Genomic DNA, 288358 nt, shown 5'->3' on the forward strand with positions numbered 1-288358 from the left:
CACAGATCTACAAACACAGGGCACTGCAGACAAGGAAAATTTAAACCAGAATGGAAAAGTCACAGATAAGAGTTCAGACTGGCTGGGTGCAGTGGCTCACGCCTGTAATCCCAGCATTTTGGGAGGCCGAGGCAGGCAGATCATCTGAGGTCAGGAGTTTGAGACCAGCCTGGCTAACATGGTGAAACCCCGTCTCTACTAAAAATACAAAAAATTAGCTGGGCATGGTGCCACGTGCCTGTAATCCCAGCTACTTGGGAGGCTGCGGCAGGAGAATCACTTGAACCTGGGAGGCAGAGGTTGCAGTGAGCCGAGATTGCACCACTGCGCTCGGACTTGGGCAACTAGTGCGAAACTACGTCTCAAAAAAAAAAAAAAGAGTTCAGACCAACAAAAAACAATCAATTCCACATGAAGATACAAGGTAACAGGCTGAAACTTCCTTGGCTCAGTGTTGATGACGATTGTCGATGCAGTCCCCTTAAAATGATGGATGTTCTTAACATGAGTTGCTACCAATTAACTTGTGATTTCTCAAAGAATCAAGACTTAGCTAAAGAATGGAAGGTCCTTTCTTCCGTGAGTCATACATTACCCAAAAGCCTTGAGCTTCCTGGAATGACTGTTAAAAATTTCGAATCTCCCAGCAATGACTTTGAAACACAATTTTCAATGTTACTGACCCACCCAGCCATTTCTAGATGTACAGCAGGTCCTTAAATAATGTTAGTTCACTCGACAATGTTCTTTATAATGTTGATGAGGGGAAAAAAAAAAAAAAGGATTCCTGGCCAGGGCCATTGTCTGGGTGGAGTTTGCATGTTCTCCCCATGTCTGCGTAGGTCTTCTCTGGGTACTCCTGTTTCCTCCCACCTCCCAAAGTGGTGCATGTTAGGTTAACTGGTGAGTATAAATTGTCTCAGTGCGAGTGAGTGTGGGTGTGTGTGAGAGTGCGCCCTGCAATGGGATGGTGTCCTGTCCAGCACTGGCTCCCGCCTTGCGCCCTGAGCTGCCGGAACATGTTCCAGCCACCTTAAACTGGAATGTTTTTATTAATCTTTCTTACATGAATATGTAGCTCACTTTATTTTGATGTTTAATACTAGGTCTTTATTTAGAAATTTGGTGATGTTTTTGTGACCAGAAATATAGAGTAGGAACTTAACTCTTGTTTACGTCAATTAGCCTATGGTAAAATTGGTTTTGTTATATGTTGTTTCACTTAAAGTCACAGTTTCTAATAATTTATTGATGGCATTAAGTGAGGACTTACTGAATAGAGGAAGTGTTCACACGGTATGTGATCAGGACAGGGGACAAGGCAGGGAGCACAGCAGGAAACAACCAGGAACAGAAGAGACACTTTTGTCCATGGACTAAACTTCCTTTTTGTTTTTTAAAGATCACATACATTTTTTACTTTTTATTAGGGAAATTTTTAAACACAGACACAAGAGTGGCAAAAATGATATAATAAATTCTCATGAGTCCATCACTCAGCTTTACCAATTAGCAATAATTTATCTTTCTCATTTCATCTCTATCCCCTTATTTGATTTCATTTTTATTTCTGCTGGAGTATTTTAAAGCAAATTCCAAGCATCAAATCATATCACCCATAAATACTGCAGTATATATCTCTTTTTTTAAACTAAATCCCAGTACTATTATTTCTGTCTTTAACAAAATTAGTAATCATTTTTTATTTTCTAATACACACCTACATTTGTGTTCAAATTTGCTCAGTTGGCTCAAGTATCACTTTTTATAGTGGTTTGTTCGAATTGGGATTCAAACAAGGTTTACACTTTGCATTTGGTTGCTATATCCCTTAAGTCTGTTCTAATCTATAAGTTTCTGTTTCTTTCTCCACCTTCCTGCCATTTATTGATTGAAAATTTGGGTCATATGTCCTGTAGAAGTCCCCCCATTCTGGATTTTTCTGATGGAATCTCCACGGTGTCATTTTAAATGTCCGTGTATCCCCATGTGTTTTGTGAACAGATAGGTAGGGAGGGCTTCAATTCAATTCCTATTATTGTTAATTAGTTAATCTGTGGGACAAGAATACTTTATTGATTGTGTTATAATCTTCCTATTGCATCACATCAATAGAGAGTGATGTTCGGCTTAATTAATTGGTTCAGGTAGATTCATCTAATTTTATCTAAGATTCTTAATTATGAATGTAATATGTTCATTGCGGAAAAATTAGAAAATACAGATAGCAACAAAGAGGAAAATAAAAAGCAAGGGTATTCCTATAATCCAAAGACGCCTACTGTTCACATTTGGCATATACCTTTTCAGTTTTTTTTCTATTTGGTTGATCAATCTTAAAGCTTCCTTCTTTCTCTTCCTTACTGAATTTACACTGCCCCCTTAAAGATTATCCAATAAGCCCACTGGTTAACAAATATTTTGGATGGATATTATTTTTGTGATTCTGGAAAGAAAGAAGGAGGGAGGGAGGGAGAAAATACAGTTTGAGCACCTGCTACGTAGCAATTACTTTTACATTACTTGTATTTATCTTCACAATCACCTTGTCAGCAAGGTCTTGTATTCTCACTTTATAAAAGAGGAGATTGATACTCAGATCTCTTGGAGTCTTTAATTCTAAGTCCAAAGAGTTGTGGAGTCTTTTGATTCCAAGTCTAAAGTCCTAATATTTATTTCCTTCCTGAATGTTGTGGTATTGATGTTAAACAAGACCATTCTATCTAGCCAGTTAAGAATGTACTTGATGGGCATGAAAAAACCTAATAGTGGCTTAGAATACTTGAGAGATTTTATTTGACATTTAGCCAGGCAAATTCATTTAGGCATATGAAAACAAGTACAGAAAGTCCTCCATTTTCATAGATTAAAAACACAGCTTTGCATGCTTTCCATGTTTGGCCTCATCTTTACTGTTGCTCTTTTCTTGTGGTACTGGCTGTTAGAGTTTTTAACTTAAAATAGAAAAAAGAATAGAAAGGTAGGCAAAAATCTGTAATGGAGGACATTGGGTTTTGGATTATCTATAAATCTTATGTCGTACCAATTTTAATCACATGAGTTAATTCAAAGAAGCATAGAATATTAGAATTGACAGGTGTCTTAAAGATTACCTGCTGGAATATTCTCAATATGTAATGAGGAGGCCAAAACTCCAATGGGTTGAGTGATTTTTCAGCAGCTCATCCAACTACTTTGATAACAAGGCATGAATTGAACTTAACATCTTTTACTCCTTCAGTTGTATATTACCATTGTATGAGTTCAACCTGTTCTGAGGATTTTTTCTTCTAAAGAAAAAATTGCTTCAGTAATCTTTTCATTACACTTAGGATGAGTAGTGAACTTACTGGATTCAGAAGCATGTCTTACTGTTGTAAAACACATCCCAAGAAGGGTTTCCTACTATTGTGAAAGCTGAGGACCAGTTTTCCAATAAGGACATCAGACAGGGAGAGAAAACACATTTTAAATAAGGCTAAGATTATATTTTCTCTTGGGTTTCTTTATTTTTACCTAATTGTGTACATGATTAAATTTAAATAAATATGCCTTTTAAGAAACATTCAACCTTTTAATTCCAAAAGAAAGGTAGTAGAGAATAAGATTGCTTGTAATATTACTGAACATAGGCTTATATAGAAATGCTTGAATATAGAAATGTACAAATATGGAAAACTCACTAGGGAAAATTGGTGGAAAATCTTTCATCACGCTATACTTTAAAATGCAAACATAAAGGGCAGAAACAAATGGCAGGAAATAGCTAATTGTTCATTCAGCAACAGATTCTTGGGACAATGGTTTGAAGTAGCTAGAAGATGTGCTTAGTATCCAGTTTCCTACCATTTCACATAAACATCGCCTCTCTGTTTCCTTCATGGATAAATTTAACCTTAAAATCAGTCCCAGTGTCTCCAGTGCTGTCCTGTTTGTAGGGTAGTAATCAGTCAACAGGTTTTTGACACTTTGTGGCTCACAGGATATCTTTCAGCAGACAGACATGTTCATTAGTTGTCCAGTTTCTAATGATATTTCTGGATCGTGAACTGATAGTGCCATGTGGTAAATGGCCATTTATTCTGGCTTCTGAGCAATTGAAATGCGGGAACTATTTAGTTCCATGGTACTTGACAGAAGGAATTGGATTTACTACACAAGGTTGAAAACAATTCTGTCATTGTGAGCTGAGAATAAATTGACAGAAGCGTAGCATCTTTTCTATATGCATATCCAGTAGTAAAGAATAGTATAATCATCCATGTTCAAACAAAAGGTATTTTTAAAAATATATAGTGAGGCCTAATGTGATGGCTCATGCCTGTAATCCCAGTGCTTTGGGAGGCCAAGGTAGGAGGATCACTTGAGGCCAGGAGTTCCTGAGCAACATGGCAAGACCATGTCTCTACAAAAATTTTTTAAAAAATAGCCAAATGTGGTAGTGCATGCTGGTAGTCCCAGCTATTCAGGAGGCTGAGGTGGGAGGATTACTTGAGCCCAGAAGTTCAAGGTTACAGTATGCTATGATTGCACCACTTCATTCCAGTCTGGGCAACAAAGCAAGACCTCTCTCTCTCTCTCTCTATATATATATATATATATATATATATATATAAAACACAATATCATTAAATAGCTGTCCATTCCCTGCTTCCCCTAGCTCCTGATAACCACCATACTACTGTGTATCTCTGTGAATCTGACTGCTCTAGGTACCTCATATAAGTGCAATCACACAGTACTAGTCTCTTTGTGACTGGCTTGTTGCACTTAGCATAATGCTCTCAAGGTTTATGTATAAATATACATATATATATGTAGGGGGTGTGTGGGTGTGGGTGGGTGTATGGGTGTGGTTGGGTGTGGGGGTCAGAAAAAGTAACTCTGATGTACCCATCAACCAACTTCAACAATTATCAATTCTTAGCCAGTCTAGTTTCATCATTAAGTATACAGTTACTCTTGAAATGTCCTGAATGATCTCATAAATGTTTTGTTTTCTTCCTGAGTTTGTATGTTTGAATCAGTAACCAGATAAGATCTATACATTTGCAATTGACTTATAATGTTTTTAATTAATTTATTTATTTATTAAAAAATTTTTTTTTTGTAGAGACATGGTTTCACCATGTTGCCCAGGCTGGTCTCAAACTCCTGGGCTCAAATGACCCACCTTCCTCGAACTCACAAAGTTTTGGGATTACAGGTGTGAGCCACTGCACCTGGCCTGATAATATTTTTTAAATTAAAATTAAAATTTTTTTAATCGTGGTAAAATACACGAAACTTAAAAATGTACCATCTTAAGCATGTTTTGTTTTGTTTTGAGATGGAGTCTCGCTCTGTCACCTAGGCTGGAGTGCCATGACACTATCTCGGCTCACTGCAACCTCTGCCTCCCAAGTTCAAGTGGTTCTCCTGCCTCAGCCTCCCGAGTAGCTGGGACTACAGGCACGCACCACCACGCCCAGCTAATTTTTGTATTTTTAGTAGAGTTGGGGTTTCACCATGTTGGCCAGGATGGTCTCGATCTCTTGACCTCGTGATCCACCTGCCTCAGCTTCCCAAAGTGCTGGGATTACAGGTGTGAGCCATCACTCCCGGTCCCCATCTTAAGCATTTTAAGTGTACGTTCAGTAGCGTTAAGTACATTCACATTGATTGTTTTGCAACCAATCCTTAGAACTCTTTCCATTTTGCAAAACTGGGACGCAATATCGTTACATAGCTGTCCATTCCCTGCTTCCCCTAGCCCCTGATAACTACCATACTACTGTCTGTCTCTGTGAATCTGACTACTCTAGGTAGCTCATATAAGTGCAATCACACAGTATTAGTCTCTTTGTGACTGGCTTGTTGCACTTAGCATAATGCTCTCAAGGTTTATGTATGCATACTATGTGACAGAATTTCCTTCCTCTTTAGGCTGAATAATATTCCATTGTACTTATATACCACATATTTTGTTTATCATTTTGTACATTGTTTATTCATCTGTCAATAAACATTTAGGAGAATTCACATATTTACAATGTTGGCTTCTAATCCACATTGTATAATTTATCACTTATTTAGGCTACTGAATCAGAATTACCTGGAAGGTTTATTAAACACAGCCTGCCTCAGAGTTTCTGATTCAGCAGGTCTGGAGTGGGGCCTGATAATTTGCATTTCTAACAATTCCCAAGTGATGTTGCTGCTGCTGGTCCAGGACTATACTTTGAGAACAATTGCCATACAGTTTTGAAGATTTAGAAAAATTTGGCTAATTTTTGCCAAATAAAAAACAATAGAGCATATGATATTATTTCAATTCTATCAAGATTCATTTTAAATAATAGTTGTGTCATCTAAAAACCAAACTTAGAAATGTAGAATCTTTAGATCTTTCCTACTGTAGTACATGTGGTTGTTTATGCTCTTTGTCAGACAACCATTGAGATCAGGAGGCATAGAGCTGCAAATCAATCTATGACCTTTGTGAAAGGGAAAATTTAAAGGTCCTTTATCTCCCTCTAGCCTTTAATTTAAAATTTTGCAGGTTGGATACTTGCCAAAAAAAGCAATTAGAGAGATTCTTAAACTTTGCATTGACTTATTGGGCAGAAAGCTGAATGAAGGGCCATGTAAATAATACATAAATATAAAAACGAATTCAAATGGTGTGCACATTAGGGAATTCTAAAGAACCCTGAAGGAGCCAGGGGAAGGAGATTGGAAAGAAGGATTTTATTTCTCTTATCTGCCCCATCTCTTCTTAGTTTAAATCCCATTGAAACTCCAACTTAGATAATATTAGATTCACCCTTCCTTTGTTGAAACACACAGTGCACGAATAATCCCAAATTGTTGGGTTGAATTGGAAACGGATGGGAGGCAAGAGATGTCATAGCATTTTCCTTTCCTGGCAGTAAAGTTTTATCAGTGTTCTTTCCTTGTGGCATGGCTAGAAACGGCAACCAAGAAAGTGACTCAATTTACCCCTGATTTTCAGTTTGTAATTGGGGGCAGTGAGTGGGACAGGCCCACCTCTATCTGCACTTAATGTTGTTTGACTTGGGCAGCACTTTCCATACTTGCCACCTCCCCATGTCCTCCAAACCTCCCAACAATCCGATAGAAAGCATCTGTTCTCCATCATTTTCACCAGGAAGCTAGGACAGTGTAAACTTTAAAGTGTAAACTGAAGGTCCCTGAGATTCCCTGAGATCCTTACAGGGAGCCTTTGGGGTCAGAACTATTTCTTGATGAGTTAAGATATTATTTCCCTTTTTCACTTTTATTCTGTCAAGTATGCAATGGAGTTTTTCAAGGAGTTATATGACAGGTGATATTGCAACTCATTGAATGCAGAAGGCATAAGAATCCAGCTGTCTTCCACTTAGAGATTTTCTAAAATAAGATGTGACTCTCACTAAATGTTTTTATTTTGGAACGAATTCATAAAACTATGTCATTTTGCTAACATGTAATGGGCTTACTATTTTATTTTAATTAAATCAATAAATATATATTTAAAATGTTCTTAGTTTAAATTTCTAATATAGTAAATATTGATAGATACAACCTACATAAACAAAAGCTATATGGAGTCCTCAATAATTTTTAAGAATGTAAATGGATTCGGAGGCCAAAACGTTTGAGAATTGCTGGGCTAGGATTGTTCAAGCCTCTCTGGGGCATATGCTAATTATCTTAAAGCCATCCAATCATCACCCAACTTCCCACCAATGTCTTTGTACTCACTTCTTGTCAGCCAATCCTCACAGTCAGGAGGCAGTAGTGTTAGGATGGTTGAAAGTAAAAGCACAAAGAGATTGAGTTCAAATTCTTTCTTGGCTACTTGTGAAGTTTGTAACTTTGAGTAATTTACTGGGCCCCTCAAAAGTCTCAGTTTTCTCATCTATAAAAGGGGTATAATGGTAGTACCTACCTTATACGTTTGTGAGAATTAAGAAAGAAGGCACAGAATATATGTTAGCTATAATAGATGAAATTCTTTATAGAGTTTTATTTGTGGTTATCTAATCATAAGGATTGGAAAAAAGTAAAGTCCATGCCAACTTGTTTTACTTCTTTGAAAAAGAGAAACAAGAGGTATAGTAACATTTAACATTTGATTTAAGATGTACAGTGGATGAGAGGGCATTCTGTATTGATCTCCTCAATCTGGCCAGAAAAGTGTTGTGATTTCTAACAGTTTATTTTCAAATTTTGTTTCCCTAAGTTCAATGAGCCCTCCACTTCTAATGAGGTGGCTTTAGAGTAGAGAAATCAAAAGGCAGTTGGCTTTGTTGTGATGGACAGATCTGGATGGAGCATTATAAGGGTGAGGCTGCTGAGTTTCCCATCTTGCTTATACATATGATGCTTTGAAACCTACGCTGACCTGTTTTAACTCTGGCCTAAAGACAGGCCAGTTGAAGAGAAATAGAGCCAGTGTCTCCACTGGCAACACAGCCATCCTGAAGAGGAATGTCCGTGTGTGCATCTGCCACCAGAAGTGGGATGCTAGAGAGGCACTGATCTCTTTTTTGATATTGAGTTTTATCCACGTACTCATTAAGTAGATCCCTTTTATTTTCAAAATATCTGGGGCTAATGTGCTTAATTTGGTTAGACCTAGTGAGTGAGCTATGGAGAACTGGAATCATTTTATATCAATTCCTGATCTTTGCTCAGATTCATTCTGTACTGCCTGTCTCTTCTGCTTCTTAGACAAAGATTGAACTTGCAGGCCAGGTGCAGTGGCTCATGCCTGTAATTCCAACACTTTGGGAGGCCGAGGTTGGCAGATCACTTGAGGCCAGGAATTCGAGACCAGCCTGACCAATACAGAGAAACCCCGCCTCTACTAAAAATACAAAGTTAGCCAGGTGTGGTGGTGCATGCCTGTAATCCCAGCTACCCAGGAGGCTGAGGCAGGAGAATTGCTTCAACCCAGGAGGCAGAGGTTGTGGTGAGCCGAGGTGGCGCCATTGCACTCCAGCCTGGGCAACGAGAGTGAAACTCCATCTCAAAATAAATAAATAATAAGATTGAACTTGCTACATGCTTCTATCTCTATCTGCCTTCTGTGCTGCCAGCTCCTGCACCTAGCAAGAAGCAAGAGAACTTATGTTATTTTTCAACCCCTAGTTCTCTCCTGGTAAAACTGTGAAGAATCTATTTGCATATCTAGCCATTCTACATGCATAAAAATGCTATATCAACACAAAGAAAAGACTTGTTCATAGACTTATAGTTCTGATACAAGGCTTACCAGCTGAACTGCCCACAGTCAGGCCCTACAGAGAACTCTGCTAGTTTGATACTCCTACTAATATACAGCTAATAGGTGGTCCTGTATCCTACAGCTGTGGCCAAGGTCCCACACACAATCAATTTTCCGTTGGACTGGGAGGGAGATTGTTAGCTTTCTACGAACATAAGCAGATCTCCTGACGGAGCCATCTACATAGGATAGGTTTTTGTATAGGTTTAATGACCCATCAGAGTTGGTAAATGGTCCACAATTTCTCTAACCTTCACTTCCTGGACCCAAAGAGCGATTGGCACCAACTTTACCGTGTCATTAATTTCAGGAGTCATTCACTGACCTTCTCCAGCAGTGGCAGCAACTCCCCAAGTCAATCAGGCAATAAAACCAGCTGTACAAAAAATGTAACAACAGTTCAAGTTTACTTTATCCAGGGGCCTCAAGTACTCAAGATTGACATCCCTACCTCCCCATCTCCAAGGATACCGCCCCCCATGATGATACCCAAGAGTGAGTCAGTGTAGCCAGGTACCATTGCCCACAGGAGGCTCAGCATTGTTCCTTTCAAATGATCCTCCCCAGGGGCTTCTGTTTCTCTTACTTCTAGCCATTTGGTCTTAGCCATTGTGTTTCCTGTGATCCATATGCCAAGCCCCCACATCTTACATAGGCCATTGGAAATTTGGGTGCTCTGGGAAATTTGGGTGCTCTGGGTGCTTCTCATCATCGAGAAGATGCTGGGCTTGCAGATCCAGACAAGAGACTATGAGGATGTTCTTACCACATCAGGCAGTAATACAATGGCCTCCTAACCGGTGTCCTTGTGCCCGTGCTTTCCCTCTTCTTGATTCCCCACACAGTAGTCAGGAAATCTGATTGTGTCCTTCCTTTGTTTAAAACCCTTTCCTGTGTCCCACATGGTGGCCTGCATGATCCTTCATGCCCTTGACCTTGCCAACCTCTCAGGTCTCATCTCATGCCACCTTCTTCCTCCCTGCTGTGCTCAGGCCACATGGCCTTCTTCTAGCTCCTCAAGTGCCTTGAGGCCCTTCCAGAGGCTGGTCCCTTTGACTCTTCAACTCATTAATTTCCACTCATCCTTCAGAGCTCAGCTCAAATGTCACTTCCTCGGGGCAGCTGTCCTTGAGTCCCCACTCTCCCATCATACTTTTCCTAGCTCTGCCTCCCGTTCCACCATAGGTTGTAATTACAAGTCTGAGTGATGTGTGCCTCCTTTAGTGGCTTGTAAGGTTCATGAAGGCAGGATCTATATCTATCAAAGTTCCCCCTGAATTCTGAGTACCCACACAATAGGAGTCTGATAAATATTTATTGGATGAATAAATCAACAAAAATAAATATGGAAAAGTTGCTATTGTGGGCTTCACCAGTTGGTGAGTACAGATGTAGTCCTATAACTTCATGCACTTTCGATAGCTCTATCACATTTGTGATAGCTATGAAGTTTTTCCTTCTATGCAACATGCTGTTATTAGACAGCTACAGGAATGAGTGACTAGCTTCTCTTCTAGTTTCTTCTCCTCAACCTCTCTCTTTCCTCCCCTCTGGCCCACCCCAAATACTTACACAGGCAAGTGTGGACACACACATACACACACACACACACACACACACACACACATCCTGTGAGGAGGACTGAGAGCACAAAAAGTTACATACAATTCATTGTAATATGAATCGGGAAAAAGCTTCCTGACTTCAGCCTAAAGTTTCCCTGGGCTGAGGGGAAAGGGAACGTCCAGATGGCAAATGGAGTGTGGAGAGAACTTATCCTGGTGGGTCACTGAAAAGAGTGCTAAGCCTGCTCCAGTGGGGAAGAGGAAGATGACAGAAATGTCAGGTAAGTTTGTGGGAACTGAAAGGGGAGGCAATCTAGAAGTGTTCTCAGGCAAAGGCCCAAGAAGACCCAAGATCTCAGAGACTAAGGTGCTACGTGGCAGATATGAGTCTGGGACAGCTTACAGAGTCCCATATGTCACAGTGTGGCCTGGAAGCAGACGGATGGTTCTGGGGCCTGAGAGTGCCGCAGGAGTCCATGGGTCTTGGGTCACAGCCTGCAGTTTCCATGACTCAGCCTGGCAGTCGAATGAGTTCCTGGGCACCCCAAAGGCTTTATAGAAGTTGAAAGGATAGTTGTCAAACCTGCAGGAGCCTTTTAAATGGGATCATAGGGACAAGGTAGCAATCATCTGCATGTCAGGAAACGAACACTAAACAGGATGATGGATGGCCCAGTGAAGGCCCAGGTGATAGCAGTCTAGGACCAGGTACCCCATCTCCCCACATGTTGACATGCCACAAGCACCCTAGAAATTAGTTATTTCCCTGCAGTTACATATTGACTAATTTTAAATTGTTACTGCTTATTGGATGGAGGCTCTAAATAGAAAAAATATTAGAGAGAAACATAAATTTGTTATGTTTTTATACAGCTGGGTTTGTGGGCTGCAAATTGAAACCATTACACAATTCTCTTTTAAAATGCAAATATCCCTCATACGCATATCATGTGGACAAAGTGTTTGTTTTATTAATAGCATCCCCTAACCTAGTTTCACTATTAAAAGGTAGGTCTGAGTGGGATGTGGGTCCCTAGTGACCTAGTGTGAGAATAGAGGGTGTTTTGTTTCGTTTTGTTTTGTTTTTGAGACTGAGTCTCGCTCCGTTGCCCAGGCTGCAGTAAAGTGGCATGATCTCGGCTCACTGCAACTTCTGCCTCCTGGGTTCAAGTGATTCTCATGCCTCAGCCTCTTGAGTAGCTGGGATTATGTGTGCCCAACACCATGCCTGGCTAATTTTTGTATTTTTAGTAGGGATGGGGTTTCACCATGTTGGCCAGCCTGGTCTCAAACTCCTGACCTCAAGTAGTCCACCCACTTCGGTCTCCCAAAGTGCTGGGATTACAGGCGTGAGCCACCACGCCCAGACTTAGAGGGCATTTTAAAGGAAGAAGAGAGGAGTTGGGAAAGGATCTTCTTTCTAATGGGAAGAGAAAGAAGAGACAACAGAAAAAGGAAGAAGGAAAAGGGCCCAATGAATGTCCAATATTCCTTTTGTTTTCTTTGTGATTCTCATACAGAATTCATAAATACTTTAACCTAAACCATTGAAATTGGAATTTAATCTGAGGTATGAAAAAAATGCTAGGTTTAAAATCACAACCCAGGTTGAATTTCTGACTTTGCCCATTAATAGATGTGTGACCTTGAGCGTTCTCTTAACTTCTCTGAGCCTAGTTACTTCAGTTGTAAAAAGGGTCTAATGAAACACATCCCACTGAATTACTGAGAGGATTGATCCAATTACATGAAAGAGCTCTGAAACAATAAAAAGTTGCACCATCTGGGGTATCAGTTTGCAGTGGAGGAGACAATGGGGAGGAATAATGTAAGTGTTGAGCACATCTGCGGTCTTTAAACAGAGAGCTCAACACAAGGACATGGGCATATTGGAAAAAACTATTTCAGAAGAGGGGAAAAGGGAGAAAAGGGGATATGTGAGTATTAGGGGCAAACCCAGATATCCTGCCTTGAGGTCAAATAATTATAACATTAAATCCTGTTTACTGATGCTTAGCTGTCAGTCTCTTGCTCATTTACCTTGGAGATCCATTTAGAATTAGTGTAAGGTGTAATTGACCTGTACTTAGAGTTCCAGAATAGGACAATCACTTCCAAATGCCCTTAGTATAAGACATTAACAGTACTTGGGGCTTTAGAAATCAATATTCAACCTTTCAACTACTAGAAATCCTTTTTAGTTATTGTGCTTACTGTGAAAGCCCTTGGCTGTCAGTTCAACTAGTCGTTCTTGCTTTGTGACATCTCTGGAAGTTTAATACTTCTGTGAGAAAGTCCTTGTCAGCGTTCTGAAAACTGGGAATTAGGAAGTCGACTTCCAATCAAGCGTCAGATGACATGCGACATGCGTGAAGCTTCGAAATAACGTCAGTGTTTCTAATTTAGCATCGTGTTGGAGTCCTAGTTATGAAATGACATTAAGAAAATTCCATTCCTCAGAATTCTTGTGCAGTAGCATTGGGTAGAAACACCACTGTATTCTGTGACCTGGGGTAGGGATGATATCTCAAAAACGCATGCTCAGGTTGCCCATGGTGATAGCTAAACTGTCTTCTCAGGAGAGGAGCAGGCCTTATTAACTGGAACTCACCAGATTTCACAGAACATTTTGAAGGGCTTAGGATTGTGAGTTTGGAGGTAGATGCCAAGCAGAGGTAAACATTTTGTATAACAGAAGAAACATATTTGATATGGGAGAGAGACAGAAATCTTGTGGAAAACTCCAGAGCCATCAAAGCTGGGACAGTGTTAAAGACGAGCACCCTGGAAGTGAGGAGCCAAGTGTGGGTTTTGAGGAACAGACATATTAAGGGGGATTCTCACAAATGTTTTATTTTGACAAATATCAATCATTTTAAAAAGTTGCAAGAATAGTATAGTAATTATTCATATACTCCTTACATATAATACACAGAAAAAGAGGGTATATATTTTAATAAATATTTGTGTATACACATTTTGTGTATAGATAGGCAGATAAATAGATAAAGAGACAAATGTGCACATGTGTATAATTTTCTGAACCGTTTGAGAATTGGTTGTAAGCATCATGACACTTCACCACCAAATACTTCAGCATGTGTCTCCTAAGAATAAGGCTGTTCTCTTACATGACCACAACATAATTATTCCACTCAGAAACTTAAACTTGATACAATACAATATCTAATATTCAGTCCATATTCAAATTTCCCCTATCGTCCAAATAATATCCTTACTAATCTCCAATATAAAGAGATTTAAAATATGTTTTCCATGTTCAACATGAATGTCTTCTCCATTTTTCCTACAAAATCATCAAAAACAACTACGTTTCCCATTTATACTTTTACACCAGTAGTTTCTTTGGAGGAACTTGCACTTGTCCCACATCTAGATTGGCAAGGAATAAAATAGAAATAATAGGAGCTGGCAGAAGAGAGGCTGGTTGATGCTGATTACGTTCAGAATAACTATTTGGAGGAAAAAGCACTGATTCTGTTCCTGGGGTGTTGAGTTTTTTCTTCTGATCTCATATTTTAATCCTGTCCTCTCTTACTCTTTTGTATGTGATAAATCTCCCAGAGCACACCCTTGCAGTGCTTGTCTCCCAGAACTTCCTATTATATAAAAATTTGCTCTCATAGGTTTTACTTCTTAAAAAAACAAATTTTAATTTTAGAGCAATTTTTTTTGTTTGATGGTTTGTTTTTTGGTGTGGACAAACCATATTCAAGTCATAGCAAAGTCCAAACTAAAGCACTAACGTAAGTAATGATTATCTTCCTGTGAGTGGTGGATGGAACAAGAACTTTGCATTTCTTTTTTATAATTGACACATAATAATTGTACATATGTATGGATGCACAGCAGTGTTTCAATATATATAATGTGATCAGATCAGGATAATTATTAATAGCATATCTGTCATCTCAAATATTTATCATTTTTTGTGTGGGGAATTTCCAATACCCTCCTTCTAGCTATTTGAAACTGTATAATATAGTATTGTTAATTATAGTCATGCTATGGTGGTACAGAACACTAGAACTTATTCCTCCCACCTAGCTGTGAGCAGTTTTTCATTAACAGAGAAGTAGATAAAATGATACAGTTCCCATACCTTCCCACCTCCGGCCCTGCACATAGTTTCTCCTATTATTCACATCTTAAGTTAATATGGTACATTTGTTACAAGTAAGGAACCAACACTGAAACATTATTATTAGCTAAAGTCCATACTTTATTCAGATTTCCTTAGTTTTTACCTAATATCCTTTTCCTGTTCCAAGATTCCATTGAGGATATCCCATTACATTTAGTCGTCTTTTCTCCTTAAGCTCCTGAAACTGTGATAGTGTCTCAGATTTTTCTCGTTTTTGATGTCCCTGACAGTTTTGAGCTCATAGGTCTTTTGGTTATTTATTCTCTTTACTTTGCTTACACTAGAGTACCACAACAAATATTATTTTGAATTAAGTAATATCTATAATTGATGAAAAGCAAATCATGTTTGAAGTAGCTACATGGTAAGGATGATCAAGTTATCATTGAAACTTGTTTGAGCAGCTTTGGTTGTGTATAGGTTATTTTCTGACTACGTATTGATTACATATGGGATATGGAGTTCATGGCTTTCATTGAAGGGATGATTTTCTTTGGGTGGACTGAGTCAATGAAGCTCAAAGCAAAAAGATCAACTGAGAGGGCACAACCAATCAGAGGTGTCTTTTTTTTCCCAGAGCCTTATGTTCTTTCAGACTCCACAGGGCATTAGTTAGTCTCTTTATTTTTGCAAGTGTCTTGGGGGTAATTTGGCTGAGACATGCTACCATCTTTTAGCAAACAGATAGTTCCCTTGTTATTTGCTTTCTAAAATTTTTTTTTGAAAATCGAGGTATAATTTACAAATAATAGCAAACACAGATCTTAAGTTCCAAAGTTTTGACGAATGCATATACCTCTGTGACCTACACCTCAAGACACAGAACATGTCCATCACTGCAGGAAGTTATCCCATTCCCTTTCCAAGTCAATGCTTGCCCTCAATCCCCAGAGCATCCACTGGGCCAATTTCTTTCACCATAGATTATGTTTGCCTGTATCAAAATTTCATAAAACTGAAATCACACAGTTCATACTATTTTGTGTCCAGCTTCCTTAGCTTAGCATAATGTTTTTGAGATTCATTCATGTTGTGTTTATATCAAAAGTTCATTCAATTTTATGGCTGAGTTGCATCCATTGTACTGTATTAATATACTATAATTTCTTTATCCTTTTTTGTATTGATGGACTTTTTTCCCAATTTTTAGCTATTACAAATGAAGTTGTTATGAATAATGAGGTATTTATAACATAGGTGTAAGTCTTTGGGAGGGACCTATGTTTTCCACTTCTCTAGGGTGTAGAATTGCTGGGTCATTTGGTTTGTGTATGTTTAATGCAATAAGAAAATGTCAAACTATTTTCCAGAGTGGTTGTACTATTTTATATTTATCTATTGCTATGTAACTTAACAGCAACAACTTAAATATTGCTGCAAAATAAACAGCTTAAGCAACACACATATACTATCTCACAGTTTTTGTGGGTCAGAAGTCTGGATACAGCTTAGCTGATTCTTTTTTGAAAGGCTGCAATCAAGTTGTTAGACCAAACTGGATTTTCAGATGGTAGTTCAACTGGGGAAGGATCTGCTTTCAAACTCACATTATGTGTTGGCAGAATTCATGTCCTTGTGGTTTCACAACCTAGGGCTTCAATTTCTTTCTGGATGTCAGCTGGAGGGTGCTGTCAGCTCCTAGAGGCTGCCTGCAGTTCAAACAGAAAATAATTCTCTGTTGCAGAAGTTATGGCCTTGCTCCAGAACCTCAGGGTTGTGCCTCCTATTGGGACTTTCCAGGGACACCAGATAGCATTTATCTACAGCAAATACCTCTGACACCACTGGATCTGCTGGATTATATAGTTCAAGTAGCAGCTTTCACCGCAGCCTGGAGGTAATCTTGAGATGTCTCTGACTACGGTACCCACTAGCAACCGGACATTTTCTAAGTCTCCTGATAAGTGGGTTGAAGCTGTATTCCCAAAGACAGTACATGCTGCCTTCAAAATCAAAGGAGGCCCACTAAGTGATAAGCCACTTTCTTAGTGGCAGGGGGTGAGAAGTGCAATAAATTGTCTTTTACATTAAAGGTGATGCTCCCAGCATACCCAGAGCATTGAATCTTAACAACTTCATCAATGTGGTAAGCCCTCAATTATCTTGGAGTTTATCTCCCATTCTTTGGGTTACACGTATTTTACTGGCCACTTAGCCTGTTCTACTCAAAGTGTAGTCTACAGACAGATATTGGCTGGTGAACACTTGGTTACTGGCCGGTGGAAAGATAAATTCATAAGTTGAAAATCTGTATTTAGAAATTTTATAGCAATTTGCCATTGCTGTGACTTCCAAGCACATGATCAGAAGACTAATCTCATTGAACAAAGTATAGATCATTGTGATTATTGTCAAACTCATATGGTGATTTGCACATGCAGCAAGATATATACTGTTCAAGCTCAGTTATTTCCAAAAGTATTGCTCTAAGACAGTTTGGAAAAAATAAAAAAAGGATTGGAGAGTTTCAGAAGCATTGATCCAGAGTATTTGCCCCTTTGTACTTTGTACTCCTGGACAGAGAGTAGGAGAATTAAAATAGCCCTGGACCAGAAAGTAAATGTGTATTCTTATCTTTTGTATACGAGGGCAAACTGCTTTTGATCCTTCCTGCTGATGGGAATCAAGAAAGGCACATTTACCAAGTTAGTAATTGCATACCAAGGTCAATGTTGATTTTCTCAGGGGAAGATACCACATGCTGCATGGCAGTGCCTCTTGGGGCTAATACCTAGTTAAGAGTATAGTTATCTACTGTCATCTGGCATGATCCCATTTTTTGCAGGGGTCAGACAGGAGAATTGAATGGTAATATAAGGGAAACCACGACCCCTGCATTCTTTAAATCTTTGATGGTGATGTAAATCTTTGCAATTCTTCCTAGAATGCTGTCTTGCTTCTGATTTACTATCCTGACTTGGGGTGACAGTGGCAATTTCAAAGGCTTCTACTTGGTCCTCCTACATAATGACTATTAATCCGTAGGCCAGGGAGCCAATGTGAAGGTTTTGCCAGCTAAGATTAACTACCTTAATTATACATTCAGTGATTTAACCATAAAATGCATTCATGGAGCAATCAGATCCACTGTGAGTTGGAATTGAGCCCAAATTCCACTGGTCCCCATTCTAACTGGAGAATTACGTTGGTATCAGGGTCAGCTCAGACTTTGTATCTAACAGTTCGTGAATACTTGAAATTCCTCTTTCTTCCAGTGCATGCTCTCACCTAGCAAATGGCCACAAGTCATTTTGGGGAGCCACCTATCAAAAGGAGTCATTACATAACTTACAGGCAAGAGAAGACTCCTCAAGCTTGAGGTGTTGCTTCTGCCAGCCAGAGGGCTCAGAGCACTAGCAGGCTGCAGTGAGCACATTCCACCTTGCAGAAGCCATTTGTGTGCATTTCTTTTTAATTCTGTGTTTGGTGACATTATGCTGGTAGCTTGAAATTGACCAAGGTGGGAGTGTTTACATAACAGAAATTGGCAAATATTAAAATGTCCTTCCCCACCACCCTCTCACCTGAGAGCTGGTTGTTAAATTTTTTTTCCAGTACATTACAGAGTCAGGGGTAAATTGGAAGATGCAATATTCTTAGGCTCATCTATCCAAATGCCCCATCCTAGGTCTTAAGGTAATACTCTTTTTCCTTTCAAGAACAAGATGTGGGCTAGGAGACCCTGCAAGTCCATGCATTTGGTTGCCTTTTCAACTCTTCTGCCCTTACAATCAGCTCCTGTGACTTCCTGTAGCCTAAAGCAAACTATACTAAATATTACTAAAAATTGCCAGTAGAGGCCCTCTGGCTTTCATGGTGTGACTTAAGGTGAGAGGTGGCTGCCCTGAGGCATCATTTTATTTTACAAGGTATACAATTCCATGAACAGAATCAAGCCCCTCTATAGTCCTTACAGTTATTGTCCCCACACTGTTCAAACAGTATGGCTACTACCTATCCCAATGCCCCAACTTCTATCTGCACTGCATCTCAATTAGCTACAGGTGGGAAGCCTTTGTAATCATGGTATCACTGTGTTGCTTCATAACTACCCACTCACCGTGCCATGGGTCTTTATTGCCATATGGTCGGTAAGTAACCCAACTCTAGCATTCCATCCTGAGTGTCTGCAGGACACTCCTGGTGCCAAGTCTTTTAGCCTGGGTTCTGTAGAAAACAGAGCCTGAGTGTAGTTTGAGAGAAACTGGAGTGAAGACGAACGGGCTAGGCAAAGAAGGAAGAGAAACTATTAATAATACGATAGTGTATTACTGAACTAGCTACCTCTTGGTATCAAACCCGGCTGATTGGTTAGTATCATGAGGGTCATATTTTGAGAGGTAGTATGGACTACTGTGTTTCAGGACAATCTGTCTGGGTGGAGGAAGGAGAGGAGTTTATCTGCTGGACCCATCTTGTTCTGATTAGATTTACCCCAAGGACATTAACTCCACTGCACTTACGGCTACACTTTGTTACAAGCCCAACAGTTAAGCACTATCTCAGCCCTCCTGGGGTGGGAGGTGAGATGTGTGTGGCTTGGGGAAAGGGAGGGGAACCATTGGGATGTGCCCATGTAAAGTCTGTTGCTTCAGTAGTCTCTGGGCAGAGCCCATACAGTTGGTTGCTATGGTGGCAGTTGGGGAAAACAAGTGGTCAATGGCCCTGGAGTTAGGCCAGTCTCTTTGGCTTATAGGTGACATATACACTGCTTGATATGTCTAAAATACTGCCCTTCTTGAATCTTGGTTTTCAGCATTTCTTTAATTCCATTTAGTGTTCTTCCAATAAATTCTCATTTTTTGCTTGCTAATCAGAGCCGATTTCTGTTTCATGAGGCCAAGGAAACAATTTTAAGCAATATTCTATACTCTCCTTAGTGCTCCAAACACTGTTGTATACTTATTTGGTGCTAATGCTCGATGAACTGCAGAAATTTGTCTATGTACTGTACCACTTATCTATCGCTGTATAACAAACTGCCCCCAAATTAATGACTAAAGCAATAATGATTCACTGGTTCCTCTGCTGATCTTCTCTGGCAGGTGGGTGGGTATGGGCTCAGCCTCTTTCTCCATGTGGTCTGTCATCTTCATAGGGACTAACCCACACTTCTTACATGGCACCTGGATTTCAGGACAGCAAGCCCTAATGCACAAGCACTTACCAAGGTGCTTGCTGAGATCCTATTGGCCAAACAAGTCACAAGGCCAAGCCCAGCATCAGTGTGGAACTCTGCACAAAGGCATGAATGTCAGTAGGTGTGATTCATTGTAGGCCATCAGTGTTACAGTCTACCACCAGGTATTTACATTGTTCTTTAGAGCAGAGACTTCTGATGGTCCCCAAACAGCTGTTCTCCCTTGCTTCTGTATTAAGAGATCCCTGAATTCTGTTAATGAATTCATGATTCTCAAAAAAAATTTTTTTTTCCCTGTACCCCACAGTAAGGTGTGGCTTTGCATCCACGCTTTGATCAATGGGATGTAAGCGAAGGTGTATTGTGGCAGTTTCCAGGAATTTTCCTTAAGTGAGAACAGGCATGTGCCCCTGGCTTTTTCTTTATGCCTTCCCGCACCCTGCTGTTTAAAATGTGGGTACGACTTTTGGCTGCCATCCTGGACCCTTAAGCACCCTCCAGGGATGATAGAGTTATGAGTTGAAGGTGCCTGTGTCCCTGAGGACTTCACTGAGCAGAACCTTCACTTAGTCCTAGAATTCCTACCTCTAGACTTTTACCTGGGATACTAATCTTTTATTTAATCTATTGTTATTTTGGATTCTGTTATTAGCAGCTAACATAATCCTGTCATACTATTGAAATATAGTCTCTCTATGTTTTTAGGCCATACTCGACAGTATGTAATTTTTTTTTTTTTTGAGACAGAGTCTCACTCTGTTGCCCAGGCTGGAGTCCAGTGGTGTGATCTCAGCTCACTGCAACCTCCACTTCCTGGATTCAAGTGATTCTCTTGCCTCAGCCTCCTGAGTGGCTGGGACAACAGGCATGTGCCATCACGCCTGGGTAATTTTTGTATTTTTAGTACAGATAGGATTTTGCCATGTTGCCCAGGCTGGTCTCGAACTCCTGGCCTCAAGCGATCTGCATGCCTGAGCCTCTCAAAGTGCTGGGGTTACAGGTGTGAGTCACCACACCTGGCCCACAGTATGTAATTTCTTACCTTCTGCTCATCTTCACCCAAAACATTCTGATGGCCCTTATTGATTAGAAGAGGAGGAAAATGCATTAAGTTTAGTTGGCAGAAATTGTGTGAATTTAAATCTGTGCATTTAGAGAAACATGTGTGGCTCATCAAGCCATTAAGAAAACAAAAAAGAGGAAACTACAAAATATTTGTATTCCTGTAGCCCACAAGAGACAAATCTAGAACAATGTTGGGGTCTGGTCAAGTAGGGAAAGCTCTCAGTAAGACATAGCACAAACCCCACTTCTGGTTTCCTTGGTTTGGGGCTGTCTCATGTTAATGATATTTTTGATGAGAAAAACCACATGCAAATGAAACAATTCATTGTCCCCACTTGGAGGTGCAGTGGTGGTGGTGGGGAGAACTAGGGAAGGGTTTGTGCATCAGACAAAGGTTGGGATTACAAGGGTTGTAAATGAACGAGATGTGCCTTTAGTCACAGCCACTTCTTAAGTGCTGTAGGTCTATGTGACTCCTGATGACTTGGTCAAAGAAAATATCAACACATTGCCTTAGCTGTTTTCCTTGATGGGGAGAAATCAACACACTTGGAAATGGAAGAATTTCCTCTCTTGGTGCAGTGGCTTTCTGCACTGGCTTGAGCTGCAGTAATCTGGCAGTTTGTTGCTTCAGTCACTGGCCCTGGCCCTTGCCACTGCCAGGCAGAGTTGAGCCTGCACTGAAGGCATGAGAATATTGGATCAATACAAACATTATGAAAAATGTTTTAACTTTTTCTTTTTTTAAAAGGCCTGCCTGTTATCTTTATACCTCTGTTACCCGCCCCACCACCCCAGAAATGAGCCAGAGCCTTTGTGATGGCTCGATTTGTTTGAATATTTGATCTCCTTCCCCATCTGTTTTGAGAACTATCTAGCCTCTTTATCAGAAGAGAGCTTAAAGTCTCACCAACATTCTTGCCCCAGGTGTCATGGGCTGAACTGTTTCCCTCAAATTTATATTTTGAAGTCTTAACTCCCAGTACCTCAGAATGAAACTGCATGTGGAGATAGGGTCTTTACGGAGGTAATTAAGTTAAAATGAGGTTGTTAGAGTCATTCATTGGAAAAGTATTTGTCAAATGTCTACTATGTGCCAGGCACATGTTAGGCATGCAGCCCCACTGGTTAGAACAGATATAGACCTACCTTCATAGACTGTCTGGCTTCGTGGACATGCAGCCTGTGTAGTCACTTAGTTCTCCATGTTAGAAAGACCCTGTGGTTGGTTGAATGCTCTGTTGTCACCATCTTGAAATTCTTAATAATTTTTGAATGAGGAGTTCTGCATTCTTTCCCTCTGGACCCTGCAGATTATGTAATTGGTCCTGCTCATGGAAATTGGTATAGTAGGAGAATCAATCATATTCTCTGCACTGAGGAGTGTGGTTTGGTGGCATGGAGAGAAGGTCAGTGTAGCAGTAGTACAATATAAAAATATGAAGATGATAATATTCACAATGGCAGGAAGGAGGGGAGTCTGCTGCTGGGGGATGAAAAGATACATGAGTGGAGCAGCAGGGGTTCTTTTTTGTTTTCTTCACTTTCCCCCCAAACCTTATTATTAACCCAGAATAATTCAGATAAACTGAATAGCAATTTAACAATATCTAGTCCTTGAAACCTGAAAGAATCTAACATGCACATATGGGAAGTTATTTAAGTCATGGGATTGAAATAGAGCAAGAAGAGAGGAGAATTGAAGACGCTTGAAGACCAGTGTTTCCCACACTATCTGTGAAGGAACTTTTCATTCTTTTTCATTACCTGTTTGTCATGAACTGATATTAACACTTTGGAATGTAAAATAGAAACAAATTGCAAAAAATTACAATGAAAACAGAGGCACACCAAATATTGTACAAGCTCACATTTTAGATTAAACAGAAATAGAATTACATTTCAATAAAAATCATCAGAACACACATAAATGAAAAATTACAAAATATACATTGTTTATTCAAAGTGTCCAGATAGATAATTAATAAAGAGAATTGCCATTATCCTCCTAATATTTATCACTTCACAGCCATAACAACTAACGAAAAGTTGGGAGTGAAGTAGCAATTTCCCACTAAACAACATGAATGTTAATATTTGAAGTTTTAATGTGACAAATCAGTGGGCTCTTTGCTTGTTAAATTATCTAATCTAGGTTGGATTGGTGACATGCTACTTGCAGGAGATGATATATATCTAAATTGCTTTTATATTTTATTTTAACAACACTAGTAGTAGAAAAACTAGTCTCTCAAAAATATGTTGAAGGGAACGGAAGAAGAGTTAAAGCAATTTAACAATATCAGGATAATCACTTTTAACTTTTATCCTTAATGATGGAAACAATGCGTTATTTTCAAAATTCATCTTCAATCTTTCATCAGTAGCCAGTTTCAAAAACTGTCACTCAAGTTATCTTTCAATGAAATAAATGGATTTTGGATCCATGAATTTCTTGCATGTGGAGCTTGTTTTGATAGAAAATACTCAGATATTTTATCAAATTTATAATTAGTTTTTTAATATTTTGTATATAACTGTCCTTTAAGTTTGATGGCTTTATTGTTTCATTAGTCTGTAATGATTTTAGCACTTCACTATGAGTTATGGCTATAAACTCAATAACAAGGGATTATACTTCTGAGTAAAATTAGTACAAACTCCTATTTGTTTAATTCTTTGGAATTACTTCTCTGATCATTATTTAGTTTACTACTATGATTACTAACACATTACTGATGTGTGTCTTGTATTGGCAAAATTGGACAGTAAGGATTGTTTTGCCATCTATAATTTAGGGTTAAAAACAAATGACACAAATTTTACTAATTTAGCTAAGAATTTACAAAAAATAGGCTTGATTAAAAATGAAAATGATTGTAAAAATAACAAGTTATATAAGTAAATAAATATTTACATTTTCATAGAGTTTTACTCTTGGGTTGCAGGTGACAAACCTTGAAATTTTACTCATTGTAATATCGTACTATTGCACGACAGGGACACAACCATGCCACCTGCAACTCAAGAACCAGGTTGAAGAATACCTGAACTGTTTAACAAGCAATGTCCAGTGATCATGCACTTGGATATTCCTGAAATGTCAAACTGATATCAACACTGCTAAGCAATTATCCTTTTAATTTCTGTACTTATTTCCTTGTGGACTAAACACAAACAGTTTGCAGACTGACACTAGTCCAAGAACCACACTTTGAGTAGCATTACTCTAGGGAACACTTGTATTGAAGGGACTGGCAGAAAGAGAACTAGTGAAGGAATTTATGAAGTAACAAGGGAGGAGAACAAGGAGACCATAGATTTGTGGAAGACTAGGGAATTTTTAAGAGGAAGTGGTTAACTATATTGACTGCAAGAAAGGTCAAGTAGGTTGAGGACCAAAAGAAGCCATGGGATTGACAATTATCATCAGTGACATTTGAAAGAGTGATTTCAGTAGGGTGCTCTTGGTGGTGGTGAAAGAAAGCCAAGGGCCAGCAGGCTGAGAAATTGGGGAAGAAGAGAGAACCAATGGGGACTACCCTTCTAAGGAGCTAGGTGGTTAAGAAATGGAAATAGTGTGATAGCTTGGGGGTATAAAAACTTTGAAGGAAGACTTTTTAGACCGATGAAGACTTTTTAGACCCTTCCCCAAATTTTAATATCACTGAAGGAGTCTCAAACTGAAGAGAGTTCCCTCTCTAGACAGAAAATCTAAGAAATACATATATTTTTTGTAGGAGTCTTACAGCAATCTTCTTAAAATTACCAAGCAGGTTGGAAGAGATCCATGAATTTCAAGAAGTTCAGGGGGAATTTTTTTAAGACTCTGCTGAAATATATATACATATTTATATATATTTATATATTTATATATTATATATATTTATATATTATATATATTTATATATTATATATTTATATATTATATATATTTATATATTATATATTTATATATTATATATTTATATATTATATATTTATATATTATATATATTTATATATTATATATGTTTATATATTATATATTTATATATTATATATATTTATATATTATATATTTATATATTATATATATTATATATTATATATTTATATATTATATATATTTATATATATTTATATTATATATTTTATATATATAATATATATATTTTTTGAGACAGGGTCTTGCTCTTGTTGCCCAGGCTGGAGTGCAGTGGCATGATCTCAGCTCACTGCAACCTCTGCCTCCTGAGTTCAAGTGATTCTCCTGCCTCAGCCTCCAGAGTAGTTGAGATTGCAAGCACCTGCCACCACACTCAGCTAATTTCGTATTTTCCGTAGAGATGTGGTTTCACCATGTTTGCCAGGCTGGTCTCAAAGTCCTGACCTCAGGTGATCCACCCGCCTTGGTCTCCCAAAGTGCTGGGATTACAGGCGTGAGCCACCGTGCCTGGTCTAGACTCTGCCAAAATTCTAATACTTCTTTGGTAGTGCAACAGAAAACTAAAGATTTTGATGGTGAACTTAATTGCTTCTGAGTTGTGTGGATGAAAATATATTTTATTATTTTTTCATTCAATGTTTATTTTAAGCTCATGGGTATATCTGTAGGATGTGCAGGTTACACAGGTAAATGTGTGCCATGGTGGTGTGCTGCACAGATCAACCCATCACCATGGTATTAAGCCCAGCATCCATTAGCTCTCCTGATGCTCTCCCTCTCCCCACCCTTCCCCCCCTACAGGCCCCAGTGTGTGTTGTTCCCCTTCCTGGGTCTATTTTATGGTGTGTGTGTGTGTGTGTGTATCTATTTATGTGTATATATTATGATATATACACCACACTTTTTTCAAACTATTATTTTAGGGTTAGGGATACATGTGCAAGTTTGTTATACAGATAAACTGTGTCTCTGGGGTTTAGTGTGTACAGATTTTTTCACCACCCAGGTAACAAGTGTAGTACCTGACAGGTAGTTTTTTGATCTTCTCTCCTTTCACCCTACACCCTCAAGTAATCCCCAGTGTGTGTTGTTCCCCTCTTCATGTCCATGTGTTCTCATTGTTTAGCTCCCACTTATAAGTGAGAACATGCAGTGTTCTCAGTGTTTGGTTTTCTGTTCCTGCGTTAGTTTGCTGAGGATAAAGGCTTCTGGCTCCATCCATGTTCCTGCAAAGGACATGATCTCATTCCTTTTTATGGCTGCAGGAAAATATATTTTACATACTAGCAAACACAGTTAAATTAATCCATGATCAAGATATACATTCTTTTGTAAATTGAGAAATCTCTTTATCATAATTGTAATATGGTAATAAATAAATCTAGATTACATAAATGTAATCTAGATGTTGATAAACTGGTTTTAAATAAAGCAAGTGATATCTACATATGAAGAGTTTACTTCAGTTCCTAGAACTTTCCTTCACTTTCCTGCCATCCCTACTTTTAGTAAGCAAGCATTTACTGTGTGTGTAACACTGTGCTAGGTACTAAGGCAACGATGATACCCAAGATTTGGTCTCTATCCTGAAGGTACGCACAGGAGAAACATTATCAGTCATGATGCTTTCTGTTGCAAACAAGCGAAAACCTCAGCTCAGCTTAGGTCAGCTCCAGGGCTGGCCAAATCAGAGGCTCATTTGTAACACTGAGGATCCAGATTCTTTTGAAATTCCTCCTGCACCAATATCAGCATTTCTACCTTCTCTTAGGTTGGCTTGCCTCACGTTACAATGGCTGCAGCAATCAAAAGTGTCACATCCTCAGTAATACTTAATATTATTACTATTATTTAATAATATTTAGAACTGTGCCATCCCTGTGTTTAAATTTATCAGGCTCCCAGCAGACTACTCATCTTTCAAAAGTCAAAACTGCATCCTGAGTTCTTGCTTAAACTAATCTGGGGTGAGGTGAATGGAAGTAGCACTTTAATTGTATTCATTCTTTGTAGCTGGACCTGGGCCTGGGCCCTATCTCCTGACATTTGCCCCCAAGAAAGATTTCTGAAGTTAGGTAGGACTGGCTGTTGAGTAGGCCAGTGCTTGCCAAACCTTTACACATCCTCACATATGTCATAATATGCAGATAAAAAGATAATCCCTTATACAACTTGCTGGGATAAACTCAGGAGGCTTACAGCCATGACCTGCTTGAAGGTTCTTCCTGCCTTAGACCTTGCTCAGCTGCTCCAGGATGAGGGGATTTACATCAGAGCATAACTGTATTTTATTCACAGCATAAACCATCTCATTCCTTCTCAGTTGACGAGTTCACAGTGGGCAATAACAGTGTCTGCTAAAGAGAAAAAAACATGTACTCAAACTAGATAATGTATTGGTACAAATACCAAGACATAGAAGTGATACAGCTTTAAGCCAATGTTTGATGGTGGTAGTCCCAGCAAGCTCTTTTCTGATGTCTTTGTGCCTTTGCACATGCTCCTTCTCTGTCACTGTTTTCTTCATCAACATAATATAATGGACAAGTGGAATCAAATAAAGTTGAGTTCAAATTCTCTGCTACCCATCTGCCCTGGTATTGGACAAATTAACTCCTCTGAGCCTGTTTCCTCATCTGCAACGTAGACTAACTAATACTACCCATTTGAAAGGGCTGTTTCTTAGCTAATGCATGCCAGGCTTAAAACCTAGATGACGGGTTGATAGGTGCAGCAAACCTCCATGGCATACGTATGCCTATGTAACAAACCTACACGTTCTGCACTTGTATCCCGGAACTTAAAGTAAAAAAAAAAAAAAAGAAAGAAAAAGACTGTTTCTGGGGATTAAATAAGATAATTATGTAAGGTGGCCAGCAGAGTTCCTGGTACATAGTAAATGTCAGGCCTGCCTGACGAACTTCTATTCAACAGCTACTGCTCCCCTGAAAATCTTCCTTAGACGTTTCCACGGTGCTTCCCGTTCTTACACCACTACGATCCTCTATTACACTACTATCCGTTCATTCCCCACAGCTCCCTCCCTTCCTTTCCCTAACCAGTGATCCCCAAAAGGCCAGCAACTGTCTAACATTTTCTATCTTCTAGTGACTGGTAAAGTTCAGCACCTATTAGCGCTCCAAGTTTGTTTTCGTTTTGGCCGACTTTGCAAAACGGATTGGGCGGGATGAGAGGGCGGGCGCCGCCCGGGGAGGGAGAGGGGCGCGCCCGCAGAGGGTGCACTAGCCAGATATTCCCTGCGGGGCCCGAGAGTCTTCCCTATCAGACCCCGGGATAGGGATGAGGCCCACAGTCACCCACCAGACTCTTTGTATAGCCCCGTTAAGGGCACCCCGGCCTGGAGGGGGTGGTTCCGGGTAGAAACACGTCCGGGCCGCGCCGGATGCCTCCTGGAAGGCGCCTGGACCCACGCCAGGTTTCCCAGTTTAATCCCTCAAGACTTAGCGTCCCAGCCCGCTCACCGACCGGCGCCCCAGTTCACCACAGACGCCGGCGGGCCCGGGAGCCTCGCGGACGTGACGCCGCGGGCGGAAGTGACGTTTTCCCGCGGTTGGACGCGGCGCTCAGTTGCCAGGCGGGGGAGGGCGCGTCCGGTTTTTCTCAGGGGACGTTGAAATTATTTTTGTAACGGGAGTCGGGAGAGGACGGGGCGTGCCCCGACGTGCGCGCGCGTTGTCCTCCCCGGCGCTCCTCCACAGCTCGCTGGCTCCCGCCGCGGAAAGGCGTCATGCCGCCCAAAACCCCCCGAAAAACGGCCGCCACCGCCGCCGCTGCCGCCGCGGAACCCCCGGCACCGCCGCCGCCGCCCCCTCCTGAGGAGGACCCAGAGCAGGACAGCGGCCCGGAGGACCTGCCTCTCGTCAGGTGAGCGAGCAGAGCCGCCGTCGCCTCACGCGGGAAGGGCGCCCCGGGTGTGCGTAGGGCGGGCGCCAAGGCGGCTCGGCGGGGACGCGTCCTCGCCAGGGGCCGGGTCCCGGCGGGAGGAGGTGCCCTCCCTGCCCCCCGCCACCGCGGAGCGTCTGCAGAATGGTGACAGGATTCTGGGGTCTTGGGCGAGGGTTCTCGGCTTCAACTTGACAGGTGTCGGGCGGGTGGGGCTAGGGTCCTGAGCGAAGTGACAGGTGCAGTTCCCTCTTGTGAGGCTCGGAGGCAGAGGGTCGTTGCCAGCGTCCATCAGACGCAAAAAATGAAAAGTAAAAATACAAAAATGGTGTCTGTGGGAGAGTTTTTCATTGGAGAACTGGAGTACTCCGGTGGTCGTCTGACTTTCTGTTTTGGTCTCACGCGATGCAACAGTTGGGAAGTATTTTCTTCCGGGCGTGCACTGCATCTGAAGTCCATTCGTGGGAGAGGCCGACCAGAAAGCCTTGGACAAGAAGCGCAGGGTCCTGAGTGTCCATTGCCCACAGGATACTCGGCTCAGGAGCTTTGCGGCGTTTCCTTAGAACAATAATACATCGAGGCCTTGGGGACTCAAAGCCATCTGTAGTGATTGATGGAGCGTAACTCAGAGGAACTGATACATGGGCAAAACTTTCGTGAGACATTTATCAGAAGTGCTTGCAAGTTTCTAAACTTTTTTTTTTTTTTCCTGTTGGACGAACTCTTCTGCGTGTTAGTCGGCTTCAGCTTGTCTCATTATTTCTTCCATTTTGCCTTTTGACTTTGAACCAGCAAGGATCCTCGTGTCCCCTCTTTTTGCCTTTGTTTTTGGCACAAAATTAGTGGTTCTGTGCTCAAATGGAAATTTTCGTTTTCCCTTATTAAGTGGAATCTAAATTTAAGCAAGTCCATACGAATGCACTAGAACTTGAAGGGAAGTATTTATTGTATTGCAGCGTCTTACTTTTCTTGGTTGTTCTACTTTATGGTTAAATAGCTATGATTGAAAGAGTGTAATTGTCATTATTGTCAGCACTGGTTCTACTTTGAGACCACAAGTTCATTGCAGGAGGAATGGGACTTGTTTCTGTTTTTCACTATTTTCTCTCCCATTCTTGTCCATCACCAAATCCTTTCACCCTCACCCATTTCTTTCCACTCGGTAGACACTAACAGAATTCACGGCAGAAAAGGTTTAAGTGGGATTTAGGAAATGGCCCGTGGAAGGCTGTTAAAAATTTATGTATTTAAATGGACTGTCTTATAGGTCAGTTAAAAACCATATTCGTTAAAAAACCAAAATAACAACAACAAAAAATTAAAAACCACGTCTGGGGCATGTTCTGGGAAAAGACATGACTTTAGTTTCTGATTAAATTCTGATGTATCCAATTCTTGCAAATTTCCCTTGGGAAAATGCAGTAATGGCTACTCTAAAGAATTCCATGTTATGCACACAGCTTTGGAAGCGTACTCTAATGTAGGGTAACCCGGAATATTGACGTTCTGGCCACTGCTTGGAAAAAAGAGGACTGTTTCTTTCATTTTTTTAACTCATTTTATATATTTTAAGTAATGGAACTATAAAAAATTCTCTTATAAGTCAAAACCATACAAGATACAGTCTGTTCTTGATTATCCATACCTACAAAGGGTTTCATTAACATAGACAGTTGAACGCTATAAATTAACCAGCAAGGGTAGGACCACTGCCGTGCAGTCTGATGCTGAGCATCTTGCCTGGAGTTGGAATCAAGGCTCAGTCCAACTGCACTTCCAGTGACAGATTCCATTCCTGATTTGAGAGTTGAGATCTTATTTCTGTTGCCTTATCTCTGGCCTAAGTAATGTAGCTGGAAGGGAAACTGTCAGTAGGAACAGCATACCACATTCATTGTTGAAATAACCAAAGGTTAATCATGTTTCGAGCTGGGCATGATGGCGTGTACATGTAGTCCATGCTACTCAGGAGACTGAGGCAGGAGGATCGCTTGAGCTTGGGAGTTGGAGGCCAGCCTGGGCAACAAAGCAAGACCCCAGTCTTTAAAAAAACAAACAAAAAAGCTGACCAGGCATGTTGGCTCACGCCTGTAATGCCAGCACTTTGGGAGGCCAAGGTGGGAAGATTGTTTGAGGCCAGGAATTTGAGAGGAGCCTGGGCAACAAAACAAGACCCTGTCTCTAAAAAAGAATTTTAAAAAATTAGCCAGTCGCTGTGGCACACCTGTAGGCTCATCTACTCAGGAGGCTGAGGTGGGAGGATCCCTTGGGCCCAGGAGTTTGAGGCGGCAGTGAGCCATGATTTCACCACTGCACCCCAGCCTGGATGACAAGACTATTTCAAAACAAGAAAAAAACCAAAAACTAATTATGTTTTGAAGGAAGAATTGGCAGTCTAGAATAGTGGTCAAGGGCATGGATTATAGAGTTAGACTGTTGGGCTCACATGGTGGTTTACCTCTTAGCGGCTGAGACCTCAGGTAAGTTCTTTAATTTCTCTGATTTGACAGACATCTGTAAATGTCTACGTTTACAGATAAGAATACTTATCTAAAAGGGCTGATGTCGGGATTCAGTGAAACCATGTGTTTAAGGTACTTTCTACAGGATCATAGTAAATACTCAAAAATTATTAATTATTCTTCATACTATTCTTATTAGTAGATATCACATAGAAATTAGATGAATGGAAATGAATTAGCCAACAAGAATTTATTGAATGCTTGTCTTTGTTAAGGGGAAAGGACAAAAATAAGCAGTCATATCATGTAAGATGTGCTAGTAGGTAGAGAGATTATATGAAACATTGATAAGAGAAGACTACAGTTTAACAAAGTCACTGGCGTTGAATTGTATAATATTATCTATGGGTTTTTATCTTTTTGTTGTTATCTTTATCCTATTTTCCCAAACAGCTTTAGCTATTACATTTACTTTCCTTCACAGAAGTGTTTTGCTGCTTTGAAGTATATTTGACTTACCATGCAAGCAAATATTTTTCACTGTGTGGTATCCTTATTTTGGAATGACCATGAAAAAGATAATCATGTGTTTAAATTTGAAGTGTATTTTTTTTCTAAGATAAAATAAGATCTTAAAGTATTTAATAATGTTCTCTTTCACAATAGTGTTATGTGCAAACTATTGAAACAAGTGTGTACTGAATCAATTTGATATATAAGTATATGCCAATTATATGATTATTTTCGTTTGGTAGGCTTGAGTTTGAAGAAACAGAAGAACCTGATTTTACTGCGTTATGTCAGAAATTAAAGATACCAGATCATGTCAGAGAGAGAGCTTGGTTAACTTGGGAGAAAGTTTCATCTGTGGATGGAGTATTGGTAAGGATTTTCTTAAAACGTTTTGAAAATTTTTTTTCTCATTTTAAAAACAACTTCAAATCACTATACAAAAATTGAAAGATAGAAAAATATAAAGACAATAAAAGCTAATAATAATTCCATTACCCAGAGGAAATTTACGTCTGCTAACTTTAAAAATGTTTGAGGCCGGGCGCGGTGGCTCATGCCTGTAATCCTAGCACTTTGGGAGGCTGAGACGGGTGGATTGCTTGAGCTCAGGAGTTCGAGACCAGCCTGGGCAACATGGTGAAACCCTGTCTCTACTAAAACACACACAAAAAATTAGCAGGGTGTGGCATGCGCCTGTACTCCCAGCTATTTGGGAGGCTGAGGCAGGAGAATTGCTTGAACCCAGGAGGTGGAGGTTACAGCGAGCCGAGATCATGCCACTGCACTCCAGCCTGGCAACAGAGCGAGACTCTGTCTCAAAAAAAAAAAAAAAAAGTTTGAAAAAAATCCCTCCATAAATGCCTCCCACCAAACTATTTTAAAGCAGGTCTTAGTTATATTTTATTCACTATGATACAAGGACTTTAAAAAAAACACCGCCATACCTTATAAAATAATTTTTATACCTTCTAATATGTAATCAGTGTTCAGATTTCCTGATTGACTCAGAATTAGTTTTGTTAGAATTCAGGATCTTGAAAATATTTTGATATATTCCTTTCATATTTTTCTTTGCATATGTATGTATGTATATGTTTAATAAAAGCAGCAAATAATTACTAGAGTTTTATATGTACTGGGGCAGTAGTATAAGAATTTTACATAGCGGGGCATGGTGGTGTGTGCCTGTAGTCCCAGCTACTTGGGAGGCTGAGATGGGACGATCACTTGAACCTGGGAGGCGGAGGTTACAGTAAGCCAAGATCGCACCACTGCACTCCAGCCTGGGAAACAGAGGAAGACCCTGTTGCCAAAAAAATAAATAAATAAAAATAAGGCTGGGCGTGGTGGCTCAAACCTGTAATCCCAGCACTTTGGGAGGCCCAGGCAGGTGATCACTTGAGGTCAGGAGTTCAAGACCAGCCTGGCCAACATGGTGAAACCCCATCTCTACTAAAAATACAAAAATTAGCCAGGCCTGGTGGCAGATGCCTGTAATCTCAACTACTTGGGAGGGTGAGGCAGGAGAATTGCTTGAACCCGGGAGGCAGAGGTTGCAGTGAGCCGTGATCATGCCACTGCACTCCAGACTGGGCAACAGAGAAGACGCCATCTCAAAAAAAAACAAAACAAAACAGAACTTTACAAATCTACAAATAACTCATTTAAAAATCATTGAGATATGAAATATAAAATCTTTATTTTATGTGTAAAATGTGAAATGTTCATTTTACAGATGAAGACACTGAGTAGAGTGAAGTTGAGTAACTTGACCAAGGTCCCTAGGAAATAAGATCTCAAATATAAATTTGAGATTATACATGTGCTTACGTATAGTTACATGTAGTTACACATAGTTTTGTATTTTCCTGTTTTTTTCTCATATGAGCATTTTCTTATTAAAGTTTTTTTGTAATATAGTTTCTAGTGATAGTATAATATTTTAGCTATTGGATGTATTTTAATTTGTTAACTCTTACTGGATATTTGGGTTTTTTCCAACTTTTTGATGCTATAAAATAATGTAATAAACATTTGTATTCATAAGAATAATGCCTGGCACAAAGTGAGTCCTTGATAACTTGTTAAATAAATTAATGAATGAATCTCTGATTATTTTATTAGAATAAATTCTTATAAGTTGAATTACTAAGTCAAAAGCTATGAACATTTTTATGACTCTTGATGATTATTGCTAGATTACACTTCAGACAGATACTTTTAATGAATTTACTTTCTCAACATGGTAGTATAAGAGTATATATCTGTTTTTACTGATCTGATTAACACAGCAGAATGTGTTTATGTATGTCCCATAAGAAAATTGTTTAAAACCATTAAATAAAATCTCTGGCAGTAAAAAGGAGAAAACAAGTGTCATAATTTCCAAAGAATTGAACATAGTCTCACATTTCTTATCTAAAAAGAGAGGAATACTGAACTATCTTGAATGTATGACTTGGGTATTATAATCCCCAGGCATCTAATGTATATTTTAACTGACTTGGGTACTTCATGTACAAAGCTGTTTTTGTGCATATACAATTAAATGGGATCAGAGCTCCTTCACTTTTCTCTTCCTAAAATACTAGATTTTTAGTGTTCAGAAATTTTGGAAGGGATAGCTGATTATGAAGAGTATTAGTGAATATACATACTGTAGTTTTCGATTTATAAGTGCATTGTGTTCCAAATCTGTTTGCAAGTTTGATATAGTAGTTAGGTTTTCAGCCTAGTTCACATAACTTATTTTTTTGTACTAAACTATAACAATAATAGTTTTAACAGTAGAGGCTCTTTTGAGCTTCAGAATTGAATACATATATAAGCAAATGTTACTGCTTTATTACCCTTTTTTCATCCTGGCTTTGTCTCTACCTTCCCTGGGAACTGGCCCAGTTTAAATCTTATTTCCTAATGGAGCTCATGATGGGGACTAGGATGTGTGAAATTATTTATGGCTAGGTACTGGAGGAAGGTAAGAAAGGAATTTCATGTTATTTTTGGGATTTGAGGTATGCTTTTGAAGGATATGACGGAAGATGATGTCCTGTTGTCCTGTTGTAAATCAACAGACTTTTCCTTGAAATATGATTTTAAGTGAGAGTTAAGTTTTTGAGGGTTGGTCTGAGAATTTAACCTTCATTTATATAATAATATCTAAGGGAGAACGTGATAGAGTGTGTTCTAAGAAGCAAATATAATGACAGAATGAATGTGTTTCCAGTGCACCTATTCTAGTGGCAGTTGTCTGTCTTCTTTGAAACAAGAAGAGGAATATTGTCAAAAAAGGAAACCCTTTTTAACAATAGAAAGTAGGTGATGTTTATTGGGATAGAGGATGGGTTAAGAGCAAGGATTAAGAGTCAAACAGATATACCATGTCCTAACTCCATTATCCTGAACATGTTATCTACAATTTTCAAGCCTTAGTTTTCTTATGTGTAAAAAGGACTGACAGTAATTTCTGGATCTTGGAGTTATGTGCAGATTAAATAAATTAATGCATATAAAGCTCTTATGAGAGTCAGTGAGTGTGTATATTAGGTCTTGCAAACAGAATAATTTTACTTAAGAAATACCCCAGAAAATTTTATCATTAATGTAATTTTTTTAGGAGAACTTAGGATATCAGTTAAAATGGTTACAATTTTAAATGCACTGTAGTGATTTTGATGTAGTATGTTTGTTAAAATTCTTATTTTTAAGTACTTTAGAGTCAGAAAAGTTGTTTATGCATACATGAAAGCATATATTAATCCCTTTAAAGGAAAAGTTTGTGGTATTTTGTATAGAAAAGTGTTTTCTTTTTTTAAAATAAATATTTAGTAAAGTGTAATAATAAAGATTAGCTTTGTTCATAAGGTTAGATTGTGTTCATGCTGCTTATAGCATATGAATAGGACTTTCCATTAAGAAATTGGCTAAGGTGCTGTTCGTATTGTGACTTAAGGTGAATCAGCTGTTAGAATTTTGGTTTACTTTCTGCATCTTGATTGGTAGTGTGGTAGAATGGAAAATGCCTTGGACCTCAAGGCAGAAAACTTTGGTTGTAATTATATTGTAGCTATATGATTTTAGGCAAATTGGTTAATTCTATGAGTCTCAGTTTGCTCACCTGTAAGGCAGAAATAATGCCTGAATGTGAACCTCATAGGCTTTTTGTTATACATACATATATATGTATATGAAATGTATGATATACATATCTCAAAGAGCTTTGGGATATATTGCCCTTGATAGAGCCACTTACTTATTTTTGTGATATGGTGGTTATATTTTAAATAAATACAGTCACGTGTTGCTTAACAATGGGGACACATCTGAGAAATGCATCATTAGGTGATTTCCTCGTTGTGTGAACATCATAGCATGTACTTACATAAACCTGGATGGTATAGCCTATGACACACCTATGCTGTGTGGTATAGCATGTTGCTCCTAGTCTGCAAATGTATACAGCATGTTACTGCACTGAACATTGTAGGCAATTGTAACACAACGGTAAGTATTTGTGTATCCATACATAGAAAAGGTACAAGTAGATCATCCATATCCTTACTGGTTTTCTTTCTATGTGTTTTACTAATTATTGAGGGAGAAATATGAAGCCTCCAACTATAATTAGAATGGCCCTTTTAAATTCTATTTTTTATTAATGTATTTTTTATTTTATTTTATTTTATTTTGAGATGGAGTCTTGCTCTGTGGCCCAGGCTGGAGTGCGTGGCATGATCTCTGCTCACTGCAACCTCCGCCTCCCGGGTCCAAGCGATTCTCCTGCCTCAGCCTCCCGAGTAGCTGGGATTATAGGCATGCGCCACCACACCCGGCTAATTTTTGTATTTTTAGTAGAGACAGGGTTTCACCGTGTTGGTCAGGCTAGTCTCGAACTCGTGACCTCATGATCTGCCCTCCTCGGCCTCCCAAAGTGCTGGCATTACAGGTGTGAGCCACTGTGCCTGGCCTTTATTAGTGTATTTTAAAGCTTTATTCTTGGGTGCATACAAGTTTAGAATTCTTATGCCTTCTAGGTAAATTGGTACCTTTATCATTATGTACTGTACTTTTTAATCCAAACTTATATCTTTTGTTCTGCAGTGTCCACATATCCATTCCACTTTTCTTGTGATCACTCTTTACATTGTGTATCTTTTACCTTCATTTTGATTTTAACCTATTTCTTTTTTATATTTAAGTGGATTTTTGTTGTTTTGTAATCAGCATTCATTAAAAATTTTTAGCTGAATACTTTTTACTTTTGTTAGGGTTCCCCATGTCTCTTCCTTTCATGCTGTGCCACAGATAAGCCATTGTTTATATCTTTTCTCTCACTGGAGGTTCCTTTTTTTAGGGGAAATTAAATAATCTGAAATACAAGGAAAGGATATGTTGATTTCAAGAAAGGTTATGTTTTTATTCCTTATCTGGCTTGTTCTTGTTGTGAGGGTGGGAGCAATACTCTTTGCAGCTTTCTACATTCTAGGAAGAAGTAGAATTTTACATTACCATTTGCTTTCTTTACAGGTTTATCTTGGTATTGAGTGTCTGTCCATAGGACTAATTAAAACTATACCAGACTGCTTCTATTTTAAACCTATCCATTCAGTCTCAAGTTATCTTTTTGCATTGCCTCTCACATCTGTCCCTTCATTTCTCTTACCAGCAGTGCTTGGTTTTTACTGTTTGCTTTGGTTTTAATTTCCTTTTTATTTTTTTAATTTCAGAAGGTGGAAGCTTATGTCATTGACTTGAGCATTTTTTTATGCATGTTTTAGTGCCTCTTTCTGACTAGTCTCTTGTTTTCTCCATCCAGTCCATCCTGTGCCTGATTTTTAGAAAAGACTGGTTTACAGTTTGCCCTTTTTGCTTTAAAATTTATTTTTCATTGTTACAACCCACTCTCAATAGCCTCCGTTGTAACACCCTCCCATGCTCCCACCACCATTATGAAGAAGTAAAGTTCAAACTGTCTCAGTATTTGTAGTTCTCCATAGTCTGTGCTTTAACCTTCCTTCCAGTCTTATTTTTTATTTCCATTGATGGCCCCCAATGCCTGTGTTCTCCTCCTTTAGTACTCATATTCATGCTATCTCCCCTTTTTTTTTGGAATACCCTTCTTTTTTCCTTTAGCCTAAATTCTGTTTTTAAGATGCAGTTAAAGCTTCTCCTTTATGCATCTCTCTTATAAGATATATTATTTGCAGACTTTTCCCCCCATTTTGTGAGTTGCCTTTTCACTTTCTTGATGATGTCATTTGCAGTGTAGGATTTTAATTCTGATGAAGTCCAGTTTTCTATTTTTTTTTTTTTTTGGTGGGTTTTTTTTGGTTGCTTGGGCTTTTGATGTTGTATCTAAGAAGGCCTTGACTAACCCGAGGTCATGATGACTTATTCTATGCTTTCTTCTAAAAGTCATATGGTTTTTAGTTCTTGTAAGTCTTGGTGTTTTTTTTTTTTTTTTTTCGAGTTAATTTTTGTGTATGATGTGAGGAAGAGGTCTAACTCCAGTCTTTTGAATGTGGATATCCAGTTATCTCTGCACCACTTATGGAAAAGACTATTCTTTCTTCATTGAATTGTTTTGGTGCCCTTGTTGAAAATCAGTTGACTATAAAAACCAGGGTTTATTTCTGGAGTCTCAGTTCTATTCCATTGCTCTGTATGTTTATTCTTTTTTCTTTTTCTTTTTTTTTTTTTTTTGAGATGGAGTCTTGCTCTGTCGCCCAGGCTGGAGTGCAGTGGCACAATCTTGGCTCACTGCAATCTCTGCCTCCCGGGTTCACACCATTCTCCCGCCTCAGCCTCGCGAGGAGCTGGGACTACAGGTGCCTGCCACCACACCTGGCTAATTTTTCTGTATTTTTAGTAGAGACGGGGTTTCACTGTGTTAGCCAGGATGGTCTCAATCTCCTGACCTCGTGATCCGCCCACCTTGGCCTCCCAAAGTGCTGGGATTACAGGCGTGAGCCACCGCACTCGGCCGTATGTTTATTCTTATGATAGTACCATACTGTTTTGTAGTATGTTTTATAGCTTTGTAGTATGTTTTGAAATAGGGAAATGTGAGACAACTTTGGTTTTCTTTTTCAAGATTACTTTTGTTACTCTTGGTGCTTGAATTTCCATGTGAATTTTTAGGATCAATTTGTCAATTTCTGTTTTTAAAAAAAGGCAGCTGGGATTTTGATAGGGATTATGTTGGATCTGTAGATCAATTTGGGGAATATTGCCATCTTAACAACATGAAGTCTTCAGATGCATGCATATGGAATGTCTTTTCATTTAAGTCTTCTTTAATTTCTTTCAACAGTGTTTTTAGTTTTCAGAGTATAAATCTTACTAAATATTTATTCTTGGTGATATTATTATAAATGGAATTGTTTTCTTTCCTTTTGGGCTTATTCATTGTAGGTGGATAGAAATAAAATCTATTTTTTTTGGATAAGAGCAGCTAAAATCAGTTGGGTGCGGAGGCTCACACCTGTAATCTCAGCACTTTGGGAGGCCGAGGTGGGTGGATCACTTGAGGTCAGGAATTTGAGACCAGCCTGGCCAACATGGTGAAACCCTGTCTCTACTAAAAATACAAAAAATTAGCCAGGTGTGGTGGCGTGTGCCTGTGGTCCCAGCTACTCTGGAGGCTGAGGCAGGACAATCGCTTGAACCCGGGAAGCGGAGGTTGCAGTGAGCCGAAGTCGCGCCACTGCACTCCAGCCTGTGCAAAAAAAAAAAAAAAAAAAAGAAAAAAAAAAAAGGGCAGCTAAAATCTATGTATTTAACAAAAATCTCTAACACAGTACCATTTTATTTATTATAGTCCTCATGTTGTACATTAGATCTCCGGACTTGTTCATCCTATGTATTTGCTACTTCGTATCCTTTGAACTACATCTTTTCAAAGGATGCAATTGGGTAATGTGATGCCTCTAGCTTTGGTCTTTCTGTGTAGGGTTGCCTTGGCTATTCGGGCTCTTTTTTGGTTCCATATGAATTTTAAGATAGTTTTTTTTTTCTTTTTCCTAATTCTGTGAAGAATGTCATTGGTAGTCTGATAGGAACAGCATTGAATCTGTAAATTGCTTTGGGCAGTGTGGCCATTTTAATGATATTGATTCTTCTTATCCATGAGCATGGAATGTTTTTCCATTTGTTCGTCTCATCTCTGATTTATTTGAGCAGTGTTTTGTAATTCTTGTAGAGAGCTTTCACCTCCCTAGTTAGCTGTATTCCTAGATATTTTATTCTTTATTGTGGCTATTGTGAATGGGTTGCATTCTTGATTTGGCTGTCAGCTTGGGTGTTGGTACATAGGAATGCTAGTGATTTTTGTACATTGATTTTATATCCTGAAACTTTGCTTATCAGCTGAAGGAACTTTTGAGCAGAGACTATGGGATTTTCTAGGTGTAAAATCATCATCTACAAACAGGAATAGTTTGACTTCCTTTTTTCCTATTCGGATGCTCTTTATTTCCTTCTCTTGTCTGATTGCTGTGGCTGGGACTTCCAATACTATGTTGAATAGGAGTGGTGAGAGAGAGCATCCTTATTTTGTTCTGCCTTTCAAGGGGAATGCTTTCAACTTTTGCCTCTTAAGTATGATGTTGGCTGTGGATTTGTCATAGATGGCTCTTATTATTTTGAAGTATGTTCCTTCAATGTATAGTTTGTTGAGCTATATATCACACTTTCTTTATCCACTGATCGGTTGATGGGCACTTCGGTTGATTCCATACTTTCGCAGTTGTGAATTGTGCTGCAATACTAACAAGTGCAGGTTTCTTTTTGATATTATGACTTCTTTTATTTTGGGTAGATACCCAATAGTGGGATTGCTGGATCGAATGGTTGATCTGCTTCTAGTTCTTTCAGAAATCCTCATACTATTTTCCATAGAGGTTGTGCTAATTTACATTTCCACCAACAGTGTATAAGCATTCCCTTTTCACTGCATCCTCGCCAACATCAATTTTTTTTTACTTTATTTTCCGTATAAAAAGGGGTTTATTTAGATGTTAGAATCATCTAGTGATTGAAAAAGATTGGACATGAATCCACCCAGGCCCAGGGCTGAGCTGCAGAGCAGCCGCTGACATCCGCGGGGATTTCACATGCAACAGGGAGCTCTCACGTGCTTGCTGGCCATTGTGCTTCAAATCATTTTTCCAGCGGACGGCTGTGACTGCAGTTTTCAAATGTGCTCTGGCCTCCAAGGACCAGGGGGGCAGTGGGGGGTGGGGGTGTCCTCTGTATAAAAAATGCTGTCCTGTGAGCTTCCCGACGGACACCTTGGGGCATCTGAGCGATTCCCGGGGAGGGCACCGACGGACATTCTCACCAGCAATCAACCAAAAAACATCCGAGTCTCTGTGAACTTGGCTGCGATGATAAGAACCAAATGTTTTCTAATCTAAGACTTGTATGCAGAACACAGAAAATTGCAGTTAGGAACACCCTACAAAATTGAACAACAGTATTTTCTAAAAATATTTTTCACATCACTTTAAATAATTTACAAAAAGCTACAAAAATCATATTTACCAGGACACATCTGTTAAATAAAAGCATTGTTTCATGTTGGTGTACGTCTATACAGGGCTATGTATAACGGACTCCTGTTTCCCCTCCCTGCAACCACAGAACCATCACACACACACACACACACACACACACACACACACACACACACACACACGGATACACGCACAGATACGCCCCTTTCCACAAATGCACGGAAACCTGGACGCGAACCCACAACTCGAGGGCTTAGACGTTCACTGCTGAGCTGCCGCCACTGTCCTCCGTGCACGGAGTGTCGCTGAAGTCACTGGCGTCACTGCCCAAGGCGTCCCCGCCCAAGGCGTCCTGGTCCTGGTCGTCCCTATTGATGACCCTTCGTCAATACCTCAGGTCTAAAATGCTTTCCTCCGAGCCCGAGTTCCTCCTGTTGGGCAAATTCAGCCCTGTCTGTGCCTTGCTGCTTGGCCAGGGCCCGCCGTCCTTCTTCGCCAGCAAGTGTGGGCTTCCAAAGACAGGACTGGGCCCGGCCTGGGCCTCCCTGAAGGCAGAGAAGGACCGGCCCTGCGGAGGTAGCCCCATGTCGGGCTGAAGAGGCTGGCCCGCCTGCCCCCCTGGGAGGCACCCTTTCTAAAATGGAAGAGCTGGGTGGACAGCGCGGGGAGAAGCCCGCAAGGGGTAGGCTGGGCAGGCCCCAGGCGGGGCCCTCGGACCCCTTGTCTTTCCCGCTCCGGACGCCCCGCCTCCACTCCGCATCTCTATCTTCCGAGCGCAGCGCGCACGGGGTCCAGTGGGTGAAGTCGCTCGAGGGCAGAGTGGTCAGCCTGGGCTCCAGAGTCCCTCTCAGCTTCCTGGCTGGGGGTCAGGAAGCCCCGGCTCCTGCAGCCCACGTGAAAGGTCCCCCCCAGCACCTCCGGCCTCGGTGCCCGCTGTGGCACTGCTGGGCAGCTGAACAAAAGCACTTGGCAGCAGGCTCGGGCCCTCGTGAGCGCTGGTCTTTCTGAATGTAAACATTTCTCCTGCTCGCTGAGAGCCCCTTGGGGGAGACACTGCCACTGGTGCTCCTGGGCGGCGCCGGATCCCCTTGGGCGGGAGCAGCGGGGAGCCCCTTCCCGCCCTGGCTGAACAGGCCGGCTGTGCCCTGTGCTCCAGCGCTCTCTGCACCTCACGGCCCTTCTGCCGGCTGTGGGACCCCCCTGGCCCACTGGCTCCGCGTGCACACGCCAGGCGGTGGGGCCCGCTCCTTGCACAGCAACTCTGGCCTGAATGAGCCCCCCGTCCCGAGAGCAGCAGGGCCCTCTGCCTGAACTTCTGAACTGCTCACTGACTCCTTGGCCTTTTCCGCCAAAAACTTACTAATCTACAGTTCGATGCTCTCCTCACTGTCCACTGAACTGCTGTCGTCAGACAGGGAGTCGGGGCTGGGAGCTGGGACCTGGCATTCCCTGGGGAAATGGATTCTCTTCAGAGGCAGAGGCAGAGGCGCATCCCCTCACTCGGAAGGCCTGGCTCCTGACGCCCTCCTGCTTCGTCCTCTCTGCCATACTGCCACAGACACTGGGAGGTTTGTTCCCTGGGCCCTCGCCGCTGTCTCTCTTGCACTTGGAGAATCAGCTATTAAGCACCGGCGGGCTTCTGTCTTTCCAGTCTCTCCGGAGCCCGCCCAGCTGCTCCAGGAAGTGCGTCTGGGCAGTGCTGAACCTGACCTTCCTGCACGCAGCCCTGGGTTCCCTGCACCTCTTCTTGAGCTTTCGCTTGGACCTTAAGTCCTTGATGGCCGTGTCCAGGTCCTCGTCACTGTCCAGGGAGCTGCTCTTGTCTTCGGAGCTCTCCTTCTCGTCCGGGTGCCTCACCTCGTCTGTCTTACCCTGGCCCTGCGTCATGCGAGTGTCGCCGGGCCCCTTAGCTGCGCCCTCCCCTCTCGGGACCTCGCTGGCTTTGCCCTGGACGGGCAGGTCCTACCCCTCATGGCCGGGCACGGCTCACTCCTGGCTGTGGTCGGCATCCTGGCCACCATCTTTCACCACCTCCGGCGTTTTCTTGGGCGTGGACGGCCTCATGGCATGGCCGCCGCCTCTATGTTTCCTTTTGCAGCTCAGCGGCGGGTCCGGTGTTTTAGAGAGGCGGGCCTTGGGGCCACTGGTCTGGCTGTTGGGGCCAGGCGGTGAAAGTGGGCCGTGGGCAGCCTGCGAACAGCTCTCACCTCTGGCCAGCAAACTCCCCGACTGTGCCTTGAGGGTCAAAACGTCTGGATTTCCTGATCGATGCTGTCGTCGCTGTCCACGGAGCTACTGTCGCCGTCAGAGCGGGAAGATACGTTCGGGGATTAGAAGAGTGGGCTTGCAGACAGGGACCTGTCGCTGCCTTAAATGGGGGCCAGCAAGGTAGTCTTGGAAATGCCCAAGATTGCTTCCGCGCGCGTCAGTTCAGCAGACTTGTCTGCCTGGCATGAGGACCGTTCTACAAACTCGCTCCTGGAAGCCGGGCTCGCTGGAGGCGGAGCTTTGGTTTCCTTCGGGAGCTTGTGGGGAATGGTCAGCGTCTAGGCGCCCCGGACAAGGGTCTGTGGCCTTGGTGGCCACTGGCTTCCTCTAGCCGGGTGTTTTCCTGTGGGTCTCGCGCAAGGCACTTTTTTGTGGCGCTGCTTGTGCTGTGTGCGGGACGGTCAGGCGTCTTCTCTCCTCCCGGAGCTGGGCCCTCTGGGGCAGGTCCCCGTTGGCCTCCTTGCGTGTTTGCCGCAGCTAGTACACCTGGATGGCCTCCTCAGCGCCGTCGTTGCTGCTGGAGTCGGACGCCTCGGGCGCGTGTGGCGCACTCGTGACTTGCTTTCCCCTTCTCAGGGCGCCAGCGCTCTTCTTGACCCCGCTTTTATTCTGTGGTGCTTCTGAAGGGCGGCAGGGGGCTGCTGGCTTCGGGCTGCCCTTGTTCTCCTGCTTGGTCGTGACCCTGGACTTGAGGCTTCTGGGCTGCACGTTCGTCTTTGCTAACCGGGGAGGTTTGCGAAAGGCGAACTCTTTATGGGTTCCCCTCAGACCCTACCGATGCGCCACCTTTGCGGCTGGCTCTTGGTGGGATTTCAAGAGTGACTTGGTCGAATTTTCGTCTGGGTCTGGTTATCTGTTGACCCCATCACATTTTTGGGTCGCATGCTGTCTCTTCTTATTCAGAAACTGTTCTATTTCCCCCTTAATGCTCTGCTCGAAGGAGTCGTTGCTGCTCGCGCTGACCGGGGAGGCGGAACACTAGTCTTCACTGGATCTCACCTGGCTGCCAGGGCCACCACCTGAGCCAGGTGCAAGTTTTGGGGGGACACACGGAAGTCGGGGCACTGCCGTGAGATAGTTCTGGCTTACATCTACTGCCACTGTCTGTGGCCCTGAAAGGCTGGGCTGCGCCTGGCTGGCCCCTGCCAGCCCCAGCCTGTGCGGCTCTACTCTTTGACTTCAGGTACTCCTGGATGGCTTCCCCAGTGTCCCGGTCCACAGAATCATTGTCTGAATCTAGCACCAACGGGCCAAAGTCTGCAGTTTCCTCTTTCCTCATGGGGTCAAAGTCAGCAACAAGACCACAGGCAGGCAATGTGGGCTGCTCCTTGTGCACGGTGGGCTTGGCAGCTGGCTTGGCGTCTGCCCTGTGGCCCCTCTGTGCAGCGCGCTCATCGCTGGTGCCCCAAGCAGCCCCGCTGCGCTGCAGCGTGCTGATGAGCATCTGCACCGGCGCTCTCACCGACACGCTCTCCACGCCCTCGTCAGCCTCCGAGAAGCACCCGGGGAACCTAAAGCTCCCTGGTAGGCCAAAGGCCTCCCATTTGGACTGGGGAGCAACTCCTGGAGTAGCGTTCCTGAGAAACATTCTAGCAGACGGGGAGGGAGGCGCAGAGGGACGACGCTTTATTTCTCTGCCAGCTTCATATACTCAAAAGGTTGGCGGCGGGGCGCGGTGGCTCACGCTCGTAATCACAGCACTTTGAGAGGCCGAGGCGGGCGGATCGCGAGGTCAGGAGTTTGAGACCAGCCTGGCCAACATACTGAAACCCCGTCTCTACTAATAATACAAAAATTACCCGGGCGTGGTGGTGTGAGCCTGTAGTCCCAGCTACTCGTGAGGCAGAGGCCAGGGAATCGCTTGAAGCCGGAAGGTGGAGGTTGCAGTGAGCTGAGATCGCGCCACTGCTCTCCAGCCTGGGTGACAGAGCGAGACTCCGTCTCAAAAAAAAAAAAAAAAAAGATTGGCAAGTGGTGCCCATGAGATAAAGTCTGCAAATGCTTCTTTGCAGTTTAAAAAGGGCGACGACTATAAACCCAGGATCAGGACGACGTTACGTATAGATTTATTCTTGACCTGACCAACAAGCTCTTGAAATTCTCTTTGCATCCAGGTCGAATGTGAAACTGCAGCCAGTGTCCCTAGACGCCCCAGGGATAAGGCCTTGATCACTCCGAGGCATCCTCTCTCTGCTTTTTCAATAGAGTTTTGACTCGGCCCGGCCCCCTGCCACCCGCCGCGCGGACCCTGCCTGCGCTTGCGTCCCGCATCCGGGAGGAGGCGGCGGGCCCGGGTCTCTGGGGCTGGCCCATTTACTTACTTTTGTTTTTGTTGCATTTGCTTTTGGTGACACTCCCTTTTTGATATTCCACATATAAATGAGATTATGCAATAATCTTCTTTCTATGTCTGTTTATTTCGCTTAGCATGATGGCCTCCCTGTCCACCTCGGCTCCCGCGCGGGGAGGAGGGGCAAGGGCCTCCGCCCGGGCCCCGCCTCCCCGCGCGCCGCTGCCACCGCCCCGCACCTTTTTTTGATTTTTTAATAATGCTCATTCTGACTGTGATAAGGTGATGTCTCATTATGGTTTTAATTGGTATTTTCCTTGTGATTGGTGATGTTGAGTATTTTTCATGTTTGTTGGCCATTTGTGTATCTTCTTTTGAAAAATGTCCCTTTGGTCGGGCGCGGTGGCTCACGTCTGTAATCCCAGCACTTTCCAAAGCCAAGGCGGGTGGATCACCGGAGGTCAGGAGTTCGAGACCAGCCTGGCTAACATGGTGAAACTCCGTGTCTACTAAAAATACAAAAATCAGCTGGGCATGGTGGCATGCGCCTGTCATCCCAGCTACTTTCGAGACTGAGGCAGGAGAATGACAGGAACCCAGGAGGCGGAGGTTGCAGTGAGCCAAGGTTGCACCATTGCACTCCAGCCTGGACGACCGGAGTGAAACTGCGTTGCAAAAACAAAAACAAAAACAAAAATCCATTCATCTAGTTTGTCCACTTTTTAACGGGAGTATTTGTTTTCTTCTTGCTGATTTTCTTGAGTTTGTTGTAGATTCTGGATCCTTTGTTGGATGTATAGTTTGTAAATATTTTCTCCCATTCTGAGGGTTGTCTGTTTACTCTGTTGATTATTTCTTTTGCTATGCAGAAACTTTTTAGTTTAAGTCCCATTTGCTTAGTTTTGTTTTTGTTGCATTTGTTTTTGGTGACACCCCCTATTTTTTAGATTCCACATATAAATGAGATCATGCAATAATTTTCTTTCTGTGTCTGCTTATTTCACTTAGCATAATGGCCTCCATGTCCACCTGGGTTGTGGCAAGTGACAGGATCACCTTTCTTTTTATGGCTGAATATATACTTCATTTTGTTTATCCACTTGTCTGTTGACAGACACATAGGTTGTTTCCATATTACTTAGCTGTATATAGAAATACAAGTGGTTTTTGTATGTTGATTTTGTACTCTGAAAACTTGGTGAACAAATTTATTAGCTTCAATAGTTTCTTAGTGAATTCCTTAGGATTTTCTATATGTAAAATAATGTCATTTGCAAATAGAGATAGTTTTACTTCTTCCTTTAAAATCTGGATACCTTTTATTTCTTTTTCTTGCCTAATTGCTTTGTCTAAAATCGCCAATAGAATGTTGAATAGAATGATGAGAAGGACATTGTTGTCTTTTCTTGGATCTTAGTGGGAGACCATCCAGTTTTTCACCATTAAGTAGATGTTAGCTGTTAGGGTTTTTGTAGATGCCTTTCATCAGCTGAAGAATTTTTTATTTCTAGGGTGTTGAGTGTTTTGTTATGAAAGGGTGTTGGATTTTGTCAAATGATTTTTCTGCTTCTATTGATATAATAATGTAGTTCTTGTTCTTTATTGAAATGCTGTAGTATATTAGTTGATTTTCAGGTGTTAAACCAACATTGCATCTCTGGAATAAGTCCCACTTGGTCATAATGTATAATCCTTTTGATATGTTGCTAGATTTGGTTTGCTAATTTTTTTTTGAGGATTTCTATACGTGTATTTATAAGAGATTTTGGTCTTTAGTTTTTTTCCTTGTGATGTCTTTGTCTGATTTTAGTATCAAGATAATACTGGCCTTTCACAGAATGGACCAGGAAGTGTTCCCTCCTCTTCTGTTTTGATGGAACAGTTTGTGAAGAATAGATATTAATTCTTCTTTAAATATTTGGTAGAATTCATCAGTGATGCCATCTGGGCCTGGACTTTTCTCTGTGGAAAGTTTCAAAATTACTAATTCAGTCATTTTACTTGTTATAGGTTTATTCAGTTTGTCAGTTTCTTTTTGAATCAGTTTTTATAGTTTATATTTTTCCAGGAATTTGTCTACCTCATCTAAGTTACCTAGTTCATTGGCAAATAATTGTTCATGGTATTGCCATTATAATCCTTTTTATTTCTGTAAGGTTATTAGTAACTTTTTTATTTCATTCCTGATTTTGGTTAATTTGAGCCTTCTCTCTTTTATCTTGGTCAGTCTAACTAGAAGTTTCTCAATGTTGGTGATTTAAAATTTTTTTCTGGTTTTATTGATTTTTCTTTATTTCTCTATTCTCTAAAAAAATTTTAATCAAACAATTTTTCCCTGTTTTTTCACTATCTAATGTTTATACTTAATGTGTGTATTGGATAACTCTATTAAAGTTCATCATCATGTACTTTCATCATGAAATAGCCAGATATATCTTATATATAATTGTACTGCCTACTTTTAGAATTGCTTTTTCTTAAAGGCTTTGACTTCATAAAAGTTTTCACTCTTGGCCAATATTATTTACTACAGTGTGTTTTCTTCTTCATGAGAAACCATGGAAGAAATCTTTGGTCCAAGACCCATTAAGCTTTTCTGGAGAAGCTAACTAATTAATTTAATTTAACCTTATGGATACTATGACTCTTATAATTGTTTGTTACTGTTTTAACTGCCAGCTTTCATGATAGCATGCATTCTGGGGGATACTAACATTTTTCTCGTCATTTTTTTCACCTTTCTATATTTTACTTTCACAATTATAAGTAAATAAATAGACTTGTTTTAACATAAATCACACTTTATAGTAATAAAGAGTGGGTCTCTGTTGCTCTCTTTTTTTACTTTAAAATTTTTTATTTTTAATTATTATGGAGACATAATAGGTGGACATATTTACGGGATACATGTGATGTTTTGATACAAGCATATGATGTGTAATGATCAAATCATGGTAGCTGGAGTATCCATCACTTTAAGCTTTTATCATTTATTTGTGTTAGGAGCATTCCAATTCTAATCTTTTAGTTATTTTGAAATATACGATAAATTATTGTTCACTATAGTCACTGTATTGTGACTATATAGTGTTTCCATAGAACACTAGATCTTGTTCCTTCTATCTAACTGTCTCTTTGTACCCATTAACCAACTCCTCTTTTATCCTCCCATCCCCATTACCCTTCACAGCTTCTGGTAATCATCATTCTACTCTGTCTCCATGAGTTCAGTTTTTTTTTTTTTAAGCTCTTGCATATAAGTGAAAACATGCGGTACTTGTCCTTCTGTGCCTGGCTTATTTCACTTAACATGATGTTCTCTGGTTCCAAATGACAAGATTTCATTCTATTTTATGGCTGAATAACATTCCATTGTTTATATGTACCACATTTTCTTTATCCATGCATCCATTAATGGGCATTCAGGTTAATTCCATGTCTTGGCTGTTGGGAAAAATGCAGCATTCAACATGGGAATGCAGATATCTCTTTGATACACTGTTTTTATTTCTTTTGGATATATACCCAGTGGTGGGATTGCTGTATCATATGGTAGTTTTATTTTTATTTTTTTGAGGAACCTCCATAGTATTCTTCTATAGTGGCTCTACTAATTTACATTGCCACAAGCAGTTGTACTTTTTTTTTTTTCCTGTTTTAACATAATTATTTGGAGCTTCATTCATGTTGGCATATGCGTCAACAATTTATTTATTCTCATTACTGAGTAGGATCTCATTGCATGGGATTTGTTTTTTTTTTTAAGTTCAGGGGTACATGTGCAGTTTTGTTACATAGGTAAACTTATGTCATGGGGGTTTGTTGTACAGATTATTTCATTGCCCAGGAATGAAGTCTAATACCTACTAATTGTTTGTCCTAATCTGCTTCCTCTCCCACCCTCCACCCTCTGATAGGTCCCAGTGTGTCTTGTTCCCCTCTGTGTGTCCATGTGTTTTCATTATTTAGCTCCTACTTATAAGTGAGAACATGCAGCATTTGGTTTTCTGTTCCTGCGTTAGTTTGCTAAGGATAATGGCCTCCAGCTCCATCCATGTCCCTGAAAAACATTGCTCTCTTTCTATTCCTAGTTATATCCATAGAAATGACCATTGATAGTTTTTGCTTACTCTGTCCCTCCAGTTTTTCCTTCCTCCAGCATATACATAAGGATTTTAATTTTACCCAGTTGAAGTCTTACTTATCTACACCTTTTAACAAGTCATCATCAGTAATTTTGGAATAGGCGTCAGATTCACATGGTTCAAGATTCAAAAGAAAGAAAAGTATAAACAGTAAAAAGTCTCCTATTCCTTTCCCTAAGCCACCCACTTCTCTTCAGAGGCAACTAATAAAGTTTCTAGTTTTGCATTATTCTACACCTTGCTTTTTTCACTTAGCAATATATATTGAAGAGCACATCTCCCTCTGTATTTAGCCTAACCCTTTTAGTGGATTTTTTTTTATTTTTTGGGTATATCATAATTTATTTATGAATTTCATTGTTGAGAGACATTTAGTTTGTTCTTGAATGTGTGATACTACAAACCGTTGCGGTGAATTATCCTTATATATACATTTTCATGCACAAATGAGAGTACTTTTATAGTGTAGATTCCTAGAAGTAGAACTGCTAGGTCAGAAGGTATTCACATTTAAAAATTTTAAATTTGCTCATAGAATGAAGTCTTTGCTCATAGAATAGTCTTTGCTCAAATCTCGCTTTACCAAAGAGGCCTATCGTGACCACTCTGCTTAATACTGTAACCTGCCCCTACTTCTCCCTGAACTTCTCTATCCATTGCACTCTATTCTTTTTCTAGCATAGTATATGGTTTACCTATTTACACTGCTTTTTGGTTACTGTCTTTTTCCCTCTGCTCCAGGAAACAGGAATATTTGTTTTGTTCACTAATAATTCACTAGTTAGAATTATTCACTAGTTAGAATAGTGTTTGGTGCTTAGTAGACATTTAGTAAATATTTATTGAATAAATCGAATACATAAGCAAACAGTATCCAAAATTGTCCTCCATAAAAATGCCCAATTTCTTTTTTTTCCTCTGTATCTCAATGAATACAAAAAAAAATGCTGACTTTCTTTACCCACTTATTTTGGATTTTTCTGGTCTTGTTTTTTGTTTGTTTTTGAGTTTGACAAATTTATTGGTATTTTACTAAAGACATTCATCTCAGTCGTTTCTTTCTAAGCTTGACCTTAGGTTAATATTTCATTTGGGTCAAGAAAAGAATATGAAAAGAGGTATGTTATTTTAACAAACAGGAAAATGGACAAAAATGGATAGTTTGCCTACATTACAGTGAGTTAAATTCATGTATCTTGATATAATTAAATCATATAAGAACTAAGAGTTCTATATACATTTCCATTGTTTTACCTGGGGCTTATTCTAAACTTAAATACTGGTGAACAAAGTGTTAGGAATATACACAGGCTGCTTCTCTGAGTTATTACCGACTAAAAGAGCTCAGCGAGCAGTTACCACCAATGAAACAGTCTGAAGCTGCCTCCAAATACAATATTGTAGTAGGAGTTTTCAAGGAAATTTTTATCCTGTATTTTTTTTGTCTGTGACTGCTTTTAAAGATGTGTTTAACTGTCACATTAAAAAAAAGTTTGTATACAATACAAAAATACGAAAACACCCTACAATACGCAAATTAACAAAGTATGTGTGGTGAGATTCCAAAAAATGTTTGAAGATGCATTTTCTTTCCTTCTATTTCAGTATCTAAAATGTGCTTTTTGAGAGGCCATTGGTCAATATTTGTACATTTAAAATAAACCATATAATTTTACTAGTAAGAAAGCCAGTAGTTAAGTTCAATTCAAATTGGATTTCACAAGTTAGTAATTTAAATCCTTAGACAAAGTTACAGAAAGTGCATCTTCTTGTTTTCCATCTTCATACAATGTTAAATTTTTTTTTTTTTGGTGTTTATACCTTTTAAAAAATAAAAGCAGCCAAATACTTAAGCAATATGTACATTTAAATTTTTGGTGGTGGTTTGTATTTTAAAAGAAACAGTTTTCTTATGATTCACTTCAAGTTCTGATGGAAATGCTTACAGGAACTAGCTAATAAACAAAAAACAAGAGAAGCACATTCAAAATACTGATTTACTTTGGTAGCGAATGGTTTTTCTTTGAAGACTAATGAAGATAGACAAGACCCATTAAGGTGAAGTGGGCTATTTCAAATATTCAACAGTTTACATATAAAAAAGTTATTTTAAGAGCTAAGTGTCTGTATCCACTGATAGCAATGCAACACCTAGTTTATGATGACTTGAAAGAAAACAAATGCCCATAAAGAAAAAAGCTGTATTTTAATTTTATCTAAATATACTTTCAGTCAATAGTTCAGTATCATTTTCCTCCCAATACAATACTCCCTCTCTCTATAAGGCTGTTCCTGGGAGCCAGACAAATTTAGGTAATAAGGGAGTTAAGAAAGTAACTGCTTGCAGTTTTAAATAGACAATTAACTTTTTGCTTCCCTCTTAATGTGCTAATAGTTGTGTCTAAAAAAATAGGCAATTCTTAAAAAGGTACCATTTCTGATTTCTTTATTATCTGTAATCTTTGGAAACTAATCACACGAAACTACCAAATTAGCAAATGTCTTGAAATCTGTATATAAAACATAAATTACCTCTAATTTCAAACTCTCATTTATTAGTGTACCACTCAATCTTTTAAAAAGATGAAAAAGAAAAAAAAAGCTGCTCCAAAGATAGTCTTACACCATTCTTAAAAAAAGGAAACTGTTCTTTTTAACTTTATACCCACCCACACCCCAATTTCAACACATCATTTAATTAACGAAGATGAGATTTTATATTCCACTCCCATAGCTTCCGGTTATCGAAAACCCATGCTTTCCTTTATCGAAGGAGTTTGGTCCAGCTGATGTTGGTGTATCCCTTGCAATATTCTTCATCCTCATCTTTGCTTCTGGAGGCCTTTCCTCTGGTTCACTGTCTTCATCTTCATTAAAAGCTGCTGCTACTGAAAGAGTTTTTGGAGCAAGAGTTGGAACAGTTTCTTTAGGCTTACTTGATCCAAGTTTGATGGATATGGATGATGCTTTCTTTGTCGTCTGACTACCTATGGCAAATCCAAAGTTGGAGATCTTTGCAGGCTTTATTGGAGGTCTGCAGCTTCTTCTTCAGCTGATCGCTTCTCAGCGCTGCAACTGGAACTTTCCTCTCCATTACTCCAGCAGCTCTAGCTCATTGCGACTTTTCAGGCTTCTCCTCTCCCGCCCTCCCGTCAGCCATTTTCCCCGCCGCCTTGTTTTTTTAAGATTTTAGAAATCTTTCTAATACAAGTTGGGATATAAATAATTAGATATAGAAAATAGCTACAAAGTATTTCTTTTAACTTTCCCCACCCCCAGCTCCCAACAGTCAAGAGTCAAGCCCTAAGTTTTGTCCTTTCTCTCAGAAGTAGATACAAGAAGGATACATCAAACATTGCTATAACACCTCTCTCATAGGATTCAAATCAGTGTGGAGATTATTATAGGCTCCAGATGAATTAGGATATCTTTAAGTCTCAATTTAATAAAACTAATTGTTTTCCTGTGCTTTAAATATCTCTACATTCTATATAAATATACTATAGATCTAACAGATGTCTTGAAATAGATGGCTATAATGTCAGGGAAGTATTTTTTTCCTTATTTATATACATTATAACTTTCCTTATTTATGTACATTATAATTTTAAAGGCCTGATAGTCATAATTATTGATGTTCAGATTGGTAGTTATTTCTGTCTCTTATGTATTCAACTATAAACATTTAGTCAAGTTTATGAGACCTAGATATTTAGCAGAGTTTGGGAGTAAATTATTTTATCAAACAAAGAATATAAAATAAACATTTCTATTTATGTTCCTGTTTTAATTTACCTCATTTATATGCATCTTGATATTGCATTTTCATATTCTAAAAACTATTTTTAAAGACAGGTTGATTCAGAATTACAGTATACTTGAAAATCATCAGGTACCCATTATTAGTTTTCACCCACATTGAATCTGTGTTTCAGGAACTGTCTACCAAACTTTGTTTATTAAGTAATTATTTTCCCTAGTTTTATTCAAGATATACAAAGCTGCCAACTAGTGCTTTTCATCAGCATCAGGTAAATTGTGTTACTATACTGCATTGAATTTTAGCAAAGGTAAAGTATTTGCTATTTTAGTTATTATAGCTTTATTGAAAGCAAACATATAGGTTTTTTAAAGTATTAGAAAATTCGCCAGATTATCATTATATGACTTGGAACCCTAGAAACTCCCAGACCACGAGACTTAATGGTTAATGATCTCTTTCAGTTCTCTTTCAACTTGGAATTCTCTTATTCCAATGCCAACTCATTGCTCTTTTGGAAAGACCCATTCTTTCCTCTGTTGTCTTGGTACCTCCTCAGGACATATTCCTCAAAATGGAAATTTCAGTTTAAGATAATTTTCAGCATTGTGTAGAATAAGAATAGTTAGACAGCTGATGTCAGCAAGATGGTGGAATAGCAGCGCTGTCCTTCAGAAACACCAATTTTGACAACTACCATGGAAGGAATGCCTTTATACTTGAGCATACATGGAATATTCTCCAGGATCAATCATATGTCAGGCCATAAAACAAGTATTAATATATTTAAGAAGATTGAGATAATATCAAGCATCTTTTCTGACCATTATGGCATAAAACTAGAAAGCAAAAATAACAGGAAAACTGGGAAATACACAAATATGTTAAAATTAAACATGTTCCTGAACAACCAGTGGTCAAATAAGAAATCAAAATGGAAATTAAAAAAATATATGTGATACAAATGAAAATGGAAACAGCACATCAAGATTTGTGGAATGCAGCAAAACAGTTCTAAAAGGAGATTTTATAGTGATAAACACCAACATGAAGGAAATAGTAGGACCTCAGATAAGTAACCTAACTTTTCATCTCTCAGAACTAGGTAGAAAAAGAACAGATAAACCCAAAGTTAACAGAAGGAGGGGGATAAGAAAGATCGCAGCAGAAATAAATGAAAGACTCAAAAAGCAATAGAAAAGAGCAACAAAATGAAGAGTTGTTTCTTTGAAAAGATAAACAAAATTGATAAACTTTTAGCTAGAATAAGAAAAAAAGAAGATTCAAATAAATAAAATCAGGAATGAAAGAGGAGACATTATGACTGATCCCACAGAAATACAAAGAATCTTGAGAATACTTTGAACAAATTATATACTAACAAATTGGATGACCTAAAAGAGACAGATTTTTTGCCACATGCTACCTGCTAAGACTGAATTATGAAGAAATAGAAAATCTGAATGACCAATAAAAAATAAGGAGACTGAATCAGTAATCAAAAATCTACCAATAGAGAAAAGCCTCAGGAACTGATGGCTTCACTGGTGAATTCTACCAGACATTTGAAGGAGAATAGCAATCCTTATCAAACTTTTTCAAAAATTTGAATAGGAGGAAACACTTCCAAACTCATTTAACAAGGCTAGCATTACCCTGATACCAAAGTCAGGCAAGGGTATCACAAGAAAATAAAATTATAGGTTAATATCCCTAATGAACATATGTGCAGAAATCATCAACAAAATATTAGCAACAGCACATTAAAGGGATCATACATCATGATGAAATTGGATTTATCTCTAGGATGCAAGGATGGTTCAACATATGCAAATCTAGAAATATACCACTTCAACAGAATGAAGGACAAATTATATGATCATCTTAATAGATCCAGAAAAAGTGTTTGACAAAATTTAACATTCTTTCATGACGAAAACTCTCAACAAGTTAGGTATAAAAGGAATGTACCTCAACACAAAAAAGGTTATATGTGATAAGCCCACAGCTAACATTATATTCAATGGGGAAAACCTAAAATCTTTTCCTTTAAGATCAGGATCAAGACAAGGATACTCACTTTGTCACTTGCATTCAACATAGTACTGGAAATCTAGCCAGAGATATTAGGCAAGAAAAAGAAATAAAAGACATCTGCTACAGTTTGAATGTCTTCCCCTTCTAAAACTCATGTTGAAACTTAATTCCCAATATGGTAGTATTAAAGAGGGGGCCTTTAAGAGGTGATTGAGTCCTGAGGTCTCTGCCTTTATGAATGGATCAATCTATTCATGGATTAACTGGTTTTCATGAGAGTGGCATCAGTGGCTTTATCCCAAGCTAACATCTTAGCATGCTCAGTTCTCTCACCATGCGATACCCTGCACCACCTCAGGACTCTGAGGACTCATAGCTATTATTCAATAAGTCAGAAGATAACAGATGTTAGAGAGGATGTGGAGAAAAGGGAACTATTTTTCAGTGTTAGTGGAAATGTAAATTGGTACGTCTTTTATGGAAAACAGTATGGAAGCTCCTCAAAAAATTAAAACTAAAACTACCACATGATTCAGCAATCCTACCTTTTGGTATATATCCACAGGAATGAAGTCAGTATGTTGAAGAGATACATACACTCCCATGTTCGTTGCAGCATTATTCACAGTCACAAAGATATGGAAACAACCTAAGTGTCTGTCATTTGATGTATAGATAAAATGTGGTACAGATGGTTTTAAACTATTGATTGGGTTATATCCTGATAAACCCATTGTAAGTCAAAAATATCTTAAGTTAAAATTGCATTAAGATCATGACAAACCCAGTTGAAAAATCGCAAATTGAACCATTGTAAGTCAAGGACTATCTGTTATATATATTGGAATTTTATTCAGCCTTAAAAAAGGTAGGAAATCCTGCCATTTGCAACAACACGGATGAACCCGAAGGACATTGTGTTGTATTAGTCAGACACAGAAAGACAAATACTGCATGATCTCATTTACATGTAGATTCTTTAAAAAGTCAAATACATACATACAAACAGTAAAAAGGTGGTTAGGAGGGGTGGGGAGCCTGGGGAGAATGTGGAGATGTTTGACAAAGGGTACAAACTTTCAGTTATAAAATGAATAAGCGTTAGATGTGGCAGCTCACGCCTATAATCCCAGCACGTTTGGAGACCAAGATAGGAGGATTGCTTTAGGCCAGAGTTAGAGACCAACTTGGACAACATGGGGAGACCCCCATCTCTACCAAAAATTAAAAAAAATTTTGCAGGCGGTGACATGTACTTGTAGTCCCAGCTACTTGAGACTCTGAGATAGGAGGAGTGCTTGTGCACCCAGGAGGTTGAGGCTGCAGTGAGCTATTATTGTGCCTCAGCAATCCAGTCTGGGTGACAGAGTGAGACCCTGTCATGAGACCCTGTCTCAAAAACAAAAACAAAAAAAGTAGTAGTTCTGGACACTTAATTTACAGCATGTTTGATTATAGTTAATAATAATGTTTTGTATTCTTGAAATTCACGAAGAGAAATCTTAAGTATCCTTACCACACACACACAGACAAAATGGTGACTATGTGAAGTGATAGATATGTTAATTAGCTTAATTGTAGTGCAGTAGTCCCCCCTTATCCTCAGAGGGTATGTTTCAAGACCTTCAATAGATGCTTGAATCCACAGATAGTACTGAACCCTATATATACTATGTTTTTTCTTATCCTGTACATATATACCTGTATTAAAGTTTAATTTGTAAATTAGCCACAGTAAGAGATTAGTAACAATGACTAAGAAAATAGAACAATTATGATAAGATACTGTAATAAAAATATGTGAATGTAGTCTGCTTCTCTCAAAATAGGTACTCTGCTCACCTGTTTTCAAACCATGGTTGACCATGGAAAACTGAAACTGTGGAAAGTGAAACCGTGGATATGGAAAGACTGATGTAATCACTTCTTATTGTATAGATGTATCAAAATATCACATTGAACACCTTAAATATAAACTTTTTCATTTGTCAATTGTACCTCCATAAAGCTGGAAAAAAATGTCACCTCATTTGTTTGTTGGTGATTTCCTTTTTTGAAACAGCATATGTGATATTTGGTAAAAGGAGTTGATATTGTTAATCCATATAATTGGATCTGAGTTGTAGGAATTAATCTGCTTACTCAATGGTTTTCAACTTTGTTTCCAAGAGTAATAGACATCAGTTTTGTAGCTATTTTGCAGAAAAGCTAATTAGTAGCCCTTTGAGTATGGTGGCAGTTTTCTTTCCTATATGGTTATACCTTTTTGGATGGATCATTTTTGGGCTTTGAGCTCAATAATCTAAGCAGAGAGCTTGACCAGAAACTTAGTTCTAGGTAGGTTATGTGTCATCTGTTCAGAAAATGAGGTCTGTAATGTCATTCTTTGTGTGTGTGTGTGTGTGTGTGTGTTACCCTTATTGATACTTACCAGTTTGCTATCAATGTGTGAATGGGAGCTGAAGAAACTATAGTGCAACCAACAGTCTTAACTTACACTTCGGTGGTTCAGTTGCTCCTTGTTTCTCTGAGCATATGGAGAAAAAAAAAGAAAAAGAAAAAGCCACTCTGTAGCTACTGCCACAGCTTTTTTTTTTTTTTTCCTTTATAGAACTACGTTAGTGTTAGTGCTGGGCACTATAAGGCTCTTGGGGTAAAGTAGTGAATTAGATACAATTTTTCTGCCTTCAGGATGCTTACATATTAGTAGTTGAGATAGGGACAAATGAGCAAGCAAGCAAGTCACAGTTCAGTTAAGAGCTGACATAGGTTTATGAACTGAGTTCCATAGGAGTTTTTCAAATTTAATTTTTCTGACCATATGCTGCATGATCTGTAAGAGTTCTTAAGGGAGGGAGTCCCAGGTGCTCAACTTTCGGGCAGATGGCCAGGTAAATCTGAATTTGCCAGGTACATGTTTTTCTGGGAATAGAATCAACTTTCTTACCCACAAAGGCATTGTGTAACTGGGTGACTGATTCACATGGTGTTCACCCCTGCATGTTGTTTCAAAAATGTGATTGAGTACAAGTAAGGTCAGTTTTTACATTTCTCTTCTTGGCTTTGCCACTCTTGCCTTTTACTTCTGTGCACTTCCAAGAATGTCCTTAACACTAGACTGCTGTAAGCTCATATTATACAGGTGAAATTTTCTGGCGTCTTAGCATGTTATTCCTTTTGTTCCTACGTATCACCTAGGTAAGGAGGAAATCTAGGAGCAAAAGATAAAGGCAGCTCTTCCCCCTATTTCTCTGTAATACTTTCATATTTCATTTAATGTAACCCTACTGCTAATTACTTATTACAGTCTCATGAACTATGTGTAAGGATGTAACTTTTGACCCTGAGGTAGAGCACAAAAGCACGTTTCTTATGGCTTATTTTCATCTTTCATATTTCACAAAGTGCAAGCTAGATAGAACATTATTTTTAACTTTTGAAATTGCAACTTAAATTTATGTTAGTTATGATAGCATGCATAGTAGTAATTTTCTGATATTTCCAAGATGATTTATGTCACCACTTGGTGGAGCCCTTTTATAAGTAAGTGCATTGTTTAAAAAAGCAAGTATAAGTTGTCACTAATTAGGAGTTATCATTAGATTGGTTCAAATGAACTCAACTAAATGATGGTATAATTGGTACTCTCTTCAAGTACTGAGTGTAGATTTTGATTTAAACTGTAATATATGTGATTAAAATTTTGATATTTTTCTTGAGTATTTCTAATTTTTCTCTCTCCTGCTTTATGTAAATGTAGCACTTTTATTGGCTTTTCTCCTATTTTACAATTGTAGATAATTTAGAAAATGTATGTAGGATTAATAAGGAAAATGAAAACTGTTCATAATCCTACCATGTAGAGATAATCATGAACATTTTAATATATATTTTCATTTTCTCTTTTTTTGTTTTTTCACAAAATTGGAATCAAAACATGTGCAGAACATTTTATTCTGCTGTTTTCTCTTAACGTTATATGTTGGGTATTTTTACATATTCTTTTAATATTCCTTGAAACTGTTTTGGGGTTTTATATTATTCTATGATATAGCTCTATCACAATATGTTTAACCATTCTGTTTTAAGATTTTTAGGCTCTTCTTACTATTTTTGCTATTATAAATAACTTTTCAAACATCTATTACACTAAATCTTTTTTTAATTTTTAATTTTTGTGGGTACATATCAAGTGTACACATTTATGGGGCACATGAAATGCCCCGATGCAGGCATGCAATTCTGTTACTCTAAATCTTGACTCAACTCTGTTTTTACTTGTTAAATTCTTAGCTATAAAACTGAGGTATTTTAAGGATTTTTATGTACCTTAACAAAATGTCCTTCAATTGACATTATTCTGAGGTTCACCATTTTCAAAATATGTTTGTTGAAAGTACCTTTTTTTTTTTTTTTTTTTTTTTTTGCAAAGTGCTTGTTCTTTGCCCATTTTCCCCCCATTTTTTGTTCTCTTTTTGGTGGGGGGTGGAATTGTTTTGGCTAGGTAAGAATTACTTTTCTTCTGTTTCAACAATTTTTAAAGTGCTATCCTGAGTCCTTTTCATAATTTTCTTTTTTTTTTTTTTTATTATACTTTAGGGTTTTAGGGTACATGTGCACAATGTGCAGGTTTGTTACATATGTATCCATGTGCCATGTTGATTTCCTGCACCCATTAACTTGTCATTTAGCATTAGGTGTATCTCCTAATGCTGTCCCTCCCCCCTCCCCCCACCCCACAACAGTCCCCGGAGTGTGATGTTCCCCTTCCTGTGTCCATGAGTTCTCATTGTTCAATTCCCACCTATGAGTGAGAACATGCGGTGTTTGGTTTTTTGTCCTTGCGATAGTTTACTGAGAATGATGTTTTCCAGTTTCATCCATGTCCCTACAAAGGACATGAACTCATCATTTTTTATGGCTGCATAGTATTCCATGGTGTATATGTGCCACATTTTCTTAATCCAGTCTATTGTTGTTGGACATTTGGGTTGGTTCCAACTCTTTGCTATTGTGAATAGTGCCGCAATAAACATACGTGTGCATGTGTCTTTATAGCAGCATGATTTATAGTCGTTTGGGTCTATACCCAGTAATGGGATGATTGGGTCAAATGGTATTTCTAGTTCTAGATCCCTGAGGAATCGCCACACTGACTTCCACAATGGTTGAACTAGTTTACAGTCCCACCAACAGTGTAAAAGTGTTCCTATTTCTCCATATCCTCTCCAGCACCTGTTGTTTCCTGATTTTTTAATGATGGCCATTCTAACTGGTGTGAGATGGTATCGCATTGTGGTTTTGATTTGCATTTCTCTGATGGCCAGTGATGATGAGCATTTCTTCATGTGTTTTTTGGCTGCATAAATGTCTTCTTTTGAGAGGTGTCTGTTCATGTCCTTCGCCCACTTTTTGATGGGGTTGTTTGTTTTTTTCTTGTAAATTTGTTTGAGTTCATTGTAGATTCTGGATATTAGCCCTTTGTCAGATGAGTAGGTTGCAAAAATTTTCTCCCATTCTGTAGGTTGCCTGTTCACTCTGATGATAGTTTCTTTTGCTGTGCAGAAGCTCTTTAGTTTAATGAGATCCCATTTGTCAATTTTGCCTTTTGTTGCCATTGCTTTTGGTGTTTTAGACATGAAGTCCTTGCCCACGCCTATGTCCTGAATGGTATTGCCTAGGTTTTCTTGTAGGATTTTAATGGTTTTAGGTCTAACATATAAGTCTTTAATCCATCTTGAATTAATTTTTGTATAAGGTGTAAGGAAGGGATCCAGTTTCAGCTTTCTACATATGGCTAGCCAGTTTTCCCAGCACCATTTATTAAATAGGGAATCCTTTCCCCATTTCTTGTTTTTGTCAGGTTTGTCAAAGATCAGATAGTTGTAGCTATGCGGCATCATTTCTGAGGGCTCTGTTCTGTTCCATTGATCTATGTCTCTGTTGTGGTACCAGTACCATGCTGTTTTGGTTACTGTAGCCTTGTAGTATAGTTTAAAGTCAGGTAGCGTGATGCCTCCAGCTTTGTTCTTTTGGCTTAGGATTGACTTGGCGATGCGGGCTCTTTTTTGGTTCCATATGAACTTTAAAGTAGTTTTTTCCAATTCTGTGAAGAAAGTCATTAGTAGCTTGATGGGGATGGCATTGAATCTATAAATTACTTTGGGCAGTATGGCCATTTTCACGATATTGATTCTTCCAACCCATGAGCATGGAATGTTCTTCCATTTGTTTGTATCCTCTTTTATTTCATTGAGCAGTGGTTTGTAGTTCTCCTTGAAGAGGTCCTTCACATCCCTTGTAAGTTGGATTCCTAGGTATTTTATTCTCTTTGAAGCAATTGTGAATGGGAGTTCACTCATGATTTGGCTCTCTGTTTGTCTGTTATTGGTGTACAAGAATGCTTGTGATTTTTGTACATTAATTTTGTATCCTGAGACTTTGCTGAAGTTGCTAATCAGCTTAAGGAGGTTTTGGGCTGAGACAATGGGGTTTTCTAGATATACAATCATGTCATCTGCAAACAGGGACAATTTGACTTCCTCTCTTCCTAATTGAATACCCTTTATTTCCTTCTCCTGCCTGATTGCTCTGGCCAGAACTTCCAGCACTATGTTGAATAGGAGTGGTGAGAGAGGGCATCCCTGTCTTGTGCCAGTTTTCAGAGGGAATGCTTCCAGTTTTTGCCCATTCAGTATGATATTGGCTGTGGGTTTGTCATAGATAGCTCTTATTATTTTGAGATACGTCCCATCAATACCTAATTTATTGAGAGTTTTTAGCATGAAGGGTTGTTGAATTTTGTCAAAGGCCTTTTCTGCATCTATTGAGATAATCATGTGGTTTTTGTCTTTGGTTCTGTTTATGTGCTGGATTACATTTATTGATTTGCGTATGTTGAACCAGCCTTGCATCCCAGGGATGAAGCCCACTTGATCATGGTGTATAAGCTTTTCGATGTGCTGCTGGATTCGGTTTGCCAGTATTTTATTGAGGATTTTTGCATCAATGTTCATCAAGGATATTGGTCTGAAATTCTCTTTTTTGGTTATGTCTCTGCCAGGCTTTGGTATCAGGACGATGCTGGCTTTGTAAAATGTGTTAGGGAGGATTCCCTCTTTTTCTATTGATTGGAATAGTTTCAGAAGGAATGGTACCAGTTCCTCCTTGTACCTCTGGTAGAATTCAGCTGTGAATCCATCAGGTCCTGGACTCTTTTTGGTTGCTAAGCTATTGATTGTTGCCACAATTTCAGAACCTGTTATTGGTCTATTCAGAGATTCAACTTCTTCCTGGTTTAGTCTTGGGAGGGTGTATGTGTCCAGGAATTTATCCATTTCTTCTAGATTTTCTAGTTTATTTGCATAGAGGTGTTTGTAGTATTCTCTGATGGTAGATTGTATTTCTGTGGGATCGGTGGTGATATCCCCTTTTTCGTTTTTTATTGCATCTATTTGATTCTTCTCTCTTTTCTTCTTTATTAGTCTTGCTAGTGGTCCATCAATTTTGTTGATCTTTTCAAAAAACCAGCTCCGGGATTCATTAATTTTTTGAAGGGTTTTTTGTGTCTCTATTTCCTTCAGTTCTGCTCTGATTTTAGTTATTTCTAGCCTTCTGCTAGCTTTTGAATGTGTTTGCTCTTGCTTTTCTAGTTCTTTTAATTGTGATGTTAGGGTGTCAATTTTGGATCTTTCCTGCTTTCTCTTGTGGGCATTTAGTGCTATAAATTTCCCTCTACACACTGCTTTGAACGTGTCCCAGAGATTCTGGTATGTTGTGTCTTTGTTCTCGTTGGTTTCAAAGAACATCTTTATTTCTGCCTTCATTTCATTATGTACCCAATAGTCATTCAGGAGCAGGTTGTTCAGTTTCCATGTAGTTGAGCGGTTTTGAGTGAGTTTCTTAATCTTGAGTTCTAGTTTGATTGCACTGTGGTCTGAAAGACAGTTTGTTATAATTTCTGTTCTTTTACATTTGCTGAGGAGAGCTTTACTTCCAACTATGTGGTCAATTTTGGAATAGGTGTGGTGTGGTGCTGAAAAAAATGTATACTCTGTTGACCTGGGGTGGAGAGTTCTGTAGATGTCTATTAGGTCCACTTTATGTAGAGCTGAGTTCAATTCCTGGATATCCTTGTTAACTTTCTGTCTCTTTGATCTGTCTAATGTTGACAGTGGGGTGTTAAAATCTCCCATTATTATTGTGTGGGAGTTTAAGTCACTTTGTAGGTCACTGAGGACTTGCTTTATGAATCTGGGTGCTCCTGTGTTGGGTGCATATATATTTAGGATAGTTAGCGCTTCTTGTTGAATTGATCCCTTTACCATTATGTAATGGCCTTCTTTGTCTCTTTTGATCTTTGTTGGTTTAAAGTCTATTTTATCAGAGACTAGGATTGCAACCCCTGCCTTTTTTTGTTTTCCAGTTGCTTGATAGATCTTCCTCCATCCCTTTATTTTGAGTCTATGTGTGTCTCTGCATGTGAGATGGGTTTCCTGAATACAGCACACTGATGGGTCCTGACTCCTTATCCAGTTTGCCAGTCTGTGTCTTTTGATTGGAGCATTTAGCCCATTTACATTAAACGTTAATATTGTTATGTGTGAATCTGATCCTGTCATTATGATGTTAGTTGGTTATTTTGCTCTTTAGTTGATATAGTTTCTTCCTAGCCTCGATGGTCTTTACAATTTGGCGTGTTTTTGCAGTGGCTGGTACCGGTTGTTCCTTTCCATGTTTAGTGCTTCCTTTAGGAGCTCTTTTAGGGCAGGTCTGGTGGTGACAACATCACTCAGCATTTGCTTGTCTGTGAAGTATTTTATTTCTCCTTCACTTATGAAGCTTAGTTTGGCGGGGTAGGAAATTCTGGGTTGAAAATTCTTTTCTTTAAGAATGTTGAATATCGGCCCCCACTCTCTTCTGGCTTGTAGAGTTTCTGCTGAGAGATCAGCTGTTAGTCTGATGGGCTTCCCTTTGTGGGTAACCCGACCTTTCTCTCTGGCTGCCCTTAACATTTTTTCCTTCATTTCAACTTTGGTGAATCTGACAATTATGTGTCTTGGAGTTGCTCTTCTCGAGGAGTATCTTTGTGGCGTTCTCTGTATTTCCTGAATCTGAATGCTGGCCTGCTTTGCTAGATTGGGGAAGTTCTCCTGGATAATATCTTGCAGAGTGTTTTCCAGCTTGGTTCCATTCTCCCCATCATTTTCAGGTACACCAATCAGACGTAGGTTTGGTCTTTTCACATAGTCCCAAATTTCTTGGAGGCTTTGTTCATTTCTTTTTATTCTTTTTTCTCTAAACTTCCCTTCTCTCTTCATTTCATTCATTTCATCTTCCATCAGCGATACCCTTTCTTCCAGTTGATCGCATCTGCTACTGAGGCTTCTGCAATCTTCGCGTAGTTCTCGAAACTTGGCTTTCAGCTCCATCAGCTCCTTTAAGCCCTTCTCTCCATTGGTTATTCTAGTTATCCATTCTTCTAATTTTTTTTCAAAGTTTTTAACTTCTTTGCTATTGTTTTGAATTTCCTCCCGTAGCTCAGAGTAGTTTGATTGTCTGAAGCCTTCTTCTCTCAACTCGTCAAAGTCATCCTCCATCCAGCTTTGTTCCGTTGCTGGTGAGGAACTGCGTTCCTTTGGAGGAGGAGAGGTGCTCTGTTTTTTAGAGTTTCCAGTTTTTGTGTTCTGTTTTTTCCCCATCTTTGTGGTTTTATCTACTTTTTGTCTTTGATGATGGTGATGTACAGATGGGTTTTTGGTGTGGATGTCCTTTCTGTTTGTTAGTTTTCCTTCTACCAGACAGGACCCTCAGCTGCAGGTCTGTTGGAGTTTACTAGAGGTCCACTCCATACCCTGTTTGGCTGGGTGTCAGCAGCGGTGGCTGCAGAACAGCGGATTTTCGTGAGACCACAAATTCAGCTGTCTGATAGTTCCTCTGAAAGTTTTGTCTCAGAGGAGTACCCGGCTGAATGAGGTGTCAGTCTGTCCCTACTGGGGCGGTGCCTCCCAGTTAGGCTGCTCAGGGGTGAGGGACCCACTTTAGGAGGCAGTCTGTCTGTTCTCAGATCTCCAGCTGCGTGCCGGGAGAACCACTACTCTCTTCAAAGCTGTCAGTCAGACAGGGACATTTAAGTCTGTGGAGTTTCTTGCTGAGTTTTTGTTTGTCTGTGCCCTGCCCCCAGAGGTGGAGCCTACAGAGGCAGGCAGGCCTCCTTGAGCTGTGGTGGGCTCCACCCAGTTCGAGCTTCCTGGCTGCTTTGTTTACCTAAGCAAGCCTGGGCAATGGCGGGCGCCCCTCCCCCAGCCTCGCTGCCGCCTTGCAGCTTGATCTCAGACTGCTGTGCTAGCAATCAGCGAGACTCCGTGGGCATAGGACCCTCCGAGCCAGGTGCGGGACATAATCTCCTAGTGTGCTGTTTTCCAGGCCCGTTGGAAAAGCGCAGTATTAGGATGGGACTGACCCGATATTCCAGGTGCCGTCTGTTTCCCCTTTCTTTGACTAGGAAAGGGAACTCCCTGACCCCTTGCGCTTCCCGAGTGAGGCAATGCCTCGCCCTGCTTCGGCTCGCGCACAGTGCGCTTCACCGACTGTCCTGTACCCACTGTTAGTCACTCCCTAGTGAGATGAAACCGGAACCTCAAGCAGAAATGCAGAAATCATCCATCTTCTGTGTCACTGGGGCTGGGAGCTGGAGACCGGAGCTGTTCCTATTTGGCCATCTTGGCTCCACCCTCCCTTTTCATAATTTTCAAGAAAACACATCAGTTACAGATTTTAGGTTGCAAATTGTTGTTGGAAAAGGAGACCTGGAGCTTAAAAGAGGAATCAGTCTGGAAAGCAGAATGAGATATGAGAATCACCTGTATATGGAGATGATGAGGGCTATAGGAGTGGATGAGAGTGCTGAGGAAAAAAGAGAATGGTGGGAAAAAAGCCCATGGAATTGAGAAACCCCATGAAAAAGTTGTGAGAGGAAAAGAGAAGAGAATGAGGATGTGAGGGCATTTAAAAAAGCTAATGAAAAAAGTGGCATGGAGGTATATTGAAGGAGAAAAATTGCAACAGTGTCAGATGCTGCATAGAGGTCTTTCTGGATGAAACCAAAAAAGGCCATTTGATTTAGAAAGCCAAGATTTTTGCAGACTTAGAGAATAGACTCAGTAAAATAGTATTTGTGTGGTGAGAGGGGTGTGTGTTCAGTGTGTGCGGTGTGTGTGTACTCTGATAGTGCGTATGGTGAGTGTGTGTGGGAATAGTGAGAACAATGAGAGGTGTGTGTATATAGTGAGGGGGAGTATATGTGTAGTGAAGTCAGTAGCTTGATAAGGTCCAGGGATGGAGGGACAAGTATTGTAAGCTTCCCTGTAGCCAAAGGGAAACTTTGAGAGAGAGAACTGTTAGAGAAGTTATAAAAGACAGAGAAAGGAATTAATACACTAGGTCTTGAAGGATATGAGAGGCAGTGTGATCTAAAATGGGAGGGAATAGGGGTGGTATTAGAGTTGTTAATTTGAGAATGGGAGAGAATATCCATTTGTCTAGGTCAGAAGAGAAGAGGAATTTATAGATAAAGATGCAGAAACATTTTGAGAAAGACCAGAATATATGATGATTAGAAATGATTTGATGTGGGGCCAGGTGTGGTGGCTCATGCCTGTAATCCCAGCACTTTGGGAGGCTGAGGCAGGTGGATCACCTGAGGTCAGGAGTTCCAGACCAGCCTGGCCAACATGGTGAAACCCCATCTCTATTAAAAATGCAAAATCAGCTGGGCATGGTGGGGTGTGCCTGTAATCCCAGCTACTTGGGAGGCTGAGGCAGGAGAATCACTTGAACCTGGGAGGCAGACGTTGCAGTGAGCTAAGATCATGCCACTGCACTCTAGGCTAGGCAACAAGAGCAAAACTCTCTCTCTCAAAAAAAAAGGATTTGATGTGGAGAAGAATATGAGGTTTTTTTAGATAATGTGCATCTTCAGCCTTCCCAATAAAATAGAAATCAAGACCCCTAGTTAAGAGGACAGAACTCTTGATGGGGGCAATGAGATTAAGGATTTTGATAGTGAAAATGTTAAGGACATCAATATAGAAATGTAATAAGAAAAAACCTTTAAATGGAAGATTACTAAATTAAGTGTTAGGAAACGTGGGTTTTGGGTTTGTGACAATTAACTGGTTGTGTTGAGTAAGTCTTAACTCTCTAGTCTTTAATTTTTTTTTATTATACTTTAAGTTCTAGGGTACATGTGCACAACATGCAGGTTTGTTACATATGTATACATGAGCCATGTTGGTGTGCTGCACCCATTAGCTCATCATTTACATTAGATATTTTTCCTAATACTATCCCTCCCTCTTCCCCCCACGCCATGACAGGCCCCAGTGTGTGATGTTCCCCTTCCTGTGTCCAAGTGTTCTCATTGTTCACTTCCCACCTATGAGTGACAACACGTGGTGTTTGGTTTTTTGTCCTTGCGATAGTTTGCTCAGAATGATGGTTTCCAGCTTCATCCATGTCCCTACAAAGGACATGAACTCATCCTTTTTTACGGCTGCATGGTATTCTATGATGTATATGTGCCACATTTTCTTAATCCAGTCTATCATTGTTGGACATTTGGGTTGGTCCCAAGTCTTTGCTATTGTGAATAGTGCCACAATAAACATATATGTGCATCTGTCTTTATAGCAGCATGATTTATAATCCTTTGGGTATATACCCAGTAATGAGATGGCTGGATCAAATGGTATTTCTAGTTCTAGATCCCTGAGGAATCACCACACTGTCTTCCAGAATGGTTGAACTAGTTTACAGTCCCACCAACAGTGTAAAAGCATTCCTATTTCTCCACATCCTCTCCAGCATCTGTTGTTTCCTGACTTTTTAAGGATCGCCATTCTAACTGGCGTGAGATGGTATCTCATTGTGGTTTTGATTTGCATTTCTCTCGTGGCCAGTGATGATGAGCATTTTTTCATGTGTCTGTTGGTTGCATAAATGTCTTCTTTTGAGAAATGTCTGTTCATATCCTTCACCCACTTTTTGTTGGGGTTATTTTTTTCTTGTAAATTTATTTGTGTTCATTGTAGATTCTGGATATTAGCCCTTTGTCAGATGAGTAGATTGCAAAGTTTTTCTCCAATTCTGTAGGTTGCCTGTTCACTCTGATGGTAGTTTCTTTTGCTGTACAGAAGCTCTTTAGTTTAATAAGATCCCATTTGTCAATTTTGGCTTTTGTTGCCATTGCTTTTGGTGTTTTAGTCATTAAGTCCTTGCCCATGCCTTTGGCCTGAATGGTATTGACTAGGTTTTCTTTTAGGGTTTTTATGGTTTTAGGTCTAACATTTAAGTCTTTAATCCATCTTGAATTAATTTTTGTATAAGGTGTAAGGAAGGGATCCAGTTTCAGCTTTCTACATATGGCTAGCCAGTTTTCCCAGCACCATTTATTAAATAGGGAATCCTTTCTCCATTTCTTGTTTTTGTCAGGTTTGTCAAAGATCAGATGGTTGTAGATGTGTGGTATTATTTCTGAGGGCTCTGTTCTGTTCCACTGATCTATATCTCTGTTTTGGTACCAGTACCATGCTGTTTTGGTTACTGTAGCCTTGTAGTATAGTTTGAGGTCAGGTAGGGTGATGCCTCCAGCTTTGTTCTTTTGGCTTAGGATTGTCTTGGCAATGCAGGGTCTTTTTTGGTTCCATATTAACTTTAAAGTAGTTTTTTCCAATTCTGTGAAGAAAGTCATTGGTAGCTTGATGGGGATGGCATTGAATCTATAAATTACCTTGAGCAGTATGGCCATTTTCACAATATTGATTCTTCCTATCCATGAGCATGGAATGTTCTTCCATTTGTGTGTGTCCTCTTTTATTTCCTTGAGCAGTGGTTTGTAGTTCTCCTTGAAGAGGTCCTTCACATCCCTTGTAAGTTGGATTCCTAGGTATTTTATTCTTTTTGAAGCAATTGTGAATGGGAGTTCACTCATGATTTTGCTCTCTGTTTGTCTGTTATTGGTGTATAGGAATGCTTGTGATATTTGCACATTGATTTTGTATCCTGAGACTTTGCTGAAGTTGCTTATCAGCTTAAGGAGATTCTGGGCTGAGATGATGGGGTTTTCTAGATATACAGTCATGTCATCTGCAAACAGGGACAATTTGACTTCCTCTTTTACTAACTGAATACCCTTTATTCCTTTCTCCTGCCTCATTGCCCTGGCCAGAACTTCCAACACTATGTTGAATAGGAGTGGTGAGAGAGGGCATCCCTGTCTTGTGCCAGTTTTCAAAGGGAATACTTCCAGTTTTTGCCCATTCAATATTATATTGGCTGTGGGTTTGTCATAAATAGTTCTTATTATTTTGAGATATGTCCCAGCAATACCTAATTTATTAAGAGTTTTTAGCATGAAGTTGAATTTTGTTAAAGGCCTTTTCTGCATCTATTGAGATAATCATGTGGTTTGTCTTTGGTTCTGTTTATATGATGGATTACGTTTATTGTTTTGTGTATGTTGAACCAGCCTTGCATCCCAGGGATGAAGCCCATTTGATCATGGTGGATAAGCTTTTTGATGTGCTGCTGGATTTGGTTTGCCAGTATTTTATTGAGGATTTTTGTATCGAAGTTCATCAAGGATGTTGGTCTAAAATTCTTTTTTTGTTGTGTCTCTGCCAGTCTTTGGTATCAGGATGATGCTGGCCTCATAAAATGAGTTAGGGAGGATTCCCTCTTTTTCTATTGATTGGAATAGTTTCAGAAGGAATGGTACCAGTTCCTCCTTGTACCTCTGGCAGAATTCAGCTGTGAATCTGTCTGGTCCTGGACTTTTTTTGGTTGGTAGGCTCTTAATTATTGCCTCAATTTCAGAGCCTGTTATTGGTCTGTTCAGGGATTCAACTTCTTCCTGATTTAGTCTTGGGAGGGTGTATGTGTCCAGGAATTTATCCATTTCTTCTAGATTTTCTAGTTTATTTGCGTAGAGGTGTTTATAGTATTCTCTGATGGTAGTTTGTATTTCTGTGGGATTGGTGGTGATATCCCCTTTATCATTTTTTATTGCATCTATTTGATTCTTCTCTCTTTTCTTCTTTATTAGTCTTGCTAGCAGTCTATCAATTTTGTTGATCTTTTCAAAAAACCAAGTCCTGGATTCATTGATTTTTTGAAGGGTTTTTTGTGTCTCTATTTCCTTCAGTTCTGCTCTGATCTTAGTTATTTCTAGCCTTCTGCTAGCTTTTGAATGTGTTTGCTCTTGCTTCTCTAGTTGTTTTAATTGTGATGTTAGGGTGCAAATTTTAGATCTTTCCTGCTTTCTCTTGTGGGTATTTAGTGCTATAAAATTCCCTCTACACACTGCTTTACATGTGTCCCAGAGATTTGGGTATGTTGTGTCTTTGTTCTCATTGGTTTCAAAGAACATCTTTATTTCTCCCTTCATTTCGTTATGTACCCAGTAGTCATTCAGGAGCAGATTGTTCAGTTTCCATGCAGTTGAGTGGTTTCGAGTGAGTTTCTTAATCCTGAGTTCTAGTTTGATTGCACTGTGGTCTGAGAGACAGTTCGTTATAATTTCTGTTCTTTTACATTTGCTGAGGAGTGCTTTACTTCCAACTATGTGGTCAGTTTTGGAATAAGTGCGATGTGCTGAGAAGAGTGTATATTCTGTTGATTTTGGATGGAGAGTTCTGTAGATGTCTATTAGGTCTGCTTGGTGCAGAGCTGAGTTCAATTCCTGGATATCCTTGTTAATGTTCTGTCTTGTTGATCTGTCTAATGTTGACAGTGGGGTGTTAAAGTCTCCCATTATTATTGTGTGAGACTCTAAGTCTCTTTGTAGGTCTCTAAGGACTTCCTTGATGAATCTGGGTGCTCTTGTATTGGGTACATATATATTTAGGATAGTTAATTCTTCTTGTTAAGTTGATCCCTTTACCATTATGTAATGGCCTTCTTTGTCTCTTTTGATCTTTGTTGGTTTAACGTCTGTTTTATCAGAGACTAGGATTGCAACCCCTGCCTTTTTTTGTTTTCCATTTGCTTGATAGATCTTCCTCCATCCCATTATTTTGAGCCTATGTGTGTCTCTGCACGTGAGATGGATCTCCTGAATACAGCACACTGATGGGTCTTGACTCTTTATCCAATTTGCCAGTCTGTGTCTTTTAATTGGAGCATTTAGCCCATTTACATTTAAAGTTAATATTGTTATGTGTGAATTTGATCCTGTCATTATGATGTTAGCTGGTTATTTTGCTCGTTAGTTGATGCAGTTTCTTCCTAGCCTCGATGGTCTTTACAACTTGGCATGTTTTTGCAGTGGCTCATACCGGTTTTTCCTTTCCATGTTTAGTACTTCCTTCAGGAGCTCTTGTAAGGCAGGCCTGGTGGTGACAAAATCTCTCAGCATTTGTTTATCTGTGAAGGATTTTATTTCTCCTTCACTTATGAAGCTTAGTTTGGCTGGATATGAAATTCTGGGTTGAAAATTCTTTTCTTTAAGAATGTTGAATATCAGCCCCCACTCTCTTCTGGCTTGTAGAGTTTCTGCTGAGAGATCCACTGTTAGTCTGATGGGCTTCCCTTTGTGAGTAACCCGACCTTTCTCTCTGGCTGCCCTTAACATGTTTTCCTTCATTTCAATTTTGCTGAATCTGACAATTATGTGTCTTGGAGTTGCTCTTCTCGAGGAGTATCTTTGTGGCATGCTCTGTATTTCCTGAATTTGAATGTTGGCCTGCCTTGCTAGGTTGGGGAAGTTCTCCTGGATAATATCCTGCAGAGTGTTTTCCAACTTGGTTCCATTCTCCCCGTCACTTTCAAGTACACCAATCAGACATAGATTTTGTTCACAGAGTCCCATATTTCTTGGAGGCTTTGTTTGTTTCTTTTTACTCTTTTTTCTCTAAACTTCTCTTCTCACTTCATTTCATTCATTTGATCTTCCATCACTGATACCCTTTCTTCCAGTTGATCGAATCAGCTACTGAAGCTTGTCCATTCATCACGTAGTTCTCATGCCATGGTTTTCAGCTCCATCAGGTCATTTGAGGACTTCTCTACACTAGTTATTCTAGTTGGCCATTTGTCTAATCTTTTTTCAAGGTTTTTAGCTTCTTTGCGATGGGTTCGAACTTCCTCCTTTAGCTCGGAGAAGTTTGATCATCTGAAGCCTTCTCTCAACTCGTCAAAGTCATTCTTCATCCAGCTTTGTTCCATTGCTAGCGAGGAGCTGCATTCCTTTGGAGGGGGAGAGGCACTCTGATTTTTAGAGTTTTCAGCTTTTCTGCTGTTTTTTCCCCATCTTTGTGGTTTTATCTACCTTTGGTCTTTGATGATGGTGACATACAGATGGGGTTTTGGTGTGGATGTCCTTTCTGTTTGTTAGTTTTCCTTCTAACAGGACCCTCAGCTGCAGGTCTGTTGGAGTTTGCTGGAGGTTGACTCCAGACCCTGTTTGCCTGGGTATCAGCAGCAGAGGCTGCAGAACAGTGAATATTGCTGAACAGCAGATGTTGCTGCCTGAGCTTCGTCTCAGAGGGGTACCCAGCTGTGTGGGATGTCAATCTGCCCCTACTGCGCGGTGCCTCCCAGTTAGGCTACTCAGGGGTCAGGGACCCACTTGAGGAGGCAGTCCGTCCGTTCTCACATCTCAAACTTCATGCTGAGAGAACCACTACTTTCTTCAAAGCTGTCAGGCAGGGACATTTAAGTGAGGTTTACGCTGCCTTTTGTTCAGCTATGCCCTGCCCCCAGAGGTGGAGTCTACAGAGGCAGGCAGGCCTCCTTGAACTGCGGTGGGCTCCACCCAGTTTGAGCTTCCCAGCTGCTCTGTTTACCTACTCAAGCCTCAGCAATGGCAGGTGCCCCTCCCCTAGCCTCGCTGCTGCCTTGCAGTTTGATCTCAGACTGCTGTGCTAGCAATGAGCAAGGCTCTGTGGGTGTGGGACCTTCCGAGCTAGGCGCAGGATATAATCTCCTGTTGTGCCGTTCGCTAAGAACGTTGGAAAAGCGCAGTATTAGGGTGGGAGTGACCCGATTTTCCAGGTGCCATCTGTGACAGCTTCCCTTGGCTAGGAGGGAGTTCCCTGACCCCTTGTTCTTCCCAGGTGAGGCGATGCCTCGCCCTGCTTTGGCTCACGCTTGATTGGCTGCACCCACTGTCCTGCACCCACTTTCTGACATGCCCTAGTGAGATGAACCTGGTACCTCAGTTGGAAATGCAGAAATCACCCATCTTCTGCATCACTCACGCTGGGAGCTGTAGACTGGAGCTGTTCCTATTCGGCCATCTTCTAGTCTTTAATTTTTCATCTGTATGATGAGAAGTGAATCCAATGACTTTTTTAGATTGAAAAATTTTGAATCAAACTCAACTAAAAATGAACAAAATATTTAAAACTACAATAATGAAGACATGATATTGGTGAAAAAAGACAAGTAAATCAATGGAACAGAACAGATAATGCAGAAGTAGACCCACACATATATATTATTATAAGTTCATTTTCTACAGAGATGCGAAGGTAATGGAGGAAGGATATTCTTCTCAATAAATAATGCTGGAGCAATTGGGTATCCAAATGCAGAAAATGAACTTCAATCCTTACCTCACACCATTTATAAAAACTAACCAGAAATGAAGCATAGACCTAAACTTCTAGAAAGTGACATAGGAGAAAGTCTTAATGAGCTTGGGTTAGGCAAAGATTTCATAGATACCTACCACTGAAAACATAACCCATAAAAGAAAAAAATGAATAAATTGAGCTTAATCAAAATTAAAAACTTCTGTTCCTTGGAATATACTTCTTATGGAAGTAAAAACACAAGCTGCATCAGAAATAAAGGTCACATTTTGCTCATAGGAAAGTTCTTCGGGCCCTTAAAAATCAGAACCTACTTGTGGAACATTTCACTTATGCATTTTATCATATCGGATTATCCTGTGTTTCATTGTTTTGACTACTAAATGTTCTAAGAAAATTCGCTGTTTTAAAAAAATGAATAAGAAACATACTAAATTTTAGCAACTTTCGCTTCATTTTTTAATCTTTAAGAGAGAGAGAGAGAGAAAAATAAAAGGCTGGAATTGATGAAAGGACATATATTGAGAGCAGTTATTGCCTGAGTGCAAAGAAGCAAACCAAAATGGTAAGAAATAAGCATAAAAATTTAAAAACTATGGTAGTTGGGGTTATTTATTAAAGAGACAAACAACCTTTGACATCTTATTAGTTCCCAAGGAATTGACCATATTAACATAAACACAAATACAGAAGTTGATTTTTGTTCATTTTATTAAAGTATATATTCTTAATTAGTCATGAAAACAGTGAAGCAGTATATACTTTGTATCTTCAGTTTCAGAAACAGTAAGTATGTAACATAGTTTCAAATCAGATTTATTGAGGTATAATTTACATACACAAAATATGCCAATTTTAAGTGCACAGTTCAATATGTTTTTTTTTTTTTTTTTTTTTGAGACGGAGTCTCGCTCTATCGCCCAGGCTGGAGTGCAATGGCGCAATCTCGGCTCACTGCAAGCTCCGCCTCCCGGGTTCACGCCATTCTCCTGCCTCAGCCTCTCCGAGTAGCTGGGACTACAGGCGCCCGCCACCACGCCCGGCTAATTTTTTGTATTTTTAGTAGGGACGGGGTTTCACTGTGGTCTCGATCTCCTGACCTCGTGATCCGCCCGCCTCGGCCTCCCAAAGTGCTGGGATTACAAGCGTGAGCCACCGCGCCCGGCCAGTTCAATATGTTTTAACAGACATGTTCACTCATATAATCACCACCATTAAGATATAGAACTTTTTGATCACTCCAGAAAGTTCTTTCATTCCCCTTTGCAGTCATTTCCCAACACCTCCCCTCTGTTCCGCAGGCAACTATGGATCTACTTTTTGACTTTAAAGATTGGTTTTGCCTTTTCTAGAATTTCATATGAAAGGAATTATGCAGTGCATCCTTTTAAGTCTGGCTTTTTCTCAGTGTAATAATTTTGAGATTTATCTATGTTGTTATATATATTAGGACATTTCCTTTTGATTGTCAAATAACATTCCATTGTAGGGATATACCCCAATTTATTTTTTCATACACTTCTTTTTTTTTTTTTTTTTTTTTTTTGGGTTGTTTGTAGTTTTTGGCCATTATGACTGAAGCTGCTATGAACATTCACATATAATGTTTTCATTTCTCTTGGGTATGAATATCTGGGAGTAGAATTGCTATGTGTTATGGAAAGTGCATGTTTAACTTTATAAGAACTTCCAAACTTGTTTTCCAAAATGATTGTGCCATTTTACATTTTTACCAGTGATATTTAAGTATTCCATTGCACTACATCCTCACTGACCCTTGATATTGTCAGTCTTTTACATTTTAACTATTCTAGTGGATGTATAATTGTAATTTAAGTTGTAAAATATTTACATCCCAAGTAGCTAAAATTAAGAAAAAGTTTAGAGTTGGATGGTGGTAAACCTTTAATTACCTGTAAAATTTGGTAATCTGGAACAACTCACTTATCCTAAAGCTTTTATATAATTGATATTTCAAAATAATGTAAAATTGTATTACATGCTTTTTAGCTCTATTGTAATCTCCAGTTAAGAGTAAGTAAATAGTTCCAACTATTTAATGAATATTAATTCGACATTTCTTTTGTTTCCACATTAATTTGACATTTCTTTTGTTTCCAGCTTAATATAATCCAAATTTTACCCATAAAATGTAATATTTAGGGGTGGTATATATTGTGGGGAAAAACGTGTTCTAAAGATAATGAAAAAGTACTCTAGTGATAATGATAGCTGTCAATCATTAAGAACTGACTGTGTACTGTATACTATGCCAAAGGCTTTATAAATATAATTTCATTTAATTCTTACAAAATGGGGTACATATTCTTATTTTGATTTTACAAAAAAGGCAGTTAAGGAACTGAAACATGAAATACAAGGTTAAAAATACTTGAATAAATAAATTGATAAAAGTAATGAATGAATAGAGCAAGGAAAGAATACGCGAATAAGAACATGGGCTTGTTTTTTTCAAACAAATTATATGTTATGGATTCTAAATCTCTTAACTTGTCTTCGATGACATTGGATTATTGAAAAATGAAACTATTTTGAGGAATTGACTGACCCCTAAAGTTTCCACTGTAACTTATTTAATTTTTTGATCTTTCTAGTACTTTTTTGCCTTATAATATAAAATTTGTATGTTTGTTATTAGTGTGAAATGAAATCCTTTCAAATATATGCCATCAGAAGGATGTGTTACAAATATACAGTATTACAAACATTTATTTTGTATGCTGAATAAGAAAAAATCAGTTATAATACAGTTTTAACATAGTATCCAGTGTGTGAATTATTTAATGAAATATTTTATCTTTATTTTTTGTTCCCAGGGAGGTTATATTCAAAAGAAAAAGGAACTGTGGGGAATCTGTATCTTTATTGCAGCAGTTGACCTAGATGAGATGCCGTTCACTTTTACTGAGCTACAGAAAAACATAGAAATCAGGTGAAGTTTCTTGTATAAATATAAGCCTCTGCCATAAAAGGAAACAAATTCTGGATTTTCCTCTCAATAGACTTTAGTGAATTAGTGAGAAATGCTAAAATAAAATAAAACGTAAAGAACTTGGACCAAATAGTGAACTGCCATTCTCTCATGGAGCCATTATGAAAGTGTATTTATGCTGTATTTCTTTAAAAGGTAGCAGTTTGTGTCCTGGAAAAATTTTCATTGTGTCTCTCACTATTCATGTGTAAGCTTTCTTGATTGTGGCTGTTAATAAAGTGAACAGAAAAGCGAAGATTTGTAAATAGGCTTGTTTTATATTAAAACATTTATATAAGTAGTTTGAGTTTATCTTAAAGGAATTTAGGTAAGATTTATTAAAGCCTAAGATTGTTTTAACATAGAGGATATTATAATTAAATGCTTCTTTTTTCAGATTATATATTGATTTGAACATGCTACAATACTTGAGCCAGTTAATTACTTAATAGGTGTTTGTTGTAGAGTTTATAGCCTCATAAGAAGAGTTTATTAATGTGTTTTCAATAATGTATGAATTTTATCTTCAGAAAGTATCCAGGACTTCCAGTCATTTTCTTTGCAACATATTTACAAAAATGCAACAGTATATATTTTTACCAAATAGGTAATTATGTTTCTCCTTGAACAAAGACATCTAGAATTAAACATAATTGATGTTTTATTTAAATGAGGTAGATTAAATTGTTGCATTTTTGAAATACTTTTTTGGCTATATCTAAATAAAATGTGGAAACAAAGGCCTTGTATATTCGTAAATATACAAAAAATAGAAATAACATAAATAGTTCATAGAGTCAATACCTGCAACACTACAGGCACTCACTGCTTCTCTCCCTTCCTTCTTTTCTTCCTTTAAGTTTCCCCTAGAAAAAAGGCTTTGTTGTAACAATTCAGTTTTCATGGTAATCTCAGGACAGATATTGCCATATACCTCAAAAAAACTGGAACTGAGAGTAGTTCTTTAATAAATGCTATTCCGAGGCTAATTTCTTTTTCTCTGGATATATCTGCACATTTGTTCCTTTCCCTTTTCTCTTCTAATCAACTTTCTGGTCTTCTATTCTTTGTCATTTCTACTCTTTCTTTATTTGCTTTTTCACATAGCTTGTCATGGCTCCGCCATTCCTTTCTGTGTCATAGGAACTTTAATAACCTTTTGGTTCCTCTGCTGATTAGCTGAAGCTTTTATTTCCCCAGTGTTCGATTGGTCCAGCCCATTTTTTTGAGTGAGGGCTATAACTCATTGGTTGCTGGACAGCCTATGGATGGGTCAAGTGACTATCTTTTGGTTCAGTTAGCTGCTTTGGTATAATTCCTTATACAAAATTCATGATTAGAAATTAGCATGTGAGATGTAGTTAATGATTGCTATCTTTAATATCCTATTGGAAAATGTATATATTGATGTTTCAAATAGGTTAATTTTTATGGAAAACAGTAACGAAGAGTGATTTAAAGTTATTATTTAAACTGCTTAAATTTTTAAAATCAACTTTCCTTTTCCAAAAATAATTCAATTCTAAAATCATTGGTGGGGCAAATAAAGTATGCATTTTGGTGTGCATCTCTGACAGGAGGGTGCCACAGGGCCCAGAGCAGGATGTTAGAGTCAAAGTAGGGTGAGGAGGGCATCCTTTGTGTGGGGGCAACCTGATGTGGCTGCTTTGTGTGCAGTGTCAGAGACTAAGCAGGGTGTGCAGGCAGCCAGTGCAGGGAGTCAGAGCACAAGTGAGGTGAGGAGGGCAGCCTGCTGTGGGGAATCAGAGCCCTACCATGGTGAGGAAGTGTCTATGCTAAGGGGTGGGGTAAGTCCAGAACTGGGAGTCAGTTCTGAGAAGAACAGAAAAGTGTCCACATGGGGGAGGGGGTGGCTTTGGAGATGGAAGATGGTTACTTACAGGGGGATTGAGTAAGTAAACTGAGGATGAATGGGTTCCAGGTTTCCCACTGTCAAAGAAGAGTTACAAATATAGAAAGGGAAACACTAAAATGAAGCATATGGTTTTATATTGGAATTGGATAAATGGATGTGAACTCATGTTTTTTAAAACACATAGACAGATACAGAATAAATATACGCATATCTCTTCTTGATCCTTCGTTTTCTTATATTCTCAATGATAAATAGATATAAGCATAGGTATATAGATAATAGAGGTGTAAGTTGAAGGCGAATTGATTTTGCAAAAAGTAATTCCTTCCAAAGGATATAGTAGTGATTTGATGTAGAGCTGATAATCTTTTGAGTTGAAATATCTATGATTTGAAAATGAAATAACACAAATTTTTAAGATTACTGATTTACTTTTTTCTATTCTTTCCTTTGTAGTGTCCATAAATTCTTTAACTTACTAAAAGAAATTGATACCAGCACCAAAGTTGATAATGCTATGTCAAGACTGTTGAAGAAGTATGATGTATTGTTTGCACTCTTCAGCAAATTGGAAAGGTAAAGTAAACATTTCATTAGGGTTACACTCTGATTTTTTATGTCATTGTTCATAATTAGATTCTGGAAATTATTTAACACATTTAGTAAAGTTAGTAAGTATTACTTCTTAGACTTGTCCCTTTTAATGTTAGCTCATTAATTCTTAGCTTTCTTATTTATCCAGTAATATGCATTCTGAATGCTTCCTGGAAAATTAACCGTTTTATTATCCTTTCCTGTCTTCCATTTGTTTTCGAAAACTTTAAGCTTATCTCCCATTTTAGCCTTCTTTGCCAGAAAACTTCTAGTTCTGAATAGAATGGTGACATAAATTTAAACTTCTTCCTAATAGTGTTATTTAGTTTGGAATGAGAAAACACTGGCAATGGATGGTGAATATGACCTATACTATGAAGTAATGATTTGTATTCCCAATGGTGGCTTAGAGGACTTTTTCCATTACAGTTCAAGTAGGAGCATAATTAATATGCTTCGGTTAAGTGTTTTCTATACTTTTCATCAAAACTGTAGTCCCCTACCCCAAATGTTTCAGCCCTTAATTTGGCATATGTCTGTTATCGTGTTTGTTTTGAGGCTCATTTCATTTGCAGTTAAGAGAATATGAAAGTTACTGTGTTAGCTAAATAAGCAATTGTGTAATAGCATGGTAAAGGGAGAAGGGTAAAAGAGGCATGGCCCTATTCTGGAAAGAATGAGGACGGAGATAGAGGTGGAAAGAAGCATCTCCTTAGGAGGATGCTTCTATTTTCTCCCCCTTTTTCTTTTTTGATCACTAAAACTTCACAACTGTGGTAGAGGATGAGAAAAATTAGAGAAAAAACTCAAAGGCCTAGGGCTTTTGAAGGACTGTCTTTTCTTGCCCCTGGTTTTAATTGTAATATGGTAGCATTGGCCATCTTTTTTTTTTTTTTTTTTTTTTTTTTTGGTCTTTTCTTGACGAGAATAGAAGCTTTTTGCACAAGAAAAAGGGGAATTTTAAATTATTAATGGAGATAAATTATCTAACTAATTTGCATAACAAACATGAACTAATTATAGAATACTTGGAAAACACAGAAAGGCATAAATAAAATATGAATCGACCAAAATGTCAACAGTGGAGAGAATCACTTTTCATATTTTAGAATGTTTCTTTCCTTTGGGTATTGTTTCACATTGAGTAGAATATTATATATGTGTGTGTGTGTGTGTGTGTGTGTTTGGCTTTTAAAATTTACCTAATTGTGACTTTCTAAATTTTTTTCTATTCTTTAAACTTGTTTACAACCTTTCAATTCATATCTGGTAGCTTATTTTAATATGATCCTAAATACAACGTTGCTCTAGAGTTTTTTTTGGTACAATATTATTTAGACCCCTGAAAAACTAGAAACAACTGTATATTCACAACTGAAGTTAAACAATAAATATTAAACATATCTAAACATAAAATGTTATAAATATAAAATAAAATGTGATAAAGAATAATGGCAATATTGGAAAGTGTTTCTAATGTTAAACAAATGAAGCAGGATATATACTGATTATGACTATGTGTAAGGAAGAAACCTAGACAACTAATGCATAGAATGAAATGACTGGAGAGAAGTTTACCACAATGTTAACCCAAGTTTTATATGAGTAACTTACACTTGTAAGGAGGATGTATTACCGCTCTAGTAAACAAAGCAAGCAAAAACTTCTTTAAGCCAACTTTAATGAGTATTCTATATATATAAGTACTTTAAGATCTATAATCATCAGGGTTTTTTTTTCTAGGTATAGAATTTGGGGACTCATTGGTAGGAGTGATTTGGGGTACAGTTCTGATTTTTTTTTCCTGCTATAGTAATTTTGACTGGATGCTTCCAAGTCGTTTGTTCTGCTGTCTGAGATAAGGAATCTGCTTGGATATTTGTTTCTGTTGTAAGAAGCAGAAATTACATAGTGGACAAAGCATTACATTGTATATGTTTAAGGGTGAAAGGTAACTATAGTGGTGATTTTGGTCAGAGAAAAAACCATAGAAAGCAATGTCCAAATAGGGTTTATAGGAAAAATAGAAATTCACCAAGCAAAATGAGTGGGAACGGGAGCGAGCATCTTAGAGATTAGCATGTGTACAAAGCCAAAGCAGTGATATCAGGATGTACTTTGATATTGCTAATGGCTGAAAGGTAGGAAGGGGTCAGATTGGTAGTAATCTTGGACTTTGCCCAGCAGGCAGTGGAAACTCCTTGCATGATTTTAAACTAGGGAGTAACAGTCGGATTTGGCCTCAAAAGACCACTCAGGACTTTGTAAAAGGGATTTAAAATTTTTATTGACAAATCATATGAGATAATTTAGAGTAAAGAGTAAACTTTACTAACCTTAGGTGGATCAGCTGGGTTTTTTCTATCTTATTTATACCTTTTTTTTGAAGAGTAATTGAGAGAATTAACTGTAATTATATATTACAATGATGTGAGATGTCATAAATTGGGAAAATCTACTTGAACTTTGTTTTATAATGCTGTACATTTTTTGTTTTTAAAATGTATACTTCTTAAAAGAAGATGAATAAAGCATGAGAAAACTACTATGACTTCTAAATTATGAAAAAATGTTAAAAAGTCATAATGTTTTTCTTTTTAGGACATGTGAACTTATATATTTGACACAACCCAGCAGTTCGTAAGTAGTTCACAGAATGTTATTTTTCACTTAAAAAAAAAGATTTTTATAGAATAATCTCAAACATCTTGATAATTAGGGTTAGTTTGATCGATTATAGCAGGCTACTTCATAAATTAAGCCCGTAGATTTAAGTCCTGTGTAGATTATTTATCTTCTCACAAAGAAAATAGTATAAAATACATGCCTTGTGCTACAAGGAAGAACTAATAAGGTGGAATTGATTCAGGACAACATATCACCAACTCTGAGAAAAATGCAAATTCATTGACTAAATCTTTATTGAGGGTCTGTTACAGGCACTTTATTAACTAATAATCAGCATAATTTCTGTGTGAGAATAAATGTAAAAATCTGTATTAAAATTTCCAAATGATTATTTTAAATGTATAATGCATGCTCTAACAGTATGCCCATGAAGAGCTCCAGAGTTTTTTCTTGGAAACAGAATGAGTAGTGCATGAGATTTTCTGCCTCGTTGGAGTAGTATTGAAGATAATTAATATAAAGGGAAATTGTATATTTACTGATCAATTGATATCAATCTATTAATTCCAACAAGTGAATGTCTATGGAAAGATTATCAAGGCAAAGTGTTAAATTGGCAAACTAAAGTCATCCAAACCATCATTTTTCTGCTCACAGTGTTGATAATTAATCAGAAAAAACAGCAAAAAATATTAAGGTAATTTGAAACAAAGTATATTATAGCATACTATGTCTTTTATATATTTTTATATTAGAATTGAAATATTCAGTATTTCTTTTACAAAATTTTTCTCTCAAAATGTATACTTTTTTTCTTAATTTTTTTTTTTTCAGCTTCTCATGGTCAAGAATGTGTACTGTTCTGTGGGCTAAATACCATATCTTAGAATTATAAGACATAGAAACATTAAATGAATAGAGATAAACTCAGGTGTAAATTACACACTTAAAATGGACTGCATTCTATTATGCATTTAACTAAGGTCTTTTTTTTTAAAATGCACAACAAGAAACACCCAAAAGATATATCTGGAAAACTTTCTTTCAGTGATACATTTTTCCTGTTTTTTTTTTCTGCTATTTGTTTAATAGGATATCTACTGAAATAAATTCTGCATTGGTGCTAAAAGTTTCTTGGATCACATTTTTATTAGCTAAAGGTAAGTTCATTATATTTATTAAATGCTAATATTTCAAATGTAATAATTAAATTGGCATTCCTTTGGACTAAATTCCCCAATTTTTATTGAGTAATGTACTCCTCCCTCATTCTCTGCATGGCTTATTAACTGTTAGCAAGTTCTTATAATTCTGGTACTAGAAACAACCTTGGAAATGCTTTATTTCATTTATGTTTCTAATATTCCATCTTTCCTCCCTTTCTTTTTTTTGAAGAATAATGATGTTACTGTTTTCATAAAAATGATATTTTGCTCATGATAAATAACTCAAATAAAATAATTTTGGTCACGAAAGCACAAAGAAAAATTACCTAAAATCCACCCAGGGATAATCGGCATTAAAATTACATAATTGGGATGCAGTTAAGCTATAGAGTTTTTATTATTTTTGTTTGTTTATGCAAACAGTGTTAACTTGTTATCAGTTAAAATAATGGGTTATAAGATAGGATTTGCAAGCCTCATAGTAACTTCAAACCAAAAAACATACAATGTAGACATGAAAAATAAAAAGCAAGAAACTAAAGCATATCATCAGAGAAAATTACTTTCACTAAAGGAAGACAGGAAGGAAAGAAAGAAGGAAGAGAAGACCACAAAACAACCAGAAAACAAATAACAAAATGGCATGAGTAAGTCCTTACTTACCAATAATAACATTGAACGTAAATGGACTAAAGTCTCCAATTAAAAGACACAGACTGGTTGAATGATGGAAAAACAAGACCCATTTGATCTGTTTCGTACAAGAAACACACTTTGCCTATAGAGACACATACTGACTGAAAATAAAGGGATGGAAAAATATATTCCATGCCCACAGAAACCAAAATAAGAGCAGGGGTCACTATACTTATATGAGACAAAGTAGATTTCAAGAACAAAACTATAAGGACAAAGAAGGTCATTATATAATGATAAAGGGGTCATTTCAGCAAGAGGATATAACAGTGTTAAATATTTATGCAACTAATACTGGAGCACCCAGATTAAAGCAAATATTATTAGAGCTAAAGAGAGACATAGGCCCCAATACAATAGAAATAGCTGGAGACTTCAACACCCCACTTTCAGCATTGGACAGATCTTCCAGACAGAAAATCAACAAAGAAACATCAGACTTAATCTGCACTACATAGACCATATGAATCTAATAGATATTTAAAGAACATTTCATCCAAGAATATACATTCTTCTTCTCTGCATATTAATCATTCTGAAGGATAGACCATGTGTTAGGCTTAAAACATTAAAAAAGCATGAAATAATATCATGCATATTCTCTGATCACAATAGAATAAAACTAGAAATTAGTAACAAGGCATTTTGGAAACTGTAGAGATACATGGAAATTAAACAATATGCTCCTGAATGACCAGGGGTCAATGAAGAAATTAAGAGGGAAATTAAAAAATTTTTGGAAACAAATGATAATGGAAACATAACAAACCAAAACTTATGGGATACAGTAAAAGCAGTACAGAGGGAAGTTTATAGCTGTAAGTGCCTACATCACAAAAGAGGAAAACATCTTTTTTTAAAAAAACTTTTAGGTTCGGGGGTACATGTGATGGTTTGTTACATAGGTAAACTTGTGTCACAGGGGTTTGTTGTACAGCTTATTTCATCACCCGGGAATTAAGCCCAGTATCCAATAGCTATTTTTTCTGTTTCTCTCCCTCCTCCCACTTTCCACCTTCAAGTAGACCCCAGTGCCTGTTGTTTCCATCTTTGTGTTCTTAAGTTTTCATCATTTAGCTCCCACTTATAAGTGAGGCCATGCAGTATTTAGTTTTTTGTTCCTGCATTAGTTTGCTAAGGATAATAGCCTCCAGCTCCATCCATGTTCCTGTGAAGGACATGATCTCATTCTTTTTTATGGGCTGCATAGAATTCCATGGTATATATGTACCACATTTTCTTCATCCATTCTGTCATTGATGAGAATTTAGATTGATTCCATGTCTTTGCTATTGTGGATAGTGCTGCAGTGAAGATTCACGTGCTTGTGTCTTTATGGTAGAATGATTTCTATTCCTTTGGGTATGTACTCAGTAATGGGATTGCTGGGTCCAAGGGTAGTTCTGCTTTTAGCTCTTTGCAGAATCGTCAGACTGCTTTCTACAATGTTTGAACTAATTTACACTCCCACCAAGAGTGTGTAAGTGTTCTCTTTTCTTTGCAACCTCACCAGTATCTGTTATTTTTTGACTTATTAGTAATAGCCATTCTGACTGGTGTGAGATGGTATCTCATTGTGGTTTTGATTTGCATTTCTCTAATGATCAGTGATATGTAGCTTTTTTTTCATATGCTTATTGGCTGCATATATGCCTTCTTTTGAAAAGTGTCTGTTCATGTGCCTTGCCCACTTTTTAATGGGGTTGGTTTTTTTTCTCTTGTAAATTTGTCTAAGTTCCTTATAGATGCTGGATATTAGACCTTTGTCAGATGCATAGTTTGCAAAATTTTTCTCCCATTCTGTAGGTTGTTCATTTACTCTGTTGATTGTTTCTTTTGCTGTGCAGAAGCTCTTGAGTTTAATTCGATCCCACTTGTCAATTTTTGATATTGTTGTGATTGCTTTTGGTGTCTTTATCATGAAGTCTTTGCCCGTTCCTATGTCCAGGATCTTTTTTTTTTTTTTTTTTTTTGAGACAGAGTCTCACTCTGTTGCCCAGGCTAGAGTGCAGTGGCACAATCTCAGCTCACTGCAACCTCTGCCTCCCAGGTTTAAGTGATTATCTTGCCTCAGTCTCCTGAGTAACTGGGACTACAGGTGTGCACCACCATGCCCGGCTAATTTTTGTATTTTTACTAGAGATGGGATTTTACTATGTTGGCCAGGCTGGTCTTGAACTCCCGACCTCAGGTGATCCATGTACCTCAGCCTCCCAAAGTGCTGGGATTACAGGAATGAGCCACCACACCTGGCCTGGCCATCTTTAATCCATCTTGAGTTGATTTTTGTATATGGTGTAAGGAATGGGTCCAGCTTCAATCTTCTGCATATGGCTAGCCACTTATCCTAGCACCAGTTATTGAAATGGGAGTCTTTGCCCCATTGCTTGCTTTCGTCAGCTTTGTCAAAAAGATCAGCTGGTCCTAGGTGTGCAGCCTTATTTCTGGGTGCTCTATTCTGTTCCATTGGTCTACACTATTCTGAAAAAAAGTGCCTGTTTTTGTACTAGTAACATGCTGTTTTGGTTACTGTAGCCCTGTAGTATAGTTTGAAGTTGGATAGTGTGATGCCTCCAGCTTTGTTCTTTTTGCTGAGGATTGCCTTGGCTATTCGGGCTCTTTTTTGGTTCCAGTTGAATTTTAAAATAGTTTTTTTAAATTTATGTGAAGAATGTCATTGGTAGTTTGATAGGAATAGCCTTGAATCTGTAAATTTTTTTGGGCAGTGTGGCCATTTTAATGACATTGATTCTTCCTATCCATGAGCATGGGATGTTTTTCCATGTGTTTGTATCATCTCTGATTTCTTTGAGCAGTGTTTTGAAATTCTTGTTGTAGAGAGCTTTCATCTCCCTGGTTAGTCGTATTCCTATGTATTCTTTTTGTGGCAATTTTTAATGGGATTGCCTTTCTGATTTGGCTCTCAGCTTGGCTCTTGTTGGTGTTTAGAAATACTAGTGATTTTTATACATTGATTTTGTATCCTGAAACTTTGCTGAAGTTGTTGATCAGCTGAAGGAGGTTTTCGGCTCTAAAACTATAGGGTTTTCTAGGTACAGAATCCTGTCATCTGCCACAGAGATAGTTTGACTCCTTCTCTTCCTATATGGATGCCCTTCATTTCTTTCTCTCACCTGATTGCTCTGATTAGGACTTCCAATACTTTGTTGAATAGGAGTGGTGAAAAAGGGCATCCTTGTCTTGTGCCAGTTTTCAAAGGGAATGCTTCAAGCTTCTGCCCATTCAGTATGACATTGGCTGTGGGTTAGTTATAGGTCAAAAAAAGAGGAAAAACTCAAATAAGCAATCTAACATTGTATCTTAAAGAAGTACAAAAATAAGAGCAAATCAAACCCAAAATTAGTAGAAGAAAAGAAAGATCAGAGCAGAAATACATGAAATTGCAATAAAAAAATTGCAAAAGATCAATGAAACAAAGTGTTTTTTTAAAAAGTTAAACAAAATTGACAAGCCTTTAGCTAGATTAACTAAGGAAAAAAGAGAGAAGATACAAATAAAATCAGAAATGAAAAAGGAGACATTACAACTGATACTGCAGAAACGAAAAGTATCATTAGTGGCTTCTATAAGCAACTATATGCCAATAAACTGGAAAATATGGAAGAAATGGGCAAATCCCTAGACATGTACAACTTACCAAGATTGAACCAGGAAGAAATCCAAAACCTGAACAGACCAATAACAGGTAATGAGATTGAAGCCATAATAAAGTCTCCTAGTAAAGAAAAGCCTGGGACCTGATGGCTTCACTGCTGAATTGTACCAAACATTTAAAGAAGAACTAATACCAATCCTACTTACAGTATTCTGAAAAATAGAGTAGGAAGAAATACTTCCAAACTCATTCTACAAGGCCTGTATTACCCTGATACCAAAACCAGGTAAAGACACATTAAAAAAAGAAAATAGGCCAGTATTTCTGAGGAATATTGATACAGAAATCTTCAACAAAACACTAGCAAACTGAACTCAATAATACATTAGATAGATCATTCATTATGTCACAGTGGGATTTATCCCTGCAATGCAAGGATGGTTCAACATACACAAATCAATGTGGTATGTCAGTCATATCAACAGAATGAAGGACAAAAATCATATGATCATTTCAATTGATGCTGAAAAAGCACTTGATAAAATTCAGCATCCCTTCATGACCAAAACCCTAAAAAAACTGAGGATAGAAGGAACATACCTTAATGTAATAAAAATCATATAAAACAGACCCACAGCTAGTATAATACTTAATGGGGAAAAACTGAAAGCCTTTCCTCTAAGATCTAGAACATGACGAGGATGTCCACTGTCATCACTGTTATTCAGCATAGTACTGGAAGTCCTAGATAGAGTAGTCAGACAAAAGATATAAAGGGAATCCAGATTGGAAAGGAAGAAGTCAAGTTATCCTTGTTTGCAGCTGATACAATCTTATATTTGGAAGAACCTAAAGACTCCACAAGAAAACTATTAGAACTAATAAACAAGTTCAGTAAAGTTGAAAGATAGAAAATCAACATACAACAATCAGTAGTGTTTCTGTATGCCAACAGTGAATAATGTGAAAAAGCAATTTAAAAAGTAATCCTATTTACAATAGCCACACATAAAATAAAATGCCTAGGAATTAACTACAGAAGTGAAAGATCTCTATAATGAAAACCATAGAATACTGATGAAAGAAATTGAAAAGCACACCAAAAAAATGGAAAAAATATTTTATGTTGTTCATAGATTGGAAGAATTAATATTGTTAAAATGTCCATACTACCCAAAGCAATCTGTAGATTCAATGCAATTCCTATCAAAATACCAATGACATTCTTCACAGAAATAGAAAAAACAGTCCTAAAATTTATATGGAACTACAAAAGACCCAGAATAGTGAAAGCTATCCTAAGCAAAAAGGTGACATTGCTTGACTTCAAATTATACTACAGAACTATAGTAACCAAAACAGCATGGTACTGGCATAACAGCAGACACATAGACCAATGGAACAGAACAGAGAGCTCAGAAACAAATCCACACACCTACAGTGAACTCATTTTTGACAGTGGCCAAGAACATATGCTGGGGAAAAGACAGTCTCTTCAATAAATGGTGCTGGGAAAACTGGATATCCATATGCAGAAGAATGAAACTAGACCCCTATCTGTCACCATATACAAAAATCAAAATGATTAAGGACTTAAATCTAAGACCTCAAACTATGAAACTACTATAAGAAAACATTGGGGAAAATCTCTGGGACATTGGTCTGGGCAAAAATTTCTTGAGCAATACCTCACAAACACAGGCAACCAAAGCAAAAATGGACAAACGAGATCACATCAAGTTAAAAAGCTTCTATGCAGCAAAGGATACAATGAATGAAGTGAAGAGACAACCCACAGAATGGAAAAAATATTTGCAAACTACCCCTCTGACAAGCAATTAATAACCAGAATATATCAGGGACTCAACTCTATGGGAAAAAATCTAATAATCTGACCAAAACATTGGCAAAAGAGTTGAATACACATTTCTCAAAAAAAGACATACAAATGACAAACAGGCATATGGAAAGGTGCTCAACACCAGTGACCATCAGAAAAATGCAAATCAAAACTACAATGAGATATCTATCTCACTGCAGTTAAAATGGCTGATATTCAAAAGACAGGTAATAACAAATGCTGGCTAGGATGTGGAGAAAAGAGAACCCCTGTACACTGTTGGTGGGAATGTAAATTAGTACAACTACTATGGAGAACAGTTTGGAGGTTTCTCAAAAAAATTAAAAATTGAGCTACCATATTATCCAACAATCCCACTGCCGGGTATATACCCAATGAAAGGAAGTCAGTATATCAAAGAGGTATCTGCACTCCTATGTTTGTTGCCACACTGTTTATAATAGCTAAGATTTGAAAGCAACCTAAGTGTCCATCAACAGATGAACGGATAAAGAAAATATGGTACATATACACAATGGAGTACTATTCAGCCATGAAAAAGAACAAGATCTAGTCATTTGTGACAACATAGATGGACCTGGAGATCATTACGTTAAATGAAATAAGCCAGGTACAGGAAGACAAACATCACATATTCTCATTTATTTGTGAGATCTAAAAATCAAATCTGAACTCATGGACCTAGAGAGTAGAAGGATGGTTACCAGAGGCTGGGAAGGGTGGTGGAGGTTTGGGAGAGATGAGGATGGTTAATGGGTCCACAAACATAGAAAAAATGAATAAGACTTGTTTGATAGCACAACAGGGTGACTTTAGTCAATAATACCTTAATTGTACATTTTAAAATAAAGAGTGTAATTGGATTGTTTGTAACTCAGAGGATAAATGCTTGAGGAGATGGATACCCCGTTCTCCATAATGTGCTTATTTCACATTGCATGCCTGTATCAAAACATCGCACATAACCCATAAATATATGTACTATGTACCCACAAAAATTAAAATTTAAAAAATTATGTAATTGTCATTCCAGCTATATCTTCATATATACATTTTGACTAAAAAGATGGGTAGTTGAGTGCATTCATGAATATAATTTTCTAAAACTAGGTTCATATTACAGTGCTACCTTTATTTTTTATTTTTTATTTTTTGAAAAATTTTTTTTTTATTATTATACTTTAGGTTTTAGGGTACATGTGCACAATGTGCGGGTTTGTTACATATGTATCCATGTGCCATGTTGTTTTGCTGCACCCATTAACTCATCATTTAGCATTAGGTATATCTCCTAATGCTGTCCCTCCCCCCTCCCCCCACCCCACAACAGTCCCCAGAGTGTGATGTTCCCCTTCCTGTGTCCATGAGTTCTCATTGTTCAATTCCCACCTATGAGTGAGGACATGCAGTGTTTGGTTGTTTGTCCTTGCAATAGTTTGCTGAGAATGATGTTTTCCAGTTTCATCCATGTCCCTACAAAGGACATGAACTCATCATTTTTTATGGCTACATAGTATTCCATGGTGTATATGTGCCACATTTTCTTAATCCAGTCTATCATTGTTGGACATTTGGGTTGGTTCCAAGTCTTTGCCTTTGTGAATAGTGCCACAATAAACATACGTGTGCATGTGTCTTTATAGCAGCATGATTTATAGTCCTTTGGGTATATACCCAGTAATGAGATGGCTGGGTCAAATGGTATTTCTAGTTCTAGATCCCTGAGGAATCGCCATACTGACTTCCACAATGGTTGAACTAGTTTACAGTCCCACCAGCAGTGTAAAAGTGTTCCTATTTCTCCACATCCGCTCCAGCACCTGTTGTTTCCTGACTTTTTAATGATGGCCATTCTAACTGGTGTGAGATGATATCTCATTGTGGTTTTGATTTGCATTTCTCTGATGGCCAGTGATGATGAGCATTTTTTCATGTGTCTTTTGGGTGCATAAATGTCTTCTTTTGGGAAGTGTCTGTTCATGTCCTTTGCCCACTTTTTGATGGGGTTGTTTTTTTCTTGTAAATTTGTTTGAGTTTATTGTAGATTCTGGATATTAGCCCTTTGTCAGATGAGTAGGTTGCAAAAATTTTCTCCGATTCTGTAGGTTGCCTGTTCACTCCGATGGTAGTTTCTTTTGCTGTGCAGAAGCTCTTTAGTTTAATTAGATCCCATTTGTCAATTTTGGCTTTTGTTGCCATTGCTTTTGGTGTTTTAGTCATTAAGTCCTTGCCCACGCCTATGTCCTGAATGGTATTGCCTAGGTTTTCTTGTAGGGTTTTAATGGTTTTAGGTCTAACATTTAAGTCTTTAATCCATCTTGAATTAATTTTTGTATAAGGTGTAAGGAAGGGATCCAGTTTCAGCTTTCTACTTATGGCTAGGCAGTTTTCCCAGCACCATTTATTAAATAGGGAATCCTTTCCCCATTGCTTGTTTTTGTCAGGTTTGTCAAAGATCAGATAGTTGTAGATATGCGGCATTATTTCTGAGGGCTCTGTTCTGTTTCATTGATCTATGTCTCTGTTGTGGTACCAGTACCATGCTGTTTTGGTTACTGTAGCCTTGTATTATAGTTTGAAGTCAGGTAGTGTGATGCCTCCAGCTTTGTTCTTTTGGCTTAGGATTGACTTGGCGATGCTGGCTCTTTTTTGGTTCCATATGAACTTTAAAGTAGTTTTTCCAATTCTGTGAAGAAAGTCATTGGTAGCTTGATGGGGATGGCATTGAATCTATAAATTACCTTGGGCAGTATGGCCATTTTCATGATATTGATTCTTCCAACCCATGAGCATGGAATGTTCTTCCATTTGTTTGTATCCTCTTTTATTTCATTGAGCAGTGGTTTGTAGTTCTCCTTGAAGAGGTCCTTCACATCCCTTGTAAGTTGGATTCCTAGGTATTTTATTCTCTTTGAAGCAATTGTGAATGGGAGTTCACTCATGATTTTGCTCTCTGTTTGTCTGTGATTGGTGTACAAGAATGCTTGTGATTTTTGTACATTGATTTTGTATCCTGAGACTTTGCTGAAGTTGCTAATCAGCTTAAGGAGATTTTGGGCTGAGACAATGGGGTTTTCTAGATATACAATCATGTCATCTGCAAACAGGGACAATTTGACTTCCTCTTTTCCTAATTGAATACCCTTTATTACCTTCTCCTGCCTGATTGTCCTGGCCAGAACTTCCAGCACTATGTTGAATAGGAGTGGTGAGAGAGGGCATCCCTGTCTTGTGCCAGTTTTCAAAGGGAATGCTTCCAGTTTTTGCCCATTCAGTATGATATTGGCTGTGGGTTTGTCATAGATAGCTCTTATTATTTTGAGATACGTCCCATCAATACCTAATTGATTGAGAGTTTTTAGCATGAAGGTTGTTGAATTTTGTCAAAGGCCTTTTCTGCATCTATTGAGATAATCATGTGGTTTTTCTCTTTGGTTCTGTTTATATGCTGGATTACATTTATTGATTTGCATATGTTGAACCAGCCTTGCATCCCAGGGATGAAGCCCACTTGATCATGGTGTATAAGCTTTTTGATGTGCTGCTGGATTCGGTTTGCCAGTATTTTATTGAGGATTTTTGCATCAATGTTCATCAAGGATATTGGTCTAAAATTCTCTTTTTTGGTTATGTCTCTGCCAGGCTTTGGTATCAGGATGATGCTGGCCTCATAAAATGTGTTAGGGGGGATTCCCTCTTTTTCTATCGATTGGAATAGTTTCAGAAGGAATGGTACCAGTTCCTCCTTGTACCTCTGGTAGAATTCGGCTGTGAATCCATCAGGTCCTGTACTCTTTTTGATTGGTAGGCTATCCAGGAATTGAACTCAGCTCTGCACAAAGTGGACCTAATAGACATCTACAGAACTCTCCACCCCAAATCAACAGAATATGCATTTTTTTGAGCACCACACCACACCTATTCCAAAATTGACCACATAGTTGGAAGTAAAGCTCTCCTCAGCAAATGTAAAAGAACAGAAATTATAACAAACTGTCTCTTAGACCACAGTGCAATCAAACTAGAACTCAGGATTAAGAAACTCACTCAAAACCGCTCAACTACATGGAAACTGAACAACCTGCTCCTGAATGACTATTGGGTACATAATGAAATGAAGGCAGAAATAAAGATGTTCTTTGAAACCAACGAGAACAAAGACACAACATACCAGAATCTCTGGGACACGTTCAAAGCAGTGTGTAGAGGGAAATTTATAGCACTAAATGCCCACAAGAGAAAGCAGGAAAGATCCAAAATTGACACCCTAACTTCACAATTAAAAGAACTAGAAAAGCAAGAGCAAACACATTCAAAAGCTAGCAGAAGGCTAGAAATATCTAAAATCAGAGCAGAACTGAAGGAAATAGAGACACAAAAAACCCTTCAAAAAACCAATGAATCCAGGAGCTGGTTTTTTGAAAAGATCAACAAAATTGATAGACTGCTAGCAAGACTAATAAAGAAGAAAAGAGAGAAGAATCAAATAGATGCAATAAAAAATGAAAAAGGGGATATCACCACCAATCCCACAGAAATACGATCTACCATCAGAGAATACTACAAACACCTCTATGCAAATAAACTAGAAAATCTAGAAGAAATGGATAAATTCCTCGACAAATACACCCTCCCAAGACTAAACCAGGAAGAAGTTGAATCTCTGAATAGACCAGTAACAGGCTCTGAAATTGTGACAGTGCTACCTTTAAAATATAAAATTAATTTCACTGAAATTTTATAGAAGAAAATAGAGAAGTGGAAGGAATTGCTTAAATTTAGAGAAGTATTTTGTCACTTTAAGTGATATTATTTCTAAAATTATTTCTCCAAGATTAGGAAAAAGTGTGAAACAATTAAGAGGCTGCAATCTTTATTTTATTTAAGTTTCTGTTTTTATTTAAAGCAACATACATTAATCTGGTTTGAAGAAGGTTACTATCCTCACTCTTCCTGGTGCCTCCCCCTCTCCATTTTCAGATTAGTCCATTTTATTGTTATGACATTATCAAGTATTATAACATTTAAATTCTATTTTGTCATTATAATTATTGCATTTGGTTAGTCTCAGTTCTGTATTTAAATGGATTCTAAGGTTATCGTAACTCCTGTATCATAGTTTCTCTATTTCTCAGTTCTTTATTTTTATTCATCTCTTAGCTGGCTGTGTTTTACAATCAGCAAGTTTTTAAAAATATGCTTTTTGGTTCCATGTTCTTTATGTTTGACATGTTTATGAATCATGTCTATAGCTTTTATACTTGAAGGACAGCTTTGTCATGTATTCTATTCTTGTGTCATATTTTGTTTCCCTAAGGACAATATTTTCTGGCATTGAACATTGCTGTTGAGAAAGCTGAGACTAGCGTAATTCCGCTCCTTATTTACTTCCTGAAGAATTTTTTTTTAATTTGAGGTTTAATACCTTAACCAGGATAATATTTCTTGATTTTGTTATTCTGTATTAGCTTTTTTTTTTTTGAACACCATATCCCTTTTTAAACTGATGGTTCTGCTGTTCATTTTAGAAAATCTTAACATACTCTATTTAAAAATATTCTATTCAGCTAGGTTGTTCTATACCATTGTATTTTGGGAACATTTACTTATGTTGGATTGCTTTTATTATCCCTATTTATTGTCTTCTCTCATATTATTCTGAATTTTTAAATCTTTTTCTTACGTATTGGCTGTTTTTATCTCAAGCATTTTTTCCATTTTGAGCTAAACTATTTTTGTAATGGTGTTATTTGGTCCTCAGCTTTTTTCTTAGCTTGTCTAGTTCCTTGCTTTTATATAATTTGTTCATTAATTTCTTTTTTATGATACATTTTATTGAATTGGATTTGTAATAGATGAATTATTCAATAATATGTATTTGGATCACTAAACAAATATATTGAGAATAGCAAATGGAGTTTAACCCTCCTGCTAACCCAGATCAGTTGCTAGTGGCTTCCCGGCCCATGCTAAGAAGGACTCTAGATGAGCATCAGGTCTCCACAGGGAGGGGTACACTTAGTGATGTGATGGCTGCCATGTAAAAGCTATGAGGTGGTGATGGTGATGCTACCCTCTTATCTCAGAGGCACGTTTACATTTCATATAGTACATTACAGGTGACTAAAGTTCATGGTTGTGCATCAGAGAGGGTAAGATGATGATCAGGAGAAGCTTCAATATTACCATTTATTTATTGATTCAACAGCTAGTTATTTATTAGAATTAACAATATCTCAAGCATGATATTAGGTGCTAGGTTAAAGTGGTGGAAGATATATATGGTCCTGGCTCAGCTAGAACTTACAGTCAAGTAAGGGAGATAGACATTAAATGAACAATCACAGAAATACTTAACTACATTTGCGATAAGGAATGTAAAGGGAAAGTGTAATCCCCAATGGATTCTTCCTGCTGGCTGCACAGACAAAATCAATCCACCAAGATTGTGGCATTGCAGTAGAGAGAGTTTAATTGACCACTAGGCTGACCCATGTGGGAGAACTGGAGTTATCACTCAAATCAGCCTCAGCTGGTTAAGTTCTTAGTGCAAGAACTCATAGGGCATTTTCTTCTTTTAGATTATCTTTCAGGTTGGGTTCTCTGTCTGATTTTTTCGCCTTCTTATGTTGTGATTCTTTTTTGATTTTCTGTGTTTACATAATCACTGTGCTTTTCCCCCTCATATTGCTGGGACTGTATGTGTGTAACCCTGATTTGATTTTCTGTTTTCTCTGATTTAATGTGAGTATCCCTTCACTCTGCACTTAATCTGTGACTTGTTTTTGTTCCCCAAAGAGCTATGGTATGGGAGCAGGCATTGTTATTATATCTGCTTTTAGTCAGGAGGTAAGGGAGAAAGTAGATAATTCAACTGTAATGACATAAGCCGTTGTTCTGAGTTTTTGTTAGAATGAACTTTATAACAGAACACTTCTAGTGGCAGTTTATCTTTTTTTTATAGCAGGATTGTTTGGGATTCAAATTGTCCCCAGTTCAACACAGTATGCTAGAGTCTCTATGTTGTCAGAAAAATAAGCTATAGTTGTTTACTTCCTCCATTTTACCCTTCTCTTATCAGCAGTTTCTCCCTCCAAGTCAGAGAGGCAAAAGATGAGGATACCCTTTGAGTTAGTCTCTCAGTCAGTCTCTCATTTGATATTGGTACCAGCACTTTAATACCTAATAAAATGAAAGCAAAAGAATATATTTGAGAGAGATTCTTTCATCTGACTTCATTTTACCGTTTTTACCTAGAAATCCTTGATATCATTCTTTACCACTATGGTATTTTAAAATAACTTATTTGTGAATATATTGCAAACATATTTTTTGCACCATACCATTGTATCTAGAAAACCTATAAAGATGCAACGTTATCTGTTTTCTCACAAAGTTTCTGCACTTCCAGTGTTTGCTGAGATTATTACTAGTTTAGCAGTCAGATACTCAGAAATAGAAAGTGAATCAAATTGAACTTCTCTTTTAAAAATAATGTATAACATGGAGCCATAAGCAAATTTGTAATAGCTGTGTTTTATCATGATTTGTATATTTTATGTAGCTACACTATTTGTTTTCTTAGGTATCTGTTATATGCATTTATTTTCTCACAGCCATCTAGTTGTGTATATATTCTAATAACTTTAAAGATTTTATGGTGAACAATTATTTTATAGATGACTTTAAATTTATATACTAATTTTGTTATCTCTTAATGGTTTTGGTTATTGTAAGATTTTAGAGGGGTTGAAATTAAAAATATATAAGGTTTATATATAAATAATTGGAATAAAATCATAATTTTATAAATAAAATAATTATTTTAGGCTGGGCGCGGTGGCTCACGCCTGTAATCCCAGCACTTTGGGAGGCTGAGGCAGGTGGATCATGAGGTCAGGAGATCGAGACCATCCTGGCTAACACAGTGAAACCCCGTCTCTACTAAAAAAAAAATACAAAAAATTAGCCGGGCGTGGTGGCAGGTGCCTGTAGTCCCAGCTACTTGGGAGGCTGAGGCAGGAGAATGGCGTGAACCCAGGAGGCGGAGCTTGCAGTGAGCCTAGATCGCGCCACTGTACTCCAGCCTGGGCGACAGAGCGAGACTCCGTCTCAAAAAAAAAATAAATAAATAAAAAATAAAATAAAATAATTATTTTAAATTTTTAGATGAGAATAAATTGAATAATTGGAATTAGAATAAATTCTAATAAACTTAGTAATTTTATATAATAAATATAATACTTATAAAATTGGAATTAAATATTTGAATTCTAATTATTATATTATAAATAAAATATTTATTATACAAATATAAATAAAATATTTATAAAACTAGAATGAAAGATTAGCATTTATTATACTTCAAAATCTTTCTCTGGAGTCATACATTCTATAGTTCTTAAAATTAGAAATAAATTTAAAAAGCAAAATTTATAATGATTTTAGACATAATTAATTATTACAGAAATATTTAAATGTAAAATTCTCAGAGTAGACTTAACACTTGATTTATAATTCCATAACTTTATATATTTCTATTTTACATATTTTATACCCTTTAAAACAGATTTTTTTTTTTTTTACAAAAAAAGAAAGAAAATCTTTACCATGCTGATAGTGATTGTTGAATGAATGAATTTATGGATATACTCTACCCTACAATTTTCTCTCATACAAAGATCTGAATATCTAACTTTCTTTAAAAATATAAATTTTTTTTCAGGAGAAGTATTACAAATGGAAGATGATCTGGTGATTTCATTTCAGTTAATGCTATGTGTCCTTGACTATTTTATTAAACTCTCACCTCCTGTGTTGCTCAAAGAACCATATAGTAAGTATTTAATTTATGCCCCTTCTACTTTCTCATTCAGCAGTTGCTTATTGAATGTCTAGTGGGTACCAAACATGGTTCTAAGGCTGACAGGATGATAAAAAATAAATCAGACATGGACTTTGCCCATAAGTAGTGTAAGTTATAGAAGGAAAGATAAGACATGGAAACAAATGATTAGAGTATATGGTAGAAAGTGGTTTGGGTCAAAATACAACAAATGGAGGTTCGGGAGACAAGAAAGTTTTTCCAGCTGTGGAAGACCAAAGAATACCATATAAAAGAAGTAGTATTTGAAATTAACATGGAAGAGTGGTTAGGACTGGGGAAAGGCATTCTCAGTAAAGATGTTGGGGGAGGGCATTCCCAGTGAAGAAAAGCAAGAAACAAGAAAAAGATATGAATGAAATTGCATGGGAAAAAGTGGCCTATTCTAAGGGAACAGCTTAACTAAATTTTTATTACTATTGGATGTTGTAATAACTATGTGTTTTTTTGTATATAAGCTATAACTCATACTATTTCAGTGGGTGATGAGTGATGAGATGGGAAGTCTATTTAAATAAAAATAACTTGCTAATATAATTAGATAGCATTAAGGAAGTATGAGTAAGGTATATTCCTTTTAGCCTAGAATTGCTTCCTTTCATGGCTTCAAGAGTAGGATTTCAAAGTCACTTATTATATTATTATATACAGAAAAATGTAAACTTACCTAAGGTCAGACTAATTCCTTGCTTCTGAAATGATGAAAGTATTAATGCTAAAAATAATAGGTAACATGGAAGTTTCAAAATGTTGTTGAAATGGATGGAAGGATGAAGCCTCATTAAACTTTGTGAACAAGAATTTAGTGGAAAAATGAAGTATGGAGCAGAATTTTGAAAATGTGTTGAACATGGTTTGGCAGAGAAGGCAGAAACCTTCATTTAGCAGAAACCACATGCAAAGAAAGAAATAAAAAAAATTCTATATAGAAAACAAATATACTTCAAATTTTCTCCCAAATTTTATAAATTTCCTTTATATACCCTTTCCCCACTTTTTTTTTCAATGTTATAACTTTAATAAGTTGATGTTGCAAGTTACTTTAGATTGACAATCTTTGTTCTTTTGGATAATTCAAATGTACATTTGAATTCTCTAAGTGCTCTGTTAAAGAGAAATCAGCATGGAGTATTATTGAACTGACTGAATATGGTAACTCTTAGTTAATTTTTGTTGTAGAGAATTTCAAATGAATACAAAAATAGTAGTATAATAAGCCACCATGTACTTATCATGTAACTTCAACAGACAACTTAATCTGTAGCCCCATCGCCTGCTCAGTTCCCCGAGCTGTATTATTTGGAAGCACATCTTTGCATACCATTTCATCCTTATACATCTCAGTATGTATCTCTAAAAAATATTTTTTAAAAAGCGTAATTACAGTGCCGTTTGTTATCACACCTAAAAATCAATAAATAGTGACTCCTTAATATTACGGAATATCTAGAAAGTGCTCGGATTTTCTGATAAAAATAATTAAAAAATTTTTTACAGTTTGAATGAGAATCTAAATAAGATTTATACTTTGTGTTTGGTTGACATGTTTTAAAAACTCTTTTAAAAGTTTTTCTTCCATCCTTTCTTTTTTTCCTTGTAATTTATTTTTTAAATAATCAGATTGTCTTGAGTTTTCCACAGTGTGGGTTTTGCTGATCATATTCTGTGGTATAGTTTAACATGTTCCTCTGTCCTCTCAATTTCTTGTAAGTTGTTGATTGGATGTAGAGGCAATACATAATTTTTATACTTAATCATCTGTATTTTTTTTTTTTTTTTTTTTTTTGAGACAGAGTCTCACTCTGTCACCCAGGCCTGGAGTGCAGTGGCATGATCTCGGCTCACTGCAAACTCTGCCTCCCAGGTTCAAGCAATTCTCCTGCTTCAGCCTCCCAAGTAGCTGGGACTATGGGCATGCACCACCACACCAGGCTAATTTTTGTATTTTTAGTAGAGATGGGGTTTCACCATGTTGGCCAGGCTGGTCTTGAACTCCTGACCTCATGATCCACCTTCTTTGGCCTCCCAAAGTGCTGGGATTACAGGCGTGAGCCACCACGCCCAGCCACTGTAATATTTTTAATAGCTGAACCTGTATTTAGTTTGGATTGGGAATGCTGAAAATAATCCAGGAGATTTTTTTAAAATCACAGTTTATTATCATATTATTATATTTACTCTAATATATTTTATACCTATCTTTTAAAGACATCATAATTTACTAAAACTTAAAATATTGTTTTTATGCTATGTCTAGAAATTGAATTCAGAAATATTTGCTAATTATTTTTAAGACTCTAAGACAGAAAACATTTTTTTCCTCTTGCAGACGAAAATACACTTAGATTTAGTTTGAAAGTTGGCTATTTCCATGCCTTCTCTTTGTATTTGTTTATGAGACTGTAGTTTACAGTTCTTTTTGGGCTATTTGGGAGCAGAGTAGAAGAGGGATGGCAAAAACTAATTATTAGTACATAATTCGTAGTAGATATGGATGAAATTGTTATCCTTCTAATGAAACCTAATAAGTAAAAGTAGTAGAATGTTACCAAGATTATTTTTGACCTAAGTTGTAGTTAGAATACTTCATTATTTTATATGATGGATATACAATTGTTCTTATCTAATTTACCACTTTTACAGAAACAGCTGTTATACCCATTAATGGTTCACCTCGAACACCCAGGCGAGGTCAGAACAGGAGTGCACGGATAGCAAAACAACTAGAAAATGATACAAGAATTATTGAAGTTCTCTGTAAAGAACATGAATGTAATATAGATGAGGTAATTTAACTTCATGATTTCTTTAAAACAGTTGAAGTAGATTTAGATATAAGTTCTCCCTAACAATATTTACTTCTTTTGTGATGAGCATGTTTTTTTGTGATTAGTGCTAACTCTTTTGCAGTAGCAAAATATTTAGAAAAAATTAATTCGTTATATTTAGTTACTTTGATTTTAAAGAGAGTAGCTCCCTCACTCTGGAATCACTGAAAAGTATATAATCAAGACAATAGTTTTCAAATATAGTTTTATTTTTTTATTCTTCTGAGGTTACTGATACCCCTAATGTTTTAAAATACCCTGCCAAGGCTGGGCATGGTGGCTGACAACTGTAATCCCAGCTCTTTGGGAGGCCAAAGCGGGAGGATTTCTTGAGGTCAGGAGGTCTAGACCAGCCTGAACAACATAGCGAGACTCCATCTCTACAAAATACATATTTAAAAAAATGAGCTGGGCATGGTGGCATGTGCCTGTAGTCCCAGCTACTTGGAAGACTGAGGCAAAAGGATTGCTTGAGCCCAGAAGTTTGAGGTTACAGTGAGACATGATTGCACCACCACACTCCAGCCCGGGTGCCAGAGTGAGACTATGTCTCCAAAAACAAACAAACAAACAAACCAAAAAAGCCTTGCTTAGAAAACTCTAGTGCTCTAGTGTTTTAGTTTAGTGATAAGTAATACCAACATTAAATTTCTGTTTGGCCTTCGGTAATTACTCTCTTTCTAAATATTACAGCACATAATGACTGCTGGAGAATACATACGAATACCCAGGAATTACTTGTCTTGTTCATAGAATGTGGATGTTAGAAGGAATCTTACAAATAATGTATTCAATCTTCTTTTTATAATGAGTAAACAAGCTTCCAGGGACTAATAGCTTATTATTTACAGAGTCTACATTAGACTTTGGGATATCTGGTACTACTGCTTCTTTCCTTTTTAGCATACAGTTTTTCTCATAGTTTGTTTTATTGTCCACAATCACTAACACCAGATAGCAGTAAAAAATGTTACATCTTTGAAATTTCTCTGTTAACTTTGGGAAGGAATGAGAGTGTGGTCCTAAAATCTAGTTTAAGAAGTATTAGAATGATTTATCAAGATATATCATAGTTTTTGCACTATGGCTTACTAATTTCAACAAATATACAGTTGACTCTTGAACAACAGGTTTGAATTGCATGGGTCCACTTACACACAGATATATTTAATTACATATATTAGAAAAAGTTTTGGAGATTTGCAATAATTTGAAAAAACTTGTAGCAAACCATGTAGCCTACAAATACAGAAAGAATTAAGAAAAAGGCATGTCATGAATGTACAAAATATATGTAGATACTAGTCTATTTTATCATTTACTATACCATAAAATGCATACAAAATGTAGCTGCAGTTGCCTGCTGTTTCAGGCAGATGATTTTTGTTAACAGATGACATAAACTTACTGTAAATGTATTTTGTCTTCTTACAATTTTCCTGACATTTTCTTTTCTCTATCTTTATCATAAGAAGATGACATATATAGTATGTATATATAGTACCTATACAAAATATATGTGAATTGAATCTTTATGTTATTGGTTGGCTTCCAGTCAACAGTAGGCTGTTAGTTAAATTTTGGGTACTCAAAAGTAATCGATAGGCCTGTAGTCTCAGCTACTTGAGAGGCTGAGGTGGAAGGATGGCTTGAGCCCAAGCGTTTGAAGCTGTAATGTATGTGATGGCACCTGTGAATAGCCACTACACTCCGGCCTAGGCAATATAGAGAGACCCCTTCTCTAAGAAAATAATAAAAAATAAAAAAGTTATACACAGATTTTTTACTGCATGGGGGATTGACACTTCTAACTTAGCCTGCATTGTTCAAGAGTCAAGAGATTAGATTTTGTTTTAAATTTTAATGATCATGTTGTAACTTCATCTTTTTTCAGGTGAAAAATGTTTATTTCAAAAATTTTATACCTTTTATGAATTCTCTTGGACTTGTAACATCTAATGGACTTCCAGAGGTAATCTGAAAGGAAATTTAATAAAATATTAATGTTTTGAGACTGTGGAGGGAGGATAATTGTCTAACTTTCTTAGATCAATTTACTGTGTATCAAATTTTTTTTTTGCCCAAGAAGAATCTAGCCAAGTAGAATTGTGGTGAAACTAACTTTTGTATAGTAACAAAAAGCTTTTGAGTATATATAATCAAATGTATTAGCATCATTTTGTGATTTATACTAGAAATCAATCTTTATTGAATTTTTTCCAAAATCAAAGTATAGACTTTTAAACTTCTAAATACCATTAAATAGCTAAATGTTAATAGCTAAATATAAACCGTTAAATTTGCTTTGGTAAGCATCATTAAGTGTAGGAACCATGATTAATGCCATCAACATTATTGGCATTACTATATTGTGGAACATCTCTTTTGAGGATTTTTAAGAACTGCTTAATTGAAAATACAAATGTATTTGTTAAAATGACTGTGACTATTGCAGAAGTGTTTTACCTTAGTGATATTCCATCCATCTATCTGTTTTGTTTCACATTTTGCTGCAAATGTCTTTCCAATGAGAACAGAATAACTGAGAGCTTTGCATGGTAAGATGAAATATGTGGAGAAAAGGATGCTGTGATAAATGATGAAGAACAAAACCAGTATTTTAGAAGACCTAGTATTAGTCACTATGACCAAAAGGCATGAAATAAAATAGCTAGACTGCTAGTTCTGTAACCTGAATTGATAGCTAGTTTTTGAATTAATTTATTAATTCAATAAATATTTTTCGAATGCTTAATATATGTCAGGCATGTGCTAGATACTGTGGATACAGAGATTTCACTCTCAGTCACTATCCTTAAAGTGCTAGTGGGAGAGGCTGACAAAGAAATAGACCATTACAGGAGTCTACAAGTATTCACAGGGTTCTGTGATATCTCAAAGGAGAGATACCTAATCCAAACTAGGGCTGATAGGTTTTTTGGAAAATAGTTTAGAGGTGATGTGATTTCAAATCTGAGTAAGCATTACAGATATAGCATTTCCAAGGGATGGACATTGTAGATTCAAAGGTGCAGTGATGTATGATAGTATGGTCTGATCAGTGAACTCTAAGTAATTCATTAAGGTTGGGATACAGGGCAGAACAATTAAAATATGGTACTGAAGAGGCAAGAAGGGACCAAATGTTATATTAATGAGTCTTGTTACCACTTTTGGTACCAAAAAATAGGCTGTTCATAACTTTAAAATCTGTTGTAGCAATCTTTTTTTCTCCTTTAAAAGGATTACAGTTTTAATATAAATCTTAATTTTATATAAATATAAAAGTAATTTTACTTTTTCTCCAATATTTCACGTAATATAGCCAATCAATAGTTGACTGGTAATTAGTGCCTCAACTAAGGTAGGACAGGAACAATGATTAAACTTAATCAAGCATGGATTACTGTTCTATCTAAAACATTTACGAAGATTAATGAAAAGTTTGCATTTAATTGGATTTCTTCCTATCACTCCTTTTAAAATGCAATTTTACTTCTCTGAGGTTGGAATCACTTTGGTGTTAAAAGTCACAGTAGAAGGCATGCCAATAGTTTTCTCTTGGGCATTGGTTTTTAAAGTGTGATTAAAAAATTATGGGTCAGAACTGATGAAAGATTTACGAATTCTAGCAATTGAAAAAGTATCTAAGATTGGGAATAAATTGTGCAAGTGTGTTAATTGAACTGATAAATTGAGCTAATTGTCTTGCCCAAGATACTTAACTGAAGGGTACTGGAGTGAACCAAAAGGTTTAGAAAACATTGGTAGAATATGTAATCAAGAGGATTTGCAACAATGTTTGAAAAAATATTTTATATTGATAAGCATAAAAGATTAAAAGTAGGCTGGGCGCAGTGGCTCACGCCTGTAATCCTAGTATTTTGGGAGGCTGAGGCAGGTGGATCACCCGAGGTCAGGAGTTCAAGACCAACTTGGCCGACATGGCGAAACCCCGTCTCTACTAAAAATACAAAAATTAGCCGGGTGTGGTAGCAGGTACCTATAATCCCAGCGGCTCAAGAGGCTGAGGCAGAAGAATTGCTTGAACCCCGGGGTCAGAGGTGGCAGTGAGCCGAGATCGTTTCACTGCACTCCAGCCTGGGCGAAAGAGTGAAACTCCATCTCAAAAAAAAAAAAAGATTAAAAGTAAAGCATATATGGGATGTTTGGAAGATCTTGGCAGTTAAACAGTTACTATAATACCTATTTTTATCTTAGGTACTGTTTTGTAGCATTGGCTATCTTTGTCTACATAAAATTCTAATAAATCTTTTCTATGCATGAAATAGACCTAAAATCAAAGTTGAACAAATGTTGCAATTTTCTGTACCTCACTTTTAGATAGACCTTATTTATATTGCATGCGGACTCAGTGTATATTGCAAAATTAAATGTATATTATACAAAAATTCTTTAATGAAATCTGTGCCTCTGTGTGCTGATAGATGTAATGACATGTAAAGGATAATTGTCAGTGACTTTTTTCTTTCAAGGTTGAAAGTCTGTCTAAACGATATGAAGAAATTTATCTTAAAAATAAAGATCTAGATGCAAGATTATTTTTGGATCATGATAAAACTCTTCAGACTGATTCTATAGACAGGTATTGCACATGGTATATTTGATTGATTTGCTTTAGATATAGGTTGATACTGATATAGGTAGATTATATAGTTTTTAGCTTAGTGACCTTTAGATATCATTTATAACAAATTACTTTCAAATGTCTTTATACAAAGAAGAGGTTAACAGTATTTTAAGCATATAACTTATCTACAAATATAGATTTAATGTGAATTGTGTGTCCTATAACAGTTACCTTTTTATAGTTAACTGAATATAATTTTTTAAAATGTGCACCAAAAGATAATGGCTAAAGTAATTAGTTTCCTCAAATAGTGATCTCTATCTTACTTCTATCCTTTCATATACTATTGCCTGCCTGGTTTATTAAAAAAAGTTAATACAAAAGTGTAGTCTCTTTTATTATCATGTAGAAACCTAAAATTGGAATGGTTGAGAGTGATTGTTAAAATTTTTGACTGATCATAAGTAAAGTTAATTTTGTGCCTTTAGCATGAACTCTTTTAATATGAAACTGAAAATATGCGTAATTTAGAAGTTAAACACAGTAAAATGTTTTAAATTTTATTTAAGTGGAAATAAAGTTTTTAGAAGGAATAATGCATTGAAAAACTTGAGTTTTAATGCTTTTTAATACTGAACAACTTGGTTATCAATACCACCAGGGAGAAAGCCTCTGACTTTCACTTTTAAAAAAATACTTAATGATTGGTATACCTCTTTGTCATAAACATAATGGAAACAGACCCACAATTAAAAACAGTAGTGAAAAATATTTTATTTAAGCAGCAGCTGGGTCATCTATTTTCTATCCTATCTGTTATTGAGTTATCATTTTATATGATTTTATGAGACAACAGAAGCATTATACCGCTTTTTTGATGCATAAAGCACAAATTGTAAATTTTCAGTATGTGAATGACTTCGCTTATTGTTATTTAGTTTTGAAACACAGAGAACACCACGAAAAAGTAACCTTGATGAAGAGGTGAATGTAATTCCTCCACACACTCCAGTTAGGTATGAGTTTTCCTACTTTTAATTATATTATAATTTTGTTATTCATTGCTTTATAGTGTTTCAGATTTGTTCACGTTTCTTTATGTATTCATACATACATGTAAGAAATATATATTGAAGGCCAGGTGCAGTGGGTCACACCTGTAATCCCAGCACTTTGGGAGGCCAAGGTGGGCAGATCACCTGAGGTCAGGAGTTTGAGACCAGCCTGGCCAACATGGTGAAACCCCGTCTCTACTAGAAATACAAAAATTAGCCAGGGGTTGTGGTGTGTGCCTGTAATCCCAGCTGCTCGGGAGGCTGAGGCAGGAGAATTGCTTGAACCCGGGAGGCGGAGGTTGCAGAGAGCTGAGATCGCACCATTGCACTTCAGCCTGGGTGACAAGAGCGAAACTCCGTCTCAAAAAAAAAAAAAAAAAATGTATATATATAATCTGTGTGTGCTGGGCATTTTACTGGTTGCTGAAGATATGGTTGTTGGACCTAGTTTTGTCTGTTCTTAAGGAACATAACCTAAAATAGGAATGTGTTCCATTTCAGTAAATAAAAAAGAAAAAATTAAAGTATCACTATTTGATCTGCATACAACCTTAAAGGATTAGAACCATTTTTTATGTCTTTTTCCTCACTCATTTCCCACATCAAAATCTGTTATCAAGGCTTGTTGAATAATCTACCTCCAAAATATTTCCTGAGTCCATCTACTTTTCTCCATTTCTGCTCTCACAACTCTTGTCCAAGACATTGTTCTCTTTCTCTTGGATTTTTTGCAGTAGCCTACTACCTGATCTTGCTCCTTCTGGTCTCATCACTGTTCCTGTCTCCTCACCATCAAAGCTATTCTCCATAGAGCCCCCAGAATTTCTCCTAGAAATGTAAATCAGTTACGTTCACCTTGCTGTTAAACCCTCTGACTGCTTCCCATTGCAATTGGTATACAGTGCAAATTCCTTAACAATGCCTAAAAGATCTTATATGATCTGGTTTCTGTTGCCTCTCCAACCTCATCTTGTTTTCTTTCTCACTCTGTGTTAGCCACACGTTGGCCTTCCCTCAGTTTCTTGGGCTTTCCAAGTTTTTTGAAAACCCTCGTACTTGATATTCCCTCTTCTTGAAACTTCCTCCTTTTCTTTCCATGGATTACCAACTGCTACTCTTCATTCAGCACAAATATTGCTTTTGAAAAGATATTTCTCTCTGAAGTATTTTATTATTTCTCATAGCATCCTGTTCCATTCCTTTATAGCATGTATCCCAATTTATACTGATAGATTCATTTGTGTTTGCTTGTTTTTACTAATACCCAAAATAGCCTTAAAATTCCATATCACAGAGACCATAACTTTTTTGTTCACAGTCTAATAATTAGGGCCTGTTATAAAACTTGGTACATAGTAGGCAATCAGTAATATATTTCAAATGACTGTATAGATATGTAAATGAATACATTTTCATGTAAGTATAGTATATACTTTGGACAAGATAATGAGATGACACAGAAGGGACTATAAAGCAATGTCTGAACTGAATTTTGAAACATGCAAAGGCCTGTGTCACAGGATAAAGATTTTAGGGAGTGGGAACAGCATGTTCAAAGGGATGGAAGTGTGAAACATGTAAGTGGAGAAAACTCTGCTGTCACACCACCGACAACAATCAACACAGAAGACTTCTGTGAGCACATGTGGGGAAGTTTTCCTCACCAAGAAACAAGCAATCAGCTCTGCAGCAGTCACCAGCTGGGTGTCCTCTAATTTACTTCTGACACTGCTTACCTGGAGATAGTGTCAGATCCCACAGGTTGAGGGCTCAGTCCCCAAAACTGGCCCCAACTTCAGATGCCAGTTGCAAGTCTGGGTTTTTGGATCATCTGACCAAAGGGCTTCAAGTTGGGATTCCCATGACACCTCTTAGGTTCAATTAATTTGCTAGAGTGGTTCACAAAACTCAAGGAAACACTTCTGTTTACTGGTTTATTATAGACGATATTACAAAGGATACAGATGTAAAGATGCATAGGATGAGGTATCGGGGATGGGATGGGAAGCTTCTATGCCCTCCCTGGCCGGACAGCCGTCCAGGAGCCTCCACATGTTCAGCTATCCGGAAGTTCTCTGAACTCTGCCCTTTTGGGTTTTTATGGAGGCCTCATTGCATAGGCATGACAGATTAAATCATTGGCTATTTATCAACCTAACCTTCAGCTTCCCTCCCCTTCCCAGAGCTTGGGGGCTGGGGCTGAAGGTTCCAACCCTCTAACTCTGCCTCGGGCTTTCTAGTGACCAGCCCCCATCCAGAAGCTTCCTAGGGGCTGCCAGCCATGTCAATTCATTAGCACACAAAAAGACATCACTGGAGTTTCTAAGTATTTTAGGAGTTGTATGTCAGGATATGGGGTCAAAGACCAAACATCTATTTCACAATATCACACAACACAATGTGTCTGGGGAACTATTAGCAGCTCTGTATTGATTGACTATAAAATGAGAGTAGGAAGTCACAGGAGAGGAGAGTGGGTACTAGATATGAAGGGCCTTATATGCCATACTCACAAATTTGGACTGTAGCATGTGCATGATATAGCCTGTGCTATAAATGGATGTTAAGCAGGGGTAAGGATAAAATCAGACATAATTTTTGCAAGTTCACATGGTAATAGTCTGTGGGGGGAAAGGCTGAGGAGAATAAGAAAAAGTGAGAAATAGACCTGTCAGTCTGTCTCAGTGGTTCTTAACCAGGTGTGCAAATTAGAATAACCTGAGGAATTTTGTTTTTTCTTTTTAAAAATTTTGTGTCCCATTCCACTGAGGAATATGCCTAGGCCTTACTACCACAGACATAGTGTATAAAAATCTCTGGACTTGTCTGTTGCAGCAGTTTACTTGAGAGGTTTTAAAGATCTGAACCAACGATAGTGGTGGGAATGAAGGAACAATAACAGATTTGATAAATATTTGATGAATTCATACTTAGAATGTTGTTCTTGAGGCATTTCTGAAGAAGATATCTAGTAAGCAGTAGGATAGCCTTCTATAGATTTGGGAATCATCAGGGGAGTTAAACCCATAAAAAAAAATGAGATTGCTTAAAGGGAGGGTGCATAATGGCAAGAGTGGGTGGCTAAGGGCTGAAGCCTAAAGGATGCTAGCATTAAGGACTAGATAGAAATTGTTAGGTTCTGGAGCAGGGGTCCCTAGTTCCCAGGCCAGAGACTGGTCTGTGTCCCATTACGAACCGGGTGATATAGCAGGAGGTGAGTGGTAGACAGGCAAGTGAGCATTACCGCCTGAGCTCTACCTCCTGTCAGATCAGCAGTGGAATTAGATTCTCATAGGTGCATGAACCTTATTGTGAACTGCGCATGTGAGGGATCTAGATTGTGTGCTCCTTATGAGAATTTAATGGCTGATGATCTGAGGTAGAACAGTTCAATACCATTCCCCCTACCCTCCGTGGTCCATGGAAAAATTGTCTTCCATGAAACCAGTCCCTGTTGCGAAAAGGTTGGGGACTGCTGTTCTAGAGAATGGGAAAGTATGGTTGGGGAGTGCACAGAGTGAAGCCAAGAAAGCTGAGGGAGGGAGGGAGTTTCGTTAAAAGCAAGTATTTCTCTAACAGTGTCAAATGCTTCAAGCAAGGTCAAGTATTAGAACAAATGAGAAAAGTCTTTTGTTTTTACCAGTTGGTCATTTGTGGCTTTAATCACTGTAGCTTAAATATGATTAGTGGACACAGAAGCATATAGAAGCTGCGTTGCAATATATTTGAAAGACGAGGCCGGGTGTGGTGGCTGACGCCTGTAATCCCACTTTGGGAGGCCAAGGTGAGCGGATCACCTGAGGGCAGGAGTTCGAAGCCAGCCTGGGCAGCATGGCAAAACCCCATCTCTATTAAAAATACAAAACTTAGCCCAGGTGGACACCTGTAATCCCAGATAATCAGGAGGCTGAGGCAAGAGAATCACTTGGACCTGGGAAGTGGAGGTTGCAGTGAGCCAAGATTGCGCCACTGCACTCCAGCCTGGGCGACAGAGCAAGACTCCTTCTCAAAAGGAAAAAAAAAAAAAGGAAAAGAAAAAGAAAAGAAAGATGAGGAAGTGTAAATACTGGTTTAGACATACTTAGCTGAGAACACTGAGCATATTTTACTAAATAATAGTTGAGGATCTTTTCAGCCCTAAACATTCTACAGTTCTTTGCATAATTAAAGTGTCCCAAATGTTCAGCTACTCCAAAATTGTAACATTGATATTTACCATATACTGCCCCCTTCATAATACACACACATAAAATTATAGAATTAACAAGATCTTAAGAGATTGACCTAATTTTATGCTGTGAAAATGGTGATTTTTAAATGTACAGGATCTTAGTATTCTTTCTTCTTGAAGGTCTCTCTAAAGAAGAATCATCTGATTCTTTACTTGAGTTGCTAAATATCTTATTGTCTTTAATTTGAAAATATTTAATATTTGGTTGTAATAATGTTTTCTTAAAACAATACCATTTTGTAGCCAGTTTATATAGTTTCTCCTAAAAATAATGCTACTATTTTATTGACATGTAGTTTTATTAGTAAATAAGTATATCTGTTCTATAACTATAAATTTATTGATTATGAATACATATTTTCTTAAAGATTTAAGTAAAATGTAATTACTTATAAACCACAGTCTTATTTGAGGGAATGTAAAGACAAGTGGGAGGCAGTGTATTTGAAGATACATTTAACTTGGGAGATAGAAAACATTTCATTTTTTCTTTTTTTCTCCCTTCATTGCTTAACACATTTTCCTATTTTTATCCCCTCTAGGACTGTTATGACCACTATCCAACAATTAATGATGATTTTAAATTCAGCAAGTGATCAACCTTCAGAAAATCTGATTTCCTATTTTAACGTAAGCCATATGTAAAACATTATTTATTGTAATATCTTGGCAAAGAAACTTGAAATTAAAAGTTAAAGTACTGAGTTCTTTTTAAAATACTCATCTCCTATCTAACATGTAGCTATGCATAATCTTTTCTTGCTTTTTTAATCCTATAAATTATATATTATTAGTAATATTGTTTTATTCATACAGTGTTATTTGAAAAATTTTTATGTTTACCTATTTGCCTTGCTCACCATTCTTCCTTGCAACTTATGCCTCACTTCTGAATAATTTTTTTCTTCTTCAGATATATCCTTTGATAATTACTTTAGTGGTATTAATTTGGGATGAACTTTTTGAGGTTTTGTTTTGTTTTTTGATCTGAAATTTTCCTTATCCTTATTTTTTTGTGAGATAGCTTTGCTGGATCTTCAATTCCAGGTTGACATTTACTTTTTAGACTCTTACAAGTTTGAAGATAATACATTACCTGGATCCCGTTTTTGCTAATTAAGAAGTCTTATGCCACTCAATCTAACTGTTGTTACTTTATAGTTAATCTATCTTTTTCTCTCTGGTTACTTTTAAGATCTTTTCTTTGAATGTAGTATTAGATAGGGCTTAACATTCCCCATACCCCTACAATCTTTTTCATCCAATATTTAACCCATTTTTATTTACAATTCTTACCTGGCCCTGTTAGCATTGTAGTTTGCAACTCCTGATAGACAATGAGTTTGATATCTGAAGGCATCTGCTAAGACAATGAGTTTGATATCTGAAGGCATCTACTACCCTCTCTCCCCTGAAGACAAGGAGAGAGAAAGAGAGAGAATGAAACTATCATCTATATTGCTTGCTTGCTCCTTCAGTCCTTACTTAAACTCAGATGAGGGTTGGGACCCACTGAAATGCTCATCCACTAAAACTGGACATAGGGTCAGGAGACTTATTAAAATTTGGCTTATTTCAGCAACTGTGCTTTTTGTACTTGTTAACAATTCATTAATTGCCATAACCTGCCTGTGATTTTGTCATAATCTGTTGTCATCTCTTGCTATGTTCCCCCAGGAATTAGCAAAGTAATTTCTGTCATCATATTCATAATTGTTTTGGCTCAGAATTGATTTTGTTTGTCCAACATGCATAAAGTCGCTTTTGTTTATGAGTTATCTATAGCTCAAGAATATATGCCAAAACATATGTACCCAATTACCTAAACCTTTTAGCAAGGGATAATGAAAGAATTTAAAAGAATGATAAGCTCTTACTTCTCATATCATTTTGAATAATTCCTCCAATATTTGGAGTATGTAGGAGTTCTTTTTTATTTAAAAAAATTCTGCCTCAAAGACTTTTTTTTAAACTTGGAAACTGTATGATCTTTATTTATGTTTTTATACAGCTTTTCAACCCTCGCTCCCTTCCTTCCCTCTTCCCTCTAGTAGTCTCCAGTGTCTATTATTGCCATCTTTATGTCCATGAGTACCCGATATTTAGCTCCCACTTATTAGTGAGAACATGCAGTATTTGGTTTTCTCTTTCTGCATTAATTTGTTTAGGATAATGATCTCCAGCTACATCCATGTGGCTGCAAAGGGCATAATTTCATTCTTTTTTATGACTGTATAGTACTCCATCCATAGTGTATAAGTACCACATTTTCTTTATCCAGTCCACCACTGAAGGGCACCTAGTGCCCTTACATAGACAATTCCATGTCTTTGCTATTGTGAATAGCACACCAGTGAACATATGAGTGCATGTGAAAGACATTTTCTAGAGCTCAATTTAAAGCTTAACTTTTAATGAAGCTTAAAAGCTTAATTATGTAGATGATAAGTTGCATATGTCAAAGTGAACATGCCTTGAAGGTCATTATGTTTTTCCTTCATTTTACTTCCTTATTAGTTCACGTTTCTTCATTTTTAAAATTAACACCACCTTCCCTCCATGTAAAATCTTAGAAGCTATGAACATTTTAATGGACAGTTTGGCAACATTCTTTTATGACAGGAAATGCTTGTTTGTTATATGTTTCTAAGATTTGTGTGCTGTTTTTTTTTTCAGGAATATAGAATTGCTGATATTCTAGAATGTGAAAATGTTGACAGATAATGCACATTACAATGAAAATTATAATCTTATTTTTTTTTATATATATATATTTTTGAGATAGAGTTTCACTCCGTCACCTAGGCTGGAGTGAAATGGCATGATCTTGGCTCACTACAACCTCCACCTCCTGGGTTCAAGTGATTCTTGTGCCTCAGCCTCCCAAGTAGCTGGGATTGCAGGAGCCTGCTACCATGTCCAGCTAATTATTGTAATTTTTGTAGAGATGGTGTTTCACAATGTTTCACAGGCTGGTCTCAAACTCCAGACCTCAGGTGATCTGCTCACTTCAGTTTCCCAAAGTGCTGGGATTGCAGTCATGAGCCACTGTGCCTGGCCATAATCTTAATTTTAGAAACTTTATTTTTGAATGTATATATTGAATGTGTTTTATGTATAAAGGATAAAAAAATAGAATAAATCTTTGTAGCTGATGAGAATCATGCTGTGATTACTTTTTATATATCATAATATGAATTATATAATATTATAATATGCATTTTAATACATCATCTTGTGATGTGTTTTAATTATTAAAGTTGAATAGCCCCACTCCAAATGATACATCTATTGGAACGTCTTTTGCAACAATTTCCCTATCTTGTATTTCTGAAAATGTAATTAAATGATTTAGCTAATTCATAACTCTTTCGAAGCACATTTTAAAATTAGGAAATGGGCCGGGCATGGTGGCTCATACCTGTAATCCCAGCACTTTGGGAGGCCAAGGTGGTTGGATCACCTGAAATCAGGAGTTCGAGACCAGGCTGGCCAACATGGCAAAAACCCATCTCTACTAAAAAGACAAAAATTAGTGAGGCGTGGTGGCGCGTGCCTATAATCCCAGCTACTTGGGATGCTGAGGCAGGAGAATCACTTAAACTTGGGAGGCGGAGGTTGCAGTGAGCCGAGATTGCACCACTGCACTCCAGCCTGGGCGACAGAGTGACACTTCATCTCAAAAAAAAAAAAAAAAATTAGGAAATGATACCAAGCTCAAGCCTTGGTTTTATTTCATTTGCTTTTTTGGAAGCAACATACATCCCAATATAACTCTTAATTGAAGATATTTTATGAGAATGTATGAGGCTCTTTCTGATGGATGGAAAGCTTAACAAATTTGCTCTTCTCTAGCCTAGTGGCAGAAGATTTAGATAATAGGGTTTTTTAGTTGTACTCTAGTGTTTTTTGGTCATTAACATCCAGTGAAATGATATTGTCTGCTTATGTTCAGTAGTTGTGGTTACCTAGTTATTGTGGAAGTGTTTCCACATTTTTATAAACAATTTAAAAAGTCATATATTATGGAGCAGAAAATATTAATTCTGATTACACAGTATCCTCGACATTGATTTCTGTTTTTACCTCCTGAAGAACTGCACAGTGAATCCAAAAGAAAGTATACTGAAAAGAGTGAAGGATATAGGATACATCTTTAAAGAGAAATTTGCTAAAGCTGTGGGACAGGGATGTGTCGAAATTGGATCACAGGTAACTTGAATTCATTTTAATTAGTGGTACTATAGAGTAATAATGTTAAAAGCAGCCTCTTTCCAGTTTGTATAAATACTCTAACAGTATTTGTCTAGTAGTATAAAATACTGGCAGATACTATATCCCTGCTGCCTATGTATGCTGCTATTTATGGGAAACTATGGAAAACTACCTCCCACCCCATTATAAAAACTATGTAATAAAGGAACACATAGCCATTGTAGAAATTTTGGAAAGTATACAACTAAGAAAAAAATTGAAATCTTTGATATTAAATTTTTGATTTTGCTTTGACTTCTACATGTATGACTGTTCATGTATGCATATCCTAATGTGAATGGAACTACACATGCCATTTGTCAGTGATATTATTGAGTGATATTATTATTATTTCAGGAAATCTAAAGCTAATATAATAGGTAGGAGCATGGGCCATGGAGTGACAGCCCTGGCTTTATATTTGGTTCTACCATTGTTGATCTTGGACATGTCATTTAACTTCTCTGAGATTCAGGTTCTATATTTGCTCTGCTTTGTTGTGTGGCATTAATGAGGATAATATACAAAAATATATTGGAAAACTGGAGTCCACTGTACACATGTATTTCAGTGTAGTGAGGTTATATTTTGATGCCATCAGTGTTTTAAACATTGATATTTAATGGTTCTTTTTGATTCTACAGCCACGCACCACTTAACAGGGATATGTTCTGACAAATGCATCATTAGGCAGTTTTGTTGTGTGAACCTGGTAGAGTGTGTTTGTACAAGCCTAGATGGTATAGCCGATTGTACATCTAAGCTGTATGATACAGCCTATTTGTTCCTAGGCTACAGGCCTCTACAGCACGTGTACTGAATACTGTCGGTAATGGTAACATAATGTGTTACCATTTGTGTATCTAAATGTATCCAAATATAGAAAAGGTAAAGATATAGTACAAAAGATAAAAAATGGAACACCTGCACAGAGCACTTACTATGAATGGAGCTTACAGGATTGAAAGTTGCTCTGAATGAGTCAGTGAGTGAGTGGCAAGTGAATGTGAAGGCCTACAACATTACCTATGACATGACTGTACACTATCGTAGACTTTATAAATACTACACTTAGGCTAGACTAATTTCATAAACATTTTTTCTTTCTTCATTAGTAAATTAACCATAGCTCACTGCGACTTTTTTACTTTGTAAATCTTCAGTTTGTAAAAAACTTTTGACTCTTGTAATAACACTTAGCTTAAAACACAAACACCTTGTACAGCTGTACAAAAATGTTTTCTTTCTTTATAATCCTTATTCTATACGCTTTTTTTCTATTTAAAAATTTTTTCAATTTCATAAACATTTTTGCCAAAAACAAAGACAAACACACGCATTAGCCTAGGCCTACACAGGATCAGGATTAACAATACCACTGTCTTCTGCCTCCAAATTCTGTCCCAAGTCTTCAGGGACAATAAAATGCATAGAGCTGTCAACCCCTATGATGATGATACTATCTTCTGGAATATCTCCTGAAGGAGCTGCCTGAGGGTGTTTTACAGTTAACTTTTTTTTTTTTTTTACAAGTAGAAGGAGGATGCTCTAAACTAATAAAAAGTATAGTATAATAAATACATAAACCAGTAACATATTCATTATTAAGTATTGTGTACTGTACATAATTGTATGTACTATACTTTTGTATGACTGGCAGTGCAATAGGTTTATTTACGTCAGCATCATCACAAAGATGTGAGTAATGCATTGCACTACAACATTACACTAAACAATAGGAATTTTTCAGCTCCATTATAATCTTATGGGACTACTGTTAGATAATATGCAGTCAGTTATTGACCAAAAACATTGTTATGCGGTGCATGATTATACATAAGATTTTTGCTCTTAATTTGGAATGAAATAATATGGTGTGTGTTTATATCTCTAAAATTTGGTTATTCTTTCAAATAATGGGAACTAGTTATTTGGCTAAAACTTCTTGCTCATAAGGTCAGTTTGATCTGATTTTTGCCTATGTCAGTTTTACTAAATTTATGGACAAAGACTGTCCTCTTAATCCTAAACAGCTATCTTGAAAATACATGTCCTAGGTCATGAGAAATGTTATATAAGGTACATAAAGTGCTTAAAATAGTACTGGGCACATAACCTATCTTTAGTATGAATGATATAAAGTGAAATGGAGTTAAGGAAATCCAGGTACTGGACCTACCCTCATGTTAATTTACTTGGGAATGTTAATCACCACTTAATACTTAAGTCGTGAGTTTTAGACAAGCTAGCTTTTTTGTTGTCTTGGCGGCAATATTTCTAAGAAGGGTGAGAAGTATGTTTTAAGAAAAGGCTTTTTAAACAATTAGTAATTGTCAGCTGGATATAGTGGTACATGCCCATAATCCCAGCCTCTTGGGAGGCCATAGCAGGAGGATCTCTTGAGCCCAGGAGTGTGAAGGCCAGCCTGGGCAAAACAGTGAGACTCCATCTCAAAAAAAAAAAAAAAAAATTCATAATTGTGATTTTCTAAAATAGCAGGCTCTTATTTTTCTTTTTGTTTGTTTGTAGCGATACAAACTTGGAGTTCGCTTGTATTACCGAGTAATGGAATCCATGCTTAAATCAGTAAGTTAAAAACAATATAAAAAAATTTCAGCCAGGCGCGGTGGCTCACGCGTGCAATCCCAGCACTTTGGGAGGCCAAAGTGGGCAGATCATGAGGTCAAGAGATCAAGATCATCCTGGCCAACATGGTGAAACCCTGTCTCTACTAAAAGTACAAAAATTAGCTGGGCGTGGTGGTGCACACCTGTAGTCCCAGCTACTCGGCAGGCTGAGGCAGGAGAATCCCTTGAACCGGGGAGGTGGAGGTTGCAGTGAGCTAAGATCGTGCCACTTCACCCCAGCCTGGCAACAGAGCGAGACACCATCTAAAAAAAAAAAAAAAAAAATCAATGCTGACACAAATAAGGTTTCAATTAAACAACTTCTTCTTCTTTTTTTTTTTTTTTTAATTATCTGTTTCAGGAAGAAGAACGATTATCCATTCAAAATTTTAGGTAAATTTTTTACTTTTAGTAAAAAAATTTTTTCTTTTTATAGAAGTAAGTATTTTATAATCTTTTTTTTTTTCTTTTAGCAAACTTCTGAATGACAACGTTTTTCATATGTCTTTATTGGCATGCGCTCTTGAGATTGTAATGGCCACATATAGCAGTAAGTTAAATTTTCATACATAAACATTTTTGTTCAATTTAAAGTTAAAATGTGGTGTGTTTCTTTGGTTGGGGGAGAGGGATAGTGTGAGGTTAAGGGGAAGGAATGCTTATTTTAGATCACTATATACTGAAGAATGTAATTGGTCATTATAAGCCATTTAAGAGGCTTATTTGAGTTATTTGAGGCCATCTTGGGGATAATATTCACTAGGCTCCTCTTCTGAGCATACTGGTATACTGAATCCAAAAAAGGTACCTTTTGAAATCCCTCCGAAGACCTTTGAGATTGTAGAGTGCCAAAGGAGTATTCAAGAGTGGCCTCTACTGATATGGAAGCACTGCTATAACCTCCATGGTTATGAAACTAAAGATTGAAGCTAGAATCCACCGGATAAACAGAACAAAGGCCAATTACAGTGTTTTTAAAAATATAAATGTATATCACTTTGCAAATTATGTTGCAAATGTTAAAAGAAAGTTTCGCTTGCAGAAACAAAAGGAACATTTGTATAAGGATGCAAAACACAGAAAAAGAGGAACTTTTAGTTTCCTTATTAGTAAACAAATAAGGAAAACTGAATCCTCATTTATAACCAAGAAATGTGTATTTTAAAGAGATACCATTTTGTAACTAATGAAATTAGCAGAATCTTGAAGAATCTGTCTATCCTCTTACCAAGGATTAATGAGAATTAAAATAGATATGCTAATGAATGGCTGATAAGATACTAAATCTGTTCCTGATTTAAGTTTAGGGTATTTAAATCTTTGAAAATTTGAGATAAGCTCTAAGTCCTTTCTCTAGGAAAAACACAGATGTGCATGCACTCAAAATTGGAAGGCTATTTCCTATGAGTCCGTAGACTCTAAAATAAAAAATTCTGCTCTAAATAAAAATTGTTTAACCTTTCTACTGTTTTCTTTGTCTGATAATACCTTCCAAAAAAATACCTAGCTCAAGGGTTAATATTTCATAAATAGTTACTTTTTTTTTTCCATTTTTAGGAAGTACATCTCAGAATCTTGATTCTGGAACAGATTTGTCTTTCCCATGGATTCTGAATGTGCTTAATTTAAAAGCCTTTGATTTTTACAAAGTGATTGAAAGTTTTATCAAGGCAGAAGGCAACTTGACAAGAGAAATGATAAAACATTTAGAACGATGTGAACATCGAATCATGGAATCCCTTGCATGGCTCTCAGTAAGTAGCTAAATAATTGAAGAAATTCATTCATGTGCATATGGCTAACAAATTATCGTTAGTGAGAGGTATTTCTTAACATCTACCTCAAGAACAAATAGGGAATTTAATGAATAATGTTATTTCAGTCTGTAGCCCAAGAATCAAGTGGAATATTAGAATGGAGCTTTATTCGAGCACCCTAAACCATCTAATACAGCACAGTGATTTATTTAAGAATAGCTTTTCTTAAAACATGGCACTTTAAAACAAAACAGAATTTTTTTTTTAATACTTTAAGTTCTAGGGTACATGTACACAACGTGCAGTTTTGTTACATATGTATACATGTGCCATGTTGGTGTGCTGCACCCATTAACTCGTCATTTACATTAGATATATCTCCTAATGCTATCCCTCCCTCCTCTCCCTACCCCGTGACAGGCCTCGGTGTGTGATGTTCCCCACCCTGTGTCCAAGTGTTCTCATTTTTCAATTCCCACCTATGAGTGAGAACATACAGTGTTTGGTTTTCTGTCTTGGCAATAGTTTGCTCAGAATGATGGTTTCCAGCTATGTCCATGTCCCTACAAAGGACATGAACTCATCCTTTTTTATGGCTGCATAGTATTCTATGGTATATATGTGCCACATTTTCTTAATCCAGTCTATCATTGTTGGACATTTGGGTTGCTTCCAAGTCTTTGCTATTGTGAATAGTGCCACAATAAACATATGTGTGCATGTGTCTTTATAGCAGCATGATTTATAATCCTTTGGGTATATACCCAGTAATGAGATGGCTGGGTCAAATGGTATTTCTGGTTCTAGATCCTTGAGGAATCCCCACACTCTCTTCCACAATGGTTGAACTAGTTTAAAGTCCCACCAACAGTGTAAAAGTGTTCCTATTTCTTCACATCCTCTCCAGCATCTGTTGTTTCCTGACTTTTTAATGATGGCCATTCTAACTGGTGTGAAATGGTATCTCATTGTGGTTTTGATTTGCATTTCTCTGATGGCCAGTGATGATGAGCATTTTTTCATGTGTCTGTTGGCCACATAAATGTCTTCTTTTGAGAAGTGTCTGTTCATATCCTTCACCCACTTTTTGATGGGGTTGTTTGATTTTTTCTTGTAAATTTGTTTGAGTTCTTTGTAGATTCTGGATATTAGCCCTTTGTCAGATGGGTAGATTGTAAAAATTTTCTCCCATTCTGTAGGTTGCCTGTTCACTCTGATGGTAATTTCTTTTGCTGTGCAGAAGCTCTTTAGTTTAATTAGATCCCATTTGTCAATTTTGGCTTTTGTTGCAATTGCTTTTGGTGTTTTAATCATGAAGTCTTTGCCCATGCCTATGTCCTGAATGGTATTGCCTAGGTTTTCTTCTAGGGTTTTTATGGTTTTAGGTCTAACATTTAAGTCTTTAATCCATCTTGAATTAATTTTTGTATAAGGTGTAAGGAAGGGATCCAGTTTCAGCTTTCTACATATGGCTAGGCAGTTTTCCCAGCACCATTTATTAAATAGGGAATCCTTTCTCCATTTCTTGTTTTTGTCAGGTTTGTCAAAGATCAGATGGTTGTAGATGTGTGGTATTACTTCTGAGGGCCCTGTTCTAAACCAAAACAGGATTCTTTAAAGTATTTAGATAATTTATTTAAAGTACAGTTGTTATATATTTGAAAATGTAAATGTCTGCTCTTAAATTGTGAGATTATGCTATTTAGATTATTAAAAAGTGCATTTTTTTCTTGTTAAATATAGTAGGATTCATTTTTTCCCATTATTAAAGTATAAAAATCTATACTATTATTCAATTATAGGTATTGATTCGATCAATATAGGGGCACAAATTATATTGTCTAGGATTCTCTTTATAGCATTATGACTATTGATAAGGCTTTTGTTTTAATAAAAGTGGCAACTTTAGGTTATGGTCTTCAAATCTACATAGTTGGATAATACTTTGTGAATCATCAGATTTGTAGATTAATGGTTTCTTTTGAAACTGTGTTGCATGTTAAGTATGTATCTTTTAATTTGTATCAGTATATAGAAATGGTAATTAAAAAATTAAGACTTTAGGTATGCCATAATCCTAATTTGCACATGTAACCTTAGTTTTAATTTCCTTATGTTTTGAATTTTTAATGACTAAGTGATAATTTATTTCTTAGTGTTTTCTTGTATTGCCATATAGACAGAGTGAATAGAGGAGAGAAACATGGGAAATTGATAAAAGAATGTTACACTCCTATTATTGAATTTCATAACTACTTATGGAATGAATTTACACTTGAAAAGGAGTACTTAGAAGAAAGCTTTCTGAATCTGGGGAATTAAGTGAAAGTAAAAATAAATAAATAGATAAGTAAATAAAATAAGCACATAGAGTACTTTTTAAAGGCTTATGTGTCCTCTCCTCCCAGAAATTGATATTGAGATATTCCTGTATCATCTGAAAGTGACTATTGTTATTTCTTTTAGAGAATTAATTTTATTTCTATCAATACATATTTATTGAACATACACCATATGCCTTGAATTGAGAGAGATATTGTGAAGATACAAAAAAGATAAAGGCTTGGAAAATTGTGGAGGAAGTAATAGAAATTTACTGTTTAAAAATTGACCTGTTTAGCTCAGTTATTTAGGGCTTCTAAACAATATTCCTTTATTTTTGAGAATTTTTGGAGAAAAAGTGACAAGCCCAAAGTTTGAAAAAGAGTATGACTGATTTACAATAGGAGATGTGGAAGTCATAAGCCTCTGAATTTAAATATTAAATGTAGTATCTCTGGCAGATGAAGCTATAGAGACTTTTATTTAGTCATATATTTTTAGTGTTTGAGTCTTATATTACATTTTTAATCATAAAAACCTTGAGTGGTAGTGGATGACTTTGTGAAGATGTTATGCCACACAAATAGGATACTGTGTATTTTTCCTGTGAGAATAATTGACATTATAGAGAAGGGATATGGCATAGATACATTTGCATTTTCACAGACTTTTTTTTAAATTTGAAATATAACACATATTGAGAAAAGTATATATCTCAAGTGACAGTTTGGTGAATTTGTCACAAATTGAACACATCCGTGTAAACCACACCCAGATAAAGACCCAGAGCAAGCTTTCATAGTCTTTCGATTCTGTGTCATAATAAAAAATTCTTGTTAAAACTGTAGATTGATAGGAACATATTCACACAGAGTTGTTGACTGAGGGAGATTTCAAATGAGGTGCTGCTTACTTCTCTCCTGCCAATAATTTAATGAAAGAAAGAACATCATCTTATTTTTAATGGTTGTGTGGGGAACTGGGTTCAGCATTTTTGCTTGATAGCCTTGAGAAAAAATAAATCAAGAAGGAAAAAGCCCACTTCTGTTTCTTTTCATCCCAGAGAGATTAACGGGCAATATATGAGTGTAAGATGCTGGAAAAGTCTGTTGAGAAACCTAGTGAAATCTCATTCTCTGAAAATTTGGGGGATTACAGGTGCTTTAGAATGCATCATACCTAAGGGTTAGATGAAATGACTTCCAAGAGTTTGGCCATATTAAATCTGTTAAGAGGTTTATAATGCCAGCAGGTGATGAAATGAAATTTGGATGCCTTAGTTTCAGTATTTTCATAATTTATCATATTTTTTCAATAAATGTTTATAAATCAATGTATGTCAGATGCTTTATTCCCTATATGGTCTGTCTTTCCTGGACTATTCTGGACTCTTCCTATTGATCTCTCATTTGCTACCTTGAGACCATTTTTCTCACAGCAGCCAGAGAAATCTGCTCATAATGTAAATCTCATCATGCTAATTCCTCAGGTAAAAACCTCCTGTGGAGGACCTATTCATCTGGTAATGTTGGAAGAAGACCCTACCATATGACTTTCTGCAAAAAAGACCACTATACTACCTATTTGGAATATAAAAAGTAACTGACTGAAATTACTGAACAGGAAGAACAGACTGTAGCTGAGAAAGAGAAGAGGGGAGCTGGGAGCCTGAGGAGAAGGCTTTTAGTCTGGGGCTAAGTGCAGTAGGTATAGGGAAGGACAGTAAGGTAGGGCAGGGATGTCAGTGGGAAAACTATGGGTCTCTTCACCAGGGAAACTGGAAAATTGAAGCTGGGGAAACCTCGGCCACTGAAGAGAGTGGAAGAATCCTGCAAGGGAAAGAGCCAAGAAAGGGTACCCAGATTCTGTCTGAAACCTGAATAATTCCTGTGTGTCACAGACTCAGAGCAGCCAAATGAAGGGCAAAAGATCTGAACTGAGACTGGAGTTGCTGCCCAATAAACAGAACAGTTCAAGTTAAGCAAAGATAATTGTTTCTTACAACAAAACCATTCTCATTTTAGAAAAATAACAGAATTTAAGATCTTCACAATTTAACATTTATGATGTTCAGGATACAATTCTAAAATTATCCAGCATAGAAAGAAGGTCAAAGAAACCAAATGCAGGTTTATAGAATAGGAGCTTTAGGCCAGGTGTGTGGTGCACACCTGTAACCCCAGCATTTTGGGGGGCTGAGGTGGGAGGATCATTTGAGCCCAGAAGTTCAAGACCAGCCTGGACAACAAAGCAAGACCCCATCTCTAAAAAAAAAAAAAAAAAAAAGCTAGGTGTGGTGGCATGGTGGCATGTTCCTGTGGTCCTAGGTACTTGGGAGGCTGAGATAACACAGCAAGACTCTGTCTCAAAAAAATAAAAAATAAAAACAAAAAAACTAGAATGGGAGCTTTAAGTTAACTTTGGTTAGGCATTGCTAAATGATGGGGATACATTCTAGGAAACACTTCATTTAGGCAATTTTGTCATTGTGTGAACATCATAGAGTGTGCTTACACAAACCTAGGTGGTATAGCCTACTACACATCAGGGTAGAAATAGCCTGTTGCTTCTAGGCTACAGACCTGTATGATATATTTTTTTTTAATCTCTACTCTTGAGTATGTCTTTTTAATATTCAATGTGATGAAATTGAAGTATGTAGAGAGTTGCATACCAAAGTATGATAGTTGTCTTGAGGAAAAATACTTATTTTATTGGTTGAATTGTGAACTGAACCCGTCACTCTTTTCGTGAAACACATGTGTTACTTGTAAGACTGATGAGCAGTTGTGTTTATTCATGCTTGGGTATGTAGTAGATTCTTGAAAGTGAACAAAGTGAGCCTGTCACTTCAAAGAAAACAACTGACAGTAAAGGTTGCCAATGATAAATTTTGTGTTTTCAAGTAAAAATTAGAATTTTAGAAACTTGTATCCACCACTGAAAGCTTGACAGAGTCCTAATATATAAAATACTTTGCTGATGAAATTGGTGGTGATATCAATGAATGTGATTTTTAAAATATTGTATACAGAGATTTGTAAACATTTACAAGAAGTACATAATTCAGTGAAACAGTATTTCCAAATGACCAAATACATCGTTATAAAATCATTCATGGGTAAGAGATTCATTAAAAGTTCAAGATAAACCAATGGATTTTAAGGTCTTAAAATACGAAAAATTTATTTCGGTTCAATAAGATTGTTTCCAGTTCCACCCTGCAACTAATCTTTAAGAAACTATGACTTGTTGAGTTTTGGCGTAGTGTCAGAAAACAATAACCATAATTATCTGAAAAGGGTATTAAAGTACTCCTCCTCTTTCCGTATGAGGCCAGATTTTTCTTTGTATACTTCAACCTAAACAGCATATTGCAACAAAGTAAATGTAGAAGAAGATAGGAAAATTCGGCTCTTTTCTATTATGCCAGATAGTAAACACATTCAGAAGATCATAAAACAGTGCTATTGTTCTATCTTTTTTGTTTTGTAGAATATGGTTATTTTTAATTAAAAATTATTTATGTTAACATAATGGGTTTATTAAGATAAATATTTTTAAATTTTCTCAAGTTTTTTTGAGCCCTCAACATCCTTTAATATAAAAAAGCTATTAGCTACTTTATGCTTCCTAATGGAAGAATATATAACCACCTCGAAAACATGATGTTGAAAAAAGCCAGTCACAGAAAACTACATATTGTATAAATTCATTTATATAAAATGTCCACAAGAGACAATTCAGTAGAGATAGGAAGTAGATTATTGGTTGCCTAAAGCTGGTGGGGAGGACTAGGTGTTTCGAGGATGATGGCTAGACAATATGGTGTTTCTTTTTGAGATAATGAAAATGTTGTAAAATTGACTCACTATTATAGTCAATTTTATAACACTTTTATCATCTCTGTGAATATACTAAAAACTATTGAATTGTACACATTAAATGAGTGAATTGTATAGGATGTAATTTTTTTAATTTTTCAGTTTTAATTAAATTTTAACTAAATTAAGTTTTAATTACTAACAAAGTAAATATTAATAGATTTAACCCACACAAACAAAAGCTTTTGGGGTCCTTAGTAATTTTAAGAATATAAAAGGGTTTTGAGTCCAAAAAGTTTGAGAACCTTTGCCTATATTCTCTTCCCCACTCAGACTTGTCTTTCACTCACACAGCCATGTTTGTTTTTGCCTATCCCTGAGTCTTGAAATGCTTTCCTCTGCCTTCTTCTTGACCAGATTTTAAGGTCCATTTTGCCTTTCCTGATCATCCTAGTCTATAGTCATTCTTTCCTCATTTAGTCTTAAATTGTTTATTATCTATATACTTACTAGTCATTTATAAACTTTGTTTTACTATATGTGCATATCTCATGTTAAATTCATGTAAAGTACTTAAACAATATCTGACATTGTATTATAAAATGTAGCAGTTAATTACATAAGGGTAAAGGACAGAGAGGAGTCAACTTATGATGACATGCAGGTTTCTGGCTTGTATAACTTAAGTGGATAGTAGTGTCATTCATTAAAATAAGATATCTAGGATTGAATGAGGTTTGCTTGGGAAGATGAATTTCATTTGATTGAGTTTTAAGTAATTATAGGTCATTTCAATAGAGGTGTCAAGTAGCAGTTGGATATGTGTGTCTGGAACTTAGGAAAGAAATCTAGGCTGAGATTATGGATCTAAGAGCTGCCACACATGTGTAATAAAAAATGCCACCCTTTTTTGACAGTTTATCTTGTGCCAGGCACTTTGGTGAGCACTTCTTAAATTTAATTTTCATAATAATCCATGAGGTAGTTTACCCTAGATCAGGAAATGAATGCTTAGAAAAGTTTAATAACTTGCCGTAGACCACACAAGCTAAATGGCAAAATCTATGATTTGAACCCAGGTCTTTCTGGCTCCAAAGCTATTAATCCTTATGCTTTGCTGAGTAACTGAAGTTTGGAGAAGGGATAAGATCACTTGAGGGAAGAATATAGTATGAGAAGAGAAGGAGGCTAAAGATAGAATTCTGAGGAGCTCTAACATTTAAAGGATGGACAGAAAAGAGAAGCCTGTGCCTACAAAAGAGATCGAAATAGAACAGCCAGGAAGATAAGAGGAAAATCAGGAGAAGTGGTATCATAGAGAGACCGACCAGGTGCAATGGCTTCCGCCTGTAATCCCAGCACTTTGGGAGGCTGAGGCAGGTGGATCACTTGAGGCCAGGAGTTCGAGACTAGCCTGACCAACATGACAAAACCCTGTCTCTACTAAAAATACAAAAATCAGCTGGGTGTGATGGTGAATGCCTGTAATTCCAGCTACTTGTGAGGCTGAGGCATGAGAATCGCTTGCACCCGGGAGGCGGAGGTTGAGTGAGCCAAGATTGTGCCGCTGCACTCCAGCCTCAGTGACAGAGCGAGACTCTGTCTCAAAAAAAAAAAATAAATAAAATAAAATAAAAATTGAAGAAAAGGAAAAGGAGAGAGAGAGCATTACAAAGTCTGAGTGAGTGCTTGCTCACTCAGACTTTTCAGATAAGAGCTGAAAAGTTTTAGCAACAATGAAGTCACTGGTGACAGTCAACAAGAACTGTTAAATGAAGAGGTGGGGATAGGATGAGATCTGAATGAGAGATAAAGTGGACACCGTCATAATAGATGGCTTTTACCAAAAGTTTTGCCTGTGAAGAGAAATAAAGATATAACAGAAGTAAAGATACAGCTTGATGTATGTGAAGTGGAGGGAATATATACATATTTTTTAAATGAGAAAGGTAGGGTTTAAATATTGATGGAAAAGAGACATTAGAAGTATTCTCTATTGCCAGATAACAAATTAGTGGCTTTAAACAAATATTTTATTTTGCTTATGATTTTTTGGGTCAGGAATTTGGGGAGAACTTGACTGGGTGGTTTGTCCCTGACTATGTGTCAGCAGGTGTCTGGAGCTATAGGGTCCACTTCCAAGATGCTTCTTCACTCACAAGTCTGGCATCTTACCGCTCCTTGGTGCACACTCAGCTCTCTTCCTCCCATCCTCCCTCCCTAGAGTGGTTAGAATGTTAAGCTTTGGAGTTTTCACCTGCAGAGAGAAGATAGGAGATTCATAGTGAAAGTAGAGGTTTTAAGAAACAGGATATTTGGCAGGGTGCAGTGTCTCACACCTGTAATCCCAGCACTTTGGGAAGCCAAGGTGAGAGGATTGCTTGAGCCCGAGTTCAAAACCAGCCTTGGCAACATAGGGAGACCCTGTTTCTACAAATAATTTTTAAAATTAGCCAGGTGTGGTGGCACACACCTGTGGTACTTGGGAGGCTGAACTGGGAGAATTGCCTGAGCCTGGGATGTTAAGGCTGCAGTGAGCTGTGATTGCACCACAGCACTCCAGCCTGTGTGGTAGAAGGAGACCCTGCCTCAAAAACAAACAAAACAAACAAACAACCCCAAAACAAACAAACAAAAAGTAACAGGATATTTCATTAAATAATTCATTCATTAAATAATGAAGTTGAACTTAATGAATTTAATGAAGTTTAATAGATGTAGTGGGAGTAATAATGAGAGTGAAAGTGTAGGAGGTTGTAGTCAAAGAGTTGTTTCACCTTAGAATTTCTGGAGACAGAACATTTCTGAGTAGTTTACTGTATTCTAAGAACAGATCTTGGGAGTGCATGAGGATCCTGGTCAAGGAACCAAAAAGTACAGTGAGCAAGAGTCCAGGACATGTAGCGAGGAGGAATGTGACTGAACTAAAGACTAACATCTTTAATGCTTGAGGGGAGTAACCAGGAGACAAGTGGGACTAAATGGGGCAGAGGGCTAGAGAGGTCCTGAAAGCAAAACTCCTGGCTCACTTAAAAAAAATACGGATCTCTCTCTCAATACCTAATCCAATGTCTAACATATAGAATTTAGGTGCATAAAGCATTAGATTTGTAATGTCCTTTGATGAATTTACCCCTTTAATCATTATAAAATGACCCTCTCTTTATCCCTGGTAATATTGTTTGCTCTGAAAATTACTTGTGCCTGATATTAGTAAAGCCATTCCAGCTTTCTTTTCATTAATATTAACATGGGATATTTTCCCCATTCTTTATTTAACTTATATGTGTCTTTATTCTTAAAGAAGTGATTTTCTTATAGGCAGCATATAGTTGGGCATTGCTTTCTTAAATCTCGTTTAACAATATCTGCCTTTTAATTGGGATGTTTAGATTTAAATTTAATGTGACTATTGATATGGTTGGGTTTAAATTCTCCATCTTATTATTCATTTTCTATTTTTCTCATCTCCTTTTCCTCCCTTTCCTCTTTTTCGGCCTTCTTTTGGATTGAATTTTTAAAACTCTGTTTTGCCTTCTTTGTAGGCTTACTGTCTATACTTCTTTGTTTTATTTTGTAATTGGTGTTTTTTGATTTATATATGCATCTTTAATCTTTCATAGTCTTTAAATAGTATTACATTACTTCACATATAGTATAAGAATCTTAGAATAGTATATTTCCATTTTCCCTTTTCCAACCTTTGGGCTGTTGTTGTCATACATTTTGCTTCAACAGAAGTTATAAGCTCTACAATACATTGATAACTTTTGTTTTAAACTAATTATCTCTTAAAGAGAGTTCAAAACAAGAGAAAAAAGATATTTTTATTTGATTACATATTTTCCTTTCCAGTACTCTTCCTTCCTTGTGTAGATCCAGATTCCTTTTGTTTTCCTTCTGACTGTAAAACTTTTTTTTTTTTTTTTTTTTTTTTTTTTTTTTTTTTGGCATTTCTTGGCCAGGGGCAGTGGCTGATACCTGTAATCCCAACACTTAGCGGGGCTGAGGCGGGAGGATCTCTTGAAGCCAGGAGTTCAAAACAAGCCTAGGCAACAAAGCAAAACTGTGTCTCTATTCTTATAAAACAAACAAAAGGCATTTCTATTTTTTTTTTCTTTTTGAGATGGAGTCTCTCTCTGTCACCCAGGCTGGAGTGCAGTGGCGCGATCTTGGCTCACTGCAACCTCCACCTCCTGGGTTCAAGCTATTCTCCTGCCTCAGCCTCCTGAGTAGCTGGGATTACAGGCACACGCCACCATGCCTGGCTAATTTTTATATTTTTAGTAGAGACAGGGTTTCACCATGTTGATCAGGCTGGTCTCAAACTCCTGACCTCGTGATTTGCCTGCCTCGGCCTCCCAAAGTGCTGGGATTACAGGTGTGAACCCCCGCACCCAGCCAACAAAAAACATATCTTGTGTGCATGTCTACTAGTGATGAATTCTTCCAGCTTTTATGTCTGGAAAAAAACATTTTACCTTTATTTTTAAAAGGTCTTTTGCTGGGTATTGAATTCTAGGTTGACAGTCTTTTTGTTTTTTCTTTGAGTGCTTTAAAAATATTGCTCCACTGTCTTCTGGTTTGCCTTGTTTCTTTTTTTCTTTTTTTTGAGATGGAGCCTCACTCTTTTGCCCAGGCTGGAGTGCAGTGGCATGATCTCAACTCACTGCAACCTCTGCCTCCCAGGTTCAAGCGATTCTCCTGCCTCAGCCTCCTGAGTGACTGGGACTAAAGGCACATGCCACCATGCCTGGCTAATTTTTGTATTTTTAGTAGAGATGGGGTTTCACCATGTTGGCCAGGCTGGTCTCGAACTCCTGATCTCAGGTGACCCACCCACCTTGGCCTCCCAAAGTGCTGGGATTACAAGCATGAGCCACCACGCCTGGCCTTGTTCTTTTTTTGCTGTATCTTTTTCCTGCAGGTTTTTCTTTCTGTATTTGATGTTGAATACCTTCTAAAGCTATGACTTCAAGTTTATTAATTTTTTTCTTCTGAGGTATCTAATCTGCTATTAATCTCATTTATTGTATTTTTAGTCTTACTATATTTTTCATTTCTAGAAATTTGATTTGGGTCCTTTTTATATCTTCCATATCTACTTTTATTATGTTTATGCTTTTCTTTACCTTCTTGAACATATGGGATATAGGTATTATAACTTATTAAATGTCCCTGCCTACTAAGTCTAGTACCTATGTCTTTTTAGGTCTGTTTCTCTTGACTGATAGTTCTCTCTCTCTCTTTTTTTTTTTTTTTTTTTTTTTAAAGAATCGTATGTTTCTGCTTTTTTGTCTGCTTGGTGATTTTTTTGTTAGGTGCCAGATATTGTGAATTTTGCTTTAGTGGGTCCTGAATATTTTTGTATTCCTTTCACTATTTTGACCTGTGTTTTGGAACACAATTAAATTATCTGGAAATAATTTGACTTTTTTAAGGCTTCATTTTTTTTTTTTTTTTTTTTTTTGAGACGGAGTCTGGCTCTGTCACCCAGGCTGGAGTGCAGTGGCGCAATCTCGGCTCACTGCAAGCTCCGCCTCCCGGGTTCACGCCATTCTCCTGCCTCAGCCTCTCCGAGTAGCTGGGACTACAGGCGCCCGCCACCACGCCCGGCTAATTTTTTGTATTTTTAGTAGAGACGGGGTTTCACCGTGGTCTTGATCTCCTGACCTTGTGATCCGCCCGCCTCGGCCTCCCAAAGTGCTGGGATTACAAGCGTGAGCCACGGCTTCATTTATTTATTTATCTGGTTTTCGTTTTTGGACACAGTCAGAGCAGTCTTTAATCAATAGCTGATTTTCCTTCACTATCCAGGCATTGCTCTTCTGAGTACTTTACTGAATGTCCCATATATGACAAGGTTTTTCCACTCTGGCTAGTGGAAAGCAGAACTCTTCCTGACCCTGTGTCAGCTCCTGGAAGGATTCTACTCCTTCCCATGGTTCTTCCCTGGTTTTGAGTAGTATCCTCACATCCATGCACTGATCAGTACTCAGCTAAAGACTCAAGCTTTCTTCTCTCTAGTATTCTGTCCTGCTAATTTTAGTTTGCCTTGGCATCTCCCATTTCTTAACTCTGTTTCTTCAACTGGGGGACCACTGGGCTGCATTCCAGTTTCTCATCTCTGGACTGTGGACCATAAACTGTCCCAAGGCAGTAAGCTGTGGCAATAGTGAGGCTCACTATTTGTTTTCCTTCTCCCAGGGTTTGCTGTTCTGTATTGCCTGTTGTTTATTGTGTAAAAAGTATTCTTTTATTTATGTTGTTCAATTTTGTGGTTGTTTAAACGAATCTGGTCCCTGTTTCTTCATCAGAGCTGGCAGGGTTACTAAATATAAGGCTTAGTGATTGATGAACTATTTATAAATATGAAATATGTATACTTACAGAATATTTAGGGTATCATTTCCGCTTCCTTGTGTTAAATGCATCAGGTCTTCTGACTGATGCATTATACTGTTTCAGAGGGGTGCTTACTATATGGAGAACATAGAAGTACTAGTTATTAACTATTTTCTTGTATTAAATTTTGGTAAGTCACATAAACATTGAGTCTCCTTTAAATGTGTCAAATGTAGCTGACTTACTAATTGGATTCTGTCATACTCTTTTTCTGTGGTCACCAAATATTAGCAAATTTCTTCATTCAGTTACACAAGTACTTGGCCAACATACTTTTACATAAGAAAATATTTAGGATGGGCTGGCAAGATAGCCAAATAGGAACAGCTCCAGTCTGCAGCTGCCAGCCAGATCAACCCAGAAGGCAGGTGACTTCTCCATTTCCAACTGAGGTACCCAGCTCATCTCGTTGGGACTGGTTAGACAGATCTTGCAGCCTACAGAGGGCAAGCTAAGCAGGATGGGGCATCACCTTACCCGGGAAGCACAAGGGGTTGGGGAACTCCCTCCCCCACCCAAGGGAAGCTGTGACAGACTGTGTCGTGAGGAACATTGCATTCCGGCCCAAATACTATGCTTTTCCCATAGTCTTCGCAACCCACAGACCAGGAGATTCCCTCGGGTGCCTACACCACCAGGGCCCTGGGTTTCAAGCACAAAACTGGGTGGCTGTTTGGGCAGACACCAAGCTAGCTGTAGGAGTTTTCTTTCATACTCCAGTGGTGCCTGGAACGACAGTGAGACAGAACCATTCAATCCCCTGGAAAGGGGGCTGAAGCCAGGGAGCCAAGTGGTCTACCTCAGTGGATCCCACCCCCATGGAGCCAAGCAAGCTAAGATCCACTGGCTTGAAATTCTCGCTGCCATCACAGCACTATGAGGTTGACCTGGGATGCTAGATCTAGGTAGGGGGAGGGGCATCCCCCATTATTGAGGCTTGAGTTTTCCCCTCACAGTGTAAACAAAGCCACCAGGAAGTTCGAACTGGGCAGAGCCTACTGCAGCTCCCTAAAGCCACTGTAGCCAGACTGCCTTTCTAGATTCCTCCTCTCTGGGCAGGGCATCTCTGAAAGAAAGGCAGCAGCCCCAGTCAGGGGCCTATAGATAAAACTCCCATCTCCCTGGGACAGAGCACCTGGGGGAAGGGGCAGCTGTGGGCACATCTTCAGCAGACTTAAATGTTCCTGCCTGCTGGCTCTGAAGAGAGCAGCAGATCTCCCAGCACAGTGCTCAAGCTCTGCTAAGGGACAGACTGTCTCCTCAAGTGGGTCCCTGACCCCCGTGCCTCCTGACTGGGAAACACCTCTGGCAGGAATCAACAGACACCTCATACAGGAGAGCTCCAGCTGCCATCTGGTGGATGCCCCTCTGGGATGAAGCTTCCAGAGGAAGGAACAGGCAGCAATCTTTGCTCTTCTGCAACCTCTGCTGGTGATATCCAGGCAAACAGGGTCTGGAGTGGACCTCCAGCAAACTCCAGCACACCTGCAGCAGAGGGGCCTGACTGTTAGAAGGAGGACTAACAAACAGAAATGAATAGCATCAACATCAACAAAAAGGACGTCCACACAGAAACCCCATTTGAAAGTCACCAACATCAAAGACCAAAGGTAGATAAATCCATGAAGATGAGGAAAAACCAGCACAAAAAGGCTGAAAATTCCAAAAACCAGAGCACCTTTTCTCTTCCAAAGAATGACAACTCCTCCCCAGCAAGGGGAGTTTGACGAATTGACAGAAGTAGGCTTCAGAAGGTGTGTAATAACAAACTCCTCCTAGCTAAAGGAGCATGTTCTAACCCAATGCAAGGAAGCTAAGAACTTTGAAAAAAGGGTAGAGGAATTGCTAACTAGAATAACTAGTTTAGAGAAGAACATAAATGACCTGATGGAACTGAAAAAACACAGCATGAGGACTTTGTGAAGCATACACAAGTACCAATAGCTGAATCGATCAAGCAGAAAAAAAGGATATCAGAGATTGAAGATCAACTTAATGAAATAAAGTGTGACGACAAGATTAGAGAAAAAAGAATGAAAAGGAACGAACAAAGCCTCCAAGAAATAGGGGACTATGTGAAAAGACCAAACCTATGTTTGATTGGTGTACCTGTAAGTGACAGGGAGAGTGGAACCAAGTTAGAAAACACTCTACAGGATATTATCCAGGAGAACATCCCCAACCCAACAAAACAGGCCAACATTCAAATTCAGGAAATACAGAGAACACCACAAAGATACTCCTCGAGAAGAGCAACCCCAGGACATATAATCGTCAGATTCATCAAGGTTGAAATGAAGGAAAAAATATTAAGAGCAGCCACTGCTCAAGGAAATAAGAGAGGACACAAACAAATGGCAAAACATTCCATGCTCATGGATAGGAAGAATTATAGCATGAAAATGGCCATACTGCCCACAGTGATTTATAGATTCAATGCTATCCCCATCAAGCTACCTTTGGCTTTCTTCACAGAATTGGAAAAAACTACTTTAAATTTTATATGGAACCTAAAAAAAGCCCATATAGCCAAGACAATCCTAAGCAAAAAGAACAAAGCTGGAGGCATCACGCTACCTGACTTCAAACTATACTACAAGGCCACAATAATGTAAACAGCATGGTACTGGTGCCAAAACAGATAAATAAACCAACGGAACAGAACAGAGACCTCAGAAATAATGCCACACATCTACAACCATCTGATCTTTGACAAACCTGACAAAAACAAGCAATGGGGAAAGGATTCCCTATTTAATAAATTATATTGGGAAAACTGGCTAGCCATATGCAGAAAACTGAAACTGGACCCCTTCCTTACACCATATACAAAAATTAACTCAAAATGGATTAAAGACTTAAACATAAGACCTAAAACCATAAAAACCCTAGAAGAAAACCTAGGCAATACCATTCAGGACATAGGCATGGGCAAAGACTTCATGACTAAAACACCAAAAGCAATGGCAACAAAAGCCAAAATTGACAAATGGGATCTAATTAAACTAAAGAGCTTCTGCACAGAAAAAGAAACTATCTTCAGAGTGAACAGGCAACCTACAGAATGGGAGAAAATTTTTGCAATCTATCCATCTGACAAAGGGCTAAAGTCTAGAATCTACAAGGAACTTAAATTTACAGGAAAACAAACAACCCTATCAAAAAGTGGGTGAAGGATATGAACAGACACTTCTCAAAAGAAGATATTTATGTGGCCAACAAACATATGAAAAAAAGCTCATCATCACTGGTCATTAGAGAAATGCAAATCAAAACCATAGTGAGATACCATCTCATGCCAGTTAGAATGGTGATCATTAAAAAGTCAGGAAACAACAGATGCTGGAGAGGCTATGGAGTAATAGGAACAGTTTTACACTGTTGATGGCAGTGTAAATTAGTTCAACCATTGTGGAAGACAGTGTGGCGATTCCTCAAGGATCTAGAGCCAGAAATAACATTTGACCTAGTAATCCCATTACTGAGTATATACTCAAAGGATTATAAATCATTCTACTAAAAAGAACATGCACACATATGTTTATTGCAGCACTATTCACAATAGCAAAGACTTGAAACCAACCCAAATGCCCATCAGTGGTAGACTGGATAAAGAAAATGTGGCACATATACACCATGGAACACTATGCAGCCATAAAAAGGATGAGTTCATGTCCTTTGCAGGGACATGGATGAAGCTGGAAACCATCATTCTCAGCAAACTAACACAGGAAGAGAAAACCAAACAACACGTTTTCCTCATAAGTTAAAACTGAACAGTGAGAACACATGGACACATGGAGGGGAACATCACACACCAGGGCCTGTCAGGGGGTGCGGGTCTAAGGGAGGGATAGCATTAGGAGAAATACCTAATGTAGATGATGAGTTGATGGGTGTAGCAAACCACCATGGCACGCGTATACCTATGTAGCAAACCTGCACGTTCTGCACATGTATCCTAGAACTTAAAGTATAATAAAAAAAAAGAGAAAATATTTAAAATATATCTTTCAAATTATTTTTTCAAATTTAAATCGAGGGTCATTTTATGTGTGAGTACAATTTGTAATGAATAGCCCACAGTTTTAGAGTCCTGATTTATTGACAAACTTATAAATAAAATTTTAAGCTTTTTTGGTATTCTTTTGAAATGTCAAAATGATGGGAAGCAAACACAAAAGGGAGAACAGTCTGTGGCTCTCAAAAAACCAAAAAGGATATCTGTTGTATGTTTGTATGGTGGGTCATTAACCTTTGGTGCACTTTGCAGAAGTATTTTAAGTATTTACCATTAGACATTATTTGTTTTAAGTTATATTTTGCTGAGAGCTACAACTCAGGAAGGCAAGTGAATTGTAAGATAGTGATTAAGCCACACTTAACACTTTTTAAAAGCATGGATCAGGACAATGAAGCAGTATGATGCCATGTATACTTTTACACAACAGCCATGCTAATATAATGATAAAGTAATTATGCTATATTTTTAAAAGCTTCTCATGAATTACCTAAAATAACCATGTATTTTCTTTGCGAGAAAGAGGAAACATTTTAATTTAAAAAAATTCAATTCTGAAAACATAGATAAAGCTTTAACCTTTCTCACTCTGACCCAATGTATTCCTAATATAGCTTTGCCCTTGACTTCCATAGCTAAATACTAGTTTCTCAAATGATTTAGGAGACTTGACTTCATTATTCAAAACTGAAATGATTTAGCTTGTTCTAAATGCAACTTTGCTTCCCACTATGTCTATTTTTTCCATTACTTTTCAAATCATCTGTGCTTAAATACTGAGCATTTTCTCCTTTTCTTTCTCAATAGTTTGATAGAGTCTTGTAATTTTTTTAAAGCTGTCTCTCATATTTATTTTATTATTTTAATATACTTCATTACACTTCCCTAGAACAGATCATCAGCTCTCTTCAAGTAATTTGTCTAAGGTCACCCAGTTGGCATTTGAACTCATATTGGTTTGATTCCAGATTCCATACTGGTTTCTAGTAAAGGTCTCTGTCACTGTACTATATTATTTCTGTGGAATCATTCATGCTGTTTTTATTACCTCTATAATATATAGTCAGGCATGTGGGACAGTATAAAGGGAGCAATATAAATAGTAAGTTAATTTTATTCTAAGTGAAAGCATAATATGTATGTGTATTTTTTATCCTGAGTAAGAAGGGAAGTGTTTTGCCTAGGAGCTAGTAAGTAACAAGAAAGGGAAAAGTAACATTTGTTGACTAGCTCCTTTGTGCAGTGCACTGTGACTATTGGTCTGATTTATTCCTCAGGAAGAAGGATTAAAAGAAGACTTTACAAAAATGAGCAAACTATATTATAAAAGTAAATGCTAATATGCATATATGTTTCATTCATGCACCTCCTAGAAATGAGACTTTACTATAAGTGTTTTCAGAATCCACAATAATTTAGGTTGAAATTAGGTATTTGGATGAACTTTCAAGGGAAGGGGTGAGTATGAGGTGAAATGGACATCTAGATTGTTTTCGTAGACTGAAACATTAGACCTGAGGTTTTTGTTGTTGTTTTACTCTTTCTCTGTTTTTAGTAAAAGATTCCAGGTATGCCTAAAGTCATCTTCTATACGAATGAAAAAATGTAACGACAAAGAAGGGAAAATAAAAGAAGGCAATATCTTAGGAATAAATATTTTATAGTGACATTATTTTTCTGCTGGTGAACTAATAATCTACAAAAATTTTAAGATAGATAAGCAGAAAGAATACAAACAAAAAAAGGATAGTAATTTAACTCATATGAATAATCATCCACTGAAATGTAGCAAGGATATGCTACATATGAAATGTAATTAGATGATTGCTTAAAGATCTAGGAATATAAGCTCAATGTAATAAAATAACTCTATTCTTCATCATTGTAAAGGATTAATAAGGCATTAAATGGGTTTTCATGTGGGTCCTCATATGTTAAAAAGGACAACAATAAGAAAATCGAAAGAAACTGAGATAACTTATAAATCAATGCAGGTATTCTGTGTTAAATGCTTATGTAAGCCTGAGTTCTTCATCCAGATCTGTTTATGATTTTAAACATAAAATCATTTTCATTTCTAAACCTGTGCTCAAGTAACTTATAGTACCTGAGTCCTATGTCTGATCCCTAAGTCTATTCTTTTATCTATGTATCTATCCCCTTCTTTAATTTTAAAACACTCTGACACATGAAAAAATGCCAGTTTACTGTAGAGAAATATTCATAACTTGTCTATTCATGTCACTCCTCCCCACCACACCATCCATATCATACACATTACCCATTCTCTTTGTTCATTAATTGGCAAAAGGGACTAAGAAATTCAAGGATGTCCAAAAATAAAAAACAAACAAAAATCTAACAACTCAGGAATGTCCTGTAGGTAGCTCATAGAAACTTAGTTTAGGAAGTAGTACTCATCACTTGCTTACTTCTTTGGAAGTTTGTTTGGTAATTTATATAGACCAGCATCAAAATAACTCTCATTTATATGTGTGACATTTCAATGTAGAAGTAATAATAGGTAATGTTTTTGCATATGTCCTATTATAGGTACTGTTAAAAGTGCTTCAGTGTATTAACTCATAACTTCTCACAACTCTATGAAATAGATTCTCTCATCACTGTTTCACAGATGGAGAAACTTTCCCTTGTCCACAAAACTGGTTGGTGACAAAGCCAGAATTTTAACTCAGGCTATCTGGTTCCAGAGACTATACTTTTAGCCTCTATGTTGCCTCTTAGTGTATATTAGTTTACTGTTTGGTATGTGCATTGTCATGATTAGTTTATTTGCTCATGTTTTATCTGTGTTTGTATTTTTGTGTTTGTGAGTGTTACTATGCTATGGCAAAAAGGGCCTGGACTTTGAATTAGCGGATCTTACTTAATATTCACAGAAGCCTGGAAGTGTAAACATTGCTATCCCTATTTTACAGATAAAGAGACCTGAGGTCCAGAGATGTCATGTAACTTGCTTTGGTGTGGTTCTGAGCAAATTATGTCTCTGTATCTCAGGTTTCCTTGTATGTAAAATAGGGATAACTTTCAGAGTTGTTATGAGGAATAAATGAGCATTTATGAGAATAGTAATTAGAAACGTAACAATTAATTGTTAGTACCCTTCATTCCTTTTCCTCTACTATACAGTGATTTCATAAGAACAGAGAACCGAGGATACAGTTACACAGTATTAACCTGTTTATCTTGGCTTACTCTAAGTACAGAGAATTTTTCTCTTCTCTTGAGGCACCCCTCCTCCCCCATCGCCTTCTCAAAATGGAAAAAGTTCAGGGGGAAAAGGCATCATGGGACTCCAGCATTGTTAAGTATGGGCAGTGTTCACTGTTATATTACAGTTGGAATTTGTTATATTGCTTTAGTTATGAATCATGTCAGTAATTACCCTGAGGGTGGTGTTAGTTCACTATTCAAGTACAAACAAGAAGGGAAGTAGCAATGGTAGAAGAATAGCTAGGACATATTCTCTGTACTTAACCTGTGGGGTAGAAGCACATATACTCTTATTCAGAGAATTTTATAAAGAGTCATGATGTTTGATAATTACTTGAATTAGTTTTAGAATTTTCAGTTTGTAAACTTACAGTCATAGCTTAACTGGAATTGTGAGGAAGGGCTCTAGAATTCTGGATATGCAAGAAACAAAGAAGAGAAATAGGAGAAATCGATCCTAATTAGTGTGGCTTCTGAATTTCTGCAGCAAAATAAAAGGCGGTTATTAATTATTGAGTTTACTAAAATTTTAGAACTACTCTAAGGCAATTGTTCTTCAGTCATCTAAGCTTACTTTAATTATAAAATAGAACAACCTTTTGGCATTTCATTTTTCCAAATATTTATAGCATGTTTTAAAAACTCTGAACTGTCACGACCCAGTCTGTTTCAACATACACATTTGTGGTCCTTGGTGTTGTTACTAATTTACTTAATTGGTTCTTCATATTTTCAGCTTTTCTCAGAAATGGCCAAATATCAAAGGTATTTTTGGTGTCTTCCTGTAAGTCCTAGATTTAGAACATGATAAGGAAATGTAGACTAGGAAACAGCTGGATTTGTTTCTTAGCCTTTTCAAAAAAGACTTTTCTTACTTTGCTAAGTTTCAGTGTTTCTAATCTCCACTAAAGATAACAACAAATTTATCTTTAAGATTTTGATTATATTCATTAAGAATTCTTCAAAGACTAACATAAATCTGTCTTGCTATCTTTTAAGTCTGGTCATTTTATCATTATGCCCTTTCCTTATTTTAAGATAATTTAATTGTCTAAAAGTTTTTAAATTTACATATTAAGTAATGATAGTTTTTATATTAGGTTTTATCATTTAGTTTTTTTTCTTTTAAACATTAAGATGAAAAAGGTGGAGAAGTGAAATTACTTGTCTTTTACATGAGTCATAAACAAAAATGAACATAGGATACCCTAATCCAATACTGAACTTACTATCTGTTCTTGAAAATATAATTTTTTTGCATTATCTTTTTCATAGGAATATTGGGCACCTTTAATAGTATACACTTTTAGATTGGCATCTGATTTAGTTGAACCCACATTTTTTTTTTTTTGATTAGAATATAGTTTCATTTAAATTGATTCTTGTCTTTTTTTTTTTTTTCTTATACTTTAGGTTTTAGGGTACATGTGCACTATGTGCAGGTTTGTTACATATGTATCCATGGAACCCACATATTTTAACGGAGTCTTCTGAAAATAAACTTTTGCACATTTCAGTTCCAGTGAAGAACAAATGGCCTGGGGAAGGGATGGAGAGTGGTAAAGAAATCCCTTGTAGAAAACCTTTTTTGGCCTGGTGCTGTGGCTCACGCTTGTAATCCCAGCACTTTGGGAGGCCGAGGCGGGCGGATCACGAGGTCAGGAGATCGAGACCACGGTGAAACCCCGTCTCTACTAAAAATACAAAAAAATTAGCCGGGCGTGGTGGCGGGCGCCTGTAGTACCAGCTACTCGGAGAGGCTGAGGCAGGAGAATGGCGTGAACCCGGGAGGCGGAGCTTGCAGTGAGCCGACATTGCGCCCCTGCACTCCAGCCTGGGCGACAGAGCGAGACTCCATCTCAAGAAAAAAAAAAAAAAAAAAAAAAAAACCTTTTTTTTTTTTTTTTTTAACGGACGAGTCTCACTCTGTTTTCCCAGGCTGGAGTGCAATGACACAATCATAGCTCACTGAAGCCTTGAACTCTTGGGCTCAAGTGATCCTCCCACCTCAGCCTCCCTAGTAGATGTGACTACAGGTGTGAGCCAACACACCCAGCTAATTTTTTTATTCTTTGTAGAGACGGGGTCTTGCTGTTGCCCAGGCTGGTCTCAAACTCCTAGACTCAAGTGATCCTATTGCTTTGGCTTCCCAAAGTGCTGGGATTAGTCATGAGCCACCACTCTTGGCCTACAGAAACTATTATGTGTGTCCTTTGCTTTTTCTTTAAATGCAGGTCCATTTTTCCCCTTGTTTTAGGTAGCTAAGATTATATTGAATCATGTGTGTTTCAATTCAGTCTTTTTCATCTCAGGAAGTCTTATGAGATCACAACATAAAGTATAGTAATTTTTGTCCAATAATTTTGGCCATTAGCAAAAATTACCTATATGACATATAAATCAAATGGTATAATTTTTTAGTGCTAAGTCTTAAGTAGTATTCATTTTTCTTTAAATAAACTGCTTCTGTTCATAAAGTACTATATATAAAACCTTTTTACCTTTTTTATATATAAAACCTATGTTTCATAGGTTTTCTGTCCTATTAAAATATGAGCTAACAATAATTGGTAAAATTAATTGGAAAATTATCAGTTTTAAAAGAAAATTAAATTGAAGGTTATGTTGTTAATAATTTAAAGATCTCCTGTGTTTTGATGTAAAAACACTTTATTTTTTAGCAGCAGTAAAAAAGCTTAAGTAGTAAGACTTTTTGTGTAACTTGGACTGTGCAATTGCTTTTAAAAATGAAACTATTTCTCATTTATAATGAGATAATGGAACTCAGCGTATCGGAATAGCAGACTGACCACACACTTCTACCTCCTTTCTCCCCGTAAACCCTACAGAAGTGACAAAAAAGACACATATCACAGGGGAGTGAAACCCAGCAGTACTCAGACTGTGAAGCAGAAAAACTGGAGGGAAGTGGAGGAGTTGATTCTTTTTTTTAGTATAAAAAATAAGAGTGTATTGTGGATACAATAAAGTAGAGAAAACCACAGCACACAACACCCCCAGGAAAGGGGACTGGTGGAAGTGGGAGTCTTAGAGAGCCCCCAAGCTCAAAGTAGCAGATACAGAGAGTGGGGCAATAATCAGGAAGGTTTTCTAAAGTGCTGTTTGGCAATGGTCCTCAAACTTGAACATGCATCAAAATTACCTGGAGGGCTTGTTAAAACACATATTACAGATTGCTGGGCCCAGTCACAAAGTTTCCAGTGTAGGGTCCAAGAATTTGTATTTCTGATATGTTTCCAGGTGATACTGATGCTGCTGGTCTGGGTACTACACTTTGTGAGCAACATTTTAAAATGCAAAACACCTGGACCAGTCCCCCATCTAAGGCCATGCCAGCCTATGAGAATAAAGAAAATGCACCTCTGTAGTCCCAGCTACTTGGGAGGCTAATGTGGGAGGATTGCTTGAGCCTGGGAAGTTGAGGCTGCAGTAAGCCATAACTGTGCTACTGCATTCCAGTCTGGGTGACAGAATGAGATACTGTCTCAAAGAAAAAAGAAAAAAAAAGCACCTTCCTCTTTACTAATGAATTATAAAAAGATGCCGTCTGGACACAGCAACCCTAAGCTTGGTATGCAGAGTTTAGGCTGAAGCCCCATGCTGTTGTGCAGTGCATAAACCATACAGATACAAGCCTGCGTCCACCTTCAAATTTTGTGTACACTTAACAGACACAGGGCTAAGGTTTCCTGATGGTGCCAAAGAGAAGCAGAACAGAAATTGTAGTAAACCCAGACTTCTGTAACAGACCTAAAGAAAAAGAAATAGGAAAGGCAATTCTTCCTAGGAGGAAAATACAACAAACTATTGTACTGGTAGGTTATGTAGTTCCTTACTTTGGTATTTTCAGGTACCTCAGTTCAATATTTATTCATTACCATAAGAAAGACCAGAGGAAATGGAGAGAAAATAATAAAAAAGAACAGAAAAAAAATTTCAAAACTAATGAAAACCAGGGGGCTTCAGATGGAAAGGGCCCATAGTGCCAAGCATGATGAATGAATGTGGACACTTTTTTTTTTTTTTTTTAAGACAGTCTTGCTCTGTCGCCCAGGCTGGAGTGCAATGGTGTGATCTCCGCTCACTGCAACCCCTGCCTCCTGGGTTCAAACGATTCTCCTGCCTCAGCCTCCTGAGTAGCTGGGATTCCAGGCTTGCGACAACATGCCCAGATAATTTTTGTATTTTTAGTAGAGACAGGTTTTCACCATGTTGGTTAGCTTGGTCTTAAACTTGGTCTTAAACTTGGTCTTAAACTCCTGACTTCGTGATCCACCTGCCTCGGCCTCCCAAAGTGCTGGAATTATAGGCGTGAGCTACCCCACCCAGCGAAAAATTCAGAATTCTAAAGATAATGAGAACATTATAGAAGCTTCCAGAGAGAAAAAGTAAGTTATTTTAGGGGAATGAGATCCAGATCAGCACAGAAGTTCTCACTAGGAATACTGGATATTTTATAACCTAAAATTTGTCATATATGACAGCAAAGTGAAATTTGGAAATGCAAGGACTCAGAATGTTTATCTCTTGACTGCTCTTTTGAAGTGAAATTACTAGGGAATATGCTTTAACAAAATGAAAAAAGAATCCACAAAAGGGAAATCATGAGACCTAATAAAAAAACTGTCACACCAGTGCAGAGAGAAAAATGCAAAAAATCCTAGGATGCAACAAGCCCAGAAAATGTTTGTTCCACGTGAGAAATCAGATAATTTCATAAAGAATACCTTCAACAACAAAATGGTTTCTTTTAGCAATTGTATAACCTCATCTAAATGGTGGGAATTTAACAAATACAGTTTAAAGTTGATAAATCAAGTAATAAGAGTAATAATGAATTTGTGTATTAACGAAAGAAAATTTGCCTTTTTTCCTCGGGCTTTTGAAGAATTTTAAGATTCATTCTAATTATTGAGACCAATTATGTGCCAGACCCTAAAATAAATGAAGTTCTAGGGTGTTTTTTCCCCATCCTTGTTGGCCCATAGTTTTGACTGCATATAACAGGAGATGGCATGCACAGCCCACAGACCATAAATGTTGTTGTAACACAGCCACTTTATTCATTTATATATTGTCTGTGGCTGCTTTTGCACTGCAGTAAAGAGTTGAGAAGTTGAAGCAAGAAAGTAGAGCCTGCAAACCTAAAATATTTACTATCGACTCCTTGAGAAGAAAGTTTGTCAATACCCGATATAAAACATTAACATGTTTCCCAAAGTCGTAACTATACAAAAAGGTATAATCTGAAAAATGTCATATTCTTTGATATTCCTTCTATCCCATTTCCAACCCCACCTTGTTTTTTGGTTTATCCTTCCTGTGTTTCTTTTTATAAAAATAAGCAGGTATACACGTTTTATTTTGCCTTTTTCTTATACAAAAGGTGGCATACTGTGTGTGCTCTTTTTTGCTTTTTTTCGTTTAACACTACCTTCTTGAAGTCATTCCATATCAGTTTATAGAGCTATTTCTCATTATTACAGCTGCATAGTACTGTATTCTGTATATATACTACAGTCTGTTCAACCAGTTTTCTATGATTGGACATCTAGGTAGTTTCCAGTATTTTGCAATTTCAACTATTACCACAATAAATAACTGTGTGTGTGTGTGTGTGCGCGTATGTATGTATGTATGTATGTGTGTGTTATGTGTGTGTATGTTCATATAATTGAAATTGTGTCTTGAGGATAAATACCCAGAAGTGAGAATATTGGGTCAAAGGGTTAATGTGTGTGTGTATGTGTGTGTTAGATATTGCCAAGTCCCATCCATAAGGTTTGTACTGTTTTTCATTCCCACCAGAAATGTATGAAGGTAGCAATTTCTCCATGATGGCTACTGTCCAAATTTTGCCAAATAATGACATTAAAATATTCTTCTCATCTATTATCACCATCATTTAAAAAAGAATTTCTCCCATTTTTATAAAGGAGAAAGGACAAATCAGAAAAAAAGGATAAGAAGAGCCCTTTAAATTGTATAAACATAGTTCTTATTGTGATTATTTTCCTTTTCTTGCTGAGGACAAATATATCTCTACCCTGTATCAGACGAACCTTTATTTGATCATGTCTCCCCTACCTTGAAATTCTTGAGGACTTTCCACAGCTTCTCAGCACTGAACGTGGTCTTAACATGGCATATAAGTACATGTAAGATGTCAGCCCTATTTCTCCAGCCACTTTGAATGTTTTAATTCTATCATTATCCAAGTTCTGTCCCACAGGGCCTTTGCCTGTGGTGCTTGCCTTGCCACCATTAAATAACTAGACAAGTAAAAACAAAGAAACTGGGTTCAGCCAGGTGCAGTGCCTGCACCTGTAGTCCCAGCTGCTTGAGAGGCTGAGGTGGGAAGATTGCTTGAGCCCAGGTATTCAAGTCCAGCCTGGGCAATACAGCAAGACCTCATCTTTCTATTAAAACAAACAAACACACAAACAGGTTCTTACCCTAACTCTATATTAATTTGTTATGTGACATTGTGTCTGTTATTTAGTCTTACAGTTCCTCAGTTTCCTCAGCCTAAGGTGTAGTTATATCAGATGACCATCAGACCCTTTCTGTTCTAAGTTGTGAATGTTCCAGAAGCCATTTTGATAGGACGATAATGGAACTTAGCACATTTACCCCATGGCTATTAACTGTAACTCTGCTGTAAGTATACAACACGTAATTGTTTCTTACAATTATTTATTTTTAAAAATCACTTGAAATCTATTATGAGTAAACCAAGTTTTGAGAAAACTGATTATTAAATTTTTGAATTATACCCCTTCTGGGGCTCTATCTTTTGAATTCTGTTTTTAACACTGCTTTTCCAATGAAAGAGGTAATTTTCTACCCTTTTAAGAGGTTATTGTAGTAAATCTTTTGGGGGCAGGAAGACAGGAAGGTAGGAGAGGCTTAACACTATCATTTTAAGGTAATAAAAAAGAGAGAGAAGTTTGCCTGGTGTTAATCTCCTATTCATTTATTATCTGATCTGTTGCCTTGTTTAATTGACATTCTTTGTACTCTTATAAAACTGACATCAAATAAAAATGATAAAGAGAGAAAATAGAAATTTGAGAATTAGAGATTTTAGGAGTTATGTACATGTTGATCTCTGGAAAATATTGCTAAATAAGTAATGTTGTTGATCATTAAATACTCTGGTCGGTTTAGATATTAATATGTTCTACATTCTTAAGTTTTTTCATTAGTCCTTTTTAATTTGTAATTTATTTCTTAGAAGCCATGTTATAAATGGGTAATTCAGTTTTCAGGAAAGCCCCAAAAAGCTTTTTAAAAAGTTTGTTTTTTGAGTCTTTAAGATTTCATCCCTGCCTAAGCACTGTTTATAAAATTGTTTCTACACAAAAATTTATTCACAACTAAGAAGATTTGTGACATCCAGAGTTGGACTGGCATTTAGGCATGAAAAAAGTTTAGGTGCTGGAAGGTAGTAATGCTTCTTCTTGGAAATAGTGACTTAATATATTGACAAAAGACAAAATACTTGGTTCATCAGGTGTCCAAAATTGTAGGACCAAAAAGCAATTGCTTCAGATTCTTGATACCTATGTACCATTCATGAACCAAATGTTTCTCAGATGGGAATATGAAGTTTGCTCCATTTTCTATTTTATATTTCTCAATTTAGTGACTAATTTCTTTAAATACCAATATCTATAATTAGGATTTGTATTTCCAATTTATTTTTCAGCATTTTGAATGTAGAATATTAAGGCTTGTTGATAGCTCCTTAAGTAGTGTCTTCAGTTTAATTTTCTGTGAATATATTATATATAATACATATATTTTTATGCTTTTTAAAATAAACTAGATACTTGATATTTTCTCAGAAAAGATGATTTCTAACTTCAGAAATTATTAGGATGCTGGAAAGCCATTTTTCCACACTCGAAAAATTTTCTCAGCTTACTGTGTTCCTTTGAAGGGAATTAATGTGGGAAGGAAGATTAGTCAAATCATTTACTGTTTTATGAAAATGTTAATAACAGTGGGCACAGTTTTTATAGGGGGGCTTAGTGCTATCATTTTCAGGTAATCAAAAGTAAAATCATCAGAGTTCTAATATTAATATAGGTTTTTCTGAATAAAGGGGGAAGGGAAGAGAAAACCCTCAGAATATATGACTTACCACAAAGTACAACACTAGCAAAGGAAAATAAATTTTGTTCTGGTACACTTTTTTTCCATAGTTCTAGATGAGAAAATCATGTTTGTTATCTGTTATGTATTGCTTTATGAAGAATCTTACAAAACTTTTGATTCGTTTATCTTCCTGTTGACAAGAGACACCAAAAAGTTTTTTAATGAACATAGTAATAACAACTATTTAATGACTGTTTTACTTGCATTTTAAAGTTATATTCATGCTTTGTGATCTTGCCTTAAGTTGAGATCTTTAAGCTGAGGAGAGTTCCGAGAAATCTCAAAGTTATAGAATTCTCCACCCCTTTCCCCCAGATCAGTAGACTGTTAGTTGCTTCTCAACTCAGTATGTTTAAGAAAGAGTGTATTTTTATTTACTGAAGTATAATATCAAATAAAGGAATTTCAGGTCAATGGAAGAAAACACATTTATATTATGTATATACTTCTCTTGGGATATAAAGGACCATGGTTAGTATCTTCACTAGTTTTGGGGGTTTTTTTTTAAGCATTTTTCTTTTCTTTTCTTGTTTTTTTTTTTTTTTTTTTTTTTTTTTTTTTTTTTTTTGAGACGGAGTCTCGCTCTGTCTCCCAGGCTGGAGTGCGGTGGTGCGATCTACAGGCACCCGCCACTACGCCCGGCTAATTTTTTGTATTTTTAGTAGAGACGGGGTTTCACCATGGTCTCGATCTCCTGACCTCGTGATCCGCCCGCCTCGGCCTCCCAAAGTGCTGGGATTACAAGCGTGAGCCACCGCGCCCGGCCTTTTCTTTTCGAGATAGGGTCTTGCTCTGTCGTCCATGCTGGAATACAGTGGTGTGATCATATCTCACTATAACTTGGAACTCCTGGGCTGAAGGCATTAAAGATGTATTTTGCTTTAGGTTTATCTAAAGGAAACCATGGATCCCTAAAGAAAACTCCCCACTGTTATTTTATTGAAAATGGGTTTACCTGTCTAGCAAATGATTGTGGTTTTTCTGAAATCATTACAGCTCAAACCCACAGAACAGCAAAAATCAAATTTATGTCTTAAAAGAGTTTTTGTCCAAGTTGTATGGAGGACTTGAAAGATAAAGACAGTAGAAATCAGATAGGAGGTATGCTGAATTTAATTACATGTCCTTTTTCTTAAATAGAAGGCATTCTTCTTTAGTTAACTTTGGAGAACTGCTTGATTTTTTTTTTTTTTTTTTTTTTTTTGAGATGGGGTCTTGCTCTGTCACCCGGCTGGAGTGCAGTGGTGAGATCTTGGCTCACTGCAACCTCCGACTCCTGGGTTCAAGCGATTCTCCTGCCTCAGCCTCCCGAGTAGCTGGGACTACAGGCGTGTGCTACCACGCCCAGCTAATTTTTGTATTTTTATTAGAGACGGGGTTTCACCATGTTGGCCAGGAGTGTCTTGATCTCTTGACCTTATGATCCACCTGCCTCGGCCACCCAAAGTGCTAGGATTACAGGTGTGAGCCACCGCGCCCGTCCTGAATTTTTTTAAAAAAGGAATATGTTGGATAATAAAGTTTTAGTGTACTTGGTACTTTTTTTCTAAAGTATACCTCAGAGCCAGACCCATTTTATGTTTAGTGAAATGAAAATATAGTTTTGTTTAGTTATTTGGCCTTGTAGTTTTGTTACTTTATAATGTAAGGAACTGTGTCCTTAATCATTTTGATGTACAATAACATCTTGCCTACTTGAAATAATGTGTTGAACTGTCCAATATTTGGCCTAAAATGGCCAGAAGAGTGAAGGAAAAGAAAATATTTGCAGTCATGCATCACATAACAGCATTTTGGTCAATGACTGCATAAACGATGGTGGTCTCATAAGATTATCATACTATATTTTTACTGTACCTTTTCTATGTTGAGATATATTTAGATACACAAGTACCATTATTTTACAGGTGCCTACAGTATTCTTTACAGTAGCATGCTGTATAGGTTTGTAGCCTAGAAGTAATAGGGTGTACTATATAAGCCTAGGTGTGTAATAGTGTATACCTTCTAGGGTTGTGTAAGTACACACTATGATGTTTGCACGACATAATTACCTAAGCAAGCATCATAAGCAACACGTGACTGTATATTACTTTCTAAATGCCAAGTACTATATTTCACTATCTCTGGTGTTTCTCTGACCTAACATACTTGAAACATAAGTTCTTGACTGTGATGTAAGTGCACCTTTAAAATGTACCTCTGTAGTATTTTATTTTTTTGCTAAGTAAAAACTTAGCAAAATGACATTTTATTTGTTTTCTCCCTCTCAATTTTTGTGGCATATATCATTTTGAAATTGGGTGCGTTATATACAGAAAATCAAAATAGTAACTTCAAAGCATACCATATAGATAGCATCTGCTTTCTACAAATTGCCTACACAGACCAAACTCCCAAAATGTTATCAGTGTGTTACTGCTCAAGATCTTCCAACAATGTTAATATGTCATCATTTCTACAGAAGACTACATTTTTAGTTTTATATATATATATATATATATATATATTTTAAAATATTCCCAAAACATTTATTTCAAATTACTCTTCTTTCTCATTTGTTAATCATAGTTTAAGAAATATGATTAGTAGTTTTAATTCAAAATAAAAATGGTATGTTGAATAAAATATTACATATTTAAACATATAAATTAGTATAAAATAATTTAGTAAATTAAATCATTTAATATAAAAAGGAATTCAAAGACATTACAGATTGTCACCACATAATTTAAATCAGTCACTTTTAGACACTAAATAACTTTAAGAGTTTTTTTAATGAAGGAACAAATCAAAATGGCTCAGAAAAATCAGATGGAGTGGATACACAAATAAAATACATGTTAATGCTTAACACATTGAATACAAATTTTCTTTACACTAAAGACTTTAAAATGTCCATATGTTAATTTCTTTTGGAGGTGGAAAAATAGTTTGTCCAAAAAGACACTTTTCACAGTTGAAGGAACTTGAAAGTTCTGTCCCAGTGAGTCCTAATGGTTTTATTTCAGGCAGCAGATTCATTGTCAAATATCTTACTTTTTAAAGTCTGTAGGTTATGCTGAATAAAATTCTCTGCACCATGAACTTCAGAGAATCTGAAGTCACTTCTCCTGACAGACCAGTTTTTCATTTTTATTGAATTCTGAATTGTGTCCGATGTAAAGTAGTAAACTATAGGGTCAAAACAACAGTTTGAAACAGCAATACAGAGAGTGATTGGGTACATTGTCCTTACTGCTGCCACTACTGAGCAATTAACAAATGTTTGTGTTCTCACAAGAGAATATAAAATAAGATTGATATTGTAAGGAACAAAACAGAAACAGAATATGATCAAATGTACAAAAATCATTTTTAAAACCTTAGTTTTGTTTATTTTGCTTCTACTTAATGTAACAGGTTTATTTAAAGTTTTTAGCACCATACTAGAACAAGTTACATTTAAAATTAGAGGAATAAAAAATCCCACTATTTCGATGAAAATTACAATCCTTGAGAGATATGTTTTCCATGTGGCTTCTGGAAAATTTTCAAAGCAGGCTTCTGAGGCATTGTTACCCTGAGAGTGGGTAGACTGAACAAAAACGGCGGGTGCACTTCCTCCGATCACAGTTAACCACACGCCAATGCAAACAATCTTTGCATTTCTTTTGGTTCTTAGAGTCTTTGACTTAAATGGGTAGACAATTGCCAGAAATCGATCTACACTAATACAGGTTAAGAACAGAATGCTTCCGTACATGTTGGTATAAAACAGCATCACAGAAATCTTACAAAGTAAATCTCCAAATGGCCAATTCCGTGTTGTGAAGTAAAAAATCCTGAAGGGTAAAGTAAAAACAAAAAGCAAGTCTGACATTGCCAAGTTAATCATGTAAGTTGTAGTTTCATTTCGGACTTTGAGGACGCAGATGAAAATGTATATGGCAACACAATTGGATATTAACCCAAGCACAAACACCATGCTGAACATGCACCCATACAAAGTGTACTTAAAGGAGTCATTATAGAAGCAGTGGGAGCTGTTAACGCTTACCATCGTAAAGGCACGTCCAATTTTCAGTTTGGAAGCACTTTCATCAGCTGCAGTCTCCTTTGGTATTCAGATTATAACCTCTATAACCTCCAATTTATTTGCAAATTATCTGGATCTTTGGATGGTTTTATAAATATTTCCTTTTCCTCAGAAATATCCAAAAGAAACATGAAATTTGTTGCTGTAAAATTTCCGCTGGGTTCTTCAACAGGAAAATATTTTCATTTGTTAGTCTTTAGAAAATCCATGAATTCCAAGGCTCAGTTAACTGATGAGCAACCTTTAAAAAACACAGTCAACGAGGCCAACCCATAGAATCATAAATTTAAAGAAAAGCTGTGATCTGTGACCAGAAGGAAACCACTTGTCTTCTAAATTTGTATTTCAGTAGTCAAGATGAATACTCCAAGGTTAATGTTTCTTCATGCCTCAGAATGTTAAGCTTAAGTTATCAATCGTATTTTCTTTTCAGTGCAGAGTTTCAGACTTAAACATTCCCAATTTGTCCCATTTTACTTCTTGCTTCTTTTAAATGAAGTTTTCCTTTTTTGTTTTCCTGCAGTGGATCCCAGATGGTGGGTAAGCAGAAGAGTCTTTTAAAGATTCCGAAATAAATTCCCAAGCTTGTTAGCTCTTGCTGAATTGAGGCCTTTTCCTCAGTTGCCAGCTGTATCTTGAGGTCGCTTTCTCTGAAGTGAAAAAGAAAGGCTTCCTAGATTTGTAATATGACATCACAGGAAGAAGAGGCTGGGTTTGGACAAAGAAACTTTCAGCCCAGTTTGTTTGCACTTCCTTTAATCTGATAATGTGTCTGCTGGGAATATACCTAGGAGGCTTGCAAATGGTCACTGGCTGGTCTGCTCATTAACTCTTTTTATGTGGAAATGCCTTCTGGGGTGCTGGCAACCTCTCAGAGTTGTTTTGATTTGTTTCAGTAGTAATAATTGAAAGAAAAAAATCACTATTAAGCCTGTTCTCTTATTCGATTCTCTTCGTGTTTGGGATATGACAGTTTAGAAAAGAAAATGTATATGGGTGTGTATTTATAAATTGAAATTTATACATTATAAATTGAAATGTATATGGGTGTGTATTTATAAACTGAAATCTTAACATAGCATTTCAAAGAACTGTTTAATGACTATGAAACAGAGGCCTTTAACCTTTAAGGTATACAAAGCATTTGACTCTTGGTTTCTGAAAAATCCTCAGTATTTAATTGTTATCATTATGAGTAGCTCTTATCCTGGGTCTCATTAGTTTTCGATAAGCAATTTTCTAACATTCTTTCCTCTTTCCTATGAAGCTGAATTAATATTTTAGAGCTGTTTAAATTTTTAAATTACTCATTTCTCCAAAGAACAAACTCAAGAATGTTTATCTTTGGTGTGGTGTTAATCTTGCTTTCTAAGCACAAAATGAAGCTGCATCTTTTTAAACAAAATTTTTTTAACCTTAAATTGATTGAAATAAGGTTTAGAGAATAAAAATCCTACTACTTGGCAAAATTTTAGGTTCATAGTCTTATCTTCCTTCTTCCTCCCAGCTCTTCCCTTAACCCATTAATATGACATTAACTATATATTGAAATATATTTCAGATTTTGTCTTCATCTAAAAGTTTCTATGAATGGTTTATATATTTATATTTAAAGTATACTCATATTTTGGGCCAGGCGCAGTGGCTCACGCCAGTAATCCCAGCACTTTGGAAGGCCGAGGCAGGTGGATCACCTGAGATCAGGAGTTCAAGAGCAGCTTGGCCAACATGGCAAAACCCCATCTCTACCAAAAATACAAAATTAGCCTAGGGCAATAGTGCGTGCCTGTAGTCCCAGCTACTCTGGAGGCTAAGGCAGGAGAATTGCTTGAACCCTGGAGGCAGATGTTGCAGTGAACCGAGATCAAGCCACTGCACTCCAGCCTGGGTGACAGCGAGACTATCTCAAAAAAAAAAAAAAAAAAAAAAAAAGTATACTTATATTTTAAAGACTCCAAAATCAGAAGAAGAAAGTGTGTGTAAGGTGAGGGTACTTAAATGTAGGTGTTATTTCCTCAAAGATTGAGGATATCACAACCTCTATAGCACATGTTTTTCTTATTTTAAATATTTTTTTTCAGAAAAGGCTAGATCTAGTTATGCCTTACTGTTATTATTTTTTTTAATTTGGTCTAGTTTAAGCTGAAACTCTTCCTCTTTGGTATTAAGTAATTTAAGAACAATTTTATTTTTTTCTCATAAATTACTTAGCTAGCTTAAAAATAACTTATTACAGTAACATGTTTTGTGTTGTTTTGCACCATTCTTTCACACTCAGCAATTTTTGTCATTTGTTGATGAACTATAATCTATTTCTACTGTCTGGACTAGAAAATTCATCTATTATCAAATGACAAAAAAAGATGAACATTATTTATAACCAGTACTTAAAATTTTGAAGGGCTGAATATCTTTATATCACATTTGGTATAGAAAAAAGGTATGTGTGTGTTCTTATTAGAAGGCTGGTAGAAGCTGAGTGAGCATTAATGAAAAAAGGAGTGGTTAATAAGCTTGTATTCTCATTGGAAAAAATTTTCTGTTAGTAGTTATGTCTTACTGTTTTTTTTTTTTTATTTGGTTCAGTATGTTTTAAAAAAACAAAATCTTAGTAATCTTCCTTCAAATTGATAGTCTCCTCTTTAGTCATCTTTAATTAATGAAATATATGCAGTTATATATGCTGATCTCATCCTACTTTTACTTTCATTTTGAATATGGCATTTTCTCATTCAAAGAATTAAAATGTATTATTTCTACTTGGAATATTCTACATATTGTCATTACTCACTTGACTTGTTATTCACTTAAATCATTCATCTATAGTTTTTCTTTTCTTTTCTTTTTCTTTTTCTTTCTTTCTTTTTTTTTTTTCTCACTCTGTCGCCCAGGCTGGAGTGCACTGGTGCGATCTTGCCTTACTGCAACCTCTGCCTCCCAGGTTCCAGCGATTTTCCCACCTCAGCCTCCCGAGTAGCTGGGATTATGGGCACCCACCACCACACCCAGCCAATTTTTGTATGTTTAGTAGAGATAGGGTTTCACCATGTGGCCAGGCTGGTCTTGAACTCCTGACCTCAAGTCATCCACTCGCTTCTGTCTCCCCAAGTGCTGGGATTCCATGTGTGAGCCACTGTGCCCAGCCTGTTCATCTATAGTTTTTTAATGTTTGAGTTACTGGGGCTTAAAAATGGATAGATCACTATTGGTTGAATTAGGCTTTTCATTATTATCAGTATCATAGTAAATATTTGTATAATTCTTAACACAATTCTTGGTTCTTTGTAGATGATTCTCACATGTTTGCTGATGAGTGAATCATAAACTTGAATTTTGTGCAAGTTGTTTCTACTGAGGAAGAGCGGTAGCAGAGGGATTGTTTCAACAGGAAGAAGATAATTGAATACTGCATTTTTTCCAGATATTACATTTGGCTTCTAATTAAGGAAGCAAAGGGGAATTTAGAAACTTTGAAAAATTCTTAGGTTATAATTGGAAAAATACAGAGTAACTACTTGCAAAGGGAGGTAATGAATCCATATAATCAATTATATTTAATAGATACTTTTGTATTTGATAAACTCAGGCAAACTGTTATTTTAATGTGAGATCTCTACACTTCTGGAACTTAACTCTGAGAATCAACTTATTTCTTATATGGATTTTTTGGGGGGAGCGAAAATTAAACAGAGCCAGATAGATGTTAAAATGGTGAACACAGGAACAGCTGGAGTCTGCAGCTCCCAGCAAAATCAATGCAGAAGGTGGGTGATTTCTCTATTTCCAACTGAGGTACCCAGCTCATCTCATTGAGACTGGTTAGACACGGGGTGCAGCCCATGGAAGGCAAGCCAAAGCAGGGTGGGGCATCGCCTTACCTGGGAAGCGCAAGGGGCCAGCGAACTTCCTCCCCTAGCCAAGGGAAGCCATGAGGGAATGTGCCATGATGAACGGTGCATTCCGGCCCAGACTCTATGCCTTTTCCGTGATCTTCACAACCCTCAGACCAGGCAATTCCCTCGGGTGCCTACACCACCCAGGCCCTGGGTTTCAAGCACAAAACTGGGCAGCCATTTGGGCAGACACAGAGCTAGCTGCAGGATGTTTTCTTTTTCATACTCTAGTGGCACCTGAAACACCAGCGAGAGAGAACTGTTAACTCCCCTGGAAAGGGGGCTGAAGCCAGGGAGCCAAGTGGTCTAGCTCAGTGGATCCCACCCCCACAGAGCCCAGCAAGCTAAGATCCACTGGCTTGAAACTCTCACTGCCAGCACAGGAGTCTGAAGTCACCTGGGATGCTGGAGCTTGGTGGGAGGAGGGGCATCTGCCATTACTGAGGCTTGAGTAGGTGGTTTTCCCCTCACAGTGTAAGCAAAGTCGCCAGGAAGTTTGAACTGGGTGGAGCCCACTGCAGCTCACCAAAGCCACTGTAGCCCGACTGCCTCTCTAGAGTCCTCCTCTTTGGGCAGGGCATCTCTGAAAAAAAGGCAGCAGCCCCAGTCAGGGGCTTATAGATAAAACCACCATCTCCCTGGGACAGAGCACCTGGGGGAAAGGTGCTATGGGGTGGCTATTGGTGCAGCTTCAGCAGACTTAAACGTTCCTGCCTGCTGGCTCTGAAGAGAGCAGCAGATCTCCCAGGACAGTGCTCAAGCTCTGCTAAGGGACAGACTGCCTCCTCAAGTGGGTCTCTGACCCCCATGCCTCCTGACTGGGAAACACCTCCCAGCAGGAATCGACAGACAGCTCATACAGGAGAACTCCAGCTGCCATCTGGTGGGTGCCCCTCTGGGACAAAGCATCCAGAGGAAGGAACAGGCAGCAATCTTTGTTGTTCTGCAACCTCTGCTGGTGATATCCAGGCAAACAGGGTCTGGAGTGGACCTCCAGCAAATTCCAGCAGACCTGCAGCAGAGGGGCCTGACTATTAAAAGGAAAACTAACAAACAGAAATGAATAGCATCAATATCAACAAAAAGGACGTCCACACAGAAACCCCACTTGAAGGTCACCAACACTGAAGACCAAAGGTAGATAAATCCATGAAGATGAGGAAAAACCAGCGCAAAAAGGCTGACAATTCCAAAAACCAGAATGCCTTTTCTCTTCCAAAGAACCACAACTCCTTGCCAGCAAGGGAACAAAACTGGACAGAGAATGAGTTTGATGAATTTACAGAAGTAGGCTTCAGAAGGTGGGTAATAACAAACTCCTCCAAGCCAAAGGACCATGTTCTAACCCAATGCAAGGAAGCTAAAAACCTTGAAAAAATGTTAGAGGAATTGCTACCTAAAATAACTAGTTTAGAGAAGAACATAAATGACCTGATGGAGCTGAAAAACACAGCACAAGAACTTCGTGAAGCATACACAAGTATCAACAGCCAAAGCGGAAGAAAGGATATCAGAGATTGAAGATCAACTTAATGAAATGAAGTGTGAAGACAAGATTAGAGAAAAAAGAATGAAAAGAAATGAACAAAGCCTCCAAGAAATAGGGGACTATGTGAAAAGACCAAACCTATGTTTGATTGATGTACCTGAAAGTGACAGGGAGAATGGAACCAAGTTGGAAAACACTCTTCAGGATATTATCCAGGAGAACTTCCCCAACCTAGCAAGACAGGCCAACATTCAAATTCAGGAAATACAGACAACACCGCAAAGATACTCCTTGAGAAGAGCAACCCCAAGACACATAATCGTCAGATTCACCAAGGTTGAAATGAAGGAAAAAATATTAAGAGCAGCCAGAGAGAAAGGTCGGGTTACCTACAAAGGGAAGCCCATCCACTAATAGTGGATCTCTCTGCAGAAACCCTACAGGCCAGAAAAGAGTGGGGGCCAATATTCAACTTTCTTAAAGAAAGGATTTTTCAACCCAGAATTTTGTATCCAGCCAAACTAAGCTTCATAAGTGAAGGAGAAATAAAATCCTTTACAGACAAGCAAATGCTGAGGGATTTTGTCACCACTAGGCCTGTATTACAAGAGCTCCTGAAGGAAGCACTAAATATGGAAAGGAAAAATTGGTCCCAGCCACTGCAAAAACATACCAAATTGTAAAGACCATCGACACTATGAAGAAGCTAATGGGCAAACTAACTGGCTAGCATCATAATGACAGGATCAGATTCACATATAACAATATTAACCTTAAAAGTAAATGGGCTAAGTGCCACAATTAAAAGACACAGATTGGCAAATTGGATAAAGAGTCAAGATCCATCGGTGTGCTGTATTCAGGAGACTCATCTCACGTGCAAAGACACATGCTCAAAATAAAGGAATGGAGGAAGATTTACCAAGCAAATGGAAAGCAAAATAAATAAATAAATAAATAAAAACAGGGGTTGCAATCCTAGTCTCTGATAAAACAGACTTTAAACCAACGAAGATCAAAAAAGACAAGAAGGACATTACATAATGGTAAAGGGATCAATGCAACAAGAAGAGCTAACTATCCTACGTATGTATGCACCCAATATAGGAGCACCCAGATTCATAAAGCAAGTCCTTAGAGACCTACAAAGAGACTTAGACTCCCACACAATTATAGTGGGAGACTTTAACACCCCACTGTCAATATTTGACAGATCAATGAGACAGAAAATTAACAAGGATATTCAGGACTTGAACTCAGCTCTGGACCAAGCAGACCGAATAGGCATCTACAGAACTCTCCACCCCAAATCAACAGAATAGACATTCTTCTTAGCACCACATCACATTCTAAAACTGACCACATGATTGGAAGTAAAACACTCCTCAACAAATGCAAAACGATGGAAATCATAACACAGTCTCTGATACCTCAGTGCAATCAAATTAGAACTCAGGATTAAGAAACTCACTCAAAACCGCACAACTGCATGGAAACTGAACAACCTGTTTCTGAATGAATACTGGGAAAATAATGAAATTAAGGCAAAAACAAAGAAGTTATTTGAAACCAATGAGAACCAAGACACGACATACCCAAATCTCTGGGACACAGCTAAAGCAATATTTAGAGGGGAGTTTATAGCACGAAATGCCCACAGGGGAAAGCAGAAAAGATGTAAAATTGACACCCTAACATCACAATTAAAAGAACTAGAGAAGCAAGAGCAAACTAATTCAAAAGCTAGCAGAAGATAAGAAATAACTAAGGTCAGAGCAGAACTGAAGGAGATAGAAACATGAAAAACCTTTCAAAAAATCGATGAATCCAGGAGCTGGTTTTTTTGAAAAGATTAACAAAATAGATAGACCACTAGCCAGGCTAATAAAGAAGAAAAGAGAGAAGAATCAAATAGACACAATAAAAAAATGCTAAAGGGGATATCACCACTGATCCCACAGAAATACAGACTACCATCAGAATACTATAAACATCACTATGTAAATAATCTAGAAAATCTAGAAGAAATGGATAAATTCCTGGACACACACACCCTCCCAAGAGTAAACCAGGAAGAAGTTGAATCCCTGAATAGACCAATAACAAGTTCTGAAATTGAGGCAGTAATTAATAGCCTACCAACCAAAAAAATCCCAGGAGCAGATGGATTCACAGCCGAATTCTGCCAGAGGTACAAAGAGGAGCTGGTACCATTCCTTCTGAAGCTATTCCAAACAATAGAAAAAAAGAGAGTCCTCCTTAATTCATTTTATAAGCCAAGCATCATCTTGATACCATAACCTGGCAGAGACACAACAAAAAAAGAAAATTTTTGCCAATATCCTTGATGAATATCGACGTGAAAACCCTCAATAAAATACTGGCAAACCGAATCCAGCAGCACATCAAAAAGCTTATCCACCACAGACAAGTCGGCTTCATCCCTGGGATGCAAGGCTGGTTCAACATATGCAAATAAATAAATGTAATCCATCACATAAACAACCAATGAAAGAAAACCACATGATTATCTTAATAGACGCAGAAAAGGCCATCAATGAAATTCAACACCCTTCATGCTAAAAACTCTCAATAAACTTCATATTGATGGAACATATCTCAAAATAATAAGAGCTATTTATGGCAGACCCACAGCCAATATCATACTGAATCAGCAAAAGCTGGAAGCATTCCCCTTGAAAACTGGCACAAGACAAGGATGCCCTCTCCCACCACTCCTATTCAACATATTATTGGAAGTTCTGTTCAGGGCAATCAGAAAAGAGGAAGAAATAAAGCATATTCAAATAGGAAGAGAGGAAATTAAATTGTCTCTGTTTGCAGAGACAATGATTGTCTATTTAGAAAACCCCATTATCTCAGCCCAAAATCTCCTTAAGCTGATAAGCAACTTCAGCAAAGTCTCAGGATACAAAATTAATGTGCAGAAATCACAAGTATTCCTATACAACAATAGTAGACAAACAGAGAGCCAAATCATGAGTGAACTCCCATTCACAATTGCTACAAAGAGAATAAAATACCTAGGCATACAACATACAAGGGATGTGAAGGACATCCTCAAGGAGAACTACAAACTTCACTGCTCAAGGAAATAAAGAGGACACAAACAAATGGAAGAACATTCCATGCTCATGGATAGGAAGAATCAATCTTGTGAAAACGGCCATACCGCTCAAAGTAATTTATAGATTCAATGCTATCCCTATCAAGCTACCATTGACTTTCTTTATAGAATTAGAAAAAGCTAGTTTAAATTTCATATGGAACCAAAAAAAGCCCATATAGCCAAGACAATCCTAAGCAAAAAGAACAAAGCTGGATGCATCATGCTACCTGACTTCAAACTATACTACAAGGCTACAGTAACCAAAACAGCATGGTATTGATACCAAAACAGATATATTGACCAATGGAACAGAAGAGAGGCCTCAGAAATAATGCCACACATCTACAACCATCTCATCTTTGGCAAACCTGACAAAAACAAGCACTGGGCAAAGGATTCCCTATTTAATAAATGGTGCTGGGAAAACTGGCTAGCCATGTGCAGAAAACTGAAACTGGACCCCTTTCTTACACCTTATACAAAAATTAACTCAAGATGGATTAAAGAGTTAAATGTAAGACCTAAAGCCATAAAAATCCTAGAAGAAAACCTAGGCAATACCATTCAGGACATAGGCATGGGCAAACACTTCATGACTAAAACACCAAAAGCAATGGCAACAAAAGCCAAAATTGACAAATGGGATCTAATTAAACTAACGAGCTTCTGCACAGCAAAAGAAACTATCATCAGAGTGAACAGGCAACCTACAGAATGGGAGAAAATTTTTGCGATCTATCCATCTGACAAAGGGCTAAAGTCCAGAATCTACAAGGAACTTAAACAAATTTACAGGAAAAAAAGCAAACAACTCCATCAAAAAGTGGGTGAAGGATATGAACCGACACTTCTCAAAAGAAGACATTTATGTGGCCAACAAGCATATGAACAAAAGCTCATCATCAGTGATGATCAAAACCACAATGCAAATCAAAACCACAATGAGATACCATCTCACGGCAGTTAGAATGGCAATCATTAAAAAGTCAGGAAACAACAGATGCTGGAGAGGATGTGGAGAATTAGGAATGTTTTTACACTGTTGGTGGCAGTGTAAATTAGTTCAACCATTGTGGAAGACAGTGTGGTGATTCCTCAAGGATCTAGAACCATAAATACCATTTGACCCAGCAATCCCATTACTGGGTATATACCCAAAGGATTATAAATCATTCTACTATAAAGACACATACACACATATGCTTATTGCAGCAGTATTTACAATAGCAAAGACTTGGAACCCACCCAAATGCCCATCAATGATAGGGTAAAGAAAATGTGGCACATATATACCACGGAATACTATGCAGCCATGAACAAGGATGAGTTTGTGTCCTTCACAGGGACATGGATGAAGCTGGAAACCATCATTTTCAGGAAACTAACACAGGAACAGAAAACCAAACACCGCATGTTCTCACTCAGTAAGTGGGAACTAAACAATGAGAACACGTGGACACAGGGAAGGGAACATCACACATCGGGGCCTGTCGGGGTGAGGGGTTAGAGGAGGGATAGCATTAGGAGAAATACTTAACATAGATGACGAGTTGATGGGTGCAGCAAACCACCATGGCACGTGTATACCTATGTAACAAACCTGCACGTTCTGTACATGTATCCCAATACTTAAAGTATAATACTTTAAAAAAATGGTGAAGACAAGCCTTTTTTTAGGACTGTTGCAAATCACCTTGTAGACTGATTTGAAATATAGTGTATCAGCTTTGGCAACATAGGGAAACCCTGTCTCCATAAAAAATTTAAAAATTACCTGGGTGGGGTGACGTGAACCTGTGGTCCCAGCTGGTTGGGAGGCTGAAGTGGGAGGATTGTTTGAGCCTAGGAGGTTGAGACTGCGGTGAGCCTTGATTGTACCACTGCACTTCAGCCTGGTGACAGATCAAGACCTTGTCTAAAAAAAAAAAACAAAAAGGAAAGAATATAGCCTACATATACAACCAATTCAAAATATAGTGAATCTTGGCCAGGATTTATGGTTCACACCTATAATCCCAACGCTTTGGGAGGCTGAGATGAGAGGATCACTTGAGACCAGGATTTCAAGACCAGCCTAGGCAACATAGTGACACCCTGTTTCAAAAAATTAGCCAAGTGCGGTGGTGTGCACCTGTAGTCCTGGTTACTAGGGAGGCTGAGGTGAGTGGATCACTTGAGCCCGGGAGACTGAGGCTGCATTGAGCTATGATTGTACCATTTTACTCCAGCCTGAGTGACAGAGAGAGGCTTGTTCTCAAATAAATAAGTAAATAAATAAAAAGAATGAAATATAGTGAATTTCATTATGTAATGCATCGGTTTTTAAAATTTAATGACATCTGATTCTGATTCTTTGAATACTTTCACTGCTGAAGCTGCTGGGTTGGGTTTTTGTTTTTGTTTTTGTTTTTTTTGAGACGGAGTCTTGCTCTGTCGTCCAGGCTGGAGTGCGGTGGCACGATCTCGGCTCACTGCAACCTCCACAGGTTGGGTTTTTTCACTCTTAGGTATGATAGATCAAGGAGTCACCTTACATTCTTTATATTTAAGGATTTCTGATTTTTGAAACCAGGTTGCACAAGAAACATGTATAAGATTAAATATTTTGTAAAAGGCTTCCCTTTATGTTTCAATAGCATTCTTCTTTAAAAGACCTATTTTTTTCCACAGTAAGGCACCGTGTTCTTTTACTATAAAATTGATCAAAGAGGAATCGATTAAAACTTTAAAGAATTCTCTCATTAAAAGTTTTGAAGGCCATAATTGAAATTGTACATAACATTGAGAACAGGGAATATGCAAAAAAAAAAACCAAAATCAGATGAGAGAGTATGTGAGACTTAAAACAGAAATAAATTCATTTAAGTTCAAAAGAAAGTGTGAGCCAGGCATAGTGGTACACGCTTGTAGTCGAAGCTACTCTAGAGGCTGAAACAAGAGGATCACTTAAGGCCACAGGAGTTTGGGGCTTCATTGCTCTATGATGACACCTATGAATAGCCACAGCACTCCAGCTTGGGCAACATAATGAGACACTGTCTCTTAAAAGAAGAAAGAAAGAAAAAAGTATGGAACATTGATATTTTAAAATTTAAAAAGAGTTATTCTAAACTTACTTTAGTCATTTTGCATGCAGCAAATGTTTGCCATGGTGAAATGTGACTTCCATCTCTAATTTACACTTATGAAAAAAGCAGTTTTCTCATCTGGGATTCTTTTGATGCTCATTATGATACTATTTAGGTGTAGAAACAAATAAACCTTTTTCAATTTGAGAAATGAACATTTGTAATTTATGTTGACAGAATATATTTATATTCTATAAAAAGATCTTTTAGCCTAAGGAGAAAAAATTTTAAATTCTAGACTAGTATTACCATAAGTCTATTGGTATCATTTGGAAGTGATTTAACTTCCTTTCATTATTGTAAACACTTAATACTTTATGTTACTTTTTACCAGAATGTGAGTCATCTACCCAAGTTCAAAGAGTTGAACCAACTTTTATAGAGTTGGATGGGAGTAGAAGAGGAAGGATTTAAAGGGTGATGAATGATGATTAGAGCAAAGTAAAAGTTGATGGGAATGATGGTTGAAGCAGGTTCAGACAAGTAGGGAAAGGAAATCAAGAGGAGTGAAAATGTTATTGTGGTAAGATTTAAAACTTGAATAAGCATATTTATCTGTGCATACACTTGAATTGTCCCTTCTTCCTTATCTTTTTTTCCGAACTCTTTTGTTGCTTCTTCATCTCCAACTCTTAGAATCATATCACGTCTTTTCTATGGAGTCTTCTTAATCTCATCAATTCCTTTTCTGTACTTCCACAGTACTTAGTTTGCCTTTTAAGACATATTCGTGCAATTCAATTAAGAATGAAAAACAAGGTCATGTGTGGTGTCTCATGCATGTAATCCTAGCACTTTGGGAGGCCAAGGCGGGCAGACCTCTTGAGGTCAGTATTTCGAAACCAGCCTGGCCAACATGGTGAAACTCTGTCTCTACTAAAAATACAAAAAAGTTGTCCAGGTGTGGTGGCTCACACCTGTAATCCCAGCTACTCAGAAGGCTAAGGCGGGAGAATCGCTTGAACCCGGGAAGCAGAGGTTGCAGTGACGGAGATCATGCCACTGCACTCCAGCCTGGGTGACAGAGCAAGACTCTGTCTCAAAAAAAAGAAAAAAAAAAGAATACAAAACAAAGAAATAATTGCAATACAAGATATAACAACAGCTATTAGTAACACATAGACATGAGAGTCTACGAATTTAGTAAAGAGCTTCTTGAGGAGATGATGTGTAATGAAGGCTAGCCTTTACAGTTGAATACAAATTTTAAATTTCAGGTCTTGAAGGCTAGAGCCATTCCTGGTAATAATGTCCCATTAATATAGTCATGCTGCCTTTCTCATCCAAAAACACAGAAAACTATTTGAGTGACTATTCTCTCCATTCTCTCAAGGATGCTATGTAACCTAGTCCTACTCTGAATTCCTGGAAGATGTTAATTCTTCACATACAATATATGCCTTGTGGCATAAAGGCTGAATTTGGTCATAAAACCTTAGTTGGGAAAGGCTAGATGGGTTGTAGCTTTCAAAATTTTTTCACCTACTCTAGAAGCTGCAAAGTGTAATGAAAGGACTAATTTCACTAGGTGTTAAGTGACCTGGATTCTAATCCCAGTTACTAAAAATTAATGTGTGTCTCCTGAGCCCCACCTACTCAGGAGGCAGAGGTGGGAGGATCTCTTGAGCCCAGGAATTCCAGTCTAGCCTGGGCAATATAGAGAGACCTCAACTCTTAAAGGAAAAAAAATGACATGACCTTGAGCAAATAATTTAGCTTCTCTCTTGTATATTTGTAAAAGGAGAGTATTAAATTAGACCTATAGAATTCTTTTCAGCTCTTAGCTTTCTATCTAATTTAGTCTCCACACTAATTTTGAATGACAGAAAGAACATATATTATTGTCTCAATTTTACAGACCAAGAAACTAAAATTCAGAGAGGTTGTGACTTGCTTAGGATTACAAAGTGATTATTGGTGGAGAATGATGAAGTCAAAACTAAAAACTGGGTCCTCACAAGAAGTACCCAACCCAGTTCCTTATACATTTGTCTAATGAAAGAATACAACTCAGTGAGTGCATGCATAAAGGGATAATAGAAAGCACTGTGACCTAGATATCCAGAATCCTTGATTTCTAAATTTTGACCTTACCTTGGGCAAACTCTGCCCTGAACTTTAAGATGGATATGACGTGTCCTTTTGACCTTATGAAGAGTTTTCAGAATAAAATGAAATGAAAACATATTTTAAATGTACAACTCTAAAAAGATACTATTATAGATGACATCACCTATGATATCTTAACTTTATAGAAATAAAGGTTATGTTGTGGGAAAACATGGAACAATGAGATTTGTTTTGTTTTCTTGACCAGATAGAATGCATGCGCTCTGTCAGATAAAGAAGTGATCATGTGATGCATCTGGTATGCCTTTTTTAGCACTGCTAATGTAGAGCCAATTTAAATCAAATAGACATAGGCTTTGCTTATAAAAAACCACATATATTTCTAAGTTAGTTTGCTTAGTGGTTAACACGTTGCATATTGCATTAGTCTTAATATCCTCTAATGTTGGAGCTAGTACTAGATCCTAGAAATTCAGAATAAAAGTCCACCTTACCCCTGTTACAACTAGCCATTCGTCTTCTTTGGTATATAGTTTAACTCTCCTTCCAGTCACTCAAGTACAACTTAGGAAACTAAAACCATAGCTGATTATTGCTGGAGCAGGAATTCGAATCCTAGTTTCTTGACTTCTAGTCAAATGTTCTCATTGTAACAGGTAGCTTTCACCCTTTTTTTCTTACTGATGTTGTGCTAGTTCGTTCTTGCATTGCTGTAAAGAAATACCTGAGACTGGGTAATTTATAAAGAAAAGAATAGGGTTTAGTTGGCTCACGGTTCTTCAGGCTGTACAGGAAGCATGGCACCAGCATCTCTTCAGCTTCTGGTGAGTCCTGAGGAAGCTTATATTAATGGCAGAAGTCGGAGGGGGAACAGGCATGTCACATGGTGACAATAGGAGCAAGAGGAAGGAGGAGGTCCCACACCCTTTTTAAACAAGCAGATCTCTTGTGAACTAACTGAGCGAGAGCTCAGTTATCACCAAGGGGGTGGTGCTAAACCATTCATGAGGGATCCACCCCCATGATGTAGTCATCTTCTACCAAACCTCACCTCCAGCATTGGGGATCACATTTCAACATGAGATTTGGAAGGGACAAACATTCAAACCCTATCAGACATAAAATAGGAAACTTGGTCCATAGCTGAGGTAAATATTAAGCAAAGAACTTTGTCTTTAAATGAGTAAGCTATATAGACTTTTTAAAACACTAAATTCTAACATTATGATAGAAATTTAAGATTGAGATTTTAGACATTTTCATCCTTCTGTAGATTAAAATCGTATGATGACCATCCTTCATTTTTAGCTTCATCTTTATTTATTTAAAAAGTTTGCATTTGTATGTAGTAATGTGCCAAGTTTTATACAAAAGCAGGAAATATCTCTGCTGCTTTCAAATAATTAGAACTAGGGTTTTCTGTGAATAGTAAATTTAACACCTTCCAGCATAGATTATTATCAGAAATCCAAGTACTCTTCAGTTAAAGTAAACACTTATTGACTTGTATCTTTTACCTATTACTGAGGGGTAGAAGTTGAAAAGGATTGGTCTCTCAGGATGCTCCTGGAAGCTGAATGCTTGTGGCTATAAAGCTATTCTCTGATATACCTGAATTCTTTTGCTCCCAGTAGTGAAATTGTGTGTGTATTAAAAGTTTAAGCATTGTTTACTCCCAGATTTATATTTGCTGGTTTTTCATATTATTGTAATGTTATAAAATGGAAGTGCAAAAAAGGGTTGTTTAAATCAAACCAAGTTCGGTGCTTTGAAATGACTCAGGGGCAAGTTGCAGAAAATATTGTAGAGTTAGATGTAGGAAAGATACGAGGGGGCAATGTAAGAAACTAGAAAGGATCGCTAGGTGCAGTGACACGTGCCTGTAGTCCCAGCTACTCTGTAGGCTGAGGTGGGAAAATCGCTGGAGCCCAGGAGTTCTGGGCTGTGCGCTATGCTGATCAGGTGTCCACCCTAAGTTCTGCATCAATATGGTGACCTCCAGGGAGCAGGGGACCGCCAGGATGCCTAAGGAGGGGCGAACCCGCCCAGGTCGGAAAGTAGAAGGATTGTGTCTCTAGACCTCAGACTCCTTTGCATTTTTATGTCCTCACCCTGCACATAGTGAAAATCATAAACCCACATTATTGGTGTGGTTTATAGAAGAAAAACAACTTAGAACTAAAAAAAACAAAAAACGACCTTATGTAAAGAGATTTTCAAATGAATATACTTTTTGTGTTTTTAAAATTAAAGTAAAATGTTATATGGAATTATATATATTATTTTTAAATGATTTCCTGCTTAGCTTTTTAAATTAACTGGTGCCAATCTCTCAAATAAGACAATTTATGTACCAGCAATAATCAACTGGAAAATGTAATGAAAAATATTCCATTTAGAGCAATAACAAATAGTATAAAATACTTTAGGAATAAGCTTAATAGGCAAAGTGCAGGATGTAGATGAAAACAAAGCAAAAGACTACAAAACTTTAATAAAGGCCGTAAGAGAACACTTGAACATGTGCCAGGCAGTTTTCCTGGGACAAATCTATACATTTAATGCCATTCCAGTAAAAATCTCATATGTTTTCAGTGCATGTTTTTACAAGTTTGTTCACCTGTAGATACTGTGGGTTATATCGCCTAGCAGTTTCATTTCTAAGCAAAAAATCCCTTCCTAATTTGCATTCTCCACACCTTCACCCAAACCAGATTATTATTAGAGTTTTAACAGGTCAAAGTAGTATCTAGTTTAGTTTGCATTTCTTTAGTTATAAGGAGTCCAGAAATAATCCCATACCCAGGGGAAGTTAATGTATGATAATTTATCCACTTCAAATCAGTGGAGAAAATTCAGGATAATTCAGTAAATGCTCATGAGTTATCAGGATAGCAATTTGAAAAAAAGAGGTAGACTTTGATTTATTCTTTATACCAAAATAAATTCTAGCTAGATCAATAATCTCAATAAAAAATGACTCTATTTAAAAAATGACTCCATATAAGTTCTGGAAAAAAATGAGCACGTTAGAAAAATAACAGTAGAGGCCACGCACTGTGGCTCGTGCCTATAATCCCAGCACTTTGGGAGGTGAGACAGGTGGGTCATCTGAGGTCAGGAGTTTGACACCAGCCTAGCCAACATGGTGAAACCCCGTCTCTACTAAAAATACAAAAATTAGCTGGGCATGGTGGCACGTGCCTGTAGTCCCAGCTACTCGGGAGGCTGAGGCAGGAGAATGGCTTGAACCCAGGGGGTGGAGGTTGCAGTGAGCCGAGATTGTGCCATTGCATTCTAGCCTGGGTGACAGAGCAAGACTCCATCTCAAAAACAAAAAAAACAAAAAACAGTAGAGGCCCGCTGTGGCTCACACCTGTAATCCCAGCAAAGAGGCTGAAGCAGAAGGATTGATTTCTGGAGCCCAGGAGTTTGGGGCTGCAGTAAGCCGTGCCACTTTACTTCAGCCTGGGTGACAGCCCAACTCTAACAATTAAAATAAAATAATATATTTAAAAATAGCAGTAGAGGCTTTCTAAGTATTATATAAAATCTAATGTTTATAAAAAGATAGGTTTGACTAAATAATTTTGTTGCAAGAACAACATAAAGTGGAAAGAAAACATCAGTCCATCATATGAATCATATGAGTTATAACATTTACAGAATAGTTAAATGACAAATTTCTTTATGGAAACAAGTCTGTTAGAACAAACTAACAAAAAATAACGACCCATTCAAAAAGGTGGGAAATGCATCTAAACAAGCATATCATTTTGTCCTTAACTTAAAAGTGGTTCTCAATTTTAGGTACCCAAATTTAATATTTGTATTTTTTTTTAAGTTTTGGCCTTCAAAATAAAAATGACTATACATTTGATTAGACTTCTTTCTTTTCTTTTTATTATAGATGATTGATTTTTAAGGACTAGTGCTATGAACATTAAAGCAAGTATGCTTAAAACCAAAAACATATTTTGACTTTAGGCATTTATGCAGATAAATGTTTCGCTCTTAACCCAATTGGAATTCAAAGAAAGAGACTAGCTCTTTAACAAATACTGATACTCAAAGGTAAAGAAGAATTATTGGTATGATTCTAAGCCACTAGTCATCTATTCCCAGAACAAAATTTCTGTGGTTACTTCTTTTTATTGGTTTTCTAGTGTGCTTGCTTTAATCAACTGTTTTCACATGTTTGGAAAATTTGAGGGTTTCCTGTCTATACTAGAAGATATGAGCACTACTCCACAAAGGTTAGAAACAAAAGACCAAAGGACTGCTTCTACAAAAGGCCCCCTGTTAAAGCCCAGCCATTTGTTGTTGTTTTAGTTAAACAGAAGTGGACTATTTCAACCTAACTGAAAAAGATTGCTGGATTTTTGCCCTGGCCATATAAATAGGAAATTAAGACAGGCATATTAAAATTTTTTCCTGCCTATGTTGTCTTCATCTCTGGGTCAACTGATACTTAATTTTTTATCCAGTAGTAAAATATTTATTGAGTGTAACTGTGTACCAGGTGCTTTTCTAGGTGCTGGGAATATAGCAATGAATAAAACAAAATCCCTGAGCTTATATTTTATTTGGAGAAGACAATCAGTAAATAAACAATTATACAACTGGTCATATGGTGATAAGTTCTCTGAAGAAAAATAATTTAGGAGGAAAAAGGGGGTGGGCTTTTACTGTTCTATATAGGGAGGTCAAAGAAGGCCTTGCTAATAAGGGGACATTTGAACAGAGACTTGAAAGAAGTGAAGGAATGAATCATGTGGCTGTCTCAGGGAATTAACCTTTAACTGTTCAACATCTTTAAAAGGCCTTCTCCAATCTGTATTTTCAGCTCACCTCCCAGAAATTCACTCGCCATGTTCATGTCCCTAAGATCTTTGGGGCAATTAGAAATTTCTAAACAGTATTTCAACTTGGTAAGATTCTACATTTCTGCTTCTGATTCTTATTTTTCATGGCACCTCATAAAATAGGAATGCATGTTTTGTTTTGTTTTGTTTTGTTTTTGGGCTACTTGCCAGTGTTCTGAAACTAAATACTTCTAAGATAGTAGCTGTCTCTCATTAAAGAGCCCCAGGTCAACAGTTCCATTTCAGTCACATTCCACCCTGACTTGTCTCTTCTCCCCATTCAGTGATTAGGTTCATGTCTTTTACTCTTTGATGCTTTGGTTAGCATCCTGTTTACCTCAAGAGACTGAACTTTCTTCTCCTGAATTTAATTTCCCTGATAGCAGGGACATCTGACAGCCTATGTCAACTGTCTTCCTTGACTTCTGTTAATTATTTGTCCTAACTATGCTTGAGTGAGCATACAGAAATATAAAATTTTATTTCCTTGGAATAAAATTTTAATTTATAATATAGGAGCGATATTACTATTAAGGTTCTTAAAAAGCAATTATAAGAGACAGAATAAAATTAAAAGGAAAAAAGATAGCATAACCCTACAACTCTAATAAATCAGCTGTTTATGATTTTCCAGATTTAATTTCAGTCTTTGCTATTATGCTTATATTGTTGAAATCAGAGAATAATATCTTTAAGATTTGGAATGGAATACTGCTCTTTCTTTTTATGTGCTCTTAGGTAAGAACTCTTTCTACTGTGTCTTATAAACTCTGTCATACCATAAGTTTCTCAAAGTGATTTTAACCACTGTACATTTTAAACAATATGAGAAATAAATTAATTTCTGATATGAACATACATGTAAGCTACTAAACCTCAGTATTATGAAATACCTAAAACGTGACTTATTAGAAATAGATTCTTTTAGACATTAATTTTTTTTTCAAAAAGATACATATGTGCTTTTCTATTTATTCCAGTATACCTGGGTAAATATAGAACATAGGAAAATGTACTTTGATGTTTTAAAACATTTAAAATTATTTAAATATACCACTAACTCTAAATTTTAAAATTATCTTTGATTAGAAGCATTAAAATTCTTATTTAAGATGTATACTATTTGAAGAAGGAATTGGGATTCTGTTGCCTTGCTTTGTAACTTAAAAGAGCTTTTTCAGGGACTCCCTTAGAGTACCTGCCGGAGATGAATCTGGAAAACATTTTTGTTCAGAGAATTTCTGCCACTAAATAAGTCTTAAATAAGTATGCCGCATAGGATATACTGTATTTAAATTAAACCATTTTTTATAACTTACACCAACTACTATGACAAAAGCATAATTGATACTTGATAAAACTGTTCCACTGCTTTATTTGTTTTACTGTTAACAAAAATGCATTTTTTTTTAACCTTTAGTAGGTAGGCATTGTATTACAAAATAATGATATCTTTTGGAAAACTTTCAGTTAAACTAGATAAACAAGGACTTTGGCTTATTCGGATTTATTCCATTCATCATCTTTGAATTGGTTTCTTGTTGAGAAGAAGCATATCTTACAACTTTTGTCTTTATTACCTCAATATTATTTATTTATATATATATACACATATATACTTTTTTTCAGATAGGGTCTTGCTGTGTTGCCCAGGCTGGTCTTGAACTCCTGGACTCAAGTTATTCTCCTGCCTCGGCCTCCTAAAGTGCTGGGATTATAGGCATGAGCCACTGTGCCTGGCCTCAATATTTATTTAAAGGTTACAAGAATATACGTTCTTAAAATGTTGAGAATTAAATAATTTCTTCAATCACAATAGCTTTGTATTTTATTATATTATAAATTGAAACATTGAAGTTTTAAAATTCTTCTTTAATGAGCCAGGCCTGGTGGCTCATGCCTGTAATCCTTACACTTTGGGAGGCTGAGGCAGGAGGATCAGTTGAGGCCAGTAGTTTGAGAATGGCCTGGACAACATAATGAGAATCTCTCTCCATTTAATAAATAAATAAATAAATAAATAAATAAATAAAATTATTCTTCAGTGAATCTGTTTTTGGATTCAATCTTGATAATAAAAAGGGAGAAAAAAAATTTTAACAGATAGATTATTTCAATATTGCTCTGTCAGCAATATGTGGAAATAGCATTAGTCATTTTGCTTCAGGTGCTTTTATGCAACAAGCCTAAGACTCCAAAGATTCCCTTCCCCATTAGGAAGCTCCTGGCAAGCAAGTGAAACCAGCAGAAGGGACCCAGCCACAAAAAACACCCTGGCCCAGGAAGTCTCTTTGACCCTACAGCCGAGACTCTTTTTCTCAGCCCATGAACACCAGGCCTGTAGAGGGACACTATTCAGGGGTTTCCACTCTACACCATTCCACCAGGCAGCTTGACCTGGTGAAAATGTGTAGGTCCATGTATCCACCACCACAAGCAATTGCACCCACATCCTTCCAGCGTCTCTACCCCTGTCCCTAACACCTGGCCACTACTAATCTGCCCTTCAGTTCTCAAATTTTATCATTTCAAAAATGTTATATAAGTGGAATCAAACAGGATTAGTTTTTTTCTCACTCAGTATAATTTTCTGGAGATCCATTCACGATATTGCATGTATCAATAGTTCATACCTTTTTATTGCTGACTAGTATTTTGTAGTATGAATGTACTAGTTTCTTTGGCCAGACACATGTTGAAGAATATGGGGGCAGGTTCCAGTTTTTGGCTATCACAAATAAAGCTGCTATGAACATTTATGTTTTGTATTAACGTGGGTTTTCTTTTCTCTGGGATAAATGCCTAATGAGTAAAATTGAAGAGTTGTATGGTTATTGTGCATTTTCTTTGATAAAAGACTGCAAAAGTATTTTCCAGAGTGGTTGAATCGTTTTAAATTTCTGCCAGCAATATATGAGTGAGTGATCCAGTTTCTCTGCATTCTTTCCATCATTTGGTGGTGTCTTTATTTTTTATTTTAGTCATTCTGATAGTGTAAGGATATCTCAGTGAAGTTATAATTTGCATTTCCCATCAGGATGATAGCTGATGATATTGATTAACCTTTCCCTGTTTATTTGTGACCTGTATTTCCTCTCTGGTAAAATTTCTCCTCATGTCTTTGCTCATTTTCTGATTGGATTGTTTGTTTTTTACCATTGAGTTTTGAGGGTTCTTTATATGTTCTCAATACTAGTCTTTTTTGTTAGATATGTGGTTAGCAAATATTTTCTCTTGGCCTGTAGCTTCTTTCTTCATCTTCTTCACATCATCTTTCTCATCCAAAAGTTTTTAATTTTCATAAAGTCCAGTTTATCACTTTTTCCTTTTATGGATTGTGCTTTTGGTGTCAAATCTAAGAACTCCAGATCCTGAAGATTTTCCCTTACACTTAAAAAATTATAGTTTCACATTTTAAGTCCATGATCCATTTTAAGTTTATTTTTGTACAAAGTTTGAGATTTGGGTTGAGGTTCTTTTTAGGGGGTGCTGAGTTGGGCACCATGGATGTTCAGTTGTTTCAGTACCATTTGTTTTAAAGTCTATCCTTTTTCTATTGATTTGCTTTTGTATCTTTGTCAAAAAGGGAACAAAGAAAAGATGAGACAAATAGATGTAGAATTTAAACTAATTATATTAATAATTGCATTAAATGTCAATGCTCTAAGCAGCCCAATTAAAAGGCAGAGATTATCAGAGTGGATGAAAAACAAAACCCAACTCTATGCTATCCAAAAGAAATCTATTGTAAATATAAAGACACGAATATGTTAAAAGGATGAATGAAAAGATTAGGTCCTGGATGGAACTGAGGTTAACTGAGGATAATTTTAAGATTTGTGCTATGGGTGATTAGGTGGTTGATAACACAATTAACCAAAGTAGGTATTGAAAGACCATCTCATAAGTGGTTGGTGATTAAGGAAATTAGTTCATGTTAATGTTTGAACCTATTATATTTGAGATGTTTGCCACATATTCATGTGGATATCTTTGGTTTCCAGTTGGAAATATGGATCTAGAACTTGAAAGCATAGTTTTAGTCAGAAATGTAGACTTAGGAATAATACAGATATAGTTAAAATCATGAGGCCAAGTGCTGTGGCTCATGCTTGTAATCCCAGCACTTTGGGAGGCCAAGGCAGGCGGATCACCTGCGGTCAGAAGTTCGAGACCAGCCTGGCCAATATGGTGAAACCTCATCTCTACTAAAAATACAAAAATTGGCTGAGTGTGGTGGCACATGCCTGTAATCCCAGCTACTTGGGAGGCTGAGGCAGGAGAATCGCTTGAACCCGGGAGACGGGGGTTGCAGTGAGCCGAGATTACACCGCTGCACTCCAGCCTGGGCAACAAGAGCAAGACTCTCTCTTAAAAAAAATAAAAAGGCCGGGCACGGTGGCTCACGCTTGTAATCCCAGCACTTTGGGAGGCCGAGGCGGGCGGATCACGAGGCCAGGAGATCGAGACCATGGTGAAACCCCGTCTCTACTATAAAAAAAATTAGCCGGGCGTGGTGGTGGGCACCTGTAGTCCCAGCTACTCGGAGAGGCTGAGGCAGGAGAATGGCGTGAACCCGGGAGGCGGAGCTTGCAGTGAGCCGAGATTGCGCCATTGCACTCCAGCCTGGGCGACAGAGCGAGTCTCTGTCTCAAAAAAAATAAATAAATAAAATAAAATAAAAAATAAATAAATAAATAAATGAATAAAAATAAAAATAAAAAATCTTGATAGTGGCTCAGCCAGCATATGTATTGGCAAGCAGATATGCAGAAATATTAGTATTAAAGGACCAGCAAGGTAAAATGGAAAAGATCTTCAGAAAGGCCAAGGTCTGCCAAAATTCTTCTATTTTCTATTCTAGTTTCCTCTTGTGAGGCAAAACAGTCTTGGAATTTAGCTTAGGGTAGTACAAAAACATTTCCTGTAATGTAGTTCTAATAATATTCCTTAAAATACCCAGAAAACAATAGCAATTTCTGCCTTCTACTTCCTCTATTGTTAATTTTTCTACTAGCACTACTGACTTGTACTTACTTTGATAATCAGAATCTCTTTTAGGAGCACCTTGACTTAATAGCCTTGGAGTCCTTTACTCTCTAGACAAGTTCATGCTTGCTTTAGAAATGTATGTTAGTTATGAAAAGTCATGTAGAACAGACTTATAGCTTCTACTTTTTCTATCAATATTATTTACCCAGTGAAATTTATACTAATCTTGCTGACAGTGAGAGCCTGGTTTCCTTCACAAGGCTAAGTAGCAAAACAGAGTGAAGTGTTGTACAGAGAGCAATTAGGCTGACAGTTAATTTGAGTAGATAAGTAATAACATGAGATGAGTACAAGAGAAAACTACTGCCCAAGTCCTGGATAGAAACAATGCTTTAGAAAGAAATATACATATTTTACTTTCAAAAGTTAAGTATTCCATGAAATCTTTTCTTTATAATTAAAAAAATCAATTGCTATATTAATTATCTGTTGGAACAACTAACATTTATTATCTCACACAATTTCTGAAAGTCAGGAAACTGGGAGTGGCTTAACTGTGTGGTTTTGACTCATGTTTCCTCATGAGAGATTCTTAAATTGTCAACCAAGGCTGCAGCTAGTTTAAGGCTTCACTGGGATTGGAGAGTCTACCTCCAAGTTCACTCGTGTGGTTGTTGGCAGGCCTCAGTTCTTTGCTGGCTGATGGCCAGGGGCTTCATTTTTTTTGCCACGTGAGCCTCTTCTTAGGGCTACTCCATAGCAGCTCCCTGCCTCAACCCCAGTGGAAGAGATCCTAGAGAGGGAGAGAACCTAAGATGGAAACTGCAGGTTTTTATAAATTCATCTCAGAAGTGACATGCCATCACTTCTGCCCTATGTCATTGGCCCACAGACTAACCCTGGTACAGTTTAGGAACTGTCTACACAAGGGTGTAAATACCCAGTGTCAGAGATTATTGGGGTGATCTTGGATGTTGGCTGCCGTAGTTACGACTTAGTGTCAATTAGAAAACAAATCCTATTATCAGTTTTCTTGTTTGTGCTTTGCTGTAGTTAATTTAACTCATGATATGGCTGCATCATATGTCAATATTCTGGAAATATTTACCAAGTGTCCATTATATGCTTGGCACTGGAATTTTATTTTAAGAACTCCCTGAAAGTCCCATCTGAACCCTGGTAGTCACCTGCCTAAAATCCTTCAGTGAGTTTATATTTTGCTATTTCCTTGCTATGAAATCTGTATTTTAGCATTATGGAAAGAAAAATTTCTGTCTCAAAGGCTTGTGTGCTAGGTGCCCTTCTAAGCACTTTATATTTATTATCTAATTTAATTGTCAAAACAGCCCTATAGTAAGTATTATTTTTCTTATCTTGTAGATTAGCTACATGAAGTTTCCCTAGGGCCATATTACTTTTTCTTCTCTTGCTTCTGAGCACACTATTCTTCTGCTTTTTACTTAAAATAATTTGTTCTTTCTTTAGGATTCAACTCAAGCATAATCTCTTCCAAGAAGTTTTCTCTAATGCTCCTAATCTGAGTTAGTTGTCTCTTCTGATTTTCATGGTACCCTATGTATTCTTTTATTGTGGTACTTAGCACTTTGTATTGCTATTTTTTATTATCTGTTTTTTTTTCATTAGACTGTAAGCTATAGCATAAAAGTTCAAAACAAGGGCTCTGAAATCAAACAGTTTGGAACTGTGTCCTGGATCCACCACTTATTCATGTGACTGGACAATTTACTCCTTGTCTACCTTTCTTCACTTATAAAATGGCATTTTAAAAATAGTTACCTTCTTTCTAGAGTTCGTCATGAGAATTAAATAATATAAGTAATGTGGTTAGTCCTATGTCTGGCATTCAGTAAATGTTATCTCTTAAACTCTTTGAGGGTAGAATTATTGATTGCTTATCATGTGCCATGTGTCATACCAAACTTTTTATATAGGTTATTTTATTTTCACAACAACTCTATGTAGTGGGTACTACTGTGAATGTGCTATTTCTCTTAGCATCTCCAGATGAATGGATCAGTGAATGAATGATAGATGGAATTGTGGCCAGTGGAACTAATTGTAGGGGTAAACAGCAACCTAGAAACATGGTTAAAAGCATGACAATGGGCAAAGAAAGCGTGAAAGAGACAGTAAGCAAGGGAACGTGACTCCCATACTAGTATAGCAGCTAACAGCACAAGTTGTAGAAACAGGTAGACTTGGGTTTGAATCACTGCTCCATCACTCATCAGCCATATAATATGGGGCAAAATTTATAATTTCTATAAAATACACATATCTACTTTATGGACATATTTTGAAGATTAAATGAGATAATATATGTAAAATATTTAGCATAGAACCTAGCATATAGTAGATATTCAATAAATATTAACTAGTACTATTATTAAATTAAGATAATCATGAAGACAGAATTTTGGTAGTGAGAGAAATAAAATAGAATCATGAAGTATAAGGTAATGACTTTGAATCATTAATCATAGTTATCAAAATCAGGCATGATAGAAAGATTACGGTTGTTAATCTTCCTTACAGTGCAGTATCCTCACCAGTCCACACAACATTTTTGCCCACTGAGTCTGGGATAAAATTAAAAATTAATCCTCATAAACTAAAGTTAATGAAATGTTTAGAATATTCTGCCTTCTTACTATATCATCACTTAAGCCCAAATGCTGGGAAAAAGAGAAACAAAAGTCTTCTGTCAGCTATTGAATGTGTTATGATTTAGAGATGAGATTCACAGTAGAGTCTGTACTTTTTACATTTGATAGACCTCAAATTTGCCTGAGTTATTAGTATTCCAGAAAATAGGCTTTGGGGAAGAGTTGAAAGAAGGCCTTTTTGAACCTAAGAAGACAAGAAATTGAATTATCACAATATTGCTATTTAAGAAAGAATATTGAGTCACTTTTCAGAAATTTATATCAGAATTAGAAAAACGCAGAAATATAGTTTGTACTTCTTAAGGAGGTGGTAGAGGAGATTAGATAGATACATGCATACATATATACATAGGTCTAAATATATTTATATGTATATGAGAGAAGTATCAGGAATAGGGTAGGAAAGAGATAGAATAGTAGGATTACATTAGAATCTGCTTAGGAGCTTTTCTAACATGTAGATATTCTCTCTTTTTGGGTATATCAAAATCCTGAGAGTAAAAGGGAAACCTGGCATGCATGTTTAATAAAGCTTCCTTGGGGACTCTGATATATGCTGCCTCCCAAATAAATTACAAGCCATATCAGAAAATAGGCGTTTACAGTATAAAATAGAACTGAAAACTAAAGTCAGATGTTCTAGAAAATATTAACTATTTTTCCTGAGATAGAAGTGGTTGAAATTTGGGAGATAACTTTTGCTATGTTCGGTGTGGCAAAGAGGAGGGAGGCTAGAGTTGATGAAGACATCTTTCTTTTATGTATGATATTGTCTATGTTGGGCCCTGTTAATTTTCATTTACTTATGTACAAATAGCTAATGCATATTTTTTAACTTTAATGTTTGTTATTTACATGCATAGCCTGATGGGCACATGATCCAAAGTTTAATTTTTTGGTTGAAATTTAGTATTTGGCTTCATATATGTAAAGATTAGGGTAAGGCAATCTGCCTTGCCTTGCCTTTCTTCTACTGTGTCAAAGAATTTATGATCAAGGGGTAGAGTCAATATTAATTATATGATTTTGTTTTAACCAAGAAGAACTTAGTTAAATTTAAAATTGTAGTTGCACTCATAGATAAAGGGTTTTCTTTGTTAAAGGGTAAAAAAGAGACATCTCTTATACTTGCTTAACTTTTCATTTAAAAAATTAATTTATTCATAATAAATAGAAAATGAAAAGAGCTTAAAAAGCAAATTGAACACATAGTTATCAGAGAAAACAATTTTAAAATTGTGATTTTTCAACTCTCATCTGTATTGCTAAGAAACGAATGCCTTATATTGTAATATTCAAGGTTTGCTTATAATTAAAATGTAGGGAAGAAAAAAAGAATCCTACAGACATTCTAAGGATGACCTAGGCCATTGATAGTCTAAGCTTGAAATTAATCATTAGATTTTCTGAACTCTTATTACACTGGGTCTGTTCAGTCTGCTTTAACAAAATACCATAGACTTGGTGGCTTATAAACAACAGAAACGTATTTCTTCTCACAGTTCTGAAAGCTGGGAAGTCCAAGATCAAGTTTCCAGCAGATCTGATATCTGGTGGAGGCCTGTTTCCTGGTTCATAGATGGCACCTTCTTATCATGTCCTCAGATGGTGGAAGGGACAAGGCAGCTCTCTGGGTCCCTTTTATAAGGATACTAATCATCCTTTTCATGATGGATGTGCTGAAACTAAATTGTGCCTGAAGACCCTTATGTTACCTTTACATGTCACATTTCTATTGTATCTGGCCAACCTTTGATTTTAAGGCACTAGGGCAAGAATGACCAACGGGTTTCCAAACTTATAGAAGTAGTAACATGTGCATATCAACAAAAATCACTTGGTAGGAACCCAATACTAGCTAATAAGCCTACTCCTACTGTCTCAGATCTAGTTCCGCTTCAGAATTGGAAGCTTTAAGGATTATGAAATTCTGGGAACTTGGAGTAGGTCCACCTAGAAGTAGAAGCAGCAAAACCCAAAAAACCAGTAAAATTTTTTAATAGTGTTGCTTAATTTTTAAGTGTTATTTACTGGAAAATAAAACTATACCATGTTTAATCACTAAGCAATTTTTAACAAAAACTTTAGCACTAGGAATAGCTTAAACTTGACACAATTTACTATCATAGAATTATAGATATGGGTAAAGGGTACCAGTTAGATTCCTATCAGCAAAAACCTGGTGATTTTCATTCTGTGGTATAGAGGTCCTAGTTAAGAGGCAGGAATTATTTACAAATGACTTTAATTTTGATCATTTAATTATAGGATCTATTTATTCACTTGTTTTTAACTTATTCACAAATCTTAGTCATGAGCATTATTAATAGATAATTTGATGCCTTGTCACTTAACAGTACAAGCATGTTTATTTCTGACTTTTAAACTCTAATTTACCCTTCTTGTGTTTTTCTATTCAGTTGTAACCCTCTCCTTCAAAATTTGGTGAGGCATCTTTGACTTTCATCATATTCAGACATGCTAGCTTCAAGAACTTTCCTGTTCCTCTTTTAATGTCTGTTTCTCACATTGTATTAGTTCCTTTTATAGTATTAATTCTTCCTAGAGTATGAATTTTTTTCTTTTTCTTGAGATGGAGTCTTGCTCTGTTGCCCAGGCTGGAGTTCAGTGGCACCATCTCCACTCACTGCAAGCTCCGCCTCCTGGGTTCATGCCTTTTTCCTTCCTCAGCCTCCCGAGTAGCTGGGACTACAAGTGCATGCCACCATGCCTGGCTAATTTTTTGTATTTTTTGTAGAGATGGGGTTTCACCGTGATAGCCAGGATGGATACAGTATGAATTTTTATTCATTTTGCAAATATTCATCATAGATATTTTTGTCTTATCATTTCAGTTAGAACAAGATTTTTTTCTTTGGGTTCAGAAGGTAACTTTCCTATTGTACTTAGGATAAATTCCACAAAAACTCTTTAACAAGGTTTTTTTCCTGGCTATTAGAAAGGAGGAAGACCCTCACTGAACTGAAGATAGTAATGATGGGTGAGGACTTTGACTTCTGTAACACCTCATTCAGATAAGTGGCTATTTTAGTTTAATTACATGAATTTTGTCATCTCCCTTGGAGCTGCCTCCCAGAGCTGGTATATCAGACATCCTCAAGTAAACCTGGACCCAATTTTAGAAATCTTGGCTAATTTTGAGTTAGGAAGTCCTTTCTTTAAACAATATTTTAAAATTAACAGAACAAACACAAAATATATTTTACATATTGCACTTTTCAAAATACTTTAAATATTTAAAAAAATACCCAACATCACAAAGTAACATAGTTTAAAATAAAATAAAAATTTTTGAAATCAGACCTAATCAAATTGATATATCTCTCATTTTCTTTGAAAATTTTGACCAAGATATCAATAAATCCGCTTTGAAAGACATTTTAAGGTATAAATGTGTTTGTTCATGTGTATAAAATTGTGTCATTGATATAACATTACTATTCCTTTAAACATTGTTATGTTCTTAAAAATATCTATAATTTAGCAAAAGAATTACTGTTTTGAAAGACTTAAAAAAATGCTCAGCTATTTTTTAGCTAAGAAAAAAGATTCCTTTTTCAGTGAATGGATAAAGCTGAAAAATAATAAATTAATAAAATGTTTTAAATAAAGAGTCATAAATATCTCAATACTTAATTCTAGGAAGCTTCTCTATTCATTTGCTTTTTTATTTTTAAAAAGAAGTTTAAAAGAGTTTTTGTTTTAATATCTATAAACTTCAAATGTTATTCCACACTCAAAAAATATTTCTAATGTATTCAGTCACAGTTTACTAAAATAGCCAAGTTTTCTGATTCATAAAATGAATAATAATACTTAATTTTAACTTATTTTGAAGATTAAATGAGGTGATACATTCAAATAAAACCTTTTAAACTGAAAGTACTTTCATTCTTGTGTAAGGAAACCATGAAAGTAAAAGACACGTCATGCTATTTTGCCAGTGTATCTTAAATTAACTAGCTTTTATTGTCAGTTTAGTGTTCAACGCACCAAGGGTACATTTCATAATAAGATTGTGCAAGTGAGAGTAAATGCCTCCTTAAATTTTCCATCTTAGGCACCACTGTTGCTTTTAGACCTGGCTATGTTTTATATTGCTTATATACATTTTTTTTTCTTTTGGAAAAAAGATAAGCTGAAAAACATTTTCGTTGATGACATGCTATTGCTGAAATAAAAACCCAGAACATAGTGGTGTGTAGGAAAAAACTCTCTCAAACTGTGTTTTTCTTCTGCTCTCATACCACCACAACAGTCGTCAACACAAAAGACTTCTGTGACCAAATGTGTGGATTTTTTCCCCCACACACTAAGCAGCAGATACCAGCTGGGCATCCTCCATTTCAGTTCTGATACTGTCTACTTGGAGATAGTGTCAGATCCCACTGGTTGGGGGCTCAGTGCCCAAGACTGCCCCTCATACCCCCAGACACCATCCTAGGCCTCCAGAACTTCTGACCTACTGGCTTCAAATTGGGGTTCTCACATCACACTCTTCAGGTTCAATTAATTTGCTGGAGCAGCTCACAAAACTCAAGGATACCGGGCACAGTGGCTCAAGCCTGTAATCCCAGCACTTTGGGAGGTCGAGGTGGGCAGATCACTTGAGGCCAGGAGTTCAAGAACAGCCTGGCCAACATGGCAAAACCCCGTCTCTACTAAAAATACAAAAATTATCTGGGTGTGATGGCATGCGCCTGTAGTCCCAGCTACTCCAGAGGCTGAGGCATGAGAATCACCTAAACCCAGGAGGCAGAGATTGCAGTGAGCCAAGATTGTGCCACTGCGCTCCTGCCTGGGCCACAGAGCAAGACTGTCTGAAAAAACAAAAAGAAAAAATCAAAGGAAACACACTTACCGGTTTATTACAAAGGATATTGCAAAGGATACAGTTGAGGAGATGCGTAGGGTGAGGTATGGGAGCAGAGGTGCAGAGCTTCCATGCCCTCTGGGGGCCCCACCCTCCAGAAACCTCCATGTGTTCAGCTATCCAGAAGCTCTCCTAATCCAGTTTTTATGATGTCAGCATTGGGATTTTTATGATGTCAGCATTCCTCCCTTACACTATAGGGCAAAAACCATCTCTGGGGAGGGTCTTAAAGACACACAATTTACAATGATGGGGAAAAATTAGAGTCCTGCCTTGGAACAGGTTAAAGGAGGGCAAGAGAAGGTCTGAGGCCTGCCCCTGAGGCCTACCACACCCAACATTATAACAACACAACAGTTGTTATATATTTTCAGTTTTGCATAATATGAAGTTAAAGACTTAAGTAAATTGAGTAAATAGTAGTTTTTTTTTTTTAATTTCACAGATCAATAGAGTTAACTCCTGAGTTATATGCATACAACCCCAAAGTTGTTTGCTGTCACTGGAGCTGTGCCTACACCCGCCTGGCATATTCTTGAGACATTGGAGCTAGGAAGTTGGAAATTGACAGAAAATTTTGTCACTTGTAACAGAGCTAAGGCAATATGGATTATGGTGGGTCCTATCACTTGGAATACTTTCCTGAAAGCAACACAGGTCATCATTGCCAAATATTTGTAGGACCCCAATTCTGTACTAAGTGCTAGTGATGTGATAGGAAGCCAGACACAATTGAAGTAGCTATCTCTATATTAGTGACTTATCCTAAAACAGAGTTTCTATTGTAATTGGTTTCCTGTTTCTCTTAGAATATTTAAATGTTTTAACATGGTCTTTCAGATTCTGCATGATCATACAGCAACCTCTTCTTTAGCAACCTCTCCACTATCCCATCTGGGTACTTTAGTTCTGGTGGCCTCTTTCATTTTCTGAAAGAACATCAGTTTCTTAGTATATGATCTTTCATCTTTTGGAAGGTCTCTGCCCCTTCTCCTTTCAAAGCACAGCCTCTTTCTCACATTTCAAGACTCAGCATCCATGTTACCTTCCCAGATCAGCCTTCCTTGAACCCACCCCATCCACCTGGATCTCCCTGTTTATTCTTCATGAGAGAACCCTGTTCTTTCATAGGATTTTTCTGAATTTGTCATCACATACTTATTTCCTTGTTTGTGTGCCTCTTCTCACCAGACCCTAAGCACCATGTAAATAGGAACAAAGTATTATTTCAAAGACCCAAGTCTGAAACTGTGTATCTGTTTATACTTAATGGCTAAGGTACATGTACATGTATTCTATTTGACTAATATTTGAGGTAGAAAACATGGGGGAAAGGAGCAGATAACACATATTTTAGAGGATTTAGGGTATATATAACTAAGAAGGTTCCCTTTACTTATTTTTTTTTTGGGGGGGAGAGAATCCTGCTCTGTCACCCAGACTAGAGTACAGTGGCACGATCTCGGCTCACTGCAACCTCTGCCTCCTGGGTTCAAGCGATTCTCCTGCCTCAGCCTCCTGAGTAGCTGGGATTACAGGTGCGTGCCACTATGCCCGGCTAATTTTTGTATTTTTAGTGGAGATGGGGTTTCGCCATGTTGGCCAGGCTGGTCTAGAACTCCTGATCTCAGGTGATCCACCTGCCTCGGCTTTCCAAGGTGCTGGGATTACAGGCCTGAGCCACCACGCCTGGCCCTATTTTAAATCTTATTCTCACTTTGAGGTGGAGTTAATCTCAGATAACTTTGAGATTAGGTTACCTTAATATCAACCTTCTCACTTTGTTCATTTATTCAACAAATGTTTATTGAGCCCTTACTGTGTGCCGGGCAGTTTTTTTGTTTGTTTGTTTGTTTTTTTAAGAGACGGAGTCTCGCTCTGTCACCCAGGCTGGAGTGCAGTGGCGCAATCTCAGCTCACTGCAAGCTCCGCCTCCCGGGTTCACGCCATTCTGCCTCAGCCTCTCCGAGTAGCTGGGACTACAGGCGCCCGCCACCACGCCCGGCTAATTTTTTTGTATTTTTAATAGAGACGGGGTTTCACCGTGGTCTCGATCTCCTGACCTCGTGATCCGCCTGCCTTGGCCTCCCAAAGTGCTGGGATTACAAGCGTGAGCCACCGTGCCCGGCCATGCCGGGCAGTTTTAAACACTGGGGATACTATTGAATAAGATAGACAAAGCCCAGGCCTTCCTGCACCTTGCCTGCTAGTAGAGAGATAATAAATAAGAAAATAAGTGAATTTATAACATAACCTCAAGTGGTGATCAATACTATGAAGGAAATAGAGCAGAGGTAGGAGTAGCAAATAAATGGGAATTATGGCTGTCTTAGGCAAGAAGTTTAGACAAGGCTTTGCTTAGGAGGTGCTATTTGAGGAGATATGTGAATAATGGAGTGGGGTGAGTCATAGGAAGCGTGGTCAAAGAGTATTTCGGGCAGAGGAAACAGCAAGTACAAAAACCAGAGAAAGGAAGAATTATGCCACAGTCATGGAATAGAAAGATGACCAGGATGGCTGGAGTAAGAAGAGTGTTAGAGCATGAGGTCTGAGAGGTATCAAGGGGCCAGAACTCATGTAGTGTTTTGTAAACCAAGATAAGGCATTTTAATTTATTCTACATGTGACAGGAAGCTCTTGCAGGGTTTTGAGTATGGAGGTGGGATAGGGAGTCACGTATTAGCTCTCTGAGGACATCTAGGAGGCAGCAAGAGTAGAAGTATGGAAACCAGTTTGTAGGATGCTTTTGCAGTGGGACAGAAAACAGATAAGAATTGCTTTGACTCTAGCAATGGTATAGGTAATGAAAAGAAGTTAGACTTGGAATATATTTTGAATTTAGAGCCAATATGACTTGCCTGGTGTCTTGGATAAGTATGAGAGAAAGAATAATAATGATGACTCCTTGTCTTTTTTGCTTTGGGCAACTGGATATAAGGAGTGATTTAATGATATGGTAAAGACTAGGAAGAAGCAGGCCTTTTTGGGGGGTGTTAGAGGATGATTAAAGTTTATTTTATACATAGACATCAAGTGAAGATGTTGAGTAAGGTCAAATAGGGCAGATGCTTCTGAAATACTCCTTCAAGACTATTTAGTATCTGACAAATGGAGCGTTATTACATTTATGGCTCTACTTCCTAGCATAGACATACAACATATACTGGGTGGATGGATGGATAACTAGGCATACAGTCATACATTTGAAGAAATAGAGTGTTCTTTGTATAATGGCACTCATAGGTGTAAATAAGAATCACAACCATAATAACATCAAATATTTTATATTACTCTGTGTCAAGCACTGTTCCCAATTCTTAACATTATTAATTCACTTCTCATATACTATGATTTAAGTTACTACTATTATCATTAGTATCTCTGCTCTACAGTTGAGAAGCTTATCGAGGGTCGTGTAGCTACAGGTGGCCAGGATTTGAACCCATGTACTGTGTGTGGCTCCAGAGTTTGTGCTCCTACCTACTGCACTATACTTTTCCCATGATCATGACATACTCATCATCATAAACCAATATCTATATATCTGTGTGACCATTTGGTTTGGGGTGATGGAGTGATAAAAGTGATATTTGAATGAAATATGAAGACTATTGGTGAAAAATGCCACCTTAATCCTTGGAAGAGAAATTTACTTTTAGTATAATCCTATTGGGTGAATCTGAAGCACAAACTAGGTTTTATCTCATATCTGAAAGGTATCTAAAATATCTAATTAGTGTACTTAAGTCCTATTAATCACACATCTTTGCAAGGTCTCAATAGTCTCCTAAAATTTCATTGTTTGAGAGAAAAATTGGTAGTAGGCCACTCATGAATATATGTGGGTTTATACTCATACCATTTTAGTTAAATAAAGATATTCAATTCATCCATGGCTAGGAAGTATAAAATATTTAGTATAACAATATGTGTATCAGCTAGAATGAATTTCTTAAGTGTTAATTGTTAGCATTACTTAGCTCAGATGAAAGCCATTATTTATACTGCAGTGCCCCTAATGAATATAGGAAAAGATGACTTGTCAACAAAAATTATATGATGGGAGTTGTAGAGTCTGCTTCTTTTTCCAAAGCATACATGCCACCTTCTCTTTTTCTTCCCCCCATAAAATCCAGCTCCCGTAGGACACCTTTTCTTCTGATGCCTCCATAGGAGACAACTCATGCTCACCATCTCCACTTTAAGAATTATTTCTGTAGTGAGTCACTATTACAGATAATAACCCATCTCCTGTTGGTCTGCTGGAACTGAAAAAGGGCTGAAAATTGTTAAACTTTTGCAGTGATATGTGTAATGACTACATGATTATCATGCCTCTTTTTATTCACAGCTTATCAAGTACCTACTTGACATGTAGAAAGGAAAAGAGTAAATTTAAGAAGACAGTTTTTTTCTCCTGAAAGTTTAGAGTTGAAAGCCCATCTTTAACACATTCGTACACACATCCAAGAGATTCAGATAAAATAATCAAGCCAAATCACTGAAAGCTGAGAAAAGAGTTGAATGTTCAAGTGGCTACTTGAAGTCACTTCATGTGATGTATCATGTAATCCTGCAAAATGAGTGCTGTATTCCTGCTTTTCAAGTAATGAAACTGAGGTTCAGAGAGCAAAACGTTTCATTACTAGTAAACTTCAAACTAGTAAACAAGAATTTGAGCTTATATATCTCTAATTCCAGGACCTGTGCTTTTATTGCTAATGGCTTTTTTTAAACTTGTTCTTCGTGTTTTTTTTTTGTCGAGTGAATTAAGAGCAGGATAAATAAGAAAAATAGTATTTAGGAATGTATTGCTTAGGCATGAGTAACTTCCTATTTGAAAGAACTGTTGAGTAATCGCCATTTTTTTTCTTTCTTTTTAAATTTCTCCTCCTGCATAGTTTCTGCATCTCCCAGATCGCCTTTTTGTTGTTTTGTTTTGGCACATTTATATTAGGGACTTTCTGGAAATATTTGATTGCCGCTCATATAAAAGAGTAAATCACTAAAAATTAGTTAGAAGCTCTGAGCACCTGGGTGAGGTTTGTGAACTTCATTGTATAGTTATTTGATAGAGTAATTTCTTAAGAAACCCCCATTGCATATCTTTAGGTCTTTTATCCTGTTACTCCGTACCTCACTGCCCAAAGTACGTGGTATTGCCACATAAAAGCCACATCCTTTTGGTGGGTTAAAAGTTTATCTGGTTTGCCTGTTGTCTTTCCTTACTGCTGAGTTCCAATTCAGTTTTTTCTCACCTGCTGAGTAGGTTACCATTTGTGTATCTGCCTTCCAAGCTTTCAAAATTTTGTATCTCCAGCCTGGACAACATAGGGAGACCCTGTCTCTACAAAAAAATTTTTAGAAAATTAGCTGGGCACCATGGCGCATTTCTATAGTCCCAGCTACTCAGGAGGCTGCAGTGAGCCATGATTGTGCCACTATGCTCCAGCCCAGGTGACAGAGCAAGACCCTGTCTCTTAAAAAAAAAAGTTGTATCTGAAAGGTTTGTGTCTTTTAAAATAAGTCAGTTTATTGCCGTTTTAGTGGGGTTTTATGAAAGTTAATGTATGCATTCAATTTGCCATCTTTAACCAATGTTATTTATCTTCCAAAGATTCCATTTAATTTAGTTTGTTGTAGTTTTAGTCATCCAGAAGTTTACAATTTATATGAATTCAGATCTGTTCATATCCTTTGCCCACTTTTGAATGGAGTTGTTTTTTTTTCTTGTAAGTTTAAGTTCCTTGTAGACTCTGGATGTTAGAACTTTGTCAGATGGATAGATTGCAAAAATTTTCTCCCATTGTGTAGGTTGTCTGTGCACTCTGATGATAGCTTTTTTTTTTTTCTTTCTGTGCAGAAGCTGTTGAATTTAATTAGATCCCATTGTCAATTTCTGCTTTTGTTGTGATTGCTTTTGGTGTTTTCATCATGAAATCTTTTCCCATGCCTATGTCCCAAATGGTATTGCCTAGATTTTCTTCTAGGATTTTTAGAGTTTTCGGTTTTACATTTAAGTCTTTAATTCATCTTGAGTTAATTTTTGTATAAGGTTTAAAGAAGGGGTCTAGTTTCAATTTTCTGCATATGACTAGCCAATTCCCCCAGGACCATTTATTTAATAGGGAATCCTTTCTCCATTGCTTGTTTTTGTCAGGTTTGTCAAAGATCAGATGGTTGTAGGTGTGTGGTCTTATTTCTGAGTCCTCTACTCTGTTCCATTCTTCTGTGTGTCTGCTCTTGTACTAATACCATGCTGTTTTGGTTACTGTAGCCTTGTAGTATAGTTTGAAGTCAGGTAGTGTGATGCCTCCAGCTTTGTTCTTTTTGCTTAGGATTGTCTTGGATATTTGCACTCTTTTTTAGTTCCATATGAATTTTATGAATTTTGGTACCATGTGAATTAGTTTTTTCTAATTCTGTGAAGAAAGCCTATGGTAGTTTAATGGGAATAGCATTGAATCTATAAATAACTTTGGGCTGTGTGGTCAGTCTCACAATATTGATTCTTTCTATCCATAAACATGGAATGTTTTTCCATTTGTTTGTGTCCTCTTTGATTTCTTTGAGCAGTGGTTTGTAGTTGTTGAAGAGGCCCTTCACTTCCCTTGTTAGCTGTATTCCTAGGTATTTTATTCATTTTGTGGCAATTGTGAATTGGAGTTCATTCATGATTTGGCTCTTTGCTTGCTTATTGTTGGTGTATAGGAATGCTAGTGATTATTGCACATTGATTTTGTATCTGAGACTTTCCTGAAGTTGCTTATCAGCTTAAGAAGGTTTTGGGTTAAGATGATAATTTGACCTCCTCTCTTCCTATCTGAACTTCTTTATTTGTTTCTCTTGCCTGATTGCCCTGGCCAGATCTTCCAATACTATGTTTAAATAGGATTGGTGAGACAGAGTATCCTCGTCTTGTGCTGGTTTTCAAGGGGAATGCTTCCAGCTTTTCCCCATTCAGTATTATATTGGCTGTGGGTTTGTCATAGATGGCTCTTTGAGGTACATTCCTTGAATACCTAGTTTGTTCAGAGTTTTTAACATTATGTTGAATTTTATCAAAGGCCTCTTCTGCAACCACAGATAATCATGTGGTTTTTGTCTTTAATTCTGTTTATGTGATGAATCACATTTATTGGTTTGCATATGTTGAACCAGCCTTGCATTCCGGGGATGAAGCCAGCTTGATCATGGTAGATAAGCTTTTTGGTGTGTGCTGGATTTGGTTTGCCAGTATTTTATTGTGGATTTTTGCACTGATGTGCATCAGAGATATTGGCCTGAAATTTTCTTTTTTTGTTGTATCTCTGCTAGGTTTTGCTATCAGGATGATGCTGGCCTCCTAAAATAAGTTAGGGAGGAGTCCCTTCCTTTCAATTTTTTAGAATAGTTTCAGTAGAAATTTGTAACTCTGGTAGAATTCAGCTGTGAATGCATCTGATCCTGGGATTTTTTTTTTTTTTTGGTTGGTAGGCTATTTATTACTGCCTCAATTTCAGAACATGTTATTGGTCTACTTAGGGATTTGATTTCTTCCTGGTTCAGTCTTGGGAGGGTATATGTGTCCAGGAATGTATTCATTTCTTCTAAATTTTTTAGTTCATGTGCATAGAGTTGTTTATAGTATTTTCTGATGGTTGTTTGTATTTCTGTGGGGTAAGGGTGGTATCTCCCTTGTCATTTCTGATTGCATTTATTCCATTCTTCTCTCTTTCCTTCTATATTAGTCTAGCTAGTGGTCTATTTTATTAATTTTTTCAAAAAATAAGCTCCTGGATTCATTGATTTTTTAAGGGTTTTTTGTGTCTCTACTTCAGTTCTGCTCTGATCTTGGTTATTTTTTGTCTTCTGCTAGCTTTGGGGTTTGTTTGCTCTTTGAACTGGTTTTAGTATCAATATTGTACTAGCTTCATAAAACGAGATGAGGAATGTTTCTAGTTTTTCCATTCCAGGAAGAAAATCTGAGTAAAAGTGGAATTATCTGTCCCTTGAATGTTTGGTAGAATTTACTGGTAAAACCAAATGAGCTTGATGTTTTATTTATGGGAAGATTTTAAATTATTGATTCAAATTATTTAATAGTTGCAGGACTATGTAAGTTATTTTATTTCTTTTTTATTGAGTTTTGGTAATTTGTATTTTTGTAGTAATTTTCCACTTGGTCTACGTTTTCCAATTTATTGATATAAAATTATTCATAATAATTCCCTATTATCTTTTTAATCTTTGTGATTATGTCCCATTTTTCATACCTAATACTGCCTATCTATCTCTTTTCTTTATCTTGATCAATCTGACTGGAGATTTACTAGTTATTTCAAAGAACCCATTTTTAGCTTCGTTGACCAAACTGTGTTTTATCTTTGTTTTCAGTTTCATTAAGTTCTGCTCATGTCTTCATTTCTTTCTCTCCACTTCCTTTGTTTTTTTCTGTCTTTCCCCCTAACTTCTAACTTATTTTCTAATATAAGCATTGAAGGTTACACATTTTTCTACTTTTTTGTGTGTGGGAAGTACAAAAATTGTCAATTGGGAATTTCGAAGTAGAGAAAAATATTTCATGCTGACTTTTAAATTGCCACTGTCAATTGTACCTAAAATTCATAGTGCTTACCATGTCAAACAATATGATTTTGATATGTACCTGGGAAAATTATGCTTACTAATGTGGTTTTAATCTCATCATGTTTCATATAGGATTCGCCTTTATTTGATCTTATTAAACAATCAAAGGACCGAGAAGGACCAACTGATCACTTTGAATCTGCTTGTCCTGTTAATCTTCCTCTCCAGAATAATCACACTGCAGCAGATATGTAAGCAAAATACATGTTATATTGACCATTCAAGCTGCAAATAAATTTTAAGCATAAGTGCAATGTAACATTCTATAAAGAAATTGTAGGGAATAGAATTTTGAATAAGAATTGTTTCTGTTTTTAAGAAATTAGTAATAAAAGGTACATGACCCAAATAAAGTAATATAAAAGAGTACAGAGTGCTACTGAATCACCTAGGATTTGCATAATGAGAGCAGTTTTCATGGCAGAGTTGGCAGTTTAGGTGGAATAGGATTTCAACATGGAAACTGGAGAGGATAGAGGGGACAGAGGAGTGTGTTCCAAGAGTCAGAATGGCATTAACTCAAAAATATCAAAGGAAGCAGAAAACATTTTTCAGAGTGTGCAGGTCAGTCCATTTGGAGTGAAGCATAGGATAAGTGTAGGGAGAAGTATGGGATGTGGACTAACACACAGTTGATTAGTGTGTGCTGGTGATGATGATGGGAAAAGAAAATGTAAACCCAAATGTATCTGAAACAGGTCTCAATCAATGTAGAAGTTTATTTTGCCAAGGTTAAGGACATGCCCAGGAGAGAGATCTGTGCCTTTCTCCAATGATGATTTTGAGGGCTCCAATATTTAAATGGGAAAGTCAGTCTGGAGGGGAAAGAAAAAGGGTATGGTAATCCACATGTTGCAAGAGAAAAAGAGCAGGTAGAGGAATCGTCAATTATCTATCCAGCTCATGCTGAGTGAATCGACACTTTACATAAGATAAGGTGAACATAGAGCCGCTATCTGTGGGGCTATTTAACCTTTTATCTGTATTTATTTGTGTGGGAACAAAAGGAAAGGCAGTTTCTTGCATGACTCAGATTTCAGCTTAATTTTTTCCTTTTGGCATAGTGAAGTGGGGTCCCAAGCGTTTATTTTCCTTTCACAAAAGCAATCACTAACTGTGTGCTGGGCAATGGCCTAAGTACTTAAGATTTATTTTTTCATTTAATCTTCATAACAGCCCATAAGGTAGTAGATACTGCTGTCAGCCTGTTATCTATAAAATAGGAATTAGAGAAATAAGATAACTTGCCTAAGGTCAACAGAATTCAAACCTAAGTTATCTAATCCCAAAGCCCAGGCTTTTAATCACTCTAGCTACATTGCCTTTCACAGAAATGTGCCTAATATTTTGTTTCTGTTTAATTCTGTGTAGGAACTGACATTACAGTATTCTGTATTAGTGCAGGGGCCATTTTCCAGAGATGTTTTTTTCATGCTAACTTGTACCCAAAGTGTTTCTGGCATATGGAGACCCTGCCTTCATGTATACATTTGTTTCCTAAGTAATGCATTATATAAATAAGTTAAGCCTTGTTTTTTTTAAATTCAAGAAGCAGTCATCTGTTAACTGCCAGGAAGTGGTGTAGGCACTGGGAATACAGAAGTAAGATGGCCTGGGTCCTTCTCCTCATAGAGCTTACATTCTGGAGGAGGAACATAGGCAATGAACAAGTAAACCAAGATGTAAGATGATTTTAGAGTATAATAAGTGCTACAAAGGAAATAAACAGAATGATGTGAAAGAGAGAAACAGAGAGGCTGATAGAATGCTTAGTGGGACTTTCTCTGATAAAGTGATATTTTGACGTGACACCTGAAGGGCAAGCTGATGCTAGCTAGGCAAAAATCTGCATGATGTGCATTCCAGGCAGAACAAACAGCAAGTGCAGTGGCTGTAGGGCAGATCAAACTTAGTTGGATTTAGGAACAGAAAGAAAGAAATCCTAGTGTGGCTGGGGTATTGGAAGAGGAGAGTGGTGCAAGATGAGACTGAAGAGCTAAGCTGGGGTAGATCTTATAGGTTCCTACAGGCCATAGTAAGGAGTTTGGATTCTCTAAGGATAGTGGGAAACCATTTAAGCAGGAATGGAGCTTGCTATAATTTGTATTTTTAAAGGTCCACTCTCTAGCTGCTGTCTGAAGTCCAGGTGGGTTTGGAGGAAAGAAAGGGACAGGGCAAGGCAAAAAGCGAGAAGCCAATTTGGAGACTATTTCTGTAGTTCAGATGAGGGATGTAGGTGACTTGGTCTAAGGTATGGTATTAGAAATAGAAATGGAGAGATCTGGGGTGTATTTAGAGATAAATTAATAGGTTTTACATTGGTTTTATGTTGGATTTCAGGAATTTGGAAAATGGAGAAATTAAAAATAACTCCTAGGTTTTTGACTTAAGACACTAGATGTAATGTAGAGCTATTCTTTGAGATGGGAAAATAAATCCAGAGCTCTGCCTTGTTCTTATTAAGTCTGAGATTCGAGTAGTTATATCCGGTAGGTAATTGGATATTTACACCTAGAACTTCAGAGACTAACTTTGCCGAAGTTAGGCCAGTTTACGATACTGTCAGTGAACTGAATGAAAATCCGAAGTGGATACTAGACCAGACACTGGTCCTTCTAAAATCATTGTGATAATGAGTCGCTTTTCTTAGTGTACTGGTTAATATACTACATGTTGTAGAAACATCCATAATAAGGCACAAATTCTACTTCCTGTTCTCTTTGTTCTGAAAGTTTATGTCTTTAAAAATAAGTTCATTTGCCAGCTACCAAAAGAAAATCAGAAAGTAGATCTAGATTATTCTGTTAAATAGGGGCAGCACAGAATTATAATATTTGCTAATATCCCTGCCTTGAGTTATGCCTGACATATTTAGTATGCTGTAAATCTGTCTGAATAATGTTATTTGAAGTATTAATTCATAGAATTCTGTACTGTGTAATTTAGGTGTGTATAAATGTGTGTGTGTAACTGAGATCTTAGATATGAACCATAGTTATCAATAAAAAAATTTTTAGGAGGAGAATCACAAAAACAAGATAACACTATTTAATATCAATAAATTGTTTTTTAAGCTGGAATCACCTTATGGTCTGAATCCCACTATAATTATTAAAAGTGTACATTATACATATATAGCTATTTTTTCTAATAAGGCAGTAATCCCCAGGAAAAGCCATTTATTAAAATAGAGTTAGATAGGATGATGACAAGCAGTTTTCCTATTAATATATCTTTCCCAGCTTGCATTTAGTCTGCTCATATAATACCAATTAAATAGACAAGATGTATCTGGGTGTACAACCTTGAAGTGTATGTATAATCTGTGATTCTTAGCCAACTTGAAATGAAGACTTTTCCCTTAAATATATCTAGGTATCTTTCTCCTGTAAGATCTCCAAAGAAAAAAGGTTCAACTACGCGTGTAAATTCTACTGCAAATGCAGAGACACAAGCAACCTCAGCCTTCCAGACCCAGAAGCCATTGAAATCTACCTCTCTTTCACTGTTTTATAAAAAAGGTTAGTAGATGATTATTTTCAAGAGCATGGACTCTGAAACTAGGCTGACTGGGTTCAAATCGTGTTTCTTCTACTTTCTAGGTACATTACTGGGCAAGTCACTTAATATCTCTGTGGCTCAGTTTCCTCATCTATAAAATGGAAATGATAATGTTGCGAGATCTTTCCTGACTATTCAGAATCGTTTTTCTGGCCGGAAACCTCTGTGGCCGGTGGCGCCTTTGATTGAGTTTTGCTCAGGCCCACTGGGCTCATTTCAGCCCCATGGTCTGACAGGCTGCACTCAGCTCACACTACTGGCCTGGGTCCATGCCAGCCAGGAGCAAGTCAGACGTGGAATGGAGAGGGGTGTGTGAGCAAGCATGAGATCTGGCCCTTGCACACAGTCAGAAATGCTGGCTGCTGCAGCGGGGCGGGCAGCTCCAGGTGCTGGCACAGGTGCCGGCTCTCTGTGAGGCTGCAGCTGGACCAGACGCACCACAAGCAGTTTCCACAGCTGGCAACGGGGAACAACAAAATGGCTCCCAGAAGCTTGGAGACACCAGAAACCACAGGGCCCCAAAGAGGGAGTCACAGCCCTGGCTCAAGGAGCTCCCAATTGTGGGCTCCCCGAAGGGCTGCAGCTCTTCTCTCTTCTTTACCCTCAACATGGAGAGCAAGGGGCATGTTTCAGCCCTGTTTGTGTTACAGCCCTTTTAGCCTCGCCATTTGGTGGGTCCTGAGTTCTTGTCCTGCAACCAGGAAGAATGAGGTATACAGACAAGAGGAGGATGAGCAAGATTAAGAGGAGATTTATTGAGCTATAGAACAGCTTAGAGAAGACCCACAGTGGGCAGCTCCTCTCTGTAACCACAACGTCCCGATGAGTGTTCAGCTCCTGGCAGAGAAGGTAGCTCCTCTCTGCAGGCAGGTCGTCCCAACAAGTGTCCAATTCTCAGCAGAAAGGGTAGCTCCTCTCTGCAGCTGCTCGTCCTGACAAGTGTTCAGCTATCAGTAGAGAGGGTAGTTCCTCTCTGCAGCTAGTTGTCTCTCCATCCTCTGCTCTGCTCTGGCTGAGCCTCGGGCTTCTATGGGCCTCAGCGGGAAGAAAGTGCGCACCGACTGGTACATGGGCGGCCACTAGTGGGCCCGGAAAAGGTACCACAAGTCCTCACTCCTGTCCGTGGGACTGGCAGCGCCCACCCCCAGCCTTCAGGCGCTCCCTGGCCTGAAGGTCGGGCCTCAACAGGGACTCATCCCCTTCTGCCCAGGAGCCCATCTGCCTCCTGCCGCCATCCATGCGTCAATGGGCACCTGTAGGCCAGTGCCAAGCTGCCCTCAGCCCCCGCCTCGGCTTCCTCGCCCGTGCTTGTCAGCGCCCAAAGTCTGCAGAGGGCTGAGGCGGCAGGGGGCTGGCGTGTCAGCGCTGCCTTGAGCGTGCGCATATCTGGCTGGGCTGCAGCAGCACCCAGGCTCAGCCCTGACTTTGCTCCGAGATTGGAGTGGGCGCTGGCAGCAGGGAGAAACCAGTCAGTGAGAGCAGGCACTTCTGAGCCTGCGAGGGCGGTGGCGGTAGGGGGGTGCCTTCCCGGGCCCCCAAGAATACAGAGATGCCTGGGTCCACAGCCACGGTTTGGGTGGCTGCAGCTGCACTGGGGAGGATGGGACTCCCACCTGCTCCCCAGCCCAGAGAGCACAGGGATGCCTGGGTCCGCAGCGTGGCTTGGGTGGCTGCAGAAGCACTGGGGTGCTCCTGTCCCAACTCGGAAGGGGCGGGGTTCCTGCTTGTCCCTGGCTCCTCCGGGCTTCCTGGAGCATGCCGCCGCATCCATGCCTCCCTGCTGCAGCGGGTGTGATGTACATACAAAAGTAGTGTGTTGTTGCCTACTGCAGACACATTTCCTGGATATTTTCAGGACATTTAAGAAGGCCAGTAACCAGGTCATGTAGCATTCTCTGAGTGTATATATATATGGTGGGGTGGGGAGGTTGATTTGAGTGTCTGTGCATGCGTATATACTTCCTAGTGCACATCCACTTGGAGCTCTTTGAAAGACAGTAAAAGGTCATGTTCCTCCATGATAATCTTTTTCCTGATTTTATTCAAGTAAGAATTATGCTGAGCTTTACAGGCATATTGTCAGATATTATCCTTAGGTTAGAGCAGTGGTTTTCAAAGTGTCGTTCCCAACCAGCAGAATCCACATCACCTGGAAATTGTAGAAATGAGAATTCTGGGGCTCCAACCTAGACCTGCTCAATCAGAAACTCTTAAGATAGGGCCCTCAAAACCTTGTTTTAACAACCCTCCAGCTAAGTCTGGTGTATGCTAAAGTTTAAGACCACTGAGATAAATTGTTAGCTTTAAAAATTTCAAATTACCTCATGCAAGTCGTTGAAAGAGATTTATAAAGGGTCTTTCTATGATATTTAAAGTAGATGAAGGAAAATTCAATTTTATGGATTCCTTTTCGCCAAATTTACATTTTCAGTAGTATTTTTTATAAACTAAATAAATTACATATTGCAGTCATTTTACATTTAGGTAATCTACAAGTTTACCATTTTTCAACAGAGTATGTTCCATTGGTATTTTATAGAGAAATGTGTGGTTTAATTTTTTTAGGATTGGAAAAATTCATAGACACTGGCAATTATATAATTTAAAAAAATGATTGTTCCTCTTTAATACTGATAGTGGGAATGACCAGTGGTGAGTGATTGATTATTAATGGAATTGAAACAAACCCTATTTGGGTTTGTCTAATTTTACAGTGTCTTATGACCTTTCCTCCACTACTTCCCACCTCTGCCCCAATTTCATGCCATAATAGTTAATTCAGCAAGTATCATTCTGCCTTACATGTACCTAGAACTGTGCTAACACAAGGAATCAATTATTTTTAAGGAAAATAGTGGTAGAAAAATCTTAAACATCACCACTAAAGAACTTATTCATGTAATCAAACACCACCTGTTCCCCCAAACACCTATTTTTTAAAAAAACTCATGCCTACATAATGAAGCCTCCATAAATACTCAAAAGGACCTGGTTCTGGGAGCTTCTGGATTTTTGCCCAACTGGAGGTTCCTGGAGAATAGCGTGCCTGGGGAGGGCAAGGAAAATCCATGCCCCTTCTCACTTGCCTTGCCCTCTGCATTTCTTCATCTGTATCCCTTGTAATATCCTTCATAATAAACCAGTAAACATGTTTCTTGGGGGGAAAAAAAAGAGTGGTAGAAATGAGGTTTCTGTTAAAATGCTACTTAACAGCATTATAATTAGAGCAATTTCATGATTTGAAAAAAATCTGCTTGTAATTCAAAATGAACAGTAAAAATGACTAACTTTTCTTATTCCCACAGTGTATCGGCTAGCCTATCTCCGGCTAAATACACTTTGTGAACGCCTTCTGTCTGAGCACCCAGAACTAGAACACATCATCTGGACCCTCTTCCAGCATACCCTGCAGAATGAGTATGAACTCATGAGAGACAGGCATTTGGACCAAGTAAGAAAATCAAGCACTTCACCTTCTCTCCTCCCTACTTACTTGTTAACTGATTTCTTTCTTGCTTGCTTGCTTGCTTTCTTTTTTTTTTTTTTTTTTTTGGGATAGAGTCTCACTGTGTTGCCCAGGCTGGAGTGCAGTGGCGCAATCTCGGCTCACTGCAACCTCTGCCTCCCAGGTTCAAGTGATTCTCCTGCCTCAGCCTCCCAGGTAGCTAGGATTACAGGTGTGTACCACCACGCCTGGTTAATTTTTGTATTTTAGTAGAGACAGGTTTTCACCATGTTGGCCAGGCTGATCTCAAACTCCTGACCTCAGGTGATCCATCTGCCTAAGGCCTCCCAAAGTGTTGGGATTACAGGCATGAGCCACTGCACCCAGCCTTGTTAAGTGATTTCTAAAGAAAATATTAGATTCAAATGAGAAACTAGATCAATTTATTAGCCTTAGTATATATTCACTTTTTGGCTACCATTTACATTTTTGTTGTAATTCTTACAAATTAAAGCTTTAACACTCAAGAGTATATTTTAGTAACTGCTTATTTAATGACACAAAAGATCTTACCTGTAAAAAAAATAGCTGAAGAACCTTCTTATCTTAGGCTTTTTCTATGTAGTAGTGAGCTAGATATCATTTTAGTGTGAAAAAAGCATGAGACTTAAGAATCACTTGATTTAAAACAATGCCTATTGAATGAATGAATGAAGTCAATTAGTTTACAATGAGAGAATCATTTTTCAAATTCTCCTTTTACTCTATAAAATAGGTTAATAAGAACAATATACTTTTGGCTGGGTGCAGTGGCTCACGCCTGTAATCCTAGCACTTTGGGAGGCTGAGGTGGGCAGATCGCTTGAGCTCAGGAGTTTGAAACCAGCCAACCTGGCAAAACTCTGTCTTTACAAAAAATTTAAAAATTAGCCAGGTATGGTGACTTGGGAGGCTGAAGTGGGAGGATTTCTTGAGCCCAGGAGACGGACGTTGCAAGTGAGCTGAGATCACACCACTGTGCTCCAACCTGGGTAACAGAGCAAGACCTTGTCTCAAAAAAATTTTTTTTTAATTAAAAACAATACATATATAGTTAATAGCTTTACTGAAATAATTCACACACCATAAAAACCACCCATTTAAAATGTACAATTTGGTGGTTTTTAGTATATTCACACAGTTATACAAACACCACCACAATCAATTTTAGAATCTGTATCACACCAGAAAGAAACTCCATACCCTCAAGCAGTCACCCCCTATTCCCCTACCCCCTCAGCCCAAGGCAATACTAATCTATTTTCTCTCTATGGATTTGCCTCTTCTAGACATTTCATATACATCGAATTATATAATATGTGGTCTTTTGCATATGGCTTCTTTCATTTAGCATAATGTTTTCAAGGTTCATCTGTATTGTAGCTTGTATCAGTACTTCATTCCTTTTCATTGCCAGATAATATTCCATCGTATGGCTATATATCACATTATGCTTATCATTCCTAAAGTGATAAACATTTGGGTTGTTTCCACTTTTTGGCTATTATGAATAATGTTACTGTGAACATTCATGTACATGTTTTCATTTCTCCTGGGTACATACCTAGGAGTAGAATTGCTAGGTCATGTGATAATTCTATGTTAACTTTTTGAGGAATGCCCAGATCATTTTCCAAAGTGGCTATACCATTTTACATCCCTACCAATAAAATGTATGAGGTTCTAATTTCTCTATATCCTCACTAACTTTTTAATCTTTTTTTTTTAATCATAGCCATCCTAGTGGGTATAAAATGGCATCTCAGTGTGGTTTGATTTGAATTTCTCTGATGGCTGGTGATGGTGAGCACCTTTTCATGTGTTTACTGGCCATGTGTATATCTTCTTTAGAGAAATGTCTATTCAGACCCTTTGCCCATTTTATTTTATTTTATTTTTATTTTTTATTTTTGACACGGAGTCTTGCTGTGTCGCCCAGGCTAGAGTGCAGTGGCACGATCTTGGCTCACGGCAACCTCCACCTTCTGGGTTCAAGCAATTCTCCTGCCTCAGCCTCCTGAGTAGCTGGGATTACAGGTGTGTGCCACCACGCCTGGCTAATTTCTGTATTTTTAGTAGAGACGGGGTTTCATTATGTTGGTCAGGCTGGTCTCGAACTCCTGACCTTGTGATCCACCCGCCTTGGCCTCCCGAAGTGCTGGGATTACAGGCATGAGCCACCATGCCCAGCCCATTTTGTTTTGAGACATGGTCTTACTCTGTCACCCAGGCTGGAGTGCAGTGACATGATCACAGCTCACTACAGCCTTGAATTCCTGGGTTCAAGTGTTCCTCCCACTTCTGCCTCCTGAGTAGCTGGGACTATAGGCACACACCACCACGCCGAGCTAATTTTTGTATTTTTTGTAGAGATAGGGTTTTGCCATGTTGCTCAGACTGGTCTCAAACGGTTGAGCTCGAGTAAGCCACCCACCTTGGCCTCCCAAAGTGCTGGGATTACAGGCATGAGCCACCATGCCTGGACTGCCCATTTTTCAATAGGGTTATTTGTTTTGTTATTATTGAACTGTAAGGGGTCATTATGTAGTCTACATACAAGTCCCTTATCACATATATAATTTGAAAATATTTTCTCCCATTCTATGAGTTGTTTCACTTTCTTGCTAGTGTCTTTTGAAACACAAATTTTTTATTTTGATGATGTCCTATTTATGTAGTTGTTTTCTTGTTTCCGATGCTTTAGTGTCATATCTAAGAAACCAGTGCCAAATCTGAAGTTGTTAAGAGTTATCCCTGTTTTCCTCCAAAAGGTTTATAGTTGTAGTTCTTACATTTAGGTTTTGCTCCATTTTGAGCTAATTTTTTAATATAGTTGAGGTAGGAGTCCAGCTTCATTCTTTTGTTTGTGGATAACTAGTTGTTCCAGCACCATTTTTTGAAAAGTTTTTTTCTCTCCTCATTGACAGTTGTCAAAAAATCAGTTGACTGTAAATATATAAATATTTATTTCTGGACTCTCAATTCTGTTTCATTGATCTACATAAGCTATTCTTATGCCAGGACTACACTGTCTACACTTGGCTGTAGGATGCCAAGCAAAAATGATTTGGCATTCTTGGCAATAGTAGGTAAAAGCAAGAATGTTGCAGAAGCAATGAGTACTTAAATTAGGCTATAAAATTCATACAAATAAAGTCTGACATTTTAAAGTCACAGGGAATCATTTTCAGATCTTATTTTTGCATTTAAAATATCTTTTATTGAAATGTAATACACATATGTAAAAACCTGTGTATCAAAAGGATACATTCTAACAAAAATTCATCAACTGAACTTAGTTATATAACCAGCATCCAGATCAAGAAACAAAACATTGTCAGCAACACAGAAGACTCTCTTACATGCTCTTCCAGTCACCATAGCCTCCTTACCATCACCACCAAGTGTGTTCAATATTATTTTATCTAATAGTTTGAAACATTTTCACACCTGGCTTTTTAAAGTGCTAGTTATACAAATTAACTGATTCTAGTTTCAACTTTTCTGGGAAACATTTAAGGGACAAGAGCCAAAGGTAGGGTAATTTACAAACCATGTGATCAGTCCTGAATAATTGAGCCTTGGTGATTTGCATTTTGTTCTTTAAACACACTTTGGGTTAAACACTTCATGTAGACTTTCAAACTGAGCTCAGTATGGAAAGAAATAACTCGGTAGGAAATTAAACCTTTCTTTTTTGAGGCTAAAAGAAAGAAAATGGTATTTTTAAAGAACAAAACTATGTAATAAAATTCTGACTACTTTTACATCATATTTATTTACTAGATTATGATGTGTTCCATGTATGGCATATGCAAAGTGAAGAATATAGACCTTAAATTCAAAATCATTGTAACAGCATACAAGGATCTTCCTCATGCTGTTCAGGAGGTAGGTAATTTTCCATAGTAAGTTTTTTTGATAAATCCATATCCATAACATAACATAGGTAATTTTATTCATTAATGAGATCATATATTCTGTCTGACCTTATTATGTAAATTCCCCAATAAAAACTTCTATATTATTTATTTGTAACTTAAATAGAATTGGAAAGATAAGGGTAATTATGAAATTACCCATATTCATAGTTTTTTATAAAGTTAATAAGTAATATTTTATCCCTGTAATAAGCAGGTATTTGTAATAAACTTGACATGAGTCATAGAACATTAGATATTCTTTGAAGTCATTTTTATTACTTTATAGGAAAATCCAGTATAAATGCAGACTTGCAAATAAATAATACAAATGTTCAGTATAAACACATTTTGTGTTTCCGGTTTACCTTCCCTTTAGAGAAATAGTAATAGTAAAATATACTTGGTATGACACATTTCATATTGTTCTGTGAAAAGTGAGTTGTGGGATATTTTTCCCATTTATTATTGGAGTTTTCAAAAGTAATACAAACCAAGTCATTTTTGTTTGTATGTTTGAAGTTATTTTCTAAATTCAATCATTTTAATTGTATATATCAGAGGCATCTGATATAACCTCTGTGTTTTTACCTAAAATTTGAGTGAAATCTAACTATCACTAAAATATAGTGCTTTTACTAAATGTCTACTTCTTGCAATTGAGTAATGCATACTGAAACCCTTATAGATTGGGGGGATACTGGGAGGTACAGGCCAGAGAATGTAGTCCAAATATTGATGGATAATATTATTGGTTTTTGCTCAGCTCTGGCCTTTTGATTCCCATCATGCTTTCCATTCTACCAGCCTATCTACTCCTCTCTTCTTGGATGGCCAGCTATTCCATCTGCTGCTGCCTGGCTATTTCTCTCAATCATTCTGTGACATTTCACTTCTAGAAGAGCAGCTATAATCCAAGCCTAAGAAGTAATTTTATTTATTATTTTTTCCTTTATAATATGTGCTTCTTACCAGTCAAAAAGTATTATAAACTATTAGAAAAGAAAATCTACAGGTAGAAATTTTTAAATTCGTTTAAGAAGTAAATTTTACTTTTTTTTTTTTTTTTTTTTTTTTTTTTTACTGTTCTTCCTCAGACATTCAAACGTGTTTTGATCAAAGAAGAGGAGTATGATTCTATTATAGTATTCTATAACTCGGTCTTCATGCAGAGACTGAAAACAAATATTTTGCAGTATGCTTCCACCAGGGTAGGTCAAAAGTATCCTTTGATTGGAAAAATCTACTGTAATGGGTCCACCAAAACATTAAATAAATAATCTACTTTTTTGTTTTTGCTCTAGCCCCCTACCTTGTCACCAATACCTCACATTCCTCGAAGCCCTTATAAGTTTCCTAGTTCACCCTTACGGATTCCTGGAGGGAACATCTATATTTCACCCCTGAAGAGTCCATATAAAATTTCAGAAGGTCTGCCAACACCAACAAAAATGACTCCAAGATCAAGGTGTGTGTTTTCTCTTTAGGGAAGTAGTAAAGAATGAGGGGGATTATTTTGATCCAAGAATAAAAAATATAAAGCATTCTTCATTTCAAATAAGCTAGACTCTTGAAGATCTATTTGCTTATTTAAGTAAACATAATAAGAATATGGGGGCGGGGTGAAGAAAATCGATTTACTTGGATGGGTTTACAGATTTAGTTATCAGCTTTCCTGACTGTTAGGTTATCTTCTTTTGAGAACGATTTGAGAACCACTTTGGTTATATGTTTCAAAACACTTTCATATTTTTGTAAATAGCCAATCTGCTAAACAAAGCAGGTTACTTTAGGTTGAGTACTTTTAATTTGTAGTTTATTGGATGTCCTGTAAATTTTGCTTCCTGTGGATTTTTGCTTGTTATATTAAATGTAGATAACTGTCAATTAAGTCTTTAGAGGTCCATCCCTAATCCTGCTGGTGGCCTCTTTACCACCTCACCTTGGGCAGGTCTCTATCTCTACTTCACAAGGGTGCTGTGTATCAGGGAAATGATGAGTATGAAGCTGTTTTAAATTCTCAGATGAAAGGTTGTATGCAACTACAAATCATTATATTATCTTCCACATCCAACCACAAGTGCTCTCTGGCTTTGAAGTGCTTCAATTGCCTAATTATATGTTATCATGGGCTATTTGAAACTGACTTTATTTGTGTAAAGTAGGAGGCAGATTAGCTAGTATAGTTAATGTGGTCTCATCTCAGAAATTATCAGCCTGTATGGCTGTAGCTAATGGGCAAGAAAAGGGGGCATATATTGGCCTTTCAGAAAATATTTGCGTGGTATATTTAATTATTTAAGTAGTACCTACTCATTATAAAAATTTCAGACTCTACAGAAAAATATGAAGTAAGAAATAATTGGCAATATGATACAAATGCTCTCATGTGTCTCTGTATCATCCTTTATTTATTTGATGTTCTTGTAGTTGGATATCTGTGTATTGATATCTACTACTTGTTCTAAGCTGCTAAGATGCCACATCATGTCTATTTAAGAAAATTTACATTGTTCCATGCCAGTATATGAAAATATACACTTAGGTAGTTTTTTTAATAGTGATAATTAGTCCATATTATGGTGATAATGATGGCTACTTGCTGATCCTTAATGAAATAAATTCTGTGTTGGTATTCTTCAGCAAAAACATCACATTCTGAACATCCTAACTAATAAATCATTGACCAGGCATTAGGAGAGCATCTTAACACTCTACCCAGTATATTTAGGTACTCTGGTTAATCAAATATTATATGTAGAATGATGGTCACTTATCAAGAAATTGGAGGACAAAAAATCTCTATATTCACTAGTTCCATGTTCATGTTTTCAAATCTTTGTTGAGTCATGTCAGGCTAATGATGTTCTTCAGCTTTATTATCAAGAACATAAATTATATGGTTCAAATAAAGACAGACTAATAAAGATTTCTGACTCTATATATGATATATGATAAATAGCCTTTACTGTATCAATATAGATGCTAATTGGAATTCTGATTATTACTTAATATTCCAAGTTTTTTCCAAATATAACTTGAATTTTAAATGAGAAAATATGAAAGAAATTTGATAACTTACCCATTGATTTATGAAGAACCAAGTAGGGGTAAACTTGAAACTTTCCTTTGCCCTCCCTAAACATGGGCAATGGCAGAATATGTTCTTGCAGACCTATAACTTTTGCTTTAAAACTAAGAGACTAGGTGAGTATATGATTAAACGGGCACTGTTAGAATAATTCCCAAATGAATATAGTTTGTCAGTGGTTCTAGGGTAGAGGTAACCTTTAATTTGGTATTCCTAATAGTTCAGAGTGATGTATCTATGCTCATCTCTGCAAAATTGTGTATGGTTTTTTATTACTAATTGGTATTTCATCTTAACTTGACAGAATCTTAGTATCAATTGGTGAATCATTTGGGGTGAGTATTTTCTTTCTATGAAATATAATAGTATGCATTGTAAGTATAAAAGAAATTAAAGCTTTCTATAATTTGAATTTCCAAATGCAATTATTCAAACACCTCATCCAGGCATATTGCATAGAATTTTATGAAATATATATATCTCAGATTTAATTTCAAATCAAGTTTAATCTCAAATCATACTCCTAATTGGTGAACTTCAAAACTTTTCTAAATATCCATTTGAGATTATATAATACATATATACATTTGTATATATACATACATATATACGTGAGCTGTTTTTGCTCACAACACTTCTATCACCAAATGTGTGAGATTTTTTCTCACACAAATCTATTCTTCAACTCTCTGGTGTTCTACAATTCAATTCAATTCTGACACTAATTACCCAGAGTCAGCATCAGACTCCACAGGTTCAAGGGCTCAGTCCCACAAAAATGGTCTCACTGCAGACACCAGTCACAAGTGTCAGGTCCCCAGGCTACACCACACTTCCGTCTGACTTGAATACAAAGTTGGGGGGTTCCGATAGTGCCTCTTCCTTACAGGTTTGATCCATTGCCAGAAATACTCACAAAACTCTGGAAAATATTTTACTTACTATTATCAGTTCATCATAAAAGATACAAATGAACAGCCAGATGAAGTATTATATAGGGTGAGGTCCAGAAGAGTCCCTAGCACAGGGACTTCTGTCCCTGGGGAGTTGGGGTGCCCCACCTTCCTAGCACTTAGACATGTTTACCAACTCCAAAGGTTTCCCAACCTTATTGTTGAGGGGTTTTTATGGGGGTTTCATTATATAGGCATAATTGATTAACTCAATCTCCTACCCCCTCCCCTCCCTGGATAGAGGGTGGGGCTGAAAGTTCCAAGCTTCTACTCAAGACTTGGTCTTTCTGGCAACCAGCTTCCATCCTAAATTAGCTAGGTACCCACCAAGTATCACCTCATTAGAACAAAAGATGGTCCCATCACCCTTATCACTCAGGAAATTCGAAGGGTTTTAGGAGCTCTGTTCCAGGAACCGGGGACAAAGACCAAATATCTTTCGATGATACCATGTATGTATGTACATAACCTCACAGGAATGTTTATAAAACAGTTTTGAAATTCACTCATTATGAGTGTGATTTGAAATGAGATACTCCAAAATGTAAGCCCGATATCCAAATGTCACCAGCCTGTCCCTGCCTAGTGGTCTCCTTCCATACATATGCACTTTTTGCTTGTCCTTTCTCTCAGACTTCTAGGATATTCTTTTTCTGGTACACTGATTACAAATTGTTTACATGAGATCCTGCCTCAGTGAAAGTGGCAGAGCTTCATTCTAGGAGATCCAAGGGAAAGTTTTGCTTTGAAACATTTATTCTAGGCTGCAAATCCACAAGCCTAGTTGGCCTTCCATTAAAGTCACTAATTCAGCAGTCCCATATTCAGTATGCATTACTGTTAATATGTTGCACCATCTCCACTCCCCTGAGAGCTTATATTTGTAATTTTTTTATTTTTATTTTTAGAGACAGTGTCTCACTCTGTCACCTACTTATTGTAACCTCAAACTCCTCAGCCCAAGCAGCCCTCTCACCTTAGCCTCCCAAGTTGCCAGGACTATAGGCATGCACCACCATGTCCAGCTAATTTTAAAATTTTTTGTAGAGACAGGGTCTTGCTATGTTGGCCAGATTGGTATTGAACCCCTGGCTTCCACGATACCCTGTCTCAGCCTCCCAAAGAACTGGGATTACAGATGTGAGCCACTGCACCTGACCAGAGAGCTTATATTCTTATAGGAATGGGAAGACTGCCTATGTTATGTATTGCTACATAATACATTACCCCCAAACTTAGTGACTTAAAACAAACGTTTATTATCTCCATTTCTGTGGGTCAATAATCTAGGCATGACTTAGCTGGGCCAGAGTTTCTCCAAAGTCTGTGATCAAAGTGTCAGCTGGGCCTGCAGCCATCTCAAGGCTCCACTAGAGGAGCATTCACTGGCAGGCTTATTCAAATGGCTGTTGGCTGATCCTCGATGGCTATTGGCCCCTCTATTGGTTTCTTGCCCTTGGGCCCCTCCATAGTGCTACTTGCTACTTACAACATGGCAGCTTGCTTTGCCCAGAGCAGGGACTCTGAAGGAGGCAGGGAAATAAAGAGCAAGAGAGAGGTCACAGTCTTATTGTAATCTAATTCTGGAAATGACAGCCCAATAATTTTGGCCTATTATTTTGGTTAGAAGCAAGACAACAGTAGATCTAGCCCACGCACGAGGGGAGGAGGATCACACAAGGAGGTGAATACCAGAAGGTGGGGTCATTGGGAGCCATCTGAGAGGCTGCCCACCACACTGCCTCAAGTAACTAGGGAGAGGTAAAAGTTTGTATGCCAAATGACCAAATATTAAAATGTGTGCTACAAACAGTTCATGATGGGCTGCAGCTGTCAGGCTTTACAAAGGAGCTATGGGGCCTTATAAGGACAGTTGGAGCTGGCTAGGTATCACATAATGGTCTTCAAACATTTTTGCTTGCCATAACCTCTAAAATATTGGGAAAAAGTTTAATGTATTTCCATATCTTAAAGCTGATAATTTAAAATATTATACATTTAATAGCAGCATGGGATTTAGTTTTTGTTAAATTTGTATATGTGCTCCAAATAGATTTAACATCAAAACTTGTTTTGAATTTAATATTGGGAGAATTCGCTCATTTAATTTTTGGAAAATAAAGTATAATTGGCAAAGCTAATCCTCACTGTTGAATCTATCAGTCAAATCAGATATAATTTCTATCAGAAAGTCTATGTGACTTGTCAACATAATACCCATAAAGTGAATAAAAAATTATTATTCATTGAACACATCATCTCTTATCAAATTCTTGTGACCTTCCTTCTGGTTGTATAATAGCCTAAAAAAAAAATGACAAAAGCAAGTTTCCAGAAAGCTGTTCTGACTTGCCTACTTCTGAAAAGTAGTCCTGTATAGTGGGTTCTGAAAATGAGGAACCAGGACTTGCAGAGTAGGCAGTTGCTGGAGGAACAATGTGAGCTGCATGAGAAAAGACAGGAGGATTTACAAAGAGTGGGTGTTTAATTGGGGATGGAATTAGGTAGTTATTCTGATTTTTAGATTTTTCATATCTTTTATTTGGTCTAATGAAGCAGAAAATTTAAATGAAGTTATTACCTCTGCCTGATTTTTGACACACCTCAAACTATAACTTGAGGTTGCTAACTACAAAACACTGGCATTTAATGATTTAAAGTAAAGAATTCTGTAATTTGTAGACTTCTGAGAAGTTCCAGAAAATAAATCAGATGGTATGTAACAGCGACCGTGTGCTCAAAAGAAGTGCTGAAGGAAGCAACCCTCCTAAACCACTGAAAAAACTACGCTTTGATATTGAAGGATCAGATGAAGCAGATGGAAGGTAGGAACCACTTTTGAATGTTTTCCAGTACCTGAGATGGTCATCTGGGGAATCCAGAGTCTCAGCACTGCTCCTGGCTTATACCAATTTCTTTCATGCCAAGTTTATATGGAAGTTGTGAGAATGGCTCAAAATAATAGATATGAGTGTAGTGCAAAGTTAAAAACACCTTACAAATTGCATACCGACATTCAGTGAAGATATCTAATAAACCCTGATCTTTTTTACAAAGCTATTGATAAAATCTTGTTATTCTTAACATTAAATTTAAAAATGTTTACTCTTGAAAAATATTAACCACTGTGTTTTTTAAGAACCACTGAAAAAATACATAGCATCATAAATTTGTGACATTTATGTTTTAGATGGTTAGTTTTTAAGTTTTAAAATTAAAAGCTACTCACTAAAATAATAGCATAAAATAAGTCATCGAAAGCATCATAGTTACTGGAAATTTGAGTTTTCCATTTATAAATACACATGAAATGTTTTGCATTTTTTTAATCTGCAGTAAACATCTCCCAGGAGAGTCCAAATTTCAGCAGAAACTGGCAGAAATGAGTAAGTACTTATTTCACCTTGTGTAAATGAAAGAAACAATTGTTTACACTGCAAGAAGTCTTTCCATTATATAAAAGAATGTATAATTTCTTCAGTTGGCAGGTTTGTTTATGCATTTAAAATATAATTCAATCAAGGTTATATTATTTATCTACAAACATTTGTGGATTAAATGTATGATGCAAAGTGAAGGTCATTTTCACCCTTTCTATGATCTTTCGTGCAGGAAGACTAAGAAGTGAAACATTGCTTGACCACATTCAACACAAATGGCTACAGTTAGAAAATACTTCAGCAGGACTACAAAGAGGAACTATTTAGGAGTGTTACATATAGGGAAAGGTTTTATAAACCTAGCATACGTAAACATCATCACCCTTATTTAAGGAATAACCTTTGATTCTACCATTATTAAACTTTCCTTATTTGCAAATCTTAAAACAATTTCAAACAAAAGTTTCCATTACTGGAAATTAGAATTGTAATAAAGAACACTATGTCATTTTCCAAGTTATACAGAGTGATATCATGTTAGGGTAAGTGGAATTCTATTCAAAACTACTCTGAGACTAGAAAAAAAAATTAATCCAAGTATAGTAGATGGAAAGCACATTAGGAAAGAGATAAATGTTCACTAACTACTATTGGGTTGTCTTAGGTAGGGTAGCTATGGTAGTGAGTGTAACATTTCCCGGTATCTGCTGCCAGATCCACTGATAGGAAAAGGAACTGGGATTTTGAAAGAAGACAAATATTCAGGAGATAGGTGTTAAAACTATCATTCCTAGGTCACAGGACACACTAATGAGAACAATACCAATTAAAATGAGAGGCTTTCTTTTAATACATCTTTGTAGATACTAACTTTGAAAATAAGATATTTAAAAGAATGCTTTTTTCTATGTTATTTTTAAAGTGTAATTAAAACTGAATAACCAAAACAAAATTTTCTAGTTATAAACGAATCTCTTTTTGGGTTTTATGTCAACTTACATATTCCTATTTTAACTTTTAAATAGTTGCATCTTTTCCCCTCAGTACATGAAAATAGACAAGAGGCTTATAACCAAAATCAGGCCTTGAAGACATATGGAAACATTTTGGAACCCACAAATATGCACTTAAAAAGGAGCTGAAAGCTGTAAAAACATGTATATTTTCTAGAGAAGAGTTCAGTTGCTATAGTTAGTACATTTCCCAGTGACACACTTAGCTATGATGGCGAGCTTCCTCTGCCAGGCCAAAGTTCAGGACCTTTGTGCATCTACAAAATTGTGACAAAGCAGGCAGAATTTTAACCCTTGAGGCTAAGGCATTTCTTTAGGATGCTCTTCAGCTTTTCTTAAAGAATTACATTTAGAAAAGATCATCATACAATGCTGGATTGCCCAGAATGGAAGGGCATTCCATTTTTCCAAATGTGCTTCTTTATAAAGAGCTCATGCCTACCTCTAAAATCAAGTTAAGAATTTTTAAGAAATTTAATAAGTATCCCGGCTTTGTCTGTATTGTAATTCATAATATGCTTTTAACATGGCCATGCCCTGGGTAGGCATGATGGCTCATGTCTGTAATACCAGCACTATGGGAGGGCAAGGTGGGAGGATTGCTTGAGGCCAGGAGTTCAAGACCAGCCTGGGCAACATAGCAAGACCCCATCTTTACAAAAAAATCCAAAAATTAGCCACGCATGGTGGCATGTGCCTGTAGTCTCAGCTACTGGAGAGGCTGAGGTAAGAGAATTGCTTGAGCCCAGAAGGTCAAAGCTGTAGTGAGCCATGATCGTGCCACTGCACTCCAGCTTGGGCAACAGAGCAAGACGGTGTCTCAAAAAAAAAAAAAAAATCCATGCCCAGTTTAAATGAGCTATGATCTGATGTATTTGCAGTACCTGCAAGGCATCTGCAAACATAAGGGAAACTATAGCTTTGTAAAGAATACCACCACTCACTCTGACAGATTCAGTCTGGGCCAGCCAAGTATTCTAGTCTGCTGAAGTATATGCCAAGCATCAACCACCTCATCTCTAGAATAGTGGCCTACAAAATGGGGCATACCTGAAGTATGCAAGATCATCTTTTGGGGTACATAAAATAGAAGTTCTATTTATCTCATTTTAATGTTTGCTTGGGGTATGTGTTTTATAATTTGTACATACATACATATTTTTGTGGTATAGGCTTGGAAAAAAATTTACTCACAGGGATATATGATTTTTAAAGATTTGGAGACCACTGCTTTTTTTTGGGGGGGAGGGAATTTTTGGTTTTTTTTTAATTGATATATCATAGTTATACATATTTTAGGGGTACATGTGATGTTTTGATACGTGTACACAATGTGTAATGATCAAATCAGGGTTATTGGGATACATATCACCTCAAACATTTATCTTTTCTTTGCATTGGAAACATTACAATTCTAGCTATTTTGAAATATGCAATAAATTAACTATAACTCCCTACAGTACTGTCAAATACTAGAATGAAGACCACTGCTTTTGCAAGGTCCTGAGTGCCATCAATTTGACATGAGCATAATATATATGGCAGCCACTTGCCAACGTACCCAGTACCATCAATGCTGTTAACAGTTCTTCATCCTTTTTCCAGCTTCTACTCGAACACGAATGCAAAAGCAGAAAATGAATGATAGCATGGATACCTCAAACAAGGAAGAGAAATGAGGAACTCAGGACCTTGGTGGACACTGTACACCTCTGGATTCATCGTCTCTCACAGATGTGACTGTATAACTTTCCCAGGTTCTGTTTATGGCCACATTTAATATCTTCAGCTCTTTTTGTGGATATAAAATGTGCAGATGCAATTTTTTGGGTGATTCCTAAGCCACTTGAAATGTTAGTCATTGTTATTTATACAAGATTGAAAATCTTGTGTAAATCCTGCCATTTAAAAGTTGTAGCAGATTGTTTCCTCTTCCAAAGTAAAATTGCTGTGCTTTATGGATAGTAAGAATGGCCCTAGAGTGGGAGTCCTGATAACCCATGCCTGTCTGACTACTTTGCCTTCTTTTGTAGCATATAGGTGATGTTTGCTCTTGTTTTTATTAATTTATATGTATATTTTTTTAATTTAACATGAACACCCTTAGAAAATGTGTCCTATCTATCTTCCAAATGCAATTTGATTGACTGCCCATTCACCCAATTTGTCCTGAACTCTTCTGCAAAAATGGATATTGTTAGAAATTAGAAAAAAATTACTAATTTTACACATTAGATTTTATTTTACTATTGGAATCTGATATACTGTGTGCTTGTTTTATAAAGTTTTGCTTTTAATTAAATAAAAGCTGGAAGCAAAGTATAACCATATGATACTATCATACTACTGAAACAGATTTCATACCTCAGAACTTAAAAGAACTTACTGATTACTTTCTTCATCCAACTTATGTTTTTAAATGAGGATTATTGATAGTACTCTTGGTTTTTATACCATTCAGATCACTGAATTTATAAGGTACCCATCTAGTACTTGAAAAAGTAAAGTGTTCTGCCAGATCTTAGGTATAGAGGACCCTAACACAGTATATCCCAAGTGCACTTTCTAATGTTTCTGGGTCCTGAAGAATTAAGATACAAATTAATTTTACTCCATAAACAGACTGTTAACTATAGGAGCCTTAATTTTTTTTTCATAGAGATTTGTCTAATTGCATCTCAAAATTATTCTGCCCTCAATTTGGGAAGGTTTGTGTTTTCTCTGGAATGGTACATGTCTTCCATGTATCTTTTGAACTGGCAATTGTCTATTTATCTTTTATTTTTTTAAGTCAGTATGGTCTAACACTGGCATGTTCAAAGCCACATTATTTCTAGTCCAAAATTACAAGTAATCAAGGGTCATTATGGGTTAGGCATTAATGTTTCTATCTGATTTTGTGCAAAAGCTTCAAATTAAAACAGCTGCATTAGAAAAAGAGGCGCTTCTCCCCTCCCCTACACCTAAAGGTGTATTTAAACTATCTTGTGTGATTAACTTATTTAGAGATGCTGTAACTTAAAATAGGGGATATTTAAGGTAGCTTCAGCTAGTTTCTAGGAAAATCACTTTGTCTAACTCAGAATTATTTTTAAAAAGAAATCTGGTCTTGTTAGAAAACAAAATTTTATTTTGTGCTGAATTAAGTTTCAAACTTACTATTTTGACAGTTATTTTGATAACAACAACACTAGAAAATTTGACTCAATTTCATCATTATTTCTGCATGAATATCATACAAATCAGTTAGTTTTTAGGTCAAGGGCTTACTATTTCTGGGTCTTTTGCTACTAAGTTCACATTAGAATTAGTGCCAGAATTTTAGGAACTTCAGAGATCGTGTATTGAGATTTCTTAAATAATGCTTCAGATATTATTGCTTTATTGCTTTTTTGTATTGGTTAAAACTGTACATTTAAAATTGCTATGTTACTATTTTCTACAATTAATAGTTTGTCTATTTTAAAATAAATTAGTTGTTAAGAGTCTTAATGGTCTGATGTTGTGTTCTTTGTATTAAGTACACTAATGTTCTCTTCTCTGTCTAGGAGAAGATAGATAGAAGATAACTCTCCTAGTATCTCATCCATTCCTAGCCTTTAAGGGGCTCTATATGCTAGAGATTCCCAAATTTATTTCTTCAGCCCTGATCTTTTCACAGAGGTCAAGGCTCTTACAGCCAACAGAACTCTTGATTCCTACTCCCCTCTACCCAATGTCTCAAATATAAACTAAAATCAAATAAATAAAAATCTTTTTTTTTCTGCCCTGGTCTTTCTCCATTTTATTAAACACTTATCAAGTCAAAAACTTAGGAGCTATCTATTAATTCTTGTCTGGGCTACTGCTAAAGACTTCTAACTAGTCTCCCTGTTCCCTTTCTTTCTTTACTGTCAAACTCCATAAAGAACAAAAATGATTGTTTAAAAATATAAATTGATTCACATTGCTCTCTACTTGAAGTACTTAACAGGAATTATAAAGCCCCTACTGACTTCCCATCCTCATCTTGTAGAATTTTCTCCTTGTCACTATGCTTTAGCCACACTGAACCTTTTTCTTTAAAATGCCAAGCCTATTCTTACCTTAGGCTTTTATATTTCTTCTTCCTTCTGCCTGGAATGCTCTTTTCCCACAATTTTGCATAGCCAGTTCCTTTCTGTCTTTCAGAACTCAGCTCAGAGGGCTTCCTTGACCACCAAGCTAAAATCATCACTTTGTATTGTATCATTCTCCTTCAAAAGTGTAACAGCATCCATCTATCACTATTTCCCACCATCTGAAATTGCCTTTCTTGTTACCTGTCTCCCCATCTCTAGCCACTCCCCACCCCAGATTGTACCATCAGCCTATTTATTCTTATTTACCACTTTAGGTCTAGCACCTAGAAAGTCCATCTGTAGAAGAAGAAACAGAATATATGTTTTCCATATTTTTCCAAGTATGTGAAAACAAACAACACTCTCTTCCTCTTTTAAAATGCCATGTACTAGTATCTACCATATTCCAGGCACAGTTCTAAATGCTAGAGCTATAACAATGAATAAATAAAACTAAAATCCCCATCCTTGCAGAACTGACTTTCTAGTTTCAGGCAAAGAGAGCAAATGAATGAATAAATGAGGAATACATAGTATGTGAGATTGTATTAAAGACTGAGGAGAAAAACAAAGCAAAGAGGAGGGCAAGGAAGGCTGGTAGGGAAAGGAGTTTTAAAATTTAAAAGAGAGTGATCAGGGAAAGACTTGAGTGATATTTGGGCAAAGATCTGAAGGAGACAAGAGAGTGAGCCAGACACAAACAGGAGTCAAACATTCCACAGAGAGAGGTAGGAGTATGTCTGGTGTGTTTGAAGAACAATTAGGAGGTCATAGCAAAATGGGCAGCAAGTATCTCTCTTCATCTAATGCAAAATATAAAAGGCCTTTATGTATATTACAAGTCTATAATCCTTTATCTGTAGTTCCAAAATTGAGAAAGCTTTAAAATCCAAGTGATTCTGTGTGTTTTGTGCCAAAACTCATATGGCATCAAAACCATATGCAAACTGGCACAGAGCTATTTATAATCTTTATAATTGGAATATTCTCATTTCACTGCAGAAATATTAATATGTTTGATTGGGAGCTAACCCAGACCTACCTTAGGTGTTATGTATTATTTGGCATACGTACCATATTATCATCCTAAACTCCCCCAAAATTATGAAACCCATCTGGCACCAAGGGTTTCAGACAAGGGACTATCTTAAATTTATATGATTTCTCAAAAACACGGCAGATGAAATTCTTTCCTTCTGGAACAGCGACACGTTTGTTCCTGAAGGAAGAAAGGCAAAGTGCGCAGAGCAGGAAAAGCAGCAAGCATATCTCAATAGGCTGTATTTATATTGGGCGGAGATCTTAAATGAAATGCAGTCTCTTAGGTCACGTCAAAATCAAGCAGCCTAAATGACACTAAAAAATGTTGTCTGCATGGCAGAGAATTGTTCACTTCCAGAGATGAATTTAGTATTCCAATGAATAAATACTCACTATAATAAAAGGGGCAAATTCAAATTCATATGTTATTTACTTTTTTTTTTTTTTTTTGAGATGGAGTCTCACTCTTGTTGCCCAGGCTGGAGTGCAATGGCACGATCTTGGCTCACTGCAACCTCTACCTCCGGAGCTCAAGCGATTCTCGTGCCTCAGCCTCCCCAGTAGCTGGGATTCCAGGAGCGCACCACCACGTCGGCTACTTTTTGTATTTTCGGTAGAGATGGGGTTTCGTCATGTTGACCAGGCTGGTCTCGAACTCCTGACTGCAGGTGATCCGCCCACTTTGGCCTCCCAAATTGCTGGGATTACAAGTGTGAACCACTGCACCCGGCCTATTTACTTTTTCATTGCAGCTTTCTAAAGGTACAAATGGCCAGGAGGAAACTAGTTATACTAGTTCTATTATCATCTGGATGATTTCATAGAAACTTGCTTTTAGAAGTATATTTTTGTTCCTCATTTTAGGGCCAATATAGTACACACAGCATAGGTAAAGTTTCAGTAGAATTTTCCTTTGGACTAAATAGATATTTTACAGGACGACTCAAACCTTACCTCCAGAAATATTAAATTTCCACCATAGGTGTAGCTTCTTAAATAGAAATATATTATGGTAGCACTGTATAATAGCTACGTGAGATTCAAACAAGCTCTTTTAATACACAGTAAGCATAGTCATCCATTCTCAATACTTTTTTTGTGTGTCCATTTTCTTGGGACTATATATATTAGTATTGACATATGACAATTGTCATATTAAACAATGACAATATGAAAGGTTAAATTTACTACACAGACCAACCTCAGTTACTTCCTAAATACAAAATGTTATTTTTAACTGAATTTACTGAGAAAATTGTTAAGCTTTGTATTTCTATGTGTTTTGACAAAGATTGAATTAAAAATAACAGTAAGATTTGATTTTTTCCTTTCTCTTCACAATTCTCCCAACTCTGTTGATGTAATAAAGGGGTGTTGCATAATGAGATAGTTAAGATTATATAGTTTGTAGTTGCATCTTTTCATTATTCCTGGTTAAGAATCCAGCCTCTAAATAAAACTCTCCATGTTAAGGTCCAGAATGACTGGCAATTTACATGAACTATAACCTGAAGAACATACTTAACATTCTTAACCTTTGTTTTTTAAAATGAATTCAATGGCATCTTCACAAACCTCTATCAGCAGATGAGGGCACTTCTTCATTCCTATAAAATCTTAACCTTTCTCTGTGTAAATTAGTGGACAATTATTTTAGAAGCCTCGTGTGAGCAAGAGAGGAAACAAAACTTTTGGGAAAATCTAAGATAAACTTGTGCAAAAAAAGGATCCATTAATTTCTAATGTAGTGTCCTTATGAAAAGGTACCTTTTCTCTCACATATCACTAAGGTTCTTCAAACACTCATCTGTCAGAAGGAAATTTTAAAAAGGAAATCTTTTTCCTTCCCACAGGAGTGTCAATGGCAAGCCTATCCTCAAAGACCAGAAAGAAAGCATGTTTTTTCAGACAGATGTACCCACACCCAGGACTCATCTGTCATCTCTCAGATCTAAAACTAGCTCTTCTTTGTTGTTTGGCGTCAGAAGTTTTAAGGGCCAAACCACTAATTCTCATCCTTGGCTGAACATCAAATTACTTGTGGAGCTTTTAAAATGCACTGAATTTGGGCAGGGCGTGGTGGCTCAAGGCTGTAATCCCAGCACTTTGAGATGCCAGGGTGGGTGGATCACCTGAGGTCAGGAGTTTGAGACCAGCCTGACCAGTATGGTGAAACCCTGTCACTACTAAAGATACAAAACTTAGCTGGGCATGGTGGTGTGCACCTGTGGTCTCAGCTACTTAGGAGGCTGAGACAGGAGAATCGCTCGAACCCGGGAGGCAGAGGTTGCAGTGACCTGAGATCACGTCTCCAGCCTGCTGGGCAAACAGAGCAAGACTCTGTCTTAAAAAAAAAAAAAAGGCCGGGCACGGTAGCTCACGCCTGTAATCCCAGCACTTTGGGAGGCCAAGGCGGGTGAATCACGAGGTCAGGAGATCGAGACCATCCTGGCTAACACGGTGAAACCCCGTCTCTATTAAAAATACAAAAAATCAGCCGGGCATGGTGGCAGGCGCCTGTAGTCCCAGCTACTTGGGAGGCTGACGCAGGAGAATGGCGTGAACCCGGGAGGCAGAGCTTGCAGTGAGCCGAGATGGCGCCACCGCACTCCAGCCTGGGTGACAGAGCAAGACTCAGTCTCAAAAAAAAAAAAAAAAAAAAAAATTCCATAGATTATTCTGTTGTGTGCAGAGATAAGAAGCATGCAAACCTACACAAAACAAAGCTCAGGGAGCAAAACGGGGTAAGAGTCCAGAGTAACAACCTGTACTCTGGCAGTATGCCTACTGACCCATGGTGGAGTGTGTAAAGGGTAGTCCATTTTTCATCCCCAAGTAAACTTATCTGTTCCCCTTTGAGTGTTCCAATTTTTATATGAAATGAGTTCACAAAAGAAAAAGGCACTGAGGAGCTTCAGAAGACCCTGTCAGAAATAAGCAAGAAAAAGGAAGATACTGTGAAGCTATAAAAGCTTAGTCAGCTATAGCTAGCACAGGAAGGTGGGGGAGAGAGACCAAAGAAACAAAGGCTGTGGTTGTCTAATGGCCAGAACGGATGCTCTTGGTACTTGCCATATTTGAATGTTTTTTTGTTGGATAAAATAGCAAACTTATCAAAAAATGAAAACATGGTATAATGCTACTTTTAAAATAACAGAATAAAACTATATAGTTTTAAAAACAGGATTCTGATTTAGATCTAGAGACACTAAGACTCTGCCTCTACCAGATAAAGTCTGAAGAAAAATGGTTAAGCAATTTGTTAAAGAGAAACTCTGTCAGTTTAGTGTTGCTATAACAGAATAACTGAGGCTGGGTTAATAAGTAAATTACAGGGGTGTATTTGGCTCACGGTTCTGGTGGCTGGAAGCTTCAAGATTGGGCAGATGCATCTGCTGGGGACCTCAGGCTGCTTCAAGTCATGGTGGCAAGCCAAAGTCGGGCAGACGTGCACAAAGAGATCATGTGGTGAGAAACCAAGGTCGCTTTTTTTTTTAGACAGTCTCACTCTGTCACCAGGCTGGACTGCAGTGGTGCCAATCTCAGCTCACTGCAACCTCCGCCTCCCAGGTTCAAGTGATTCTCCTGCCTCAGCCTCCCGAGTAGCTGGGATTACAGGTGCCCGCCACTACACCCAGCTAGTTTTTTGTATTTTTAATAGAGATGGGGTTTCACCATGTTGCCAGGCTGGTTTTGAACTCTTGACCTCGTGATTCGCCCACCTTGGCTTCCCAAAGTGCTGTGATTGCACGCGTGAGCCACCGCACCCGGCCTGAAATCCCTTTTATAACAACTCCGTCTTGGGAACTAATTCAGTCCCAAGAGAACCAGAACCCACTCTTGCTGGAGGGCATTAATCTATTCACAATGGATCTGCCCCCAGGACCCATACACTTCCCACCAGGCCCTAAGGCCTCCCGACACCACCATGGTGGGGATCAAATTTCAATATGAGTTCTGGCAAAGGACAAACCACATCCAAATCATAGCAGAAATAATGGATTCAAAATGTGACCCAACGAAGAGAACGAAAAGACAAGCCACAAACTGGGAGAAAATATTTACAAAAGACGTATCTGATAAAGGACTGTTACCCAAAATATACAATGAACTCAAAACAATTTAAAAAAAAAGATTTAAAAATTGGCTACCAATCTGAACGGACGCCTCATCAAAGAAGATATGCAGATAGCAACTAAGCACATGAAAAAATACTCCACATCGTATGTTATCAGGGAAATGCAAATTAAAACAAAAATGAGATGGCACTATACACCTATTAGAATGGCCCAAATCTGGAACACTGACAATACCTAATGCTGGTGAGGATGTGGAGCAACAAGAACTCTCATTCACTGCTCATGGACATGAAAAATGGTACAGCCACTTTGAATTACAGTTTGACAGTTTCTTAAAAAAACAAAAAAACAAAAACATACTCTTAACATATAATCCAGTAATCATGCTCCTTGGTATTTACCCAAAGGAGTTGAAAACTTATGTCCACACAAAAACCTGTACACAGATGTTTATAGTAGCTTTATTTGTAATTGCCAAAACTTGGAAGAAACCAAGATGTCCTTCAGGAGGTGAATGGATAAACTGCGGTACATCCAGGCAATAGAGTATTACTCAGCACTAAAAAGAAATGAGCTATCAAGCCACGAAAAGACTTGTGGAAACTTAATTGCATATTATTAAATGAAAGAAGCCAATCCAAAAAGGCTATATACTGTATGATTCTAATGATATGACATTCTGGAAAAGGTAAAACTATGGATACAGTAAAAAGATCCATGGCTGCCAGGAGTTAGGGGCAAAGGAGGAAGGGATGAATAAGCAGAGCTCAGAGGATTTTTAGGGCAATGAAACCACTCTCTATGATACAATAATGATGGACACAGGTCATTATACATTTGTCCAAACTCACAGAATGTGCACCACCAACAATGGACCCTAATGTAAACTATGGACTGTGGGTGATAATGATGTGTCTGAGCAGGTTCATCAGGTATAACAAATGCACCACTCTGGTGGGGGGTGTTGACAGCAGGGAAGGCTGTGTATGTGTAGGGGCATGAGGCATAAGGGAAAACTGTATTTTCTTCACAATTTTGCTGTGAACCTAAAACTGCTCTACAAAAATGTCTTCAAAAAAGTCACCTCGCCAATAAAGAGCAGACCAAGGCAATAATATGAATGATAATTAGGTTGTTTATAAGCTATTTGTGTTCTAGGGTGGGCTTTCCTATGAGACTTTATCTGAGTAACTGCTTGATAAGAGTATAATATATCCAACTGATTTATGTACATCTAAGAGACATGAGGTTGACATTTTATAATTTTGCTGCTGTTTTGGGCTAAAAAAAAAAACCCCAACACATTTGTTCTGTTATCTGCAAATAAGCACTTTATTACCAAATAGTTCAGCATCAGAACAAGAATTCTAATTCCAAAAGGGTTTTCTTTACATTACATGATATTGGGAGATACACATTAGAAGAATCTGAGACTATGTTCCATTCCAGTTTCTCTTTTGCAATTAGGTAATTTGTTTTGATCTAAAAAGTATAAATTTACCTCATTCTTGTTAATGCTGTCCATGAAATGTAAGTATCAGTTCCTTCTCAGCTAGTGCTTTATAGTTATACTGGTGCCAGGTTAAGAGACCTATTTTATAGTGACATGAAAGTCAAATACAAGAAAAGCACATTGTCATTTTCATTTACGGAGGCAAATCCCTCTTAACACAAAGAAAAGCAAAGGACCTTATGTGATTATGTAAGGCAGATCAGCCAAGGAATTTCATTCAAAGATAATACTTCATACTCCATAATCCCATGTGAGAGATTAATGAATGACTCCAAGTAAAAAGAAAATTAAAATTAGCCCTTGGGCCTCTGACAATTTAATTGCCAAGGCCTTTTGTGAATTCTAAACAATGTTCTAAATTAGCCACAATTTCTCAGAATGATATACCAGAAGAATATGAACCTCAATAATTACAGGCTGTTTTAAGTTTATTTTGTGAAAGTTATTCCTTTCCCCAGTATTCCACAACTAAAGCTGTTCTCAGGACATGCTGAAGATTTATAATAAATTGAGTGCCTATTATACACAAGGCACTGTGCTGAGTGCCGAAAATGTGGTAAGGACAGCACTCCTTGTCAAGCTATCTATGTGGTATCAGCCAGCTGAATAATGGAACATTTGGGCCAGACTAGCATATACGGAGACCAGGGTACCAAAGGTGTCCAATTTAAGTGACTCGGAAGAGGAAATGGTAAATAAGATATTTCAATTTTTTTTCCCTGACCTTAGTCACATCTGATCAGAACAGTCAATGCTTTCTACATAAACTCTGGGTTTAGGCAGACGAAGACCACTCACCACCATCCTTCTTTTGACAGATACAAGTACTCAGCCAAACGTAGCTCATCATACATACTATTAATTAAAGAGAAGTGATTCATCTCTGGCTTTTGCAGGGGAAATGGAAAGGCTCAAAAACTCCTTTCCTGCAGATGGGATCAATTTTTAAAGGCTCCAACTCTGCTTGCTTTGCTGATAAAGTTCTTCAGGAGATCATGGTCCATTTCTGCAAAACCTGATGTTTGTGTTACTACAGTCAGATGGTTTATGCAAAACCTGAAGCAGAATTCTTCCAAATCCTAGGAACAACAACAACAAAGATGGTTTAATAAATTCATTATTTCCTAATTCAATGCAACATAGCATGAAAATTGCTAAAACAAGTTAGGCAAGGAAAAAGGATTTGATAGCCAAGTGGAGGAAATGATGGCATGGTAATACCTAAAGAATAGTCATAAAAAGTATAACAAATATGAATCATCTATGCTTGTAAAAATTTAAGTAACACGGAGTAACATTCAAGTTCCTCTGCACTAACCTAGGGAAAGAATCTTTTTCTTACCAGAGATAGGCACGTGAGTGTGTGAATTCCTTGGTACCTTTGTCTAGTGACAGTATTTGTAACTGTTGATTTCACTTTCAATAATTGTTACAAGTCCTATACTCTTCTTTTATATTTATATCAGGGTCTTTAAGTATGTCTGCCTATAAAGAGTTGATGGAAGAAAAAGGTAAGCCATAAAAAGCAGTAATGCCAGGAAATTGCTGCTCTGAAGTCATTAACAGGCCACTGCCTTTTCCCTTTATGAGACGACACAGGATGGGATGGATGGATTTGATCACACTACATGTGCCTTCGGTAATCTCAACTGGAAAAATGCTTTAAAGAAATCATGACTTCCAAGTCTCTGGTAAGAGAGACCCGACAGATTGGTGTTTTCTGGCTTACTGTAATACACTCTGGGCCAAAGAATAATGCTGTAATAATTCTCCTAATTAGAACTATAACTTGAAAATCAGAATGAGGCTGACCAGATGCTTTTTGGCCCTGGAGGAGTGAGGGCAGGCTGCTGAGACCTCCAATATGCCTCAAACCCTAGGCTACTTGGCCCAGGACAAGATGCCGCTACGTGGTGGTCAATTTTTAAAAGTTTCCTCTCCAAGCTACTGTAGGTAATTTATAAAAAATAAAGGCCCCAAATACTTTCTAAGCAATGACATATGCACATTATACACGATAGTCTTTTCTTCTTTAGACATAAATTATAGCAAATGCTGAAGATGGAAAAAATAAAAAAAAATAGCAATGCTGATAGCCTTACCAATGTACGTATAAACCTATGGTACATTTTCTTTAAAGAAAAGAAAGAAACTATACTAGGAAAATGCTTATTTCATGCCTGAACATAACTGGGCAGGCTGTTGGTACCACACCAGCAATATGATGTGTCTCTGTCCCAGGTAAGCCCTCAGTGATAAACAGGGAAAATTCACACACCCACTTGTCATCACATCATACTATACATAAAAATGTGCTTCAATGACACATGCTGAATATCTCAGGATCCATTTAAAATTATGTGCTGTTGCTTAAATTTTTAGAAATGACATTTTTGCCTACGGCACACAAAAGTGAAACCAGATAGAGATGCATCATCTCTTTGGCTGAACTCTACAGAGAGGAATGGAGGAATTCATACCTACACCACACACATTAGAGTGTGTCTGGAGTTAGGTGGCTGGGCAGTTTGATGCCTCACAGATCTGGACAGCATCAGGAAAACTGCTAATTCATGGGAGAATGAAAGGACCCTAAAAAGTTATCACTTGGATCCATGCTCCTTTACTTTATTCTAGAGTGGGATCTTCCCCTAAATATTAAATTAAGGACAGGACTTGGAAAGACTTCCTGTGATTCTAAGAATTCAATAAATTGGCATAGGGTGGTGGTACTGGTTATAAGGGAATTCTGTCCATATAAAACAAGGCCCCCATTATTTTTCAGTTAAAGAATTGTAGTCTATTTTGAATGCTACCACTCTATACGGCTTCAAGTTCAAAATGGGGCCCTCTGTTTTGTCCTGCAGTCCTACCACATTCTCCTAGTTTGCTCATTCTCCTACAGGACTCTCATACTTCTCCCCATAAGCCTGACATCTCCCCTCCCATCCTCATCCTCAGCTGACATGACTTCCTATTTCACTGAGAACCAGAATCACTTGAAAAGAACCTCCACAAGCTCTCCCCACTACATCTCCTTGCCTATTACAGAGAGGCCTGTGGATGCAATCTTCTCTGGATCAAAGGTCCAAGACCCTATAGAAAGCAGAGCCCCTGCTCTGTCACTAGATCCCACTGCTCCACCAACTCAGGCACCCTGCTCTACCAACTGTCCCCTGCATCACTGGCTTGTTGCCCTTCACTGAGTCATCTGCATCATTAGACAAGCTTCCATTTCCTACATCTTAAAAAAGTAAAGATGTTTTACCTCAAATGTCCCCCAAACCTCTTCCTTTTTATCTTTAGAAGAAAATTACCATGAAAAGCTGCCTCTATTCCCCATCTTCAGTTCCTCTACTTCCACGCTTCGATCAGACTTCTCGCCTCACTACGCTAAAACTGCTTGCCAAGGCCCCCCCGGCGTTCTCATCGCCAAACCCACTTGTCAGTTCTCAGTCCTCGTGCAGACCTGCCGGCAGCATCTGGTGTGGTTCGGACTTCCTCCTTCCTGTTTTGCTTTCTTTACCAGCCTCCAGGAAATGGTCTGCTGGTTTCTCTCTTCCATTACTGCTCACTCCTCTTCAGTCTCCTTTGCTGGTGTCTCCTTATCTCCTCAACCTCTAAGCACAGAGTGCTCAGGACTTAATCCTCAAACCTGTCTCACGTCACTGCCTCATAGCTTTGACTTCAGCACATTTCTCCCTGCCTTCCAGGCTTGCTTATCCAATTTGCTTATTAGACATTTCCATTTGGATGTCTAATAGACATCACATACTTCTCATATTCAAAACCAAATTCCTGATATTTCCCCCAAAATGTTGCTCCTATCTTCTCTATCTCAATAGATGCCACTTTCATCCTTACAGTTGCTGAGGCACAGAACCTTCTCAGTCGTCTTTTTTCTTTCCTCACATCTAATCCATCCACACATCCTGTTGGCTCTACTTTCAAAATGTATTCAAAATCTTAACCATTTTTTACCATCCCCACAGGTGATAACTTGGACCAATCCACCATCATCACTTACTAGATTATACAGCCTCCTAAGTACCCTCCTTCCCCTACACACACACACATTTTCTCTCTCTCTCTCACCCCCTCCCTCCCTCCCTCCCTCCTCAACACAGCAGCCAGGAGGATTACTTTCAAATGCCCATCATATCTGCTCCTCTCCAAACCCTCTGATGGCCACTCACCTTGGAACTCTGATTCCTGAAACTTGCCTATGGGCTCTGAAGGCCCTGCCTCCTCCCACACATGCCACTGTGCACCTCCACCGCACCATCTCCCTGCCTCATCAGCTACTTCCCTCCACATTGTGCTCCCTCCACACCAGGCTTGCTTTTCCCTGAACACACCACCCACACCTCCTTCAGGTCTCTGCTTGAGTCACCTGCTCACTGATGTGTTGCCTCCCTGACCACTCTATTTAAAATTTCAACTTTCATCTCAGGATGGCATTCCCCAGGCTTACTTCTTCCCTGGCTTACTTCTTTCCATATCACTTGTCATCATCTGACATACTATATATCCTATTCATTTATTGATCACCCGTCTCCCCTCACCAGAAATTCCCATGAGAGCAGAGATTTTGGATTGTTTTGTTCATTTGCAGTACCCCAGTGCCTAGGGCAGTGCAGGGCATGCAACAGGCACTCAATGAATATTTGTTGAATCATGCATAAATACTCCTGATTTCAAAATACTGAGGACAATGGAGAATTGTAGTTAAACATGCGGTTTTAAAATTTGCCCAATCTTGGACTGTATTCCAGTTTTGCAGTTTACTAGTTTACTCAGATTACTTAATCTCCCCAAGCTTCAGTTTTCTCATTTATAAACTGGATCTAATATAATAATGCCTATGTCATATAAGGTTGTTTTGAGGAGTAAATGAAACATGAACTGTGCTTAGGATAATCCCTGGCTCATATTAATTACGTACTAAGTGACAGTCCAGCATGAGGGATAATAATTTGCTGAAAGAGCCCATTTCTTGCTTATTTGAGCCAGGCAAATCAAATACAGCACTGTTCTTTATTTACAAAAGATTATATTTTACATTAAGCACATATACAGTCTATTTTACTTATAGTCTATTATATTAATTTAGGGTACAGCAATTAGCTGGACAGGCTGTAGTAAAACAGTGCATCTCTATAGGCAAAACAGAACATCCATGAAAGGAGTATTTAATAAGTACCTACTCTGTGTCAGACGCTGTCCTAGGCACTGGGGATATGGTTGTGAGCAAAACAAAGTCCCTGCCATAGAGAATATAAAAAAGTATTAAAAATGAAGCCTGATTCAGATGCAAACACCATGTGCCACCATCTTGACATCTGAGATGGCCCTCCATCACCGTGGTTCATCACCATGATACTAAAGAATGGACTAGGAAAAGTGCATGGATTTTGTTTGACCATGAAACATTCTGTGTTGTAGGTGCTCAATATGTTATTGCCTTGATATAAAACATTCACTTTTAAATGTCATTGTTTTGTGCTTTTAAATGTCATTGTTTTGAGGTAGTACTTTTTTTTTAAACGTTAAGTGAAAAAAAAAATCTAGGTTTCAAGTATTTACAAATATATAATGTGACATAAAACAAAAACTCAGAAGCTGTTATATGAAAGTGCTAATGTTCTCTGGTTGATGAGTCATTACCTTCGTCACTTTTTGTCTTTTACAAATTTTCTTTAATAAGCATAGTATTATTTATATAAACAGAAAAAAAGTTATAACCTTTCATCTACTAAAATGTCTCTGTTTTTTTGACCAAAGGAGAGGATATCCTTATAACAAAAGGAAACTGACTCAAAGATGTTATGGCCTGTTTCCTAAAGATCTGGTTCTAAGATTGGTTTTCTTTCCTTTCTTTATTATCATAACAATACATGGTCACTGTAAAAGTTAAAAAAAATAAGCAAAGAGAAGAAAATAAAAATCATCCACAATCCCACCATTCAGTGATAACCACTAAGCATAGTTTTCAGTCTTTTTTTCTACGTAAATAATGAATTTTAGTTTTTTATTCAGCTATTTATACTTTTTTAAAAAATAAAAATAGGATAATAGTTTTTCACTTGGTGATATATCTTGAATAGCTGCATAATTTCTTGATATTAACATTTTATAAACAAGCCTCCACTATCAACACTAAACTTTTTCTAATTTTTCAAAATTATAAACCGCTGCAGTAAACACCTTTGAAACTAAGTCTTTGTCCAAATCCATGATTACTTCCTCAAGATAAATACTTATGAGTGAATTCCTTGAAGGATTATGTCTTTAATTTAAAGTGCTTAATACATATTATACCAAATTGTTCTCCACACCAATTTGTACTCTCATCAGCAGTTTAGGAGAACACCATTATTCTGATCCTGTACGTTATCTCTAAAAATATATTCCTGCTTTGACAGGTGAAAAGTTATACCTTGTCTTCACTTATGCTTTTGTCTATTTATAGAGCCATTTGTTCTTTGGTCCATTTCTTTCAACCAAACTGTTCCTATTGTCTTTTTGTTTTTCACTCTGGTAAACAGACTTCATTATCTGTTGCAAGTATTTTTCCCAGTGTCTCATTACTTTGTAAGTTTCTCTATGGTATTTTTACATGGATAAAAGTTTCTTGTCTTTTTAAATCAGAGCTATAAATCCTTTCCTTTATGGCTTCTGCCTTTGATGTCCATCCCAACATTATATAAATACTCGCTTATATGTTGTCTAGGACTCTTGTTACTTCATTTTTAAAAAATATTAAATATTTCCTCTACCCAGACTTTTATTTTAGTTTAAGGTACGAGGCAGACACCTGGGTTCCATTTCTCCAGGAGGCCGGCAGCTGGAAGCAAGCTTTCCTTACCTGGGCGTCATACTTCACCGCAGCCGAGAGCAGAGCGATGGCGTTCTCCTCGCAGATGCCTTGCTTGATAGTTTGTTGGCAGAGCTTTTTCAAACGATTTTCTCTATAAAACGTAGCCAAGTCTAGCAGTCCTGGCAGAAAGAGGTGTTTATTAGGGGGAGTGATTTCAAGCATCCTGATTTACACTCGCTCACTCAGCCACTCAGAGATGATTTTGACGCTATTTTGGATATAATCCTCAGTGAAGCGCTGCATAGACTGATGCTGACTGACACTTACACTTCAGTGTGGGGCTCTACCCAGGACAGCAGCCAAGCTGAGCAAATACGATACACAAATCATTAGCTGTTGAAAAACAGGAGCACCGGGAAAATAGCTTTAATATTTTTTTCCTAGGAAAAGAGCATGTGCGCCTTGAATGACCCCTTCCCCTGCAATCTCAATGTCAGCTTCTCCTGGGCCATTCCCAGGAGCACACACATGCTGTAAGAGTGCCCGCCATGAAAAGAAAGAAAACAAAAGAAGAAAAGAAAAGAGGAGAGGAGAGGGAAGCGAAGGGAAGGCAGAGGAGAAGAGAAGAGGGGAGAGAGGGGAGGGAGAAGAGAAGAGGGGAGGGGAGAAGAGAAGAGGGGAGGGGAGAGGAGACCCTTTCATGGACACGTGTCTGCCTCCTGTTACCCTATCCCACTGCTCCTCTCTACAGCAAAACTCCTAGACAGAGCTGTCTGTATCTGCTGTCTCCATTTTCCCACCTCCCATTCTGACCTCAAGCCATTACAAGTAGAACCCCATCCCCACCACTACTGCAGTCACACCCTTGGTGGTCACACCTGTGGCGGTCACAATGGCTTTGAGGGTGCAATATTCTCTGGTTTCCTCTTACTCGACATTTACACAGAATTTGATATGGTTGATAATGCTCTCCTTAGGATACTTTGTCACTTGCTTGCATTTTTCTTCTCTTTAATTAGTTGCTCCTCAGTTCTCTAGGCTGGATCATTTTTCCTGACTTCCAAATGTTTGAGTGCCCCAGGGTTCAATCTTCAGATACTTTCCTCACTTACTTCCCAAAACCCCAGCCCCAGGGTTTTAAATATCATCTATATATGCAGGTGAGTCCTGTTATATTATCTGTCACCTATTTTCAAGTAATTCAATGTAGACTGGGTGAGGTGACATATGTAAATTAATTTTAAACTACCCCAAGGAATGATAGGAAGTACTCTAATTGAAGCAGTCAATCAGCATCTGAAAGATCCTATTTGTTTTTCTGAATCTTCATTACAGGATTTGTAATTAGCATAAAGAATGTCAGAATTAGTTTGTCATTGGTGAAATGAGTGGTAGCCAGGATCAAAAGGTTAGCTGAATCCGGCTACTGGAACACTGTCATGTCCACCTCAAGCTAACTTTTCATGCAAGGTACTTAATAGAGTGTACGAAGTATAAAGAGCTGGGATTTCATCAATTTTACCATATTAATTGTTTTTGTGTCTATCTGCTAATAAATCTTATACATGTGGTAGACTTTGGTTGGAAACTTGCTTTTTTAATAACAAATATTATCAAAGTTATAGAGGAAAGACAGATAGCTCACTGGAGGACATTGAAATCTTGAGCTGTGAATGGCTTCATTGTTTTTGGCCCCAAGCTTCAGACACACATGCAAGCTGCACTGCCCTAAGAGAGGATTCTGCCCCAAGCCCCGGCTCTGCGCCTCCTCCAAGCACACCCACAGCACAGGGTGGCTAAGGAGCCACATGCCCACTTCTAGACCACACTTTGGGTACCTGGGAACCTGGGACTGCCTGCATAATTGGCCCTGAGGCCACACGTGTGGGTATTTCCTCCCTTAGACCCCACCATCAATGTGCAGACCCCCTGGCCCAAAAGGGTAACCTGGGTTGGGGGTGGATAGGGCTTGGAATGCAAGCTAGGGTGCCCACACACCCTTCTGCTGGAGGAGGGGTCTGTCCTGCCTGTGCCATTGGGTTCTGGCACAAGAAGTCCTGCAATTCTAAATGTCAACTAAAATTGAAACCTGTCCTTTCAGTTCTTAATGAAATTACATTTTTCAAGGTGGGAGGATTGGACATATTTTTATCTGAAGTTCATTAGCTTGACATATAACTTTAAATTTTTAGACGTATGGAACATAGGTCTTCATTTGGAGTCTTGACCAGAGCCCCACAAATGTTAGTGGTGGGCCTATAAAAAACTGCCACTTGGGGCCAGGCGCAGTGGCTCACGCCTGTAATCCCAGGACTTTGGGAGGCCAAGACGGGCGGATCACCTGAGGTCGGGAATTCAAGACCAGCCTGACCAACATGGAGAAACCCTGCCTCTACTAAAAATACAAAATTAGCCAGGCGTGGTGGTGCATGCCTGTAATCCCAGCTACTCGAGAGGCTGAGGCAGGAGAATCGCTTGAACCCGGGAGGCGGAGGTTGCGGTGAGCCGAGATCGCGCCATTGCACTCCAGCCTGGGCAACAAGAGTGAAACTCCATCTCAAAAAAAAAAAAAAAATTGCCACTTGGGTATCTAATGGGAAGCTCAAACTCCTTTGACTTTCAAAGTCCAGAGCAAGCCTGTTGTTCTCCATCTTCCTCACCTCAGTGAATAGGACTTCCATTAAGGCAGCTACCCAGGCCAAGTACCTCAGTGCAGACAACCTTCTCTCTCAACTCACACCTCTCATCCCATCTATCAACAAATCCCATCAGCAACCTCTTTAAAATGTATCTAGAATCTGATCTCTTTGCAATACTTCCACTGCTATACAACCCCAACCCAGGAGACCATCATCTCACACCTGAACCAATATAATAACAGATGTTTTAAACACAGACCACATCTCTCCTGTAGCAGAAGCTGCTAGTTGCCTCCCTCCCAACCCCTACCCCAACACGCACACACACACACACACACACACACACACACACACACTCTTCTCTCTCTCTCTCACACATCCATTCTTCCTTTCTACTGAAACCATAGAATTTTTAGCCAAGCTACAGCCATCTGGAAATGCCCATTTTCCCAGCCTCCTAAGCCACTGGGCACAGACTTGATTGACTCAGGCCTACAGTCTGAAATAAGTGGAATTCCCAGGCCCTGCTGGTGGAGACACGGGGATCTGCTGCATGGCCCTCGGTCTCTGTCCCTTCCTCCATGCTGCTGCCTGCAATGCTCCACGGTGGTGATGATTTGATTCCTCTCTCTCTTATCTGTCCAGTCAACCTTTGTAATAAAGTAGTAACAAGGGAAACGTGTTTGGATTCAACACACACAAAAAGGAATACTTCTGTAATTACCCTCACAGTGACTTTCTTTTAGGTTCTATAGAAACCACCTTGTCAGTTCCTCAACATTTTGCCAAGTTTTCGGAAGTCTTTGGCAATTACCTACTGCCTCCTCAGGAGAAAGGCTGATGCTGTCTGTGTACAGGTATTCCAGGAAGGCCCGGTAAACAGGATATGAAAATTCACTCATTTCTACAATATCATCCTCGTTATCTTCCAATGACGAACGAAAATGCTCACATCTGAAGGGAAAAAGCAGCATGTCAGGTCCTAGCTTCCCAGCCAGGGCAGACGGCCTCTGTGAGGACCACATCCTTCTCTCAAAGGTGCACACTGGCACGTCCCTGCTGTGGCTCCTCACTTTCTTTGCTGGCCTGGGTTTTCAAACAATCATTTATTCAGCAAGGGTGTACATGCAAACCTGCCGCCAGGGGTGGCCTGGGAAGCAGCCCCAGTGGCCGTGCTAATGGGGACAGAGCTGGGCTCCCTGGCATCTCTCTCACACCACAACCACTGCCAGCATTTAGAGAAATCAGTGGGTTTATTTTTATAAAATCTAAGTAATTCTGTTTCCTCACTCCATTATGGGTTGAATGATGTCCTCTAAAAATTCCTGTGTTGAAGTCCTAATGGCCAATACCTCAAAATGTGACCTTACTGGGAGAGAGAACCTTTAAAGAGGTAATCAAGTTATAAGAAGGTCACTAGGGTGGGCCCTAATCCAATATGACTGGCATCCTTATAAAAAGGGGAAATTTGGGCTGGGTGCGGTGGCTCACACCTGTAATTCCAGCACTTTGGAAGGCCGAGGCGGGTGGATCATGAGGTCAGGAGTTTGAGACCAGCCTGGCCAATATGGTGAAACCCCATCTCTACTAAAAATACAAAAATTAGCCAGGCATGGTGGTGTGCGCCTGTAATCCCAGCTACTCAGGAGGCTGAGGCAGGAGAATCACTTGAACCTGGGAGGCAGAGGTTGCAGTGAGCCGAGATCAGGCCACTGCACTCCAGCCTGGGCAATAGAGAAAGACTCTGTCATCTAAAATAAAAAGGTCGGGGAAAATTTGGACACAGACATGCACAAAGGGAGAATGCCACATGCTGACTGGAGTTAAGCAGCCATATGCCAAGGAAGGCCAAAGACTGTCTGCAAATCCCCAGCAGCTAGGAAAGAGGGCAGGAACAGATTCTCGCTCACAGCCTCACAAGAAACCCATCCAGCTGACACTTTTGATCTGGGACTTCCAGCCTCCAGAACTTTATGTTGCTTAAGCCACCCGGGCTATAGTACTGTGTTACAGCAAACAAATCCACCCCTCTTCCTTCATGCAGGTTGATGTGATACAGAGAGAGTGAACAAACGCTGCACAGCTTGATCTTACTAAAGAGGAACTTGAGACTAAAATGCTGTGTTGAGTTTGTGACTCACTGCAGTAGGATTTAAATATCTGTTACACAACAACATAATGAATTTCAAAATCATCATGTAAGAGAAAGAAGCCAGGCACAAACGAATGCATCCTCTATCATCCCATCTAAATACACTCTAGAAAATGCTAACTCATCTACAGTGACAGAAGGAGCTGCGGTCACCCAGGGCTAGGACACGAGGGGTCTTTGAAGGGTGATGGGAATGTTCTCTGTCTGGATGTGGGGCAGTGGTTTCACAGGCATGGACATGTGTCAGCACTCATCAAACTGCACACTTGAAATGCACACAGCTCACTGCTCAAAAACATTCACAAATGTGATTTTTTAAAATTTCTGTGCTAGCCTCACTATAGACCTTTTTGGTCTGGAAAGGCCTTGATCTTCTCTTTTTTAAACCATCTAAAAGTACCCCACAAGTGATTATAAGAAGGTGATTATTATGAGCTGAGCTTGATTCCCAGGCAGAGAGGGTAACTGATGGACGTCCAAGTATCAATACGGTGTTCAGAGCACAGGACACACTTGCAGCGTGCGCTGGCTGCTCCCTGCTGCCAAGGTAACCATACCACTTTTCAAGCCTAAGGAACGCCTATGGTACTGATTCCCTGAACTACACACAACCTGTGTTATTTCTTGTTTCATGTATATTTCTCCCGGCTCCACTGTATGCTTGTAAGAGCAAAAACAGCCTTACAATTTTTCTTTATTACTGAGGTGCCTAATATAGTTGGACACTTAGAATATAATTGTTGAATGAATTATTTTTCTCAATTCTCATATAAATGATTCCTTACCGAATCTTGAGAAGGACTTTATGTGCATAAATGTACTTTCCATCAACTAGAAACTTCAGGTCTGCAGTGTCTGGGTTGTCAAATTCCCTCTTCAGTGACTCAGCCACCGTGAGGTGGTCATCAGGTTCTAGGAGAATAATGCAAATGCTTCCAGAGTTAGCTACAGACATAATGAACACACAGGACAGGATATGGCACTACTCTACTGATGCTCATCAAAGTACCAATTCCTCAAAATAACTGAGCAACTGAGCAATGGGTTTTTCCCCTGAAGACAGATTTGCATCTCTGTAATCATTAAGAATAAGAATCTCACACATATCTGCTTATACATCTGGCAAAATAACAATAAAAAGTCTCAAGCCACATCACTAATTTTGCATGAAATTTTAAACATTTGAGTAAATATGCTAGCTAAAAGTAAAAAACACAGTTTCTCGGTAAAATTAAAAAGCAGTCAAATAAGGGCAGGGCACAATGGCTCACACCTGTGATCCCAACACTTTGGCAGGGGCAGAGACAGAAAGATGGCCTGAGGCCCACGGTTTAAGACCAGCCTGGGCAACACAGCGAGACCCCAGCTCCAAAGAAAGTTTCTTTAAATTAGCCAGGCGTGGTAGTGGGTATGTATAGTCCCAGCTACTCAACAGGCTAAGGCAAAAGGATTGCTTGAGCCCAGGGGCTGAAGGGTACAATGAGCTATGATTGCACCACCACACTCCAGCCTGGGCAACAGAGCAAGACCTCATCTTTCTCTCTTAAACAAACAAACAAAAAATAGTAGTCAAATAAAATTACTTTTAGTTTAGTACTGGTGTTGATTTTTGATGCTCTGAAGAAAATAAAATTAGTTCCCTTTTGCAGAAGCCCATCAGAGAGAAATAAATTATGATAGTGCACCTAACAAAATCCTCATTATCAAAGTAAAGCCCTGAGTTCTTTCCCAGATTTTCAGGCCATCCCCCAAAAGGACAGTGACCAGCTTACCCACGGAGAGGAGGCGCCACGTGACGGCGGGAGTGGCAAAGCAGGCAAACACATCGTCGGTGCAGGAGAAGTGGGTGAGGTGCGGGAGGATCACGGACTGACCTCGGCACTGGCCCCACATGTACACGTGCCCACCCTGCGTCTTGGCCGCAGACGTGTGTGTGGAGTGACAGGCTGCAATCTCGATAATCCTAAATTCACAAACACACACCACATAAGCACAGTGACCAGGGGCAGAAATAAGTTGTGTCCTCCTCCCGCCAGGTTTAACTGATGTGGGACATCATAAAATTACAAAAAGGGTCAGGAAAAGGAAAAAAAAACCCAACAAAAAAAAACACTACATGACTCATACACCTCATCTCCTAAACTATCAGGCACCAAACCGTTATTTACATTTAAGCCACACTTCAATGGCACTTATAACTCATGTAAATCTGTTTGTACCACTTCTAGCCAGTAGGCCTACAAAAATATGCACCATCCTGTTTTGAAATTCAAGTATAACCCAAGAGAGTAGTGGTCTCCCCCACCAAAAAAGGGTGGTTTAAATTTTTTCCCCCTAAAACATCACTTACTGAAGAAAATAATAAAGATTTGGGTCATCTGGACTGAGGGCCAATAAATAAATATTTTAATGAAGACCTCACTGATTTTTAGAATGCTATGGATCATTCCAACTCCTATTGCAGAGAGTAAATTCAGTAGTTCTACCACACTGGGCTGTATGACCTGGAGCCCAGGAGAGCAGTTTCCTAGGATCACTATGTGATATGTCCTACTGCTCTAAGTTCACGATTGATGAGGAGATAGTTCTCAGAACAATTTTTTTTTTTTTGAGACAGAGGAGTCTTGCCTTGTCACCCAGGCTAGAGTGCAGTGGCACCATCTTGGATCTTGGCTCACTGCAACCTCTGCCTCCCGGGCTCAAGCGATCCTCCTACCTCAGCCTCTGTAGTAGCCGGGACTACAGGTGCAAGCCACCACACCTGACTAATTTTTGTATTTTTTGTAGAGACAAGGTTTTGCCATGTTGCCCCGGTTGGTCTTGACCTCCAGAGCCCAAGTGATCTGCCCACCTTGGCCTCCCAAAATGCTGGGATTACAGGTGTGAGCCACTGCACCCGGCCTCAGAACAATTCTTAATGGAAAACATTGTCTTGTTGATCTGGAAGTAATTTCTTTTCCATCAGAATAAGCCACCATACAGATTAAAGGAAAATGGTAAACTCTTTTAACCCAGGGGAAGTCCCCATCTTGATTTTGCTACAGCAGACAATGGTACCAGCATCCTCAGAGACTTAGGCTTAGAACTTCAGGGTCATCTTTGACTTCTCCCTCCTCATTTACCACTTTCTTTAGAATATCCAGTTAAATAACAAAGATGCTTTCTTTGTAATGTCTCCCCTCAGCCACCACTGGGGGGTCAGGCACATCCCGCATCTGGCCCTTGTAACAGCCTCCCGGGTCTCCCTTGCCTTAGACTCTCTCTTCTGCCCCAACTCACACAGTGCTGGCAGGTTACTCATCCTCTTGAACACCGTTCTCATCAGAACTTTCACACGGGCAGTGGCTTCTCTCAGATAAAATCCTGACACAAGACATAACTCCATCCACGATTTAGCGTCACCTCTGTACAGACATCTCACAAGTCAAGTTTGTCCACACACCCTGTTTCAACAAACAGGCTTTCTCATTGCCCTTCAATGTCTTCATACATGGTTGTTCAGGAATGTTCTTTCTCTCTGCCTTACAAACCCTACCCATCTTGTAAGGCCCAGTTCAAACTGCCCCAAGTTTGAGGTCTCCCGCTCACCTGAGCTCCTGCAGCACTTCCTGTCCACACCACTCCAGCCTGGCCCTGTTACTTTATGTATCCGTTTCACCTGTTCAGCGAGATGGCCAGTTTCCGGCAGGCCTAATCACTGGCTTAATTCTCTCTAAGCACATAACATGGTGTCTTACTGAATGTAATCTATGGGTCACTTTACTGACTGAGGAAGACTCAACAACACAGAGCAAAGGTTGTGTAGGACCCTACTGACACGGGCTAGCACCTGAAGGGTGAGGATGGTCCTCTGCTGCCTCCTTTATGCAGTTGCTCTCAAACCAGGAGGGAGGTGTCATCACAGAACCTGGAGCTTGTACCGGCTCGCCTCAGAGGCTGACACATGCTGTTCTCATGTGCGGCAATTTCACTGACTTATTAGAGGATCGTTCTTAGCCCTTGAAAACTACCCACAAATACTAGAGGAAAGAGGCTACGATGGCCCACAGCGGAGAGCTCAGGATTTGGGGTCAAACTTAGGTTTGTTTTTTATTTATTTCTTTTTTTTTTTTCTTGCAGCTCCAGCTCAAAGGAAAACAAAAACTAGGTTTGAATCCTCGCTCTACCACTAGGCTGCGTGACTAGGGGAATGTCACTTAGCACCTAGGAGCCTTGGTTTCATCACATTGCAAGGCTAGTGTGAGAATCAAATGATAAAATGTTAAGTGCCAACCAGGCACAATGTCTGGGTGCAAATGGTTGCATGACAATAGAGGTTTCTTTACATTATGACGACTACTCAGCCTTTTAAGTGACAAAGCATCTTTTAGGTAGAGACCATGTATTTCTAGTGATCAATTCAGATTTGTACGACTTTCCCTAGAAGAGTCCTTTCCTGGTATTTGCAGAGTTAGGCCAGTCCCCTGGCCTAATCCAGTGCTGTGCAAAAGAACTGTGCCAGATGGGGAAAATGGTTACTAATATTTGGCTTCTCAATCAGCACCATTCTTTTCAACAAATAAAGAAAATGGGAGAAGGAAATAGAATAAACTTATTCAAAGAGAAGTACGTCCACTGTTACCATCGATTTTACTGGCAAGCCTCCTAAGTTACAAGCAAATGTGAGGATAGCGACATGGTCTGTCTTCGTGGCCTGGTGCTGTGGGCAGGACACGGGGCTCAGAGTCAGAGTGTAGTTCTAGGGCCATGTTACTTAAATTCTTATAATCAGCTTTACCATCTTTTTAAAGAAAAAAAAGATGAGGGGGAACAGGATACAGGCAGCAATCCTCTCAAGGTTTGTGGTTTTGTGTACATGAAATAAGTTCCTTGGCAGAGCTGAGAACTGAAAAAGGCTTCCTTCCGTGACTAAAAGTGTTTACCAGCTGCTGCAGGAACTGTGGGCCCGTGATTTAGCTGAGGAACTCATGATTTAGCTGGAGAGAGAAGTCCAGATCTGTGACTTTGCAAATAATTCCCAAATGACATCAGTGTGGCCCCGACTACAAGTCTCCGGTGAGTAAGGAAAAATACCTGGGGGCTCCTCAGGGAATATTTCAAGTAAAAGAGAATTAACTGGGCCATGTATGCTTTGGACTGCCCAGAGCTGTGGAATAAGAGTCTGTGAGGTGGAGATAAATGCAGGACCAACATGCAGGCAGAGCTGGAGACGGCAGGATGGCAGACAGCAGCATCGTACGAGGCCTGACAGGGACGGAGGCCAGCGCCGGGACTGGAGGGCAACGAGGCTTGCCAGGAACAGTGGCGTCGGCTTCAATCCAGAGCCGAAGGGTTCTGATGTGATCTGATGTGATAGGCAAATGGGAAACAGCTTTGTAAACAGGGCCATGATGTGAGGAAATGCTATTCTCAGAAAGACTGACCTGGCCACAGTGGTGTGCAAGACAGGCTGCAAGGGAGATAAAGAACAGTCTGGAAGGCTGGCTGGGGAGGCCAACCCAAGCTAGGTTGCCAAGGAGTAATGAGGGTGGCCTGGATGTTAATGAAGAGGGAGGGAGAGGAGCAGAAGGTGGCCCAGAGGATGAGTCTAAGAAAACCCCTGCCTGGCAGTGCTGAGGGAGGCAGAAGCCGTGCTGGTCAGGTGGCGGGTGTGGGGGCCAATGTACAGATAGCTGAGCAATTAATAAAAGGAAAAAGGGCCATCTGTGTTTGAACCACCTCAATTGTAAAGCCATCTGGTATTCTCTGGGAGCAGGGGAGGTTAGGGTAGCCCAATGAACAATGTGGAGATAAGCATTTGTGAACTGCTCTTCCTTTCTTCAGATTTTAGCACTTTGCAGTGACCTACTAGGCAAGGACTTCTACATTTTTTGGAATCATTTCTGTGTCTTTTGGGGTAATGTTCTATGAAAAATGTCAGTGACTGGAGCACAACAGCATCCTTCACTGATCTGCCCAACATCAGAAAAGCCAAATAATGCGGTTCCTATGTTCCCTTCTGAGATGTTTGTTATTTGTTATTAGCGTCCATGAAAGGGGGTAGCCTCTGCCCGTAGAGCAGCTGGTGACCTGAAGTGGGACACTACTCTCTAGAGAAGGGCTGGGACAGACAGAGCCAAAGGGTCGGTCAGGGAAGGCCACGTGATTCTGCCCATCCCCGAGCATGGCCTTGTGACGTATACCTGGCACACCCAGCTCCACATGGGAAGTCGGGTGGGGCGCGGATTTGGTTGGCTGCAGTAGCTGCTACAGGGATGAGAGTGGAGAAAGTTTAGAGGGTACTTTCAGGTCTAGGCTTGTGACCCAAGCAACCGCTAAGGAACCCTGCCATTGCCTAAGGTCATCATTGGTTTTTACACTGGACTCCTACCAAGCAGCAAACACCAACGTTCCAATTTTCTAGTCAGACATGCGACAGACAATCACCATCAACTGAGCTAACCTTTACTGTCAGGATGTCGGGCGTATTTCACACTTTATTTTGTAGCCAATCTTAATGGGAAAAAAAAATCACTACATGTTGATAATAAACAGGTTTTGTGTCACCTCAAGGGAATGATCAACAACAACTGCTGAGGTTATTGGCTATGAAGTACTAGAAATGAAAAAGCAGAGACTGAGAAAGAATAGAAACCAGAAAACCTTGAGGAGGGGTGAAAGGTCATCTGTGAGGGAGAATAATATTGAAGAAACAGCAAAGATGACAGATCCACAGCAGGGATTCCCAATGCTGGTTTTGTAAGAGCCCAAGTATTATACCAACTACCTCAGAAGTCAAAGAATTCTCAGAAATTCAAGGAAAAGTTAGCTTTACCTCAGCTTAGTTTAAAATATGCTGTTAGGGAACGTTAAGAACAAAGATACAAATGTTGGTCAATCTGTGCCCAAGGTACTGAAACTTCAGAAAGATTGGGAATGACTGGATTAGGAGACGACAATCATTTTAATCATTAAACTTATTTTTATGTAAACATAAATTGCTGACAAATATCAGTATTCTCCATCATAAATAAAATCTTTGTCTGGGAGAGATTTTAAAAGGTTTCCCTTGGATGGTTGTTCCAGCAAAGAAAACAATATAGACAGATTTCCCCTTTCCCACTTCTGTGAACAGGTAACTAAGAACTGAAACCCACCCCACCCTACATTCAGTCCAGTTCCTAATTAGTCAGGCTTTCCTGTAGTGGGCCGCAGAAGAGTCAGAAGTACGGCTCCAGGGTTCCTGAGGGATAAGTTATGACATATACTTGACTTTCCCATCCCTGGAAAGGGTGGAGAAGTGCAGAACAAGTCCCAGCACAGACCTATAAACCCCTCCCTCGGAATACGCCTGTGATTGAGTGCCTGGTTGAAACTGTGCAAGTTCAGAAACCACCACTTGAAATTCAAGTACAGAAAACTGAGAAAATCAGGAACATCTCGTTTAAAACATTCATCCATGATTTTTTTTTTTTTTTTTTTTGAGACAGAGTCTCACTCTACTGCCCAGGCTAGAGTGCAGTGTAGCAATCTTACTGCAACCTCCACTTCCCAGGGTCAAGGGATTCTCGTGCCTCAGCCTCCCAAGTAACTGGGATTACAGGCGTGCACCACCACGCCCAGCTAATTTTTGTATTTTTAGTAGAGACAGGGTTTCACCATGTTGGCCAGGCTGGTCTCAAACTCCTGACTCAGGTGATCCGCCTGCTTTGGCCTCCCAAAGTGCTGGGATTACAGGTGTGAGTGCCTGGCCCATCCATGATTTTTATAGCCAAATTATAATTCAAAAATAACTGTAGTTTAAGAAGACAGAAGTGCAATAGATAACTCCCAACGTCCAGTTAAGCAACTTGGCACTCACATAGCTTCCATTCCCATTACCTGCTTCTCTGCTACTTTTTCTTTCTCCCACCTTGATGCCCCACAATCCATCTGCCCCAGTGAGAACCTGAACCAGAAGCCTTGGGTGATCATTCTGGATCAGGGACCAGCAGTGCAATGCAGCAAGTCACTGGTGGGCAACGATGGCAGATTCTGTGAGACCAGGGACGGATGTGCTAAAGTTCTGGGTAAGTGTAGGAGCACCATAAAAAGTAATGGGCTAGGCCAGGCGCAGTGGCTCACACCTGTAATCCCAGCACTTTGGGAGGCCGAGCTAAGAGGATCGCTTGAGCCCAGGAGCTACCAGCCTGGGCAATGTGGCAAAACCCTGGCCCTACAAAAAACACAAAAATTAGCTAGGTATGGTGGCATGCTCCTGTAGTCCCAGCTACTCCAGAGGCTGAGGTGGGAGGATCGCCTGAGCTTGGGAAGTCGAGACTATAGTGAGCAGTGATTGCACCACTGCACTCCAACCTGGACGACAGGGAGACTGTGTCTCAAAAAATAAAAATAAAAAAAAATGGGCCATACAAATCCATCGTTTTTATTTCCATGCCATCTTTATTTGATCCTTTAACTCTGTTTTTGTTTAAATGTTAAGTGTCCCTACCAACTGAGGCACTTTTGTGGTTATTCAAAGCCTCAGGACTGTCCCTTCTCTTCTGAGGAGCTCTAAGCTACAAGATATATGAATGAACAGCTGCAGGCATCTGCCTGCACCACCTCCTGCCTCCATTATTGTCCCTCCTCCCAATTCTGAAGGGGCCAGGGTCTTAAATTTTAAGGTTTTTGGAGAAAAAATTTTATTTAACCTATAAAATTAACCTATGTTAAATTGGTTAAATAAAACTTTTAAAACATAGGTTAAAGAAAGTTAACCAAGTTCATAATACTCAAATGAAAACTGAGGCAGTTGAAAAATGACAATTTGGTTCTTCATTTTCATTGTTAAGTATTCCAACAGAAAATTAGAAAAGAACTGCATATAAATGCGAGCTAATGTGTTTGTCTATATATTTCTTTTAAAATTAAATATAATAAAGATATATGCAGTAAAAACAGCAGCATTCATTTCTACAATGACTGCAACCCTGGTTTAAAATAAAAGATACTGAAACGTTTTTGCTCTATACTACTGTCGAGAAATGAAAAGTGAAAAGGCAGCGATCTGACCATGTTTGAGAAATTCCAAAGGCTTTCAAAAACATCAGAATAACGTGGAAACTAATTCTGGATGTGCTAATTACATAACACAACCTTGCGAACAAGTGCACAAAAGTAAATCTTAATTTCCTAACCATTTTACTCTTCCTCGTAGTGACAGCTTGGGAGTTAAAGTAATGAAATAACCCCATCCTTTTCAACTGCCAAATTTCTATGTAGCTGAGTGACCAGCTTTATACCCCATGCAAGGTACCTTTTCCTAAGCCAGGGAAGAGCCACCTCGAATGTTATTGACACCCCCTTAAGAATGTAAAACAGGAAAAGGAGGAGGGCAAAAGGGTGATTTGTAAGGTAGAAGAGTAACAGAATAGCTGTTGCAAGTTTAGTCACTGCAGTTTGCTTAGAATAGCTGTTGGAGGTATAGATGAAACATGGGTAAGTGAAAATAGCATATTTAACATACAATCAAACTCCCCAACAATTCCAAAGCCAATTTTTCTAAAGGAATAAATACTCTTGTTATATAATATTCTAATACTAGCAGTACATTCTCCACCATTCTCTATATATCAAAGTCCTGTTTAATCACAATCACCAAAGACCAGTGTGGGGACTGTGAAAATGCCCATGTTACCTGTCCTTTTCCACAGTGACAGGAGTAGGATAGGACTGGTTGCTTTTATTGCCAGTGCCCAACTGCCCATAAGAATTGGCGCCCCAAGCATACACTTGGCCTTCATCTGTTAATACTAATGTGTGTGCGTAGCCACAGGCGACCTGGAAGGAAAAAAATCCACTCAGGACTGCAAATAGAAGTAATTATTTCACTGCTTCCACAAAGTAGGTTAAGAATCAAAAACGAAAAAAAAAGGAAGAGGCAGCCTACCCGTAGTAGAGGCAAACATTAAGTTAACCAACATCCTTCCAGAACATGTGGGCCAGAACTGCAGTAAGATTGCCATGAGTCCCCTGGCGTGAGCACCTGCCCCAGTTCACTGGAGCTTTAATACTCACAGAAATCGAGGGGTATGAGGGGAATGTAAGAAACAGACACTTATATTTTTTAAATAATTATTTTCTTTTTTGATCATAAAAGTAAAACATGTTCAATTTGAAAAATATAGAAAAATATAAATATAAAAGTACTCTGAAGATCAGAGGCATTTTTTTTCTATTTCTATATAGACATAGAGATATGCACCTATGGCATTTTTTTACTGACCATGTTGTATAAGCAGTTCTGTACCTTGCTTCATTTTACTTACCATTACACATAGCAGTTTCCCACATCATTAAAAATTCTTTGTATACAATACATCATCTCCAGCATATATACTTGGCATAATTTATCTAATCATTAACTTATGATTTGATTAGTAAATTCTGTTACACCTATTGTTTTTTATTAAAGTTATCCTTTTTTTATATGTATATGTATCTTCTTAACTAATTCTATAGACAGTTACAGGAATTGTTGGTTCCTCAGGGAAATTCCCTAGGAGTAGAACAACAGGTCAAAAGGCATAAAGGCTTTTAAGGCTCTTGTACACTATGCCAAAGCTTCCTCAGGAAAGCTTGTAACAATTTATATTCCGAAAGGTATGTGACAGTGCCCTGGAACAGAAATTTTCTGAACACCTGCAATTTAATTCAAGGAAAAAGAGATTTAACCTTTACTTTAATGAAGACATCCAAGCAGCTAAACTTTTCATCCTGCCAACAAATCTATGTTTTTAATACATTGATATCTTTGCCAGTGAAGACTTAAAAATACACGCACACAAACTGACAGTGGACGTACCCGCTGGACACGGATGCCTTGCAAAGCTGCCACTCTGCAAGGGGTTGGCTGGTTGCCACTGTTGCCAAGTCCGAGCTGCCCGTTTCCGTTGTAACCCCAGACATAGACCTGAGAGAAAATGAGACCCTCAATCCTCTCAAGACACAAATGGCCAGCAAGTTGTCTGTTATGTGGGACATACCATACTGGCATGAGACTGATGTGGCAACATGGTTTTTAAACGATGTAAAATAACTTCCTTACCTCCCCTGTGTCTACTACTGCCATGCAGCACATCTGCCCACATGCTATGGTCACAACTACTTTATTTTGTAGGCAGCCAGTGACTCTTCGAGGGATTGGCTGATTAACTGTTGATCCAGATCCTACCTGCCCAGAGTTGTTATAACCCCAGGCAAATACCTGTTTAAAGGAAAGATCAGTAAATGAAACACATTAATTTATAAAGTGTCTCAACTGGACACTGACATGTACTTGTGGCACCCAGTCTTTCCTCTCAAAGTGCTTCACATTCATAAATCCTCATAACACAGGCAGAGAAGTGTTTACAAAATTCATTTTTACACAATGTACATGATTTTATAAAATTAGGTTATTGGTGTTATCTATACAAACAGTAATAATTACTATTAAATAAAACGTAACACGAAAGTATCTACTTTGCCCCAGCCATCTTTTCCAGCATTTGGGGATTTTTCTTATTGCAAATAACCTCTTTACTACAGCAACAGAGAAGGAACAATACCTCCTTTTAAATTTTGCAATTATGGAAGACCTTACTACGTACAGGTAAATGTCACAACATCAACACCCTGACTCTGAATTGGTACCAAAAATAAGGCTGAATTTGAGGGAGGTGGTTATTTTAATCAAATGATTGTATTTCCAGGACTACTATAGAAGTCTACATAATCTTACTGAAAAAAATCAATGAGCTTTATGCTGACTATTCTCACCTCTCCATCAGATGTTAGCACCAAAGAATGGTAAGACCCACAGGCAACTTCAATGACTTGTTTGTTTGACAAATTAGTAGAGATATGACAGGGCACTAAACCATGATTAGTTGTCCCATTGCCCAGCTGGCTATAAGCATTATGACCCCAGGTAAAGACTTCTCCTTCTGAAAATAAAAAGAAAGACAAGCAGTTTTTACAACATCTACTTCGTTATACGAAAATATATGTAGCACAGCTTCCACAAATGAAATATAAAAATTCAGGTGCAAAAAGCTAGTCAACTTCCCCATTCCACCAAAGTCATTCTACAAAAGAATCTATTTGGAAAGTATAAACTGCATTCTACCTCAAAGCAACAAGGTGAAATTTAAATGCATGCAGTTATAATAACTGGAAAATAAGTTTTTAATAAAGAGCAGAGAAAAGGCTGCTGGGAGTAATAGCAAAAACATTAGAATGAAGTCAAAAGATTATAAGGCCACTTAACTCCCCTGGGTCTTAATTTCCTTGTCTTTAAAATAATCACCAAGTTGATTTTTAAAAATCTTTGTTATTATTTATTGGGTAGCACAATATACAGAAAAGTTCATAAAACATATATGTACAGTTTTATAAATTATAAAGCACACACCCATGTACTACTACTTAAGTCAAAAAATATAACCTTATAATCACCCCCCAAAAGGCCCTCACATATGCATCTTGCATACAAATGTTTAGTTTTTCCTGTTTTTGAAATTTAAATAAATGGAATCATACAGTTTGTACTCATTTCATCTGTATTTTCCAGCATGTTGTCCCTTTGTGTTATATTCTGAATAATGACTTCTCATTTGTCTTCCAGTTTACTAATTTTACTAATTTGCTGTGTTCAAACTGCTACAAAATTTGTCCACTGAATTTTCATTTTGATAATCATATTGTTTTTTTGGATCTTTTCAAATCTTCTATAATCCCTGCAGATTATCTTCAAGCTCATTTTAATTTCTTCAAACAATAAATACAGCTGTCTTATAATTGGTGTCTGATAATTTTAATGCCTGATATTTAGTAATCCGTTCTTGCTGTCTGTTGTTTCTTCTGGTTCCCATTCATGGTACCTTGTCTCCTTGCATCACAAGCCCCCCTTATCTGCAGGAGATACATTCTGAGACTCTCATACTGAACCTGTATATACTGTTTTTCCCTATATGTATATACTTATGATAAAGTTTAATTTGTAAGTTAGGCATAGTAAGAGATTAACAACAATAACTAATAATAAAATAGAACAATTACAAAATGTACTGTTCACAATGTCACAGATAGAAGATTTGTTCTTACCATAAATCTTAACAACCTCAGCATGGAAACTCTCCATTTTTCATTTAAAGCAAGAACTGTATGGTTTCTCTTTGGCATATCCAAATTGCAAGCATCACTACTCTTGCACTTTGGGGCTATTATTAAGTAAAATAAGGGTGACTTGAACACAAGCACTATGAAACCAAGACAGTCAATCTAATAACTGAGACAGCTACTAAGTAACTAACCGGTGCGAGTGTCTACGGCAGAGATGCTGGACAAAGGGATGATTCATGTCCCAGGTGGGATGGAGCAAGACGGTGAAGTATCACCCTACTCAGAATGGCACACAATTTAAAACTTATGAATTGTTTTTCCTGGAAATTTTACATTTATACTTTCAGACCACAGTCAACTGCAGGTAACTGAAACCTGAGAAAGTAAAACCAAGGATAACGGAAGACTACTGCATATCTGGTTATCTCTGACTATGTGCTGCCTATTGCCACTGAACAATTATTTTGGTTAATTCTCTCAGGCCTAGGATAAAGGTGCCTTCCCCTAGAAAGGATCTGCATTAACTTCTATCATGCCCTTAAGGCACTTGCCATCCAGTACCTTGAATAAATTCAAGGGTTGAGATTTCTTGGACCGTTCAGTCTTCATGTGAATTAAACTACAAATCCATGGTTACAACCTTTTGGGGAGAAGTTTTCTTTATTTTCTTCCTTTTTTCCTCCTTGCTTCACTCAGTGCAAGGAATTTTTCTAGTCAATCCCTTATGAAGTGGCTAATCCCTACTACTAACGCCAACTACAGCCATCAGTCACTCTTTAGTGTTAAGAATCACAGAATGCTAAGAGTTGGCGGGGGGATTTTAGACACAAGGTTTAGTCTTTCAATTCATACATCAAGAATCCAAAGTTCAGACAGACTTGCCAAAGTCCACAATCAGTTCGGCAGTGTTTACTGGGCTTATAGCATTGTCATTCATATATCTAAAATGCCAATGATTCCTGGATTCCATCTGCCACATCACCTTATGCTGGCATTCAGATACATTCATGTTTTATGGTATCCAAAACGTAGTCAATTTCACAGGAAGAGCTAGCAACTCTCAACCAGTTAAACAATGTTCTCAAGGGCAGCTGCAAATAAAGCTGAAATTCTACATGGGGTTCCTAGGTTACCTGTTGTTGCAAGGACAATATGTGGGCCACTCCCATAGCTGAGGCAGGCTATTTTTTTGCCATTTAAAGAATCCAGTCTCCGAGGTTCAATGGTGCTCTGGACGTCACCTAACCCCAAACAGCCACAGCAGTTTGTGCCAAGCACAAAAATCTATGGGAAAAACCACTGTTAGTTCAAGCAACTCTATTTCTAAAAAATCTATAAATTACATCCAAACAGGAATCATCTTCCTTAAGCAAACTGCTTCTTTATATAATAAATAAAACCTAATTTCCATGCTTTTTTTTAACCTTTTATTCCTTAGTTCCCCCAAGATCTTCAATTTGGCAAATCCATTTCTAAAAACGTGAGTAGCTGATTTATTTTCTTCAAAATTACCTCATCATTTACTGTAGTGTATAAAACTTCATTGCCAGCACTGCCAAAGACACAAGCCTGACGAATTAACTGTAGTTCTTCCTCAGAACAAAGGGAAAAAATTGGCCACTTTCCCACATCTAACATCTTCAAAGACGACAGAGTAGCCTGTACTGGCTGAAAAGGAAAAAAATATATGTTGAAACGACAAATTAAAAAGTGAATTTTCTCTGCCCCTTCAGTTCTGCAGAAGAGGGCAAACACTGGTTTTGGGAGGAACACACTGCATGTATTTTTGAGAGGCCTCTCGCAGCTGCAGGGATTGCCTCTGCCAGCTGCTTCTGGGTGGCTCACAGCCATCGAGCAGCGGAGGCCCGGATGGAACCAGGTCTCCCCTACTCGTTGTCCTCAAGGCCACAGGAGTCATCCAAGGGTGGGCTTCTGGGAACTGAATGTTCAGCAGATACTTTAAATATTGGCTAGGTCTTAAAAGTAGCTGTGGAAACTAGGCTGGTTGTAAAAGCGAGAGAGAGAGAGAGAGAGAGAGAGATGCCATGTCATCTGCTGCCTAAGTCAAGAACAATGCTTGGTAAAGAACAATGCTGAAAGTGACACCAAGGAAATGGTCCGAAGTTTTAGTTGATGGGCAAGCTTTACCTGGCCTTCAGTTTGAGGAACTGGTGGGTTTCCTCATCCCTCAAGCAAGTTTGGGGGTTGGCAGGAAGAAACACCCAGAAAACACATGTACTTGTTAAGGCAGCCGTAACAAAGTAGTGATAAGCGAGGTGGCTTAACCAACAGAAATTTACTGTCTTATGGTTCTGGAAATTGGAAGTCCAAACTCAAGGTATCAACTAGCTAGCTCCTTCTGAGGGCTGTGAGGGAAGGATCTCTTCCAGGCTGTGCTTCTCAACTTGTGGATGGTTGTCTTCTCCCTATGTCTGTTCACACAATCTCCCCCCATGCCCTGCATATCTCAGCATCTAAATTTCCCCTTTTTATAAGGACACCAATTATACTGGATTAAGGTCCACCCTAATGACCTCATCTTAACTAACTACATCTGCATTGACCCCATTTCCAAATAAGTTGTACTGTGAGGTACTGGCTGTTAGGACTTCAACACATAAATATTGCAGGGTCACAATTAACCCCCTAACAGCATACACATTAAGATCACGAGCACCCACACTCCTATAAGAGCAAGTTATAAATTTTTTTGAAAGAGTTTTACCTGTTTGCTACTTTGGAGGCATTTTTATTGATATACTTTTCAACTTGCCAACATTTTGAAGGTTATAATAAGATACATAAACAGCCAATATGTCTATCAAATGGCATGTCTGCTATTTCCCACAACATCAACAAACTTACACATTATTTAAAGCAACAAAGATTTTCTAAGGCCTCTCTTGCCCATCAGTGATTAAATCAGCCTTACTGGGAATGCGGTCTGGCGTATAACTGACTGGACTATCCACTTACCTTCTACAGATCTGAACACCTACTTGTCCCTTCCACCTTAGGAGAGCGCAAGTCAGCAACTCTGCTCTTCTCAAGTCCAAACTATTAACTTAGTAAGCCTCCCCTGTCCTCATTACCATGAATTTCTCTGAGGCCACCTTCACAGACTCCTGAGTACACTTCAGGAGGACCGAGACCGAGTCTTTCACCACCATGTCATCCATCCCTTGAAAGGAGCTAACAATGCAATACCTACCTTTGTGTTGGTGAAATGAACAAGTAAATGAATGGCTGTGACTCACTTCCAGATTCACAGGCCTCCTTTCCATCCCATCCTTTGTAACTCCTTCACATGGAAGCCATTCCGAAAACTGAGCCCCAAATCCCTGCTCTCGGCTCCAGAGCTCTCCATTTCTACTTCACCTGAGCCATATCATTAAACACAACTTTGTTACCAAGTCCTCAAACTTTTAAGTTTCCTTCTGATCACGGCCAACAGTATTAACTTGTATCCAAAGTAAAGTCTGCAGTCAGTAAAGGGAAGCTAGGATGCATGGAGCAGCTGTCCCAATGGCCACTGGACCTAAAGCAAAAACAAGCAGAGCCACCAGCTTTTTTCTTGTAAATAAAGCTTTGTTTTCAGGTTTCTATCTTTTCTGAATAATCTTCATGGCACTATTGAATGCTGTAGCTAAAAAGAGCTCCAGAGATAATTTTCTGAGAAACCCGAAGAAACCCCAGAGAGGAGCTGCAGTGGGTTGAATGGCTTCCCCCCAAAGTCCAGATCCACCTAGAACCTCAGAAGGTGACTTTGTTTGGAAATAGGGTCTTTGCAAATGTAATGAGTTAAGATGGAGTCATACTGGATTAGAGTGGACCGTACGTCCGACTAATGTCTTTATAAGAAGACAAGTGGGCACACAGTGACACACAGGGAAGAAGGCCAGGTGATAACAGAGACAGGGACTGCAGTAATGCATCTGGAATTCAAGGAGCAGCAAAGATTGCTGGGGGCCACCACCAGAAGCTGAGAAGATTCTTCCTGAGAGATATCCAGGGAGCATCGCCCTGATGATGCCTTGATTCAGACATCTAGCCTCCGGAACTGTGAGAAAAGAAATTTCTGTTGTTTGAATTGTAGTCATTTGTTACAGCAGCACAAAGAAACTAAAGAGAAGACAAGCAGCTTGTCCCTGCTATCAGCATCACCCTGTGAGTTAATGGCAGAGCCTGTACCAGGGCTAAGCTCTCCTGATGCCAAATCTGGTCATGTTCCCTCACATGCCACTTGGATCATAAGACCTTGCCCTTAGAAGGACACCTTCTGTTATCTTTTGGGCAACACCAACAGTTGGTTCTCCCATTCACTTTTGAAACAGTGCTTACTGTTTCTGCATTTACTTTAGTTACAGAGTACTTTGCAAAAAAATATATATATATATATGATACATATGAGAGATATATATATCATATATGAAATATATGAGAGATATATGATATATATGATATATGATACATATGTGATATATATGAGATATATATCTCATATATAATATATATCTCATATATGACATATATATCTCATATATGACATATATGAGATATATATGTCATATATGAGATATATATTAGAGGTAGGAAAATCCACAGGCATTTCCTACAGGACAACCTTAATTTGGAATTTGGAATTCAAAAAAAAAACTCATATATGTAAGAAGTTCCAGTTATATGCAAGTGTAAAACTATGTCCCCAATTTTATTATATATATAATTTTAGGAACACAGTGTTCTATGGTGATGTTACATTAATCGAGGAATCCAAGAATCTTTATTTAAAATTTGTATTTCTTCTCTGTGACACTTGGTTTACTGAAAAAAGGGCAACTTGCCCAAGGCCACAATACAGCCAAGGATGGAATTTTGTTACGTTAATTTTTAGTTAAGCTTCTACTTTAAATTACGCCACCACCCAATATCGTGAAGAAATCTTATTTTCTATGAGGTCTTCATTTTTAATTTTTTTCCTATTTTAAGTCTGTAAATTTCCAAAAGAACAAGGTTTAGGAAGTGGAACAAGTATTTAATGTAGATGTGAATAATCTAATAATGTCTATATCTTATTTCTGATCTTCACAACAATTGTAGGACATAGACATTATTATCCTCATGTTACCTATGGGGAAACTGGGGCACAGGGAGACTAAGTAATCTTTCAAGATCACTAGCTTCTCAGTGGATGAGCCAGATTAAAGCCCAGAGTTCTTTCCACATATCATCTGATTGTTGAGTAAAAAGTTTACATGAACTGTGATACTGTTGGTAGACCTAGTGTTTGCTTGCATTTGCAGGGCTTTGTCTATTCTCAGACTCCTTAAGGAACAGGCAATAATACCTACTGTGGGTTGTCTTCCACAAACAGCACACACGGAAAGATACAATGACTGACTGCTCTTTCATTTTTCCCTTGGAAGCAGAGTTTTATATTTCGTCCTGCTCTGCTATAAAATCAAGTGGTTTTCTGGATGTCTAGAATTAGGCTGTAAATTCCAGCCAGCTCTTACACACCTGTCTACAAATGATTAGTTCTAGGCTTTCTTCCTGGCCCACCTGTATAAAAACCTATGGTACCCAGCCCGTAACTCTACTGGCTACTGGGATTCCAATGTGTGTGTTTTCTTTAATGAAACCTCCAGTCTGTAAGTTTTATGAAATGATACTACAAGTCAAGAGAATGTCGGATCTGATAGTATCATTGACTAAGATACAAAAATAAGACATGATCATTCCCTTCAAGGAGGTCACAATTTAATAGAAAACAATTACAATATAACCTAAGTACAACAGAGATGTGAATACATTGCTTTTAATTTCTAGCAGAAGGCTGGCTGTTGGAAGTTAGTCATCAAAGACTCAACTTTTAAGTCTGTTAGGGCAACTATTACATAGGGAACTGATGACTAAATTTATAAAATGCATGTATTTGCTTTTTTTTTTTTTTTTTTGAGATGGAGTCTCGCTCTATCGCCCAGGCTGCAGTGCAGTGGCACAATCTCGGCTCACTGCAAGCTCCGCCTCCCGGGTTCACGCCATTCTCCTGCTGAGGCCTCTCCGAGTAGCTGGGACTACAGGCACCCGCCACCACGCCCAGCTAATTTTTTGTATTTTTAGCAGAGACGGGGTTTCACTGTGGTCTCGATCTCCTGACCTCGTGATCCACCAGCCTCGGCCTCCCAAAGCGCTGGGATTACAAGCGTGAGCCACCGCACCCAGCCATATTTGCATTTTTTGAAGTACATATTTAATACAGGCTGAGCTTCCCTAATTCAAAAATCTGAATCCAAAACCCAACTTTTTGAGCAACAATTACGATGCTCGAAGGTCCTGCTCAAAGGAAATGTTCAGTGGAGCATTTCAGATTTCAGGTTTTCAGATTAAAGATACTCAACTGGTAAGTATAATGTGAATATTCCAAAATTAAAAAAAAAATCTGAAATCCAAACACTTCTGGTCCCAAGCATTTCGGATAAGGAATACTCTACCTGTGTCAGTCTAGAAAGGAATTACAGCATCTTTGTTCACAGAAGCAATATACAATCTGTCCAGCACACTCATGAAACAATGTAGGATTCACACAATAGTTCCCCGTAGGAGCCTCAATCTATCTGCAGCCATTCTGCATGACAGCAGCTGTCTCTGCAGAATGACCCAATCAACTCCGTGCCCAACTGTCAAGTAAGAAACTGACTGAGCAAGAGCCAAGTATGGTCAAGAGAAAAATCTGTATGGGGAAAAAAGCACTACTAAGGCATGAGAGCATGGCAATATGGTGTCTAGAATTCAGCCCTGGCTTGGCACAGGTAACCCTCCTTACTGCAAATAACACTACCGCAGGTGATAATTAACCCAGGCTGGCTTTCTTTTACTACTTTTCTCACATCTAGTCCACCTCCCCTTCCTTCAAGACCTGGCGTCTGTTTGAGAAATGTCAAGTAGTGAAATTTTAATATTAGCTCAAGGAAAACATAATTAAGGAAATACATCTGCCACAAAATTAGAGACCAAATTGCACCTTATTATTCCTTTGAGTGTGTGATACCTGTATAACTATGCTTCTCTGGCAATATGAAGAATTGAGTGTATAACCATACTTCACTTAATTACAGACAACTATCAAGTTGTTGCAATTCAATTTAAAATACAGTATATTTAAAGAGAGTCAAAATTACATGTTAGGCATATCTAGCAAAAAAGAGTTAAGAAAAAATGCCAACACCTCACCTTTTGAGTACTTCCTAGCATTATAACACTTCATATATATTCATTATATCTTATAAATATATTCACTATATAGTATTCATTATATTATAAACATTCATTATAACACTTTGTATATATATTTGTATATGTTCAATCACTATGTAGTAATAATACAGTAATTTCATTGCTGATTCTGTGAATCTATTCTTTATTTTATGAAACCTGTTCCTAGGAAAAATTAGGGATTTTTCTGTTAACATTTTTGTAAGACTCCCGAGTTCTATACATTACTTTTTGTAAACTACTTTTGGACTTTCCTACAAGGGCTCACAAATGAACACAAGTCTGCACATGGTAATGCTACAGTTTAGTTTCAAAAGCTTTGCCATCTTTGTACACGATGCTGGCTTTGCATAATTATTTACAGTTTTATTGAATTTTGACCTGATTTTACTAAATAATAGTGACAGTTAATATTAAGCTGTTAATAGCAATAAGCAGATATTATGTAAATTTAACAAAATAACACAAGATGGAAATCAATATGCGTGCAGGAAGATGTGAGGTTTAACATCAACTGGACACTGGGTGGACTTAAATTGGTTGACTCTCATGTTCAGATGTGATGAAGAAAGAAATTAAAGAATGTCTATGATGAATTGAGAACATATCATCTAAGATCAGACAGTCTATAATTTTAAAAATCTCTGGGAATGGGATAAACATTGATCAACTCATAGCCTCTTTCAGGCCAGCACTGTCCGAAAGTAGAGGATGGCCTTTGAGCCTCATCCGTCACTGTCACCATCTCTGGGAGCCTTTTCTCTGCACCTGAGGTATATCAGTTCCCTGCTGGCCCCTTCAGCATTCTCCATACCCACAACGATTATCTGTTGGCATCTCAGTGATTACACTGTGAGCCCCTCAAAGATAGATAGTATCTGATTGATTTTCCTATCGGTGACCAATAGGTGCTTCATGAAGTATGTTTCATGCAACAGAACACACATGCTCCAAGGGCATGATTTTTTTCTAACCTTGCCACTGTCTCCAGAGAAAAGAGGAAGTTCTTCTTCCATATGGACTCAGTCCTGGGCAGTCCCTGAGGAAAAAGTATGTGGTAAAATCAGGATCCCTTATGTTCGATGGAACCAGGCAGGTTAAAATTACTTTACTTCTAATTAGCAGAGAAAATAAGCTAAGCTCAAATGTTGTGAAAGGAAGATAAAGGAATTAAGCTTTAGGCATGGGAATTAACAGCTATAAAACTCCAAATATGTTTTAACTGTTCTGGAACTACTGGATGGCCTCTTACGGGAATCTTCCTGCTGAGGTCTGAAAAAGTAGTCTCAAAATATACATGGGTCCTTAACTCTATAAAGGAAATGAGTAGAAAATTTTCATTTCAGAGTTGACTTCCTGTGATAAGCAAAAATAAATTTTAGACCTTTGTCAACTTTTCTCTGGGATTGGAAAGTTCCAAATCACTGGGAAGAGCAGACATCAATTCTCAGCTCCACAGAAGAATATATGATTTGCTAAGCTGGAAAAAGAAAAGGAGAAATGAATGAAAATGATGAAAAAAATGAGTGAATGAATGTGGCTTTGTTATTCTGGACTTAATGAAAAATCTGCAACAACAGCCATCAAATATGCAGCAATGCACTGAATGTTCTTGCCTTAATAACCATGCCCACATCACCTACTTTCTACCAGGTAGAAGTAACAGCAGGAGCAGCTCTAGCAGAAGCTATGCAATATGTCTGGACTGTGGTTTAATCATTATGTAGTTAACTATTTCATATTTAAAAATAAATAAAAATAAAATATTCTCTCTCCTCCAAAAAGCAATTTAATAAGGCTGTATTTAATGATGTTGCTTTTTCTAATTGACTAGGTAGGGTCTATTTACTTAAATACAATCTATTATTTCAGGTACTAACATCAGAACATTTTATCTGATATTTTCTACAGTAGAGTGACAGCCTCATAATAGACAGATAAAAACAATAATCAAAATACGGCCAAGTCTAAACAGTGTTCCTTATCAATGTCTTCTATGCCCTTGAGGATATTAGTAATTTTTTTCCTCAGCTATAAAAACATCTCTCAGAATATGAGAAATCATAATTTATTCAGAATTATTATAACTTAAAATTATGAAAATTAATAGCAAAGTACTTTCTAACATTTGGAAACAAATAAAGATATGCTTGCTTTTAAGAAGATCACTTAGAAGTTTCTCACTTAAAAATTTATAAATCGATCTGACTGACAATATGGAAAGATATTCTGTCATTTTACTTAATACTTACTACATATTATCTATGGCATCTTAGCAGATCTGTTAAAATCCTAATTTTCTCTAAGACCCAGCATGACTGCCACTGAGATTTACATCAATGTGGATCCTAATTACCCAAATGGGCTGGGACCTCTTCTCTGTATTTCCACAGCACTTTTTGTTTTGTTTTTAACTACATTGATGGCATTTTTCAAATTCTGCCTCATATGACAGTTATTCTTGTATGATGTACCTTCTCTATTAATTGGTAAGCTCTTCAAAAGGGCAGACGATGATTCCTTCATTGCTATAACCCACAGCCACGGCTCAGAGTAAAACGCAACGTATTCATACAAAGCATCCTTAGAAACCAGTTTTTTGTACATTGGAAGTGGCCTGTAACCAAAGTTCCCTCTCTTTCTGCCTCATCCTACCAGGAAACACTTTTTCCATATTTGCCCCAAGTTTACTGGAATAAAAAATAAAAGGAGAGGAGAAGAAAGAGGGAGAGAAGAGAAAAAAGGAGAAGGGACCAAGTAGAGATATGACTGCCCCTCACTGCACTACCCTAGGCCCCTTTCGTTTCTAGCAGAAGGGAAATCTTGCTAATGTGCTAAAATCATGAAAAAGTGATTCTGGGCTTTTGAGTAGGAAATAACCTCTTTTCAGTGTCTTTTATCAATTTCAAGTATAATTAAACTCTTTAAAATTAGAATGATGGGAAAACAGGCCATTCTGTTTATCTGACATCAGGCTAAGACATAATTGTATGTATGTCATAGAAATTACCACATTCAAAGAAATGATGTGCAGGATTCAAACTGAATGAAATATAAGATTAACATAATTTCATGTTTGTCAATCAGAAAGTCCTTCAAGATTTAAAAATAAATCAAGATTAATTACTATTGTATAATACTATTAAAAAGTGTTTTGAATTTTTTAGCATTGTGGGAGATGGTTGGCTTTTTTTTTTTACATTATTTCAATGTGATGCATACATAATAAAGAAAACTATCATCCCCAATTTGCATGTATAGTTTGTGCAATACATGTGGAGATTACCTTACCCTGTTATCCATGTGATTTCACCAGGCTATTAATGATATGTTGATATATATACTTAAAATAACAATTCACAATATACATACAGAAAGCCATATCCATGATGTGATAAAACGTATTCTAAATAACAACAGCAATAACAACAATAAAAATAAAGTTATTCTGTGCCAGGCACTAAGTGCCTCACCTTATCTCATTTAATCTTTATAATATCCAAATGAAACAGGTTAATCATTGCCTCCATTTTATTCACACATTTCAGTAACGTGACCAATAGTCACCAACCAATCAGTGTCAGAGCCAGTAACTATTTGAACCAGGACTATTCCAAAGCCCTTGTTTTGGGACCCTCCACTGTATTTCAGGGCTAGATACTTTAAGTTTTTCTTGTGTACATTCTCAACAGTTTTATTTTATACTGACTGGCTGGGAGCATTCCCTCCAAAAACTTTTGTACCTGATTGTTTTAAATTTCTGGAACCCAGTATTCAGTCATCTTTAGTCCTGTTCCTTTTAGATCCTTGTAAAGTTGTCTTCTAGAGCAAAGTTAATGTGACTGGAAATATAAATACACAAATAAATTCTATTAGAGAAAAACAGAAGGAAAAGAATACACTATCTTGCACATTTAACAATCCATTCTTTATCTGAGAAAAATACAGTTTAAAATTGTATCTGTGCTATCTACTATTAAAAAGTCAGCAGCAGAGATGCTCTATTATAAAAATACTAAAGTTGTAAAATGTAACTTTAGAATATCATACTTTATAAGCTTCAGGAGAGAGTTTCAACAATTTGGACATTGAAACACATGAAAAAATGCATACTAAGGAGAATTTAATCTATAGTATTTCCATATGGAAAATAAAAGAGAATCCATGTGGAAATGTAAAAAAAATCAAAACTTTCAAACTTTTAGAAGTATAGAAATATATTTATGACCTCAGAGCAGTTAAAGATTTCATACATAAGACAGGAAAGCATAAAACACAAAGAAAAGAGCAGTAAACTTGAACAAAGGGAAAAATATGCCACAGAATGGGGGAAGATATTTGTAACATACATAATGGACAGCTTGGAAAGGATCCATACACAAAATATATAAAGAATGCCTGCAAATCAGTAAAAATAAAACAAACAACACAATTCAAAAGTGAGCAAAGGATTCATGCAATTCACAGAAGAATAAATTAATAAGTGTATTAAAAGATACTCAAGTTCACCATGTTATTTATCATAGAAATGCAACCACAATAAGAGATCTCTTCTATCAGATCATCAAAAGTTAAAGGGGGACAATGTCAAGTGCTGGTGAGGATGTAGATGAGAAGGCACACTCATATATACTGCTAGAAGGAATGTAAATTGGTACAATGACTTTACAGAACAATTCAACAATATTTAGACCATAGCAGTCTTTCCGTCTTTTTTGATATGTATATATAACTGAAACAAAAATTTCACAAAATAACTCTTACTCCTCCTACATGAGATGCTTGATATCTTTTCCATTTTTCTACTTTATGCTATTTTATTCTACCCTACTCTATCCTATTTTATCCTATTCAATTTCATTTTAAAAGAAAATGCTGATCTCAGCCCACTAATTTCCAGATCACTAACAAGTCCTGCAATTTTAGCAACACTGCCCTAGATAAACTCTAGAGCATATACACAAATATTCCCAATAGCAAAAAGCAAGAAAGAACAAACGAATGGATCAACAAAACCAATAAACTGTGGCATATGCATACTATATAGCTATTAAAATAAATTATCTAGAATCAAAACAGGTATATCTACAATGTTCACCAAAATCACTAAGTCACAAAATGATACATATGGTATACTATTTGATAACATTTTAAAACATGCAGAAGATAGTACTATTTTAATGTGTTATGGATACCAACACATGCATGGCTAGACTTTGAAGGGAATTTTTTCATGGGGAAGTTTTGGTGGAGGGAATACCAGAGATAAAAGGTCCCATGTAACTCTTGTCAATGAATTGATATGCTACGGCTTTTCCATCTGGCAACATGGTTTTCAAGATTTTAAGCTTAAATTAATCATCTCAGGATGGAGAGATTAAGGTTACCCAATGTTAAAGAAAATAAACTCTTAAAATGAGAATTCTATCATTCTAATTTTGCCTTTACCAAGGACATGGAAACTCAATAAACGTTTGGTAATGAAAACTCATAAACTATAATTTCTTTAGACATCTATAAACTCAAATTGAATCAATACCCTAGGAAGACCAGGCATGGTGGCTCACACCTGTAATCCCAGCACTTTGAGGATCGCTTGAGACCCCCAAAAGTTTGAGACTAGCCTGGGCAACATAGGAAGATGCCGTCTCTACAGAAAACTTAAAAATTAGCTACATGTGGTAGTACACACCTGTAGTCCCAGCTACTCAGGAGGCTAAGATAGGTGGATTGCTTGAACCCAGGATGTCGAGGCTGCGGTGAACCATGATTGCACCACTGCACTCAGCCCGGGTGACAAAGATCTTATCTCAAAAAATAAAAAATAAATAAATACTTTTTCTAAATGAGCTATGATCACACCACTGCACATTAGCCTAAGCAACAGAGCAAGACTCTGTCTCTAAAAAAATTAAAATAGCCTGGGCGCAGTGGCTCATGCCTGTAATCCCAACACTTTGGGAGGCAGAGACGGGAGGATTAATTGAGGTCAGAAGACTGGAGACCAGCCTGGCCAGCATGGTGAAACCCCATCTCTACTAAAAATACAAAAATTAGCCAGGCATAAGGGTGTGTGCCTGTAGTCCCAGCTAGCTGGGAGGCTGAGGCAGGAGAATCACTTGAACCTGGGAGGCAGAGGTTACAGTAATCCAAGATCACACCACTGCACTCCAGCCTGGGTGACAGAGTGAGACTCTATCTCAAAAAATAATAATAATAAATAGATTTTTTTAAATAGGAGGATTAAATAACATATCCAATGAGTAGTATTTATACTATTGTACCTGTAAGAAAAATCCAAAATAGTTAAAAAAATGTTTAATATCAGTGTATTAAAATGGCAAAAATGTGCTTTCTACTTATGGTCTAAATCTGCTTACAAATGTCCCCCTCTTCTGCATAGGAGTGCAATGTTTTTTGTAGAGCCAGGGCAGAAGCTGGCAACAGTATTGGGAAGATTTTCTTCATAGTGACAGTGTTACAGCATAAGATCATCTCATCTTACTACTGGATGACAGTAAGATTATCTTACTATCTTACTCTGTGTTACTTTATTAGTTTTTCCCTTATGTGTTTGTTTTGGAATATATGACTTGGCTCATATATATATATATATCATACATATATATAGATATCATACACATATGATATATATGATATATGTATGATATATAGTTATTTATATTAAAAAGTGCTTTGTTCTTTGCAAAACAGACTCTTATGTATTTCCTCATTTTATTAAAATGTAACCTAAAACTGCTTTTACAGAATCTTATTGTACTAATGTTTGCCTTGCAATATAAATAGAAAACGGAATGATAAGTACCCTCTCCAAGCAGAAGTTCCTGCCACTGATCTCTGTCTTTAAAGGTTCCAAATGGAACACTCGGTGGCCAGTATTTCAAGTCTGTACAAAAGTAATGTTTCAAAGCCAAATATATATCAACTAAGGTAATCTGTCACATGATATTTCCTATTTCAGCTGTTTTCCTAATTGTACGGTTCACTAATTTATTTTTAAAGTATCCCTGTTTGGGGCAGATAACTCCTTATTTCTATATATTCTATGTTCAGAGTTTTCTCTACACTCTTAAAAACTACACAGTTGAAGACTACTGAACAAGGGGACACTCTTTGGATAATGTGATAAACACATTCATTCTTAATCCTCACATAAAGTCAAATAATTCATTTCCCTGTGCAAAACATATAACAGGCAGTCTGTACATATTATTTTTGGTAAAGTAATCAGTATTAATCAGTGTATCTGCTACACAATGTGTTATATTACACGGTAATACCTCTGACCTAAAAAATGAGTTAAGCTGATTATGGGACATAGGTTCATTTGCCTAATTCATTCAACAAATATTAATTCAGTGCCTGCAGTAGGCACTGAATTGAAAGCAAATACATGAGAGCAAACAGAATAACATAGAGCAAAACAATATCCAGCTCTTAGGGACTTCCGTCCACATTACCTCAACTCAATGGTAGGTTTTAAGTGCTGATATTTTGCAGTTAATCAGGGGCTTCTAAATGCTAATAATTCTTCTTTAGAAGTGATTACAGAAGAAGCGGTGAAAAAAACAGCAATTCCTGCAGAGAAGTCCCAGTATTACATATTTTAAAATTCAACTTAATGAGATCAACTCCAAAGCCATGTTTGAGAAACACATTAATATTTTTAGAATTCTCTCAATATAGAAATCTATGCTTAAAATTATCCTATCTGTGTGGGTAACACATTTGATGATGCTTTTATAATCAAAAGAAACAGGAAATTAAATAATATCGATGTCTTTCAGGGCACCAGCATGCAGTTTACAGCATCGGTGTGTTAATGAGCTGCAGACCACATAAATTTCAATAGGATAATGATGGTTCCCAAATATATCCTTAGGTAAGTCATTAGATAGTATCTTTAATAGCTTTTTAAGGGTCATCTTCAAGTTATAAATAATATAAATACATGTACAATAAAACATGATCCCAATTTTCACTTGCAAAAAAGGATAGTATTAGCTGTAATGTTAGCTCCACTTAAATGAGATGTCTAAAATCAATGACAAGTAACAGTAAAATACCTACATGGCTAATTAAAATGGAACAATTATAAACAGGACAGACAAAACTAAAACACTAAAAGCATAACTAAAACTAGCACACAACCTCAAAGGAAATGGTATTGCCATATGTTCATGAAAAACAGAAAACTATTGTGTAGAATACAGAAACACTGTTGCTATTTTAATTATTTATTTTTTTAAAAAGTTTTCCAAATTTCAACAAGAGTGATGAGTCAGATCTTCAGTACAAAGCAAAGCGGTATTTAATTGAAAAGGTTACTGAGCTTGACAACTTCGGTCTTTTCAGCCACATACAGCAAAAGTGTCATTTTCAAATATGAAAAATAACCAACATAAATGATAAAAATATTTTTAAGTTGTTATATGCACTAATGTGAGTTGAGACTTGAGATCTCATTTGTAAATCCATTTTAAATCTAGGTCCTTATAGATTTAATCCAATTTTTCAAAAAAAAAATCTTAACACTCCTGTTACAGAGATCCTAATTGTTAAAGATCTTTGACCCACAGCATATATATTCCTTCAACATGGCAGGCCCTCTTGGCCTTGGTTCATTTCCACTTGAGATTGGTTTTGTTCAGTATTATATACATGCATACATGCAGCATAATACAGGACATATTATAATGCAGTCAAAATTTATGTTTTATTCATGTACTATCTCCTACTGGTACTTATTAGTTCAAAACATCTTCCATAGGGAGATATACATAAGAGATACTAGCTCAGGCCAATTAGCAAGGCTGAAGACATAAAAGAAACCTGCTCTAATGTCAGATTAATGCTGAAAAATTATTATGGTTTAAGTTTCCTGGAAACCTTCACGTTGTTAGAATGTGATCACCATGTGAACTGGACACATGTTCCTTCCAGACAGTGAAAGCTGGAAGTATCATCTCAGCCTCCCATTGATGGACATTATGATATCCCTTACCAGGAGGTAAGCTATCCACTCCTTTGAAGTAAAATCTCCATGTAGAACTCTCTTTTAGTCTTTAACAAGAGTCCTTAATGTCATTCTATAGCTCCAATAATTCCTGGTCTCCAATCTGCCTTTTCCTGGACAATTTTAATCTGTAGCGATATTTATTTATTTATTTATAAGATGGGGTCTTACTCTATTGCCCAGGCTGGAGTGCAATGGTGTGATCATGACTCACTGCAGCCTCAACCTTCCCGGCTCAAGTGATCCTCTCACCACAGCCTCCCAAGTATCTGAAACTACAGGTGTGTGCCACCATGCCTGGCTAATTTTTTTTTTGTTAGTTTTTCTGTAGAGACAGAGTTCTGCCATGTTGCCCAGGCTGGTCTCTAACTCCTGGGCTCAAGAATATTTGACTGCCTCGGTCTCTCGAAGTGCTGGGATTACAGGTGAGCCACCGCGTCCGGCCTGATTTGTAGTAATTTAAATCCAAGTAAACCTCAACAGTAGCAGTATCTTGGGGCATTTAAATTTTACTTTAACCAACTGATAAAACCAAACTTGAATATGACAATTTCATAGGGCATAAGCAAATTCCATGGACTCCTTACATTTATGGTCCTAGATTAATAATATTTTGGTGTTTGAACAGAGTATTTGTAATCTATGTAAGTAAAGGACATGAGGGGAAACACACTTTACTTTCTAACATTATTCCTCTCCATCACCCTCTTTCTCTAAGACTTCTTTAATTATGGATTGAAATTTAGTTAAGTTATCTGGTTCATTCAGATACCTTTAATAAGAGAGGTCATTTAATACCTTATAGCATAACATCACACCAGGTGATTTAAGCTCCTCTCCTACACAGTTTCAAATACAGAAAAGCAATGACCATTCTTAGAAAAGATCTTCACTAGTCATCCACAATCAGAGGGACATTTAGAAGCAATTGCAAAAAACTGTGGAGACAACGTACAGTTTTTCTCAGCACAATTTACATAGATGTCTGGCTAGCTCTTCCTTGTAAAAGTCCAGTGTCTTCATTGGATGTGCTAAGTTAAACTGTAAACTCCTGAATAATTTGAACTCTTATTTGGGAAAAAAAGTTTTTTCACCTATATACTATAAAAAATGGTGACATTTATCACAAGGGTCATGCTGTGGGCTCCCATAAAAGACATTGTAGAGCATGATAAAGAACGTTTTCTCCCAGAAGAACATTTATTTCTAAAACCCAGTTCTCCATGTTAAACATCACCTTTGGTTTATCCTTCAGACTCACCATATCCATGATGTTTAAAATTGCAACCCACACCTGCACTCCCAATTCCCTTTCTCTGTTCTCCTTTTTCATTTTTTCATAGCATTTGTGCTTTTCTAACCTAATATGCAAATATGTTTTTTATCATTCTTTGCTAGAATGTAAGCTCCAGAGGGAAGGGATCTTTGTCTCTTTTGTTCATTGATGCATCCCAAGCATCAAGGACAGGACCTGATAGAAAATAAATTTTTGTTGAATAAATGAATGAATCTAGGTTGAGTTTAGTACAAAAATATCTCTGGAGTAAGTTAGTTTCCAATTTTATTTCTACAATTAACAAATACCTTCTGAGCTTCAATTATGGTGGAGATAGATTGATCATACCCTTACAAATATATAATATCAGATGGTGATTAAGTGCTACAAAGCCAAACTAGCCGTACAAGAGTTTGGAGAGCCAGCCATTTTAGGTGAGGCAGTCACCTCTCTGAAATGATGACAATTGTTTCAAGACTTAAATAAAGTTCTGTGCCATGCAGATTTGCGAGGAGTGGGAAAGTGAGCATTGAGCATACTGGAAATATCAAACGCAAAAGCCCTGGGGTGAGGGTCCGCTTGGCGAGCCCAGCAAGAGCAATAAGGCCTGAGTGGTGGAAGTGGGGTATGCAAGAACGTATCATTCTTGTTGCTTTTACCTGCTGCTTAATAACACGCATGTACTGTCTAGCAGGAAATAAAGAGATTACATTTCACCTAGAGTACTCATTCTCTGAGCCTAAGTGGCTCTTCTATTCCAGCCTCCAAATATCTGTATCAGCACATCATATAAGATTACAAAGCACACAGTATTGTTAGAAACTCTTCACAGTAGCCCCAGGAGTCACGAAACTGACTTAACTAAGACCCACTGTCTAATAAGGTGTAAAACCCAGCAGGAACGCAATACTAGGAAGGTGCAAAGCCAGGAGGCTCAATAAAAACGTTAAACAGTGACTGTCACTTTCGAGTCTGGGGGAAAGAGCAAGGATCCAGAGCACTGTTTGTGAACTCAACCACTTTTATTCAGCTCTCACAAGGTAAGTCGCCAAGCGCGGTACAAAGTAGCTCCACGAAATGCGTTTTGTTATAGTCCTGGTCTCGAACTGTTGCAACATTTTATGTAATTTTTGCAAAGAACAAAAGCAAAAAGTTCATTCTAAATTCGCCTTCCAACTCAGTTCTTTCTCCGCCAAGACGGAGCACTTGGAAAGTTTTCAATGTCTGAAAACCTCTGTTTCCAGGGCTGAGCAGAGCAGTATGTTGCGGCTTAAGAAGCTCGGCGATTTCTTCCCATCCCTCCACAGTTCCAAAACAGATTCGCCTAACAAAGTCAAACTTTTCGCGCTATTCCTGGACATCAGGACCAAATGTCGAAAGCATATACTGCCACTGAGTTAGCGAGCCGGTCCGGGGCCCGGGACCTGGGGTACTAGATTTATGGGACGGGAGCCTAGGGGTCGAGGCCACAGAAATGAAAACGTCAGCAACCTATGCAGTGCAGCGAGTGGGTTAGGAAGGAGAAACTTCAGGCAGGACGCTCCCTCGGGACCTGTGACGCCCCCCCCGCCCCGCCCCCCACCCAGCCACACCAGACGCGGGAGCTTAGGATGACAGCGGCCTCCGGGCAGGTGATCACCTAGGAACGACGCCAAACGCGACCCCTACCAGAAGACCCGCGCATGCGCAGCGCAGACTGGGCCGGCGGCCTGGACAGGATGTAGTCCCAGAGCAGCGCGCCGGGCCCACGCCAGCGGAATTGCGCATGCGCAGGGCAGCCTCTGCCCGCGGCCTGGGCTGGGTGTAGCCCCAGAACCTAGCCCCTAACTCCCGCTAGCAGGTTTACGCATGCGCGACGACGCCTAGGCCTGTGGCACGGTCGCGGCTCTAGTCCCCTGGGCCCCCCAGCGGTCTCTGGCGGGGAGGTCGGGCCGCATGGGCGGGGAGAGGTGGCCTGCCCCAGGGGTACCTGACAGCATCCCACGTCACGGCCGCGATCCCCCTCGGCCTCCCACACCACTCCTCCACCCTCTTACCTCCGCGCAGGCCGGAGCCTTATCCGCTCCGCCTCCTGGGTAGCGGTTACTGCAACGGTCAGGGGCCCGGCGCCGCGACGAGTTGGCGCCTCCCCCTGAAACGGCCCGGCCTTGGCGGGATGCGCTCCGGTGCCCGGCCGAGAGGGAAAGGAAGGGAGCGCAGACGAGAGGAGGGGGCTGGCGACGGCGCCTCGCCCCTCCTCTCCTCCCTAGGCTGCCCACCGCCGCCCCTCCCCTTTCTCGCAGACGCCCCCTCCCCTCGGAGTTGACCCCCGGGAGTCTCCCATTGGGGCCGCCTCCGCTTTTCCAGGGAGTTCCTCCGTGGGTCACCCCCAGCTTCTCCAGGGTTATGTTCTCGCAAATCTTGGGCATTTGTGGATACCCGACCTAGAAGGATGAAGCGTGTATGATGCTGAGAGCAACCTTTTCCACAGCCCCTCTCCTCCAGCCTGCCCCAGCTTTTCTTCTAGTGGTGACCCCTCCATCTGGGAGCTCCGATCACTTCACGTTTTCACCCTATTGCTGTGGGACGGAAGTCTTGTAACCCCCTATAGTACAAATGCTGAAATAATGAGGGATGTGTGCTGGGGGGTTCAGGGGGATAACCTCAGTTACCTTGGGGCCAAGGGCTTCGGAAAAAGCCACCTTCTCCGCTTATTATTATAATATCTTGTAGTAATTTGTTATATTACACTGCACTTCTGTTGGCCTTTGTAGATTTAAGTAAAATGCACCATAACTTTGCAGTGTGCAATAATTTCTTCCACTGCACTACACTTAAATTGACCTGAGTGGGTTTTGGTGAAATGCTCAACAGTTAAATGTTATTAGCTATTCCTGTGAAGTAAGCTGCTTGCTTTTATACTGGCTGTTTCATGAGGACACTAGTTCCTCTCCAGTGTAGAGCCAAAAGTAGTAAAGCCAAATAGAAAAACTGAGATTCCAAACCACAGTGAGCGTGTCAGTCTGTTTCGTCTGGCTTTTGTCATTTCTTCGGAAAAACATCATTCTAAAATGTATAACTGCCTTTCTGCTACAGAGGGCAGACATTTATCTCTGTTCTCTGAGCATAGCCCACTGAGCCTCAGAAGGAGGCGCGCAAGATGGTACACAGGTGTTTCTTGTAGAGCTCTAAATGGAAGAAAAAGTAAGTATACATTAACAGGAAGTTGCAAAGATAGTGCAGAGAGGCCTCGTGTGCCTGCCTCAAGTTTCTCCATTGGTTACATCTTATCAATGAAAGAAATTTATGAGTTAAACATGTTTGCTCTCAGAAAAAGCTCACTTCAGTGATGATAGCTGGCATTTTTTTTTAAGCACCTATTGTGTGCCAAGAGCTTTATCTTATTTGGAGCTCACAATAATCCTGTAAGGCAAGGATTATCCTTACTTTACAGATAAGGCAACTCCGGCCCCAAGAGATTAAGTTTCTTTCATCAGCAACCATGGCAAGATCTGTTTGCCTTGCACACTTGGTCTTTTACACATTATGGACAGCTGAAGTTCATGCAGGCCTTACACTGTGCTTCAGCTGAAGCCTGACAATTAGCTAACAATAAAAACATGTCTTAGTGTTTTGAAAACTGTGATATCTCAGAAGTTAAAACTTTAAAATATAACTATAAAAGAATGTGTTTCACTAAAGATTTTAATTTCATATGAGTCCAACAGTTTTTCCCAGGGCGGTCAAAATTAAAAGTAAGAGGTAAAAATGTCTCGATCACATAAAAGTTTCCTTCAAAATTTTTGGATAATTTGGTCTACTAAACTTCACTGTATTGCTGAATTCAGTAGACTAAAAATTTAGACTCTGAGAGAGTATAGGTTAGTATTTCAGGAGTTAAAGCTCCCATCACCACATCTCCCAACTTTAGCTACATCTGGTCCTGTGCACTCTGTATTCCTTCCTGTTACTGGGAATGAGCTGTGCATGCTCTTATTTATGTTCAACTCTTCTACTTTGTATTAGATCCTGTCTTCCTTACAGTTTCAAGGTTTTCACTCAGGTAGTTGTCACCTCTCAATCCTACATTATTAATTTTTGGATCATCCCCATAAGCATATTAACACTGTGCAGCATTTGCCTATCTTTTAAAAAGTTCCTTGATTATATGTCCCCTACCAGCTACCAACGTATTCTCTGGTCTCTTCCAAAATGTCTTAAAAGAGTCACTTATACTCACTGTATCCTCATCCCCTCCTCCTATTCATCCTCTTTTTTTTTTTGAGATAGAATCTTGTTCTGTTGCCCAGGCTGGAGTGCAGTGGCGCAATCCCAGCTCACTGCAACCTCCGCCTCCCGGGTTAAGTGATTCTCGTGCCTAAGCCTCCCAAGTAGTTGGAACGACAGGTGTGTGCCACCATGCTCAGCTAATTTTTGAATTTTTAATAGAGATGGGGTTTCACCATGTTGGCCAGAATGGTCTTGAGCTCCTGACCTCTGGTGATCTGTCCACCTCAGCCTTCCAAAGTGCTGAGGTTATAGATGTGAGCTACCATGCCTGGCCCTCCTATTCATTCTTGAATCTATTTCAGCCAGGCTTTTGCCCCTACCCCTCCATTGAAACTCCTCTTGGCAAAGTCACCAGTGACCTCAGAATTGCTAAATCAGTGGTTACTTTTCCATTATCTCACGTGAACTATCAGCAGCATTCGAAACAGTTGCTTACAGCTGCCATCTTGAAGCATTCATCATCTTCCCTTGGTCTTCAGGTGGCCCCTGTCTCTTGGTTCGTCCACCTCACTGGCAGCTCCACTGGCTCATTCTCCACTTCTCCAGCCATTGGCATGCCCAGAGTTTGGTTCTTGGACTTCTCTGTCTTCTCATTCCCTTAGCAATTTTATTTCAAGAATATGGTTTTAGTCCTGCCACTTCTTATGTCCTAACAAGTTCATGACACTACTCTTGTGAAACTAGGAGCCCTTGTCCTTTTCCAGCCCACAATGGGGATCCAGCTGCAATAAAAGTCTTCCCTTTCTTCCCTTTTTAAAACCCCCTAATTATTTCTGCTTTTGGGGTATTTTAAGCCTCCTTTACTTATCCAAAAGCAGAGGAATTCATCTCGCTTTTTTCTTTTCAGGTATCCAGGCACCAAGGCCCTAATCACAAGAAAAGTTGGATGGGGCCATCTTTTGACTTTTTCTTAGAAATTCAGAAAGTCTAATTATGCTTCAGGGAAGAGGAAAATGTTCTTTATTTCCTCTTTGAGTCTCCAGAACAAAAATTTAGCACCAGTAAATTTCTACATCATTCTGCTTATTACAGATTGGATGCATGAATGAATGACTGCAAGCAGCCTGCACTTTGGTACCCTATGTGCCATTGATTAGGTGAATGACCTTGGGTAGCACCTTAGTTTTCTAGAACTTAAATTGCTTGAGACTTCATTAAATTGTTGCACTGCCCAGCTCTGTGTTTTGTAGAGATATCAGTCACACTGCACCTTTACTGATGCATGCTATTACCACGCTGTATAGCATTGTGCATCTCAGCATGGTATTATAATTGGTGTTAGAATATAAAAGTGATAAAGATGATAATAGGCACATATACACTTACTGTGGCAATAGTGAAAGAATGACAAAATACCAAGAGGTGATCAAAGAAGGCTTTCCAAAACAGATTACTTTAGCATTAAGTTTTCAGTGTGGGCTGGGTGCTGTGGCTCATGCCTGTAATTACAGCACTTTGGGAGGCGGAGACAGGCGGATCACTTGAGGCCAGGAGTTCTTGATCAGTGTGGCCAACATGGTGAAACCCCGTCTCTGCTAAAAATACAAAAATTAGCCAGGCATGGTGGTGGGTGCCTGTAATCCCAGCCACTTGGGAGGCTGAGTCAGTGTGTATACGAGTTAGCTAAGAGAACAAAGGTTAGGGATGGAAGTGTTAGGGAAGGGAAGTAGTCTAAGTAGAATAAGAAATGTGATGTGTTTGAGAATTATAAATTGCTCAGTAAGGCTGAAACAAAGGCTATATGGAGGGAATAGGGCAATGGTAGGAAATTAAAGTAACCATTCATTCATGAATGGACACTAAGGATGATTCTGTATCTCAACAATTGTGAATAGTGCTGCAGTGAACATGAGAGCACAGATATCTCTTCAACATACTGATTTCATTTTCGTTGGACGTATACTCAGTAGTGAGATTGCTAAAAGTAGTCCTATTTTTAATTTTTTGAGGACCTTTGTACTGGTTTTCGTAATACATGTACTAATTTACATTCCCATCAACAAATGTTCCCTTTTCTCCACATCTTGCCAACACTTGTTATTTTTTCATCTTTTTTATAATAGCCATCTTTACAGGTGTGGGGTGATATCTCATCATGGTCTTAACTTGCATTTCCATGATGATTAATGATGTTGAAATTTTTTTCATCTACTTGGCCATTTGTGTCTCTTCTTTGATAAATGCTTATTCAGGTCCACTGCCCATTTTAAAATTGGGTTGTTTTATTGCTATTGAATTGTTTGAATTCCTTATATATTTTGGATATTAATGCCCTAACAGATGTATGGTTTGCATATATTTTCTCCAACTTGCTAGCTTTTCTCTTCACTCTGTTGATTGTTTTCTTTGCTGTACAGAAGATTTACAGTTTGATGTAATTCCGTTTGTCTATTTTTGCTTTAGTTGCCTGTGCCTTTGGGGTCATCTTCAAAAAAATCATTGCCCAGACCAATGTCATCGAGTTTTCCCCTATGTTATAGTGGTTTTATAGTTTCAGGTCTTAAGTTTTAAGTCTTTAATCCATTTTTAGTTGATTTTTGTATTTGGTGTGAGAAAAAGGTTTCATTTCATTCTTCCGCATATGGCTATCCAGTTTTACCTACACCATTTTTTTTAAGAGACTGTTCTTTTCCCATTGTGTTCACAGCCTTGTCAAAAATCAATCAGCCTTTAAAAAAATAAATAAGACAATTCTGTCATTTGTGACAACATGGATGAACCTGGAGGTCATTAAGTAAAATATCACATGATCTCATTCATATGTGGAACCTTAAAAAGTTGAACTCATAGAAGTTAAGAGCTGAATGGTGGTTACTAGGGGCTGGGGCTACAGAGGATCAAGGAGATATTGGTCAAAGAATAAAAAAAATCAGTTAGGTAGGAAGAATAAGTTCAAGATATCTATAGTACAATAGGGTGATTGTAGTTAATAACAATGTTTTGTATATTTACAAATTACCAAGAAAGCAGATGTTAAATGTGCTCAGCAGACACACACAATGATAAGTATATGAGGTAATGCATATATTACTTAGCTTGATTCAGCCATTTCATAGTGTATCCATATATCAAAAGATCATGTTATACACCATAAATATAAAGAATTTTGTTAATTAAAAAATAAATTTGTAAAAATTAATTGTTTAAAAATAGCAATTTTTTTTTTTTTTTTTTTTGAGATAGAGTCTCCCTCTGTCACCCAGGCTGGAGTGCAGTTTCACGATCTCGGCTCACTGCAACCTTTGCCTTTCAGGTTCAAGTGCTTCTCCTGCCTCAGCCTCCCAAGTAGCTGGGACTACTGGCACGTGCCACCATACCCAGCTAATGTTTGTATTTTTAGTGGAGACCGAGTTTCACCATGTTGGGGCCTGGGGAGTCATGCCCTCCAAACCATAGTCTCATCAGACAGGTTTTACTTAGTGCTATATAACGTGACCTACTTTCCAACCTGACTCTGGCATAACATCACATGATAGATAAGGAAGGAAATCAAAATATTATAAGCCCAAATATATTTTCTTTGCCATATCTTGAGATAGTCTTGTGAAGCTGACTTGTGGGGAAAATCTGTATTCTAAAGAGAATCCCCTTCCTTCTCCCTCCTTTTTCCTATTCCAGGAGAGAATCACCTCTGACAAGAAACTTTTACAATCTATTCTCTCTGATGCCTGCTACCTGGAGACTTCCTCTGCATAATGAGAACTTTGGTCTCTACAACCCCTTATCTTAACCCAGACATCCCCTTCTATTGGTTCTATCTGCATAATGGAAACCCTGGTCTCCATAACCCCTTATCTTAATCCAGACATTCCTATCTATTGATTCTAGGTCTTTAGACAATAATTTAACTCTTTCAACCAATTGCCAATCAGAAAAACCTTGAATCTACCTATAACCTGGAAGCCACTCCTTCCAGTTGTCCCATCTTTCTGGACTAAACTAATATACCCCTTACATGTATTGACTGATGTTTTATGTCTCCCTAAAATGTATAAAACCAAGCTTTATCCTGACCACCTTGGGCACATATTCTCACAATCTTCTGAGGGCTGTGTCATGGGCCATCTGTCACTCATATTTGGGTCAGAATAAACCCCTTCAAATATTTTACAGAGTTTGACTCTTTTTGTCAACATTACAGTTACTGGCAACTTAAGTCATTTTTATTACAGTTACTGGCAACTTAAGTCATTTTTGCCCCATCCTACAGGTGAGATAGTGGAGACTTAGGTAACTTGCCTAAGGTCACATAAGTAGTAAGAGGTGGAACTAGGACTCAAATCCATCTTTGATTCCCATCTGAAGCTCTTTCCACTGGACCATGCGGCCTCTTTCCAAATGAGATGTAAAGGTAAGTGGGCCAAATAATAGAAGGCCTTGGCAATGTAACAGCAAGATGTATCATAGGATCTAACAAAAGATTTTGAGCAGGAGGACAACATGATGGCTCACCATCATGCCAGTGGGGAGAAGGGTGAGCCTGGAGCCGGGGAAACCACTTGAAGATGCTATTGCATCAACCCTGGCAGGACACCAGCTGTCCTTGAACTCAGTGTAACAGTGGCGTGGGCTTAAAGAGAGAGCAGAACATGGATTTGAGAAAATTTTAGGAGTTGAAATTAGCAAGACTGGATATAAAGAGTAGAAAAGGGCCAGGTGTGGTGCCTCACACTTGTAATCCCAGCACTTTGTGGGGCTGAGACAGGAGGATGGCTTGAGGCCAGGAGTTCAAGACCAGGCTGGGCAACACAGTGAGATCCTGTCTCTACACACACACACACAAAAGAACTTAGTGGGATGTGGTGGCTCATGTCTGTAGTCTCAGCTACTAGAGAGGCTGAGGTGGGAGGATCATTTGAGCCCCAGGAGTTCAAGGCCACAGAGCCTTGATTGTGCCACTGTATTCCAGCCAGAGTGACAGAGTTTTCAAGACCCCACAACTCAAAAAAAAAAAAAAAAAGAGTAGATGTGCAACACTTGCAGGGAATAAAAAAACAGTGTGAACTTAGTAAGTCACTTAATATTCTGAGGGCCTCAAAAATCTTTACCTTTAAAAATGGAGGATTAGACTTAGTGTTTCCTTAATATTTTAAGATTTTTGCAAAGCCAACTGATAACAAAATGTGATAAAGATGGCACTTTTTTGCATATTAAGTAGGAAAATATATTAAATAAAATGTAACAAATAGAAACTAACAATAATTTTAAAAATATATTGTACGATTACCAAGATTGGGTTCCTTTCAGATGTAAATATGATTCAGTGTTAAGAAATTGATTAATATATTTCTCCATAATAATAGGTCAAAGGAATAGAAATGTTTTAATTGATGATGAGAAAAATGTTTGATAAAATTTAATAGCCAATAGTCATTTTTGATCAAAGAAATCTTTAGTAAGTGGCTACATACACTGAAAGCTAGGTTCATGCTTAATAGTTGTAAATCAAAAATAAAATTCTAAGCCCCTCAACCATCTGAATGGACCCCTCCTCTTGGCTACGTGCACTCCAAGTTAACCTGAAAACCTAGTTCAGACCATGATGGGAAGGAGGGGTTGGACATGCCTCATTATACTCTCCTCCCTTTTGGAATTCAGGAAAAGCCAGCCAGCATTAACATCAATGCAGACCTTAAATCTGATAAGAAACATTTATAATTGTTAAATCAAGTTTAGCTTACAGCTGCCTCCTTACATATTTTAAGTTTGGCCTAAAGGTTTTTCTGTGCATCATGAATTATAACAAGTAGAGGTGTACATGGAATACTATGCAGCCATAAAAAAGGATGAGTTCATGTCCTTTACAGGGACATGGATGAAACTGGAAACCATCATTCTCAGCAAAGTAACACAAGAAAAGAAAACCAAACACCTCATGTTCTCACTCATAAGTGGAAGCTGAACAATGAGAACACGTAGACACAGGGAGGGGAACATCACACACCGGGGCCTGTTGAGGGGTGGGGGACTGGGGGAGGGATAGCATTAGGAGAACTACCTAATGTAAATGACGAGTTGATGGGTGCAGCAAACCAACATGGCACATGTATACCTGTGTAACAAACCTGCACGTTGTGCACATGTACCCCAAAAATTAAAGTATAATAATAAAAAATAAATTAAAAAAAGAAAAAAACCAAGTAGAGGTGTAAACAAACTGTAGCCTACAATTGTGCCAATCACTGAGTTTTCCAAAATCTGATTTCCTTGAATGTACCCTTCATATTTCCCTCAAATTGGTGTGATTAGATCCAGAGTCTTGGTTAGATTCAGGTTCTATATTTTTGGCAAGATGACTTCCTAGATGGTATTGTGTCCTTCCACCAGGAGGCATATAATGTTGGGTTGTTTCTTTCTGTGATATTGGTAGTTGTTAGTGCTCAATACCTAGATCCATTAACAGATACTGGAAATGGTGATATCCTAACCCTCTCATTTCATCTTCATTTATTAGCTGATATGCTTTTATAAAGGGAAACTTTCTTCCTCAATGATTTGATTTCCCAATGACATAGGAAAAGTGTGATAAGCATTTGATTCTGTCTCTTAATTTGCCAGTTTTTATAATAATTTTATAATAATGGGTTGGTCATTAGCAGTCAGCAATGGCCACTAATTGAGTTTCTTTGTTGATATTGTTGTGAATTCATGAATTTAAGCTCATTTTATTGCCCACAGGACTCTGATTTTTGTGACGATCACAGAGGAGCAAGACTGGCTTGTCTGAGACAGTCATATCAATTCATTCTCACTTGATAGTGTCTGGGGTGGCCATGTGACTGGTCCAAGCCATAGACATTTTGATAGGGATGGGAACAGAGAAATTCTAGGCAAAGAAGGGCAGGTCCCCGGTGAAGCCCCATCTCAAGCTGAAAAGCCTGAGACTGTGGCTCAGAGTTAGAACTTACACCCCTGTTTCCTTGCTCGAATGCTGCCTTTTCCAAAGCACCCATGGCCCCACCCTGCCCCCGATCCTGTGCCTATAAAAACATCAGGCTCAGCTGGCAGAGAGAGGAGAAGCAGCTGAATGTCAGGGACTACAGCTGGACATCAGAGAGAAGCGGCCTGACTTCAGAAGGACAGCTTGGTGGCGTAACTTTGGAGAAGAATCTGGCTGGAGACTGCCAGACTTCACGGGAAGATTACCTTCCCATCTCGTCCCCTTTTCAGCTCCCTCTCTTGACGAAGATCACTTTCATTGGCAATAAAATCCATGCATTTACCATCCTTCAATTCATTCATGAGACCTCATTTCCCCTGGATGCTGGATAAGAGCTCAGGAGCCATGAGTGAGGATACAAAAAAAGCTGTCACACTTGCCCTTTGCCCTCACTGGCAGAAGGCAGCTGCCTCAAGCGAAAAGGCAGAGGGCCTGCTGAGCTGTTAACACTCAAGTTGTCTGTGTACAGCAGGCAAAGCTAAAAGGGCACTGTAGCACTCCCTTTGGGGTTTCAGGGGTTGCAAGCACACCCCCCTGCAGATGCGGCCGCAGGACCTGCACAGAGTTTACTCCTGCCAGTACCCAAAAGCACTCGCCCTGGCTCCTGCACCTGCTCACCTATGTGCTCCCTCCTGTAAGGAGTGGAGCGCAGCAGATCCAAGTGAGTGGAGTTCACTCCTGCTGGCACTGAAGCAGCTGCGAGTTCCAGCACCCGTGCACTCCAGTTCCTCCCTCATTTGCTCGCATGCTCCCTCCCTCAAGGAATTGAGAGCTGTGGGCTCAGTAAACAAGACAGCCCCTTTGCGAGTCCCACGAAGGGGTCAGGGAAATATCATGCTTCAATTTCATACAAGGAAGTCCACTAGGAGGCTTCTGAAAACACACGCCCGCCCACCCACCCAGCTGCCCCCTCCTTCCCTTCCTGCTTTTTTTAGGTTGTCACATGAGGATTTGTTTGGAGAGGTGCTGCTGAAGCCTGGAACATCTCAATGGATACATGTGACACAAATGCACAATTGTGAACACTAATACTGCAGATCCGGACTTTTTGACAGGGAAAGCTGTCCAGGATGTGTTGCTGATATAAATACAAGTCATAAAAACTATATATGTAAAATTGAACACAAGTGTGTCTATTTACACTGAGACCTGCTTGGAAATACTTAAATATTGAGTGGTCATTTCTGAGAGTTGAAATATTGACTAATTTATTTCTCTCTTGTATTTTTATATTGTTTAAGGTTTAAATTTTTATGTGAATAATAATCTTTTTTAAAAAGTATGATTCCTATTTATCTCATGTTACTTATAATGGGTTTTTTTCCTAAATATATAAGATCTCATAACTGGCATTACATGATTTTCTCCATGGCATGATCATTAACAGGAAATGTTTTAATTCTAGAATAACATTTACTGATAAACATTTTTGGAAACACTTAAGCATTTCCTGATCTGAAAATTTTTGTGATTTTTTTCTTTGTGTAGTTTATTGTTATACTTAATAATGCTTTCCAGCCCCAGTGGAACACAGTCATCTTGTCAGAGAAAACACTTTCAGAAAAACATGAGTTTTATAGACAGACGTTTTCTACTCACTAGAAAAATGAAATTAGTACATTTTTCACTTAGTGGTAAAAATGATAAGCAGTCTCCCTTTAGCCTACCTTTAAGAAATTTCAATTTCTTGGGTCCTTTTAATTCTTCTAAGACACTGCATATTCTTAAAACAGAAAGGATATTTTTAAAAAAATTTCTAGGCTTCCAGAGTAAAATTGAAAAAGGGTCTTCTTTCTTTTGTTAATGACCCTTTAAATGGCTGGTCCTGCACAGGGAGTCAAGGCCAGGCTATCACAGTAGACAAAGGAAATAGGCTCAGTGCTGCATGCCCTGCATTATGAAAGTTGTTGTGACAAATTCAACATAAGCTATAAGCTTACTCTCTGGATCTCATAACGTAAAGTCAGAAATGCCAGAAAGAAACATGTGGAGCCGAGGCTGGAGATTAATCTAGAAAGGCAGTTCCTCAAGGGCATTGATAAATATTAAACAGAGCAGATACCGTCTGGAGGATGACATGAGGGGAACAGGTTGGATGTAGGGAAACAAACAGACTGGTTGAAGGAATCCAGAGGAATTTGAGCAGTGGTTTTGAGATGGAGAGGAGAGGAGAAAGCAGGAATTAGGCAAATACTTACATTGTATAGTCTCTTTGTTCATTTCTTTCTTGTTTTCTCTTAGCATCATTGGAGTCTTCAGAAGGGTTAAAACGAAAACAAGATTTTTCTGTCCATCCTTGAGTCAGAGCTCTAAAGGAGGAACAGTTGGCTCCTGGCAGCCAGCATGGAACTCGTAAAACTAAGCCAAGACATCTGCAGATTTGTGTTTTGGTTGGACAGATCCACCTCTTCACTTGATGACTGACAGTAGGAATCACCTCCCCATACATACAGATAAAGATGTGATCCTGACCCCAGTACAAAAACAGTAGGCCATCAATCCCATGGCCATATTGGAGCCTTGATATCCTCTCTCTGTTCTCCTTTTAGGGTATTCAGTGGGGTGGTGTTCCTCACACCCTCAGCTTGGAGTGTTCTTATAACTTCTGGAATGGGCATGATCATTTGCAGCCTTCCTACAAAACTGGCTCTTCACTCAAATTTCATTTTAGGGAACAGACTGTTCTGAAATCTAGTTAGAGGTCAGATGAGCCCTTCCTAAGTTTTCTCTGGAACAGCAGGAACTCAAACCTGATCTTGCCGTTCCAGTCTGAGCCAACATGGGTCTGGAGATATTGTAGCAAATCTGCAACCTGGAAGGAAGGTTTGGGCTGTCTCCACACCAAGCTTTTCAAAATCCAGAATCTCACATCAGCTTCGGCTCAAGAATGCCATCCCAGCTGTGAAATCACAATGCATGGGTCAGTGAGAAAGTTTAAGAGCATCACCTAGAAGAAACGGTATTGAGTCTGTATTATTTAGAACCACTGTCCATTTAATCCTCTCTCCTGAGATTCCTATCTGGTATGCTAGTTCCTAGCTAGGGTTTGGGGCCTGAGACACAAATCGCTAGAGAAACCTTGGAAACCAATGTATCGTCTCATTTTGCAAGACCTGGTATAATGTTTCTAAAGCTCAATAGTATAGTCTAAACTGATGGTCTCATATACATGACAGTGGAATAAGAAACAACATGAGCATTTTCATTTTTTCTGTACTTTGAGATGATTACCCTTGTGATGGGTTTGAGGTAAACTCAGCTTCAGGGTTTCCAAAATTAAAATTAAGAGAGAGGTCTATAGAAAATTTCTGGCCCTATCCCCTGGAGCTATGCAGCCTGGGGTATGGCCCGTGGGACTGAAAACCTGTCCCAACATCACCACTGAAACGGTTGTTGATTCTATTCCCAGGGGACTTCTCAAGTAATTTATAGAAGGAGAAATGAAGCATAAGACAGGCAAATTTGGAGGCAATTATCATCAGTCAATGGTTTACAACAGGGCTGCCAATTAGGCAGGACCTACCCTATTGAGAAACTGGGAAGATGCAATGCAATGCTCCAGGCTCTGTGGCTATGCCCCATGCTCGCTTTTATTTACTTTTCACCTCAATTCACTTCTATTTCTGATCTCTTTCCACAAGATTGACAGGGCTTTCTTTTGGACTTCTCTTTGATTAGGATTTAGCTTTCCTTGGCTCACTCGGGGTTTCAACATCCTAGAATGCTTTCCCAGCACACCTATGTATCTCAACATTTTCCATAGCAGTCTGTCTTTCCTGATCACCTATGACCCAGCACTGCCACTTACTTCATTCATGGGAATGTCCAGGCCCTCATTTAACCAGTCTTCCTAGTTCCCTGTTCCCTTTCCTTCCCCACTAGGACCACTTGAACCAGCTCATGGATCAGATACATCTCCCATATCTTCCAAAAAGCTCAGAGGATTTTCTACCCCAAAGAGACAATCCTCAGGAAACCTGCTGGTCCCCTCCCTTTTTCTTTCAGTGTTTGAGACTTGAAGAGGATTATTCTGATGCTTTCTAGGCTCATCAGAGGATACAGGCTTAGGGATCCCTATGAATGCATCCACTGTGAAATGGAGAATTGTGTTTTGAAGATAATGCTAGAAAGCTGACACCGCTAAGTCATACACTTCTCTTCTGTTCACAGAATATGATCAAAACTATTTTTTAGATACAAAGTTGATGTTTTTAGCATTGTCCCTGAAACTCCTGTCTCAGTGTAACTCCTTTACCCTGAACTGATTTGGCTTTAGAATATAAATTAGTGGTAAGACACGTATATGGCAAATGATTTGAAATGCAGAACCATGGCAACAAGAGCTTCTGTTAGAAAAGAAACTAACATTTATTGAGTGCTGTGTACTAGGTACCATGGGCCATTAATCATAGTGATAATGACAATATTGGAGCATGCATATTATGTTTAGGCATTGCTGCAAGCCCTTACATATGACCTATTTTAAGCCTCACAATAACTCCATGAGATGAGCACTGTGTCACTGTCCTCATTTTATAAAAGGGAAGCTTAAAGAAGCTGAGTAACTGGTTCAAGATGAACTGAGTACCAAGCCCAGGTCTGTCTGAATCCAGCATCTTTTTACAGCATATTTTAAAAATGGATGAAACTTCCTATGGATTTAAAACTTTAAAGTTTTAGAAAATGAAGAGCTGAGTCACATGGCATAACTTGGACCTGATATAGTTAAATAATGATGAGATAAATGAGTTTTGACTGAGATTATCCATATTATCTCAATTTACTACATTTAGGCTATGAACGCAGATTTCAATGGAACTCAAGTGACCGTTTCATGAGAATGTATAAATTGCATCCTTTCATTTCATCTGTGTTTGTTGCTACAATATCAGAAGGCTTACATGGTTAATTCTATCTTAATATATAACTAGTCTTAATCACACACAGAAAATTTCTATTTAAATCTAGTAGGTAAGACATGTATACAACCTCTTATTTAAAAAATTAAGGCCAGGCTGGGCGTGGTGCTCATGCTTGTAATCCCCCGACTTTGGGAGGCCGAGGCAGGTGGGTTGCTTGAGGCCAGGAGTTCGTGACCAGCCTGGCCAACACAGAGAAAACCCATCTCTATTAAAATACAAAAATTAGCCAGGCATGATGGCGTGCACCTGTAATCCCAGCTACTCGGTTGACTGAGGCAGGAGAATCGCTTGAACCTGGGAGATGGAGGTTGCAGTGAGCCGAGATTATGCCACTGCACTCACTCCAGCCTGGGTGACAGAGCAAGACTCTGTCTCAAAAAAAAAAAAAAATTAAGGCTAAGCACGTGGCTCATGCCTGTAATCCCAGCACTTTAGGAGGATCCACTGAGGTCAGGAGTTCGAGACCTTCTGGGCAACATAATGAGACCCCCATCTCTAGCACCTTGGAGTGTTCTTATAATTTCTGGAATGGGCCTGGTCATAACTGGGTGTGGTGGCACACATCTGTAGTCCTAGCTACTGGGGAGGTAGAGGTCGGGGAATCACTTGAGCCCAACAGTTCAAGGCTGCAGTGAGCTATGATCCTCCCACTGCACTCCAACCTGGGTGACAAAGTAAACCCTATCTCAAATAAACAAATAAATATCTGCTATTGACATTTTGGAAAAAGAATAAATGAAAACCTACCCATATTTGCTTTTATGTTTCAGAACTTTTTTAGCCAGGCATTTAAGACTCTGGCTGAGTGTAACCTTTGCCCTTGGCTTTTGGGGGCAAAACCACAGGTATAGGCCAGCCCTGGTATTCGTGGGAGGATTGCACCATTCAGCAGTGTCAGGTCATGAAGCACAGATTCTCTCCAACAGTGCTTCATAAATACAGCAAGTGAATTTGGGAATGCAGTCTGTTTAATTTAAAATTAGCTTCTTTCTCCAGAAGATTTTCTCTTCCCTATGAAAACTGTTTTATCTCTCAGGCCTTTTAATATTTTGTGTTTTTTAATAGTTTCTCTCAGTCTGTTCACTTGAACTCCTGAAATGAAATCACATTCTCCACTGATGGAATTGGTCTAAAAAATACACATATGTTCTCTATACTGAGTAAATGCACATTACTATCTCCATTTTAAAACATCCTTTCATTTTAAAAAAGTAAATAAAAAGGACTTATTATAGGTGTAGATCGTTACATACACAAAAGAAAGAATCCATCCTCAGCTAAGAAATCTGGGGAAAAAACCGCGTATTTTCTCTCATGATTAATTGCAAGCTACCCTGCCTTGCAAAGCCATCATATAAACTATTCAGAGGGAAGAGGTTAAATAGTTCTACAATATAAAGGCTTGGTGAGGGTGTGGGAAGCAGGCATTGCTGGTGGGAGTGTACGCTGAAACCCCTTCTTTGTAGTGCAATTTGGTAAAATCTGTCAGTATTTAATATGAACATACTTTGACATCTTAATCTTATTTCTAGGAATCCATTCTGTCATGAACTTGGCATTCCTGCAAAAGCTGCCAAGCCAAACCCAGTTTTTTCCATAATTTTCCTCTGACTCAAAAATGGTATTCTCAGTCCTTGTTAGGCCCATTTTTATTTCTCCACACCATCCATTCAACACTTTCACAGTGGTAGGAGAATATGAATTGCTCAGTTCTGGGGTGGTGATTTAATCTTAGTTTAAAGATAGAAAACATAACATAGTATAGTGGACTGGGGAAACTGTTGGGTTATTTGGTCTTGTTATTGTTGTTGTTGTTGCCTGCCCAGCACATTTGGTCCCAGTACCCCATTTGCCTTGGGGAACATTTTCCTAACTCCATATGGTCTGGATGGGGTTGTGCTATGGTCTGAATCTGTCCTCCCAAATGCATGTGTTGGAAACTTGATCCCCAGTGCAAGTGTTGGGAGATGATGACTTTTGGGAGGTGTTTAGGTCATATAGGCTCTGCCCTCATGAATGGATTCATGCCATTATAAAAGGGCTCGATGGAAGGAGTTTGAGCCCTTTTGTCCTATCTTCTACCACAGGAGGACACAGCAAGAAGGCCTTCACCAGATTGAAGATGCTTGTGCCCTGATTTTGGACTTGCCAGCCTCTAGGGTTGTAAGAAGTGAATTTCTGTCTTTCTAAAATACCCAGTCTCAGGTATTTTGTTATAGCACCACAAACGGACTGACAGGATGTCAATTACTTTCTGGCCATGGGATGGTCATGTGATCCAGACTGGGTCACTCATGGTTCATTATATGCTTGATATACTGATTGGTTTAAGAATAGCCACATGATTCCACAGGAACAGCTTGCTTTTGAATTGATATACGAAAGTGGCGAGTGAATTGCTTTTGTGCTGGGATGGCTGGGCTGGGAGAATGTGAATCTGGGGCTGCCAGTGGGTGCCTTCCCTGGTTGCATGGAGGAAGCCTGTCTTCAGTGGAAAGGAAAAGAGTGAGGCCAACAGAAAGAGGAAAACAGAAGCAGCCATGGAAAGAAAGAGAGAGAGAGAGAGAGATTGAAGGGCAGGGAGAGAGAAGGGAAATGAGAGAGAAAACAATGTTATTTACTATGCATAAATCTAAATTCATCCCCAGACTTCTCTGTTTTATAAGCAAACTTACTTTCCTTTTCTCTTCCTTAAGTTAGTTTGTCTTGAGTTTCTGAACTTGCAAGCGGTAGAATCCAGATTGTCACCTGTCTCCTCCTCCTCTTTGAATTCCATCAAGAATCTACTCATATAATACCTTAATGAACAATGAACACTGTACTGAATATTTCACAGATAAGAAAAAAGAGAAGTTTGGCAACGTATTTGCCCAGAACACAGCCTGCAGATCCCCACTGTCATTTCTCATCTCTCCTTGCCCCATCCTACTATAGGTGGTTTTCCCTCTGATCCTTCCACCTCACAGCCTCCAGCCTCTTTGGTTCCTTCTATATGTAAAACAATTTAGCTACCATCTTTTATTACTTGAGCAGTGCCTTGATATTTTGACTTTGATTCCAAGTACTTTTTCTTTAAAACTAAAACCAATATATCCATTTTATTTTGCATATTAGCTGGTCTCAAGCCCATAACCCTTAAGACATGACTTTTGGGTAAAGTAGAAGGAAGCATGTGATTCACATCCCATGCATGCTCAAAGCAAGCCACTAGCAAACTGCTGCCCTGAGAACAACCAGACAATTATAAATCAAGAAAAAGAGACCAGAAACAAAGATGCTTAGATTATCCCTCAGACCAAGCCTTGATCCGTTTACCAGTTCAGCTTAATGGAGGGAAGAAATGGAGCAGAGCATCCAAGAAGGGTTACATCAATGCATCTGTGCATGAGACCTTTTATTGTGCAGTGGCTCTGTTCAAGAGTAAATATCGATGGCAGCAGCAGTCATGATGCCAACTGCAGTGGAAAAGATGCAGCAGGGGCTGCAGGATCCATGGAGTTGACAGGAGCAGGGAACAGGTGGGGGCTTCTGAGTTGGAGGAGTAGAGCCCTGCCCTCCTGGGCACAGCTGCAGCCACCCCTCCGAGGCTGAGGACCCAGGCATCCCTGTGCTCTTGGGGACCCAGGAAGCCCCCCTGCCCCTGCAGGCTTGAAAGTGCCTGTACCCACTGCTTGGCCTCTCCCTGCTCCTAGTGCCTGCTCCAATTTAGGAGCAAAGTTGAGGCCAAGCCCAAGTATTGTTGCAACCTGGCCAGGTGTGCACATGCTTGGAGCAGCACTGACATGCCAGCCCCTGCCACCTCAGCTCCCTCCAGACTTTGGGCTCCAACATGAGCACCAAAGGGAGGATGAGGGGATGCTGAGGACAGCTCTGCAGGGGCCTCCAGGGACCCGTGAGCACAAACAGCTTGGGCGCCATGGGTGCCATAGAGGGCAGGTTGATGGTGGCAGGAGGCAGACAGGCTTCTGGGTGGAAAGGGACGGATCCCCAGTGAAGCCCCACCTTCAAGCCAGGGATGGCATGAAGCCGAGGGGCCAGGCTGCCGGTTCTGCAAATGGGGTGAGAATTTATGGTGCTTTTTCCCGGCCCATCCATGGCCACTCACAGATGAATCAGCATGCACTCCCTCCCCTCTGAAGCCCGTAAAAACTCTGGACTCAGCCAGACTCAGACTGATGATGGGACAACCTGCCTTTTGCAGATAGGAGTTACCCACTCTGGGTCTCCTCTCCACTGAGGGCTGGACACTCATTAGTCAACCTGCCTGCAGAAAGGAGCTACCCGCTTAGGGTCTCCTGAGAACTGTTCTGCTGCTCAATGAAGCTCCTCTCTGCCTTGCTCACCATCCACTTGTCTGTGTACCTCATTCTTCCTGGACATGGGACAAGAACTCGGGACCTGCCAAATGGCAGGACTAAAAGAACTGTAACACAAACAGGGCTGAAATGCATCCCCCAGCTGCCCTCTCACCATGTTGTGTGTGACAAGGAGAGAAGAGCTATGGCCCTTTGGGCATCCCAGACCTAGGGGCTCCCTGAACCAAGGCTGTGACAGCCTCTTTGGGGTTCTGCAGTTTCTGGCATCTCCAAACTTCCAGGTGCCACCACATTCCTCTTGTCCAGCTGCAGGTGCCCATAGTGGAAGCTGCGTGCAGTACATCTAGTCCAGATGCAGCCTTGCATGGAGCTGCTACCTATGCCCATGCCTGGAGCTGCCTGCCCCACCAGTGTGACTGGCTGTGTGCAGTGTCTGTACCCTGTGCTTACTCGCCCACACACCCCTCATTGCTCTGTGCCTAGCTGGCAATTGGCAGGTGTGGGATCTGGGCCAGTAGTGTGAGCTGAGTGCAGCCTGCTGGGCCAAGTGGGCAGAATGAGCAATACTCAGGCAGAAGGCACCCTGGCCACAGAGGTTTATGGCTGGTGAAGTGATACCCCAAGGATTCTGTGACAACATGACCCAGTCAATATTCTGGAATCAAATTAGTATTCTCCCTTTTGGAGAAGGAGAAAAGAAAGGGAGAAGGATGGTGTGTCAGAAACTGTTGATTATTCTCACAATATCAGTTCTTCTTTTCTTTCCCCATAATAGAAGCTCCAAAATTTAGCTGGGTACTAGCCACTTGGAATAAAAACTACATTTCTGGCTGCCCTTGCAGCTAGGTATGGCATATAGCTAAGTTCCAGACAATGGGATATAAGCATAAGGTGATGTGTACAACATCCTGAAAATGTCCTTAGAGATAGGGGATATTTGTTCTTTTTCACTTTTTCCATCTGCTTGGCCAGAACGTGGCTGTGATGGCTGGACCTAAAGTAGCTTCTTGGACCACAGGATGGAAACCATATGTTGAAGATGTTAGAGCAACAATTGAGAAACAGCCTTGGCTTCTGATGACTGTAGAGTTGCCATACCATACTTTTGTCTTCTATAAGCCACTGTTTGTGTGTTCTGCACACTGTAAGTGAACCTATCTTTTTTTTTTTTTTTTTTTTGAGACGGAGTCTCACTTTGTCACCCAGGCTAGAGTGCAGTGCCGCGATCTTGGCTCACTGCGAGCTCTGCCTCCTGGGTTCATACCATTCTCCGGCCTCAGCCTCCTGAGTAGCTGGGACTACAGGTGCCTGCCACCACACCTGGCTAATTTTTTGTATTTTTAGTAGAGATGGGGTCTCACCGTGATCTCGATCTCCTGACCTTGTGATCTGCCTGCCTTGGCCTCCCAAAGTGCTGGGATTACAGGCATAAGCCACCACGCCTGGCCGACTGAACCTATCTTAACTGATGCCAGTGGGGATACTATCTACTTTATGTGGCAATAATCAAGAAAGCTTTGGACTGTATGCTACAAAATTTAGATATTTTTGGTGTATATCATGAGAGCAAATAATAAATTTTTAGATATGAAGAGAAATGCCAGAGGAATAAAATTCATTCCCATTTGTGATAATGTTGCATTTTCCCTTTACATCGCTAAGAACTAAGAGCACAATCTTTTAAAGTTCATTTCACCACCAAGTATGACATTTGTAGTAAGTTTTTAATAAATGTTCTTGATGGTTTAAGAACATTTCCTTCTGTTCTTCAATTAAATATTCTTTTTGTTTATTTTAAAATCATGAATAAGTGTTGAATTTTATTAAATGCTTTTATTGGGCATATATTGTGATTATCATATATTTAAAAAATTTTTTAATATGGCAAATTATATTAATATATTTTTATGCCTTAAACTATCCTTACATTCCTGTGATAAACTGGTTAGTCATAATAATTTTTTAAATTATTATTTTTAATTGACTCATTATAATTTTACATATTTATGGGGTACAGGGTGATATTTTTATACATGCATACAATCTGTAATGATCAAATCAAGGTAATTACCATCTCCATCACCTCAAACATTTATTATTTCTTCATGTTGGGAACATTCAAAATCTTCTTTTCTAGCTGTTTGAAAATATACAATAAATTATTGTTGACTATAGTCATCCTATAGTGCTATAGAATGCTAGAACTTATTTCTCCTATTTAACTGTACTTTTGATCCCTTAACCAACCTCTGGCATCCCTTCTTCCCACTATCCTTCCCAGGATCTAGTACCATCATTCTACTATCTGCTTCTAAGTCATGATAACATTTTTGCCTACATTGCTGAATTCAGTTTGCTAAAATTTTATTTACAGTATTTGCATCTATATTTATACATAAGCTTACATTCAATTTTTCCTTCTTATATTTTCTTGCCTGGTTCTAACTGGGGAAATGAGTCTTCTTTTCCATTAGAAACATTTATTTCTTTTTTCTTTTTTGAGATGGAGTCTCACTCTGTTGCCCAGGCTGGAGTGCAGTGGCATGATCTCAGCTAACTGCAAACTCTGCCTCCTGGGTTCAAGCAGTTCTCCTGCCTCAGCCTCCCAAGTATCTGGGACTACAGGTGTGCACCACCATACCCAGCTAATTTTTATATTTTTAGTAGAGATGAGATTTCACCATGTTGGCGAGGCTGGTCTCAAACTCCTGACCTCAGGTGATCTGCCTGTTTTGGCCTACCAAAGTGTTAGGATTATAGGCGTGAGCCACTGCACCTGCCCTCTATTAGAAACATTTCTAATATTAAAAAGAGTTACCTGCCCCTTAAAGTTTTGGTAAAACTTGTTTGTAAACTCTTCTGGGCATAGTGCTTTCTTGGTATGTTTATTTTTTAAACCTTTGAATTAATTTTTTCAAAAGTTATGAGTGGGATTGAAAATAATCTAATACCCATGATAAGTCAATACCAGTTTTTTTCAGCAATTGTCTGTTTGGATTTGTTAGTTGTCCTTTGGTTTCATCATTGTCTATCCTGTATCAGTTGAATATTTTAAAATATTACTCTTGGATATAGACCTATTCAAGTTTTTTATTTCTTCTTGAGTCAGTTTACATAATTTACATTAAACCAAAAATGCCCTTTTTATCATGAAGTTGTTCATAGTATTTGGTTAAGTTTTAATGATCTTTATGTTAACCTTTTTTATTTTTCATATGGTTTGTTTGTGCCTTCTTTTCTTGATCAATCTTGTCAGAGAATTACTTAGACTTTCTTATATAATTCTAATTTTGGGGTGTTTACTCTGTTCTATTTTTCCTAACTTTTAA

General features: G+C 38.2%; 4 protein-coding genes, 1 long non-coding RNA gene and 2 pseudogenes across 14 annotated transcripts; 1 reads left to right on the forward strand and 6 right to left on the reverse strand.

Annotated features, from left to right (window-relative positions):
* Window positions 1-21271: 21271 nt before the first annotated feature.
* LOC115835188 lies at window positions 21272-28675 on the reverse strand. Its single transcript, XR_004030166.1, has 3 exons — window positions 28266-28675; window positions 27337-27491; window positions 21272-21889 (listed from the first exon to the last, which is right to left on the reverse strand). It is a non-coding gene; the product is annotated as an uncharacterized LOC115835188 (long non-coding RNA).
* Window positions 28676-28698: 23 nt separating this feature from the next.
* RB1 (RB transcriptional corepressor 1) lies at window positions 28699-215017 on the forward strand. Its single transcript, XM_003270074.4, has 27 exons — window positions 28699-29022; window positions 32258-32384; window positions 77461-77576; window positions 79948-80067; window positions 82687-82725; window positions 83806-83873; window positions 98778-98888; window positions 101580-101722; window positions 103659-103736; window positions 106261-106370; window positions 107294-107371; window positions 112184-112271; window positions 115737-115853; window positions 118425-118481; window positions 118884-118915; window positions 118996-119072; window positions 120080-120276; window positions 192196-192314; window positions 195499-195644; window positions 198990-199135; window positions 202955-203059; window positions 204186-204299; window positions 204393-204556; window positions 206484-206514; window positions 209815-209957; window positions 210469-210518; window positions 213131-215017. Exons 1-27 carry the CDS (start codon window positions 28886-28888, stop codon window positions 213202-213204), a joined length of 2787 nt encoding a protein of 928 aa, XP_003270122.3. The 5' UTR covers window positions 28699-28885; the 3' UTR covers window positions 213205-215017.
* LOC105739774 lies at window positions 41784-45386 on the reverse strand (annotated as a pseudogene).
* LOC115835189 lies at window positions 52747-53393 on the reverse strand (annotated as a pseudogene).
* Window positions 150935-153103, reverse strand: LPAR6 (lysophosphatidic acid receptor 6). The gene has a single exon (XM_003270073.4). The coding sequence runs from the start codon at window positions 152309-152311 to the stop codon at window positions 151277-151279; it is 1035 nt and encodes a 344-aa protein (XP_003270121.1). The 5' UTR covers window positions 152312-153103; the 3' UTR covers window positions 150935-151276.
* Window positions 215018-222053: 7036 nt separating the features above from the next.
* RCBTB2 (RCC1 and BTB domain containing protein 2) lies at window positions 222054-278103 on the reverse strand. 10 transcript variants are annotated; one of them, XM_030813383.1, is made up of 16 exons: window positions 266619-266797; window positions 258013-258111; window positions 255654-255749; window positions 255244-255308; window positions 250206-250532; window positions 248507-248662; window positions 248128-248278; window positions 245651-245817; window positions 244938-245096; window positions 244695-244802; window positions 243528-243670; window positions 235642-235832; window positions 234655-234781; window positions 232532-232671; window positions 229127-229257; window positions 222899-223337 (listed from the first exon to the last, which is right to left on the reverse strand). In XM_030813383.1, the coding sequence occupies exons 6-16, from the start codon at window positions 248630-248632 to the stop codon at window positions 223197-223199; spliced, it is 1584 nt and encodes a 527-aa protein (XP_030669243.1). In that variant the 5' UTR covers window positions 248633-248662; window positions 250206-250532; window positions 255244-255308; window positions 255654-255749; window positions 258013-258111; window positions 266619-266797; the 3' UTR covers window positions 222899-223196. The 10 variants fall into 10 exon arrangements, with proteins under 10 accessions (XP_003270124.1, XP_012362394.1, XP_030669247.1 ...); XM_003270076.3 differs by lacking the exon at window positions 250206-250532 and having other exon boundaries at window positions 222054-223337; window positions 266619-266848; XM_030813381.1 differs by lacking the exons at window positions 250206-250532; window positions 255654-255749.
* Window positions 236641-240954, reverse strand: LOC101178599. Its single transcript, XM_004088131.3, has one exon. The coding sequence runs from the start codon at window positions 239602-239604 to the stop codon at window positions 238981-238983; it is 624 nt and encodes a 207-aa protein (XP_004088179.1). The 5' UTR covers window positions 239605-240954; the 3' UTR covers window positions 236641-238980.
* Window positions 278104-288358: the final 10255 nt, after the last annotated feature.

Source organism: Nomascus leucogenys, chromosome 5 (assembly GCF_006542625.1).
Source record: "Nomascus leucogenys isolate Asia chromosome 5, Asia_NLE_v1, whole genome shotgun sequence".
NCBI lineage: Eukaryota > Metazoa > Chordata > Mammalia > Primates > Hylobatidae > Nomascus > Nomascus leucogenys.

Bases quoted from the DNA above. Each gene is read 5' to 3' on its own strand.
- RB1 (XM_003270074.4), top strand. From the start codon at position 28,886: ATGCCGCCCAAAACCCCCCGAAAAACGGCCGCCACCGCCGCCGCTGCC. The intron at 103,737-106,260 runs GTAATCTGAAAG...TTTTCTTTCAAG, and splicing joins CATCTAATGGACTTCCAGAG to GTTGAAAGTCTGTCTAAACG. The intron at 192,315-195,498 runs GTAAGCAAAATA...AAATATATCTAG, and splicing joins AATCACACTGCAGCAGATAT to GTATCTTTCTCCTGTAAGAT.
- RCBTB2 (XM_003270076.3), bottom strand. From the start codon at position 255,285: ATGGAAGAAGAACTTCCTCTTTTCTCTGGAGACAGTGGCAAG. The intron at 248,663-255,243 runs GTTAGAAAAAAA...TTTCCTTTTCAG, and splicing joins TCTCTGGAGACAGTGGCAAG to CCAGTACAGGCTACTCTGTC. The intron at 232,672-234,654 runs GTAAGGAATCAT...TTTTCCCTTCAG, and splicing joins AAAGTCCTTCTCAAGATTCG to ATGTGAGCATTTTCGTTCGT.
- LPAR6 (XM_003270073.4), bottom strand. From the start codon at position 152,311: ATGGTAAGCGTTAACAGCTCCCACTGCTTCTATAATGACTCCTTTAAG.
- LOC101178599 (XM_004088131.3), bottom strand. From the start codon at position 239,604: ATGGCTTTACAATTGAGGTGGTTCAAACACAGATGGCCCTTTTTCCTT.